We start from the raw sequence: 243,793 nt of genomic DNA on the forward strand, positions 1-243,793 counted from the left end.
GTAAAATCCGCGATGCCCAGATCACAAAGCTCATGAACTGCCTCTAGGAAATAAAAAAACTGAATGACCATCAACAAATTGCAACTGAATGCCTCCAAAATGGAACTTCTTTGGATCCGCAAAGAACACTGCACACTCCCACACCTCTCTCTGCTCTTGGGAATCAGCTACCATAACTGCAAAAGACCAAGCACGCAGCTTAGGGATACTCCTTGACTCCAACCTAACACTTTCCAACCATATATCTCAGGTGGTCTCTATCTCATTCTACTACCTGTGACAACTCTGGAAAATAAAGAACTATTTCTCGGAATCTGACTTCACCCAACTTCTCTACACCTTCGTCCTCTCCCGCATGGACTATTGCAATATGCTATTCAATGATCTCACAGCAAAGAATATACACTGTCTTCAATGTGCACAAAACACAGCAATCAGGCTTCTAAAGATCCTTCACGCCTACAACCCATTCTCCCAGGTTCTATCATCAGCCCACTGGCTACCCATAGCCAAATGCTGCATCTTTAAGGGATTGATGTTAGCATACAAATCACTGCACAACATGGCAACAGCTTACATGGCAACCAAACTTCCCTCTTACGTACTGAACAGACCACTCCGTCCCAAGAAGAAACACACCTCCAAACACTCCCTGGTCATGCCCTCCAATTGCAGACTGCAAGACAACGATCCTACTCACATTTCTTACAAAATTACTGGAACCAACTACCCCCCATAGATAAGATCTATCGAAGGGCTCCTGAACTTTAGAAAAGCAATAAAATCATAACTCTTCACCTAATCACTAGTCTACTAGGACAAACTTTTTGTAATGTAAGAATGACAAATTGTAACTCGCTGAATGTATGTTGTATGTTAACCATGACAAATAGTAAACTGTAAACCGTTTGTAAACCGTTTGTATATGTATGCTAACCTGTAACCCGTTCTGAGAGAATGGGATAGAAAGCTAATTAAATAAATAAATAAAGACACCATGCAGCCTTAGAATGCTCAGTATTTCAAATGACCAAGCACACTTCTTGGCAAATGTGTATTCATCCATTATCTTTATGAAGAAGGTACTGTTGTACTTTGTTGACACACAGTTCTCCAGTTGAGTAAGGAGCTGCAGTTGAGATAAGTTAGAGACACTGCAAAATAGAAGTACTTCAAACTTAGAAATGATTTAAAAAAAAAGGAACAATTCAGAATGGAAGCATGTTCGTTAATATTTAAGTAGGGAGGGTTTCTGAATGAGTGCGCTTTTGACTCCTAACTCCTCTCACCTTGGGTTCTGTATCCCCAACCCTATATGTCATGCCTGTCTATCCAAGTTAGACTGTAAGCTTTTCCAAGCAAGGACCGTCTATAAAAGTCAAAATGTACAGCGCTGCGTACGCTTTTCAGCCTTTTTGGGGGGTGCATCACTGAAGTGGTAGGAAGGGGAATCTTAATATGCATGTCCTTTATTGGGTTTGGATATACCACTTGGGTAAGGAGTATTAAGTGGTTTACAATCAGGTACTCAAACATTTTCCTTATCTGTCTCAGCAGACTCACAGTCTATCTAATGTAGTTGTTTCCCAGGTGAAGTATTTATTGAACCACTTGGCCATAGACCTACCAAGAAAAAGAGCAAAGATGGAATAACTGGTCAGTCATATAGATATTATCTGCTCTTCTTGATTCTGAACATGGGCCTAGGGTTACCAGACGTCCGGGAAAACCCAGACATGTCCTCTTTTTCAAGGACAGTTTGTTTATTTTTAATTTTTACAAATGGGGGATCTGTATGGGTTTAGCCGGCTCTTCTGACTCTCCCACCTACCTCTTCCTTGGGCTGGCCGCTGTAATTGAGTCTTTGGGCAGCTGGCAAACGCCTCTTACTAACCTACAAGTGTTTTCGATCTGCAGCGCCTCATTATCTCTCCTCTCTCTTCTCTCCTCACACTGCCCCCTGGACACTCCAGTCATCGGATGTCTCTCATCTGTATTCATCTCCTCTACGGCCAACCCCAGACTCCGTCTCTTTTACTTTGCTGCACCGTATGCCTGGAACAAACTGCCTGACTCGACTCATCAAGCTACGTCTCTGGCAGTACTCACATCCAGACACAAAGCCCACTTCTTTTGAAGATACTTTCAATTCCAAACTCCTCCTTCTAAGCACCAACATCTCTTATCATTTCCTATGTAATTCCCCCACCTGAGCTCTATGTATAAATGCACCTTCTTGTCCAGTGTGCCTGCCTTGACTAGATTGAAAGCTCTTTTGAGCAGGGACTGTCTCTTCTATGTTTTGATGTACAGCGCTCCATATGTCTAGTTGTGCTATAGAAATGATTAGTAGTAGTGGTATAAGTCATGGCACCTAACTCTAATAATGTATAACTCAGAAGGGATGGTTCCTGCGGATGGGCAGACTAGATGGGCCATTTGGCCTTTATCTGCCGTCATGTTTCTATGTGTCAGAGGCATTCTGAAAAGTTATGAGCATTAATACAGAATACTGCCTCAGGGCCTAACTTGGGCACTAGAATTTAGGTTTCAGCATGCATGAGTCTGACACCAAACGTTAGGCACAGGAATTGGCATTTCTACACAATTCTATAAAGGGCAAGCACCCTTTATAGAATCGCACTAAGTGCAATTTTTTTTTTCCGAAAGCCAATTTTTAAGCATCATTTATAGAATTCCTCACCAGTACTTCTACACCTAGAAGCATCCTCATTAAAGGGTGATGCATGATCATCGTTGCCTGATAGTATGCATAATCAGTAAATATGCTCCACTAGAAATAATAAATCAGTTACTTTTCTCTGTTCTCCTTGCATCTTCATTTATACCTCGGATTTGTGATGGAATGTGGAAACATTCCTATCTCTTGATCATCTAATTAGTATTTGGTAAATAATTAAATTTGATATCTTTTAACTATCTCAGTGCCAAGTGTAAACGCTGTCATATTTCAAAGGTGAGGTATTTATTGTCTTGAGGGTAATAAAAAGTGGGTGTGATGTGGAAAAAAAGGTTATGTTGAAAATCCGCCAAGATATTATACCCCCAAGCTAATACTCAGATGACTACGGTAGTTTCTTGGATGATGGAAGTCTGATTTCCATTCTTCCCTTCTTTCCTTAGTAATAAGATAGCAGAATGCTACTATAAGCAGGATGGAGTAATTGTAGGTGCTATATATTTCTCCAATAATGTGAGTACTAATCTACTTCTGCTGCACGGTGGAGTAATCTAAGAGGTCTTATCCCAAACTGGTTAATCAGGCAGCAGAGAAGGGGGGACTGTCATACTTGCATTTTTCAGTTGAGGAGCTCAAAAAAGATTAGAAAGCTACTACTACTATTTATTATTTCTAAAACGCTGAAAGGCGTAAGCAGCGCTGTACATTTTAACGGTGACGGGTCAAAAAACAGGGAAAAAGTTAAGTTTCCAGTATAATGAAGGGGGTTACAACCCCCCAAACCCCCCACAACGCCAGCACAATTTCTATTAAGTAAAGTGGGGGGGGGGGGGGTTCCCCACCAACTCCCCCCGTCGGAGCACTTTAAAATAAGTTTTTTCTTTGGCGTGATGAAGTCCTGCACTCAGTTGTCTGCGCTCGGTTGTCAGCGCGCCTTTGTCCTCGCACACTTTAGACTATGAACCCATTTTAACATACAATAGACGGTCCCTGCTTAGAAGAGCTTACAATCTAATTTAGACAGGATATTTTGGGGTTGGGGAGATTATGGTAGAGGAAATGATACAGTGGGTCTAGGTATCTGACAGCAGTGAGTGGGAGTTAGGAGTTGAAAACAGATTCAAAAAGTGGGCTTTTAGCTTGGATTTGAACGCTGCTAGGGAGGGAGCACGACGTATCGGGTTATTAAAATAAGTGCCTGACATTATAAAGCTGCATTTAACAATATTGGACAGCATCAGCATTTACAAGCTGGTTTTTTGATGCTCATTTGTTATTATATGAGAGATTTTGATAATTAATTATTATCTTTAACTTATTATTACACATATATGGAATTATAAAAAATCTATTTGCATAAAAATTACAAAATATTATCTAAAATTTACATACAGGGGTTTTTGACCAGTGATGAAAACCAACCCCAATTGGTTATGATCTGTTTGATTATAGTCCAGGGGTTTTTTGAGGTCTTTTCTCCTCTGTTTTAAACACACATTATACGTAACATTCAGTGTTCCATATCATTTGTTAATCTTAGTTATATCTAGAAATAAAAATTCTTTCTAAATAAAACTATTCCTGGTGGTCCAGTGGTTGGGTCGGGAGGGGTGCGCTGGCCAGTTTATTTTTGCTTTGCACTCAGTGCCTGGGCCATCAGTGCTTAGGCACTGGCAGGAAAGCAACACAGGGCGTGCTACGACAGCTCAGAGCTGTCAGTGTTTTGACAGTTTTGTGCAGCCCATTGTACTGGGCATTGCACATAATCTGCTAATGAACTCATTTTAATACTATCAAGCTTATTAGCATGAGACTTTCAGTCACTGCTTCTGTGCACGGTAAAGCAGTGGCGGAAAGAGATTGGGACTTGTATACCACTTTTTTGTAGCTTTACAACCACACTCAAAGCAGTTTACATACAGATACTTCAGGCATTTTTCCTTGTCTGTCTTGGTGGGCTCACAATCCATTTAATGTACCTGGGGCAGCGGAGAATTAAGTGACTTGCCCGAGGGTCACAAGGAGCAGTGTGGTGAATTGGTTAAAGCTCCAGCATCAGCACCCTGAGGTTGTGGGTTCAAACACACACTGCTCCCTGTGACCCCGGGCAAGTCACTTAGTTCCCCCAGGTACATTAGATAGATTGTGAGCCTGCTGGAACAGTTAGGGAGAAATGCTCGAGTACCTGAATATATTCATTGTAAACCATTCTGAGCTCCCCTGGGAGAACAGTATAGAAAATTAAATTAAAAAAAATAAACACAGAGTTTAAACTCAGAATCTCAGGGTGCTGAGGCTGTAGCTCTAACCATTGCACTACACTCTCCTCCTGCAGGAAGCCTCTGTGCATTGGCCATAAAATAAACAATTAATTTAGACTGGATAAAACCCCTCAAAGAGCACCTACCGTACTTATGAAAAGGCAGTACTGCAAATATTGAACCAGGCTTTTGGTTACAAGAGTGAAGTTTGTACCTCAGGAACTTAAAAAAAAAAAAAAAAAAAGGGCAAGGAAAAGGGTGGTTCCTTTTCAGATTCAATGCTCAAGTTATGAGTGCATGAATAGGACTGAAGTATAATTAATTAAAGATATTGTGGACCCCTTGTCAGTGGAGTGGTATAACTGCCTCTAGATATAAGTTGGTGCAAGTGTCATGGTACCTAGCAGGGTTCACAAATAACTCCACGCAACCAAGGGATTCAACAAGAAAAGAAGTCTAAAGTATATTGAGCAAAATTTTGTGAGGAGCACTAGGTAAACTCTTTAGGGTAGGTACCAGTTTGTAGGGCTGGATGGCATTCAGCGATTGGTAAGCTTACAAAGGTAAACAGGATGTCGTATTTACCATTTAAGGTTAAATGCTACAAGACACAAACTATACCATACATCTACCCCTAAACCCGTATGACTACTGAAACCCAGTGTTTCGACTGACCACATTCGGGGTTTCTATCCTCAGATAAGTTAAAGTCCCCCGTCTCATGTGGTGGTTACCCTTACACGCTAGGACAATGGTCCCCTGACCACAAATACCCTCAATCATCCCCACCCCCTTACAGGTGTCAGGAAATTCACATTCCACAGGTATTCCTTAGGACAGATACACTACAATGTACATTATCGTGAACTTAAATACACAGATCTGAAGTGTGTCTTGCTAAGATGAATGTAGCCTAATACACTACATGTGTGCGTACACAGTGTACCAGTCTAATAGAGTCTCTAAATGTTGCAGTTGTCTTGCGTTGGGTATCATGATCTTCAGCGTCTGCATCTCTATTGGCTGCTGAAGTCAGCTCATTGACTCAGGAAATCTGGAGCACCTACTATGCTGACTATAAACAAATCAATTAAGGAAAATCCTGACCAAAAAAAAAGAAAGAGGGGACTTGGCAGAGAGAGGGAAGGCTAACTAAATACAAAAAATATTAAGAGAAAGAGGGGGGTCCCAGCCTCTTGATTTCAGTTTGTTCAGTCGAATTGCTTGAAGTTCTAATAAATAAAATATACCACAAACAGCACTGTGACTTAGATGTAAACTTTAGTTGCATTTAGTAGGTTCTTTATCTCAGAAAATAAAGGCCCTGCAGACAGAAGAGGGTTTGAGAAGAAATGAGTAACTGACAATTGAGAACGGTGTTTGCCTCTTGCAATATGACTCATGTTTAATTACTTCACTGTAGGGAATGCAACTAGGTGTGTCCTTTTTTCAGGGTATTATAAAAATCCATTTACACTGCTTTAGCTTACCTCTTTGTTTCACCCTTCCAAGCATTTGGGCAGTTAGTTTCACGGTCCTGCTTGTTTCTGAAATTGTAATTTGCTGCAACACTAGCCAATTGTAAAAATTTAGACTTGTTAATATTTCTCCCGACCTCTTGCAAAATCAGAGCATGAATGATCCTCTTGTTTGGCCATTCTCAACTGATCAATTTAGTGAAAAGAACTGTATGTACTCTTATTCTTTCTCCCTATGAATATTTTATTATAGCCAAGAATTTTAGAAAAAAAACTTAAGAGGCGCAGGGAAGGTACCTCTGTTTAATAATGGCAGCATATTTGCCTATGTTCCTTTACAAAGTGGCCTACCCAAAAATTCCCACAAAAAGTTACACCTTAGTAAAACACAGAAACAGAAAAAGGAAGGCAGATAAAGTTTCAAGTGTCTTTATTTTTGATATACCGTCTATCAAAACAAGTGTCTAAACGGTGTACAATATAAAAAAGATTGTAGAAAACAATTAAAATAGGTAAATAAAAGCAATATTTTATCAAATATTAAAAATACTAGACAAATTCACATTAACGTACATGGAACAAAAGGGAAGTTGGGGAGGGAAAGGTTGTTTAAAATACATTGAAGTAAAATTAATTTAAAAAAAGAAGGTAAATGGGGAGTGGCAAAACATTAGGATGGGAATCGCTTTAGAAGAAGCGTTTGATGTTTCAAGGCTTCACAAGAATTAAAGGTTTGAGAAGCGGAAGCTGGTACTAAAGAGTAAAGGCACCTGTAAAGAGAAAAGTTTTAAGTTTGGCTTACGTTTTAAGTTTGCCTTCTTCCTTTCCCTTAGAGATCTAATGTTCTTATCCCAAGCTTGCTTGAATTCAGATACATTTTTTTGTCTCCTCCACCTCCACCTGGAGGCCATTTCACACATTCACCATCCTTTCTTTGAAAAAGTATTTTCTGAGGTTAATTCTTAGTCTATCCCCTTTCACCTTCATCCTATGCCCCCTCATTCTAGAACTTCCTTTCAATTGAGACTCTCCTTATCTAATCTAATCTAATCTAAACCTTAAGTTTATATACCTATGCGCATTTAAAAATCTCTATCATATTACCCCTATCCTGCCTTTCCTCCAAAGTACATCTTTCCTCCAAAGATCTTTAAGTCTCTCCTCATATGCTTTAAGACAAAGATCACCAGCCATTTTAGTAGCCTTTCTCTGGACGGACTCCATCCTGTTTATACTTTTTGAGGGTGCAGTCTCTAGAATTGTACACAATATTCTAAATGAGGTCTCACCAGAGTCTTATACAGGGGCATTATTGTCTCCTTTTTCCTAATGACCATTCCCCTCCCTGTGCACCCAAACATTCTTCTAGCTTTCATTGTTGCCTTTTCTACCTCTTTGGCTACCTTAAGATCATCACTTAACAAGGGCCCATAGTTTCTGAAACAGTTATTTTCCTCAACTCCATAGGAATTGATGAAAAGCTCAGTCCTCATACATATGAAAAGAAATATGTTTATTTGAGTCAGAAAACAAGTCGCCAAAGCCATAACAAAGTATTGCTAAATTTAATGAACTTGTGGTGTACAATATCAGCATATATCTAATTAACAAAAAACTTGTTACAATCTATACAGTCTTTAGGGCCAAATTCTGCAAAGTGCACTTACATTTGGGCATGATTTGGACGTCCTCGTTAGGCACACTTTGTAGAATCGTGCTTAAGAATGCTGAGCAGTGTAAAAGCGTCAGGAAGACGTCCACCTTTTAAGACATCCTTCATAGAATCAGGATTTTTTTTTAAGGCGGGAGTTAGACGTCCAACCAATGTCCTTAATGTTATAATTCTGGCATTATTAGAATGGTGAATTTATGCTATTTTTTATTATAATTGTAAAATGTTGGCACCATATCATTTTTTAAAATCTGTTTAGTTTAATGTTTTCATTTATTTATTTTCTGTCAAAGGTACTGAGTTGGATTTTAATTAGGAAAATCAGTGTAGAAGGCTGTAGCTTTAACCAGTGTGCTACAAAGGAAGCTAACAAGCTGCATAGCAATTGTAAAACTAGGCCTTATAGGCATTGTAAGGGAGTATATTTTTGAGCATGGTTTAGGTTTCAGATAGACATGAGTTCTGTTGACGGGACTGAAGCGGGCTTTGGACGTTCTTGATGTGATCTTGTAAATAGGAACATATGTTGGGGAAGTTGAACCCAGGATCTCAGGAATATGAGCACAGGGCTTTTTTTTACCCATTGAGCCATAGCTGCTTCTTTTTAGTCAAGGGTTTCCTACCATGAGAGCTTAGGATATCCTAGCCATGTGATGGTACCTTAGCATATCACTAAGCTATGATATCACAGAGCAATCAGAGACACCTGATTAGAAGCTGCTGTGGCTCAATGGGTAAAAGCCCTGTGCTCATCTTCCAGAGATCATAGGTTCAAATTCCAAACTTCTCCTAGAACATGTTCCTATTTTAATTGTAGATCCACAAACACAAGTGTGGAAGGCAAATATAATAATCAATACAACCCCCTTCTACCAAAATAACACACTCCAGAAGGGGAAAGCCCAAGGACTCCAGCCCAACAAGATTTGAAGCAAAAATTGCAGTTTTGAAAGTGCAGGGAGCTTTTGAAAAAAGATGACTAAAAATCCAAAATGGCCACCGCTAAGAAAATTGTTACAAAATCACAATTTTTTTCACATTTGGCAAAGTCCAAAAACATTGATTTTAGGATTTTTTAGGTGGGGGAACACAGGGAGACATGCAGAAACTCAGAAAACAGCAAAATTCAGCCCCCTCCCCATCTCCGATCCATCTCACAGGCTCTGACAGCCTTACTCACTGTGACCTGTGCTGGAAAATTGCTGTAGCCTGCATCAGCTCTCTTAAAGAAGCTGAATAGGAAGAAATCACTGCCTCATGCTGGGAATGCTTCCACGACACTGATCTTCGGGCTGCCAGTGAGACACAGTGCCTGACCATACCTCCACCCCCTTGGACCAAAGGATGCGCTTACTTGGATGGGTGGAGGCGAAAACACATCCAGTGCCCTGTAAGACAATACTGAGCCCCAAAGGATGCCAAACAGCCTGCGTTTGAACCCCTGTTTAACAGAGGGTGAGAAAAAAGCAGGGACAGCACGGAGCTGCAAATAAATTAATGCAGGCTATCCAACAGGGATTGGCCTGTCAGCTGCAGACCAGAGTCTGCTTCTTCTCTATGCAGGCAGAGCTGAACAAATGTTCTGAGCATATAGAAACAACCCCCCCCAAAGGGATGAAAACACTGAATAAAATAAGAAAAATGGGAGAGCAGAACAGAAACACTCCTTCAGGCATGTGTGCAGAAGGGAAAAACCGCAGGTGGAGCTAGATCTCCCAATGAAGTACAGAAGAGTCAAAGAAAAAAATCCAGAGTGGATTCCTTCTGCATTTGGCACGCGACCATTGGGATTCAACCCACTTGGCTAGAATGTCTCACATATTGCACTGGAATTAATTTTTTTTAAATTAGTTTTTAATGGCGCTATTCAATTAACAGCACCAACTGGACTAATTAAAAAAAATTAAATTGGCACCTACATCAGTAGGTGTTCCAATCTAGGTGCTTACCAGAAGGCACCATTTATAGAATCAAGCCCACTGTTAAATGATAACACTTTTATGGGTAAATGTACAATTATACAAGTAAACATTAGCATTCTATACAATGAAACATGGAAGGGGCGTGTAAATACTGGCACCTAGTTTACTCAATTGCCCTTAAAATGAAAACAGTTATATTGCTAGCACCTGGGTCAGGGCTATAACTAGGGGTGCGTGAGAGAGACAGTTGCCCAAGGCATAAAAACATTTGGGGCACATAAATGGCTGAACTACAAGTGGATTTCTTGTTAATGATCTGCCAGGAAGTGTGCCAATGTCCTCCTACCATTTTGACAAGGGGAGAGGGGGAAAGTAAAATGACTGAGGATTAAATGGAAAGGGTAGCATGAAAGAGAAACAGGGATCAGAATGTAGGCAAGGAAACACTAATACTCTTGGCCATCTTGGGCCTAGTTACATCTCTGACGACCTTGGGCACACTTCCCAAAAGACACTGGAGCTCTTCAAGGCTCATTTACCTGCTGCTGAGTTGTGTGTTAAGTAGAGGCAAAGCTAAGAAAAAGACGTAACTCTTAAACATAAACATTTCTCACTCATTTTTTTCTTAAGAAAATACTCATTTAAAGCCTTTTTGAAAAAATAGAATGCTAACATGTAGATGTGGTAGACACACGATCTAATTCTTACACTGGGAGGTTGAAAAGTATACCAGCAGGATTAGTTTTCAGGTTTCAGCTGTAAAAGTGCTTTTGAAAAACATAAGCTGCCTTTCTGTGAGCTCTGAGATAAGACGGCAATGGGGAGCCAGTTGTAGCACTCATTTCTTTACTGGGCATCTTTGTTTCCCTTCATACCAGCACGAAGGTCTAGGCTGAATGATTTGTGGGAGGTACTGAGGCACTGACTTTGGGCTATATAGAGAGGAGGAGCTGTAATGCCACCTGGACCTCTTCATAAGGCCAGTGCCTTGCTGATGAACCCTCTTTTGAGTTGGCAGTGCTTAGCATAGTTTAGTTATAATAATGTCTTTTCAGTGAGTAGCCTCCTTCCCCCTGGGATGTTTGCCCAGGCCCTGTCAGTGAATCATGTGCATCATATCGACCTGAGTACATTCATGCCCCAGTACATTCAGCCACATATCTGGAATACAATTATATTGCATTTTTCTGTGTTCCAAGTCTGGGTGTCATGCGAGTACACCAAAATAGTACTAGGAGAAAACAGCAGGTTGAGAGAGCAGTAGGAGTAAGCGTTTACTAAGTGATAAGAAATTGTTAGCCAGCATGTGAACAAGACCAAAAAAGCTAGGCAAAGAGAAGCACCGAAATAAAGAGATCCAGGCTGCATTGGGAACCTGGGATGAATCTAACTCATGGTCTGATAAGTCCTCCGATGTTGCCTACGATACCTTAAGGCAGTGTTTCTTAGCCCTCTCCTAGAAGCACACCTAGCTAGTGAGGTTTTCAGGATAGGGTTACCATATGCTCCAGAAAAAGGAGAACAAATTTAAACCAGCTCGATATTTATGAAAATCTAAAGACTCACTATTCAAACTCAATGCAAAACAGAGTCTTATAGATACAAACTTATAAATAGAAAAAGGAGGACAGATTGAGACATCCGAATTTTACTTCCATTGCTTTCAATGGAAGTAAAGCCCGGATGTCTCAATCTGTCCTTCTTTTTCTGCAGCCATATGGTAACAGTATTTCAGGTCAACCACAATGAACATGCGTGAGACAAATTTGCGCACAGTGGCTCTCTACTGCACAGGTTAGGAATCAAACCAATTTGTTTATGTGGAGGGGCATATCCAATATAGAAACGTAGAAACATGATGGCAGATAAAGGCCAAATGGCCCATCTAGTCTGCCCATCCACAGTAACCATTATCTCTTTCTCTCTCAGAGAGATCCCACGTGCCTATCCCAGGCCCTTTTGAATTCAGACACAGTCTCTGTCTCCACCACCTCTTCTGGGAGACTGTTCCACACATCTATCACCCTTTCTGTAAAAAAGTATTTCCTTAGATTACTCCGGAGCGTATCACCTCTTAACTTCATCCTAAGCCCTCTCATTGCAGAGTTTCCTTTCAAATTAAAGAGACTCGACTCATGCACATTTACATCATGAGAAGGCATAGGATGAAGTTAAGAGGTGATAGGCTCCGGAGTAACCTAAGGAAATACTTTTTTTACAGAAAGGGTAGTAGATGCATGGAACAGTCTCCCAGAAGAGGTGGTGGAGACAGAAACTGTGTCTGAATTCAAAAGGGCCTGGGATAGGCATGTGGGATCAAAGTTTGGATGTTTTGCGGAACATGTACAAAAATCCACTAGCAAACATAAGCTCGCTTTAGTCCCATCCAAACCACACCTTCAACATGCCCCTTCAGATTTAGACACACTGCAGACAATCACCATGGAAATCCTTCTACAAAATACGTTTTGAAAATAGCAAATTGGAAGGTTTGGTGAGATAAACATCCGTCTGCCCCTTTTTGGACATTTTTCTTTTTTGAAAATGAACCCCATATTATTCTTATATTCTTAATTTTTTATTTTTTATTTTATTTTATTTACCGCCTTTTGAAGGAATTAATTCAAGGCAGTGTACAGTGAGATTATTGTCATTATGTTTCTTGAGCCATTTAAACACTTTTGTGGTATCTTGAGGCCTAGTGCTGTTTTGGTCTCTTGCTTGTACTACATTTAGCTTATGATCTGAAGAATACTATAACACTTTGGCCCAATATTCAGCTGGCACCAGACAGCATGCTTTCTGCCCGATATCAGCACTTAACCCAGATAGTCAATGCTTTATTCTAACAGACCAGATTGCTGTTGTGAACATATCCTGTGCAAAACTCTAGGCCTACAATAGTTACTGTAGAAGTTATAGGCCTAGAGGGATGAAGGACATTTTACCTATCTTATTTCATCCAGATATATATATATTTAGATTGAAAGACTTCTAGTCAGTGGTGTACCTAGCATATGTGACACCCGGGGCCCATCATTTTTTGGCACCCCCCCTCCCAATCTGTACGGAAAACATGATTTTTAGTAACAATCTACACGTCACACATGAGTACCTAGGAAAAGGCAGCATCTTACATATGCAGTGAGCAGTACAACATCAATACACCCATTGTAAAACTAAACAAGCCAGACTAGTACAGAGCAATCCTACATCGTCAATCCTAACAGAAAACCATGTCTTTCGAACACACAGAACACAGAAACACCTTTGCCTAGTATGGAATTTGTAATCACAAACTAACCCCTTCCCCTTTTACAAAACTGTAGTGTGGATTTTAGCCACAGTGGTAACAGCTCTGACACTCATAGAATTCTGGGCATCAGAGCTGCTACCACCACGGCTGCCGCTAAAACACGCTCCAGTTTTGTAAAAGGGGGAGATAAAATAGAAATACATAGACAAAGGTTAAATTGAACCAGAAAGAAGCTGGACTCTGCATACAATGCAACACCACAGAAACAATGACACACGTCTCCTAAAGCAATAAATAAATAGAAAATTTTTTTCTACCTTTGTCTTCTCTGGTTTCTGCATTCCTCATCTTCTTTTTACTCTCTTCCTTCCATCCACTTTCTGCCATCTCTCTGCCCCTATATGGCATCTTCTCTCCTTCAATGCCCCTTCCAGAAACTGTTTGCCTCCCCCTTCCATCTCTCCTTTCACCCCCATTGGTCTGGCATCTCTCTCCTCTCCTTCCCTCTCCCACACCTCTCTTCTGCAATCCCTTTTTTCCCTCATTTTCCTTTTCAATTTATTTTCTGCATCCATCTAGATTACGTTCTTACTACCCTCTCATCAATTTCCTTTTTTACTGTCTACCTACAGCTCGCCACCTCTTTTCCTCACCCCCTCCAGTATTTCCCTAACTCAATCCTTTTCCCCCATCATGTGCCCTCCTTTTATTTATCCCCTCCTTCCATCATCTGCCCTCTTCTCTCTCCCCACTTCCATCATCTGCCCCTCCTCCCCACTTCCATCATCTGCCCCTTCTCTCTCTTTCCCCCCACTTTCATCAGCATCTGCCCCCTTTCGCTCCCTACAACCCAATTCCATGCAGTATCGTTTCCCCTTATGTCTCTTTCCCTGCAATTCCTTCAGCATCTGCCCCTTTCTCTCCCTCCACCACGCATCCATACCACCCTGACCCCCTTTGTCACCCTTCAGCGTGATTCCATATCACCCTGACCCCCCCTTTGTCACCTTTCAGCGTGATTCCATATCACCCTGACCCCCCTTTGTCACCTTTCAGCGTGATTCCATAGCACCCTGACCCCCCTTTGTCACCCTTCACCATGTTTCCATAGCACCCTGACCCCCCTTTGTCACCCTCCACACCCTTTCATGCCACCCTGATCTCCTTTCTTTCTCCATCCCAAAGGTCCAGCGATGGCTGCTTCTGCTCCAATGGAAGAGGTAAGTGACATCGGAGGGGGCTGGGCCAGCAGACGCAGTTAGTTGCGGAAAGATCCCACTCATGTCAAATCAGTTGCTAGTAAAAATATTGATCTGGGATACTAATAAAATGATTTGCCAGTCTATTGGCTTCTCAAGATTCTAAATGTAAACATATAAAAAAGGCAGCATGAAAAAGAAGAAACCCAATAATTTGTTGAAAAGGAACCAGCTAAGTATCCAAAGCTTGCAATTTGCATAAAAAAAGAGGAATAAGAACTTCACCTTTCATAAAAAAGAAGTCCATCATTATAAAATATATAGTAACAAAAAACTATTGTAGATTCAAATGTAAATATATTATTTATACTATAAAAAATTCAGAGTATTATTTAATCACCCTGAGCAAAATATTAAACAAAAATTGGTGAGATAAAAGGGGATACACATCAATATGTATTCAGATGATACCCAAACTCAAACAAACAAGGAACTATACAGAGTCACCCTGAGCAGAAACCCAGCATGATCTCCACCCAATGCCAAACCAGCCTTGAAATTAAATAAATAAATCTAGCTCAACATTTAGGCCATTGTGATAGACTGAGTGTCCTAAAATCAAGGGGTGCTATTAGCCTTTGGCACTATCACTATAGGGCTACTCCAGGGACTTAGTGAGGGTTCAATCATATCCAGGTCTATCATTTCTTTCACCAGTTCCTGTACTAGTTCTTTCTTCTCTACTGCAATGCTCTCAGTTACTTTTCTACTTATATGGAACTCATTACCTTTTCATATCAGAGAGGAAATAAATAAGGACAAGTTCAAGGAAGCTTTGAAATGTTTCTTATTTAAAGATGCCTTTGAGGACTGCATTCTGTCCTTCAAAGAAATGGCTCCAAACAAAAGAATCCCCTTCCCTCTTGTTTCCCTCCTTTTTTTGACTTTATTGTAATTCTCCCCTCATCCCTCTTGTCTTTTGTTTGTCATTGTGTGTTTTTTGAATTTTTGTATTTTTTAATTTGTTTTTCTTAATTTAAATTGTATATTGCTTAGAAAAAAAGATAAGTGATTAATCAAATACATATTAAACTTGAAACTTCCGATAACCAGTAAGGTTTCACCTGCACAATTCTTCCTGGGGAAGTTATAATATGACAGACTATTTGGGTGTGTCCTGGAACTATTGAAAATACATCAGGGTCTGAAGTTGTCGCACTTGCGGTGACAACTTGGTCCCCATGTTTACCTACTCCACTTGTACCAAGTCCAACACCTGAGACCCCAAATCATCATCTTGACAGTGCTTGGCTATTAGAGCCAAAACTTCTCTGTACTTCCAAGGTTTGAGCATGTTGACATGGTAGGTCTGTACCTGATTCCTCTAATCCATGACCCAGTAGTCCATCTGGCTTAGTTTTTCCACTATCGTGGTGGGTCCCTTCCACTGTGTCAAGAATTTATGAGGATTGGAAGGTACTAATATCAGCATCCAATCCCCTACCTGCAACTGCCGGTCCTTGGCCTTTTGATCATAATAGGCTTTTTGCCTCTTCTGGCTCCATTCCAGATTAGCACCGCTCAGCTTGGTGACTTGAGACAACCTATATTTCAGCTGGGCTAGGTAGGAAATTATGTTGGTTTCTGCCTCTTCAGGGACATCCCAGTTTTCTTTGACTATATTCAGTAGTCCTATCACGTTTCTTCAGGGATTTGCTGCCCTTCTGGAGTATAAGGCTCTGGTGCACTTCTGTTTCCTGGCAGAGAAGGTCTGGTTCCCTTCTCGATCCCTACTGGGTTTCTCCCCACACAGCCACACAGGATGTGTCTGCTGGTCTCAAATTCTATTTGAAACTAGCTTGTCTATGTGAGTAGCTTTTTATAGCCCCTATTGGACACGGAGGTCTTTTCTCCTTTATATAGAATATATGTAGTCCTGAGCCTTATAGGGTGTTTGTTTTGGATACAGAAAAAGGACAGATTGTGACATTCGGATTTTATTCAGTTGCTTTCAATGGAAGTAAAACCTGGATGTCTCAATCCTTCCTCCTTTTTCTGGAGCTATATGGTAACACTAGTTAAGTCTGAAGGCAAAGTGATTTGTGACTAAATGGGTTGTTATACTTTACCTTTACTGCATAAGAACAGCCAGATACAAAAGTGGACCCACATAAGGGGCAGGGCAAAAGGAAGGCATCTCTGGATCAATTTATTTTTTCCAAGTTGCATTCATATGTATATAAGTAACACTGTATTAGTCATGATAGGACTTAATGTGTGCATTAGAAAAGTCTATTATTTACTTTCTTTATCTTCGTGTTAGCATTGTCACCTTAGATTATCAGGCACACACTGCCTGTCCCCATATTACTTTCTTTAAAATAGGGTGACTTTGCCTCCTTTAGCCCTTTGAACAACAAATCCAAACTCCCTCATATAGGTTTGAAGGGCAAATACAAGAAAAACAGTTTCAGACTGCAAACAAACAGGCAGGATTATTTCCTGAGCTTCCAATGATCTCTTTGTTCTGACTTGAGAGCCCAAGAGAGAGCAGGCAAAAGGGAGGGGACAAGGGAGAGAGCGTACCATTGTGCTCACTGGGAAAAAAAAGTGAATGCAGAGAAAGCAATGGAATTCTCTCCAAGGGCAGACAGGCTACCACCCCAACTCCGTCAACAGAGTGATTCCATGAAAAAGGGTGTGTATGTGTGGAAGAAAATGAACGGCATTACCTCTTAGAGATGCAAACTAATTAAGCCATAGTTTGGGGATAAAATACTATCCCAAAAAAATAAAATTAATTACATTATTAAGGAACCAAGAGAAGGATTTTCAAAAACCCGTGTTAAAAAGCGACAGTCTGCTAACGCAGCCGTTTAGATATCAAATCCCAAAAGCCGAGACATTCTTAAAAAAATAATGCATGGAAATGAGGTCGGTGGACAGCAGCGAAGATTTCCTAATTTGCATGTGCCCATTGCTGATGGGCATATGCGCAGAAAAAATGCTGCTGTCAACGCTGCCGTAAAAAAACCAACAACCATAACAAAACACAGCAACAGCAGGAGATGCCCGCACTCTCCCGTTGCTCCTGTGTTGTGATGCAGTGAGAGCGATCTCCGCTGCAACACAACACCTCTAACCCTCCTGCACTCTCTCATGCTGCACTAACCACTGCATTCCGACCATGACCCGACCCCCCCCCCCCCCCCCCCACTTGAGCAGGAGAGATGCCCATTCTCTCCTGCTGCAGTAAACTACCTGCCGCATTCAGACCCATCCATTCCCCCACTAGTAGTGACCCCCCTCCCCTTTACCTCAACAGATGAGTCGGAGCTGGAGGGACCATGCTAACTTACCTGGGAGAAAAAGATAGAACAACCTCCCAGAAGCAATCAGGAAAGAAGCAAACCACACCACATTCAGAAAAAGCCTGCAATCTCACCTCTTTGACAACTAATTGTTCTAACCTCTACCTGGTTGTCCCCATACCACCCATGCTCCCCCCTCCGCTTTCCTCTCCTCTCCTCTCCTTTCCCCTCCTGACCTCTGTTTCAGTCACTTTGAGCTTGTTAAGATTGCTGATGATTCTTCCGCCTATTTTCACCCCAACACTCAAATCATCTAAGTCCAGCTTCCTCATGATTACTTCTGTATAGAGGTTGAAAAAAAAGGAGAGAGGATGCATCTTTGTCTTGTACCCTTTTTGATCTTAAACCATTCTGTATCTCCATACCTGGTTTGCACTGTAGCTTCTTGATCATAGTGGAGTGATCTGATTAACCTGATCAGGTGCACTGGCACTCCTACTTCACTCAGTGCTTCCCAAAGCTTGTTATGCTCAACAGTCAAAAGCCTTGGTATAATCAATGAAGCACAGGTAGAGCTTCTTCTGGTACTCCCTCGCCTTTTCTATGATGCACCTCAAGTTTGTGATGTGATCACTTGCCCTTATGGAATCCAGCTTAGGCATCAGGAAGTTCTCAATCATGGATGTTGCCCAAGCACCTATGGATGATATTTAGAAGTACTTTGTTGGCATGGAGGATCAGGGCAATTGTTCTATAGTTGGTAGTTCCTGGTATCACCTTTCTTCAGCAGTGGGATAAAAACTGATCTTTTCCAGTCCTTTGACCATGTGCAGGTCCTCCAGATCTTCTGGCATAGTGCTGTTAGTGTGGCCCTTGGGACTGGTTTGAGCAGCTCTGCAAGGATTCCATCAATGCCAGGTGCTTTGTTGTTTGGAAAATACATGGAATGACAATGGGTGCCACAGTCAGGGCCAGATTAACCAATAGGCCCAGTAGGCACGTGCCTAGGTCCCAAAATGGTCAGGGGGCCCGATGAAGGAGGCCCCCCCGATCAGCAACGCAGGCCCCCCCCCGATCAGCAATGCAGGTCCCCCATTGATGGAAAGTAATACAAACGAGCAACATGGGTAAGAAAGGCAAGGGGAACTGTAATTTTGCAAGCGGTGCTGCTTGCCCAAAGCTTCCCTCTGACGCAGCTTCCTGTTTCCGCCTGGGCATATCAGAGGGAAGTTTTGGGCAAGCAGCACTGCTTACAAAATTACAGTTCCCCTTGCCTTTCTTACCCGCGTTGCTCATTTGTATTACTTTCCGTCGATGTGGGGCCCGCATTGCCGATCGGGGGGGCCGCTTTGCCGATCTATGCTTGGAGGGGGGGCGTCGCTGTTCTAAAATAAAAAAATAGCAGTGAAAGGTGAGTGGTGAGATGGGCCTGGGTGGAGGGAGAGAAGGGGGCAAGGCAGAGCAGGGCAGATGATGGATGTGAGGAGAAGGGAGACCGAAGGGAGCAGGGTAGATGATGGATGTGGGGAGAAGGGAGACCGAAGGGAGCAGGGCAGATGATGGATGTGGGGAGAAGGGAGACCGAAGGGAGCAGGGCAGATGATGGATGTGGGAAGAAAGAGGCAGGGCAGAACAGATGATGGAAGTGGGGAGAAGAGAGACAGAAGGAAGCAGGGCAGATGATGGATGTGGGAAGAAAGAGGCAGGGCAGGACAGATGATGGAAGTGGGGATAAGGGAGACAGAAGGGAACAGGGCAGATGATGGAAGTGGGGAGAACTTGTGCCCAACCCTCACCTCCTCACCACTGCTACTGCTTTCCCTCATGCTGGATGGGGGGAAGAAGATAGAGTTAGTGAGATTGTAGAGAGGTGAAGTAAAGGGGTGGCAATAGAGAAGAAAGACCAGAGAAGAAAAGGAAAGGGGAGAGAGATGCCAAAGAACGGGGAAGAACATAGAGATATTCACATCCGAGTGAAGGAAATGAGAAGAGAGATGCTAAAAACCACAGGGGGGAGGGAAGGAGAGATGGAAGGAGAGAGATGCCAGACTATGAGGGGAAGGTGAAGGATGCAGACCAAGAGGGGAGGGGAGGGGGCAGGAGCAGAGATGGCAGAGGGAGACAAACATTTTCTGGAAGGGGCAGACCGTGGATGGAAGGAAGAGAATGATGAGAAGATGAGGAAAGCAGAAACCAGACAACAAAGTTAGAAAAAAATTTCTATTTGTTTTATTTATTTATTTTTGCTTTAGGATAAGGTATTATTGTAGCTGTGTTGATATCGTTTATTAATAGAAAATGGAAATAAGATGATACTGTTTATTGAACTAATTTTAATACATTTTTTACAAATTCTGAGACCATAACTCCTTTCCTCAGGTCAAGACAGGGATACTGTAACAGCAGTATAGTTTACTGATCTGAAGAAAGAGGTTTTAACCTCAGAAAGCAAAGAAAGAAATGTATTAACCCAATAAAATGATGGGCACTAAATTTTCTTCCCACTATGTCCCATGCCTCCTACCCAAATGCAAAATATAAATTGGTGGGCTTCCCAAAGCCCTGCCAGCTGAAGATTTCTTCCTCTAGGAAGGAAGGGGAGTTTTGTTCAGAGATGTTTGGAGGTTGCATTGAAAAAAAACTGTACACTGACACTGGTATGGTAATTTTTGTTTGTTTTGAATTTTAAAATAAAAGAAATAAAGTGGAAATAAAGAAGTAAATACATGGGGGCAGGCATGGTGGGGTGGGGCGGGGCATGGTGGGTGGGGCAGGACAGGGGGCCCAGTGTACTTGTGTGCCTAGGGGCCCTCGATGAATTAATCCTGCCCTGGCCACAGTTGCTCCTACCATGGCCAGTTTATACATGGCAAAGTTTGAGGAAAGGCATTTCTACTCAGCACCTCAATTTGATCAAGTGGCATTATGGAAATGTTATCTGGATGAATTTGATTAGAGGATGAAGCTCAGTTGTTAAGTTTTGCCCCCTGGATCAGTTTGGTTGATCCTAACTTGAAATTTGAGTTGACCTATCATATCACAAGCATCAACTTTTTAGATATCTGTATTACTTAGGAAATTGATTGTTTCAAAACATCGCTATATCTCAAGGAGGTAGATTGTAACAATTATCTAAGATTCCACAGCTCACACCCTTATGGGTTGAAGAAGAGCTTGCCTGTAAGGTAGTTCCTAAGAATCTGGAGGATATGTTCTACAGATGCTGAATTTGATACACAACAATAATATTCACCTCCAAGTGTACACATATACCTTTACCAGCTATAACAGATTTCTTCTGAGCCTCAGTGCCACTACTTCAAATAGCTTTCATGGCGGTGAGCTTTATGTGGCAGATCGTCACTGGCTCCATCTAATATTTATAAAAGTTTTTTTTTCCTTTTTGTAGTGCTCAATAATCCATCTCTTAAACTTTTTTCTTTTTCAATATAAATATATAAATACTTTTTGTTTGAAATTCATTTAAATGAATGACTTATCTTAATACGTTTTCTTCTTCATTAATACTTTAAACTCGGCTCGGAAGGGCTGGACCCAACATGTTTTGCGTTCTGCTTTATCAAGGGTCCTCCCGTTGCCAGCGGTAATGGGTTGGAGGATACCACTTGCAACTTGATTATAAAACACCGCAGCCAAATTATAGTCAGAGCACTTTCATGAGGTAAACTCCAAAATTTCCACAGAGGTATGTGCAAGATATATGAATGAAATATATGCATTTTTTAAGGTAACTTTCAATCACTAATTCACTTTTTTACTTATATAGGGGGATCTGCCTTGAAAACAGCCTGGCCAGGATAAAACATGGATTTGTGTCTGCACCTAATACCCCTTTTAAAGATAAGTGCTTAAGAACTTTAAAGTATAGATAAATTAATTGCTGAAAAAGTTTTCTCCCCAAAAAGTTATATTTAAAGAATGGACTGATGAAGAAGTAATGTTCACGCATTATGTTATGCTCAGCAGTATACAGTGTATACCTCTGATGGTCCAAAACCACCAAAAATTACATTTATAGTGTTGTGTATGACATTTCTTTTCTGTTTGGGATATTGACCTGGTGCATATATTTGAAGAGATATATTGAGTCGGGTGCTTCTTCTATTACCTTATCCTCCCCATGTCACATATAGCTCTCTGATGTTGGCTTTAAGGGTCTTTCTCCTCCCACCCTATCTGCTCCTGAGTCCCAAGTCACCCAATCACTGGCTATGTTTGTGTTTCCAGAGCCTCTCCACTTCTGTTCTAGTGTGCTGCCTGTTGAAGCAAGGAGATGGTAGGAGAAGAGAACAGACTTGAGGGGAAACAACGGAATTACAAGCAATTTCTGTTCCCTTATATAGCCTCTCCCCTCAAGCTTTTTAATAACATGTTGCCTGCACTGCAGTTTCTGCTCCAATCTGACCTTTTTCCTTCCCAAGGAGACTGATGGGGAGGGAGAGGCTAGAACATACAGAGCAAAGAGGAACACAATTACTTTGCTCCATTCTTCTAGATAACCTAAGGTACCAAACTCTGCTCTCTGGAGTGGGGCAGAGAATGGAGCTGTTGTATTTTGTTTATCATTGTCCTGGGTACCAGAATACCTATGGTAGTTCCAACACTTGGGCCTGCTTAAAGCAAAATGAAAATAAAGTCATGCGAGAGACAAAAGCCTCATCAGCTGCCTACAGAGGCCAAAGCGAAGGAGAACGTGGTATCAGTAGCCTGTGTGATTTGAAGGAAAGGTGTTTATTCAATTGCAAGAGAAACAAAGGAGTGTATGCAGAAGCCCTGAAACAGGCCTGCGCCATGGAAAGGTAGTGTGAAGGTAAATTTGGAATGTATCTTATCATGCCCTCCTCCTTCCCACCTGGCACCTTTTAAAAAAAAACATGAATGATACTGCCTTTGCTCATCAATATCTGATAATGCCATTATTTCTACCAGAAGATAGTTTAAAAACAAAACTCTTTTAAGTGAGGTTTCTTTTTGGTTTTTTTAATTAAATCACACAGAACAAGATTTAACAAGATCTTACTGGCTAGAAACCAGTCAGGCCAACTATTAGGCAAGACAAGTCACTGCCTAGGGCATAGCCTGGAGGGGTGGGAGCAGCAAACAGCAGCAGTAGGCAATGCAAAACAATAGATCCTGACAGTCATACAAAGAACCAACAAGGAGTACTTTTATCTACAGGAAGAATGGGCAATTTATCCATCCTTCCTGCAGGTAAAAGTGCACATTAGTACAAGCACCTGGGTAAATTGTTATTGGAAACTGCTCTCATTATTTGAGTGTGTGATACACACACAGCAAAGTTTAATATTTAAAAATGTGATGTCTTGGAAAGGGGCAGATTAGGGACTTGAACGTTAACTGAGTGAGGGGGGGGGAATATGGCTGGAGGTTCACCTAGGGCATCCAATACCCTTGACCTGACCTCGGTCAGCATAAGTGTATCATTTTCTAAAGTGGAATATTCTAGAAATCACTGGAGTTGAAAACTCTCATTAGTGCAGTGATGCATCTTTAGATGTTCAAAGATCAGAAATGTGCAACTTCAGTTTATGAAGTGGAGCTTGAACTAAGCTGTAATTCACACAGTCCATCCAGAAACAACTATTTGCCATGTAGGCAAAAACATGCTTTCACAAAAGGATGGGGGGAAAATTCAATAGCATCATCTAACTTAGTTACCGCTGATTAAACTGATACTTCAAGTCATTCTGGGTTCATTACAAATTAGCACTAATGCTCCTCAGTCAATTGTATTTTTTTCCATTAATGCTTCATAAACACTGCATTTTCACTCATATATAAAATGACCTCATTAGCATAAGTGAAAGTTAGCTACAGTTAATACTGGCTTGTCTTTGGCTGAGTATCACATGCTAACAAGCTCGCTGAGGTTCTACTAGAGTGAACATGGTAGCTGAACCTGAGGTAGGGAACTCCTGATTGTAGATAACCCCCAGCACCATATGCCCCTCATAGTTCTACCCCTATGACCAATCTCTGCTAGGAATCTACTTCCCCTTGAGAAATCTTGGAGCCCCTGACCCCTTCTCGCCCCATGGAGCTTCTGGGAGAAGAAGTGATTCCCAGTTGCTCCTTCCTCACAGGTTGTTGTTGTTGTTAGGTGCCATCGACTCGTGCTGAATTGCAGATCCAAAAAGAAATCAGTTTTGTGCTAGCCCAGGAAGGTCTTCCAGCATCATCCCCATAGTTGTTTTCAACATGTCCGGCCATCTGATTGCAGGTCGCCCCCTTCGCCTGGTTCCTTTGAGCTTCCCAAATATGATGTCCTTCTCTAGTGATCTCTCTCTTCTTTATTCAAAATTATGGGAGGTATATAGGAGATAAGGATGATGGGACATTATCTCAATATCTCAAAGAAAAACAAAAAAACCCCACACATTAACTCTATTAAAGACTCTATAATGAAGATATGTACCAAACAAGCAGATATTGAGATGAATTTTACCAACTTTTTGAACATCGGTTTCAATCTGAATTCCACTCAACTTCTAAGGAAAAATGATTAATTTTTTTTGAAAATCTTAACTAACTGATAAACAACAGTCCTTCCTGGGAGAAAAAAATTGTTGAAAAAGAAATAGTCAAGTCCATTAAATCTTTACTGGCTAACAAGACTCTGGGACTAGATGGTTGCATATCAGAATTTTTTAAAACCTTCCATAAATTCTTCCTCTCCCCTATTAACCATATATTAGCTTCATCAATATCATTCTAACCAACATAATTTTGCAATGCTACCATTACATTTATTCCTAAACTTAAATGAGATCCTACTTTAATGCAAAATTACAAGCATGATATCTTTGTTATGTTTAAATCATCTTTATTGAACTCAGCAGAAACAACAAGTAGCCACCAACACCAGTAAAACAACCAACACCGATATACAAAAGATCAGATTGAGCTCAAACATTTTGTTATACAGCATAAACAATCCCTCCACCACCACCAGCCAGAACAAAAACTGAACCCCCCCCAAAAAAAAAAAAACAACAACCAAACATCCAAGGGGGGACTCAGGGAAAAGTTCAAAAGTTCAGCAGCCGGCTCTGGGCTACAGGAGAAAAAGAGTTCCAAAATCTGCTCCAACTTTGTGTGAACTGCAGGACAGATGGGGATTTGAAACTCTTAATCTGGGAGTGTTCCATTTTCAGCAGATTAGTCATAAGCAGTCGCCACTGTTGTAAGAAAGGGCTCTGTGCATCCAGCCAGAGAAGAAGGATAGCCTTTTTCACCATCAGTATTGCTCTTTTAAGAAAGGCGGAATACCCCATAGGGGTAGGTGATTGCAGAGAGAAAACATCAAATAAAATGCCTGGATCCAGTTTTACACCACAAGTCAAAGGGAGGAGAGGGCTTCAAGCAAAGAGTCCCAAAAGCTACTTACCAGAGGACAGGTCCAGAACATGTGTCCTAAGGTTTCCTCATGGGCTCCACACTTCAGGCAGCTGGAGGACTGTGCTATGCCTGCCAAGTATGCCCGGCGGGGAGAAATGTAGAGTCGTGGAGCAAACTTATACTGAAGCTCCCAACAGGCCACATTCACCGTAATTCTGCGGCTAGACAGAAAAAATGCTTTTAAGATGCTCTCAGAAAAGGCAAGAGGAAGGTCCGGCTCCCAGGCAGCAACATATCTGAGATATAGAAGTTCAGGTGAGGAGTCTTTTAAAGCCCTATGATAAGACAAAGTAGCCTTATTCAAAGTCCTCAGAGTAAAAAGAAAACCCAATTCCTCCTGTATATCCTCCGTCAAGGCAGACTCTTCACATAATGGCGAAGCTGGAGATATGGGAAAATATCTTTAGGAGTAAGGGAAAACTCCCTCCGTAAATCCTAGAACAACTTCATGTGACCCTCTTCCGTCAGAACATGAAAAAGATAGCAGATACTCTTCTGCTCCCAATGCAAAAAGTCCGGAGATGAGATACCCACTGGAAACTGTGAATTATGTCTAATGGACAAATAGGGTGACACCTTAGTAGAAAAGTTTGCCCTCCTGGAAATCCACTGCCAGGCAGCCCATACAGAGGGAAGTATGTGAAAAAGAGACATTTTCGGTGGGAGTTGAAGACCAATGGAGTGAAGATAACAGCTGAAGTGGACATCACCTAGGAAGGACAGTTCCAGGCTGGTGGCTGTGAAATCTTCGGTCCGGCGGTACCAATCACTGATATGTCACATGGCACAGGCAACAGTCAGACCATAATGAGCTGCAGTACAAATAAGAGAGTAAGGAAGCCTAGCCCTCTTTCCCTGCCAAAGATAGGCCTGCAATAACCTCCTCAATTTATGTTCATCTCATAACTTCAAAAATTGAAACGCATACATCCACTTAGGAGCCAATATCATATTAAATAAATGTATGCAACCAAGCAGGGAAAGAGGGTAGGCCCGCCACAAATTAAATTTAACAGCAGAGTCATGCAACAAAGGATCAACATTCAAAGCATATAACTTGGAGAGCTTAGCTGGAACAACAACCCCCAGATAACATAATATAACATCGTACTTATAAACCACATAACCGTAAGTTCAATGCGGTGAACAAAAGATTAAAAATAACAAAACCTAAGGATGATTTAAATTAGTTCGCTAAATATTTTGAAAAAAGATGAGTTTTCAATTGAGTTCTAAAGTGCTTGTAAGAGCAAGCACTACGCAACTATTGCCTAAATTCCCTGTCATAGAAAGCAGCCTGAAATGCTAGTGTATGTTCCAAGGATTTCTTGTCTTACAACCTTGAGCAGATGGAAAATTAAACAATGCAAGTGATTCTCTCCTATGTTTATGGAATGCTATGAGAAATCTATTGGTCATATAGTTTGGAGCAATACCATACACAATTTTGTAACAAAGACAACCCAGCTTAAACAAAACACGGATATAGTCAGTGGTCCATTGGAGGGGAAAGGGTCCCAACCAGGAAGTTTGTAAATCAGGTAACAAAGGGAGGGCATATGATTTACACTAGTTCAAAGTGAACCCGGAAAGAGTACCATAAAAAGAGGCAGTTTGCAATAAAATGGAAAGAGACCTCTGGGGATCAGTCAGAAGAACCAAAAGATCATCTGCATTGGCTAATACTTTAACCAGGTCTTGGGACAAAGGAACCCAGTGATCTCAGCAGTCTGCTTGAGCTGCCTAAGTAAAGGTTCTAAAGTTAAAAGGAAAAGCAGTGGGGAAAGGGGAAAGCCCTAACTAGTGCCCCTCAAATGGGAAAGGAGGCAGACCCAACACCATTAACCAACACACTCACCAGTGGGGAGCACCTGAACAGCATTGAGAAACAATCCTTGAATACCCATATAAGGAAAGCACACCAAATAAAAAGGGCCACAAAACCTTGTCAAACGCCTTTTCGGCATCCAGGCTGACCGCCAAAGAGGGCAACTCATTGGAGGCCATGGGAAGCAGTAATTTCCTCACATTCAGGACAGACTGCCAGCCTTTAACAAAGCCCACCTATTCAGCCCTGATCAAATCAGGTAAAAGGTCAGCCAACCAGGATGCCAAAAGAGTCGACATTAACTTTATGTCCTAATTGATTAAGGAAATCGGCCGATACGAGGATACCAAAACAGGGTCAGCCTTGGGCTTAGGGAGCAAAGTTATCAGAGCCGTATTGGCATGACTAGGAAAGAAACCATTGTTAAGAACTGTACCATAATATTCCAAAAGGGGTTGCAATAGGGGAACCTGTAATATTCTATAAAATTCTCCAGAAAACCCATCAGTGCCAGGGGCAGAGCCTAATTTGAGGGAATGAATGTAAAAGGGGCATTTAAAGCCTCCAATTGAACCTCCGTAAGGCGTGGGAACTGAAGATGGTGTAAATAATCATGGATTGCATCCTCAGAAGGATGCGCCCCCTCAGCATATAAGGACATAAAAAAATTCCTCAAACAACTGGGACACCTGTTCAGGATGAGAATTCAAACTCCCACTGGGATCTCTAACCATCATGATATGACAGGAGTCCCCCCCCCCCCCAATTTGACAATCTGGGCCAACAACCTACTACTCTTATTGCCGTAACAAAAGAATTTCCCTCTGTGGTACATCAGCAAGCGGGAAGTGCGATCATGAATCATAGAATCTAGCACCAGCAAGGCATCCCAAGTAGCCAGAGATAGTGTCTGGATGTAAGCAGCTTTGTCCTTTAATACCTGCTTTTCCAAGCGCAAAATACCCGCCGCAAGCCTTTTATTAAGGGTGCTCACATACACGATTATGTCCCCTCTGATCACCGCTATACCAGCTGACCAAAATAATAAGGGATCTGTAGCATGTTGAGAGTTATTTGCCACAGTCAGTCCATTTAGTCTGCAAATAACGCCCAAAATGAGGGACATGAAAGAGATAAGCTGGAAATCAGGGGTCTGCTGTTGGCGGTGCCTGGCCTTGCCTGTCCGATGACTGGTGTCTTGGTAGTCTTCATTGGCGTGGTTCCTGGTCCTGCTTCTTTGGTGGCGGCCGGTTGACCTGGTTCTGCAGACTGAACTTACTATCAAACCACCTCAAAGACTTTTCTATCTCTTAAATATGTTTTATTTTATTTTTTATCTTCTTTCATTATTTCTATTTTCTATTTCCTTGATTTTTGATCTTGGAAATGTACTGTATTACATATTTTTATTTTAATCAGGTACTTATTCAGAGCCTCTGCAAAAGACTTCAAATCATTAGGCATCCGCTCTCCCTCAGAGGAGTGGCCTGTCGATCTATCCAAACTAGGATCCATAACCATAGTCATATCCCCCACCCAATCAATAAGATTAGCTATAGATTGAGCGGTACACACTCGCAGCAGCTCTCTATAGAAAGATTTATCTCTGTATGCTTGGCCATAGACCACCAACAAAGTCAATTCTCTTCCCCGCAAACTAAGGTGTAATAATAAATAGCGTCCCTCAAGGTCTTTTTGAAGCATCTGAACTGTGCATTGTAAGGATTTATGCATCAAAACCGCTATTCCCCCATGCCGACCCCCCCAAAGACAAGAAATAAACTTCGCAACTTTAGGTGTTCCGCATCAGACAAGCGCATTTCCTGTAGACAAGCTATATCTACTCCCTGTCTTTGTAGAGCCTAGAGAATTTTAGTACACTTGACCGGAGAAGTAATGCTCCCTACATTCCAGGAGATAAATTTAGTATTATTAGTACTCAGAAGAGGAAAAGGAAAAACAACTATCAGAGAACCAGATCTAAACCTGGGGTGGGGGTACCCAGCCCTCACCTACTCCCCCTTCCAGTCACCAGCACAGAAAAGAATCCCTGTCCCCGGAGCCAGAACAGGCTAAAACAGCCGAAAAGATTAAAAGTCAAAAACAAAGAAAAAAACCAAAGCAAACCCGAAAAAACAACAAAGAAAAAACCCCAGTAACAAGCAATCCCCAACTCTCACTCCCAAAGCACCCCCAACCCCTCACCCCCCAATGCACCCACACCCCAGAACATGCCTACCAGTGCCTATGATGCTGGGGGAAAAGACACTCCACTCCACACTAGTAATAGGGGAGTCTGAGCCACCAAAGGCTAGTGTAAACCAGAACTGTAACATAGTGCCCCAGACCAAGCAAATATCAGCTCCCAAACCACAGTATCATAAGAACAGCAAGGCAAAGCAGCATTCAATATACAGAACAAAGGCAGGTAAATCAAGTGTTCAAAGCATGTAAACAAGCTTGTGCCTTGTCAACCGTGTCAAAAATTTTCCAGGCGCCATCCAAATAGATCTTATGAATGGCAGGGTAGAGAAAAAGAAAGCACAATTTATTTTCTGCCAACGTGGCACAGAGAGGCTGGAACCGCTTCCTACGGGCCTGCAGTGCAGGGGAGTAATCTTAGAAAATCTGAACGCGGTGCTCCTCATATTTGAGGGTATCCCGGCGCTCGCTGTAGTGGTGGAGCGGTGTTTCTTTATGCAGGTAATTATGCACTTTTACAATGACCATCCGTGGCCGTCGGTTGTCCTCCGAGGCGTGGCCCAACCAATGAGCCTGTTCAAAGCAGAGGGACTGCAGCGCCTCAGGCAAAGCAAGATCTTTGTGTAACCATTCGGCCGGTATAGATCCCAACTGCTGCTCTGGGAATAGTCTCCGGCAGCCCCACAAACCGTAAGTTCACTCTCCTAGAGCGGTTTTCAAGATCCTCTAGTTTAGTCTCTTGATCTGCCAGACGCCGCTCTAGGGCCGCTATTGTGGGGGCCGCCGCCAGCTGGGTGTCTTCCAATGTGGAAACCCTGGATTCCAGTTCGCTGGTACGGTGCACTGTATCCACAAGCAAGATTCAGCCTGGCCCAGTGGACAAGATAGTTTTTCCAACTGAGATTCCAGCGCGCATTTGACCGCACAGGTTAGTTGAGAGAGCTGCGCTGCTGTAAACTCTTCCGCGGAGCCAATAACAGGCGCCACCATTTTATCTACCAAGTCCTTGCTCACCTCTTTCGGTTTCTTCATCGATTTACCAGCCATCCCGTTGTCAAAAGCGCTCAGATATTTGTCCATAAGAAGCCTGGAACGTGCAAACCAAATTGGAGCCGCTTAAGTTATAAAATCAGAGCCGAAAATAGCGGGAGGAAGAGCAGGGCCCGGGAGCAGCACTGAAACACGCCTGTGCAGCTCACATCGTCACGTGACTCCCCTGATATCTTTGTTAAATGTTGATTATAACATTTTAACTAAAACTTTAGCTACTAGGCTCTCTAAAAAGCTAAATTCTATTGACCATACCCAGCAAGTTGATTTAATGAAAAATAGATATATAGGAGATAATCTCAGACTATTTTATGATCTTAATTATACTGCCTCTATTATTAAAATCTTGTTTAGACCTATCACTAGATGCTGAAAAAGCCTTTGACAGAATAGAATTGCCTTACCTTTTTAAAGATTATGAATTAATTCAATCTAGGAGATGATGAATGATCAGAGATGTTAAGCTGATTTAAAAAATCAGCCTCAAGAATCTTGACTAATACCAACCCAATACAACTTAATAGAGGTATGAGACAGGGTTGGCCTCTCTCCCCACTACTCTTTAATCTGTCTTTAGAACCATTACTATTGGCAATTAGGTAGAATTCCAATACTATGGCGCTAAGAACTACTAAGATAAATGTTGCTGCTTATGCAGATGATCTGCTTCTATTCTTATCCCAGCCAGAATTATCCATCAAACACTTGATGATCACAGTAAATAATTTATCCGCTTTCTTAGGATATAAAATAAACTGGGGAAAAAAATCTAAAATCATGTCAATGAATCAATATACTATACAACAGTGGTTCTCAACCCTATCCTGAAGGACTACCAGGCCAATCGGGTTTTCAGGCTAGCCCTAATGAATATGCATGGAGCAGATTTGCATGCCTGTCACTTCCATTATATGCAAATCTCTCTCATGTTTATTCATTAGGGCTAGCCTGAAAACCCAATTGGCCTGGTGGTCCTCCAGGACAGGGTTGGGAACCACTGCTATACAACATAACATTAGAACATATAACTTTAAATATACCCCAATTCAATTAAAATATCTAGGACTATGGCATAATAAAGATTTAGAATAAATGATATATATTAATGTGAAAAAGAGTTTGACCATCATTAATGAAGTCACCACAAAATAGTCACCCTTTAAATCTGTCTTGGTGGTTTAGGCTAGCTATAATCAAAATGGCACTAATCCTATGGATTAGATATGTATTCATGACGCTACCTGAATACTGCTCTAATGAATTTTACAAATTGATTTCCTTTGGAAAAATAAACCTCCAAGGATAGCCATGAAACTACTTAAAACTACTAAAGATAAAGAAGGGGTTTTCTATTCTAATCTGCTTTGATATAGTATCTATTGGTTACCTAATGCCACTTTTGAAAAGAAAAAGTGGCATTAGCTATCACTACGCCTTTTATCGGCTCTTCAGACTGCAAATCCTTGAAGATTTAATATCAGTCCATAACTGGGATCAAAACAACTTGGAACATCCTTGAGTATTCATAAGCTTTGGACTCCAAATGCAGGCCTTTGGCAGAAACACGACTCGTGTCGCGTCATATTGTGATACTGAATAAAGTATTCCCATCCAATTCCATTGGTTTTCATCTTCTGTGCTGTGCTTTTATGTGCTTGTATTGTGTGGAAGATTTTTTGTCTTATGTTTTCGTTCATCTATTGGTTAACATCAGATGCGTTACAAAATCAAGAATTTCTCTGGTTGCAACTTGAAAGGTAAATTTTAACTCCAATTACTTTGCGTTTATTCCCAACTAGTATAATACTTACCAAGGTCATAGGTTGTAAGTTATTATTAGACACTCATAAACCCTTACTATTATTAGACAAATGTCTAAAAACTGGCTATTGGAACTCCCTTAATATTTGGAATTACAGTATCCCCAATTTAAAATTGATCAGTCAATTATATTTTGGTTCCTTTTCACATTCTCTTGGCATTTGTTTTTTGAAACAACTTAGTTCTAACTATTCCCCTCTTTTACTAAGTCGCAGTAGAGGCTTCTACCATGGCCTGGAGCGTTAAATGCTCTAACACTCATAGAATTCCTATGAGTGTCGGAGAATTTAGCGCCCTGGGCCAAGGTAGAAACCTCTACCGCAGCTTAGAAAGAGGGTCTATATCTTTTACTCTTTTCAAGAACTATAAAAAAATATTACCTAAAAATCAATAATTTAATTGGCTACATGTTAAACAAACAATAAAAATAGCTCCATACATTTTGAAAACTTACAAGAAAACTCTTCTACCTTTGATCTAAGTAAAAAGTAATTAGTGAAAGGTAGGATTATTTCATCCATTTACAACATTCTTAATAATTTCTGTTTTTATGCACATCTTGGGTTTTTTTTTATTTTTTATTTATTCAGCTTTATTTTACATCAAAGGAAATTCTTTGAAAAAGAAACATAACAATATCCAATAAGAAATAAAATATCAAATATTACTTATATATTACCATGATAACAGTCCACAACTAGGAAGAGAGAATCAAGCACAAATCAGGGATAGCTGATTATAACAAGAAACCAAAAATATTCATAGGATAAATACGGAGCACATCGATTGTATACTAACTATACGGTCTGGTTGGTGACTTCAGTGGACATCTGAGGGGATACGGAAGCTGCTTTACCCTCCAAGAAAAATTGTAATTGATCGGGTTCATAAAAGACATATCTATTTGCTTGATAAATAATACAACATTTACATGGAAAGTGCAGCTGAAAAGTAGCTCCTAACCCCAATACAGATTGACGTAACATTAGAAATTTTTTACGACGCATTTGCGTCCATTTAGAAACATCAGGAAACATAGCTATCCTTGAACCATAAAATTCAACATTCTCAGACCTAAAGAATAGACGAAGAACTGCTTCTTTGTCTTGTAGGAAAACAAAGGTCACAAGTAAAGTAGCCCTTTCAGAGATTTCGGAATATGAAGACTCCAGAATATTTGTAATATCTAATTCAGTCTCTTGATTTTCTAAGTCCTGAGTCGTTGGTTTAGAAGTATTTAGATAATATAATTTCTGTAGGGGAGGCACTGAAGTCTCAGGATATTTTAAGACTGAAGTTAAGAACTGATGAAAAAGTTCCTTGGGTGATTGTAGTCTGGTAACTGGAAAATTAATTAGTCTTAAGTTTAAATTCCTGTTGGCATTTTCCAGATTTTCAATCTTCCTAGACAACATTGCTTTATCTTTAACTTGAAGATTAGAGATTTTCTGTAAATCAGAGACCTGTTTCTCATATTTGTCTAGTCTCTGGTAGAGAGTTGCGCGGGGACAGAAATCTCACCGCCAAAATCCCACCCATCCCCACCCATCCCCGTGAGGAATCCCTCCGTCCCCACCCGTCCCCCGTGAGGAATCCCTCCGCCCCCATCCGTCCCCGCGAGGAATCCCCTCCGTCCCCACCCGTCCCCGCGAGGAATCCCCTCCGTCCCCACCCGTCCCCGCGAGGAATCCCCTCCGTCACCATCCTTCCCTATAAACTTCAGAAATAGTTATTTTATTTAATTATGCTACTGAATTAAAGGCTCTGGTAGAGACCCATTTACAAATAAGCAAAGAGACTTTATTAATTTGGAAATATTAATTAGGAAGAATACATACTTTGTAAATGGGTTTCTACCAGAACCTCTAATGTAAATATAAAATATAAATACTCAGCTGATGAGAACCCACAAACTGTCAGCTGAGGACTTCCTTTGCAGTTGGCCGGGGGTCCCTTTTGCCAAGCTTGGCAGGCAGCAGTAGCGTCCCTGAGTCACAGATGCTGGCACCTCAGTGGCTCATGGATGCTGCCAGCGACTACTGCACTTGGTGGAGGGGAGTTCTGGCCATCTCTAGAGGAGGTCCTCTGCTGGCGGTGCTTGGGGATCCCCACCAGTCACAGCATGGGTCAACAAGTACTTCAACACTGTAGAAATAAAACCAGAAATGCATTTCCTTTTCTTTTGAACACAAAACAAAGACATCTGCCATATACATTTCCCAAAGCTAACATATTTTAGTCAATAAATTCCGTTTTTTACCTTCGTTGTCTGGAGACTTATTTTTCCATAAAGTTGGTCCCAGTTTCTTTTTTCCGCTTTCCCATCTTCTGTAAATTCTTCTGTTGCTGTCCATTGGTTCCCCCTACCATGGTCCAGCATTTATCTCTTTCTCATCTTTCGTGCCTGCCCACCAGCCCCATGCCCAACATTTCTCCTTCTATCACCCCTCTCCAACACTATGCCACATCTTTCCCTCCATTCCCTTCACCACTGTCCAATATTCCTCCCTCTTGCATCCCTTTCAATCTGTCCCATTGTTCCCTTGCCACATTTCTCACTCTCATCTTTTTCTTCCCTATCACATTCTGTACCTTCCTCCCTACGACCAAAAATTCTCCTCTTTCTTCCATTTGCCGTGTGTGTGCCGTGAGGGAGGTCTGGTGCCCAAGAGTAAGAGCAGGGGTGCCCACACTTTATGGGCTTGCGAGCTACTTTATAATGACTAAGTCAAAATGATCTACCAACAATAAAATAAAAAAAAAACACAAAGCACAATGAAAGGCAGAGAAAATGTTAATTATTCATATTCTGGGTTTTTTCAAAGAGGTCACGGCAGATGACTCTATGCAATGTCACCTCGGTAACAAAATACAAAAATAGACAAATACACCCCCTCCCTTTTTACTAAACCACAATAGTAGGTTTTAGCACAGGGAGTTACGCTGAATGCCTCGCGCTGCTCTCAATGCTCATAGGCTCCCTGCGCTAAAAAACGATATTGCGGTTTAGTAAAAGGGAGCCATAGTGCAAAATATAGACAGCAGATATAAATTCTCAAAACCGACACATTTTGATCACTAAATTGAAAATAAAATCATTTTTCCTACCTTTGCTGTTTGGTGATTTCATGAGTCTCTGGTTGCACTTTCTTCTTCTTACTGTGCATCCAATCTTTCTTCCTTTCTTTCAGCCTCCTGTATGTTTCCTCTCCTCCAGACCTCATTCTCTCCCCCAACTTTTTCTTTCTGTCTCCCTGTTCCCCCTTCTTTCTGTCTCCCTGTCTGCCCCCTTTCTTTCTTTCTCCGTGCCCTCCCCCAAGCCACTCGGTTTGCTGCCACCGCTATTGGGGAATAGCCCCCAAGCCACCGCTGTCCCAAGCTTTCCCTGCAGAAGCGTCAGTTCTGACGTAGGAGAGGAAGTTCCGGGCCAACAAGGCATTTCTCCTCATTCCATCCAGCCTGATCCAGCATTTCCCTTCTGTGTTTGTCAGAATTACCATTCCACCTATTTTCCAGCATCACCCTTCGTGTCCATCTCACCTATATCCCTATCTCACCACTTTTTCAGAATCTTCATTTGTCTCTGTCCTTGTCTTTACCCCATGTTCACCATTTGCCCTTTCAATGTCTTTATTCCCCCCTCCCCCCCACTTTTTCAGCATTACTTCTATGTCTCTATTTTACCTCCTTTTCATGTCCCCTCTGTATCTATATCTTTATTCAGTAGGTCCTGCTTACTCTTTCTCTTCTTTGTGTCACTATCTCCATTTTCAGCTTTCCCCCCTTTTCCTTTGTTACTGCACCCGGTAGCCAGAATCTTTCCACCCTCCCTCCACTCCGGCCCAGCCCAGTATGAAATATTTCCTTTTGTTTCCCTCCCCTCTCTCTCTCTCTCTTCTCCTCCCTCACCCACGAGTCCTGCATCTGGCCCTCTCCCTTCTACCTGCACCTGGCAATACCACCCTGCTCCGCGGCTCTCTTCAGCAACTCGTCAGCAGCGGTGATCAAGACAAGTTGCCGACATCGAGGCCTTCCCTCTTCGAGTCCCGCCTTTGTGGAAAAAGGAAGTTGAAACAAGCGGGACTCGCAAAGGGTAGGTCCCGACATCAGAAGCTTGTGTCGATCGCTGCTGCTGAGTTGCTGAAGAGAGCCGTGGAGCAGGGGGTGTGGCCGGAAGCAGGTAGAAGGGAGAGGGAGATAGGAAGGCTGTAGAAGCTCCGGAGCATGACACCGACCCCGGCCAGGATGATTTCTTTTTCAGGCGTGCAGCTTACAAGTCCGGCGTCGCGGCGGGAAATAGCTATGCTGAGCAGTGAGTTCAGCACGTACACAGATGAAAGCCTTGCTTGCTGATTGGTCCGCGGCACGGCGGGGCGGGACCGCCGGACCAATCAGCAAGCAAGGCTTTCATCTGTGTACGTGCTGAACTCACTGCTCAGTGTGGCTATTTCCCGCCGCGACGCCGGACTTGTAAGCTGCACGCCTGCATCGCCAGAATTTAGGTAGGCTGTTTTCATCCCCGTGGGAGTCCCGTGGGCCAGGGGGCATCCCCGTGGGAGTCCCGTGGGTCAGGGGGGCATCCCCGTGGGAGTCCCGTGGGTCAGGGGGCGTCCCCGTGGGAGTCCCGTGGGCCAGGGGGGGAACCCGCGGGATCCCCGCGATCCCCGTTCCCGTGCAGACCTCTAGTCTCTGGTCTTGGTGTTGAGTTTTCTCCTCAATATCTTTCAATTGCAATGAAGAAGTTTGCATAGCTGTAACAGAATAGGAGCATACCTTGTGAAGGCTTTCAATAGCCTCCCAGAGTGCTTCCAAGTCAATCACCAATGGTTTCTTCAATGGGGTCAGGAGGGAAACTGGAAACATCGATGAAACTGAAGAGTCCAACTCAGGTTGAAATGTTCCATTTCCTGAACCACCATGAACTCCTAGTCCCCCCATCGCTGGCAATTGTTGTAATGGATCCAGCGAGACTGGAACTGCCTCCGGGGTCAGGGGTAAGCCAGACAGCGCAAGCGGGGTTGATAGTGTCCCCGCCATTTCCTGCAACGCCGGATAGTGTCCTGCATTTCCTGCTTCCTGCAACGTCGGCGTCCCCGACATTCTCCCTGGGCGTGGGGGGGCTCCTGGACCAACTGGGCTAAGCGAAACTTCGCTTCCCGAAGTCGAGATCAATCCCTCTCGACGAGCCGGAGCGCCCTGAACAACCGGGACAGCAAAAGAAGTTATTGCTGTCTGGCGCGTTAGCAAGGAGGCGGAGGAGGCAGGAAGATCACCTCTCTGTTTCCCTCTGCGCTTGGGCATGTTAAAGAGCAAAGCGGAAAGAGGTACAAAATGATTAAATTGCCGATGCAGGGAGAGCCTCCAGCTATGCGACTAGCTCCGTCGCCATCTTGAATCTCTCTCCCTTTATGCACATCTTGGACTTAGAAAACTCTGGGAACAAGTTCTGGAAATTACTGATAAAACTGTAAACTGGGAATACTTTTGGTATAAGGTCAATAGCCAATCTTAGGCCATCCCAATCTCTATGGCCCCCTTTTATCAAGCTGCACTAGGGTTTTTTATCGCTGGCTGATGTGGTAAAAGCTCCAAAGCTCATAGGAATTCTATGAGCATTGGAGTTTTTACCATAGCGGCTGGCGATAAAAAACCCTAAAGCGGCTTGATAAAAGGGGGCCTATATTTTCTAGCCCATAGGCAATATAGACTCCGGTTAGAAAATGAAGGGTGAACATTGCCAATACCAAACTTTGCTGGCATTGCAAACAAATTGATGGAGCCCTAGCTCATATGATCTTTAATTGCTCTTTAATACTTTCTAGCAAAAGATGTAGTCAACTGCAAAAAAAAATTCTGAAAATCAACAATTTGATTTCACTATCCATCATCATCCTACATTCAGCACATATTTCTTTACAATTAGATGATACAAAACAATCTTTATTTGACATATTAATTGTGCTTGCAATCTGAATGATTCTTGAATGCTGGAAGACTACCACAACTCTGAATGATATCTTTTGGTGGCATGCAATTTGTTTTACCTATTGTAAATTAGAGAATGACACGGTGACCCATTTCCATGGCTAACTGTGGGTGACCACAGTAAAGCTGCAGGAATGGGTAAAATCAATATCTGTTCACCACCGGCACGTGGACAAACGTTTTCATTGCTCCACTGAGTGGTGAAAAGGTTTGTCCCCATGGGGAACCCCACCCAACACAGCTCCCCGATATCCCACCATTACTTGTCCGCCGGCTCCAGCCCAGCCCCTCCTTGCTCATGGGTCCAGTGGCTCCAGTCGGCTTCCCTCCCTCCCTGCTGCTAGCACACACCTTGCAGAGTGAGCCGATCTCTACACAGGGCTGCTGGCCTGTGCTCGCGTCCTTCCCTCTGCTGGGCTCCTCCTTATGATGCAACTTTCTTTTTTCGCAAAGAAAGGAAGTTGCATCATAAGGAGGAGCCTGGCAGAGGGAAGGTCATGAGCATTGTCGAGCAAGCCTGCATTTTATAACTCCCTCTGCAAGATTTGTGCCAGCGGCAGGGAGGGAGGGAAGTCATCTGGACCCGTGAGCTAGTGCTGCCCGATTCGCCTCCCAGTATCACTTTAAAAACTAATTGCGGCCTGTGGAAGATTGCTGGTGCACTTTCTCTCTGCCACTTTTTCCTCTGACTTAACGTCTTGTTTTGGTCTGGGGAGGACCACAGCAGAGGGAAAGTGCACCAGCGATCCTCCACAAGCCAGAATTAGTTTTTAAAGTGAGACTGAGAGACCAGGGGGACGCCAGATGATGGTGGAGAGAAGGGGGAAGCATGCCGGACTTTGGATGACTCCCTGGGGTAGAAGCTATTATAAGTACATGGAGGGAGGGGGTCTAATGGGAGAGGCATATGCCGGACTGAGGGGGAAATAAATAATGGGTCTGAACATAGGAGAGGGAGATGGTAGACAATGGGAAGGAGGGATGGACAAGAAAGGGAGAGAAGGACCCAAGTGGTGGTGTGAGGGAGGGGGGATAGAGATACTGGATAGGAGGGCAGTTGGGAAGAGAAAGGGAGAGATGATACACCCTGGTTTAGTGGGGAAGGAGGGAGAGATGCTGGATGAAAGGGTAGTTGAGAAAAGGAGAGATGATGGCTCTAGGGATGGTGGCATCCATCGCTGTAGCTGCTCTTTCATTCTTCGGGCTGCCAGCAACATGAATGAAGTAAAAACGCTGCATTCCAGGGCTGGAAGCTTTTCCATCTGTTACTGCTTCCTGGCCCTCTTAGGCACGAAGCAGTAGCAGAGGGAAAGCTTCACTCATGCTGCCAATGGCCCAAAGAGCGCAAGAGCTTACTGGATCCCATGCAGGAGGAACGAGGGGGGGAGAATTTGCTGGTGGAATGCAGGGGGGGGGATGGTCATTAGAGAAATACTGGACTGCGGGGATGGAGACTAAAAAAAGGAAAGATGCCAGACCTCCAGGAGAGGGAAGAGGAGGACTGAGATGGAAGATGGATGGTGAGCATAGAGAAAGAAAAAAACGTCAAATGGGCAAGAGACCCTGGTAAGCAAGTTAACAGAAGACAAACAGAAACCAGAGCCTGATTTGAATAATGACCAGACAACAAAATGTAAAAACTAATTTTATTTTCTATTTTGTGATTAGAATATATAAGAACTGAAATGTTTATCCTGCTAGTGCTGGTGTTAAGACATGGGTAGAGCCCATGGCAGAAATTTTGGAGAAGCCTCAAAGCCCCCTACTAGCCTATGCCCATCTTCAGTTTCCGGCAGTTTTAGGGCTTTCTCTAGCAAGGGGGCAGTTGCCCTAATTGCATTCCTTGGCCTAACACCATCCCTGGCATGTGTGGTCTTTATAAAATAAAAGTTATTATTATTATTATATTTTGCACAGTATAGGAGGAAATTAATCTTTTTATTTCTTTGGCGTTGTACTATATGGAAGGTGTGGCTTCTTGGGATTTTGGTTTATGTTTATCAATTTTTATCAGTTATGTATTTGGCATTTGTGTTCTGTGTGTGTGACCGAGGTATTCTGTTAGGATGAATTTTCTATGTAGTATTCAGTTTTCCTGATATTGTGAGGGGAGATGGGTTTTGTTGATCCTGTGATTTATAAAATGACAGTTGTACAGCATACTTTATGATTTCAATATAAAATAGCTATTGAAGACTTGTGTGGATGGGATCAGACAGAGTCCACTGGGATGGGGGACACAGTCTGAGGGAACGGGCACAAATTATTTTTTCCCCCACGTCATTCTCTATTGTAAATAATTAAAACATAGAAACATGATGGCAGATAAAGGCCAAATGGCTCAGTCAGTCTGCCCATCCGCAATAACCATTATCTCTTCCTCTCTCTAAGAGATCGCGATTGTCTTGCGCAATTTTGACCTGTCACCATGATCCCATGTGCCTAACTTTTGTTTCATGAGTAAATCAAGGAAAGTTTTTGTTGTTTTCCTGCAATTACATAACTTTCTTTTCTAGAGATACATTTTTTTTTAAATAAGGATTTGACATTGATATGTGAACATTTCTTAAGAAAGAACTGAATATGACTGTACATGATTATGTTTTATTTTTACATAGTTCTCAGTTGTATTTTGTTTGTTATGTTTGAATCTGATAAAGCTCCATTATTGTAGTTTGTTTCTTTGTGCTGGCAGTGAATGTGTCCATGGTAGTTAAGCTTGCTTAAGTACCATGGGCAAGTTCACTGCCAGCACAACCTAGAAATTCCCTCAGGATGATTCTGGTCCACTGCTATAGACTTACAATTTATATCCTCTTCTGGATTGTTTGCAATTACAGGATCACATCGTGCCACAGTACAAAGAAAATAATAAAGGTAAAACACAATAATTAGAATGATTTAAGTTCCACAATTGTTTTCTTACTGTTTTCTAGCTCCCCTGTGTCTATCAGAGGGATTCTAAGTTACTGATTGTCTAAGATAAAAGTCATTCAAAGATGTAGAAATCGAGGGGAAGAAGGGCTTAGAATGGATTCTTTTTCTTTTTCTAATAAATACCTTCTATATTACCTTTCAGTTATTCTTCCCCCTTTTTCTTTTACAGTACAGCGTAAAAGAGCAGCCCGGTTGTTGAAGCAGCTGACTATAGAAAACTGGGTTTAGAAAAGGCCACTTTGTGTTTAGTGTTTTTTTTTTCCTGTACGTGTGACAGAAAGAATTAGAGAGGGAGGAGAGGAAAAGGAAAAAAAAGAGGGAGGGAGCATAAACCACGACCTGTTGGACTTGGCAAGTCAGCCATATTGCAGCTAGAGGGGGGGGGGGGGGGAGGAGAGGCGCGGACGCACTCACATTCACAGACAGGGAAACTCGGCGAAGGAAGAGAGGAGTAAGGACGGGGCTGCATTCTCTCCAGAAGGGGAAGAAGGTGAGATACAGCGAGCGGCTTCCGTTGGGTACAATGCTGACTGAGGAGATCCTCCCGTGCCGGGCGTGCCAGTCGCCTTTTCCACCATTGGACCTCTTACCCTTCCCTGTCCTGCTGCACTTGTTCCCTTTGTGTCTAGGAGTCGCGCGACAGGTGCTGGAGAGAGGGCGAGGCGCGCGCACGCCCGTGGAGTCTCAGGGCCTGCAGAGGGACACTGTGCCCTACCCCTGCTTCCCGCCACTTGGTCAGAAATAAAAGGCATTTTCTTAGGCGTTGGTATTTATGTAAGATTTGTGTGTGTGTGAGAATTGCGGGTGTCCATCTATATTTCTTTGTGCTTCCTCCCCAAACTCCCCGTGTCTCCTTTACCTGTGGCTCGCAAGGATTGGTGGGCGACTGAGATTTCTATTATTTTTGTAATCGGACTGAAACAACCTGCCCGTTTTGAAAATTTATAAGCAAGTTTTCCCAACTTCTACTGAACTTTCAGTTCTGTATGTTTTAATGCAATGCGGGAGGCTTTTGCGAAAGATTTTTTTTTTTTTCCTAATATAGCTTTCACCTCCATGTCTACTACCTGCTGCTTGGATTATTTTAGTTTGTTACAGATTGTGACCCCCCCCCCCCCAAACCAGGAAGCTTTGGCAATTACATTTAATTTGGCCTGTTTTTCATGGGAGAGTGATAGCCCCTGCCTCTTTTTAATTTCTGCCCTAATGTAGAGAGTTTCTTACACTGATTTCAGGCCGATGTCCTTTCTCGAGACTGACTTTAGTTCTAGCGGGTTTGGGGGTTGTGTGTGTGTGTGAAGAGACCCCTGTTGCTAGTGGCAGCGCCAGCGCCTACCTGAGCTCACGTCCTTGGGGAGGGAGAGACTGCGTGTGCAGCTTTATGGGTGTGGTGGTCAAATGACCTTCTCTGAGAGTTGCAGTTGGACTTTCCTCTGTAGGGCGAAGTCACCTTTGCGTTTCTTGCTCATTTCCTAGTCGTGGTTTTGGGTGGATGTGTCATTGTAGCTGGGGCCGGTACCACTTATATACTGTGCAGTAAAGAGTCGAAACTTGTTGGATTACACTAGTCTCACCTGCCTCTAGCCTTGGTTGCTATAAATTCACTCCTTTCCCCCTCCCCCTTCCCTTCTTCACCAACAGGACTTTGAGAAGCGAAACACCATTAAACTCTTGCTGAAGGAGAAAATAGAAGCATAGAAGTGAAAATGCCGAAGCCGGTAAGCGTTATAACACTTAATTTGTCCCCTCACTGTCGCATTTTCCGGCATTTATGTGGATTGATTGGGTTTTTATCGTTTATAATGTTTTACTTTAGTAGGTGGAGGTCCAGTGTTTGATCTTTGAAAAAGAAAAACAAATCAAAATTTTAACCAGATTTCGTTCTCTTTTCCCACTTTTGATGGGTTGGTATCCCTTTTCTTCTGGAACTGAGATTTGTGAGAGTCAGGATTATTTTTATCCTGCTTGCCTTTATCTTTTTTCTAGACGGTTACTAGTGGAGCTTTGTGTCCTTGTGCTACTTACTCTCCCTGCCCTTGTAGTTGTTGGAAACAATCAACTTTTTTTACCTGGATTTTCTTCATTTATCCATTCATAGAAACATATTGTCTGTGGCACATAGATTTTTACATATCTGAAGAACTCGTTGTGGATTTTGCATTGGCACCAAATAAGATTGTTGCTTCTTATAAATATATATATTTTTTGTGAATGATATCTATGGAAAAGATTTGACATTTAGTGGGGAGAAGTAACCAACATGGGCTTCTCCTAAGACATGTTACTGTATTTTACTGTTAAAACCAGTTGTTAATAATGTTGTCTCATGGCATAAAATGGAACCTAGAAAAGAGAAACATGACAGCAGATAAAGGCCAAATTGCCCATCCAGTCTGCCCACCTGTACTAAAATGGCACAAGTTAATGGTAAAATAACACATCTTAACAGTAGCCCATATTGATAAGTATGCCCCTTAAACTACAATCAACAAGTGGTATGCTTACCCTTAAGGGTATTTGAGCTGCTTGTTGGGGGTACTGGGCACTGCGTGGGTCTCCCGCCCCCCTTCCTCCTTAATGGTCGCCACCAGGATCCCATGCCCTCCTTCCTGCCTGCCTCCCTCCGCCGAAGACACCACCATGCCCTATTTCCAGCCCACCCCCTCCTGATGTCAGAGGGAAGCCTTCTGGGTTAGCGGGGGATCCCAATAACCTCCTTCAGGGCCATCCAACTAGCCTGTTACTTCTGACCTTCAGCCACATGCAGGCAGCAATTCTTACATGCTGCAGGTGGCTGACCCAGAAGGGAAGGCTTGTGGGTCAGCCACATGCAGCTTGTAAGAGCTGCTGCCTGCATGTGGCTGAAGGCCGAAAGGAGCAGTCCAGCTGGATGGCCATGAAGGGAGGAGTGTGGCCCTGGAGCGACCAAGTAAGGGAGAGAGGGGACATGTTAGTGGGAGAAAGAAGGGGGGGGAGCATGTTGGGACATGAGAGGGGCATGAATTTGGGACACAAGGAAGTTAGGAAGGGGGCACTAACTTGGGACATAGGAGGGAGGGAATAGAAAGGGAGAATTGTTGGGCATGAGTGTGTGAGTGAGAGGGAAAGAGATGGTGCACATGGGGGAAAGGAAGAAAGGAAAATTGGACATAGAGAGAGGAATGAGGTAGCGATGCATGGGGAATAGAAGAATGAGAGGGAGAAATGTTGGGGGGGGGGAGAAATGAGGGATGCAAGGGGGAGGAATGTTGGACATAGTGATGGAGGGAGAGATGTGGCATGGTGCTGGAGAGGGGTGATAGAAAGAGAAATGGGCATGGAGCCGGTGGGCAGTGGTGAAAAATGCTGCACATGATCCTGGGGATGAGAGGGAGAAATGTTGGACGTGGCAGTAGAGAGGGTGGGAGAAATGCACCCTGGATCTCTCTTTCCCCACTCTCTTTGCAGCAAGGGAAGGAATGAGATAAAGGCAGATGAACATTGAGAGAGAGAGAGGGAAACATGCTGCCAATAGGGGTGGAGGAGAGAGGAAGAAAAGTTGGACTCATAGAGGGACAGAAAGAGATGTTGGTCGGAAAGGGAATGAAGTCTGAAGGAGAGGAAGCGTGCAGAAGGCAAAAAGAAAGAAATATTAGATGCACAGTCAGAAGGAAGTGCAACCAGAGACTCATGAAATCACCAGACAACAAAGGTAGGAAAAATGATTATATTTTCAATTTAATTATCGAAATGTGTCAGTTTTGAGAATTTATATCTGCTGTCTATATTTTGCAATATATTTGTCTATTTTTCTATAGTTGTTACTGAGGTGACATTGCATATTTTAAAGCCAACTGCCTTGACCTCTGGAAAAAAAAAAAACGCCCCAAATATAAATGATAATTAACATTTTCTCTGCATACAGTGTGCTTTGTGTTTTTTTTAAATTTTGTGGTTACCATTTATTTTATTTATTTAAAATTATTTATAACCCGCCTATCCACAAATCTAGACGAGGAATAAAAAATACATACACAATAAAAACAAACACAAATCAGCATTACAAGCAGAATATAAAAATAAAAATTCAAACATTGTGCATATATGAAAAATGAATGGAAGAAATTGCATTACAATTAATACTATTATTATGGGGGTGAGGTCAGGGGTGGAGCTTGGATAGGGGTTGATATGGGTTTCGATGGCTGGGATGGTTAAGATGGGCTGGGGTGAGCTTTGATGGAGACTTCAGTAGATGGAACCAAAGCACACTACTGGGCAGGGCTCTGGGTTTTTGGCCCAGAAATATCTAAGAAAAAGGACCACTTAAGCTAACAGCCTGTTTTACAAAGCTGCGTTAGCGCGCGTCAACAGCCCCAAAGCCCTTTAAATCTCTATGGGCTTCGGGGCCGTTACCGCGCAGCAGCCAGTAGTGCGGCTTTGTAAAACAGGCCCTAAATTAATTTATGGAGCATGTATGGTTGGGCAGACTGGATGGACCACTTGGGTCTTTATCTGCCGTCATTTAATATGTCACTATATTTGTTAGACTTAGGTGGTACTTGGCTTGGAGAAGTTGAGAAACTCTGTATTAGAGTATGAACTACCATCTGACCTCAGACATTCTGAACCTGGGCTGTCTGTGGAGGTTGAAATGTAAATCTTTCTCTTTTCTGTGTATTTTTTTTAAACCTGTGTTGAGCATTTGGTTGGCTTGTAATTCTGTGGTAAGGAGACTTTGTGCTTGTCACAAGTTGGGAATGAGTTGTGCAATAGATTTCACAGGCTCAGAAGAATCTGAGCGGAGGAGTGATATGAGAACCGCTGATGTGTCCCTTGTAACTGGACTGAGCCTACCATCTCATTCAAGTATGCCATATGAATCAAGGAACTGAAGGCCCAGAGATAAAGGGGATGAGTAGCACAATGATTGAAACACATGGGAAGCCAGGTTCAGATCCTGTTGTGTCTCCTTTTGATCTTCGCCAGTCACTTAACCCTCCACTGCCTGATGTGCAAACATAGATTGTAAGACTTCTGGGGAAAGGAAATTGCCTACTGTATAGGGCTACAACTGGAAAAGAGTATGAAATAAATCCCTCCAAATCTTTCCCTTCATGGAATTCCGATCATGCGCCTGACCCATCCAATCCCCAAGGACTTTATGGTTGCAGAAAGTCAGTGGGTTGTGTATCTGTCACCTGGCACTTGTCAAGTTAATGGTTATAGGGCCAGGCATTTTAAGCCTTTTCTCATTTGTCACAAAATAGGGGAAAACTCTTTTAGTATATCAACTTAAGGCCTTTTTCTATTTATTACAGGAAACCTGAGAGATAATTCTAAAAAGAAAATGGTAAATTGTACATTGTACATTGATAAATTGCAGATATTGTACAGTCTCTGTTAAATAAATGACCTGGAAACTTTAAACCTGTGGAGGGCATAATCAAAAGAAACGTCTAAGTCCATTTTGGCCTAAGTCGCCCAAAGTCGGACACGGGAAAAGGTCCATTTTTAAAAAAATACGTCCAGCATATTTTTTTTTTAAATCATCCAATTGTACCTCCAGCCGTCTGATCGCCCAGACCGCTAAGTCGTCCATCTTTATACCCCATTTGGTTCATAGTCTTAAGCGCACGAGACAAAAGAGCGCCGACAATTCAGCGCAAGACTTCAGTGCGCCGCAGGAAAACCTTTTAAAGGGCTCCGACGGGGGTTATTGGTGGGGAACCCCACCACTTTACTTAAAAGTGATTGCGCTGGTGTTGGGTGGGGGGGTTGGGGGGATTGTAACCCCACATTATACTGTAAACTTAACCTTTTCCCTATTTTTTAGGGTAAAAGTTAGGTTTTCAGTATAATGTGGGGGGTTACACCCCCACACCCCCCCAACACGGCAGCGCAAGGCAGCGCAATCCCTATTAAGTAGAGTGGGGGGTTCCCCCCATACCCCCCCATCGGAACCCTTTAAAAGAAGGTTTTCCTGAGGCACGCTGAAGTCTTGTGCTAAATTGTCGGTGCTCGTTGGTCGGCGCGCGTTTGTCTCGTGCGTTTTTGTCCCGTCACCCTCCATTTTCATCCAAAAATTCATCCAAGTCACAAATGCCTAGAAAAGACCTTTTGGGTGCGGGAGGGGCCAGCAAAGTGATGGAATGGATACACAGACATGGCACCAGAGTAGTGGGGTAACTTACTGGGCACTGCTGTGAACTTCACAAAAGGGTCCCACATAGACATCTCACTACAGTTCCCTTATAGGTCATGGTGAGCCCCCCAAAATCTACTAGACTCACCTATCTACCACCCCAATAGCCCTTATGGCTACAGGAGCCACTTATATGGCAGTCCAAAGGGGTTTTGGGGTGTGCACATGAATGCAGTGATTAGAGTGGCTTATGGGCCTGGGTCCTCCTCTCCATGGTTCATTAACCTACCCCCAAGACCACTTAAGCCACTTCTGTGCAGCTCTACTAGACTTTCCTATTCCATTCTGCCAGGTGCTGATGTTTTGGAGGCAGATATGTAAAGTTGTTATTACGATGTTTATGGGGGTGGGGGGGCAGTGATGACTGGGGCAGTGTGTGGGAGTCTGTACTTTGTGTCTGCAGTGCTTATCTGATCACTTTGGATACCTTTTGTAGACATAGACCTGGTTTAAGATGGCCTAAGTCACAACGTCCAAGTTCCGTCTTGGTAGTGTTGTAAAACTTTCGGTTATACATGCAATACGACTAAGTCTAGGATGGCCCACATCCAGCCCAAATCCCACCCTCCACACTCCTCCTGACACGCCCCTTTTAGCTCTCATCGTTCTGTAGTACTGTGAAGGCCTAGGTCATTTTTAAATACATCTAAAACCTGTTTTGATTATTGGCACTTGGATGACTTTTGTTACTGATCATCCAAGTGCCGATTTAGGCCGGTTTTTAGATATTTTTCTGTTTCGATTAGTCTCAATGCCCCTTAGTCTCAATGATATGTTTTGAATAAGCTGCCAGTTTTATTTAGTTCTGAAAATACTTCCATCTGTTGTATGTCAAATTGCATATTTATTTGGAATTAGTTCTTATCTTTAACAGTAGTAACTCAAGGTGAGTTACATTCAGGGATGATTGGTACTTCCCTGTCCCTGGAGGACTTACTCCAATACCCTCTTTTACAAAGCTGTGCGACAACTGCACCGAAGCCCGTTAATTCCCAATGGTGCCTTGGTGCAATTATCACCCAACGTGGTAATCGGCTTTGTAAAAGAGGGCCTAGGTTTGTACTTGATGCAGTGAAGGTTAAATGACTTGCCTAAGGTCACAAGGAATGTCGGGGGGGGGGATTTGAACCCTAGCTTCCCTGGTTTTCAGCCCACTGCTCTGAACTACTAAGCTACTCCTCCACTCCTTTCAAATATGTTACCAGTATATAATCTTGTTTTGACATCCGGTTGATAGAAACTGGGTTTGGTGTGGCTGTGTTAACATATTTTTCTAATCGGCAAAGCCAATAGGAGGTTAACAATTTGTGGTGACAGCCCTGGGTTTTACACTTTGACATAACAGTATCAAGCAATCTTCGTACTTATCTGTGTGGATCTACCTTAAAACCACCTAATGGTGTTCCAAATGTCTTGCGGTTTGAATCCTGAGGGATCTCATGGTCTTGTTTGTCCACCTACCCTATACAGTCAAGTATTGAAAGATGTGGTGTGGCATGTAAACCGACTTGCTTGTGGTCCCCTAGGTTTAACTCTTTTTATTACATGTTTATCACAACACTTTCTTTGCTCCAACAGTAATTTTTGATAACAGAATTATTATTGCTCAGACATTTTAAAGGAATTTTATATTAATTTGTATGCTTTATCTGTGTTTATTTTAAATTATTTCTAGCTACTAATTGTTCAAATTCTAGACTGGTTTGACCATTTTTATGGATATTTTATTAATTTTTGTCAAGGCAAGTCCATTTAAATTTATTGTAAACCACTTACCTCCTTCTTTACTAACACATAGCACGGGTTTTAGCACCAGCAGCGGTGGTAAAACTCACGCTATGCGTTAGTAAAGCGGGGGGTAGTTATTACCATGATAGGCAGTATATCAAAGCTGAAACATATAAAATAATTTTAAAAAAGTATAACAATTCACACAGAAATAAAAGCAATAAACATAATGAACAAAATATACTATAAAACTAATTCAGCTACCAGGGTTATAATTAGGCCTTGCTCAATAAAAGCTGCAGAAAAGTAGGATGTCTTGACTTTCAAAAGTCAAACAAATGCATCTTGAATCTTAAGAATTCCAGTAGGACATTCCAAAGCTCAGATCACGCAGTAGGCTTCAGTATCAGTTTACCTGTTTGTGGTGTTCAGCTCCCTGTTGGTCTTTATTTCTGGGTTTTCTCTTTCTCTCTCTCTCAGTATTTTGTAGTTTCACATTATTTAAATATGTTGAATGCAGGTTGTATTATGACCATGACACACAATTAAAAAGCAGCCTCAGGGAGATTATTTTTGAAGTAGTTTGTATGCTCTTCATGATGGTAGTTTGTACGGTTTTAGATAAATAATTGGAAGATCAGCGCCTGGGTTTAATGAGCTCCATGATGGCATTGGGGGAGAGAGAGCTGGCTAAGTAAGAAGTGTCATTTCTTCCAGTATACCTTCCCAGGGATGAAATAAAACCTAGAGGTTAAAAGGTTCAGATTAATAACCAGTGACTGAATTGTTTTCAAATGAAGTTGGTTAATTTCTTATTTTGATGCTTTTAAGTCTTGAGCAAACTTTCCTGCTGGCATATTAAGGTACAATAAAGTGATTATCACTAATGAATTAGCAGCATTGGACAGAGTGCATTAGTGCTATTAACATGCGTCTACCGCAGAGCCCATTGCATGAAAATCAGCTTAATGGCAAATAATGCATATTAGTAAAAGACCTAAGCAAGGACAGTCGATGGGTATTAGGTGTTCTACCAAGATAAACCTTCAGCTTTGTCATCATACAAAGGATACCCCTCCCCCACCCCATTAAATGTCAAGTCCCTAAGAACTTCTTCCCCTTGAGATTTTGAAAGCTAAGCTTAATCATGGCTACGTCAACATCGCCTTTCCCAGAACAATAACATTGCTGTTTCAGGTCAATGAATAAATTTTGTCCTTTGTTTGATCCTGTGGATCTGTTTATCCATCTCCTTGACCATCTCATCTCCTCTTTGAACTTATGAGGTAGATGATAAACCATTGGAAATGGTGATCCCCAGTAAAGCAGCAGTGGTCACTGGCTGGGTAGCTAGGCAAAACAAATCTTATTGGACTGTTAGCAGTGCAGTGGATTCAGTGCATAGGTGATGCTACCGATAGTTGCCTTAGAAAAAAATACTATACTTGAATTTTTTAAAAATATAATTATTTGATATTTGTTTTGTATTTGCCAAAGTGAAATTTCATGGTTGGGGGTGTTCTACCAGAGTGGAGAATCTTAACATATTTTGACAGAAGACCTAAGTTTGTGCAATGCTAATGTATGGACACAGAATAAAAATATATACAGTATATATTGAAGTTACAACAGGCTAGATTGTTCAGGTTTATTCTGAGACACCAACATGGAACATGGGTGTTCATGCAGTAGCAGTGCCATTCCAGTAACACCACAGGTTGGGGTGATCATGTCTCTTTCTCCCTCTCCCTTTCCTCTCTCAGATTTAAAAAATGGCATCCTGTGTAACAAGAAATTTAAATTTTTTAGAATATCTTTTAATGGACATGTCAGAATCTCCTTCCTCAGATCTTGACAGTGTGAACCAAAGATGAGAATATCAGAAAATATAAGTGAAACATAAAAGCATTCCAGTGAAAGCTCAAGAGGAAGGGTAAGGCTGGGGAAGTGAAGGAGAGAGGAAGGGTGATCAGAAAGTGACAAAGCTGCAGAATTTTATTGAAACCCAAGTTTTTTAAAGTCTTTTCTTGTTGTTGACGAAGTATCCTATTTTAACTTCAAATGGCTTATGTTGTAGATTGTTTTAAGATTTCCTCTTAGTATTCTGACCATAAGGTCATTGATACAATGCTCAGTTCCTGAGAAGTGCTCTTCCACAGAACTGTCACCTTGCTTTAGTTTGTGCCTTCTGATCTTTAACTTACAAGGTCAATTCACATTATTATGACCATTTGCTAATATCCAGAATAACTGCCTATGGCAGCACGGAAGGCAGCCAGATGCCATGGGAGTAGCTCAATAAGATGCTGGATGGTTGCTAGAGGTATCTGGAGCCATGCAGACTGCAGTGCCTCCTACAGTTGCTGACAGGTGCATGGTGGTGGATCCAGTCATTGAACATGTCGATCGAGATGGTTCCAAGTGTACTCAATTGGGTTAAGGTCTGGGGAATTTGGAGGCCAGAGAAGTAGCTGGAAGTCTTGGTTGTGCTCTGCGAACCACTCACGAACAATTCTGGTGGTATGACATATCTCATTGTCCTGTTGAAAGATTCAGTTGGCCATAGGGAAGACCGTCAACAGGTGTACTTGATAGGCAAGAATGGAGAGATACCCATATCAGTTGAGAGTGCCTTCCAGAGGTATCAATGGACCCAGACCATACCAAGAAAACATTCCCCAGACCACAATGCTGCCACCATCATCTTGTGTACATCCAACAATGGTTGCTGGGTGTTTGTTCTCAGCGGTTTCACGCTTGACACGCCAGTGTCAATCTGTTCGATGGAGTTCAAAGCGTGACTCATCAGAGAAGGCAACCCCTCTGCCTGTCGAAGCAAGTCCAATATCAGTACTCCTGTGCAAACTGCAGCCTTTGTTTGCAATGAACCCTTTTGAGCATGGTTAAAGTCACCAGCCAACTGCTCTGGAGTCCATTTGCAACAGGATTCATTACACAGTCATTTTAACACACATCTGGAAGCCCCCTGGTTTGTTTGGACAATAGTTGCTCCACATTAGTGTGCTGATCAGCCCGCACCAATCTGCGCAGCCATTGTTTGCCTCTCGCATCGATGGCTTATTCTGCCCCACAGTTACCACATTGGGTCTTTGAAAAAGATCCATTCATCCACTCATGATACACTTTAACCACAGCAGCCCGTGACTCAACCATGTAGTTATACATGATACAGAGATGGGAATAACTATAAGGTGGAGAGACAAGATGGCGTTGTAGTGTCCGGATGCTGTGAGAGTTGCTCCTGCCGGATGAAATATTTCCTCTGATCTGCTGCTCATTAGAGCAACAAATCTGATGCCGAAAAGGAGAGATAGGGTGACTGTTTCAGCCCAGCAGCCTGAACCTACCTTAATGTGGCAAGGAGTTCTCATGGGCATCATCTCATCCTTGTCTCGGGGCGCTCCTGCTGAGCTGGACGTGAAGGAAGTGTCTTCTCTAGGAAGTGAGATCTCGCTTAGTCCTGCGGGACCAGTGCCTCCCTTGCAGCCGAGATAGAGGGGTGTGCCAGCAGCAACGTAGGTGGTGAGTGAAACGCTGTCTTCGGAGCTACTGGGCGTGCTAGCCCCCCCTAAGAGGCTGCAGCTGGAGAATCTTTTGCAAGGGGAGATGTTGGAGCCTCAGTAGAGGGAGGCGAAACTCCAACTATTCAGCCTCTCGTTGGACCCGTTGAGATCACGTTGGATGCTATCTAGATTGCGTTAGATTCCCTCTACAAGGTATGCCAAGGAATCTTTTTTTTTTTGTTCAAGCTCAAACATTAAAATTAAGAGGAATTAAAGTCCCATGCAGAAAAAATTAATTGTTTAGAACAATCAGTACAAATTGTACAGTCTACGTGTGGCTCTATTGTTCAGGACAAATTATTTTTACTGAGGAAAGTTGAGAATTTTGAGAATTTCACAAAACAATTGAACCTAAGGCTTTTGAACTTTCCTAAAACACTGACAATGTCACCTAAAGAAATATTCTACAAATTCCTGAAAGAAATACTTAAATATTTGGATGAAGGGCTTCCACCTCTCCATAAGATATATTTTTTTGCCAGTTTTTGCTAAAAAACCTTCCTCCTCTGGTCCTGAGGCTTTGCCTCAGGTGACATCTTTAAGTCCATTGGATTTTTCAAATATATTACAACATTCTCAAGAGGAAGTTATAATGTGTTCTACGCTTCTTGTAACATTTGTATTTCAACAAGATAAAGAAGCACTTCGCCTTTTTTTTTAGGCATATAGAAGTCTCCTTTTTGAATAAAAAAAATCTCAATCTTTCCAGATGTTTAAAAAATGACACAAACAAGAAGAAAAAGGTTCCTTGAAATGAAAGAAAATGTTAAAGCATTGGGGGCAAAATTTCAATTTTGGTATCCTTGCAAATGTTTGATCTATTTAGAGATCAAAACTGTTATGTGTTTTATGAACTCTCCCAATTACAATTATTTTTAGAAAGAAATGGGGTGGTAACGCAGGGTGCCAGGTGAATCCTATCCTATTAATCTAATAATTGGGGATGATATACCACTATAATGTTTAACTGTATTGTTTAAGTATCATTCCTTCTGATATGTGAAATTGTCTCTTCCGAGTGAGGACTGTCTAAGACAGTGGTCGGCAAACCGCGGCTCGCGAGCCGCATGCAGCTCTTTAGCCACTTGAACGCGACTTGCGGCTCGTCTAGAGCAGGGATGCCCAACCTGCTTCCCTTCCTCGTAAAGAGGACGCTGAAGCGCCGGGCCGACCAATCTTCGCCACCCGATGTCAATTCTGATGTCGGAGAAGAAGTTCTGGGACAGCCAGTTGCTGCCTGGCTGGCCTGGATCTTCCTCTCCGACTTTAGAATTGACATCGGGTGGGGAAGGGTGGTCGGCCCGGTGCTTCAGCATGCTCTTTACGGGGAAGGGAAGCAGGGAGAGCTCAGAACTCGTCAGTGGCCTGTTCCCTGATGGCGGTGGTGGCGGCCTATTCCCTTTTGGCGGTGGCGGCCTGTTCTCTGAAGGCGGTGGCGGCCTGTTCACCAATGGCAGTGGCTTGAAGGAGGGCATGGAGAAAGAAAGAAGGGAGGTAGGGAGACAAAAAGAAAGAAGGGAGATGGGAGACAGAAAGACAGGGAGGCAGACAGAAAGGGTGCATGGAGAGAGAAAGAAAGACAGACATACAGAAAGAAAGAAGGGGGCAGGGTGAAAGAAAAAGTTGGGGGAGGGAATGAGGTCTGGAGGAGAGGAAGCATACAGGAGGCTGAAAGAAGGGAAGAAATATTGGATGCACAATCAGAAGAATAAAGTGCAACCAGAGACTGATGAAATTACCAGACAACAAAGGTAGGAAAAATGATTTTATTTTCAATTTAGTGATCAAAATGTGTCCGTTTTGAGAATTTATATCTGCTGTCTATATTTTACACTATGGCCCCATTTTACTAAACCGCAATAGCGTTTTTTAGCGCAGGGAGTATATGAGCATCGAGAGCAGCACAGGGCATTCAGCGCGGCTCCCTACGCTAAAAACCGCTATCGCGGTTTAGTAAAAAAGGAGGGGGTATATTTGTCTATTTTTATATAGTTGTTACTGAGGTGATATTGCATAAAGTCATCTGCCTTGACCTCTTTGAAAACCCGTGGAATATAAATGATAATTATCATTTTCTCTGCATATAGTGTGCTTTGTGTTTTTTAAAATTTTATTGCTGTTAGATCATTTTGACTTGGCCACGAAGGTAAGGGGGAGGGAGGGAGGGGAGCTGCTGAAAGACATCTAGTAATCCTTGCAGTCTTGACTGTGCAGGGAATTATTTTTGTAAAATCATGTTTTGTTATGTTACTGGCATTATTTAGACTTTAATGTCTATGAATGAATAGAATGAAAATGATATAAAATTGCTTGCTTGTTTATATGTGCATTAACAGCATAACAGTAGAAAAAAGACCAAATATAAATAGAATGAATAAGATAAAGTCAAATCAGTGAATTGCAATTTATAAGACCATGAAACGGTTTCAAAAATACACTTATTAACAGCACTGAAATTCAAATGAGAGAGATATAATACATTCTAAAAGGTAAACATGAAACTTATGAAGCAACTAATAAGCACAAATCAGAACATTCAAATAATGTAGATATGGTGCTAATTCTTTTCAATGTGTTTAAGCCACAAGTAAAGGATTTCAGGTTTTTGTTTTGGGGTTTTTTTTTTTTCATTTTCATCCATTGAGTGTTATGGGCCATATGAGTAAATTTAAAGAATATTCAAATCGGGCAGTATAGTGATTTGAAGTATTGGCAAGTTGTTTATTCTCCTACCACCACCAAAATCTGAACCTCAGTAAAGGAAGGATACTGGGCTCAAGTGGTTACAACCAAGGTGTCTTATAGTTAATCTATGCAGGTACTTCCTCTGTCCCTAGTGGGCTCACAGTCTTTATCTTTTATTTTGTAACTGGAGCAATGGATGGTTAGGTGATTTGTTCAGGATCACAAGATGTCACCGTGGGAATTGAACCCACTTAACTCAAGTTCTCGTCTTGCTGTTCTAACCATTAGGCTACTCCTCACATCACCCTTCTCCTTAAGTCACTTAATTGGCTCCCTATCCATTTCCGCATACAGTTCAAACTCCTCTTATTGACTTACAAATGCATTCACTCTGCAGTTCCTCAGTATCTCTCCTCTCTTCTCCTCCCCACGAGTCTCTCATCTGCACCTTTCTCCTCTACTGCCAACTCCATACTATGGGTTAAATTTACTAAGGCCACTGATCTGATCCGATCCGGGGGGCTAATTCATGAAGCACCCTCATGCAAATGAGGGCAATCAGAATCATGCCTCCAACCAACCGCATGGATCGCTCTCTAGCAATCCCGACGCATGCGCAGACCATCTTTTTTGCCTAGAGATGGTCTGTGCATGTGCTGGCCCTCCATGTCTGGCAGAGCTGGAAACTTTTTTTTTTTTTTTAACTTTTTAATACTTTGTGAGCCCAACCATGGGTGAAGGGCAGGAGAGTCTGGGCGGCAAGAGGAGAGTCAGGGCGAAAGAAGGGCGGCGAGTCGGGGTGGCAAGAGGAGGAGATTTGGGGTGAGTGCAAGAGAGATGGCAATGCTGGAACATTTACAGTAAATATTACAAACAGCAAAAAATAAACATTCAAAGACAAAATTTACAGGAAAATGCTTGTTTTCTATGACTTAATATGGTCTACACATCCCCCTCCATATTTGGGGGAGTTGGAGGCAAAGCCAGCCCATGAATAACTTTAGGGCCGACTCTGGCCCACCTCCACTGCCCGGACCTCTCCACTGTACTTACTTTTTAAAGCCTAGTGGTCTAGTAAGGAAGCAAGGCAGGAATGATTTTCTTATGCTGCTGCCTCATGCAGAGCTGGGAACAAAAATGGCTGCCATGAGTTCATGAACTCATGGCAGCCATTTTTGTTCCCAGTTCTGCATGAGGCAGCAGCGTAGGAAGATCGCTCCTGCCCCACTTCACTGCTAGACCAACAGGTTTTAAAAAGTAAGTGGAGAGGTCTGCGATGCGGGATTGGGTCACCGAGATGAAAACTGCGAATAACTGAAATTGCGAGTTCCGAACCCACGAATATGGAGGGGAATGTGTAATTCAATGAGACATAATATTTTGTTTCTTTGTATGTTTTCCTGTAAATATTTCAATTTTGATAAATGGAGCATTCTGTATTTATTAGTGAATAAATCAACAAAATTGACTTGTTCATCTCTTCTTTAGTCCTTAAATTCGAATTTTAAACCACAGGCAGGCTGAAATTTTGGACTTGCACTGCATCACTATACAGCAGGGACAGTATATATATATATATTTTTTTTTATTATTTTTTTTTAACTTAGTAATGGCAGTGTTTTTAATGCAAGGTTGATGGGTGGGAGAGTTTGTTTTGGAATATTGGCGATTTAGTGAGGAAAAGCTAAGCCACTTTAGTTTTATTCTATTAATTCCCCTGCCACCCTCTCTGACCTTAACTCCTTGATGGCACCTTTTTTGGGCATCACTTTTGACAGCTGCTGATAGGCTTAGACGCTGTTTTCAAAGATTTCCATGGTGACAGGTCCCTAAGCCCATTAAATAGTTGTCCAGACTGTGTGGCTTAGCCAGATACTGAGTCCTTCATTGTAACATTCATTATGCCTTAATCAGCACTTGAACATTAGATCCCTTTAGTAAACCGGATTTAATTGGGAAAATAGGATTTGATGATAACTCTTGTTTTTGCTCTGATACATATATGTGGAGATATGTATATAGTTTATTTCTGCAGATGCCATACACTTTTAAAGTAACATGTACTAGCAGCTCTGTTAAGATAATCTACTTGGAAATTAACACAAACAAAATCATTTTAAGATCTGTTTTCCTCCTGCTTAACCAACTCCACTAGGAATATAAGAATAGCCATATTGGATCAGTCAATGGTCCATCTAGCTCAGGGGAGTCAAACTCAATCACATAAGGGACTGAAATCTAAAGCATAGGCTAAGTCGCGAGACAAATTTTTTATTAAGATACTTAGGGGTCCTTTTATTAAGGTATGCTAACCGTTTTAGCTCGTGCTAAATCGGTTCCTTAATAAAAGGACTCCTTAGTCTTAGTAGAAGTATAGGGTTACAACCTCTCCAACCGCACGCCGGCTCTGTGATATAAACAAAATAAATAAAAAAAGACTTTTCCTCTCTCTTTTAGGTCCTCGTTCACGCTTGCTGTCTAACACCAGCTCTGGCAGGATACACATTCCAAATCTGACCTATTGGTAATCACAAACAGAAAATAAAATTATTTTTTCTACCTTTTGTTATCTGGTCATTATTCAGATCATGTTGGGGTCCCAGGCTCTAATTGTCTTCTGATAACTCGCTTGCTAGGGTTCCTTTCTTCTTCCCTCCCTCCATCCCGGCAGCTGATGACAGGCACCTCCCTCCAGCGGTCTGAGACAGGAGGGAGCATCCACAACGCACAGATACTGAGGCAGGAGAGGGCCTGAGGCCAAAGAGGGGCCCAACAGTGCACAATCACCGTTCCTTGCCTCCCTCCATCAGGTGCAGCGCAGCTCCGTCAGTGTTAAAAGGAGCCGCGTCAAAATTGGAGCCCTGCCGCTGCCGTAGCATGTTCCTTCTGCCTCGGTCCCGCCCCTCCTATAACGACTACTTCGGAAAATTGCGAGCCATGGAATCAAGGGTGAAATACGTGGAACATAGGAAACAGAGAGTGGGGGTAGATGGACAATACTCGGACTGGAAGTGGGGTGCCGCAGGGCTCGGTGCTTGGACCCGTGCTCTTCAACATCTTTATAAACGATCTGGACATTGGTACGACGAGTGAGGTAATTACATTTGCGGATGATACGAAGTTATTCAGTGTAGTGAAGACACAGGGAGATTGTGAAGATCCACAATGTGACATAATCAAGCTCAAGAAATGGGCATCGACATGGCAAATGAGGTTCAACGTGGATAAGTGTAAAGTGAGGCATGTCGATAACAAAAATCTCATGCACAAATACAGGATGTCCGGGGCGGTACGTGGTGAAAAGGGCGAACAGAATGCTAGGAATGATTAAGAAGGGGATCACAAAGAGATCGGAGAAGGTTATCGTGCCGCTGTACCGGGCCATGGTGCGCCCTCACCTGGAGTACTGCGTCTAGCACTGGTCGCCATACATGAAGAAGGACACGGTACTACTCGAAAGGGTACAGAGAAGAGCGATTAAAATGATTAAGGGGCTGGAGGAGTTGCTGTACAGTGAGAGATTGGAGAAACTGGGCCTCTTCTCCCTTGAAAAGAGAAGGCTGAGAGGGAACATAATCGAAACATTCAAAATACTGAAGGGAATAGACTTAGCAGATAAAGACAGATTGTTCACCCTCTCCAAGGTAGGGAGAACGAGAGGGCACTCTAAAGTTGAAAGGGGATAGATTCCGTACAAACGTAAGGAAGTTCTTCTTCACCCAGAGAGTGGTAGAATACTGGAACGCTCTTCTGGAGTCTGTTATAGGGAAAATACCCTCCAGGGATTCAAGACAAAGTTGGACAGATTCCTGCTAAACTGGAAGTACGCAGGTGAGGCTGGACTCATTTAGAGCACTGGTCTTTGACCTGGGGGCCGCCGCCTGAGCGGACTGCTGGGCACGATGGACCACTGGTCTGACATAGCAGCTGCAATTCTTATGTTCTTATGTGTATTGGCACAATGTGTATACATGTACAGCCTGATTGACTTCACCCAGCGAGTGGTAGAAAACTGGAATATGTTATAGGGGAAAACACCCTCCAGGGATCAGGACAAAGTTAGACAAGTTCCTGCTGAACCAGAACGTACGTAGGTAAGGCTAGCTTCAGGGCACTGGTCTTTGACTTTAGGCCCGCCACATGAGTGGACTTCTGGGCACGATGGACCACTGTCTGACCCAGCAGTGGCAATTCTTATGTGTCATGAACTGCCAAAGAACAGTTAAGTCAGAGCAAACAATTGAGATATGGAAATGTGAAATATGGTCGTACCACTGTAAAGGCAAAATAATGTATTTGCAGTCCATTAAATTAAAATACTGTAATAATACAAAATAAATATATAATAAAATTTTCATAGAAAAATAACACAATAAATAGGAGAAATAGTGTGTTATCATTTTTGTTCTGTAGAGATACAGTAGCTTGACAGTGCTCTTTGGTTTCATTCTAATCGAGAAATGAGTTATAGGTCGTACAGTCACTTCAGAATGGAAATGACTAGTATGTTCCAATTCTTCTCACCCTATCAGATATGTACAGCAGCTCAGTGAATAGCCAGTAGATTGATTCTCTTTGTTATGTCTTTGGCTGTTGTGAATTTTCCTCTTCTTCCATTGATCAACCAGAATAAGTAGGTGGCATTATTGTGATGGATCCTGCTGGAAATAGCCTGCACTGTAACTAGGTACAATATAAAAAATTTGTGGGAGTGAAGAGCTTATGTGCACGACAGAAGAGTGGGACTTGGATATGATTGTATGTGATGATCTTAAGGTGGCCAAACAGGTTGAAAAGGTGATGGCGAAAGCTAGGATGCTAGGTTGCATAAGGAGAGGTATGGCTAGTAGGAAAAAGGAGGTATTGATGCCCCTGTATAAGACTTTGGTAAGACCTCATTTAGAATATTGTATACAATTCTGGAGGTCGCACCTTCAAAAAGATATAAAAAGGATGGAGTCGGTCCACAGGAAGGCTACTAAAATGGTTTGTGGTCTTCATCATAAGGTGTATGGAGACAGACTTAAAGATCTCAATCTGTATACTTTGGAGGAAAGGCGGGAGAGGGGAGATATGATAGAGAAGTTTAAATATCTACGTAATGTAAATGCGCATAAGTTGAGTCTCTTTTATTTGAAAGGAAACTCTGCAATGAGAGGGCAAAGGATGAAGTTAAGAGATGATAGACTCCGGAGTAATCTAAGGAAATACTTTTTTATAGAAAGGGTGGTAGATGCATGGAACAGTCTCCCAGAAGAGGTGGTGGAGATAGAAACTGTGTCTGAATTCAAAAGGGCCTGGGATAGGCATGTGGGATCTCTTGGAGAGAGAAAGAGATAATGGTTACTGTGGATGGGCAGACTAGATGGGCATTTGGCCTTTATCTGCCATCATGTTTCTATACTATTCTATGTTATCTCAAACACAACAGATTCTTAAATAATTTTAAAAATAATGGCAATAGATTGGTCCCCTATTCTAATATAAAATTTATTGGAGAATTTTTTTTAAGACCAAATAATTGGAAAGACAAGAGGTCATGATATGTAGTTGTAGGGAAAAAGGTTCAGAGGAATCATGAGAAAATACTGCTCTAGTGAGAGAGGATATAGATGCCAGGAATAGCAGAGCTAATGTAAATGAGACAATTTAGGCATGCTTGGGAATAGACAGAGTGCTCTGGTAAAGACAAGTGGTGGACACCAGGTAGAGGAAATAGGGAAGAAGCTTGAGTGTTCAGTCCTATGCAACTTTAGTTTAGAGGGCAAAATGAAGACACTACAAGGCTATATGCATGGAGAGAGTGGTGGTACAGCTACAGTATATCAGCCTGCCAACCCCCCCCCCAAAAAAAAAAAAAAGCTGGGGTTGAATGGAACAATATAGTTGTAGTTCTAACAAAAGTTGTATGGCTGTACTAAGCTTCCCAGAAGACTGGTAATCTGGCCATACAGTTAAAGAACCCTAATTACCAATGAGCATGGGATGACCAGATGTTCAGTCAACATAGCATAGAGATGGAAGGCAGTGCCTGGAATGGCCTAACAGAGGTCTGCCCGGAAAGAGAATTTAAACATGCCTTGGACAGATTCAGAGGGCAGATATAATAACATTGAGAAATTGGATAAACAATATGGGAGTGAGGAGTTGTTGGTGTTGGATTTAAGTATGAGAGTTTATAGGTTCATTTTATTTTTTTAATATATATTTCTTGTTATTATATGGCAGAAAAGTGCGAGAGTAACACATTGTGAAGCATATAAGCTATTGGTCAGATCAGCCTTACACTGTAGGTTTATTAGTCCCACCATGGAATTAGAAATTGAAAGCAGTATTACTTTACTTTCTTTTTTAAAGTTTAACATTTACCTGGTACTGTAAACTATAGCAATTGTGTAATACAAGAAAATTCACCCCTCCCCCACCCCATCCCTGAACTCTTCGCAAAACCATGAGCATGTGTTATTGTCTCTCTGCCTAACTAGGCATGGACTGTTTTCTCTAAATCTCTATATAAATGGTTAAAGGCTTACCTTTTAAAGAAATACTTAAACATTTCCTTTATAAATATAAGAACCTTTTCCTTTATGAGAATTCCAGATATGCACAGTTTCATAAGACAGTAGAACAAAAGAACCTTTTTTGAATAATACAGTTTTGTAGGAGAGTGTGGCATAGTGGTTAGAGCTACTGCCTCAGCACCCTGAGGTTGTGGGTTGAAACCCTGTGCTGCTGCTCCCTATGACCCTGGGCAAGTCACTTAATCCTCCACTGCCCTAGGTATATTAGATAAATTGTGAGCCCACCGGGACAGGCAGGGAAAATGCTTGAAGTGCCTGTATGTAAACCGCTTTGAGTGTGGTTATAAAAACTACAAAAAAGATGGTATACAAGTCCAAAATCCTTTCCCCCTATTAGGAAAAAAGTTAAAAACATGTAGATCTTCCAGAAATTGCTTTTCTCTAAAGAGCATATTATATGAGCTTAAATAAGACAGTGCTAAGCCAATGTTCTATATACCAAAATACAGATTTTGAACTCTTTGCGCCATTATTGGAAGCCAGTGTTAGTTTTGGAACTATTAAAATCCTGCATTATAGTGTGTGAAGCCCAAAACTTAACCCACTTTAGAAAAAAGAGCTCAAAGTGTGCACTGTATGGGTACTGCCTATAGATTTAAAGTCACAGTGGACTTGGCAGTGTCCATACTGGGTTAAGTGAATGATGTCATCCACATGTGAGAATATATGCCTGCTGTCCTCGGGGGAAAACACCTACAGATAAGCCTCTTCGCTTTGTTCTAAGGATGTGTTAAAAAAATGACCTACTCCAGGTTTCAAATACATTAGGTATGCCAATGCTTTATATCATAAAAAGATAAACCAAAACATGTTGTTGAAATAGACATACAAACATGGGGGATGGTATTGCTTGCCCTGGGATTGGTAGCATGGAATGTTGCTATTACTATTTGGGTTTCTGCCAGGTACTTGTGACCTGGATTGGCCCCTTTTTTTTACCATTGTAAATTGCCTAGAATTTTGGGTAGGCGTTCAATTACATTTTTAATAAAACTTGGAAACAGTATACTGGGCTAGACCCAGAATGGTTATTCTTTTGTTCTTCCTGAAACTGGTTTAAAGGCCACAGTTGTGCTCTGGTTTTACTTATAAATAGTGTGACTCTAAATGATAAAAGAAATTAGATTTTAAGCCATTCAAAGCTCACCCTCCTTTGAAAAGAAAAGGTGGGATTTTTGTTGACATGCATTCTCATTCTTTTGTTCAAGATTTATTTTATTGTGCACTTTATAAAACAGCTGGTTTGTCACTAACAGATGTAGAATGTAAGGTTTTGCTTTACAGCAGGCTCAATTACCTAAAGTGTTTTTTTTATTTTATTTTATTTTAATTTTTTTGTATTTTTGCATTGCTACATACAATACTATGCATTTTATTAGTTGCATGCTATAGATACTGTGGATGGTGTCCTAGGCTGCATGGAATGTATGTGCCAGAAGGTGATGTATGTATATCATTAAAGGATCATTTCTGGTTGGTTGCAAGCAAAGTTCAGTATCTTGAGATCAGTGGGAACCATTCTAAAGAGAATAACAACTCTGCATAATAACTCAAGATAATAATTACTGTGTAGGCTCTTCAGGAGAAATCCTAAACAGCTTTACAGACAATAGCTGAGAAATGCCTTGAGTGTAAGAGACTTTAGTTAAAAACCTACACAGTGAACAGAAAGAGAGTTGAATCTATAATAGTACTGGGTGACAGTTCATGAGAAACAGCATGCAAAAGTATCAGATGTATAAAGACTCCTCCCAACATACACACATCCCTTTCATCTTGTTCAACATTGTCTTTAGTCAGCAAAATATGAACCTGTTTTTCTCTAGTTATATTAATCTAAGTAGCATCTGTATTGACAAATCAAAAGTGCGGTACTTTACAACCTTTACCACAGAAAGTATTCTCTTCCAAGCACTTCACTAGTTCCCTGACTTATGCCTCAAGGTTGCTTTTACAGTGTCATAAAATGTACAACTGCACCAGATCCTGTGATTGAAGAGGTCCCTTGACTGTCTCCCTACCTCTTCCCTTCACTAGTTCTCCCCAGAGCAGGAGGAAGTTGCAAGTAAATCATAGCAGAGTAACATCCTGAGGGAGCACATTCTCCATTCCAGCTTGAAGACAGAATTGCTGTACTCTTCATGCTGAGCTAAAGGAAGGAATGGGTAATTTCTTATTGTTAAACTATAGTTATGCATGGCTACCAGACTTTTATTTGTAAGATAACTTATAAAGCAAAGGAGATATTTTATGCATGAGTCTTGTACTCTAGCACACTGTTCTTCAACCGCCGGTCCGCTAACCGGTGTTGGTCCGCAGAAAATTTCTGTCAGTCTGTGCAGGGCCGGCGAGATCGAGTTGGCGGTTAAATTTCCTGCCAACTGCGGTAGTGTTGGAAGGCTGCTGTTCCTCCAAGCCTCAGGCAATCAAGACAGGCTGCCGACGTCAGGGCCTTCCCTCTGTGAGTCTCGCCTGTTTGGAAACAGGAAGTTGAAACAAAATAGGCCGGACTCAGAGAGGGAAGATCCCAACGTCAGCATCTCGCCGCCCTGCCGAGTCGCCGAAGAAGGCCGCGGGGAAGGTGCAGGTGGAAGGGAGAGAGCTGTAGGCACAGATGCAGGTGGAGGGAGATGGTCAGCGTGCGCGGGAGCAAGATCCTGGGGAGCCTTTGATAGTGGCTGTCTCCCCTCCCAGCAGCTCTCGTACTTGCCAGGGCAGTGATTCACCGGCTACTTCCTCTTTCCTCAGAGGCGGCAACGGACCCAAGGCTGCCTAAGTAAATCACTGCTGCAGGCAAGTACTGAAAGCTGCTGGAAGAGGAGGAAGCCACTGTTGGAGGCTGGGAAGCTGCTGGATAAAGGAAGAGCTACTGGACCTGGAGGGAGGTAGAAGGAGAGATGCTGCTGGGAGGGGAGGAAGGAAAGAGATGGGAAGAGAGCTACTGTTGGATAGGGGGAGGAGGGAAGGAAGAAGGAAAAAAAGGAAAGAAACAGCTGGTAGGGAGATTAGAAGTGAGAAAGAGGTCAGAGTGGAATGGAGAGATCAGATGAGGAAAAGGGGAGAGAGAGGAATGAGAAAGTAGAGAGAGATTGATGCTGGAAAGGGGATCAGCAGAGAAATGAGAGAGGGATAAAGATGCTAGATCTGGTGTAGGAGAGATAAAAATGAAGAAAGCAGTGAAGCTGGAATGAATGATGTAAAAAGGAGAGAGGAGGCACAAGCTGGATGGAAAGGGGAGAGGGGCATAGAAAGAAGTCAGATATATATGGAAAGGGGAGAGGGCGGACAGTGGATGGAACGGGCAGATGCTGGGGGACTGCAAAGCCCAGACAATGCTTCTTTAGCTTCCAGCTAGCTTAGGGCTCTCTCTGACCAGGGGGCACTCCCCTAACACTATTCCTGTCATGTGTGACTGCAGTATTCTGTTAGCATGATATTTCTGTGTAGCATTCTGTAATAATTTGGCTTGTTCAGTTTTCTTGATAGTAGAGGGGATATATGTGAAGGGGAGGGGAGACAGGGGGTTTTGTTGGTCCTTGCTCTGTATATTTATATTTATAAAATGACAATTGTTTCTTTTTATACTTTAATAAAATATGATTTTATGTTGAACATAACTGAGGCTTGTGCGGATGGGATCAGATGGTTTGTGGGGACTGAGCTTGCGGAGACGGGGTGGAAATGTGTTTTTTTAATTTCAGTCTTAGTAGTTTGCCAGTCCACAAAATAATTATTTTATTTCTGCCAGTCCACGGGTGTAAAAAGGTTGAAAAACACTGCTCTAGCAGGTTGGTGTTCAGAACCTGGCACTAGGGTTCGCACATGTTCAAAGTGCTTGAGCGCAGGGAACAGCATGGGCGCTGAAGATCAACGTAAATTGCAATCAAACGAGCTACTTAACCATTCCCTCCCAATGCTCAGAAATAGCGCCCTTACAAACACTGTGCCCTATTGCAGAAAACCTAACGCCAGCTTGTCTGACTTTTTTGCCACACGGAAATCGGGTGCTCTCTGTCTCATTCTTTGTGCCTGCATCTAGTGCCGGGATCTGAACTGCTCCCTGCCCTCCTTCCCTTGCATGGATCCTCTGCCTTCTGTAATTCCCCATTATACCAGCTTGCTCTCCCCACATCACCCGGTCTTGCACACAAGAGCTTTGCTAACCGTGCTCAAGAGCCAGGCAGGTTCTGAAAAATAATTTCCCAATGTTCAACACTAATAGCATACATATGATTTGCATGTTATTAGTGCTAGACATTAAGAAGGTTTTTTTATTTTTATTAGCATTGTTCCTATGATATTCTCCTGCGCAGAAGTTCCGAGCATCGGCCTGCTGGTTTCTGAAAACCAAGATGATTCACTTCATTGTCTTGTGATCAGAAGTAGTTTGCATTTGCCTACCTTTCACCACCCTTAAGCCTTTTCTGTGAGGGGGAAAAAGCACCTGTCTAAAAAGGAAAATGTTGATCCATTCTCCATTACAATGAGGTGGGTGGGTCAACTAGATGACTAATAAAATAGTCACTGCTGTCATTCCTTACATCACATTTACATCAGCCTGCTATAGCTGTGAACAAGGAATTTCTTGTAGAACCAATCAAACCTGCTTTCCATAATGTATGTACCTATTTCGCTGTAAATTTGCAGTACAAATGTTAACCATCTTAGGTTTTACTATTTCATAATTAAGGTATTTGGTTGCAAGGGAGTGTGTTTTTTTTCTATTGCACAATATTTTTAATGATTTCAAGTAGTTTTGCTGTGTTCTATGAATGAATAGAAAAGAAACATTCAACATATCCTTCTCTCTGTACCTTTGGTCAATTTGAGTGCCCTCTCTCCTTCCACATTCAGGTTGGGGTGATTTTATCGCAGCTGTTTCATCGTGGGATGTTTAATCTTGATTGCGATAAATTGTCCTTTCCACGACTGCCTCAATGAGCCTCTCCTTCTCCCTCTCCCCCCCCCACCAGTACCTCTCCTCTTCTGCAACCCTGCTGTCCTCCCTCCTGCTAGTGTCTCTCCATCTCCCCTCCTGCCAGTGCCTCTCTTCCCTCACCCCCCTGCATACATAAGAACATAAGCAGTGCCTCTGCCGGGTCAGACCATAGGTCCATCCTGCCCAGCAGTCCACTCTCACGGCGGCCCAAACAGGTCACGACCTATCTGAATAACCAGAAGGGGCCCCCTTGCCACCTTGGTTTCCCATTTGAAGTCCTATCTTCCCATCGAAGTCCTAATCCTCCGGTCTTGCACATTCACGACTTGGTTGGATTTCCATACTTATTACCTGGTTAGTTTTCTATACTTGTATTACATCCCAGCACCTCTCTCAGTATCCCACGATCCCTTTATCCCTCAGGAATCCGTCCAATCCCTGTTTGAATCCCTGTCCTGTACTCTGCCTGATCACTTCCTCCGGTAGCACATTCCAAGTGTCCACGACCCTTTGGGTGAAAAAAAACTTCCTTGCATTTGTTTTGAACCTATCTCCCTTCAGTTTCTCCGAATGCCCCCTCGTACCTGTTGTCCCCTTCAGTCTGAAGAATCTGTCCCTATCCACCCTCTCTATGCCCCTCATGATCTTGAAGGTCTCTATCATATCTCCCCTGAGCCTCCTCTTTTCCAGAGAGAAGAGCCCCAGCCTATCCAACCTCTCGGCGTATGGGCAGTGTTCCAGCCCTTTTATCAGTTTCGTTGCTCTCCTTTGGACTCTCTCAAGTACCGCCATGTCCTTCTTGAGGTGTGGCGACCAGTACTGAATGCAGTATTCCAGATGTGGACGCACCATCGCTCGATACAATGGCATGATGACTTCTGCCCCTCTTTATGATGCCCAGCATCCTGTTGGCTTTTTTCGAGGCTGCTGCGCACTGTGCAGATGGCTTCAGTGATGCATCCACCAGCACACCCAAGTCTCTCTCAAGTCTGCTGTCTCCCAACAATGCCCCCCCCAATTTGTAGTTGAACAACGGGTTCTTTTTCCCTATATGCATGACCTTGCATTTTTCCACGTTAAAGCGCATTTGCCATTTGTTTGCCCAGTCTTCCAGCTTGTCCAGGTCCCTTTGCAGGTCCTCACACTCCTCCCTGGACCTAACTCTACCGCACAGTTTGGTATCGTCTGCAAATTTTATAACCTCGCACTTTGCCTCCTTTTCCAGGTCATTGATAAATATGTTGAAGAGTAACGGCCCCAGCACCGATCCCTGTGGCACACCGCTCGTGACTCCCCGCCAGTCAGAATATTGGCCCTTCACTCCGACCCTCTGCAGCCTACCCGACAACCAGTGCTTGATCCACCTGTGCACATCCCCTCCCACCCCGTGGTTCCACAGCTTCCTAAGCAGCCTTTCATGTGGCACCTTGTCGAAAGCCTTTTGAAAATCGAGGTAAATGATGTCTATGGGTTCCCCATTGTCCACCCGACTGCTTATTCCCTCAAAGAAGTACAGAAGGTTCGTTAAGCATGACTTTCCCTTACAGAATCCGTGCTGGCTTGTTCTCAGTAGGCCATTTCTCTCGATGTGCTCACAAATGCCGTCTTTGATCATAGCTTCCACCATCTTCCCTATAATTGAAGTCAGGCTCACCGGCCTGTAGTTCCCGGGGTCACCCCTCGATCCCTTCTTGAAGATAGGTGTGACATTCGCCAATTTCCAGTCCTCTGGTACCTCTCCAGTTTTCAAGGATAGGTTGCAAACATGCTGTATTGTGCCCGCTATTTCTTGTCTTAGTTCCTTTAGAACCCTTGGGTGGATCCCGTCTGGGCCCGGTGATTTGCCGCATTTTAACCTGTCTATCTGTTTGAGGACATCCTCCTTACTTACCTCTATGTGCTCCAATTTTTCGGCCTGTTCCCCACTCATGAGCTCCTCTGAGTCCGGTATATTAGATGTGTCTTCTCTCGTGAAAACCGACAAGAAGAACGTGTTCAACCTCTCAGCTACCTCTTTATCCTCTTTAATCACTCCCTTCCTATCCCCATCGTCCAACGGCCCCACCTCCTCTCTCGCTGGTCGCTTCCCCTTTACGTAACTGAAGAATGCCTTGAAGTTTTTCGCCTCCCTGGCCAGCCCCTCTTCGTATTTCCCTTTTGCTTTTCTAACCTCTCGGTGGCATTCCTTTTGGCATTTCCTGTGCGCCTGGTGATTTTCTTCCGTTGGGTCCTTTTTCCATCTCTGGAAGGATACTTTTTTGTCATTTATTGCCCTCTTTACTTCAGTTGACATCCAAGCCGGGTCCTTTGACCGCTTGTTCTTGCAGCCTTTCCTGAAACTGGGGACGTACATTCTTTGTGCTTTCAGCAGGGTGTCCCTGAATAGGGTCCAGGCGCTTCCTACAGTCTCCATCCTAAAGATGTTTCTGAGCTTCCTCCCCACCATTTCCCTCATAGCAACATAGTTTCCTTTCCTGAAGTTGAGCGCAGTTGTTGCGGTCCTCCTTACTATGGGAGTCCCCCTTTCTAATTTGAATCTGATCGAGTTGTGGTCACTGTTGCCTAGTGGTCCTCCCACTTCTACCCCTCTTGCAGGCCCCCCTAATCCGTTTAGGATGAGGTCAAGAGTAGCACCCCCTCGCGTCGGTTCCCTGACTAGTTGCTCCATGAAGCAGTCCCTCATGGCTTCTACAAATCCTGTTTCCCTAGTGCAGTTGGAGTGACCCGTACTCCAGTCTATCCCCGGGTAGTTGAAGTCCCCCATCACTGTTACACTTCCAGTCCTGCATTCCTGTCTCAGTTCAGCTTCCAAGTTGTGTCCGACTCCTTCTGGTGTACCAGGTGGGCGATAGTACAGCCCCAGTTTTATGCCTGCACCCTTGTTTCCCGGCAATTTGACCCATAGCGATTCCAGCCCCTCTGCCTTCGTTGCCATATCCATCCCGACCGAGTAGATAGAGTCCTTTATATATAGTGCTATGCCTCCTCCCTTCTTGTGGGTCCTGTCCCTCCTGTAGAGCTTGTACCCCGGCAGCGCCACATCCCATTGATTTTCCTCTGTCCACCAGGTTTCTGTAATTCCAATGATATCCAGGTCCTCCCCCTTGGCCACGACTTCTAGTTCACCCATCTTGGCCGTGAGGCTTCTTGCATTTGCGTATAAGCACCGCAGGTCCCGTCGTTTTTCCTCCACCTCTGCATTTACCTGGGCCGCCTCCCCTTGAATTTGAATTTCGGGCAGCTCTCCAGTTCCCTGTGCTTCTGCTTTGCCATCAGCCTTTACCCTCGTAGCTTTCGGCTTCCCCACTTTCCCGCCACCCCACTTCCCCGCTTTTCCTCTGGGTTTTCTAGCCCTACCTGCCCCCTCTTGGGCTATCATCCCTTGAGCCTCAGTTTGATCCCCTTCGCCTTGTGGCACCCCTATATTGCCCTCAGCTTTCGCCCTCGTGCCACCCAGTCCCCCTGTGTCTCCATGCCCCTTAGTCTCCTCCCAGCAAGCTCCCTTTACCTGATGTTTCCCTCGCTGTCTGATCATAAGATCCACCGGTCTCTCTTCTTCCTCCTTGCAGTCATCCCTTTCAGCATCTGTTCTGGATACCGTTGTCCGAAGCGTCAACATCAGATCAGCTGTCGGCTTTCCCCCTCTCCTCAGTTTAAAGCCCTCTCGATCTCCTTTCTCACATTGGCTGCCAGTAGTCTAGTTCCCGCTGTGCTCAGGTGCAGGCCGTCCCGCCGGTAGAGTTTACTCTTTCCCCAGAAGGACGTCCAATTCCTCACAAAGTGGAAGCCCTCCTCCTGGCACCATCTCCTCAACCATGCATTCACAGCCTGGAGGTCTGCTTGTCTCTTTGCATCTGCTCTCGGTACAGGCAGGTACATACCTCTTGAAATATTCACCAGCGTGAGCAGAATCTTCCACCCCCTGCTCAGCCAGCCTTGGTTCACTTCTGACATCACTTCCTAGTCGCAGTACTAGGACGTGATGTCGGAGGGAGCTGAGGCTGGCGTGAGCAGGAGGTGGAAGATGCTGCTTGCAGCTTTGAACTTTTTAAGAGGTATGTGGGACAGGGGGGGGCACTCCTATCTTGGGGAGGTGAGTAGGAGGGCATAGGCCCCCCCTCAAGAGGTCAGGTACTGCTGATTTATTGTGGCCTATTCAGTGATGAAACGGCTGTTCTGAATCAGCCGCGATGAATCGTCCTAGGCTCTTCCACTCTAGCCTTCTGCATATGTTTTGTTTGTGTTTCAATGCAGTTTGAGCAGTGCTGTGTGGTGAGATTGGGTTAATTCTGTACTGGGACGTACAGGGATTTTGAAGACTAAGAAAGGTAGAGAGGTGGAAGCTACATAAGTTCAAAACAATGAACAAAAAGAAATTCCAGAGTAGAAATAGTACAATATTCACTGACAGGCTTTGTGCTATAATTCCTTTCCACTATATATCGGCACCCAAGGGTTTTAACATTCAAATGATTATATTCTGGAAAGTATGTTGGACCGCAGGGTTTTAAATTATTTACTGCGTATTTTTCTCCTTAGACCTCACAGACATTAAAGTATAATGGCCCTGCTTTTTTAGCAATGGAGGAAAATAGACTTGCAATTAGTATAATTCTAATATGAGCTGCAACAAGTCTTCCTCCTTGTAGGGTGTAAAGATATGCCTCCACACTTGGCTACTCTGTTGTGGATGTGCAAGAGATCCTGGGTAAAATGCCCATGACCAGGAGCCCTAAGGTTTATCTGACTCGGCAGAGGAAAGGCCCTGCTGGGGCTGGCCGTGAGCAGCCTGTTTACAGCTCGTGCTAAAAACCTCTAGCTTGTTAAAAGGGGGGGGGGGGGTCCTAATTTCTTTGATCAGCATAATAATCACCCAGTCTCATTGGAAGTACTGATCGTTCAATTTGTGCATCAGTATTTCAATGTTTTGATTGGATGCCTAAAATTGTTTCAGCAGCATATACAATATATGTATGTATTTGTGTGTGCGCATAAGCATATGTGTGCAACTATACTGCTGTCCTGATAACATGGATTAACAGTGTACGGAAGAGCTTTGTGATGGCCTCCAGGTTCCATGTTCTATTTACTTGAAAACAAAGACCTTTTTGTGTTTCTACATTCTAAGCTTCTTAAGCCCCATGGCTGGTATTTATTGTGTGAGCAATTGTCATTAAGAGACTGCAAGCTATATGAGATCAGTTATGAAATAGGCATGGCACTCTGCTGTGATCAGCAACAGCAGATGTTTGTTTCCATGGAGGAAAGTGTTCTATGTTTGTAGTCACACCTGCTAGGAGATCAACTGCTGGTGCACAAACTCTAAAAAGATTCACATTTGAGTAAATAATAATAGTATAAATCTGCTATGCAGTTTGCAGAGGTACCCAGCACTGAAAGTTGTCTTTCCCCTTTTCAAGTGTGTTTTGCATTGGACAATACTGCTTGTTGGGGGGGGGGGGGGGAGTTGGGTCAGTCCATCTGTCCATGCATTCATACATATGCATTGGCTTGTTTGCACATGCACAGACAAAACCTTTGTGTAGGGAGATAAGATGAGGAAAGAGAAGCTAAGGGCTGTGAATTGGAAACTTGGGCCCACTTGTTGAACAAGAGGAGGGGCTGGAAGATGTGAGCTTCATAGTAGAGAGTTGCGCGGGGACAGAAATCCCACCCGTCCCCGCCAAAGTCCCACCCGTCCCCACCCGTCCCCGTGAGGACTCCCACCCGTCCCCACCCGTCCCCGCGAGGAATCCCTCCGTCCCCGCCCGTCCCCGCGAGGAATCCCTCCGTCCCCGCCCGTCCCTGCGAGGAATCCCCTACGTCCCCGCGAGGAATCCCCTACGTCCCCGCCCGTCCCTATAAACTACAGAAATAGTTATTTCATTTAATTATGCTACTGAATTAAAGGCTCTGGTAGAAACCCATTTAAAAATAAGCAAAAAGACTTTATTAATTTGGAAATATTAATTGGGAAGAATACATACTTTGTAAACGGGTTTCTACCAGAGCCTCTAATGTTTATAAATTTTTATCAACACAACTAATATACTACTTTATCCTTAAGCAAAAAAAAAAAAGAATTTTTTTCCTACCTTTGTTGCCTGGTTTCTGCTTTCTTCATATTCTCATTCAATTCCTTCCATCCACTGCCTCTCTTCTCTCTGTGTCTTCCATTTGCTCTGTTACTGTGCCTCTCCCTTTCTCCCCCATCCCAAATTGGTCTGGCACCCATCTTTTTCCTTCCACTCCCCCCATAGTCTGGCACCTCTGTCTTCTTCCCTGCCAGGGTCTTCTCCCCATTCCCTCTTCCCCATTTCCTTCCAGTGTCCTTCTCCCCCACCATCTTCCCCATGTCCTGTCAGGCAGCATCCTTCTCCCCCCTCTGCCTTTCCCATGTCCTTTCAGCGTCCTTCTCCCCCCTCTGTCTTCCCCATGTCCTTTCAGCGGCCTTCTCCCCCCTCTGTCTTCCCCATATCCTTTCAGCAGCCTTCTCCCCCCCTGTTTTCCCCATTTCCTTTCAGTGGCCTTCTCCACCCCTGTTTTCCCCATGTCCTTTCAGTGGCATTCTCCACCCCTTTGTCTTCCCCAGTGCTTTCAGGGTCCTTCACCCCCCTCTGTCTTCCACATGTGCTTTCAGCATCCTTCCCCCCCTCCTCCCGTTTACCCCATGTCCTTTCAGCGTCCTTCTCCACCCCTTTGTCTTCCCCAGTGCTTTCAGCGGCCTTCTCCCCCCTTAGCGTCTTTTCTTCTCCATTCCACCTTTCCTCCCTCCCTGCCTCCACCTTTGTGGCGCTTTTGCACCCGACTGACAACAGAACAGGCCCGGTCGGACAAATCTCCCTGTCCTGTAGCCGCGAATCTAAATTACCTTCTTACAGCAGCTGGAGTAGTGAAGCTGCTGTAAGAGGTAATTTAGATTCGCGGCTACAGGGCAGGGAGATTTGTCGGCCGGGCCTGTTGTCGGTCGATCGGGGGACCTGACCAGCTGTGCACATTCTTCGGGGCGGACCGCCCCCTCCCCCCTCTTTCGTACGCCATTGCCTTCTTCCTACCTGCCCTGCCGCACACAGCCGACTGGAAGTCTTCCTGATGTCAGCGCTGACGTCGGAGGAAGGGAGGGCTTTGCTTAAGCCCTCCCTCCGACGTCAGCGCTGACATCGGGAAGACTTCCGTTCGGCTGTGTGCTGCGACAGTGCAGGTAAGGAGGAGAAGACTACCCTCGCGGCTCGAATGCAGTGCACTGCGATCCAACCCCGCAGGAACCCCGCGACCCTCGGAGGCGTCCCCACGGGATCCCCGCGACCCTAGGGGGCGTCCCCACGGGATCCCCGTGACCCAAAGGGGGAACCCGCGGGATCCCCGCGGGTCCCGCGGGATTCCCGTCATCCCCGTTCCCGTGCAGCTCTCTACTTCATAGCAGAGGGAGCATGGGCCCTGCCTGCTGTTGAAAACATTTCCTCAGCTGGGAGTAAAGCTGCTGCTGGGGCTTGTGGCTATCTTTTTTTCTTCCTGATTTCCCTGTTTGTAAACTGCCTGAAGGCAATGTTGCTGAGATCCTTTTCCTGCTCTTCAGACCTTCTCTGTTTAAAACAAAACAAAAGGGAAAGGAAACCCTGTTTGGGGATTTTTCTGTCTATCCCTGCTTTCAATAAAAGAACAGTTACAGTTGGAAATATGTCTCCTTTTCCCTACTGCCCAAAAAGAGTCATCCTTTGCCTGTACTGTTCTTTTTCAGGCAGTAGGAGACACAAGGGATTCCCCCATTTTTGTTTCCTTCAGATGTTTCGTTTTATAGAGGAGAATCCAAATAAGAAGGATGACCTTGGGAATATTTCCTTCACATTGCTTATTGGGATGGGGGAGATCAGGAGGGAGATGGTGGGGAAGATAGTCAACATTGGTGAGATTGGAGGGAGGGGAGGATGGCCATAGATGCACAGTGCTTTCTTCCCCCTAGTCAAAAAGATGCCACAATAGCTGCACTTTTTTACAACCAGCCACAGAGTATCTGGAAAGGCAGCCTTGTAGATATTACACCAGAATGTGGAATAATACACTTCTTGTTGGGAAAAGAGAACACACTGGACTACTACAAATGCCTACACAGAAACTATATGCTTGTGTAGCCAGGTTTCTGATGCAATGGGACTGAGGATGACACCAGAGGCAGGTGCATAAATTATTTGTTGGTGTCTTTTGCTATAAAATTTGTTTCCCTCAAAATCTTCTCTCCAAACACACAGACCAAGTATTACGGTCCCCTGATGGTTAGCTGTATAACTGGAGTATAGTTTCTGTACAGTTACAAAAATCTGCCTCTAAAAAATAGCTGAAAAAGACTGGTATAGATTAGGCTATAACTCCCATTTATTGAACCCTCCCCTGCTGTACAGAAAAGGTCAGCAGAACTATGAAAACTGAGGGGTAATTTTCAGATTCTACAATTGCAATTGAGCACAATTACCATTATAGAATTAATTTATTTGGTTTTCTATCCTGTCCTCACAGAAGAGCTCAGAACAGGTTGCAAGAGAGCATCCACAGTTGGTTGATGGACAGTTTGACATTTGAGAACAGAATAAGGACAAACCACTGCAGATCACAGACTTTGGGCAACATGAATTAGACCAAACTTCTCAGTAGGGTTCGGATATCTGGGAGACAATATTACAATTCAGTTGACTAGTGTAAGTCTACATTTATGTGCCTAATTTTAGGCAGGAGCTCTTAGCTAGGCAAATGGCTGGTGTAAATGCTTGCGCCTAACTGCAGACAGAAGGGCAGGTAAATGAAGATATTCTATAATCCACATGTTCAGCTGTCAACATGCCCCTGATCTGCTCATACCCCTCTCAAGTCTACTTCCCCCTTGCAGTTGCATGCTCTGGAATTTGCCTGTGCAAATTATAGATTTCCAACTAGGGGCAGTTAACATTCGTAACTAATGTTATTCCTGCTAATAAGCACCAATTATAGGCAGTAATTGGCTATTAATGTCAATTAGCGGGCTCCCAGTGCAGGTGATCGTGGCCAGCAGTGTGCAAGATTTTAAGAAAAAGTGGGATGCCCACGTCTGATTTCTACAAGGGTAGGGTAGAGGTGATGCCATCAGAGCATGACCCCTAGGAGGGTAGTTAGGGGAGGGTTAATGGCGTGGGCAGACTCGATGGGCTATGGCCCTTTTCTGCCGTCATTTTCTATGTTTCTTATGGTTTGTTACTTGCCATGTTTTATAAATTGAGTGCACAGCTTTGCACAATAGTTATAAAGTTGGGCACTCAACTTTATAGAATTAAGGGTATAATCCATAAAAATTAAATTTAAATGTTTCAAAATATTTATAGTCCTTGATCTCTCTCCTCAATTCCACTAGGTGCCCTGAGGACATATGATTGGAACCTATTCTATAACAGAATCTGGGCACCTAGATTTGATTATAAAATGATAGCTTAACCCCTTATCAGATTTTACATGCCCTTAGTTAAACCAGACAGAGTCCTGGCATAAGTGCAGGTGCCTAGATGCAGAAGGGACTAGTGCTGCCCAATTCACTAATTCGGCACTTCTCGGGTGAAGACTGAGCAGAAGTATTCATTTAATAATTGGGCTTTTTCCGAATCCTTTTCCACATAGTCTCCGTCTGGATTCCTAAGACGTACAATCCCGCCTGAGTTTTTTCTTCTGTCACTGATATACCTGAAGAAGGATTTATCTCCCTTCTGGATGTTCTTTGCCAGAGACTCTTCCATGTGGAATTTAGCCTCCCTGACTGCTGTTTTGACGGCTTTTGATTTGGTCAGGTAGTCTGCTCTAGAGTCCTGCAATCGGGGAAGCAGGACTCTAGAGCAGACTACCTGACCAAATCAAAAGCCGTCAAAACAGCAGTCAGGGAGGCTAAATTCCACATGGAAGAGTCTCTGGCAAAGAACATCCAGAAGGGAGATAAATCCTTCTTCAGGTATATCAGTGACAGAGGAAAAAACTCAGGCGGGATTGTACGTCTTAGGAATCTAGACGGAGACTATGTGGAAAAGGATTCGGAAAAAGCCCAACTATTAAATGAATACTTCTGCTCAGTCTTCACCCGAGAAGCGCCGGGGCTCAGCCCTCAGCTACAGACAAGGGTTGGCTCAGTTGACCCTTGTAGTAACTTTGAGTTTATGCCCAGCAGTGTCTACGGTGAGCTGTCAAAGCTCAAGGTTAACAAAGCAATGGGGCTGGACAACCTGCACCCCAGGGTGCTTAGGGAGCTGAGTGATGTCTTGGCGGAGCCACTGTCCGCGCTTTTCAACCTCTCCCTTAGTACAGGCAGCGTCCCGTTGGACTGGAGGACGGCTAATGTCATTCCACTCCACAAGAAAGGCTCAAAGATGGAGACAGCAAACTACAGACCAGTGAGTCTAACATCGATAGTGAGCAAACTAATGGAAACTCTAATCAAACACCAATTGGATAAGATCCTAGATGAGGAGAATCTACGGGATCCCCGACAACATGGATTTACTAAGGGGAGATCATGCCAATCCAACCTGATCAGCATCTTTGATTGGGTGACGGAGAAGCTGGATATTGGGGAGTCCCTGGACATCGTGTACCTGGACTTTAGCAAAGCATTCGATAGCGTACCACACCGCAGGTTGCTGAGCAAGATGAGTTCTATAGGATTAGGTGACATATTGACGTAATGGGTTGGGAACTGGCTTGGAGGTAGGCTTCAAAGGGTGGTGGTGAACGGCACCCCCTCCGAAATGACGGAGGTGATCAGTGGAGTGCCACAGGGCTCAGTCTTGGGCCCGATCCTATTCAACATCTTTATAAGGGACTTGGCAGAAGGGCTTCGAGGTAAAATAACATTATTCGCCGATGACGCCAAACTAAGTAATGTAGTGGGCAAATGCACAACAGACGAAGATTCAATGCCCGACAACATGATGCACGACCTACTCCTACTGGAGCGCTGGTCTAGGACATGGCAACTCAACTTCAATGCCAAAAAATGCAAAGTTATGCACCTGGGCAGCCAAAATCCATGCAAGTCTTATACCCTTAATGGCGAGATCCTAGCAAAAACGGTAGCAGAACGAGACTTGGGGGTAATCATCAGTGAGGACATGAAGTCTGCCAATCAAGTGGAGCAGGCTTTGTCCAAGGCAAGACAAATCATGGGTTGCATACGAAGGGGTTTCGTCAGCCGTAAGGCGGAAGTCATTATGCCATTGTATAGATCCATGGTGAGGCCCCACCTGGAATACTGTGTGCAATTTTGGAGGCCACATTATCGCAAGGATGTGCTGAGACTGGAGTCGGTGCAGAGAATGGCCACCCGGATGGTCTCGGGACTCAAGGATCTTCCATATGAAGAACGGCTTGACAAATTACAGCTATACTCGCTCGAGGAGCGCAGAGAGAGGGGAGACATGATCGAGACATTCAAGTATCTTACGGGCCGCATCGAGGCGGAGGAAGATATCTTCTTTTTCAAGGGTCCCACGACAACAAGAGGGCATCCGTGGAAAATCAGGGGCGGGAAACTACGAGGTGACACCAGGAAATTCTTTTTCACTGAAAGAGTGGTTGATCGCTGGAATAGTCTTCCACTACAGGTGATTGAGGCCAGCAGCGTGCCTGATTTTAAGGCCAAATGGGATTGGCACATGGGATCTATTCACAGGGCAAAGGTAGGGGAGGGACATTAGGGTGGGCAGACTAGATGGGCCGTGGCCCTTATCTGCCGTCTATTTCTATGTTTCTATGTTTCTATGAATTGATTCACCGATTCACATTGGTGAATCGATTTGCTTTCTAAAAAAAATCGGACTCACCGATTTCAGTGAGTCCTGACACCTCCAGGTCTCCTAAAGCAGCAGCAGCGGTGGCTGGCAGGAAGAAGTAGTGCTTGGAACAGGCTGCTCCTGGCCTTCCCTGCTAGCCTTCCCTCTGCCGCGTCACTGATGACATGGCAGAGGGAAGCCCTGGGGGGGCAGGCCAGAAACAGCCAAGCACTGCTTTTTTCCGACTACCACCGCCACTGCTGCTTTTGGAGGCCCATATGTCAGATTGCATGTTGGAGGGAGTCAGTCGGGAAGTGCTGAATAGGGGGGATAAGAGGGAGGGGCTTCTGCATAGGGGGATGGGAGGGATAGAAAGATGCTGCGCATGGGGGGGGGGAAGAGGAGAAAAGAAGAATTGTTGGGCATGTGGTGGAGGAGAGGAAAGGAGAGATGCAGCAAAGAGGTTGAAAGGGGTGAGAGGGAGAGATCCTGCATATGGTGAAGGGGAGGGAGACATTCATGGAGAAGAGAGAGGGAGAAATTCTGGACATAGGGTGGAGAGCAGGGAGAGATGATGCATGGGGAGAGAGAAAGAAATGTTGCCCATGATATAATAGGGGGAGGAAGGGGGAGATGCTGCATGGAGAGGAATAGAGAGGTTTGACCCAGAGCATAAGGCAAGGAGAGAGAGAGAGACAGTGGGGAAAAAACATAAATTTTGGATATGGCAGTTGAATGGAAGGTACAGAGATGGAAGATGGATGGTGAACACAGAGAAATAAGAAAACATCAAATGGGCAGGAGACCCTGGTGAGTGAGTTAACAGAAGACAAATAGAAACCAGAACCTATGACCCATAGGCGTTGGAACAGGGGAAGCCACAGGGGCCATGGCCTCCCCCCAAATTTGATCCTTGCCCACCCTCCCATGTCCCTGCATTTTACCTTAAATCTTTGGGCAGCTGCCGTGCAGCGTCAATGAGCAGGCCTGCCCCAGAACCTTCAGTGCCAGGAGGAGGTGGATGGGTGAGTCGGGAGAGAAACCACAGGATTTCACTGGGCTACGGCAGAGCTCCTGGGCCCCCTCAAACAGGCCAGCATTCTGCTGCCCTTGCTGGGACCAACATGATTTGAATAATTAAATGACTAGACAACAAAAGGTAGAATTTTTTTTTTAAATTTTCTATTTTGGAATTACATTTAATGTGTATCCTGCCAGAGCTGGTGTTATATCCTAGTTCCAGTCATTTTTTATTTACACCACAGCGCTGGCGTGGGGTTGAAGAGGGTAAAGGGTGAGTGGGTGAGGAAGCTAAAAAATAAACTCACCAGGATGTTTGAAAAAAAATGTCCGATTGGGCAGAAAAAGTGAATTGAATCGAAAAATCAATTCAATGGGCCAAATTCTATCAAGATGGCGGCCAGTTAGGTCATCAACTGTGCTGTCTCCCTCATCCTATTTTTTGTTTTTGTTTCTATTTTCTTTTGAATTTCTTTTTCACTGGTATTGTTTTTTGTCTTTATTACTTTCATTTGGGACTTCCATTCTTGTTTATATTTGTTTTTAAGCTCACTTCACTGATTCACCAGTTTGACAGTTGCTCCGGTCCAACAGCTGAGGGGGCCTCTTACCTGCTGCTCTACTGGTTCCTTGGTGGCGGTTGAGAGATGTTGGATTGGGTCCCGATTCTTTTGTGGAGATGAGAGAGGTCTGGTTTCGGATCCTTGTATCTGCGTGCCGACAACAGCGTACTTCTGTTTCACTGCATTTGAGGACATGCTGTTGGGGAGGAAGATGGCGCATCGGAGTAGGCTCGAAGGCGGTGCTATTAAGGAGAGGGCGGCCTCAGTGGGATCCCCAGCGTGTGCAGTCGAGGAAGCAGTTGTCCTGCCTGGAAAGTTGCATTGTTCGTTGGAGGGACCCCGAGATCCTAGATGACAGCCGTCGGATCTGAAGATGATGGCAGTTGGTCGTTTAAGGCAGCGGATACATCGAGATGATAGTGGTGGTTGTCCGGCTGTTTCAGAGGTCACCTGATCCTTACAACTTGCCTGCATTTGGCATTGCCGTACCTCTGATCTAAATGTCAAGCCTGTATTTTGACATTGCCTTGAATCAGATCCAATTTGACTAGCCTGCAATTTGGTATTGCTCTGACTCTGATCCAATTGTCTAGACTGCATTTTGGCACTCATTGCTACATCCTGGGAAACCTTATGGCTGAAATATTGTGTGGGGGCTGGGCATCATACTTCAGGGCTCAAGGAACATACCAGCTTTATCTCCTTGGCATGTAATCTTTATGATCATTTTCATCAGATCATATTGTCTGATTGGAATTTATTTTATTTTATATATTCTTTATTTTATTTTTATTTGTATTTTTATTATTTTTATTTATTTTTTAATCCTAATTTAATTTATTTACTGAATACTTGTTGGGATGTTCATATCTCGTCTCTTTCTCTATCTCTGTCTTTATATATTTTATCTTTACTATTCATTAATTGTTTTCTCAGGTACTTTAACTAGATTGTGAGCCTTCGGGACAGTTAGGGAACTTCCAAGTACCTATCTTTATTCATTTTATTTTATTGTATCTTTAATGTATCTTTATTGTAAACCACTTTGAACCTCACGGTATAGCGGTATATAAGAAATAAATTAACTTAAAATTAAATTGAATCAAAATTTTTTCCCCTGAATGGGGCAGTACTAGTAGGGACTCTTGTAACTTGCAATACTCTGTATATTATGTACATAAATGAGAGCCCCACTTATGTTTTATCTATGTTCACATCCCCCCTCCTTATGAATATGTGCTGTCTAAGTTAAGTGGGTATTTGCAGAATGGCTTGTATGCACAAGTGCTAGTATTATTTACACATGAAAGAAGTGCATTAATACAATGTCTAGTTAAAAGAATTGCCCTTCACATGATCACAAATTAGAAGTGTACAAGTAAAATTAAACAAGTAGAAAAAACAAGTGTATTGTCTCCTTTACTGTGCAAAATCATAGATGATGCAAATTTAGATTCTAAAAGATGGCATATTCAAATTACTAAACCAAATCTAAAAGTTTCTGGACATCTCTAAGGCCTGTGTCTTCCCTATTTTACAGGGACTGAACTATTATTTGCCTGCTGCAAGCACTCGCCACATTCTTCTGTAGACCAATTGGGGGATTGGCTAAAGACATTGCTTCTGTCATGGGGTATGCATAGCTTGGCTCTTTCATTAATACTTACGGCCTCTTTTACAAAGCCGCACGGCAACAGCTCCGAAGCCTTTTAAATCTCTATGGGCTTCAGGACCGTTAGCGCAGCGCAGACGCTAGTGCGGCTTTGTAAAAGAGGCCGTTAGACTATGGATCATTTTTTTAGCAGTCAATGAAAAAGTTACTCGTACTTAACATTACTCTATATAAATATACAGTAACTAGTCTTTAAGCCCGTTACATTAACGGGTGCTAGAGCAGATGTCTGTCTGAGTTTTTTTCTTTGTCTCTCTTTCCTTGGACGCTGTCTGTCTGTCATTCATTCTGTCTGTGTCTCTCCCTGGCCACCTGCCTACCTGTATTTCTCTGTTGCGCCATGCCTGCCTGTCTCTCCGTGGCCCCCTTCTGTCTCCCAGAGCAAAGCATTATTGTTTTCTGCCCCCCAGCACACCCCTCCCCCCACAGCAGCCCCCTTTCCCTCTCCCCCTGTTGTGCCATGCCTGCATGCTCCGTGGCCCCCTTCTGTTTCCCCCTGATGATTGCTGTCTGCCCCCATCCCCCCAAAGCAGCCCCCTTTCCCTCTCCCCCTGGTCCCCTGTTGTGCAATGCCTGCCTGCCCCATGGCCCCCTCCCGTTTCCACCCCCCCTCCATCCCTCCAACTGGAGCTGGTGTCGATCTAGGACAGGGGCTGCATCGTTCACCTCTCGGCCCAGATCGTCGAGCAGGTTCTCCTGCTTAATGGCGGTGGGCGGGGCTGCAGGAAGACTGCGAGTGTGGCAGCAGCGGCAACCCCGGCTCCTTCTTCAGTACCATGTCGGGAAGGTGGAGAGCGGCCTGTGAAGTTCGCTACAGCAGCTGGCGAACCTCAGCAGGCCGCTTTGAAGAGGAGCGGCAGCGGGAGGGAGGAGTCACTGGCGTGTTCTGCACACTCGCGTGCCTCCAGCTAGCGCAGGCGCCATGAGGACTGGCACAGAAGCACACCTCACACCACCAGGAAAACGATCTTTTAACAGCGCAATTGCGCTTAGCCTTTTATTATAGTTGATACCTTGGAATCCGAACTTAATCCGTTCCAGAACCCTGTTTGAGTTCCAAGACAATTTTTCCCATTTAAAATAATAGAAACTGGATTAATTTGTTCCTGGGTCCCACAAACTCAAATTTTAACAGGTAAAATATTAACAAATAATAATAATACAGTACACTATTTTCCTCACTATACTACACAAAGGTGAAAATCACATGAGATGCTTTCACTACAGCTTCCTACAATGAACTGAATGATGTATGGGTGGCCCGAGTGCTGGGGAAACATACACACAAACAAAGTGCAGGGCATTCAGATTCCAGGGCACAAACACGAACAACGTGCAGGATGTTCGGATTCCAAATCGGTGTTTGGATTCCGGGGCAAAATTTGCTTGAATTTTTCATTAGGATTCCAAGTTGTTCGAGTACTGGGGTGTTCAGATTCCAAGATATCATGTCAAGTCCGGGTGTAATAGAGTTTTTACTCAAGTTTTTCAATGCCTATTTATGGAAGTCCCAGTTTACTTGCAGGGATTAATTCAGGCTCGTAGACCAGTACGTAGTCTTCAATCAGCCACGGATAGAACAGTGGTGGTACTTGACTTGCATCAGGTCCATTTTGTGGAGATTACAGCTTGTGCTTTCTCCATTGCCGCTCCGTGGCTTTGGAATAATTTTACCAGGATATCTCCGTTTCAGTACATCATTGCAACATTTCAGGAAAGTGTTAAAAACGCACCTGTTTCTACATGCTTTTCCTGGTGGCTGATTGCACTGCTTAGTTGCTGTGTAGGTTAGAGCAGATAAGTGTGTGTGTTATGTTATTGAATTGGTATGTGTGAATGGGATTATTTTTTTGAAGTACTTGTTTTAATTATGTATGTGCTTAATGAGCCGCTTTGATAAAGCAGCGTATAAATGTGGTAAATAAATAAATGTGACTCGCAGTGGAGGCATGTGTGTGCTGATGGGGACCCAACCCTTTCTGCCACAGGGAAAGCAAGTGACCCGAATCTGATTAATGGTATGAAGGTGGGTGGGAAAGGAAGGATGAGAAGTACAATAAAGAGAAGGGAAAGATTAGGAACAGGAGAAAGAGGAATATAAAGGATGATTCACACACACCAGCCACCCCCTGTATGAAAAGCTGCCCTCTTGCACACCTTTCTTGCTACTCCTAGCTCCCTAGTTGTTTACTCAGTGTTAGTAATCACTAACATACAATCCATCCAGTTAACAGAGCTGCCAAAATTCTGTTTCAGGGGGGTAGACTTTTTGACCCATTTTGGTTTTTGAACTTGGATCCCAAAACATTGTGGCATTGGTGGTCACTGACTCTGGCAGTGAAATCAGAGCTGCAGGTCTTATAATGTATTAGGATAGGGATGCTTAAAATCTTCTTATTGGAACTGGGTGATCAGAAGCTCTGATTTACTTGTAGCAGGCTGCCAAAATGTTCTTTCCTACATATTAGCAGGAAGAATTTTCTGTGCCCCTGTCCAGAAAAGTACTAATCAGATCTGAATAGGGAGACATCTGTTCTGAGATAGTATAAAACTCTGAGATCAGGGAGGAGCTTTGATTCTTCCTCCTTGGAGATGGTCCCTGGAGGAGGCCTTTCTCTAGATGGGTTAGTTTTGTGCATTCCATGTACCTCAGAAAACTGGACATAGTGATAAAAGAGAATACCAGAACTGCATTAATCATTGTGGGGCCTGTCCCAAATGTGAAATGACTGGAGAGAGATGAGACCTTCAAGTACTAAGAAACGCAGTTTAAGATTAAGGAAATGTGGCAGGAAGATACAGAAATATTTCTAAATTTGTTTTCAGTGCCATAGGCTTGATTAAAAAATAAAATTCCAAGCACCTCTGGATAGCTTGCCTATATATACAGCTTACGAATTCCAGAGGGAAACTCTCTTCAGCATAATACGAATTCTGTGGCAAGCATTCTCAGTAAATTCAAGAGATTGAGATCATACTCCATAAACTTTGGCTTAGTCCGTCCGCTAAGGAGCATTAGAACAGCACTAATAGCTGGATTCTATAAAGTGTGCATACAATATAGGTGCATAGTGTGCTTTATAGAATCGCATCTAGTTACCCCCTATAGTTGGATTAGACACTGGTAGGTGTCCTTACCTTAGATGCACCCTATTTTATGCCAGGGTTTTCTTGGCTTAAATGAGTTCGCCTAAGTGGGGCTCCTACTGGCGCCTAAGCCCACTGTAGGCATGAATAAACACTTCCATGATCTGCCCTTAACCTCGCCTACTTTCAGGTAGGTGCCTACAGTTTTGAGCCTTGAATTAGGTGCATACTTCAAAATTGTAGGCACCTACCAGCCAATTATGTGCCTTTTGAATAATTAAGGTAGGTGGCTCGACTGGCTAAGCGTGCTGATCTAGGTGCCTATCTTTTTAGGCGTCTTTTATAGAATATTCCAGTAAGTGGGTTCCTTACCCTAGGACCCATCTGAACTTTAGCTCCCTGCTAGAGAGAATAGAAGGAAGCACAGGGATTGCCAGCCTGATGCACAGCACAAATGAAGGGAGAGGTGCGTTCCCATTTGGAGTCTGATCCATAGCTGTCACCTGAGGCACAATGTGCCCTGGAGGAGAAATGGTTTGGTCATCAGAGAGACCGGATCCTGAGCCTCTTGACAAGAAAACTATTGAGAATAAAGCTGCGGCCACAACAGTCCCTGTTGAAAGGGATCTAGAGTGCTGGAAGCAGTAGATCTAGTGAGTGCTAATACCTTAAGTAGCAGGCAATAGAAACACCTACCAAGGATTTTGTCTATTAATCTGTTGAACAAGACAAATTACAGCACACAAGGAAATAGAGCTTAATCTTTACCCCAAAGAGATACATTAACTTAATAAGGAGTAGGGACGGTGTTAGGGGGAGAGCAAACAGGGCAACTGCCCTGGTCCCCACAGCTCTGGGCGCCCCCTGTGGGCAGGCATGCCTTCACCCTTCTTTTGATGCTGGTTTGACGTCACCCTTACCTTCCCCATCTCACAGACAAACTGTCCGCGGCAGCAGTTCTGAAGTACTGCCTGAAACCCCTTCTGTGCTTTCCTTCTGCTGAGGTTCACCCCCAGTGATGCAGCTTCCTTATTTCCTCTTGGGTGGACTGCGGCAGAAGGAAAGCATGGAGGGGGCCACAGGCAGCGCTTCAGAATCGCTGCCACAGCCAGTTTGTCAGCAAGATGGGGAAGTTGAGGGCGATGTCAGACTGGTACTGAAAGAAGAGGGAAGGCACGCCAGCCTGAGAAAGCCCTCTGGACCAGCTGACATGGGGAAGGGGTTTAAATACGTGCTAGACTGGGAATGGGAGGAGGTGAAGTGAAGGGGAAGAATGAAATGAAAGGGAAGAACTTATGGGGCCTAGAAACCAGGGCTGTGGAATCGGTACATAAAACTTTCAACTCAGACTCCTTTTATATATGGTATCTCCACTCTGACTCCTTTATTTTTATATATCTATATAGATGTACTACATGCATAGTGTGGCTCCTTGGGATTTTGGTTTAATTTATGTTTTATCACTTTTGGTCATCTATTATGGATTTGCCATTCGTGTTCTGTGTGCATGACTGAGGTATTCTGTTAGCATGGTTTTTCTATGCAGCATTTTGTAGTAATTTGACTTGTTCAGTTGTCTCGATAGTGGAGGGGATATTTTTGAGGGAGAGGGAGGAGAGATAGAAGTTTTGTTGATTTTTGTTCTATATTTGTGATTTATAAAATGATAGTTGTACAGAATATTATTTCTTTTTATACTTTAATAAAATGATTTCAATAAAAAAATCATTGTGAGGCATTGTGTGGATGGAATCAGACAGAATTCGTGGGGACAGGGGCAGAGTTCGCAGGGCAGCCAATCATCTAGCAGCTTTGCACAAAGCGGAGCAAAGGAAGGTCACTCCTGCTGCGGTTCACCGCTGGACCACCAGGGATTCTAAAGGAACGCAGGGGAGGCGGGAGGGAGGTAAAAATTCTTGAAATTGGCTGGGATAGGAAGCAGGAGGGATCCCAGCTGTCCTGCCCACCGCTGGATCACCAGGGATTTAAAAGGTACACTGGGGAGGAGGAGGAAGTAAAGTTATTTGAGTTGGCTGGGACAGGAGATGGAAGGGAACCCTCCTGTCCCTGTCCACCACTGGACCACTAGGTCTTATGGCAGGCCCGGCAGAAGCCTGCAACAGGTTTGGGAGGGGGCGGGTCAGCGTTGACCCAAATATAGACGGAGACCCCCATTTTGGGGCCATTTTTGGGGACAAAAATCTGTGTTTATATTCGAGTATATATGGTAAAACATATCCTGAAAAAAAATCTGGGTTTTACTTTGCTGTCCCTCATCTTTAGAATTCTCTAACTCTTAATATATGGTGTGAACTATCTTTAAAGAATTTCAAAGTTTTGCAGAAAACTTGGCATTTCAGCATAGCATTTAAGATAAAATTTGAGCCAACTTAAGCTTGACTGGTTTGTGATTAGTTTAGTCTTTCCTCCCTTTTTCTCCTAGTCTCTTCGGACTCTTCCCTTACCTACTTCTATTTTAAGTTTGACTGAATGCTATCATTGTAGTTCTTTTCAACTTTCCACTTTCTTTTGCAGCAACATTGCAGCGTTTGATAACGCGATACGTTTCTCCAAAGCAGCATTTAGTGAGATTGTGCACTTTTTTATACAAGTGAAGACTCATAAGACTCCTGAGGCAGGCCGTTTGGGCCGAAACATGCGCATGTCGTGTCGCAGAGTCTTTTTATGAATTTTGGATGAATAAAGGCATTTGAATTTATCAGATGAGTTGAAAGACACTTTTTTATGCACCATTATGATTGGGACAATTCCACCTTTGTTCTGTGCAAATTTTAAATAAACCATAAACTATTATCTGTGAAATAAGAAATTTAAGCATTATAATATTTGCATCATATACAATTTAATTTTAAGAGTCAGAGTTGTAGTTGACACATTTTTACCGACTTCAACTTCAGTAACCCCAAAATTGCTTCTGTCTCAGACTTTGACCCCACAACCCTGCAGGGGATATTTAGAGAGATGGTGGGCAATGGTCTGGAGGGAGAGAAGAGAAAAGGAGAGAAGTTGGATGTGGGGTGATGTGGAGGGAGGGAGAAAGAGACACTTGGAGGACAGTTGGGAAGAGAAAGGGAGAGAAGTTGGGCTTGGTGATGGATGGATGGAAGGGAGGGAGAAATGTTAGGTCTAGAGGTGGAAGGGAGAGAAAGATGTATGCAGCAACTCACAAATGGAATAAATAAATAAAAACTCTTCCCCCCCCCCCATCTCTATCCTATTATTCAGCATTAAGGGGAGAGAGAAGAAGAACAACAGAAAATAAATGATGGACCATGGGGTGGAAGGAGAGAAATGGCCCCTCAGGAGGGCAGGAGAGAAGATGCTTGGGGATGGAAAGAGAGGAACAGGGAGATATAGCCTGACAAAAGTGGAGAGAGGGAGGGGGATCTGGAAATGGTGGAGTCATGTGAAAGAGGTCAAAAGGGGGATGTCAAGAAGATGAGAGAGAAGTGAGTACAGTGGTAGAAATGTAGTAATGTGGAGTAGACGGAAGGAAACAGGAGGCAGGGAGAGCTAGAGCATAAGAAAGGGAGATGTAAAGTTCGTAGGTAGCTGAAAAATAAAAGAAGAGTGAAATTTGAGTAGATGGAGAGGCAGAAAATAAAAAAGGGTGAGAAGAGCTGAAAAGGAAAGATCAATATATCCAAGACAAGTGTAGTCAGGGAATGAAACAAGTCAGGAAAGAGGAGAAAAAACATATGGACAGCAGACACTAGAAAGAGAATTTTCAGAAAACACTGGAAAGCCAAAGTGACAAAATGGGACCAGCATGATGGAAAAATAAAATGTCCAGGCAGCAGAGGTAGAAAAAATGTTTGTTTTATTTTAAAATATCTAGACAGCAGACATAGAAAGTGTGTGTTTTATTTTGAATTTATTAACCGGAATATGTTAGCCTTGGGAAATATTTTTCACAGATCTTTGTATTGTGTTCAGTGGTTTAGTAGACAGCCGATGAAAGTGGGCAATGGCCCTGAGCCCAAAATGGATGAGCACCAAATTTTCTCCCTGCCCTCCTCCATGCTCCTTTCCCAAATGTAAAATATAAATATCTAAGCTGATAGGGAATACCAAAGCCCTGCCAGCTAAAAACGTCTTCCTCCAGTCCATTAGCAGGAACTTTCCAGGCTCTGCAGCTGGTGACGGCTCGGGGACATTACTGCTAGCTGCAGAGTTTAGAGATTTCTGGCTGCCAGACCAAGGAGGTGATCTTCAACTGGCAGGGTTTCAAGATTTCCAGCAGCAAGGACCCCTGTGTGTTCATTTAAAAAGTGCCTGTTTTAATTGCTGAGTTTAATTTCTTGGGGTTCCCAGTTCTGTATGTGGTATAGGTTATGTCTGTGTTTTGTGTGTGAAGAAGTCATTTAAAGTTGTTTTTAGATGTTGTAGTAATAGCAGGTGGGAAGAGGCAGGGAGGAGAGGGGATCAGGGGCCCCTTCCTTAATTTCTGCTCTGGGCACCAGCATGTCTAAAATCAGCCCTGCTAAGGAGTAACGTTGAGAATAGACACCATTAGAAAGGGGTAAGGAACATTTTCCCAACTATACCAGCATTCCTCAGTGCAAGACCATCATGTCTGTCTTTTTTACAGTTTATTTAAAATTTGATAAAAATGCTTATAAAACTTTCTAAGCGCTGTACATAATAAAAAATGGGATACAAAACATAGAGAAGTACATACAAGATAAAGAGTGGACAACAACTTACAGGAACAAAAGGAATACAATGGTATAAAGAAAAGTTAACAATTAAGGAGAAGACGAAGGGAAGGGGATATGACTGGAAAAATCTTTTAAGAAAAGAGAGGAAATTGAATGATTAACTGATCAGTTGTTTAGCTATGCTGAGGTCAACTCCACCTAAGTGCACGTCAGTTAAGCGCACGCTTCGGTTATCCGCAGCCTACCACCATGGTCCCATTTTTTTTTTTTTTTTTTAACATTAAAGTCAATGGATGTAAACTCCGGATAATTCCAATTCTGATAAGCACACAATCCGCTTATGCGCACTGATGTTATAGGTCCCACGTCTATGCATTCACGTTATGTTCACTCCGGTTAAAAGCAATTACATTCTCATGTTGATGATCCACGTATTTCGGATCAGCAGTATAGGCCTGGCCAGATGTTCGAATTTTTGAAGCTGCACCATGGTGTCTCATGGAGAAAAACCTTTGTCTTTGGCTGAACATGTCCAACACGCTGGCCAAAAGTCATTGTCTTTGGCTGAACTTGTCGATGTCTTAAAGAGACTTGACCAAAGGGAGAGTCATGTCACTATTGCAAAACATTACAGCGTTCATCCGAGCCAGATTTCTCAGATTCACAAAAAAAAGAAAGCCATAATGAAAGACTGGCAAAACAACAGCAATCCTACCGGGAAATGGAAAAGAATTGGGAAGGCTGGAGACGGTGAACAGGCGTTGCTGCGATGGTTTGCTTAAGCTAGAAGTCGTCAACTTCCAATCAGTGGGCCTCTGCTGATGGAGAAAGCAGCACAGTTATCCGAAGAACTGGGCATAGAAGACTTCAAAGCAACAAACGGATGGCTGGAGAGGTGAAAGATTCATAACGGCATTAAATTTAAGAAGCAGCATGGCGAAAAACAAGACGCTGATGAGTTTGGTGCAAAAAGATGGGTCATGGAAGTGTTGCCATCAGTCATTGGTGGATATGAACCATGCAACGTTTTCAACGCCGATGAGACGAGCCTGTACTGGCATGCCATCCCTAATGGAACATTGGCTTTCAAACGCAGTGAAACTGTTGGCTTCAAGATGCCAAAGGAACAATTAACATTGCTGCTCAGTTGCAATATGGACGGTAGTGAAAAGCTCGAGCCACTGGTGATTGGGAAGAATCGAAATCCTTGGTGCTTCAAAAACATTAAACGCCTGCCTGTTGAATACAAAAACAACAAAAACGCATGGATGATGGTGAAAATGTAGATTGAATGGTTACAGAAGCTTGACAATCTGATGAGAAGGCGTAGGAGACACATTGTAATACTGTGTGATAACTGTGCAGCACATAGCAATGACGTACGACTAACCAACATTAGACTCGTGTTTCTGCCACCAAACACGACATCTTTGATCCAACCGATGGACCAGGGGATAATCACCAACTTCAAACGTCACTACAGGTTGCTTGTCCTAAGATATGTGATGGCAGTGATTGATGCAAGCACGGAATCCAGCCCCCGAGCTGCTGAGCTTGCGAGAAAAATGACGGTGCTCGACTCTCTTCACTTGATACAGGAGGCGTGGAGTCAAGTCTCATCATCCACGATTTCAAATTGCTATCGACAGGTGAGCTTCATTCACGCATCTGATGAGACAACGGACGCTGACACTTCGTCCATCAAACTCCCTGTTGGACTCTCGCCACAATAATTTGAGTTATATGTCGCCGTTGACAATGATGTGCCCACATCATCTGACAGCACTAATTCCGATATCTGTACAGTCATAAAGGACACTGCAGATAACCAAGAGTCTGATGAGAATGGAGATACTGCTGCGGTCATCACGACTAATGAAACACCTGCAGAGATTGTTTCCTTCTTGGACACGCTGAAGTTCCTACACATGCTGCGTTGTTATCTGGAGATAAATGGATGTCATGACTGTGGACAGTTTTACAGCATCAGTAGTCAGATACACAGCCTGAATTGTGCAATCTGCATGAAGACAACAATGACTGATTATTTCAGTAGAATGTTGGTTTAAAAAAAGGTTTGCAGTATACTGTACAGTGCTGTTTCTAAAACTGAACCATGTCAAATTGTTTTACCTGTGTTTTATGCTAAATAAAAGTTTTATTGCATTTGACTTCAGCGTATTGTGATTTTTCATGACTAAAATGTGGTACTCCGATTAAGCGCACACTTCGTTTAAGCGTATGTGGCGATTCAGTCCTGAGGCCTTGCACTTAAGCAGAGTCGACTGTAAATTTAAGTTTCAAATGCGCCCTTAAAGAGAAAAGTTTTCAAGGAACTCTTAAATTTTCTTAGTATGGTGAGTTCCAAAGCTGGGGCGCGGTGATAGAAAAGATCTCATTACGCCTAGTGTTGATGATTTTTAATGAAGGTACTGAAAGATTATGAGCATTCGAATGTAGTGCTCTAGTGGTGGAATAGGGAATTAACAGTCTGTTTAAAAAGATGGGAGAATGAGTTTGATGTATCTTAAATGCTAAAAGGGCAATTTTATAGGATATGCAATGAGGGATTGGCAACCAGTGAGCATTTCTTAAAAGTGGTGTTACATGATCATATTTAATGGAATTTGTAGTGTTTTGTATTAATTGTAACCGCCTTATTTGTTTCTGAGTAATGCCTTTGAATAGGGAGTTACAGTAATCCAGCTTTACCCATGCATGTGACAGAAAGGGGCAAGTAGATGGGTGGAATGCCCTCATGTTTGAAAGATAAGGTATTCCACAGTAGAAGAAGAGAATGCATTTGGAAATTCCCACCTCCTTGAAGATGCCCCCAGTGCAAAGTTTGAAGGTGTGCTGCTGAGGATGGATGTCACTGACCCACACTGGTCAGCAGTGTTACAGCTTTGCATGAAAAGATATTTTGGTGGCTGTCCTTCAGTTCATTAGGATCCAGAGTGAACATAAGAACATAAGAATTGCCGCTGCTGGGTCAGACCAGTGGTCCATCGCGCCCAGCAGTCTGCTCCCGGGGCGGACCTTAGGTTGAAGACCAGTGCCCAAAATGAGTCTAGCCTTACCTCCTTATGTTCTGGTTCAGCAGGAACTTGTCTAACTTTGTCTTGAATCCCTAGAAGGTGTTTTACCCTATAACAGCCTCCAGAAGAGCATTCCAGATTTCTACCACTCTGGGTGAAGAAGAACTTCCTTACGTTTGTACGGAATCTATCCCCTTTTAACTTTAGAGAGTGCCCTCTCGTTCTCTCTACTTTGGAGAGAGTGAACAACCTGTCTTTATCTACTAAGTCTATTGCCTTCATTATTTTGAATGTTTCGATCATGTCCCCTCTCAGTCTCCTCTTTTCAAGGGAGAAGAGGTCCAGTTTCTCTAATCTCTCACTGTCCGGCAACTCCTCCAGCCCCTTACCCATTTTAGTCGCTCTTCTCTGGACCCTTTTGAGTAGTACAATGTCCTTCTTCATGTATGGCGACCAGTGCTGAACACAGTATTCCAGGTGGGGCATACCATGGCCCGGTATGTCTTTTATAAATATGTTGAAGAGCACGGTCCCAAGCACCGAACCCTGCGGTACTCCACTCGTGACGCTTTTCCAGTCCAAGTATTGTCCATTTACCCCTACTCTCTGTTTCCTATCCGCCAACCAGTTTTTAATCCACATGAGAATATCACCCTCGATTCCATTGCTCACAATTTTTCGAAGTAGTTGTTCATGCGAGACCTTGTCAAATGCCTTCTGAAAATCCAGAAAATCCATTGTCGACCGGGTCACCCTTGTCTATCTGCCTGTTTACTCCCTCAAAGAAGTGCAGTAAGTTCATCAAGCAAGATCTTCCTTTGCTGAAGCCATGCTGGCTGGTCATCATCAGATTGTGTCCATCAAGGTGGTCTGATGTGGTCCTTTATCAGCGCCTCTACCATCTTTCCCGGTACCGAGGTCAGACTCACCGGTATGTAGTTTCCCGGATCTCCCCTCGATCCTTTCTTGAAGATCTGTGTAACATTTGCCACTTTCCAGTTTTCCGGAATCCTTCCTGATTTAATCGACAGATTAGCTATTAGTTGAAGGAGTTCAGCTATAACCCCTTTCAGTTCCTTGATTACCCTTGGATGGATGCCGTCCGGTTCCGGAAATTTATCATCAATCTGCCTGCATACCTCTTCTACACTGACTGTCAACCCTGTCAGTTTCCCGTCGTCGTTTCCTGCGTATAGCCTGTCGGCTTCTGGTATATTGTATATATCCTCTTCGGTAAATACAGATGCAAAAAATGTGTTCAGTTTGTCAGTGATCGCTTTGTCCTCCTTTAGTACTCCCTTTATTACATGGTCCCCACCGTTTCCTTCGCGGGTCGTTTCCCCTTAATATATTGAAAGAACAGCTTGAAGTTTTTTGCCTCCTTGGCTATTTTTTCCTCGTAGTCTCTTTTGGCCCCTCTTACTGCTTTGATGTTGTTTGTGCTTTTTCCAGTTTTTGTCCGTTTTTGACCTTTCCATTCCTTAAATGAAGTCTTCTTGTCTCTGATCGCTTCCTTCACCTCTGTGAGCCACGCCGGTTCCTTGTTCTTTTGCTCTTGGATCCCTTTTTGATACACGGTATATATAGATTTTTCACCTCGGTGAAAAGGGACCATGCTTGCTCTAGCGTTTTTACAGTGCTAATCCTCTTCTTAATCTTCTTCCCCACCATGATTCTCATCCCTTCGTAATTCCCTTTTTGGAAGTTCAATGCCTTGGCCGTCGTTCTGGATCGATGTTTTGCCCCTGTGTCCAGGTTGAAGTGGATCATATTGTGATCACTGTTTCCCAGCGTCCCTTCTACTTCTACACCTTGCGCCAGTCCTCGTAGTCCAGAATTGCATTTCATCTAATATTTTCCTTGACAAGTTGTTCCAGGAAGCAATCGCCTACAGCATCCAGGAACTTGGTCTCCCTATTGCAGCCGGCGGGGCCTAGGTTCCAATCTATCCCAGGATAATTGAAGTCGCCCATGATAACTGCGTTGCCTCCCTTGCAGTTATGCTTAATTTCGTCCGTCATTTCTCCATCAGTTTCTTCAGACTGCCCTGGGGGTTGGTAGTAGATGCTGATCTTTGTTTCCATTCCATTTGTTCCCGGTATTTTGGCCCATAGAGACTTTACCTTATTTTTTGTTTCCGGCGTATTCTCTCTGGTAGACTCAATTCCCTCTTTGACGTATAGGGCAATACCCCCACTTTTTTGATCTACTCTATCTCTGCGGTATAGCTTGTATCCCGTTAACACAGTGTCCCAGCCGTTTTCCTCGTTCCCCCATGTTTTCATGATGCCGATGATGTCAAGGTTATCTTTTTGTGCCATAGCTTCCTATTCCCCCATCTTATTCCTTAGGCTCCTTGCGTTCGTATACATACACTTGAGTTTGCGGCCTATTACTTTCTTGCATTTTCTTTCCTCTTGTGTCCCTTTCGATTTGTCAGGATTTCTATCTTGCCTATGATCCGGTGAGTCTTCCCCGCAGTCTTCCTGCATGGTATCCTCTGGGTATACCGTTTCCCGAAACATCGACTCTTGGTCGACTGTCGGCTTTCCCCTTCTTCCTAGTTTAAAAACTTCTCAATTTCTCGCTTGATGTTCCTTGCAAGTAGCCTCGTTCCGTCTCCGTTGAGGTGGAGGCCATCCTTCCTGTATAGCTTGCTGTTCCCCCAGAACATCATCCAGTTGTACACAAAGTGGAATCTTTTTTCCTCACACCAGCACCTCATCCACGTGTTGACTGCTTGCAGCTCTGTCTGTCTCTTCCTGTTGGCCCTGGGTACCATCAAGATCTCTGAGAATGCTACCCTTGGCGTTCTGGTCTTCAGCTTCTTCCCAGCATCCGGAACTGGTCCTTCAGTGTTTCCCTGCTGTAGTTCCTGTTGCTTACATTTTTTGTCACCACATGGATCACCTTCCGCTCTGTCGATGGCCTCGACTTAAAAATTAGTGAAGACCACTGAAACTATACAGTCTGGGAAGAAGTGTGAATGATGTTGGAGTTTGAAATGAGTGATAACTGTTCAGAGGAGCAGAGGTATATCCCTCATGAAACTGATGATTTTTTTTTTTTTTTTTTACAACTACCTTACCTATCTTTATGGACTGTTTATCTTTTGGTTTTCATGACACTTCTTATCTATGTACTTGTTTATCCTTGGACAAGCAAAAAGCGTGGGTAATGTTCACAGAGCTCAGACAGACAGTACAAAAGTGCACTATCACTTTAAGCTTTTGAAGCTTCTAGGCTGCCCACACTGCACATGCACAACTGCCTTCCTAACTGACGTTTGCTCGCGGTTCCTCAGTCTTTCATTCTGCGTGGAGCAAAGAAGTTCAGTTGCCTTCCCCGCAAATGTTTTTTGGCCACTCTTTTTGACATTTTGGTCTAAATTTTACTTTCTTATGTCTCATTTTCTGCTTATACGTAAACACATTTTAAAAAAAAATCTTATTTTTCTTTTCTTTTCCCTTTTTCCTTTTTTTTCAATAAGTTTTTTATTATAATTTATCCATTAATAACATTAATACATTATCCATTAATAACAGGAAAAAAAGAGAAATCTACAATCAAAGTACATAATTTCATCATACATAAATCCTTTTTAAGCCCACAAAAAAGGGAGGGCAGGATACTAATATAACAAGAAAAAATAAAAGAAAAGATAAAGGAAAGATTCTCAGCTCACCTAGAACAAAAAAAAAAGTAAAAGAAAAAATAAGAAAAAAAATCTCAGCTCGACCTAAGCGAAACTTATATCAATCCTTACTATTATAGGGATACTTGTCTCCTCAAAATCTTAGGGATGAAAACAATACAGAAAAAAGAAATAATATTTCTGCTCACGTGCAACTAAAAATTGTTGTAGTTGAATGGGATCCCAAAAAACGTATTCCACATCATGTAACTTAACTAAACATTTACAAGGAAATTTTAAATAAAAAGATGCCTCTAGAGCCAAAACTCTAAGCTTTAACTTCAAAAACTCTTTCCTTCTAAATTGAGTAGCTCTAGATACATCAGGAAAAATCCTAACTAAGTCACCACAGAATTTAGTTAACCTATTTTTAAAGTAAAGTTTCATGATTAACATTTTATCTATCTCGCTCATGCATATTATCACCAGGGTGGATCGACTCTGGATCGCATCTTGAGTATCTTCCAAAAATTCAGTTAAATTAATTTCTGTGGCGACCAGATGATCCACCTCTTGGGCAGATTCTTTTTTTTTTTGAGGCACATAGTAATAATTATTTATTGGAAAATTCTCCGCGTTGGGCAACCCCAGTATTTCTTTAAAAAAATTTTTGTAACAAAATTTCAGGTGATAATAAATGGGTTACAGGGAAATTGACCAAGCGGAGGTTTCTCGCTCTATTCTTATTTCCATAGATTCTATTTTAGCATGTAAAATGGTGGAATCCTTAACAGCAGAGATTGAGACAGCTTGTAATGTATTACATTTTCTAATTTACAAGATACAGACTGAAAAATCCCCCACTTGTTTCATCGTAGACCTAAGAAACCCTTCAACTCTAGTAATACCTAACTACAAATCTTTAAGTGTAATATCTTGTGCTTCCGCCGTAGGCGTTTGTTCCTCTATGAGACCAGAAAAATCCAAAACTTTGGGTATTTCTGAAAAAAGCAACTTATTAGTCTGAGTGGAGGTTACCACCTGTGCGGAAGATATAGCAGGGCATAAATTCCTGCTATCACCGGATACTGGATGAAGGGGAGGAGATCGTTCGAGAGGGCTCATAGAAGCACCAGACAAAGAAGAATTCACATTAATTGGTGCTACAGCAGAGTTTCCAGTCGCTAATGTTAAATGCCTATCCATGGGGCCAGAAATAGCTGGAGTTGAACTCTTTGGTTTAATTTTCCTTTTCCCCATGCTGACTCAAACTTTGAATCATATAAAGTTACCTTAAACGTTCCAATCCGGCTCCTCGGCTCTTCACGGCTCCAACGGGCCCCCTGCCCCTTGGGAGCCCCTTCGTCCATACCCTGCGGCCGCGGCACTCTTTAAATCCTATTCGAGACAGACCCGGTGACGTCAAGGGTCTGTCTTGGTCGATGCCTGCTGGTCTCCAAACAAAGAAACGCCGCTGCTGCGGGAAGCATGGGGGTAGCCACCAGAGCACTCACACTTATTCCCCCAGGTACAATTCTCCTGCTCCCGGTCTGTCCACGGCGGCGGCACTCTTTAAATCCTATTTGAGTCAGACCCAGTGACGTCAAGGGTCCGTCTCGGTCGATGCCTGCTGGTCTCCAAACAAAGAAACGCCGCTGCTGCGGGAAGCACGGGGGTAGCCACCAGAGCACTCACACTTATTCCCCCAGATACAATTCTCCTGCTTCCCTACTTTCCATCAGGAAACAAGTACACCATGCAATATAGAGTTGTCAAATAATAGGTCTCAACTAAATTTTGAATATTGACCTACTTACCCTGCTTCAAGTAATACTACTACTACTACTGTTTATCATTTCTATAATGCTAAAAGGCATATACAATGCTGTACATTTAACATTCAATAGATGGTCTATGCTTGGAAGAGCTTACAATCTAGTTTGGACAGACAAGACAGGACATCTCAGGGTTGGGGAGATTCTGGTAGAAGGAGTAATATAAGGCATATAGGGAAAACAAAGTGTTCGTCCTGGAAGCCCACACAGAGAAGCTTCTGCATCAGATCCAGGAGTTTCAGAGCAAGCTTGCTCCGACAGCCTGACATTATCTGCAGATTCTGAGATCCATGGTTGCAACCATGAACATTGTCCCCTGGGCACTTACATCCACTCCAGTTTGCGCTCCTTTCCTGATGGTGCCCGCAGAGGGATGCTCTTCACCAGCAGCTACCTTGAAAGTGGAGGTTGGAACCCCAATCTCTCACCAGCAAAGTTCCCCTCTGCATCTTTTCACGGTTGAATCCGACGACGGAAGCCAGCCTATATGGCTGGGGGGGGCACATTGTGAGGGGCATCCAGTTCAGGGACACTGGTTCCCTTCCCAGAGAAGGTGGGAGATCAACCATTTGAAACTTCGGGCCACCTGCCTGGTGCTCCAGGAGTTCGGCAGTGCATTACAGAACAAAGCGGTATGAGTTTTTCAGATGATGCAATGGTGGTAGCCTATGTCAATCACTAGGGGGGGGAGGAGGCATCAAGAGTGCTGATCTACACTTGGAAGCCCAGATGCTGTTTCGATGGGCAGTCATTGGTAATATAGCTTCTGTCTCTCTCCCCCCTCCCCTTTTTTTTTCTTCCCTGTCCTATCCATCATTGTAGTTCTTTTCAATTTCTGATTTCATATATTTTATTCAATTGTAAGGCCACTGAAAAGTTTTTTTTGGGACAATATATCAAATCTGAATAAGCTTGGAACTAAAAGAAAATATGAATGTGACCTTTATTCATTGATAATAATTTCCTTTGCCAACTCTTTTATGTTAATAACTTATGCCAGACAGCTGGTGGATCCAAATACAAGGTTCAAGATCCAACCAGGCCAGTATGCCTCCTTCCCAGTAGGTAGGTTCTGTTGATATTCAGCAATCAATCTAAATCCATTTGTCTACCCATTCTATCTTGGTACCCTAAGACACAATATTGTCTACCCTTAAGCCTGTGACTCATCTTCTGACCCCAATCAGTCTAAGTTTGAAAATTGTGAAAGAATACCATCTTTACAGGTGTAGGGCATGCTAAAGCACTTGCCTCCATTAGTTCTGTATCTTATGCTGATGTGATGATTCCTACTTCATGACTTAAAAGACTTATTGGACTCTCTCCTTCTGTAATAGTGAACAGTAGTTTGGTTCAAGAATTGGTCCCTGTAGTGTGTACAGAAAGTGTAGTTTGCCCTTTGTTAGAGAAATCTAACCCAAAATCTTCTCTCCCAGTTAGTTTCTGATCTGGATCTAACCTACCGTTCATGGCTAAGCTAATTGAGAAATTAGTGACTCAACAATTTGTAAAAGCCTGGGACTCCACTAATATATTTAGTGGTGGTCACAGAACTGATTTTGCTCTTCTAGCTGTGTACAATAAGATCCTTATTTCCTTGGATGTGTGCAAAGATGTTAATGCTGTAATTAGACCTAAGTACTGCTTTTGTTCTGAATGATCCTTTGCTCTTTCTGTCTGAATTACAGTAGGATTGAGCTTACCTTGCTTAATTTCATTCCTTACCAGATGTTCTTCTGGAGTCTAGACAAAATGGTACCTTGTACAGCGGTATATAAGAAATAAAATTATTATTATTATTATTTACAGTTGTAAGCTGCTTTTCCAGTTTGTATTGCAGGGTTCCATCTTGGTTCCAGTCTTATTTTAATATCTTTCTGAACCATTAGCCATGCCTATCCAACACAAGTGCCTCGTTCTATTATCATTTAAAAAAATTTCAGTATCATTGGTCCTTTGCTATAGAATACTCTTCCCCTCTATCTCCATCTTGAACAGTCAGATACATTTTAAATCTGGATTAAAGACCTTTCTATTCTTAAACACATTGACCTACTTATCCCACTTTGCCGTTGTCTCTGGAAAGAACTGAGTAATGCTACAGTCAAATCAGCAACATAATGTACGTTGTGTTTTTATTTCTTATATACCACCTGCAAGCTCAAGAGCTATCGATGGCAGTGTACATTCACGTATGGCATTCAGGTCTTAGCAGAAATTGCTGGGAGCCTTTCAAACTAGAAGTGAATTCTTGCTTATCTGTAACAGGCTGACTAACCAGACAAAGTCTCAGATTTTAGGGGATTTACTGTAATTTGAATTTATCTGGCCCACAAAAAAGCAAGGACCTGCCCCTATTTGTCATGTTTATGTGGCCAAGCACTATCCTTACGTTAGGTATCTTGTTTGATTACGAGGTGTCTTTGGGGCCTCAAATTTTGGCATTCTGTGAAGAAACCTAATCCAGCTTTGAGAAAACTTTGGTCTCCTAAGGTTTTCCTGGACACTACTTCCTTAAAAACCCTAATAGCATGTCCTAGTCATCAGCTAATGAGAGGAGCACGTGGGATCTCTACGTGGGTCGAGCAGCACTCTGACTTAATGGGGTGGGACAGTAGAGTGGGTAGACTTGATGGGCTTTAGCCCTTTTCTGCCGTCATCTTTCTATGTTTCTATGTTACTACTTGTTGGCAAGGGTTTATCTCATTTATGATATATTCAGCTTTTACAAAGCACTGCTGTTAAAATTCTGTATAATGCCAAGTGCTCAGACTATGTTAATGCCCCTACTGGTTGAATAACCCTGATTGCCATTTATAAAACATAATATACTGATGTTAATGCACAGCACACTTTCTTTAGACATTCCTATTTTCAGGATTTTATACTTATTACCTATACCACCACATACTTTCCTCAGTCTTTTTAGATTTGATTATATGCACCTTGCATATTTTCTTATCTGGCCCTCATTTTGTTGAACTTCTTGCCTGCTCAACTTTGGGACAAAAACATTCATTCTCAAGATTTAAAACTGGGATTAAAACCTGGCTCTTTGAACAGTTCTGTCCAGATTTTTAACCTATTTGCATTGTTCTTCTGAGGATTCCAATTCTCTGCTTCTTTATTTGCAAGTCCATACAAGTCTATGGTTATAAATTCTGTTGGAATTTCTTCTTTCATTTCACATTTGTGATGTATGTTTTTTGGTTGGTTTTTGGATTTTGTTTGACATTTGTTCTATACTTAGTACTGATCTGGACTGAAACATATCTGTGTGCTTTATCGAGGGTCAGTATCTCAAGCAACAAATAAGCACAGAAATTTTGATTTCCCATATATGAATGGAACCAATCGAGCATTGTCCATTCCAGGTCAGTATCATGAAGGGAAAAGACTGGAGGACTGTCCCTGTGATAAGACTGTGCTGGATATTAACTATTTGGACATTTCTTCCCTGCTAGCTGGAGAGGAAAGAACTGTTCTTAAAAAAAACCTAGGAGGAACAGCTACTACCAAATTGGTCTTATCAGGTTTCGAGTAACAGTACTCTGGGAACATTCTATCAAAATGAGGTACTATTAGGAGATAATATTTGCCCTCCACACACTCAGTAGTACCCTTAGCCTTCCACTGAGTTCCATAATATAAGGAAAAAAGATATGGATCCAAGATAAAAATGAGTCTAATTTTTGAAGGTATTAAATGGGTCTCTATTTATAAGGAGAAGTGTTCTTCTCCTTTAGAGTCTGATGTGGCCGTCTAGTTTTTGCAATTTTTCAGGTGATGGTGGAAAAATGAGAGAAATTATTTTGACAAACAAATTATGTCTTCTACTAATTCTACAAAATGCCTCTTTCAAATCATTAAGGGGGAATTTATCAAGGGGCGCTAACCGATTTAGTGTTAACGATTAGCACGTGCTAAACGCTAAGATGCCCATAGGAATATTTATTTATTTATTTAATTCATTTATTTAGCCCGTCCTCCCAAAGGAGCCCATAATGGGTTACAGGAGTACATTCATAGTATGGGTAGGTCAGATTTTAGTAAGACATAGACTTTACAGCATGGACAAAGGGGTTTAGATTACAGCAATTACAGTATAGACATAACATGCAGACTTACAAATATAGACTAAGCGGACATAGGGTGGTTTAAATTGCAGCATTTTCAGTGTAGATATACTAGGAAGTGAAGTAGCTTTTTTTTGCAAGTGGGTGCATCTTTATTGTCAGAGAATGTGGTAGTAATTCAGGTTATATTTGCAGTGGAATGCGAGTTTTAGTGAGATTCTGCGTGGTTTATTAGGTGGTGTCTTTGGGATTCCAGGGTGTAGATGTGGGTCTTCAAGGAGCTGAGTTTGTAAAGAGGAAGGTTTTCACGGCTTTTCTGAAGTTCCAAAGACTGTCTAGTGATCAAATGGATGGGGGGGGGGGGGAATGATGTGCCACATTCTGGGTATGTAATGAGAATATAATGGGCATCTTAGCGATTAGCACTTGCTAAATCAGTTGGCGGCCCTTGATGAATACCCCCCTAAAAGACCTACTTAGACAATCTCCCAAATCAGCTCTTACTACTTTTGCCTTTTCCTGTTGCTATAGCTAATTTTTTTATGACAAAGGTAGAGAGACCTCAGACCTACTTAAGCCCAATCATGGCTCCATCCTTACTCACTTCCCATAGTCCAGGTACTACTTGTATTGCAAGTAACTACTTAACCTCATTAGGATCCTTTTTTCTATGAAATCCATGACCTCTTCACTTCAGATCTGGGTCATCATTTACTTCGCCTTCCTTAACAACTTTTACCAAATCTCTTGCCAACTATATGCTTCCTAGGTGCAGTCCCTACCAAATGGATAAATCATTTAAAAAGGGTCTTTTGGCATTAGCTTATGACTGGCCAAGTCCCCACCCTTTGGAAACAGGCAGTAGTGCATCCTGTGCAGGGGTTAGCTGAGAAGAGTGAATTGGAGAGCAGCAAAACAATTGAAGCAGGGCTCTTCTATATACAGCACTAATACCAAATTGTGACTGAAGCCTATGGCAGTATTAATGAACATGAAAACATAAGAGTTGACAAATTGGAACTGACCGAAGGTCCATCAAGTCCAGTATCCTGTTTACAAATAGTGGCCATTCCAGGTCACAAGTACCTGGCAAGATCCCAAAAGAGTAAAACAGATTTCACGCTGCTTATCCTAAAAATAGGAAGTGAATTTTCCCAAGTCTGGTTTACTAAAGGCTTTTTTTTTTTAAGAAAATTATCCAACTCTTTTTAAGCTAACTGCTTTTGCCACATTCTCTGGCAACAAATTCCAGAGTTTAATTACACATTGAGTGAATAAATAAATATTTTCTCCAGTTTGTTTTAAAACTGCTACATAGTATCTTCATTGCATTCCCTCTTGTCCTAGTGTTTTTGGAAATATGCTTAAGCTATGGATGGCCTTCAAATGTCACATGGACTTCTTCATTCAGTACCAAGGCAGCTATAAAAAGGGAGAAATTCATAATGACTGGAGGGACAAATCCAGCAGCACAGGAGCCCTATCCATTTCCACACAGCCTGCTCTGCAGAGACTGCAGTGGCACAAGCACTTTTATTAATGTAGGCGTTCTTGGGCTTGATAAAGCTGAAAAATACTGCCTAGAATACCTAGTTCATCTCCATATGATGATGCATTGGAAATTACTGAAAACTTTTGTATTGTGGAATAAACACTATAACATGGATAGTAAGGAAAGCCAGAATGCTATGGGCTCCTTTTATAAAGGCGCGCTAGCGGTTTAATGCGTGTAATACCTTGCGCTAAACCGCCGGCTGCGCTAGCCCTACCGCCTCTTCTTGAGCAGGCGGTAGTTTTTAGGCCAGCGCGGGGGATTAATGCGTGATGAAAAGTCACGCGCGTTAACCCTGCTTGCGCGGCTTAATAAAAGGAGCCCTTTGGGTAACAGCTATATATTGAGGTCTTTTATATTGTTAATGAGTGGTTTTGATAATGAGGGTTCGAGTTGGGAGTGCTTCGTGTGGATGTGGTGGCATAATTAATATAATAATAATTATTGTACAATGAGATGTTAAGTTTGTAACTTGTTATAATGAGCTGCTTTTAGAATTGTAAACTGCTATAGCACTTTGTTTTTTAGTGGTATATTAAGTATTCAAATCAAATCAAACCACTAAATACGGTATTTAATTATGATACACCTGGAGGGAAGAAAAATTAGAAAATGTGTATAAAAAGTTAAAAATTGTTTAAAATTATATTTAATGTCAAATGCATTGACAACTCTACTTGTCCTAGAGCAGTGGTCTCAAACTCGAACCCTTAGTGGGGCCACATTTTGGATTTGTAGGTATTTGGAGGGCCGCAGAAAAAATAGTTAATGTCTTAATGACAACTTTGCATGAGGTAAAAACTCTTTATAGTTTATAAATCTTTCCTTTAACAGTTAAAGGAAAGATTTATAAACTATGAAGAGTTTTACCTTAAGCAAAATTGTCATTAACTATTTTTTCTGCGGCCCTCCAAGTACCCTATTTTTTCTGTAGCCCTCACATTTAAAGTTTAATATCTTTCCTTTCTCAAAACTGACATATTTCAATCACTATATTGAAAATAAAATCATTGGCTGGTGACTTTATTTTTCTGGGCTTTTAACTATGTTTCCAGGGCCTTCTTGTCCTTTGACTGTTTTTCTCTCTGTCAATTCTAACGTCGGAGAGGAAGTTCCGGGCCAGCCAGAAAGCGATTTGTTGGCCCAGAACTTCCTCTCCGACGTTAGAATTGACGTCGAGTGGTGAGAATTGGTCGGCTCCGCGCTGGTGAAGATAAGCAGGGAGAGCTAAGAACTCGGCGCCAGCCTGTTCCCAGATTGCAGCGGTGTTAGCCTATTCCCCGATGGTGGCAGTGGTAGCCTATTCACTGGCTGTGGTGGCGGCCTGTTCCCCAATGGCGGTGACTTGGGGAGGGCAGTGAGAAGGGAAGCATGTTGGGGACCCCTGCTTTAGGCGAGCCGCAAGCCGCACTCAAGTGGCTAAAGAGCCTCAGTTTGCCGACCACTGACATAGGCCAATGTGAAGAAACACCACAACAGGAGAAATCATAGGGGGGGGGATCAAAAAAAATTTCTGTATGACAGACAATTGTAATAAATCAAAGCCTATGTGAAGAAACACCACCACAGGAGAAATCATAGGGGGTTAAAAAAAAAATTTCTGTAGGATAGATAATTGCAATTTCCAATGAAACACATTTTTCACATACTTGCCAAAGGCCTACAGCCCTACACTGCAACCGTCACCACAGTTTGGGATGCCTCGTTGCTTGGTTCCGGTGCTTGTGGGCGAGCTGCAGGGCAGAGTGAGCTGTGCTGCAGGGCAGAGTGAGCCGTGTGCTCCGGATCCGGGCTAAGAGGGGGCGGAGGGAGGCTGAGATCACGAGATGCACAGAGCAACCCGGCAGACATTCACTGACATTAATGCCGCCTAGAGACGCAAGCCAAAGCGGGCGGAGGAAGGCTGAGAGAAGCACAGCACCACCAGGAGGCTGTTTGCCAACATTCCCTCCAACACAAGCCAATTACAGCAGTCGCGGTCTGTATGTGATTGTCTTCTCCAAAATCGGAAAACTTGTGAAGTGGAGAGGACAGACCACGGGCCATAAAATAGTAGCTGGGGGGCCGCATGTTTGAGACCACTGTCCTAGAGCATCCACTAGGTTACAACAGTGAAATAAGGATCACTCTCAAACTTTCAGATAGAAAAATCCATACTGATAGTTGCTCAAGCTGGGGATGGTCCCTTGTTTTTAGGCCTTTTCACGCTCAGGGTGAATTTCCTTTTAAAGTTCAACAAGACTTTTTATGATTTTTCTATTTTTTAAAAGTCCACAATATATCTCTTCTTTTAAATCAAATTCTTATTATCTATATTCCTTAAATTGCAACAAGTCAATGGTAGTTTGGCAGCAGTCAATGAATATGCAAATTAATCCCACCTTCACCCACATTGGAGTAATGAAAGCTTTAGCTCGAGTAGTCCAGCATTTCAGAAAAACAAATCACATCTTTAAACAATTGCAAAGATATGTCTATCGTGGTTTTGTCTTCTGGCAAAGCCTTAGAAACAAAGTCCTGGCTTTTAGCAAGAAATTAGAAACTTCCACCCTCTTCTATTCAAAAATAAGTAAATAAATAAAACAGCAAACACATGAAAAAAAAAAATTTCTCTACAGCATTCTCCAACATAGTGTTTTCTATAAACCTTAAACTTTTTAAACACTTAGAACTGAATTAAGTGAAATCCAATTTCTTCTTCTCCTGGGTTCTCTTGGTCTACTTTCCATTAAGGTAGCCCAGGCTTAGAGCTTTGAATCTTAATCCATAGATTCCTCCTGAGTGGTTTCTTGTCCCAGTAACCTATCCTCCTCATTTCCTTTTGGCTTAAAGCATTACGATATTTTATGGTGTGTCAGGGGAACTCTGCTGCTTCCTGTTGTCTTTCAGAGGCCACTAAGCTGCCTGATTCTGGATCAGGTGTTTTAGCTGGGTGTTAACCTGTCCCCACCCTTCTCCTTGAGAGACAGAAACCTGGCTGTTGGCTAGTTTAAATAATTTCTGGGCATTAACTACCTTTCTCACTCTTTAATGTCTTTTCTGGGATGGGGAGCCTTAAAGGCTTCTGGCTCTTTTCCCTGTCACATACTACACACAGAAAAAAAACCATCCCCATGCCATTATATACTGCCATTTATATACAGGCAGTCCCCTGGTTAAGAACAACTTCAGTTTTAAAAGTTGTTCGTATGTTGGATTAGTCGCCATTAGGCACAATTCTCTAAAGTACTTAGGCGCCTATAATGTAGGCTTTTAAAACCCTGGCCTACATTGACGCATTCAATATTTGAGTCGCTCCTCCTTTTGAGACTCCTTCTTGCCCTTACAACAAAACGCTTCTTCAGAAGCAACCCCTCCCCTCATGTATTATCCTAACCCCCGCCCAGTTAAAAAAAAAAAATTTTCATCTCAATGTATTTTTCACTACCTAATGTTCTCTCCCTTCTGTCCAGTTAGTTTTACATGTCTTGTAACCCCATTACTAGAGCAAATTTTAATTATCTATATTTGGATATTTTATTTTATATTACACTAGTCTTTAAGCCCGTTACATTAACAGTTGCTAGAATAGATGTGTCTGTCTGTCTTTCTTTCTCTCTCTCTCCTTGGCTGCTCTGTCTGTCTGTCTTTTTTTCTTTGTCTCTCTCTTTGGCCGCTGGCTGTCTTTCTGTCTGTCAGAGAATGACATGGTGGTTATTACCCGTGGCTAGCCGCAGGTAACCTGCCAAAACGGTGACCAAAAAAAAGATCACCGCGAGTTTGGGGACAAGGCCATTCACCGCCCCGTGGAGTGGTGAATGGTTAGCACGCGTGGTGAACGAGCATGCAGTCCGGCAGCCCCCTCTCTCCCACCGGCTGATCGACCATGCATCTCCTTCCTTCCCTCCCCCTTCCTTTCTCTTATGGCAAAACTGGCGATTTGTATAAGGCTATGCGCTGTATTACAGCCGGAGCCTTGAAGTCGCGTCGCGTTGCCAGCTGGAAAAGTCTCCTCTGATGCAACTTCCTGTTTCCAGTTGCATCGGAGGAGATTTTACTAGCAGGCAACCCTACACGACTTCAAGGCTCCGGCTGTAAAACAGCACATAGCCTTATACAAATCGCCAGTTTCAACGTACGAGAAAGGGAGGGAGAGAGGGAAATGCATGGTTGGCCAGTGGGGGGTTGGAGCTGCTGGACCACGTGAAGCGTGCTGGGGGTGGGGGGATGGAGAGGAGAAGACAGGGACGGGGCGGTGAAAGGGACGGCGGAGAAGGGGACAGGGCGGTAAAGGGGACGGCGGGGACAGGGCGGTGAAAAGGATGGTGGTCCATGGACAGGGCAGTGACGGGGACAGAATTTTTCCCCTTGAAGTAATACACACCCTTGGGGACAGATTCTGTAATTGGGTGCCTAAAAAGATAGGTGCCTAACTTTAGGAGCCTATTTCACATCAGTCACACTTATGCGCCCATTACAGAATTGTGCCTAGCTAAAACTTAGGTGCCTATTAGGTGTTTCCAAGTTTGTTTTTCATTTGATATACCATCTATCAATGATTATCTAGGCGGTTTACAAACAATAACGCGCATTCGCACTTACAACACCGTGATCCCTGACAGCATGATGTGTGACTCTGTGGCCGTGTTCGATTTTTGGTGCGTGCGGTGGCTTGCGGCGCATGCAGCAGTTTCAGCGGCAGCGAGAACGGCAGGAGGGTGTCCTTCGGCCTGGACGAAGCCGACACGATGTGGGTGATGCAAGGCGTCCGGATGCTACTGCTGCACAGGGAAGTGGAAGGGAGAGGGAAAAAGGGCTGCTTTGGGGGGAGAGGTGTGCTGGAGGGCAGGCAGCAATCTTGGTTTGCTCAGGGGGCCAGAAAGAAACAGGCAGGGGGCCAGGGAGACAGACAGAGAGAAAGAAGTGGAGGGGGAGAGGTATGCTGGGGGGCAGGCAGCAATCTTGGTTTGCTCAGGGGGCCAGAAAGAAACAGGCAGGGGGCCAGGGAGACAGACAGAGAGAAAGAAGTGGAGGGGGAGAGGTATGCTGGGGGGCAGGCAGCAATCTTGGTTTGCTTGGGGGCCAGAGAGAGATAGGCAGGGGGCCAGGGAGAGAGACAGACAGAATGACAAACAGATAGGGGGCCAGAGAGACAGACAGAGGGCCAGGGAGAGACACAGACAGAAAGAATTACAGACAGACAGGGGGCCAGAGAGACAGACAGTAGAGAATGACACGGGGAAAAATTCTGTCCCCGTCACTGCCCCGTCCACGGACCACCATCCTTTTCACTGCCCCGTCCCCGCCATCCCCTTTACCGCCCTGTCCCCGTCTCCGCCGTCCCTTTCACCGCCCCGTCCCTGTCTTCTCCTCTCCATCCCCCCACCCCCAGCACCCTTCACGTGGTCCAGCAGCTCCTCCTCCCACTGGCCAGCTGTGCATTTCCCTCTCTCCCTCCCTTTCTCTTACCTTCTCTTATGTCGAAACTGGCATCTATGTCTAGTAAATATAATATTGCATAGTGTCCAGGAGTTTGTGGGGATGGACTATTATCAAAAGTAATGATGTGTGGAGGTTTTTTCTGACCTAGGATTAGTGTGTGCCCTCTTGACTATAGTGGCTTTTGCCTCTTTGGGGTCCTTTTACTAAGGCGCGCTAACTGATTTAGTGCATGCTAAAGATTAGTTCGCTAAATCGATTAGCACACGCTAAATTGGCTAGCGCGCTTTAATAAAAGGACCCCTTTAAGAGGGGAGATCTTTTTTCTCCACATTATTAAAGTTGTTGGAGCAGATTCGTTCTCACATCTCCTGTGTTGTATACTTATATTGAGTTAGCTCCTACTCTTGCCTTTTTAAAAAAATTATTTTTGTTCTGCAGTAAATCTAATAGAAATTTGATTAGTTACAGAAATACAGGATATTTCTTTATGTACAAAATTAAAACTAGTAGACCACCAATTATATTTATTTGATGTTTTGAACAAAGAACCTTAACAAAAAAAAACTATACAAGTGTATAAAATGGTAAAAAAAATATAAGGTAAATTTATTCTGAAGCTGGAGTCAGAATAATTTTACCGACTCCATGACTCTAACTCTGACTCCAGGCTGTCTCATTAGCCGTTTTCAGCCCAGTAAAATTGATTCTTCAGGCTCTTCCGGGAGCAGCCCACACCTTGCTTGGTATGCACAGGTTCAGAAAATCTCTTATAATCAGGGCAATATAATATAACTTTGATGGTCATAAAAATAAAAAAAAATGTATTGGTCCCAATAGGAACTCCTTACAGTAAAATGAGAAGTGTGTGAAATAACAGGTTCCTGGAAATTATTTGTTAATGCTTAGATACCGCCATGTACAACAAAAGCAGTTTTGGCAGGAAGGGAGCATTGCCCTTGTATAAATGCACTGGCATGCGTGCTGACATCTTAGTCATCTGAACAGATTAGGCCAAAGTATGTCACACAATCAGAGTTGCCAAGGGGAAATAGATTAAGTGGGACATTTTGCAGCATCTGCCCCCTCACACAACCTTTTGTCTCCATCAAACCACTCATTTCTTACCACTTTACTGCAGTAGCTTGTAGCTCAGTTTCCTGTCTGCCGGTACGGCAGCTGTGAGCAGCTTCAAATCTTGTGGCCGGTACATCCCTCCCATTAACCTTGCAAGATCGGCAGCAAGAAATGTTGGCTGTGGGATTTGAATTTTCTTGCAGTCACGGTGAGGAAGAAAATGAGTGAGGGATAGCCGTGAACAGGTTTCTGATGCCCTGCTTCTTCATCTGAAGTGTGGCATGCCTCTCCCAGCCAGCTCAGTCACAAGTCTGCATTTGCCTCTGCATTTAGGTAGGAGTTTTCCATGGTAGGAAAATAGATGAGAGGCTTCCTCCCCCAAATTGGAAAGATGCCCAATTGCGGCAAATATGCATACTGCTTTTATACTGCGATAAACCCTGCTATACGTGAAACTTTTAATTCTAATACAACTATAATTGTCTGAACTGGTAGGACAGGATTTTTAAGGAAAAGAAGTTCCAACAGGTGTGACATAATTTCATCTTGTTCTGTGTTTTTTTTTAGTTGTGTTCATCTAAATATGTCTTGAGAAATGAAATGTATCTTTATAACTACTACCACAGTGTCCCGCAAACTTTGTCGAGCCACAGCACACTAAATGTAGTGGCTACGGCTTGAGGCATGGGCAAGTGCATGGATGTTGACGCGATGACATCCGCGCATGCGCAAAGGCTCTCCAGACGGGCCCTGAGCTGCCAGTGAGGGGTGCCAGCAGGGAAGACGCATAGAGAGAAGGAAAGGCGCTTGGTGCGGGCTAATTGTATACAGGATGTGCCTCTTGCCATGAGAGGCACGTCCTGTAGTCTGTCAGCCGGCGCCTGTCCTCTTCCCTAGTGTCTCACGGCACACATGAAATCTCAGAAGACACACAGTTTGCGATACGCTGTTCTACCACAAAAAATATTCTCTTTGTCAAGCACTCTACAGACACCATTTTTACTGGTGATACCCTTTAGCAGCTTTTTGGTCTGCAAGTCCACTTGTTCTCTGTAACTATTTATTTATAACTTTGTAACAGTTTTATAACTAACTCTATGTTGTACATGATGTTGAAGGTCTAATTAATTCCTGAGTCAGCCTCATCAAGTCTCCTATTAACACCTTCACCATTTGATTGGGAATAAAGTTTGTATGTCCAATATTGGCGGATCCCGTCCTATGAGCACCAAGGTTTTTTTCCATATAAAATATGTATACTGATCTTGATTGCCTTTGCCATTTTCAGGACCCAAGACTGCGGAGTGCTTGGCAAGGGCATAGATGCAGGTGGGCCTGAGCCAAAAAATAGGTGGCTCTGTGCTCATCCAGACCCATCTGTAGCTATGCCCTTGTAGACCACTATCACAAAACAAATTAGCATATTTTTTGCACTATAAGACGCATCTGACCATAAGACGCTCCCTAGATTTAGAGGAGGAAAACAAAAAAAAAACTTTGTGAACCAAATTGTATACTAATATATACCCGGCACCTTTAAATTCCGTCCCAGCCCCCCACCCCCATCAATCATCACTTTTACATGCCCCCCCACCCCACCCCCGGCACCTTTAAATTCCGTCCCAGCCCCTCGGCACCTTTAAATTCTGTCCCAGCCCCCACCCCTTCCAATCAATCATCACTTTTGCATACCCTCCCAGCATCTTTAAATTTTGTCCCAGCCCCCCCCCCAGCTGTACCTTTAAATTGTGGTAGTCGCTGGATGGCTGCTTGCTGATTATGTTGGGGCCAGTGGCGCACAAGCGCGCTAATGCCTGGGCCCGCGACACTTCCTGATTGTGGTGGTCGCTGGACTGCTACCTGCTGATTACCGGTAAGTAGGGGCCAGCGGCGCACAAGTGCACTGCTGCCTGGGTGCGCGCCACTTCCTGAATGGCTGCCATCAGTTCTCACGGTACTGACGGCAGCCTTTCAGGAAGTGGCACATGCCCAGGCATTAGCATGCTTCTGCGCCACTGGCCCTGACATACCGGTAAGGCAGCCATCCAGCGACCACCACAATCGGGAAATGTCGCAGGCCCAGGCATTAGTGAGCTTGTGCACTGCTGTTCCCAACATAATCAGCAGCAGCTTTCCAGCGACCACCACAATTTAAAGGTACTGCCGGGGGGGGGGGGGGGTATATTCACTTCATAAGACGCACCCTTATTTCCACCCACTTTTTTGTGGAAATAAAGTGCATCTTATGGAGCGAAAAATCCTCTGTAATAAAAATCTAACCCGCGCATGCGCAGTTGAAACAGCGTGATCCCTGCCACCGTGATTTGTACTTCCATGCCGTGTTCCATTTGCGGCTTGCGGCGGCTTGTGCGGTGTGCATCAGCTTGCGGTTTCCATTGGCATGCGGCATGCATCGGCTTGCGGAACATGCGGCGGTGAGAGCAACGGCAGGAGGGTGTCCTTCGAGGTGCTGTGAGACGTCCGGCTGCTACTGCTGCACAGGGAAGTGAAGGGGGAGAGGGAAAAGGGGCTGCTTTGGTGGGGAGGGGTGTGCTGGGGAGCAGGCAGCAATCTTGGTTTGCTCGGGGGCCAGAGAGAGATTGGCAGGGGGCCAGGGAGAGAGACAGACAAAAAGAAGTGGAGGGGGAGAGGGAAAAGGGGCTGCTTTGGGGGAGGGGTATGCTGAGGGGGCAGGCAGCAATCTTGGTTTGCTTGGGGGCAGAGAGACAGACAGACAAGGGGCCAGGGAGAGACACAGACAGAAAGAATGACAAACAGACAAGGGGCCAGAGAGACAAACAGCCAGCCAGCCAGTCAGCAGCCAAGGAGTGAGAAAGAAAGAAAGACAGACAGCGGCTAAGGAGACAGAGAGACAGAAAGAAAGACAGACAGGCACATCTATTCTAGCACCCGTTAATGTAATGGGCTTAAAGACTAGTATAGTATATTTATCTAACGAGGTTATGTCCATTAACTCAATGTAAACTAATTGCAATTTTGAAAAGTGCAGCTCTTTGTAGAACCATATTCCCTTGCAACAGAAGCTGCAACCCTGTGGTCCCAATGCATGTCTTCTAGAAGGAAGACATGTAGTTAACTGCATGTTATAGTAACATAGCAAATGACAGCAGATAAAGACCCAAACGGTCCATCCAGTCTACCCATTAATTATTCTAATTAAAAATACATGATTAAATTAACTTGTCTCTTCTTTGATAGTTCTGGGCCATAGACTGGAGGCCACCTGGTATTGTCCTATGTTCCAACTGCTGAAGTTGCTTTCTAAGCTCACTCCAGCCTATCCAACCATCCTGTTTGCAGGATATCTACTGTAAAGTCTGGCCAGTAACATCCTCAGGTTCCAAGTTAGTGGAGTTCCCCACCGATGCCCTTCCCAGCCCATCCTACACTGAATCACCATATATGAGACATGAACTGTACAAGTCTGCCTTAGTTCTTTAATTGATACCATTTGTTTTCTAATTAGATATTCTCTGTGTTTATCCCACACTTTTTTGAATTCCATCACTATTTTCCTTGGGAGGGCATTCCAGGGCATCAACCACCCTCTCAGTGAAAAAGAACTTCCTAATATTACTCCCAAGTCTTCCTCCCTGTAACCTCAAGTTATGCTCTCTAGTTTTACTATTTTCACTTCTCTAGAAAAGATTTGGTTCTATATTAATACCTTTCAAGTATTTAAATATCTGTATCATATTTCCCCTGTCCCTCCTCTCCTCCAGAATATACATGTTTAGGTCTTCCCATCTCTTTTCTTACTACTTTTGGTTCAAACCCCTTACCTTTTCCTCACCTTCCTCTAGACCACTTCAAGTCTTTTTATATCCTTTGCCAGATACGACCTCCAAATCTGAACACAATACTCCCAAGTGTGGCCTCATCAATGACCTGTAAAGGGGCATTAACACCTCCTCAGGGCTTGTAGATATCCAATATGCATACACAGCTTGAACAGTTGTCTCAAACTGTGTATGCATATTGGAAGTCCATAAGCCCTGAGGTAGTGTTGCCTGATTCAAGGGAAAAAAATTTGATTTGATTCGATTCAGCCTATTGAATTGATTTTTCGATTCGATTCGATTTTCCTGCACAATTGGGTGTTTTTTTACAAACATCCTGGTGGGTTTATTTTATAGGCTCTTCAGCCCCTTTGCCCTCTTCTACCCACACTGGTGCTGTGGTGTAACCAAAATAAACAAAAAAGACTTTTCCTCTCTCTTTCTGTTAAATCCTAGCTCACGTTTGTGGTCTAACACCAGCTCTGGCAGGATACACATTTCAAATCTGACATATTGTAATCACAAAACAGAAAATAAAATGATTTTTTCTACCTTTTGTTGTCTCGTCATTATTCAAATCATGTTGGTCCCAGGCTCTGGTTGTCTAATGATCAGGGTCTCCTTCTTTCTCCGTGCTAACCATCCATCTAATTATGTTTTTTTGTATAGAACTGTCCTAGAGAGCTAAAAATTGTGGAGCTCAATTTTCCAAATCTTGGAGGAAGGAGCAGATGAGCTAGGCTAGGGATCTGACAACTAATTGAGAATCAGTATGGGAAACCAGTATATAGTTGAGGGTTCGCCTAACCCTAGAACACACAGTAATAGGACTTGGCTTTACACCGAGCTTCTTCCTGCCGCACACATAAATGAACTTTCTACTAAACTATGACAAAATTAACATCCCCATCTTCTGCAACCACTTATAGGAGAGCAGCTGTTAGAAAATGATAAACATACACCTCTTGGAGAAGTCAGATAATGGCCAAGCCCAAGTAATCCTGAAAGGGAAGTGGTGGGCTCGAGACAGATTTCTCTACTTTTTTGTTGTTGTTGTTTTAACATCTCCCCCTCTTCATCCCCTTGTAGAAACCGGGGTGGGGGTGGGGGGTGTACATGGGCCTCAGGCCTCTGAGAAGTCTGACAGGTTGGAACGCAGATGGGCGGGGGGGGGGGGGGACCGCTTGACTTTTGTTGACAGCAGGACAGGAGTTTCTCCATTCCACGGGGGGGAGATGGAGACGGTCCAGGAGATGCATTCTCTTAAAGGGTGAAGGGGTGGGATGGCGTGAGTAAAGTTTGTGTCTCTCACTCCTAGAAATCCTGGCTTTATCTTGCAGTGGCATACCTAGCATGTGTGACACCCGGGGCCCATCATTTTTTGGCACCTCCCCCCCCCATCTGTACGAAAAACATGATTTTTAGTAACAAGCCACACGTCACATATGAGTACCTAGGAAAAGGCAGCATCTTACATACTGCAGTGAGAATTACAACAGCAATACACCCATTGTAAAACTAAACAAGCCAGATTAATACAGATCAATCCTGCAGTCAATCCTAACAGAAAACCATGCCTTTCGAATACACAGAACATAGAAAACACCTTCGCCTAGTATGGAATAAGTAATCACAAACTTACCCCTCCCCCTTTTTCAAAACTGTAGTGTGGATTTTAGCCACGGTGGTAACAGCTCTGACGCTCATAGAATTCTGAGCATCAGACTATTACCACCATGGCTGGCGCTAAAAAATGCTCGTATACAACCTAAAACTAGTTACCCCAGCAGCATATAATATAATCAGGAAAATAGTATATAATAATGCTCATACTGGACAATACATATCTGTATTAGAGGCCCAACATACTTGAAGGGCTCTGGCCTCAGAATCGGAGCCTACGCACAGCAGTGAATCACAAACTGAGAAGATCCGCGTAGTTTATACAGCTCCTGCTCCAATCATTGGCCAGTAATTTAATCTTTTTTTTTGAAAAAATTTTTTATAAAGCAATTTAATGAAGCTAAAACCCTTTCAACTTTAAAGGGGTATTATACATATGTAGTAGCCAGGATTTGAAAAAATGTGAGACCAAAAAGACTTATCTCAGAACTTGACTTGTCTTTATACCATGTTCAGTCACCAGTGTCTAATTTACCGACGCGGCCACGTTTCGCGGGAATTTTTATCATCCGCTGCGTCAGGGCCACCAGGACACTCAAAATCACAGGCTCACTAAAAAATCAGAAAAAGAATTAGAGCATTCACACTTTCAAAACCCACCAAAACACATAACAGTAAACTAACACTCACATCAATTCACTCGATCACAGATTTTTAAAACCGTATCAAGATGGCAGCAACCACAATTTTATAGCGTACTCGTGACGTCATAACGTAACAACACGCACCCACGTCATCATTCATTCATCACAATATACTCTAATAGAAATGTTGCCATTCAAACGATCTATTAAGGCCCATTGGCCACAATGTATCCAGCCTGTTAATCCAGCGCTGTTCTCTTTGAGCCAGATATCTCCTAAAGTCCCCCCCTCTCCTACCCGGAACAACCAACTCCAAAATTAAAGCCCGTAAGGAACCAAAATCATGATCTTTATCGATACAATGTCTCGCTAATGGAGCCCCAATTACCTTATTCTTGATGTTACTTTTGTGCTCTGTAAGTCGTGTAGTGAATTTTCTGGATGTCTGCCCCACATAGATTAACTCACAGGGACATTTTATAATATATACTACACCACAGGATTTACAGTCAGACGTGTGTCTTAAGGTGTACTCATTATTATCTTTAGGATTACAGAACTTATTAGTGCACATCATAAGACCACACATCTGACACGTTCCACAGGCCCTGTGACCCATCCATACAGTATCACATTCAGCACTAGAAAGCATAGAGGGACACAGAATTTCTTTCAAGTTTCTAGTTCTCCGAAAAGCTATCCTTAGATCGTAAGCTTTAAAAGTGATTTTCAATTGAAGCTGTCACAGGGCCTGTGGAACGTGTCAAATGTGTGGCCTTATGATGTGCACTAATAAGTTCTGTAATCCTAAAGATAATAATGAGTACACCTTAAGACACACGTCTGACTGTAAATCCTGTGGTGTAGTATATATTATAAAATGTCCCTGTGAGTTAATCTATGTGGGGCAGACATCCAGAAAATTCACTAAACGACTTACAGAGCACAAAAGTAATATCAAGAATCGATAAAGATGCAGCGTCGCTGATGATGTCATCAGTGACGCGGCAGAGGGAGGAGAAAGCCGCGAAGAAGCCGACGCTACTGGAGGTTAGGTTTGCTGCTCTCGCTGGGAGGGTGGGAGCGCGATAGGGACCGGGCTGGCTGTGCACCCCCCCTAAGGCTGCACCCGGGGCGGATTTCCCCCCCTTGGTACGCCACTGTTACCTTGTTCCTTCTACTGTACTGTTTGTGCGCAAGACGTGGAATGGTAGCGCGAGAAAGAGAGAAACCGAAGTCGGCGGTAGCTACAAAAACATGGGCACACTATCGCTTTCAGCTTATTAACCAACAATCGCGGAGTTCGTTTTGAGTCTGTCCAGGTCTCTAGAGCTCTTCCTGTTTCTAAGTTCATCCCCACTTTCTCACCTTGATGTCCCCCCCTTCACTACCACCATGGAGTACCTGACAATGTTTACTGGCAAGAGCGTCCACTTGCTATGCGGTACGGCCAGACTATGGGGCGGTTCCGCAAGGTCCACTTTCGGGATCTGCTACAGGAGACAGCCCTGCATGGTGCAGATGCGGCCGAAAAAGCATTCGCATCCCCGGGGGTTAAAGGTGGTGGTCATATAGGCACTGCTGGCGGGGCATAAGCTTGCTCTAGGGCTGCTGTGATAGCTAGTTTCCATGCTGTCTGTGCTGTAGAGTGGGAGGCCAGGGGGGAAGATGCTGCAGCACTTCCAACTGACCCTCCCCCCTCACCCCCTAAAGCAGGAGCAGCAGCGGCCGGCCAGCAAGAGGCAGCGCTGCCACTTCTGCTTTAGGAAGAGAGGGGGGAGGTTAAGTCACCGAATCGGGAAGCCAATTTTTTTTTTTTTAATGAATCGATTCGAATCAGTTTACCTGAAGTGAATCGATGAATCGATTTGAATCGGAAATCGGGCAGCACTACCCTGAGGAAGCGGCTTGATTCCATGAAACATTGGCTATATGAAGGACTCCTTTAAAATAATAATCCTTTAAACAGTTTTTTGTAACATTGTTAATAATCTTAGTTCCAACAAGAGAACTATTGTGGCATAAAGTCACTTCTAATGGAAGTTTTTTGCCGATGATGTGGGTGAAGGTGGTATGAGCAATAGGGCTCAACCAAAAGACCTGAGGCTTTTTCTTTCGTTAGATAGAGACTCTTAGCCTTTGTAAGTGGTGTTTTTGTACTTAAATGATATGTAACTACTATGGCCCTTTTTTTAGATGTTTTGGACATCTCAGAACTAACATTTAGAGATATACCATATTTACTCAAATATAAACCAAGGTTTTTGGGCAAAAAAAGGTCCAAAAATGGGGGTCTCTGTTTATATTCAAGTCCCTCTAATGACTGGCACTCTGTTTTCATCTCTCCCCTCCCTTCTGACAATCAGTATGCCTCTGCCCCCCACCCCCTGCAAATGGCTTTGCACTTATCTCACATGCTTCTTGCCCTCCTTCCACAACCCTTCTCCTATGATGCTGCCCACCAGCCCCCGCAAATGGCATCACACTTAAACTGCACACTGGTGTTCCTCCTTCCACAACCCCTTCCCCAAGATGACTGATGCTGCTGTCATTAACTGGGCCCTTCCCCCCCCCCCCCCCGACTGAAATTGCACTTACCTGTGTGCTCAAGGCCTGCCGGCTCACACACTCTTCATGAATCTTGGAGGATCACTGGCAGCTTGTTTAGCGCAGTTAAGTGCAATGTCAGTTGGGGTAGGGGCCGGTGTATGATGGCAGTGTCAGTTACCTTGGGGGAGGGGTTGTGGAAGGAGGGAAAGTAGTGCCATTGTCATCATGGGGGGAGAGAGGGAATGAGTAGGACACTAGCGCTGGTTATCAGGTGAGGTGTGGAGAGCAGAGAGGCCAATGGTCATTCAGAGGGAGGACAGTAATGTCATTGGGGTGTGGTGGAGAACAGAAGCACTGGTCTTCGGGGGAGGGGGGAACAGTAGCACTACAATGGTCATGGAGGTGGGGAAAAGTAGCACAGATGGTCATTGGGAAGGATGGGAGAAGGGGACACTAGTGCTGGTCATCAGAAGGGGGGGGGGGTTGAAGGGTAGAAGCTCCAATCTTGGGGGATGGAAAAGACAGCAGCATCATTCACTGGGAGAGAAGAGAGAAGGACAGCAGTTAATAAATATGTTAAAACTTACAACAAGGACTATTGATAATGTGTGTACTGTCTCCACTTTGTATTACTTCATGTATGTTATTACATAATCATATGTATATACTATCATGATTTGTACAGTTAAATGGTAAGTCTGTTAATTTATATCATAAAATTAATGAAATCTATTTCTAAAAATAAAATAAATTCCAAGCTGGGTCGTCTCTTATGGCCTGCTACCATTACAGATTTTCTCCTCTTAAGGAGAGAATAATTTATAACCTCAGGCTATAAAAAAATAGGCATCTAATTCAGATTTCAGAAGGGCAAATGATATCTATATCCAAAAAGATATCCTTGTTGTTTAACCTTATTTGACACGTTCAGGTTACAGAAAGCTGTTGTAGTTGAGCAGGTTCTCACTGGAGGGATTAAGACAAGTCACCTCCTTAATTCTCCAGTGGTTGCTTTCCCTCTTCCTCGCTCCCCTCCACAAATGTGAAAGTAGTAAGGGATATGGAGTTGTATGACAGCTGTAGGAGCTTCGGATGTTCATGGTACTAAATTCTTTTTTAAATTAACTTCTGTGCAGCATTGAGGAGTAACCTAATGGCTAGGATAGTGGGCTGTGAACCAAGGGACTCGGGTTCAAATCCCACCAGCTATTTGTGTTTTTTTTTTTTTAATTTGTGAACCTTCAAGGGACAGGAAAATACCTACCGTACATGAATGTATAAGACTTTCTCAGCATTGCCCAGATACCATTTGGGTAGTCCAAGATGATATTTAGCAGCCACTGAACATCTCCTGCCTTATTAAATTGCTTTCAGTACCAGGCCCAGATTTTTTTTTTAACTTAAATAACTTTTTATTTAGCTGAAAAATACTTTTGATAAAAGTTTAAAAAACAGAAACCCTAATTGTGATGGTTATCTTTGCAGAGCATCTCCATATCTTGGCAGCTATATATAATTTATTTATTTATTCAATTTTCTGTACTGTTCTCCTATGGGAGCTTAGAACGGTTTACATGAATTTATTCAAGTACTGAAGAATTTTTGCCATTGAGCTTACAATCTATCTAATGTACCTGGGGCAATGGGGGGGATTAAAGGGCAAATTCTATAAGAAGTGCCCAAAAGTTAAGCGCCTAATTAGGCATTGTTCAGTGCGATTCAAGTACCGTATTTTCACGCATATAATGCGCGCGTTATACACGATTTTACAAACCGTGCATAAACATGCGCGTTATACGCGTGAACGCGTTTTACAACTTTTTTTTTTACATAGTTCCCCCCCCCGATGTCCGATTCACCCCGCAGGACCGCTCGCACCCCCACCCCGAAGGACCGCTCGCATGCACCCGCACCCCCACCCCGAAGGACCGCTCGCACCCCCACAGCCTCCCGACCCCCCCATCATGGAGAAGCTTCTACCGTTGTCCTGCTGCTTTCGTCTTGGCGGTCCTGGCCCTTCTGTGAGCCCTGCGTCTGCGCTGCTTCCTCTTCTGGCGGTCCCGCCCTTTCTCTGACGTCAGAGAAAGGGCGGGACCGCCGGAAGAGGAAGCAGCGCAGACGCAGGGCTCACAGAAGGGCCGGGACCGCCAAGAGGAAGCAGCAGGACAACGGTAGGAGCTTCTCCATGATGGGGGGGGGGGTCGGGAGGCTGTGGGGGTGCGAGCGGTCCTTCGGGGTGCGGGTGCGAGTGCGTGCGAGCGGTCCTTCGGGGTGGGGGTGCGAGCGGTCCTGCGGGGGGGTGAATCGGACTTCGGGGGGGCATCAGGGTGGGGACAGGACTTCAAAGGGGAGAGGAGAGTCGGGGTGGGCGAAAGGAGAATCGGGGCGGGCGAAAGGAGAGTCGGGGCGGCCAGAGGAGAGTCGGGGGCGGGCGAGAGGAGAGTTGGGCGGCGACGGGAGAGTCGGGGCGGTGTGCGCGGTATATAAAAATTTCTTTACATAAATTAGTTTCCCGCACACTATACCCGTATGCGCGTTTTACACGGGTGCGCGGTATATGAGTGAAAATACGGTAAAATTGGGTGCTGTTTAGTGAATCAGGCTGAGCGGCACCTATTTTGGAGGCAACCAATAAATAGGCCAGCTCTAGGTACAACTAAAAGTTAGGCGCCTAGCTGAGCGTGTAAGCACGCTTAAGAGCAGTGATTCTTCAACAAGGTGCCTAACATGTAGCCAAGCCCCACGCCTAACATGCATAGCGCCTATTTTTTTGAAGGCCGCCTAAATTTTTAGAGGCGCCTTGTTACAGAATCTTACTTTCTTGATAGGCGCCTATGGGATCCTTTTACAAAGCTGCGCTAGTGGTTTTATCGCACGCACCGGATTAGCGCGCACTATAGCACGCAGTAGCTGTAAATCTACCGCCTGCTCAAAAGGAGGCGGTAGCGGCTAGAGCGTGCGGCAATCTAGTGCGCGCTAATCCGCGCGTTAAGGCCCTAGCGTGGCTGATTAAAAAGCTTAATTGAGCTTGTTATTCAATTTAGTTAGGCGACTATCTAGTTGGGCGCCTCCGAAATAGGTGCCTAACTTTAGGCGTTGGTTACAAAATTTGGGCCTAAGTGACTTGCCCAGGGTCACAAGGAGCAATGTGGATTTGAACCCACAACCTCAGGGTGCTGAGCCTATAGTTTTAATCACTGTACCACACTCTCCCCTATAAAGTCTCATTTTTCTTGACACCCAAATACACCAAGTTTTATAGGAAGACACTGTATTATTCTGATCATAGTGTTCCATGAGGACATTCTGGCGTAAATTGTAGGCTCTCTTTTTGCTAGTTTATCATACATTATTTTATTGAACACAGGGCATTATATATAGCTATAGTATTAAGCTATTTAGTGCTATAATTGCTGAGGAATAGTGATGACGTGTTAGCGTCATGTTGATATCAGTATTTATTCATTTATTTTGCTATAACAATGTTGATCCATTTTGATTTATAATGTGGAATAGAATTTCATAGATCTAGGTAAAACTAAAATTTATCATATTTCAAATTATGTTCAAATCTGTTTATCCATGTTTCTGTCTGTAGTTCCTCAACAGTTAGATATTCTTTTGCCTTGCTCTGTAAAACATTCTTTTGTATTGAAAGGATCATACTTTTTATAGGTTTCACCTTTTGATGAACTACAGCATGTACGATCCATAAAAATGACACTATACAAGCATGAAATTTGGAAACCCATGTTTCAGGTTTTTTTATTTACAAGGTAACTTTATTGAGGTAATGAGATATTACAAAATACAGTGGAACCTTGGTTTACGAACATAATTCGTTCCAGAAGCATGCTCGTAAACCAAATTAATCGTATATCAAAGCGAGTTTCCCCATAGGAAGAAAGGGAAACTCGCTTGATATGTTCCCACCCACCCCCTGAGGCCAGCGGGGAGGGGGGGAGATCTCCGAGAATCTCAGAGAGAGCGAGAACCAGAAGGCCTTGAGCATGCGCAGATGCTCAAGGCCCAGGAAGAGGCAGGAACTTCTTTCACCGGCATGTCCTGTGGGCTGCATGCAAGTGCCAAATGGAGGGTAAGACTGTATGCTGTTCGGGCGGGGGGTGCCGGTTCACGTGGGGGGGAGTGATGCCGGTTCTCGGGGGGGGGGGGGGGTGCTCGCAAATCGAGTCAATGCTCGGTTTGCGAGACAAGATTTGCGAGAATGTTTTGCAAAACACTCGCAAACCGAGGTTTGACTGTACTATACATACTCGTATTGCAAGACCTTGCTTGTTTAGAACAGTCACAACACTCCTTCAGTGTCAGAGAGAGAGAGAAGAACCATCGGCTCAGTTGTGATGATGTGTGTATACTATATGTACTCGTATTGCAACACCTTCCTTGTATATCAAGTTAAAATTTAATAAAATGTTTTGCTTGTCTTGAAAAACACTTGCATACCAAGTTACAGTACTTGCAATCCAAGGTTTTACTGTATTTTGTATTAAAGTATTTGGGTTGTGGAGTTTCCATTATTTCTTATGGGGAAATTCACTTTGATATATGAGTGTTTTGGATTACAAGCATGTTTTCAGAATGAATTATGCTCGCAAACCAAGGTTTTACTGTACCTTTAATTAAAAAAATATTAGTGTGAATAACCTCAAGTCTCTATCCAAAGACCAACCAAGGATCCCCTTCCTACCTCCTCCCTCCCCTTGGGACCACCGGCAAATGAGAAAGAAAAATCCAAAAACGTATTAAGAACCCAGTGCAATCAGTGACTGCCTTATCTTCTCCCACTTGGACAAAGCCCGTCTCTCCATGTCTCAAATGTACCAAAGCATGTTGTACCATTTAATCAGTGCTGGGCAACAAGGCTGCTTCCAGTCTCATGCATTCTCTTAAGACAGGCAGCATTAAAGTAGTGCTTAGCACACTAGTGGCTTTCCCTTCAGACTTCTGGGACTGAACACAGGTTTAAAATTTTTATTTTATGCTGGTTGGGGTTTTTATTATTTTACTAGTCTTTAAGCCCGTTACATTAACGGGTGCTAGAACATATGTGTGTGTGTCTGTCTTTTTTTCTCTCTCTCTCCTTAGCCGCTTTCTTTCTTTCTGCCTTTCTTTTTCCTTGGCTGTCCATCACCACCCCTTGCCTGCTCCCCCTGTCCATTTTCCCTTCCTTTTACCTCCACTGTGTCCACCACCACCCCTTCACTGCTCTCCTTATGCAGCACAGCCCTTCTCCCTTTGTTTTACCTCCCCCCTGTCCAGCAGCACCTCTTTCCTTCTCCCCCTGTCCAACATTAGTCCTCCGTTCCTTTCTCTTCACCTCCCCTGTTCATCAGCATCTCTTTCCTTCTCCCCCTGTCCAGCAGTAAGCATCCCTTCCTTTTTTATCCTCCCTCCTCCTTCTTATCCCTATGATACTCTTACCTTGCTCTGCCCCTGATCAGAGGTTCCCGACAGCTGCCCAGTTGCACCCATTGGAAAAGTTCCCACTGCCGCATCCCGCACCCCTCCTGACGCGGCTCCCGCTGTCCTTTCTGTGTCTCTGTCCCTGGCCCCCTTTGCCTGTCTGTCTTTCTGTGTATCTCCCTGACCCTGTGTCTTTCTTCTTTCCTTTCTGTCTCCCTTCCTCCCTCTGTCTGTCTGTCCAAAGCAGCATTCCATCCCCCTCCATTTCCCTCCTCCCACACCAGTTCCCTGTGCACCTGCCCCTGTGTCTTTCTTATTTTCTTTGTGTTTCCCTTCCTCTCTCTGTCTGTCCAAAGCAGCATTCCATCCCCCTCCACCCACACCAGTTCCCTATGCACCTGCCCCTGTGTCTTTCTTATTTTCTTTGTTTCCCTTCCTCTCTCTTTCTGTCCAAAGCAGCATTCCTCCCCCTCCATTTCCCTCCCCCTCCATTTCCCTCCCCCCACACCAGTTCCCTGTGCACCTGCCCCTGTGTCTTTCTTATTTTGTTTGTATTTCCCTTCCTCTCTCTGTCTGTCTGTCCAAAGCAGCATTCCCTTCACCTCCATTTCCCTCCACCACCCACCAGTTCCCTGTGCAGCAGCATTAGCGTTTCCTCTACCCCCCCTTTCCCTTCCCGCGATCCGGACTACAAAGGTGGTGATTCCAGCAGCGCTTGCATCAGTCTCCACACGCTGCTTCGGGCCCTTCTACTGCCCTGATTTACTCTGGCACGTCCCTGATGACATCATCAGAGACGCGGCAGAGCAAATCAGGGCAGTAGAAGGGCCCGAAGCAGCGTGTGAAGACTGATGTACACGCTGCTGGAATTGCCATTCGGGCCCGCGGGAAGAGAAGGGGGTGGGCAGCAAAGGAGAAACGGAGATCGGCGGCGGCGGCAGGAGGAACGGAGAACATTGTCTGGCTGCGGTCCGGCTTGTGGAGGCGATAGGCTGGTGACGTATTAGCGCGCATGCGCACTCCTTCGGCCACAGACCTACAGCGCACAGAACACGCAAATAGGAGTGCGCATGCGCGGCTAGCTCTTTATTATATTAGATGTTTATACTTATTATATTAGATTTATTTTAAGGGCTTGGTTTGTGATATGGTATTTTTGGACTTAGTATTTATTTTTCTGGTGTTATTTTATTTCTGTGTTTTCCTTGGTTTTTATATTGCAACAGTGTTTTTATGTTTTTTTTACTCTGCACCTCTTTGAGCAGTTCTTTGGTCTGGAATGGCAGTAAAAAATAAATCATTAAAACACAAACAATTCTTTGCCTACATGGTCTTCCTCTGAGCCGTGTCCCCTTACAGTTGGTGGAAGTCTGATACTGAATGATCTGCTTCAACTGCAAACGGGAAGAAAGTCATAGCTTCACAAGCTTCCTCCGGACTCTTCTGGCAGAGTACTGAGGCCTTAAAGAGGGGATTCTCCCAGATGTCTACCACCATCTTCTCTCTGTTAGGAAGCCTAGCACTTTAGCACCTCTCTACCAGGGGGATCTTAGAACTGATTTCAGTACAAACTTAGGAATGTTTGTACAAGGCCCTGTACTTCCACCTGCTAATAGAATTTAGAATACAATGCCTTCTCTGTTCTAGCACTTTCTATATATAATGGAATTATTCTTTGATCCTATACTTAATTCTGTTGTAGGGACAAGGGTTTACTGTATAACCTGCAGTTTCCAATCTAATCTAACCTCAGTGTTGGGAACATTTATCAAAGAGTCTAGTAAAGGAAAGGATAGTGAAGTGTCTGGAATCCATGATTAAAGGCAGTACATTTTTGCTAACAGATCAAGCACTGGATATGGTTTATTTGGATTTCTGCAACATTTTTGAAACTGAACATCTTAAGGCCAAGCCTCAGTTGAGAGGCTGCTGTATTGCAAAAAGCCAAGTCTCAAGAATAAAGGAGAGAAGCAGTAAAGATAAAACGAAAGAATGGGAAGAGAATGTTTGGATTTAGCTCACATCTTTTTCAGATGTAGAAGGGGGTTTCTTTATCTCCAGAGAGTTTACAACCTAAGGAACTCTTTTACTAAAAGACATTGAGCCCTAACACACACTCAGCATATGAAAAATAGGGTACTATTAAATGCATTAATGTTTTATGATATTTTGCCTATTAGCTAACATACAAGTTAGTGCATGCTATTAAAAAAAAATATATTTTGGGAGTGAATGTGTCTGGGCAAAGAATGGGTGTAGAAACTACATATCCTGTAGGTATCCAGTGAGTGGAAAGGCTGTGGGAGTGGAGGACTAATGCAGTTCTAGTTACAGGGAGTGAGGCTGTAATCTGGTTGAAGTTTCCGTGCTGTAGAATAGGTTCTGCTTGTGATGGGGCAGAAGAGAAAAGGAACAGCCTTCAATGTTCTAGTACATTTCTAGGGAAATAGTAGTTCCAACAGTCAACATAAACAGATTTCACTATAACATGAAGGGCAATTCTATAAAGGGTGCCTAAATATAAATGCCAATTGCAAGCAGTAATTTGGGTGAAGTCAAAAAATTGGCATTTATGCACATATGTGCTAAATGCTATTCTATAAAATTGGTGCATAATAGCAAATGGGCTGTACTAATGGATGAAGCATGTGTGTGTCATGTACGTTCCACTTAGCATTGTGCGTACCTTTAGAGAATAGTATCAGATACATATGTTCTATGCCTACCATTGACCTAACGTAAATCGTTGTGTCTAAATTTCTGTATGCCCAAGCATCTTTGCACTACTATCCTGTAGTGAGATAGGTATGCCTTAACATAGTAAATGACAGCAGATAAAGACCTGAAAGGTTCATCCAGTCTGTACATAAGTTATACCCATTAAAAAATACATGATTAAATTAACTTGTCTCTTCTTTAATATTTCTGGGCCATAGACTGTAAAGTCTAGTATTGTCCTAGGTTCTAAATGCTGAAGTTGCCATCCAAGCTCACTCCAACCATCCCGTTGTTTGCATGATATTTACCTTAAAGACTAGCCAATAACAACCTCATGTTCCAAATTAGTAGAGTTTCCATCGATGCCCACCCCAGCCCATCCTACATCGAATCACCATAAATGGGACACAGACCATGAAGGTCTGTCCAATACCAGTTTTAGTTCTTTAATTTACATCCTTTGTTTTCTAATTAGAGATCCTCTATTTTTATCCCATGCTTTTTTGAATTCCACCATGTCCCTCGAAAGGGCATTCCAGGCATCTACCACCCTCGAGAAGAATAGTTTCCTAACATTGCTCCTAAGTCTTCCTCCCTGTAACCTCAAATTATGCCCTCTAGTTTTACCATTTTTTCTTCTCTGGAAAAGATTTGATTCTATATTAATACTTTTCAAGTATGTAAACATCTGTATCATGCGCATCGCGAGCTTTGCCCTCTTTCCCTTTTAGGTGGGCGGTGGGAGAGCTTAAATATCTTGGGATCTTTCTCAGCGCTGATTGGGCTGTGGTCTATCGAAGCAACATTGTGAATCGTCTTGCCCAACTTCGGGACGCTTGCCATCGATGGGGCGACCTCCCCCTGTCGCTTTTTGGTCGTATTGCCTTAGTAAAAATGGTTCTGTTGCCCAAGATCCTTTACCCTCTACAGATGATCCCCTTGTGGCTGCGAGCGTCTGAGGAGAGGGCCTACAGGTCCTTTGTTGGCTCTTTTATCTGGCGGAACCGGAGGGCCCGTGTGGGGTTTTGGAGACTTACGCAGAGCAGAGCTCGGGGTGGTTTAGCGCTCCCGGACATCCGGCTATACAATGTCGCAGCCCTGATGCGCTGGGTGCATGAACTATATACGCTGGGTTCCCGATTTGCCCCCCCGAGATTGTTTGATTCTTGGGTGGCCCCGTACTGTGCACTGGCTTGTCTTGATATCCCTAGATGGCGACGCCCCAGGACGGGTTGTAATTCTCTTTGGCTAGATCCGCTGAGGCGTGCGCTGCTCTGGTGGCGGCGCCGGATTGGGGGGGGATCGCGGGACAACTGGGCTTTTCAATTTGTGAGGGGCAACCCTGAGTTCCCACCGGGTGTCGGTGTGGCACGCGGCCTGGAGGCTAGTTTTGGCGCGTGCTTCTGCTTGGGGCATGTTGCGGCATCGACATCTGTGGCGGGGACATTCCCTCCCCTTGCTGACCTCCGCCGTCACTGGTCTCTCCCTGATATGCCTTTCTTTGCTTATTTGCAGTTACGGCATTTTTATGAGGCCTATCGAAAAGGCGCCCCTACCGGCCATGGCTTCCTGAAGGTTGATCACATTTTTCTATCTCTTCCTACCTCTCTGAACTCTCTTTCTACTTGGTATAGGATGGCCCGGGAGGAACGACCGGATCCTCGGCTCCTTGGCTTGGCTTCTCAATGGGCTGAGGAGCTCGGGGAGCCGGTCGGGGTTGAGATGTTGGTTGCATGTTTTTCCAGCATCCCTCGAGGGGCACGGAATGTTTCCCTGCAGGAGATACAATTCAAAATACTACACCGCACATACTTTACTAGGGTGCGGGGCAGGAGGGCGGGCCTTTGGGGATCTGATCTATGTGTTAAATGTCAGCGTATGCGTGGCACCCTTGTACACATGTTATTGGAATGTCCGCAGCTGGCAATTTACTGGAATGGGGTGTTGGAATTTCTGGCTCGGGTTGTGCAGCTGCCTTTTCAGTGGTCTTACCTACTTATTCTACTGGGGTGTGAGGGAGAGGTGCTGGACCAGGGCCTTAGCTCAGAGCACTGGCGTTTTCTATACACCGCTCTTTTGGTGGCTAAACGTGGAGTGCTCCGTCTCTGGATGGATGTCAATGCACCCGAGGTGCTGATTTGGAAGCGTTCCTTACTCGAGGTGGCTCGCTGGGAGCTCCGCGTTCATCCAGAGCCGCTTTCGGCGTCCCGGCGCCTGTACCGTTCTCTATGGGATGCCACTATATTGGAGGTTGGCTCTTTGTGAGTGACTGTGCATGTCTTGCCCACACTCACTTTCACTGAACTGGGGGGGGTGGGGGGTATATATCTGCTTACTTGCTGGATTGGATGGTTGTTGGTATGTGACTGTGTGGATTGATGCGACTGGGGTGTGATTGGAGTATGGTGTGTATGAGCTGGATGACTATTGGGGTTTCTTTCTATGTACTTAACTTGGGGATTCTGTTAATTGTAAAACGTTGACTTGTACTGCTCAGCTTGTGTGTATTATATGCCTCTTGCCTATGAGGACTGAGTTGGGGTGGTTTTTGTTTGGCTTGCCCTCTTCGGGGCCTGGCGGGGTTGACTTTCCCCCTCATTTACGGGGGGGCTCCCCTGTCTGATTTGATTCGCTGTTTTGTTCACTCCCAATCCTGTCTGTAATGCAATGTTTTTTCTTGGCTGTGCAGTGCTTTTCTGTTTAATAAAAATTATTTCAAACAAAAAAAAAACATCTGTATCATATCTCCCCTGTCCCTCCTCTCTTCCAGAGTATACATATTTAGGTCTTCCAGTCTCTTCTCATACTTTTTTTTGTTCAAACCCCTTACCATTTTCATCGCCTTCCTCTGGACCACTTCTAGTCTTTTTATATCCTTAGCCGGATACGGCCTCCAAAACTGAACACAATATTCAAGTGTGGCCTCACCAATGACCTATCCCTTCTTCTGCTGGTTACTCCTCTTTCTATACAGCCTAGCGTCCTTCTGGCTACAGCCACCGCCTTATCACACTGTTTTGATGTCTTTAGATCCTGAGACACAATCACCCCAAGGTCCCTCTCACCATCAGTGAGTTCCCTCGAATTTCTATCCCCCCATCATTCTGCTCTTCTTCGCATTGAATTTTAGTTGCCAGATGTTAGGCTTTTCTTCTAACTTTTGCAGATCCTTTTTCATGTTTTCCACTCCCTCTGGGGTGTCCATTCTGTTACAAATCTTGGTATCATCCGCAAAAAGGCTAACCTTACCTTCTAACTCTTCGGCAATGCCACAAACATATTGAAAAGAATCGGTCCTAGCACCGAACCTTGAGGCACTTCACTACTCACCTGACCCTCTTCTGAGTGAATTACATTTACCGCCATCCTCAGACGTCTGTCTGTCAACCAGTTTCTAAGTAAATTACATCCAAGTTTATTAAAAAAAATTTGATGCAACATTTATAAAATTGCTAAGTGATTTCCATAATAATAAAATTAGGGGTAAACAGACAACATGAAATAACTGACATCAACATTACTTACTTGAGGCTCAGGAAAAGAGGGATAGAACTACAAAATTATTATAGAAAAGAAGAACATAAAAGGGCTAACAACAGTAGGGCTTGGGGTTAAAAACAATTTCAGCCTAGTGACTTATGCGGCACGTCTTTGATCCAATTCTCTGATCATCCAGTCAAAGAATTCAATCAGATTCATTTGGCACGATTTACCTTTAGTTAAACCCATGTTGCCTCAGATCTTGTAATACCTTTATAGATATAACACTAAACCCACTTTTTGTTATTCTTACATTTAGGTGCCACTCTATAGGATTACCCCATAGTGACTAAAGGAATTGCAAAGTTCAGTTGTGGATTAGGAATTGGTTATCGGATTTAAAACAGAGGGTAGTGTTAAATGGTCATTTTTTCTCAATGGAGAGGAGTAAACAGTGGAGTGCCACAGTGATCTGTACTGGGACCGGTGCTATTTAACTTATTTATAAACGATCTGGAAATTGGAACGACGAGTGAGGTGATTAAATTTGCAGATGGCACCTATATTAGTAGGTGTCCTGATCTAGGCACCTACCGGTAGGTGCTGATTATAGAATCTTTTTGAAGGCGTCATCCTTGAGTGCTTTGTTTTGTTTACCTTGTTGAGGAAATGTTGTCTGGATATAAGGTAAATTGGAGAAAATCAGAGGTTTTGCCTTTAAATGTTCATGCTCATAGAGGTTTTTCATTAGTATGGGAGCCACAAAATTGAAGTGATTAGGAACTTGGTATGGCACACCAGTGGAGAGTACGTTAGAGCTTAATTGTGATGCTCTAGTTGCTGTTGTTGATTAGTTGCTAACTAATTAGTCACCTTTATATTTGTCTTGGTGGAGTTGGCTTGAGGTGATCAAAATGGTGTTGGCCCCTAAGTTAAATTATATTTTGAGTATGATTCCTATGCCTTTCTCAGACTCATTATATAAAAGTTGGGAAGATAGGATCTCAGCATTTTCTTTGGAGGGGTAAACATCCAAGAATTTCTAAGCATAATCTTAAATTGCTTATTCTAATTTCAAGTTGTATCATTTTGATTATACGTGACGGCTGCTGTGGTGGCTTGGTTTTTGCCAACAGGAGATGAATGTAGCCCTCGATGGTTGCAATTGGAGCGAGCTATGGTGTTCCTAATCCCTTTAAGAAATTTATGTACCATGCAGGTTTCATAGGTGGTATCTTTTTCTTCTGTACTGCAGGCTGCTCCTTGGGTGTTCCAATTTCCAGCAGATGGTTTGCATTTGACTTGGCCAGATACTAACCTTGTTTCTTTATGGCATAATTCTTATATTAAAATTCAAGGGGCTATGTTCAGTTGGGTTGATAGGCAAGATAAAGGCATTTGGAATGTGGTCCAGTTTTTAATGGGAGTGAGTTTAAGTCTTTCAAGGAACTGAGAAGGGAATATGGTTTGGATATGTGTCAGTATTGTTGGTTACATCTCTAAATTGTTTGATCAGGTGTGGAAGGGAGTCACTGGTTGATATGATTTTTGTGTGGGATTATTTAAGCAGAATAAAAGAGCTTCTTCAGACTACAGAAAGTTTAAATTCTAGAGTGATGCTAGATGTTCTGTTTTGGAACATATCTGGTAACATGAATTAGGAGAAGTTGTGGGGGTGGAGGACTGGGCAGGTTTTTGGATTGGAGTCAGTCGACCTGTTCTATCTGCTTACATTATGCGATCCTTGTTTTATGTGGCTCATTGTGCTCTCTGGACACCATATAAAGTGTTCTGATTGCCGATGGGTGGGTCTCAGGTTTGCTTGTCTTGTGAGTCTGAGGTGGGGGCTCTACAACATATGTTCTACTTGCTCAAATGTGAGACAGTTTTGGTGTTCTATATGGGATAAAATTGAAAGTATTTTTCATCTTCACATTCCTGGGTTTGGAGGCCTTTAGACGTTTGTCAGACTTCTATATAATTTTAATTGTAGTTTTGCCATTGTGGGGAGTAAGACAATTGTTCACAGATGTATGTGTTCAAGATAAAAAATTTTGAACTTAGAATCAGGGCCAAAAAGCACACTGCAAGTCGACTAATTTATTCATTAGACAGCTATAACTTAGTTAACCCTCTTAGGGTTCCTTTTACAAAACCTTGGTAACAATTCCCATGCGGCAAATGTGATGAAGCCCATTCACTTCCTACAGGCTTCATCACATTTGTTGCCCCAGGAATCCCTTCCACAGTTTTGTAAAAGGGGCCCTTAATTTGGAACTGCATTGGCTCTCAATAGCTGCCAAGATTCAATTTAAGGTAATAGGTAATGATTTTTAAAATCTTGTATGGTGAGGCTCCTTTTTATGTGATGGAATTGGTCTGTTAGTATTAGGTAATAGGTCTGATCAGTTAAGGGAGCAGTTATTGTTAGGCTGTCCTACCATGGAAAATGTTAAATTTACAAAACAGCCCCTCTCTCTTCATTCTCTTATCAAGCTGCTTTTGTTTGGAACCTTTTGCCATCAGAAATAAGAAAAAGGAAATATCAATATTTTAGAAAGATGCTTAAGACTCTTCTGAAAATTTATATTATCTTATGGAAATTTGATTTTTAAGTTTACTGTCATTGTTTAATTGTGTGAATTCTTGGACTAATGGTTCAATTAACCTTGATATTATAACTTTCAATGAACTAATTTAATGGTATTTGCAGGCTATAAGCTCTGTATAACATAACATGCACACATATACCAACATACATGCCCAGACACATTTGCATTTACATGCAAAGTAGTTAGAAAGAATTCCCTGAGCCATGCTTTGTACATTTTTCTCTACATGCTTTAGAACAGGGGTGTCAAAGTCCCTCCGTGAGGGCCACAATCCATTCGGGTTTTCAGGATTTCCCCCAATGAATATGCATGAGATCTATTAGCATGCAATGAAAGCAGTGCTGCTGAAGCTGCTGCTGGGGATCCCTCCCTCCCTGTCTGTTGGCCCACTGTACCACCCCCTACCCCCAAAGCCGTTCCTATTACTTAGATGGAGCTGGACTCGCTTCATCCTCTCCACAGCAGCAATTCCGTGCAGGGAAGGCGTGTGCAGCAATTCACACGTTGCACGTAGTTGACCCACAAGCCTTCCCTCTGACATTGGAGAGAAGGTTCTGGGTCAGCTACCTAGTGTGTGAGTCGCTGCTTGCGTCCCTGCATGGAGTGCTGTTGGGGGAGGAGGGAGCCAGTCCAGCTCCAACAAAGTAACAGGGTCAGCTTCGGGGGTAAGGGGTGGTGCAGCGGACCGGCAGACAGGGAGGGAGCGGCTTCAGCAGCGGGCGGGCAGGGAGGGATCACCGATGGCAGCAAGCCGCGTACCCCCAACAAGCAGTCCATGTGCCCCCAAGGGCACGCATACCACGAGTTGAGAAACACTGCTTTAGAGCACCAGAGAATCAATGTGTGTTTATTGGCAGCAGGTATAATGCTACTCAGAAATCAAAATTAAGACTGAGTGAACTTAAATAAGCATAATGTCAAATTGATGTTCTATTTATATGTATTTCTAATGCTTTTTTTTTAAATTGCAGATCAATGTTCGAGTCACCACTATGGATGCAGAGTTGGAGTTTGCCATCCAGCCCAACACTATAGGCAAACAGCTCTATGATCAGGTGAGTGAGGAATCATTCCCTCTCACTTCCTTCCTTCCAGTCAGGTAGCTCTGACATGAAAGTGGCCTAATAGTTTTCTATTGGGTCAAAAGTTCCTGATGCAGTAGGAGAGTATGGTGCACTGGTTAATGCTACAGCCTCAGCACTCTGAAGTTGTGGGTTCTTACCCACACCGCTCCTTGTGACCCTGGGCAAGTCCCTATTGCCCCATGTACATTAGATAAATTGTAAGCCCACTGGAACAGACAGGGAAAAATGCTTGAGTGCCTGAATAAATTCATGTAAAATATTCTGAGCTCCTATCGGAGAATAGTATACAAAACTGAAATAATTAATAAAACTGAGAAATTTTATGTACTGTTTTCATGCTGACTTATCCTTCAGGGAAAGCTGACAGTATGCCAAGGGGAGAGGTGGCAAAGCAAGGCGAGTATGTCATTGGGAGGGTAGAAAGGGGGAACAGAGCAGTGCTCTGGCAAGGGGGGAGTAGAGCAAAACAGAGCAAGATGAGATAGAGCCCTGGGGTTTGGAGGGGGCAATAAAAGCTGAGTGTGCAATGGGGATTTGAGGGGCCAGAAATAGAAGGATTGAGGGAAAACTGAGAGTGTACCTTGGAGATGGGAAAGGGGCAGAGACAGCTGGGTGTGCCACTGGTATGGGTAGAGATCAAGCTTGAGGGTAGGGGAGAGCTACAATAATAGCTGGATAGAGGAGGTGACATAATGAGAGGCTGAGGTATATGTTTTGGGGGAAGTAGGAATAAGAGTTGGGGGAATGCAAGCAGAAGACTTTGGCGGCAGAATTAGGGGTCTTGCTGAGAGTTAGAACTGCAGTTGGAATGAGAGATGGATTGGGGGAGATGGAGCCTGAGGAGGGAAAAGGCAGGAGGGAAATTCAAGCCTTAGGATGAGGAAATTATGTGCAAAAACACTACCAATAACCAATATAGAATTTTGCAGAAGTTTAAAATATTGTGCACAGAATTTTCAAAAGTTCTGCATGTTCTATAGTACACCTGAAGTGATATGAAGGGATTTCAATGCATTCTCATCTCTATAAGGGGGTTTATTTCCCCCTTTTCAATCTGTTGCATGTACACTTGAGTCTTGTTGAGATTTTCTTTTTTTTTATACCGCTTGCTTATTTACCATTGTTCCAATTTGTGCTCATGGCATGATCAGTAAATCTTATTCAGGTACAAATCTTTTAACTGGCACCTAGTTCAGACAGGCAGTATTTTGCCCAAGAAGGTTGTCCCGGGAGTGATAAATTGAGCCTATTGTATTGCTGGTAGGTAGCTTTTAGAAGAATATGCCAGAAACACAATAAGTGCATAAATCTAGGCTGCAGGAAAGGAAGGCTTGAAGAGGAGTGATCCCATAGTGTGCATATACTGTGTCCTTTTGCAGGTTATCATAATATTTTTCATGGACACTACTATTAAAAAAAGTGGGGGCATTGCCATATACGTCAAAGAGGGAATTTAATCTACTGGAGAGAATAAGCCACAACAGACGGATAAGTTAGAGTCTCTATGGGTCAAAATTCCAGGAACAAATGGACTGGAAACGAAGATCGGCATCTACTACCGACCCCCAGGGCAGTCCGAAGAAATTGATGGATAAATGACCGATGAGATTAAACGCAACTGCAAGGGAGGCAGTACAGTTATCATGGGTGACTTCAACTATCTAGGGATAAACTGGAACCTAGGCACCTCTGGCTGCGCTAGGGAGACCAAGTTCCTGGATGCCATAGGCAATTGCTTCCTGGAACAACTTGTCAAGGAAAATACAAGAGGAAATGCAATTCTGGACTTAATTCTAAATGGACTGCGAGGACCGGCACAAGGTGTAGAAGTAGAAGGGACGCTGGGAAACAGCGATCACAACATGATCCGCTTCGACCTGGACACAGGGGCGAAACATCGGTCCAGAACGACAGCCATGGCACTGAACTTCCGAAAAGGGAATTACAAAGGGATGAGACTAAGATTAAGAAGAGGATAAGCACTGTAAAAACGCTAGAGCAAGCTTGGTCCCTTTTTAAGGACACAGTCACTGAGGCGCAAAATCTACTGCATATCAACAAGGGATCCAAGAGGAAAAAGAACAAGGAACCGGCATGGCTCACTGTAGAGGTCAAGGAAGTGATCAGAGACAAGAAAACTTTGTTTAAGGAATGGAAAAGGTCAAGAACGGACGAAAACTGAAATAAGCAGAAACAACATCAACGCAGGTGCCATAAGGTGGTAAAAGGGGCCAAAAGGTTTCCTTACTCTCTGGAAACTCAGAACCATTAAATCATACTTCGATACGTCAACATTCAGAATCCTAGTGCAATCCCTCATACTGAGTCAGCTTGACTACTGCAACATTGCCTATCTAGCAATCTCACAAAAGAATATGAGACGTCTCCAAATAATGCAAAATGCTGCGGTCAGACTTATCTTCGGGCTGAAGAAATTCGACCACGTGACACCCTACTATCGGCAGCAGCACTGGCTACCAACAGAAGCCCGAGTAAGGTTTAAATTTGCCTGCCTCTGCTTCAAAGTACTATATGGCCTGACCCCCAAGTACATAACGGACCTTTTCACATTTTCTAATAACAAACTCAAGAGAAACACACACCCAAAACTCATTTCCCCTCCAGTTAGAGGCTGCAAAATGAAAAAACACCACGAACACCTTCTCTCTCACCAAGCAGTCCTATGGGGCAAAGACCTAGACCAACTGCTTTCGCCCACTACATACGGGGAATTCAGGAAACGCCTAAAAACATACCTGTTCCAGAAATACCTAAACAATTGACCCGCTCTCCCTCTCCCTCTCCCCTCCCTATTCCACCTGAACTTACAGCACTGTTATAAATATAATCTGTTATCTTCATCTTATCGTAACTTTACGTTGCTATTTATCCCCAGCACGTCCTGTCGGACATAACCTACTAAAATGTACATATTACATTTTCGCTCAGCAAATTGTATTTCTATACTATTGCCTCTTGAGGTCTCTGATCTCTGTATTTCCTCTGAATATCTACTTATTGTATTTCGCTGAATGTCCAGCACTCTTGATTGTAAACCGCCTAGAAGTCGCAAGATTGTGGCGGTATAGAAGAATAAAGTTGTTATTATTATTATTATTAATAAAAGAGACTACAAGGAAAAAATAGCCAAGGAGGTGGAAAACTTCAAGCTGTTCTTTCGATATATTAAGGGGAAATGACCCGCGAAGGAAGCGGTGGGACTGTTGGATGACCATGGAATAAAAGGAGTGCTAAAGGAGGACAAAGCAATCGCCGACAAACTGAACACATTTTTTGTGTCTTTATTTACCGAAGAGGATATACACAGCATACCGGAACCCATCAGGCTATATGCTGAAAACAAAGATGGGAAACTGACAGGGTTGGCAGTCAGTCTAGAAGGTATGCAGGCAGATAGATAGGCTTAAGAGCGATAAATTCCCGGGACCAGATGGCATCCATCCGAGGGTCATCAAGCAACTGAAAGGGACTATAGCTGAACTGCTTCAACTAATAGCCAATCTGTCGATCAAATTGTGAAAGATTCCAGAAGACTGGAAGGTGGTGAATGTTATGCCAATCTTCAAAAAAGGTTAGAGGGGAGATCTGGGAAACTACAGACTAGTGAGTCTGACCTCGGTACTGGGAAAGATGGTAGAGGCGTTGATAAAGGACTGCATCATTGATCACCTTGACGGACACGGTCTGATGAGGACCAGCCAGCACAGTTTCAACAAAGGCAGATCTTGTTTGACGAACTTGCTGCACTTCTTCAAGGGAGTAAAGAGACAGATAGACAAGGGCGATACGGTCGACATTGTATATCTGGATTTTCAGAAGGCGTTCGACAAGGTTCCACATGAATGATTACTTTGGAAAATTGCGAGCCATGGAGTCGAGGGTGAAATAATCCCATGGATTAAAAACTGGCTGGAGCATAGGAAACAGAGAGTGGGGGTAAATGGATAATACACGGACTGGAAGAGCGTCACCAGTGGGGTGCCGCAGGGCTCGGTGCTTGAACCCGTGCTCTTCAACATCTTTATAAATGATCTGGACATTGGTACGATGAGTGAGGTGATTAAATATGCAGACGATACGAAGTTATACAGAGTAGTGAAGATACAGGGGGATTGCAAAGATCTGCAATGTGACATAATCAAGCTCGAGAAATGGGCATCGACATGGCAAATGAAGTTCAACGTGGATAAGTGTAAAGTAATGCATGTCGATAACAAAAATATCATGCACGAATACAGGATGTTCGGGGCGGTACTTGGCGAGACCTCCCAGGAAAGAGACTTGAGATTTCTGATCAACAAGTCGATGAAGTCGTCCGTGCAATGTGCGGCGAAAAGGGCGGCGAAAAGGGCAAACAGAATGCTAGGAATGATAAAGAAGGAGATCACGAACACATTGGAGAAGGTTATCATGCCGCTGTACCGGGCCATGGTGTGCCCTCACCTGGAGTTCTGGTCGCCATACATGAAGAAGGATATAGTACTACTCGAAAGGGTCCAGAGAAGAGTGACTAAAATGGGTAAGGGGCTGGAGAAGTTGCTGTACAGTGAGAGATTGGAGAAACTGGACCTCTTCTCCTTTGAAAAGAGGAGACTGAGAGGGGACATGATCGAAACATTCAAAATACTGAAGGAAATAGACTTAGCAGATAAAGACAGATTGTTCACCTTCTCCAAGGTAGGGAGAACGAGAGGGCACTCTCTAAAGTTGAAAGGGGTTAGATTCTGTACAAACGTAAGGAAGTTCTTCTTCACCCAGAGAGTGGTAGAAAACTGGAACGCTCTTCCAGAGTCTGTTATAGGGGAAAACACCCTCCAGGAATTCAAGACAAAGTTGAACAAGTTCCTGCTAAACTGGAACATATGCAGATGAAGCTGGACTCATTTAGAGCACTGGCCTTTGACCTGAGGGCTGCCGCATGAGCGGACTGCTGGGCACGATGGACCACTGGTCTGTCCCAGCAGTTGAAATTCTTATGTTCTTAAAGTAAAAGCTAGGCATTGTTTTAAGAAATTGTTAGAAATACAAAAACGAAGTGGAAGCAAACACAAATAATTACAGTGGTATTTTTTTCTAATATAAATTCTTGTTTGCTAGTGAAAAAGAATTATAATGTACACTCGCACAGGGGGGGCTCAAGAACATACTACTTAACAAGGGTGTCAGGTCAAAAGCGCGCCACAACAAAGGCGCGCCCAGACAATTGAGCGCAGTGCGGAGGCGCGCACCGCTCTAAATTACTGTTTTTAGGGCTCCGACGGGGGTGTGTGTGGGGGAACTCCCCCCACTTTACTTAATAGACATCGCGCCGCGTTGTGGGGGCAGAACCCCTAACAAGAAAGCCTCAGAATATACTTCAGACATAGTGTAGACTCAAGTTACACAGCAAATGATTGCAATGCCCTTTCATACTGTCATTGGCTAGTGATATCGGAGGTGGGGTGGGGTAGAGAACAGTGACAAATAAAACTCCCAAAATAAGCGCAAAAAAAAAACAACCCCACACAGGAAAAAAATTTAACAGTTCCCCCCAAAACCCTATTTATTTCTAAACATAGAGTAAAACCTTCCACTCATCTTATTCTCCTATTCATTAGTGTTTCTTCCAGTGCCTATGACCAGAATAGCTATCTTCTTTTACACTACACTGGGAGATAGGTTTTTGGTTGTTTTTTTTTTAATGGCTCCCAAAAAAGGACACATAGTAGTATGAAGAAATAACTTTGCTGCTTATCCTCTCTTCCTCAAGACGTCTGAGTCTTACGTAAGGAGAGATTTCAGCTTATTTATCTCAAATTATGCAAGATAATTGAATCATCAGTTGTTTGTAATTCTCCCATACAGATCTGTAATATGTTTAATTCATTAGGACCTTGGTAGAAACTAGCAACCTTTTTTGGGGGTTTGGGAAGAAGGGAGGTGGCTTCATAAGTAAGGAGTGTCCTCGTGTTACCTGTCTAGAAATGTTTCTATGGGTGAAATCTTCAGCTGAAGCAATATGTGTGTCTTAGAAAGTTGGGAGGAGTATAGGATTTCACTATTAAAAAAAAAAAAAGGGAGTACCATACCTATTGTTTTATTGGTAGCATTTTCTGTAACACTTTTTATGACTGGGAGTTTCAGCTCTGCCATGTTGTCAGAGGAAATTCATATGTGTAGATATTTAGCTATGATGGAGTCAAAATGAAGAAGAAAAAAAAAAGCAGACGACATGCATTATTCCAATTTTTCTTTTCAGTTTACTTGAATTCAAAAATATCTTGAACAAGAAATGCGAATCATCAATATTTATTTATAGGATTTATTAACCTCCTTTTTGAAGAGATTCACCTATAAAAAAATTCTATAAACACAAAAATATCAAATAAATCTTTAATGTACATCCCACTAGCCCACAAAGAAAGAGGAAGAGAAACTGATACGTCTCATTGGCTTTCTCTTACTTTGTGCATGTATGATCATGTATACGGTATAAACACATATATAAAGCCAAAGCTTAATATTTAAAAGTATTATTTCAATTATGTTTGAGATTCTCCAGGGACAAGCAGAACATAGGATTCTCACATGTGTGTGATGTTTCTGACAGAGCTCTGGTGTGGATGCTGCCCAGCATGCATGCACGAGTGGCTTCCTGGTTGTCCATATCTTGCAAATTTTTGTGTGTTTTATAGAATCTGAGGAATAAGTTGTACTCTTTCTCGATAGTGTACACATGTATAAACCTATACATCTGTGCACTATGGGCTAGATTCACTAAGCAAACCGATTGTGTACCAATCGGTTTGCGAGCCCTTTATGACCAGATTTCCCTTCTACACTATTCACTAACGCCTGTAGCGATCCGATCCCGATCGTCCCATGAAAATTAGTAAAAGCCTATGCAAAATAGCCAAGCGATTGATTCACTAATAATTGATTGGCTATTTTGAGTCAGGTTTTACTATTGGCAAACCCGACTGCTGCAGACCTGTCGGTAACTGAGTTACCATCAGGTCTGCAGGTATTTTGACAGGCCTGCCTTATTCATTTTTTTCCATGGCACAGATATTTTGCGTGTGTTGCACAAGCAAAATATCTGCCCCCTAGAAAAAATGAAAAGACAGGCAGACTTGTCAAAAAAAGACTGAGGGCCCCCTCCCACCGACAAACGCGAGAACCCCCCCAGTAACCCACATACAGCAGGAGGGTTGCCCACTCCCTCCAGCCACCACCCGACGCTGCCCTTCCCGCCCACACGAATATGGCAGGAGGGTTGCCAACTCCCTCTTGCCACCAACTAACTCCCCTCCCCCCCGCACGGCCCAACACGGCATGGCCCACCCACACACAAACGGCCCGACCATGTTAAAGTTGGGAGTAGGAGGGGTGCTCAGTTCCTCCTGCTTCTAGGCCTCCCACCCCTGGTCGGCCCAGGGGCCCACCCACCCCTTCCCCCGGTACTTTGAAAATAGTTGGGAGCAGGAGGGGTGCCTGATCCCTCCTGCTCCTATGGCGATCTTCGGGAGCAGGAGTAAAGTCCTCCTGCTCCCCGGGCCGCCGCTATGCAATCGCGGCCTTAAGCCCCGCCCCGGCGCATTATCTGATGCACGGGGATGGGCCTAAGGCACTGATGCGCCCAAAGATCATCGTAGTAACAGGAGGGTCCGGGCACCCCTCCTGCTCCCGAAGATAGGAGGATTATCGAAGGAGCAGGAGGGACTGGGCACCCCTCCTGCTCCCAACTATTTTCAAGGTACCGGGGGGTGGGTCAGGCTCGACCACCTGGGCCGACCGGTGGTGGGAGGCCTAGGAGCAGGAGGGACTGAGCACCCTTCCTGCTCCCAACTTTAACGTGATCGAGCCATACATGTGTGGGTGGGCCGGGCCCTGTCAGGCCCTGCAGGGGGGGGGGAGTTAGTTGGTGGCAGGAGGGAGTTGGCATCCCTCATGCCATATTCATGGGGGCGGGGAGGGTAGCGTCGGGTGGTGGCAGGAGGGAGTGAGCATCCCTCCTGCTATATGTGGGTCGCTGGGGGGGCTCTCGTGTTTGTCGGTGGGGGGGCCCTCGGTCTTGTTGGGCTGATGCCTGATCTCTCTTGCCTGCTCCTGGACTCTCCTGCTTTCTGATGCCGTTCCCCGCAGTGCAGGCACGCGTAAAAACCATGGGCTTGCACTGCAGGGAATAGCGGCAGAGAGCAGGAGAGTCTGGGAGCAGGCAAGAGAAATCTGGGCTGGGCTGAGCCCTGACAGCAGTGACAAGAGGCTGCTTCTCCTGTCACTACTGTAAGGGTGTGCGTATGAGCAGGGATCGCTCTGGCCATGGGTAGGGGGCATGTTAATGATCGTCCCCATTTGCATGCAGGCCTTTACTGAATTAGTCGGCCGGCAAGCAAATGGAAACGGATCGTGTACGGTTTGAAGGTTTAGTGAATCTAGCCCTATCTCCCAAATTTTGTATATAGCTCCTTAGGTTGCATGCGCAAATTGGTGTCCATAGCCGATTTGCACATACAACTTAATTATTTAACAAGCCAATCAGTGCAGATGACTGACAATTAACACCTAATGATTGATGCTAATTAACACTAATTAGAAGTTATGCACACAACTTTCTGAGCACATTCTATAAAGTTGTGTGTGCCACTTTTAGTACGCAAATCTCAAAAGGGGGCATTGTCAGGAGAGGAGCATGGGCAGATTGTGGGCTATCCTAAAAATTAGGTGCGCTTATAGAATATGCCCAATTCTTGCACAACTTAGGTGCTTTTCAGCGGCCTCAAGGGGGGCACCTAAATGTTAGTGTTGTGTACAGCCGCTAGACACAATTGTATACACAGTGCTTAACCCTATATAGAATTGTGGTAAGTGCTGTCCATATCGGCTCAGATTATTTTGGGGGGCATCATGTATAAAATTTAATGCCAAGTGCATATAGCACGTTCTCTTTAAGAAAAGTGTGCACGGTACCCCTCAGTTTCTACAACCTAAGTTTCACATGCAAATCTGTGCATTAACTAGCAATTACTAGCACTAGGCACTCATTAGAATTTATGTGCAGAACTTCTTTAAGCGTATTCTATAAAGTGACATGTAAATTCTCCTGTGCAGATCTGAAAAGAGGACATTGCCAGGGGAGGGGCATGGGCTGGTCATGGGTGTTCCTAGAAGCTAAGCACATTGGGTTCATAGACAGTAACGCGGAAGACAAAGGCGCGCACCGACAACTGAGCGCAAGACGGAGGTGCGCGCCGAAGAAAAATACTGTTTTTAGGGGCTGCAACGGGGGGTTTTGTTGGGGAGCCCCCCCACTTTACTTAATACAGATCGCGGCGCCGTTGTGGGGGGTTTGTGGGGTTATAACCTCCACATTTTAGTGAAAACGTAACTTTTTCCCTAAAAACAGGGAAAAAGTTAAGTTTTCAGTAAAATGTGGGGGGTTACAACCCCCCAACCCCCCCCAACGCCCCCACAACGCGGCGCGATCTGTATAAAGTAAAGTGGGGGGTTCCCCCCCACACCCCCCGTCGTATCCCCTAAAAACAGTCTTTTACTTTGGTGCGTGCCTCCGCGCTGCGCTCAGTTGTCTGCTCGCGCCTTTGTCCCGGCGCGCTTTTGACCTGACACCGCACGTTGTTATAGAATACACTTGATCTGTGCACAATTTAGGTGCAGGTATTTATGTCTGGTTTTCATTGGCATAAATGGCCATGCCTAAGTGTTAGTCGCGATGTGCGTGTTCTATAAACCATGCCTAACTCTGGAAATGGTTTATAGAATAACGCTAAGCACAGGATTTTTTTTTTTTGGCATTGATGCACACTCATATCGGCAAGTGAGATTTGTTTCAAATAACAGCCCATCTGTAGAGATTATATACTCAAAATCAGGCTGACATAGTTTAGTAATTAGGCCATTCAGAGTGCAACAATACTAAATATATGTTTCAGACAAGTTTTACCTTTTGTAAATGTGCAGATTTGTGTTTCAGGTGGTAAAGACACTGGGTGTGCGTGAAATCTGGTACTTTGGACTTCAGTATACGGATACTAAAGGCTTTTCAACATGGCTGAAACTTGACAAAAAGGTAAATGTGAAGAGTAGAACTGATGACAGAAAGTTAAAGTTCAACCTTTAATGAGATTTTCTGTTTCAGTTTATTTCCTGACGTAAACATTAAGTATGCTGTAATATTTTAACATTTGATATTCATTAACAGTGTCTTCAGACTTTCTCTGTCTTGCTGGTGTGAGCTCAAGCAGTTTCCTGTTCAGGTGTGGCAGCTTAAGCACCCCTAATTTGGGCTCATTTGTGGCTGGTACAAAGGAAAACACATTAGGAAAGGTTTCAAGATTTTATTAAAATTTGATTTAATCGCTTATCTAATTTCTAAGCGAGTTTACAATAAATAAAAAAAGAGCATGAACATAATAAAAATGCCATTAATAATTTAAAAACCCAACAAATTACAAAGAAACATCAGGTTATAATTTGCATATTAAAAAGGGATAAATGAGACAGAAAGACGAGAGACAAAAGGAAATATGGTTAGAAATACAATTTGGATAGGAACGAAAGACAAATAAGGAAAAAAAACCAAAAGGAAAGGGCTCGTTGCTGCTTAATTCCTTAAGGGAGTTTAAAAAGGATACTGTAAAATTGAAATCAAATGTTAAAAGCTTCTTTAAATAAATGACTCTTGAGTAGGCTTTTGAAACGTTCAAGATTAGCTTCTTCTCTAACAAGAGCTGGTAAGGTATTCCAAAGAGTAGTTTGTTTACAGTTACCACAAGGAATGGTATAAGACGGTGTTTCCCAAACTGTGTTCCAAGGCATCCCAAAGAACTCACAGGGATGCCGCAGAGGAAGATGCAAACAAGCTGTCAGTCCAGCAGCCTACCTCCCTTCTCAGGGTGGAAAACCTCTTTTTTCCTCACACTGCAGCTTACAATCTTCAGACTGCCAGTGGCTTAAATGCGCTGCTTTCAACGACCCAGAAGCTTTCCCTCTGCTGCCTTGTCCTGCCTCTGCAGGGTCAGGAAGTTGAATCATAGGGGAAAACTTCTGGGGTGCTGAAAGCAGCATGTTTAAGCTGCTGGTGGCCTGAAGCTCACAAGCTGCAGTATGAGGGGGAGAGAGAGGCTGGGGGTGAAGAGTGAAATCCCACACTCTATTGGGAGGGAGGGGTAAGCAAGAAAACCACCTAATTCAGGGAGGTAGGAAGAAGGAAGGAGACAGATGCCAGGGAAGGGAAGGTAGAGAAGATAGGGGAGAGAGATGGCAGACCACAGGGGAAGGAGAGGAAAGAGATACCAGATTGTGGGGGAGGAGGAAGGAAGAGGGGAGAGATGCCAGACTTTCAGGGAAGGGGGAAGGGAGGGAACTGTTATACATTTCTTTTGACTGAGGTGCCGTGAAAATATTACTGTCCCACTAAGGGTGCCATGAACTGAAAAAATTTGGGAACCACTGGTATAAGACAAGTAATAGTTTATGATCTTTATTTTGCACAAATACATAGTTTGTAGACTTGGTTATCACAAGACTACTATAATCTAACCTCCTAATCAGTCAGGCATATATATTCTCACAGTCCCAAGATGATGTGCACCCACTACCACGATGAACTAAGGTTATTTTATGAAGAAAACACGGGCACAGCTTGGCAAACTACTTTGGTTCAAATTTATTGTTTTGGCAAGCTGTTTATAAGACAAATTTGTGCAAATTTTCTAATAAAGATTCTAATAAAGCCGAGCTAGGTGCCTAATTTAATTTTTTTTAAATGGCTTAATCGGTGCTGATAATTGAAAGCACTATTAGAAGCCAATTTAAAAAAAGATTTAAAAAATTAATTTGCCAGTAGGCGCCTTCCAGCAAGTATGTGTTGTTAGAGGCAAATTAGGAACAGAGTTTAGGCGTGGATCGACTTTGGCACCAGTATGTGCCTACTTTAGGCAGGGCAGCCACTAGTGCCTAAGAATGCTTTGGCACTGCCAGGTGCGATTCTATAAATGGTGCCTAGCAGTTCATTGACAACCCTGCCGAACGGTGCCTAGGAGTTAAATGCTGCTTATAGAATCAGGGCCTGAGCCTTCAGGCCAATTTTAAATTAAAAGAAGGTGGTTCTAAACATAAACTAAGTAGAATAATGTTCTGTTGGGGAAGATCCTATTGCACTGAAAGTAGTGAAACAGATTACAGTGGTGCCTCGCATAACGGACGCCTCGCACAGCGAACGCTGCGCACAACGAACTTCAGGTCTTGCTTCCCACAACGAACTTCGTTTCACACAACGAAGTCGCCCGAGCTGCATCGCTTAACTGCCCTCTCTCCGCCTGGCTCCCTGTGCAGTGGCGCTACATATTTTAAACCCCCCTGCCGCCGCTGCTGCATATTTTTAAGCCTCTGCCGCCACCGCATATTTTTAAACCTCCCCCCGCCGCCACATATTTTTTAAAAAAAGCCACCACTGCTGCAACTTTAATCTCACCCGCTCACTCGAACTAGTGGTCTAGCAAATTTCCCAGCCAGAAGCGCAGACAGAGATCAAGAGCAAGCCTTCTGTGCTACTGCCTGGGCCTGCGCTGATCTCTGAATGGCTGCAGTCAGCTCTCGCGGGACTCACAAGAACTAACTGCAGCCAGCTCTTGCGGGACTCACAAGAACTAACTGCAGCCATTCGGAGATCGGCATGGGCCCACACAGGCGTGCAGAGGAATTGCTCCTGATCTCTGTGCTTCTGGCCTGTACGCCACTGGCTGGGAAAGATGGGAGGAATTAAAAAAGGTACTGGGGAGTATGTGGGGGGTGATTATAATACACAGCAAGGATCAACAAAACCCCTGTCTCCCCTCCCCTTCACATATATCCCCTCTATATCATGCTAACAGCTCTAACAAGATAAATTTATCTTTTTTTATGTCATCTTAGCATATTTTATGCTACAGAACGAATTATTTTTTTTAACATGTATTGTTATGGGAAAACGCGTTTCACATAACGAACTTTTCGCATAACAAACTTGCTCCTGGAACGAATTAAGTTCGTTGTGTGAGGCACCACTGTATATCGATGTCTTTTCATTTTGTAGATTGTATCTGTAGCCTACACACAAATGTTAATGTGCAACATGTTATACTGTAATTATTATTTATTAGATACACCTGCTGCTCATTAGTCAAACTGTAAACCAATACTGACCTTAGACAATAATTCAGTAGGTGATTAACTTCTTTCAAACATGCTCTGACTTGTTAGAGTTTTAACAAAATTTCCAAGCTGCTTTTCATTGAACAAAGTATAAAACTGGATTTTGTATTTTGTTATCCTAGCTCAGGGTTGGATTCCCCCTCACCCCTGAAATTTATTGTCTTTATTTACTTATTTAACCACACAGGTCTCTGCACAGGAGATCAAGAAAGAGAACGCCCTGCAGTTCAAATTCCGTGCCAAATTTTTCCCAGAAGATGTGACTGAAGAGCTGATTCAGGACATTACCCAGAAGCACTTTTTCCTACAGGTTAAGGAAGGCATCCTCAGTGATGAAATTTACTGTCCTCCTGAGACTTCTGTCCTCCTCGCCTCTTATGCAGTGCAGGCTAAGTATGGGGACTACATCAAGGATGTTCACAACCTTGGATACCTTGGTTCGGACCGTCTTCTGCCCCAGCGGTGAGTTATGGTAACAGGGCTCAACTATTCAACACTTTATTTCTAGTCTCTGGAAAATACACCATGGTGCATAGGGTGATTGCAAGTCAGTTAAGAGTAATGCCTGATCGATATATTTCTGGACAGGAAAGTGGAATGACTGCAAATACAGAGTATTTGAATGTTGAGCACAAGGCGTCAACAGAAGAGACTAAGAAAAGACAGAAATGGCAGTGTGTCTGCAGAAATTTTATTATCTGATTGTCATAGTCTAATAAAGATCCATAAATTCCTAAAATGACCAACTCAGGGACAACAATTCATAAACCACCGAAAGGTTTCAAGGTTCTGAATCTTAGCATTTAAAGAACAATTCTGTGATGAGTCATTCGCATTTACATGCTAGCTATTCACTTAGGGCCCGATTCTATATATGTTGCCTAAAAAAAAATCAGCGCAGACTAGTGTAGCTCTAAGCACGATTCTATAAAAGATAAGCACACTGTATAGAATCACAGTTAGTGCCACCTAAGCAATGTTAGGTGTCGCTATGCATCCTAACATTTAGGCGTACCCTATTTATGCTTGTTTCCTTAGCCTAAATGCCTCTGCCTAAACATTGAAACACAGAAACATGATGGCAGATAAAGGCCAAACGGCCCATCTAGTCTGCCCATCCGCAGTAACCATTATCTCTTTCTCTCTCCGAGAGATCCCACGTGCCTATCCCAGACCCTTTTGAATTCAGACACAGTCTCTGTCTCCACCACCTCTTCTGGGAGACTGTTCCATGCATCTACCACCCTTTCTGTAGAAAAGTATTTCCTTAGATTACTCTGGAGCCTAGCACCTCTTAACTTCATCCTTTGCCCTCTCATTGCAGAGTTTATCCCAGGACAAGCAGGCAGCATATTCTCACATGTGGGTGACGTCATCTACGGAGCCCCAGCGCGGACAGCTTTTCAAGCAAACTTGATTGAAGTTTCAAGTTTGCTACACTGCACCACGCATGTGCATGCCTTCTTGCCCACTAGAGGGCGCATCCCACCTCGTGGTCCTCAGTTCAGTTTTTTCCGCGGAGCCAGAAGCCCTGTGGAAATTGAGCTCCTATTTTTCTGCCTTCTGACACCGTGTCTGGGTTGTTTAGCTCGGTCGCTGTGCTTTATTTATTGTTTTTGCTTCATTGTCCGTCGTTTTTCGTCGAAAAACAAAACAAAAACAAAACAAGGTTTGTTTCCTCCGTTCGGCTCCGGGGGCTCTATCATATCTCCCCTCTCCCACCTTTACTCCAAAGTATAGATTGAGATCTTTAAGTCTGTCCCCATACGCCTTATGACGAAGACCATGTACCGTTTTAGTAGCCTTCCTCTGGACCAACTCTGTCCCTTTTATATCTTTTTGAAGGTGCGGCCTCCAGAATTGCCTCTCCCTATCCACCCTAGCATCCCTCTAGCTTTCGCAGGTCACCTTTTCGACCTGTTTGGCCACCTTAAGATCATCACATACAATCACACCCAAGTCCCGTTCTTCTGTCTGTTCTTCACTCCCTAAACTGTACCATTGTGCATACATCGGCCCATATTCTTTAATCGTTCAGATAACTAGAAAAAAAAAAAACTGCCTCCCCAAAAGGCCCATGATCTGCCCCTAACCATGCCTTCTTTCCAATGGGCGCTTTGGCCAAGGTGCCTAACCGAATCATGCCTACAAAGTTATTCATCTAACATTCAATTAACGTTGGAAACAGGATACTGGGCTTGATGGACCTTTAGTCTGTCCCAGTATGGCAATTCTTATGAGTTAAGTGCCTATTATCAGAACCGATTTAGCCTATTAAGTTGGGTGCTTGCATTAGCTAGGTGCGCTGATGTAGGCATCAAACTTTAGGCATACTTCATAGAATTTGGGGGTTAAATGTACATTTAACCCATGAAAATGTCATTTGGGCACCTACAGATGCATGCTGTGGCATTTGAGCACCTATTTTAAAGGGGGCCATGGGCAGGAGAGACATTTTTAGGTGGGCAATTTACAGATCTATGGCAGGTGTAAATGGGGGTGCTTAAATGTACACTTATATTTTATATAGACGTTTGTGTGGCCAAGGGTCCATGCAGAATAGGCTCTCACCCAATGTTACCTGGTGCCTGAATAGAAGCACCTTAGGGTTTCACCAACCAAGGAGGTAGTGGTGATAGATAATCCAGGGGCCCTATCCCCACCACTGCTGGGAAGATGGCAGTCCACTGGCAGGCACGTTTGAAATAAATACCATAATAAAAATGTTTTTTTTAAAAAAATCACTGTAAATGATTTTGTATTTTGGGAATGTCCCTTGATATGTGTGTATATCTATCTAAACAAAAACTACAAACTAAGAGGAATGGGAGTAAAGTTATACAACTACAGAGTCACAAAAATAGCAATTAATGGGGTGTTTTTGTGGCTCTGTAGTTGCATATCTATCTAAACACGCACCAAACAAAAGCTTACTATTTAAAAGTATGATGACCAGTTATGCACTTTGGACCAGATGCTCAAAGTTGTGCATGCAAATTGGTGTACACTGCTGATCTGCGCGAGTTAATCAGCACTGATAAGTGGTAATTAACAAGTAATAATTGACACTAATTAGAAGTTATGCACACAGCTTTCTAAGCACATCCTATAAAGTGGTGCACATAAATTCTAGTGCTTGAATCTCAAAAGGGGGCGTTGCCAGGGGAGGAGCATGGGCATCGGGTTTTGTGTTAAAGAACTCTCTTATATACATCGATATTTAAGGGATATTTGTCAGACTGTACATAAGGAGAATTAGTTTGTTCATTTCTAAAATTAGATATACTGTTATAGAATATACCTGATCTGCACACAACTAAGGAACAGGTATTTAGGCCTGGTTTTCACTGGCCAAAATAGGTGTGCCTAAATGTTAGTTATGTATATGGCCACTAAGCTTAATTCTATTAAGAGTAATGCCATTTATAGAATTGTTCCAAGTGCCATTCTGGATGATAGTGGGTAACGTTCCCTAACCTTTTGTCTCTTTACCCATCCTTTTTCATTTATTTTGGAATTGTATTTACTCCAATTTTTTTTAACACCCCCCCTCAACTGCATCTTTATGTCATAATTGTTTTTAGTGTCCTGTTTGTTGGAGTTTTTATTTTTTTTATTTTTAATCTTTGTAAATTGCATTGGATTTGGATATTGCGATCATATCATCAAATATTTTTTAGGCTCATACAGAATTTGAAAGTTATACAGGATTGTTTTGGGTAGGCTAGTGTTTAGGCAATTCTGATTGTTGAGTATTATAATCAAAATGTGAAGAAGGCTTTGACCCTGAAAATGTAATTGATGGGGTAGGGGAGGCACAAGACTGGCAGTTAACAAATGTGCATTAAGGCAGTAACACTATGGACTACCTAATAATGAGATACAAAGCAAGTGAATGTGTTCAAAACACCTCATGATTATGTGAATTGAATAATGAAGTTTGTGGTGAACTGGTGGTTTTTCCTGCCCAGGAGCAGTGGGCCATTAACATATAGTCGAATGCTCTCGGGTGACATCTTAAATTGACCTATATAGCCCATGCCCTACACTCTCAAGGGCTTGGGCTTACGTTCAGTCATCCCTGCTGATCTAGGCTAAGCTGGCAGTTACCTGATGCTAGTGTCCACCCTGGGAGTCAGCACCCAAGAAAAAGATCTTGGTGTTATTATAGACAATATGCTGAAATCATCTGCTCAGTGCGCAGCAGCAGCCAAAAAAGCAAACAGGATGCTAGGAATTATTAGGAAAGGGATGGTAAATAAGACTAAGAATGCTATAATGCCTTTGTATCATTCCATGGTACAACCTCACCTTGAGTATTGCGTTCAGTCCAGGTCGCCATAAGAACATAAGATTTGCCGCTGCTGGGTCAGACCAGTGGCCCATCGTGCCCAGCAGTCCGCTCACACGGTGGCCCTTAGGTCAAAGACTAGCGCCCTATTTGAGTCTAGCCTTACTTGCATATGTTCTGTTCCAGCAGGAACCGATCCAGCCTTTTCTTGAATCCCTGAAGGGTGCTTTCCCCTATAACAGCCATGTGTCAAAAAAGATGAAGCAACACTAGAAAAGGTTCAAAGAAGAGCTCCTCTCATAAGAGGAAAAGCTAAAGAGGTTAGGGCTCTTTAGCTTGGAGCAGAGACTGCTGAGGGGAGATATGATTGTGGTGTCCAAAATCCTGAGTAGTATAGAACAGGTAAAAGTGAATCAATTTTGTTTACTCTTTCAAAAAGTACAAAATACCAGGGGACATGGAAATACTTTTAAAGCTAATAAGAGGAAATGTTTTTTCACTCAACAAATAGTTAAACTCTGGACCTCGTTGCCAGAAGGTGTGATAACAGTGACTAGCATATCTGGGTTTAAAAGAGGTTTGGACACTTACCTAGAAGAAAGATCATTTGTCTGCTATTGAGATAGACATGGGGAAAGCCACTGCTTGCCCTAGGATTGGTAGTATGGAATGATGCTAGTATTTGGGTTTCTGCTGGGTACTTGTGGACCATTGGTCTGGACCAGTATGGCATGTTCTTACTGGGAGCAAAATAATGCATTTTGCAAGGTTTATCACAAGTTGCATTATTTCTGTACCAGGAGACTCGCTAACCTGTGGGCGGTACTATTACTGCAGGTTAGTAACTCCCAAGGTAAACTAAGTTGCTGTCAAAGGCCAACATTGCCGCAGCTTAGGGCTAGATTCACTAACCGTCCTATCCGTGTGCGATCCGTGTGAAATTGGGAGGCAGGCCGACCGGTTCGCCAACCCTTTGCATGCAAATGGGGACGATCAAAGGCACGCCCCCAACCAACTGCACGGATTGCTAAAGCCCTGACAGTAGTGACAGGAGAAATAGCCTCCTGTCACTACTGTCAGGGCTTCTGCTGGCTTTTAAAATTTTTTTAAATCAGGCAGATATTTTATGTGTTTTACACATGCAAAATATCAGCCCGATTAAAAAAAAAATTAAACCCCCCCTTCCACCTCACTCTCCCAACAAGTGCCCCTTCCCCTCTCCCTCCCCGAACCAAAAAATCAACCCGATGCAAGGGTCCCACCCACAACAGGCCCACCGCACCCCGACCGGCCCATCCCTGGCCGGGCCAGCCGGCTGGCCTGTCTGGACCTCCCCATACCTTGAAAATAGTTGGGAGCAGGAGGGGTGCCTGGTCCTTCCTGCTCCTTAGGCCTCCTTCATCGCATCTTCGGAAACAGGAGGAAGCGCAAAGTCCTCCTGCTGCTGTCTGATGCCGCTCCGCAATATGGGCCTTAGGCCACACCCCAGTGCATCATGTGATGCATGGGGAGGGGCCTAAAGCCCTGATTGGCTGAGGCGCTTCAGGCTCCTCCCTTGTGGGGAAGGGCAGCAGAGAGCAGGAGAGTCGGGTGAGCTAGAGATAGTTGTGGTAGGCAGAGAGAGCAGGGGAACCAGAGAGAAGAGTTGGGGCAAAGCTGTTTTTTACACAAGCGTCTGGTCCTCACCAGTCGCTTGTTCTTAATCGACCAGTCAGTTGGTGTGTAGGGAAAAAAGTTTTGTGAATCGTGTCCTTCCTGCTTTGCATGCCAGGATCAGGGTAGGATCGCTACACAGGTTAGTGAATCAGGTCAGAGGGAAAACGGGTCCCAAAGGGGTCGCAAACTGATCGGTACATGATCGGTTTGCTTAGTGAATCTAGCCCTTAGTCACTTCTCTCCGTTATGTCTTCATATCAGTCCTTTGCCTTCTGAATTTAGGATGTTAAGTTTAGTGGGTCACTGTGGAAAAGTTTTAAAAATCGATATTTAGCCAGCAAGCTCCTGAAATGATCTGGTTAACCCTTGTGATAATATGCCCTTTGGGAATACCTGAAGCAGAAGCTTTATGTGGGTGTAGAATTATATTTGTTTTGATGGGGGCTAGAAGTGGAATGGACAATCTCTTTGTCATTGGATTGCATTACAAAGAATTGTTCCTGTTGTTGTTGTGACTGACATGATCCATAAAATTATTTAGGTGGGTTTATATGATAAAATCATCATGCTTCCTCCTACCCAGGTTGGAAATGAGCAGTATAAAACCATATAATGAGAAGCCTCTTGCAAAGGATCCAGTTTCCAGCTTTCTGTAATAGAAACTACCTCATAAACCAAATATTTAACTGTGGGTGAGGTTTAAGGATTATAGTCTTTAGATCAGGAACATAAGAACTCAGGAAACAGGGAACCAGAATTAATCCTGATAACTGCTTTTGTGTGTGTGAACGCTAATATATTTTTTTCCTTTCTTTTAGTGTATCGGACCAGCACAAACTTTCTAGAGAGCAGTGGGAGGAACGAATCCAGGTCTGGCATGCAGAACATAAAGGAATGTCAAAGTGAGTGAATGAGCGAGTGCACTGTTGAGGCTGTATACAGGTCACATTCATCTGATCACTTTGATCTCTTTGTCATAGAATCAAATTGGCTGCTGGTTTTTAGAGCTGGGGGAAGAGGGGGTTGTTGCAGCAATCCAGTTAGATCTGGGCTTTATGGGGCTATGATACATTAATTCTTTATTTGCTCATATTTCCCGGAGGTTTTTCCCTACTTTTCATGAATTAGAGGAGGGAAGGGAAGGGTGTTAAAACATACACCACCCATCCATGCACATGCTACTGAATTTGTCCAGCAGATTTCACTCCTGACTGATGAAAGTTTCTTTGTCATAGCCCAAGTGACTAACCTGAGACACAGAAGGTTTGACCTGAGAATTGAATCCAGATCCTCCATAAGGCAGCATCGAGTACCATCTACTACTACTACTAACCATTTCTATAACGCTACTAGACATAAGCATGGCTCTACATCAAAACACAGAAGAGACGGTCCCTGCTCAACAGAGCTTATAATCTAGGCAGGACAGATAAACTGGACAAGAAGGTGTATCGATACACTGTGCTCAGTTGGGAATCACAAGGGGAAGAAAGCATTTGGAGTAGGGAGAAACAGCCTGCCTCTCTCTGGTTAATAGTTTGGTAGAAGCTGGCAGAGAATTTCTCTAAGCAACTGGCTACCTCTATCCATATAGCTCTGGGGATCAATGTCCCAGAACCCTGAATGTACCGGTAAAAGGGGAATTTCTATTTATCCTCTTTTTACCTGATAGTGTTCCTCTGGCCTGCCTCCTGTGCACATAACCAGCCATAGGGTACCTTGGTCCAGCTGCATGTGGCTCGATATAATAATGTGGCAGTATGGCATTGCCCAGGGTTATGTGTTATACTGTGTATCACAGACACTGCTGTATTAGCTGGGACCTGCAATACATAACACTGCATTGTGCGCAATACAATAGCACACATTATCCCAGGACAAGCAGGCAGCCTATTCTCACATATGGGTGACGTCATCGACGGAGCTCGGATGCGGAAGCCTCGTAAGCAGACTTGCTTGTAGAAACTTAGAAGTTTCGAGTCGTCCACACCACGCATGCGCGAGTGCCTTCCCGCTCAGCACAGGGCGAGTCTCCTCAGTTCTCAGTTTTCCGTGGAGCCGAGAACTCTGTCTTTGACTCTCTGCGTTTAACTTTGTTACTTCGTGCCTTCTCTCACAGCAGTTTGTGTTAATTTTCTTCACGAATCGCTGTTTATTTTTTTATTTCTAGTTTTTTAAAAAAAAATTATTTTCTTCCGGTCAACTGGAGGGGCAGGCCGCTCGACCGCAGCCCAGGGGCTTCGACTTTACAGCAGCTGTTTTTCCTCCTATGTCCTGGCCAGCAACGGGCTTCAAGAAGTGTAGCCACTGCCAGCGTGCGATTTCCTTCACGGGCCCACAACGTTGTTGTCTCAACTGCCTTGGGCCGAGCCATCAACCAAAGTCGTGCGAGCACTGTGCTACTCTTCAACCTCGTGCCCGTAAACGTCGTCAAATTTTAGTGGAGAAGCTTTTTGGGATGGATTCTTCAGTCACACCCTCGTCTTCGAAGGAGGCCTCGAATCCACCTTCTGCCGAGGGTCCTCCTGCCTCCATGACTCCGACCTCGAGCATCATCAATCCTTCCTCGTTTGCGGCGGCTCTTGCTTCCAGTACATCTGCTGTATCCAGTGGCATACCTAGCATATGTGACACCCGGAGCCAATCATTTTTTGACACCCCCCATCTGTACGAAAAACATGATTTTTAGTAACAAGCCACATGTCACACATGAGTACTAAGGAAAAGGCAGCATCTTACATACTGCAGTGAGAAGTACAACATCAATACACCCATTGTAAAACTAAACAAGCCAGACTAGTACAGATCAATCCTGCAGTCAATCCAAACAAAAAACCATGTCTTTCGAACATACAGAACAGAGAAAACACCTTCGCCTAGTTTGGAATATGTAATCACAAACTAACCCCTCCCTCTTTTACAAAACTGTAGTGTGGATTTTAGCCACAGTGGTAACAGCTCTGACGCTCATAGAATTCTGAGCATCAGAGCTGCTACCACCACGGCTGGCGCTAAAAAAACGCTCCACAGTTTTGTAAAAGGGAGGATAAAATAGAAATACATAGACAAAGATTAATTTGAGCCATTAAGAAGCTGGACTCTGCATACAGTGCACCACAGAAACAGTGACACATGTCTCTTAAAGCAATAAATAAATATAAATTTTTTTTCTACCTTTGTCTTCTATGGTTTCTGCTTTCCTCATCTTCTTATAACTCTCTTCCTTCCATCCACTGTCTGCTGTCTCTCTTCCCCTATATGGCATCTTCTCTCCTTCTATGCCCCTTCCAGAAACTGTATGCCTCCCCCTTCCATCTCTCCTTTCACCTCCATTGGTCTGGCATCTCTCTCCTCTCCTCTCCTCTCCTTCCCTCTCCTACACCTTTCCTCTGCAATCCCTTTCCCTTTTTTCCCTCATTTTCCTTTTCTGCATCTGTCTAGATTACATTCTTACTACCCTCTCATCAATGTCCTTTTTTACTGTCTACCTAAAGTTTGCCACCTCTTTCCCTCACCCCTCCAGTGCTTCCCTAACTCAATCCTTTTCTCCCCATTATGTGCCCTCCTTTTATTTATCCCCTCCTTCCATCATGTACCTTCTTGCTCCAACTCGTCCATCTAGTACCTTCTCCTCTCTCTGTCCACTTCCATCCAGCGTCTGCTCTCCTCTTTCTCTCCTCCCATTTCCTTCCTGCATTTGCTCCCTTATCTCTCCCATCTGCACTTCCATCCAGCATAGGCTCCCCACTACCATCCAATGTCTGCCTTTTCTCTCGCCATCCACCCCTCTTCAATCAGCATCTGCCCCCTTTCTTTCCCTCCAATATCCTTCCCCCTTATGTCTCTCCCTTTTCTCTGTACATCAATTCTATCAGCACCACCCTTCCATACTACCCTGCCCCCTTTCTTTCCCTCCACCACTCTTCCATTCCAGAAATCTTGCTCCTTTCTCTCCCTTCATGCAGCAAGGTCCCACGATGACTGTAGTTGCCAGCTGCCAGTCTACCCCACTCCGACATACTTGCTCTGGAGCGGACTCGGCAGCCGCATGCTGGAAGGTCCTGCGATGACTCATCTGCTGGCTCTGCTCTGGAAGAAGTAAGTTACGTTGGAGGGGGTGGACCCAGCAGATGCAGGAAGTTGTGGCAAAGTCTTGCAATGACTGCGTCTGCCGGGTCCACCCCCTCCGACGTAACTTACTTCTTCTGGAGCAGAGCCGGCAGACGAGTCATCACGGGACCTTCCTGCACCTCAGCGCGGCTGCCGACTCTGCTGCAGAGAAAGTAAGTCAGAGGTAACGTGACCATTTATTTTTTTCATCAAAAGGGGACATCTATTAATTGACTGTGTATCCTTTCTTTCATTTCTTTCTTTCTGCACTCAGGCCCAACAATTGTCCCTTTCTATTCCCTCCCTCCTTCCTTCCCGTGTCCTTAGTGCCCCCAGTGCCTCCTTCCTGTGTCCTTAGTGCCCCCAGTGCCTCCATCCTGTGTCCTTAGTGCCCCCAGTGCCTCCTTCTCATGTCCTTAGTGCCTCCATCCTGTGTCCATAGTGCCCCCAGTGCCTCCGTCCTGTGTCCATGGTGCCCCCAGTGCCTCCGTCCCGTGTCCGTGGTGCCCCCAGTGCCTCCTTCCCGTGTCCGTGGTGCCCCCAGTGCCTCCGTCCCGTGTCTATGGTGCCCCCAGTGCCTCCGTCCTGTGTCCTTGGTGCCCCCAATGCCTCCTTCCTGTGTCCATAGTCCCCCAGTGCCTCCTTCCTGTGTCCATAATGCCCCCAGTGCCCCCTTCCCGTGTCCTTAGTGCCCCAAGTGCCTCCTTATGTCCCCCACTACCTTCCAGATTTTGTCCACCCCCAAAGACAACCTGCCTGCCTACCTACCTATCTCCCTCCCTCCCTGCTGCTATAAAGCCAGCCAGCTTGCCTGCCTACATCCTTCCCTCCCTGCCGTGGAAAAAAAAAAAAGCGCCTCTCCCCTTCCTTTCCCCCAGCCCGCGCCTGCAATCTTACCTCCCCCCGATGACAAGAAGTCTTTCCGACGTCAATTCTAATGTCGGAGAGGACATTCCAGGCCAGCCAATCACTGCCTGGCTGCCCCGGAACGTCCTCTCCGATGTCAGATGCAGAGTCACTTAAGCTTCCCCTTTATAAGCTTCTTTCTCAGACTTTTACACGATGCCTAGAGATGCCTTATGCAATTCCTGCTGTTCCAGGCAAGTTGGACTCAAGGTATAAAACTCTACATTGCAAGGGATTTGAGAATTCATAGTTGTCTCATCAGTCTCTGCTTGTGGAGTCCTCTTTGAAGAGATCCCATCCTTCCAATGTTTATGCTATCGTTCCTCCTGGAAGGGAAGGGAAAACCATGGACAAGTTTGGACGTCGCCTTTACCAAAATGCCATGATGTCCTCCAAAGTCCTCAATTATAATTTTCATTTTTCACTTATTTCAAGTTCCTCATTGATCTTCTTCTAAAATTTCTCAACTATTTAGATACTCAGAAGCACTTCGAGTTTCAAGAAGTCATGGCTACTCTGTTTCAACTCAGATTACATCTTCTCCAGTCTTCTTATGATGCCTTTGAGTTGTCCGCCAGGGCGACTGCTTGTTCTGTAGCATTGCCTAGCCTGGCTTTGCACCATTGACATGGACCCTAATCTTCAGGACCACCTGGCTAATATTCCTTGTGCAGGCAATGACCTCTTCGATGAATCTATCGAGGCAGCCACCAAGAAATTGTCTGAAGATGAAAAATCCTTTGCTTCTATTGTCAGACCAAAACCTAAGTCAGCTCCTGCCAAGCCTGCACGACCTCCTCCAATTTTCCAGAGGCGTTTTGCTCCGAGAGCGGCTCCTTACACTCATCTGCCTCCTAAAAAACAGCAGAATCAGAAGCAACAGAAATCTCAATCTTCTGCTTCATCCAAGGCTGCGCAGCCTTTTTGACTGTTTAAAACAAAGCATAACCTCCTGTCTCTGTCCTCTCTTCCTCCCATTGGAGGTAGTCTCTATCATTTTTATCACCGATGGGAGACAATTACAGCTGACCTCTGGGTGCTGTCAATCATCAGGGAAGGATACTCTCTTCATTTCATTAAGGTTCCACAGAGCTTCGTCCAAGAGAGTATCCTTGCAGTCAATCCCAGACTGCCCTTCTTCTTCAGGAAGCTCAAGCTCTGCTTCGTCTCCATGCCATCGAACCAGTTCCTTTGGAACAGCAGAACAAGGGTTTTTACTCCCGTTACTTCCTTGTTCCGAAGAAGACAGGCGATCTGCGACCCATCCTGGATCTCAGGGCTCTCAACAAATTTTTAGTCAAAGAAAAACTTTGAATGTTGTCCCTGGCGTCCCTTTATCCCCTTCTGGATCAGAACGACTGGTTATGCTCTCTGGATCTCAAGGAGGCCTATACTCATATTCCCATTCATCCAGCCTCCCGTCAGTACCTCAGATTTTGGGTGGGGAATCTGCATTACCAATACAGAGTGCTGCCCTTTGGCCTGGCTTCATCTCTCAGAGTGTTCACCAAGTGCCTAGTAGTGGTAGCAGCAGCTCTACGGAACCATGGTATTCAGGTGTTTCCCTACCTAGACGACTGGCTCATCAAAGATTCAACATCTCAGGGGGTTATTGTAGCGACCCAACAGACTACGTGGTTCCTTCAAAGTTTGGGATTCGAAATCAACTTTCCCAAATCACAACTTCAGCCCTCTCAGAATCTACAATTCATCGGAGCTGTTCTCGACACTATTCACCTCAGAGCATTCCTTCTGCAAGAACATCTGGAAGCTCTCCTTCAACTCTGTCATGCAGGGTCTTCCCACTCTTGAATCTCAGCGAGACACATGATAGTACTATTAGGTCACATGGCCTCCACAGTACACATGACTCTTTTGCCAGACTTCACCTCCGCATTCCTCAGTGGACCCTGGCATCTCAGTGGACGCAGGCTTGCAACCCACTTTCTCAACATATTACTGTCACTCCTTCCTTGAGACAGTCTCTCTGCTGGTGGATTCTCTCTTCCAATCTCTGCAGAGGCTTACTGTTTCAAATGCCCCCTCATCAGAAGGTCCTCACAACAGATTCCTCGACCTACGCTTGGGGCACTCATCTCGAAGGTCTCCATACTCAAGGCCATTGGACCAGTACGGATCATCAGTGTCACATCAATCTGTTGGAACTCAGAGCGATCTTCAATACTCTCAAAGCTTTTCAACATCTTCACAACCAGGTAAAGGAAAATGGTAAAACCAGAGGACATAATTTGAGGTTGAGGGGTGGTAGATTCAGGGGCAATGTTAGGAAATTCTACTTTACGGAGAGGGTGGTGGATGCCTGGAATGCGCTCCCGGGAGAGGTGGTGGAGAGTAAAACTGTGACTGAGTTCAAAGAAGCGTGGGATGAACACAGAAGATTTAGAATCAGAAAATAATATTAAAGATTGAACTAGGCCAGTTACTGGGCAGACTTGTACGGTCTGTGTCTGTGTATGGCCGTTTGGAGGAGGATGGGCAGGGGAGGACTTCAATGGCTGGGAGGGTGTAGATGGGCTGGAGTAAGTCTTAACAGAGATTTCGGCAGTTGGAACCCAAGCACAGTACCGGGTAAAGCTTTGGATTCTCGCCCAGAAATAGCTAAGAAGAAAAAAAAAAAAAAAAAAAAAAAAATTTTTAAATTGAATCAGGTTGGGCAGACTGGATGGACCATTCGGGTCTTTATCTGCCGTCATCTACTATGTTACTATGTTACTATGTTAGGTAGTCCTCATTCGGACAGACAACCAAGTCGCCGTGTACTATGTTAACAAACAGGGAGGGATGGGATCTTCCTCCCTTTGTCAAGAAGCTCTGAAGGTTTGGGACTGGTCGATCCGTCACAACAATTTCCTCAAAGCTGTCTACATTCAAGGGGTGAACAATTGCTTGGCGGACAACTTGAGTCATCTTCTGCAACCTCACGAATGAACACTCCATTCCTCGCCCATTCATCACATCTTTTCAAAGTGGGGAACGCCTCAGATAGATCTCTTTGCAGCTCCCCACAACTACAAACTGCCTCAGTTCTGCTCCAGGATATATTCTCCTCATCACCTCGAGGCAGATGCTTTCATACTGGAATGGATGACTCTCTTCCTGTATACATTCCCTCCGTTCCCTCTCATTCTCAAGACTCTTGTCAAGTTGAAGAACACTCAAGTCACCATGATTCTGATTGCTCCTCGGTGGCCAAGACAACGTGGGACTCCCTTCTACCAGTTTTTCCATCTCTGCTTACACAGAGTCAGGGATCTTTGCTTCATCCCAACCTGCAGTCTCTACACCTGACAGCTTGGTACCTCTCAATATAACTCCTCTTCAGTTTTCTCAACCTGTAAGAGACATTTTAGAGGCTTCTAGGAAGCCTGCCACTAGGCAATGCTACCACCAAAAATGGACTATATTTGCTACGTGGTGTTTTTGTTACGTTAAGGAACCTCAGGGTTCCTCCTTATCTTCTGTTCTGGATTATCGTTTACACTTATCTGGCCTTAAGTCTACATCGATACGAGTCCATCTCAGTGCAATTGCTGCTTTCCATCAGCCTATTGAAGGGAAACCCCTCTCTGCTCATCCCATGGTTTCCAGATTCATGAAAGGACTTTTCAATGTCAAACCTCCTCTCAAACCACCTCCAGTGGTTTGGGACCTCAATGTTGTTCTTGCTCAATTGATGAAGCCTCCATTTGAACCAATGTCTATGGCTCATCTGAAATATCTCACTTGGAAAGTGGTGTTTCTCATTGCCCTCACTTCTGCTCGACAAGTTAGTAAGCTGCAAGCTTTAGTAGCTGATCCACCTTTTACCGTCTTCCATCATGACAAGGTGATCCTCCGTACTCATCCTAAATTCTTACCTAAAGTTTCAGAATTTCATCTCAACCAATCAATTGTTCTTCCAGTGTTATTTCCAAAGCCTCATTCTCACCCTGGAGAATCAGCCCTTCATACTCTGGACTGTAAATGTGCTTTAGCCTTCTATTTGGAACACACCAAACCACACAGAACTGCTCCTCAATTTTTTGTCTCCTTTGATCCAAACAAGTTGGGACATCCAATCTCTAAGCGTACCATCTCCAACTGGATGGCTGCTTGTATCTCTTTCTGCTATGCCCAGACTGGATTACCCCTATAGAGTCGAGTCACAGCCCATAAAGTCAGAGCAATGGCAGCTTCAGTAGCTTTCCTCAGATCTACACCTATTGAGGAAATTTGCAAAGCTGCTACTTGGTCTTCGGTTCATACTTTCACCTCTCACTATTGTCTGGATACTTTCTCTAGACAGGATGGCCATTTTGGCCAGAGAGTATTACAAAATTTATTCTCCTAAGTTGCCAACACTCCCACCATCCCATTCTAGTTAGCTTGGAGGTCACCCATATGTGAGAATAGGCTGCCTGCTTGTCCTGGGATAAAGCACAGTTACTTACCGTAACAGTTGTTATCCAGGGACACTTATAACAGTTGTTATCCAGGCAGCTATTCTCACAACCCACCCACCTCGCCTGGTTGGCTTCTCTGCCAGCTATCGGAACTGAGGAGACTTGCCCTGCGCTGGGCGGGAAGGCACTCGCGCATGCACGGTGCGGTCGACTCGAAACTTCTAAGTCTGCTTGCTAGGCTTCCGCATCCGGGCTCTGTTGATGACGTCACCCATATGTGAGAATAGCTGCCTACTGCCCCTGGATAACAACTGTTACGGTAAGTAACTGTGCTTTATTACACTGGACTAATCATTAGTTCAGAAGCAGTGAGCCAGAAATCCAATGGCAACCATAAAAAGTGATTTGGCCACTAATATTTAATAATAATAATAACTTTATTTATATCCCGTCATACTTTTCAGTTTAAGATGGTGTACAATAAGAGGTGCTGACAACAGCGAGTTAACATCAGTTAGAATTGGGAAGGGGTAGATGGGCGGTTATGTGGTTGGGCAGCATTAGGGTGGGAGAAGGAACATGTAAGAAGAGGTAGGTGTAGAACCATTTTGGAGATTCAGACAAATTTGTCGAATAAGGGTGTTTTTAGTGATTTTCTGAGTGTGTGGTATGTTAGTGAGTTCAGGATTAGGTCGTTTAGGGTGTTGTTCCATATCCCTGCTTGGAAGGAGATTTCCTTTTGAGGAATCTTTTGAATCCGCATCCTTGGGGGGAGGGGAATGTAAACAATGTTCTGCGTGAGAAGCGGAGTTTGTCCTGTAGGATGAGGTGTTTCAGGAGGTAGGTGAGAGCGGTGCCGAAGAGTGTCTTGAAGCAGAGGCCGCCAGATTTGAAAATTATTCTGGCCTCGATGTGTTCGGATTTTTTGAAGCCAAAGATTACTTGAATGTCCGTATTCTGGATTAGCCTCAGTTTCTTGATGGTTTTTTTTGTGTGATGCTAGGTAGATTATGTTGCAGTAATCCAGTGAGCTCAGGACCAGAGATTGGACCGGCAGTCTAAATGATGCGAAATCAAAATATGGTTTTAGCGTGTGTAGTTTCCTTAGTAAGTAGAAGCATTTTTAAATTAGAATGTTGGTATGGACTTCAAATGTCAGTTGCTGGTCTAAGGTGACTCCTAGGATTTTAATGGTAGGATCGATTGGGAAGTTCCTTACATTTAGGTTGATAGAAGGTTCGGCTAGTTTGTTCATTGGGGAAGCCATAAATATTTTGGCTTTTTTCCGGTTTTAGTTTGGAATTTGTAGACCATTGTTCTACTTGGTCGATGATTGATTAGACGAAGTGTCTGGTTTCGGTTGATGGTGGGGGACAATGATTGTGATGTCATTCACATAGATGTATGATTGGAGGTTCAGCTTGGATAGTTCCTGGCCTAGGGAGGACATGTATAGTTTGAATAGGGTAGGGGATAAGGGGGAGCCTTGAGGGACACCAAAGGGGTTGATCCATGTCTGGGAATAAGTTTGTTCACTGATGGCTTGATAGGAACGGTTTTTTAGGAAGCTTTTGAACCATTTGAGTACGTGGCCCGAGATGCCTATGGCATCAAGACGGCTGAGTAGGATGTCGTGGTCCACCAGGTCAAAGGCACTGCTAAGGTCAAATTGGAGTATTAGTGCGTGTTTCCCTGAACTGAACTGAGTAAGTGTGAGATGTGATCAGTGATAGAGGCTAAGGCTGTTTTGGTGCTGTGGTGTGAGCAAAATCCTGATTGGTATTCATGAAGTGTTGGGAATTTTTCCAGATAGTTCGTAAGGGCAGCGTTGATCAGGCTTTCCATTAGTTTGGTGAAGAAAGGGATGTTGGCTACAGGTCTGTAGTTGGATGTTGTTGATGTGGGGTCTTTGCGGTTCTTTACAATGGGAGTGATGAGGATGTGGCCGAGGTTGGTTGGGAATTCGCCATTTGCCATTAGTTGAGAGATTCAGTCGAAGAGCATGGCCTTGCAGGGGGTGGGGGCTGCTCTCGTGATGGTGGGTGGGAAGTTGTCTAGACAGCAGAAGGTTTTGGCGTATTTATTATAGAGCTGGAGAAGTAGGAACCAATTAGGAATCTCAAAGTGAAAGGGCAATTTTGTAAAGCGGGCCCATTACACATCCATGTTCAACTCATATGTATGCCCCCTGACAGTTGCACACTGTTTATAAAATAGTGCCTAGTTTTTACATGTGTAACTGCCGGTTATTGGCAATAATCATACAAATAAACGGTACTGTTCTAAATACTAGATGCACTGTTAGACCCCTGAGTCTATAAAAGATGCCTAAAGTTAGGTGCCTAGATTGGCGTCTAAATAAGATAGCTGGTGGCAAAAGGGAAGGGAAAGAGTTGCTGGACCCATGGGGAGGGGGACAGTTGCTGGTCTGGCAGGTGAGGGGAGGTGGTGCTGGGCCCATGGAGGGAGGGCTGCTGGACCTGAAGGGAAGGGAGAGAGGTGCTGGATCTTTTGAGGGATGGCTGGATTTGAAAGGAAGAGAGTGAGGTGCTGGATTCTTTCAGGTGGCTGGATTTGAAGGGAAGAGAGTGAGGTGCTGAACCGGAAGGGAAGGGAGAGAGAGGTTGGTTCCATAGAAAGGGGGGGCCTGGGGTTAGAGGAAAGGGAGAAGGTTGCTGGAGCTACAGGAAGGGAGAGGTGCTGACTCGAGGGGAGAAAGAAGAGGAGAAAAGAAAAGAAAGAGAGATGACAGACTAAGGGAATGAAAGGAGAGGGAGTAAAATACTGAACATACAGCAGAGAGAGGGAGAGACAAACAGGGAGGTATATGGAAACAAATGGGAAATAATGGGTATGGGAGGAGGTATATGGAAACAAATGGGAAATAATGGGTATGGGAGGGAGCTTAGGGATGAGGGCATAAAGGAAAGTGCTGCATGGGGATGGTATATGGACACAGACATGGGAAGAGTATATGGAAACAGAGGAAATATGCTAGACATGGGGGGGGAGTACAGGAACACATAAGGAAGATGCTGGACAGAGGGAGTTAATGCGTGGTACAGGGGGAGGGGATAGGGACATAGATTGATGATGATGATGATGAACGCAGAGTGATGGACACAGGAAAGTATAGGGGACTCAGTAAAGGGAAAGATAGGTGATGGATGGTGAGCACAGAGAAAGAAGAAATGTCGAATGAGCAGAAGATCCCACAAATGAGTTAAGAAAAAAAGAGGGAAACAGAAATCAGAGCCTTGGACTAACGTGACCAGAAACAAAAGGAAGAAAAAATAATTTTATTTTCTATTTTGTGATCGGACGATGTCAGATTTGAAATGTGTATCCTGCAAGTGCTGGAGTTACACATGCGGGGATCCAGGACAAAGATTTGGGAGGGGACCCCCAAACCGACTACCATGCCGTCCCACCTTCAGCAGGAAGTGGTAGCTTCTTGGAATTTTGGTTTAATTTATGTTTTATCATTTTTGGTCAGCTATTATATATTTAGCGTTTGTGTTCTGTGTGTGTGACCGATGTATTCTGTCAGCATAAAGTTTGTATGTAGCATTCTGTAATAATCTGGCGTGTTCAGTTTTCTCGATAGTGCAGAGGATGTTTGTGAAGAGGGGAAGGGAGACTGGGGTTTTGTTGACTCTTCTTATGTATTGTGTAAAATGACAGTTATACAGAATATAGTTTGGTTTTATCCTCTATAATAAAACCCTAAGCGCGCATGCACACTTACACTGGCGTGATCCCTGCCTACATGATTTGTGCCTCCGTGGCTGTATTCGATTTGCGGCGAGTGCGGCAATTTGCAGCACATGTGGCACTTAACATGGCGGTTTGTCTCCTGCGGTGTGGCGGCGGTGATAGGTGGCAGCGAGAGCAGCGGCAGGAGGGTGTCCTTTGGCATGGACGAGGTGGACAGGGTGCTGCGAGGCATCCGGCTGTCAGAAGAGGTGTTTAGTCGAATAAATGAGTCCTCCCATGCTGGTAAGAATTACAGGATGTAAATACAGGGAAGTGAAGGAGCAGGAAAATGCTGCTACTGCTGCTGCACAGGGAAGTGGAGGGGGAGGAGAGACAGACAGAAAGAAAGACAGACAGACAAAGGGAGCCAAGGAGAGAGACAGACATAAATAAAGACAGACAGAAAGAAAGATTGACAGACAAAGGGGGCCATGGAGAGAGACACACAGAAAGAAAGACAGACAGACACCGGGAGGGAGAGAGATTGAAAGAAAGAAAGATAGACAGCGGGAGAGAGAGAGACAGAAAGAAAGAAAGAATGACAGACAGATAGCGGCCAAGAAGAGAGACAAAAATAAAGAAAGACAGACAGCGGCCAAGGAGAGAGAGAGAGAGACAGAAAGAAATAAAGACAGACAGACAGCGGCCAAGGAGAGAGACAGAAAGAAAGAAAGACAGACAGGCACAGGAGTCAAGGAGAGAGAGAGACAAAAAGAAAGAAAGAAACGAAGACAGACAGCAGCCAAGGAGAGAGAGAGAGACAGAAAGAAAGCGCTACTGCTGGACAGGGGGAGCAGGCAAAGGGTGGTGGTAGACAGCCGAGGAGAGAGAGAGAGACAGACAGACAGATAGAAAGCGGCCAAGGAGAGAGAAAGAAAGAAAGAAAGAAAGACAGACAGACACATCTATTCTAGCACCCGTTAATGTAATGGGCTTAAAGACTAGTACTTTAGTAAAATGATATAACCAGCTTCTAAATTGTAACTTTCTTCCTGGAAATATCCAGTTATCCTAATTGTATATTTTTTCCTGGTAATGTCCAGTCATCTTCCGATGTAATCCGCTTAGAACTGCAAGGTACAGGCGGAATAGAAGTCAGTAATGTAATGACGGGGACGGGATGAGGATAAACTTTTTATCTCTGAAAAAATGACAAACTTTTCCTACTGACCTCCTTGTAATATCACTTATGGAAATACTGTAGCACTGAACCCAAGATTTACTCCAGTGACATTTTGCTACTAATACCATTTTACTTGGAATGATCTCCAATTTACCACTCATCTAGTTTCTAAAAATTTGCCATTTTAAGAAGTTCAAGTTACTTATGAGTCCCTGTATGGAGCTGTGCCAAGACATTATTGAAATCCACATGTACCATAATCCAGCATTTGTCCAATGGAAACCATTGGATGCCCAGCCCAAAAAAATGATCAGATTTACTTGACTTGATCTCACTTTGGTAAGAACAAATCATATTTAATCCTTTGTTTTGTTGTATTGAAGGCAATTCAAAGGGATGAGCATCCCAGAAATATATACACTTCTCCCTCCCTATTCGCGGGGGTTAGCGGCAGAGCTGGCCCGCGAATAGGAAAAATTCGAGAATAACTTTTGGCCGGCTCTGACCCACCCCCAGACCTTACCTGGTGGTCTAGCGGTGACGCGGGGCAGGAGCGATCTTCCTACACTCCTGCCCCGTCCAGAGCTGTACTGCTGAGTTCCCGTGGTCTCACGAGACTCAATTTTGTAGTCTCGTGAGACAACGGGAACTCACAGCACGGCTCTGCACGGGACAGGAGTATAGGAAGATCGCTCCTGCCCCGCATCACCGCTAGACCACCAGATAAGGTCCATGCTCCGATCGCCCCCCCCCCCCCCACCGCCTGCGATCGCCTCCCTCCACCTCTGATCAGCCCCGCCACTGCCTCTGAGCACCTCCCTCCGCTTCCGATCGCCCCCCGCCGCTATCGATCGCCTCTGATCGTCTCCTTCCAAGTCCCGGGGCCGTTTTTTTTCAATGCCAATGAGCAATTCTGAGTGGGGGGGTCCTGGGGAAAAATCGCGGATAATCAAAACCGCGAACATTGAAACCGCGAATAGGGGGGGAAGTGTGTATATATATATTTTTTCATTTGGGAACAAATGACATTTGTGAGTGTGTACTCTTCTTAAGAGAGTGCACTGTAGACTAAATTAGGGCCGAAAAATCAGCACTGTGGACTAATATGTGGTACCAAAAGATCTGTGCCAATAAAATGAACGCTAAGCATTAAAATGAATGCCTTAGGCAATCGGACGGAAACTATGCAGAATCTGATTCTACCAAGGCAGAAAGAACTACTTAACAAATACTTCTGCTCAGTATTCACCTGTGAGGCGCCGGGAGCTGGTCCACAACTACGGACAAGAGACAGCCAAAATGACCCATTTCAAGATTTTGAGTTTACGCCCAGTAGCATCTACTATGAACTTTCAAGACTCAAAGTAAACAAAGCCATGAGACCAGACAACCTACACCCCAGGGTGCTCAGAGAGTTGTGTGAAGTTCTGGCGGAACCACTATCCGTGCTCTTCAATCTTTCCCTACGCACAGGAAGAGTCCCCCTGGACTGGAAAACGGCTAACGTAATTCCACTCCACAAAAAGGGCTGCAGGACAGAGACAGCAAATTACAGACCGGTGAATCTCACATCCATAGTGAGCAAACTCATGGAAACACTGATCAAACAGAAACTCGACAAAATCCTAGACGAGGAAAATCTACGTGAACCCCACCAACACGGATTTACCAGGGGCAGGTCCTGCCAATTTAATCTAATTGGCTTCTTTGACTGGGTGACTAGACAACTGGATGTCGGGGAGTCCCTGGACGTAATATATTTGGACTTCAGCAAAGCTTTTAATAGCGTCCCACACCGCAGGCTGTTGAACAAGCTAAAATCGCTGGGATTGGGGGATACATTTACTGCATGGATTAGGGATTGGCTAAGCAGTAGACTTCAAAGGGTAATGGTAAATGGTACCCCCTCCAAAACGTCAGCCGTGATGAGTGGAGTACCACAGGGCTCCGTCTTGGGCCCGATTCTATTCAATTTATTCATAGGAGATATGACCCAAGGGCTTAGAGGAAAAGTATCACTGTTTGCCGACGACGCCAAACTATGCAACATAGTAGGTAAAAGCAGTGTGCCTGACAGTATGACGCAGGACCTACTACTACTGGAACAGTGGTCATCAACTTGGCAGCTAAGCTTCAATGCTAAAAAGTATAAGGTGATGCACCTAGGTAAAAAAAATCCGTGCAGAACTTATACACTAAATGGTGAGACCTTGACCAGGACCACAGCGGAACGTGATTTAGGAGTGATCATTAGTGATGATATGAAGGCTGCCAATCAAGTGGAGAAGGCTTCCTCTAAGGCAAGACAAATGATGGGCTGTATCCATAGGGGTTTTGTCAGCAGAAGACCTGAAGTCATAATGCCGCTGTACAAATCCATGGTAAGACCTCATCTGGAGTATTGTGTTCAATTCTGGAGACCACACTACCGGAAGGATGTGCTGCGAATTGAGTCGGTTCAGCGAATGGCCACCAGGATGGTCTTAGGGCTCAGGGATCTCACGTATGAAGAAAGGCTAAATAAATTGCAGCTGTACTCACTGGAGGAACGAAGAGAGAGGGGAGACATGATTGAGACATTTAAGTATATCACGGGCCATATTGAGGTGGAAGATGATATCTTCTGTCTTATAGGGCCCTCAACCACCAGAGGTCACTCGCTGAAAGTCAGGGGAAGGAAATTTCATGGTGATTCCAGGAAGTACTTCTTCACTGAAAGGGTGGTCGATCATTGGAACGAACTACCTCAGCAGGTGATTGAGGCCAACAGCGTGTCAGATTTTAAGAGAAAATGGGATAATCACGTGGGATCTCTAAGGGAGTAAAGTCAGCTGGGTGGATCATTGGTATGGGCAGACTTGATGGGCTATGGCTCTTTTCTGCCGTCATTTTCTATGTTTCTATGTAAGCACTATACAATAAATGGCGCTGTGAGTTGGGCACTGTTTATAGAACAGTGTTTGGTGCTGGAATTGGCACCCAGTTTTGAGTGTCAGGACTTAACACCAGCTGAAACCTGGTATAAATCCTCATGCCTAAATTAGGTGTGGCTCTGCTCTTCATCTCAAACGCACTCTCTAACCAAACATTCAGAAAGTCAATAAAACCCTATCTCTTTGACAAATTTCTCTGACCCCACTTCAACCTGATGTACTTCCAAAACACTTCCTGATAAACCTGACTAAACTTAGCATGCCAATGTAATTTCAAAAGTTCTCTGTAATGTCGCTTTCTGTATACAGTCTCTTCCCTTGTAAACTGCTTAGAACTGTTTGTGGTATGGCGGTATATAAAAATAAAGTTATTATTATAATTCTATAACACTGTGCACAAATTCCACGAATGCCCCTCCGCCCACCCATGCCCCTCCCAAGGCCAAGCTCCATTTTGGGATCAATGTTTAAAATTTTTATGCACCTATCTTTATAGAATGGCGACCAAAAGATGCACATCTAAATTCTAATTATTGCCAATTAGTGCCATGAATTGATAGTTCCCGATTATCAGTGTTAAGTGGCTCATTATGAAATATTAAATTGTGTGTGCAAAATAAAATGTATGCATAAAATATAGAATGAGGAGGTATGGGTGAGAGTGTACCCTTGTTAAGAAAAGTGCACACTATGATCAGTCCATCATCCCTAGTGTTTCATTCAAAGTATCACTCTTCTCTTTTCCTGTTGTGGTGATGCCACCAATGCACTCACCATTGAGGTCAGCGTGAAGAGGCTTGTAAAAGTTACCCATTGCCAGTGGCATAGCGAGGGTGAGTGTCGCCCGGGGCGATGGCGCCCCTCTCCCACCCTCTTCCCTGTTTCTATGTTTCCCCTTCCATTTACGCGCACACCTTCCCCATACTTTTTTATCTTAGGCGTGAGCAGCCATGAACTTTTTGCCCACGTCAGCTTCGGCGCTCTCTCTAACATCACTTCCTAGGTGCGGGTTTCCGGAAGTGACATCGGAGAGCACCGATGCCGGCTGCAAATTCATGGCTGCTCGTGCTGAAGTTGAAAAGGGAAGGGGGCATGCTTGCGGCATGGGGAGGAGTGAGAAGGGGGGTGGACAGCAGGAGGGGTGCTAGCACCCCAAGGAAGACTGCGCCCAGGGCAAACCAACCCCTGCATTCCCTTCACTACGCCACTGCCCATTGTCTCTTTACTCCTTGCTTTTATGAGGTTAAATGACATTTGCCCATCTCCTGTGCGCTGGAATCATTCATGTTTTCAAAAAGTGATCAATAGTATTTAACCAAAAACATTTGGTTACCCAGTTACATCCACATTTACAAAAACATTAATATCCACAGTTACAAAAACATTAATACCCAGTTACATCCACAACTTTACACATGATACTTCTTGCTTGTAATGCATTAGATGTAAATAACTTGATTAGTATAGTTTTCTGCTAATTTGTTAGTTTGTTTTTATATTTTCTTTCTTATCTAGAGAAGAAGCAATGCTTGAATACTTGAAGATTTCCCAGGACTTGGAGATGTATGGGATCAACTATTTTGAAATTAAAAACAAGAAAGGAACTGACCTCTGGCTGGGAGTGGACTCTCTAGGGCTGAATATTTATGAGCATAACGATAAGTAAGTTGAGCATTTGCTTGCACCTGTACTACACATGTGTTTTGTTTTGTTTTGTTTTAATGGAACCAAAAAGGATTTCTTACAGAATTGCATTTTATAGAGCTCTTGCTTTGTGCCTTTATAACATAAGTATAATTTTAGTTTTTGCTTCATTCCAACTGGATAAGAGATTTTTAAAAGTGTCAATTTCTGAACAGCTGAATAAGTGAACTAGTTAATATTTAAGAATATTTGTTTGTAGCAATGATTTTTTATTTTTTTTTTTTTAAGTTCAAATGTTTTTATTGATTATAATAGAGAAAACAATATCAGATGGAAAGATGTACATATAATCACAGTTATCTCTTGAACAACCCAGACATGTGTGTGCACAGAATTATATACATAAAATATATCTTACAGTGATCCAGTAAAATGTGTATCGTATGTGATATGCATATGACAAAGACACAAAAGGTCAATCAGAGCAATAATCTAGTAAAGGTTTCCATATATCATAGTATCTATACAGTAGATGAGATCTTTCAGCATTAATTTTCTCATATTTACCAGTGAGACAAAGGGCATTCCACCACATGTGAAAATCAACTTTAGTTAGATCTTTCCAGCAATATAGTATCGTTTGCAGAGCTAGTGCTATCATTATGGTAAATAAACGTTCTGAATGTGTAGGTAAGGGAGTCGATAATGTTTGACTCATACCAACGAGTGTGGCAATTGACATTGTTTCATGAATCTGAAGAACCTCACAGATAGTATTCCAAACTCGTTCCCAGAAGGACTGAACTTGTGGACAAAAGAAAAGTAAATGTTCCAAGGAGCCCTCACATGACTCACATGACCAGCAATTAGGAGTCTTTTTTGAATCAATTTTATGAGACAATAGTGGGGTCCATACAGCTCTGTGTAACACAAAGAAGATAGATTGTAAAAGTGAAGCAGAGTGAATGGATTTAAAGAAGATTTTCCAGAGTTCCTCCCAATCAATGGCATCGGAGGGGAGACTAAGTTTATAATTCCATTTCTGTTCTAATTCTGCAGAACTATGAAAAGCCATCATCTGTAGGTGCTTATACCATATTGATGCAGTGAGCACCTGCCCAGCATTCCTATGCATAAAATCGCGCAAACCAGAGTCAGCGTTGCAATTAAGGATTGTAGGTAGTGAATTACGAATACAATGTACAAGTTGTAGCCATCGGTAATGTTGATTGGCAGGAAGTCCTTTGTTCTCTACAAGTGTAGTAAATGGGGTCCAATTAGTTAAGGTCATGAGGTCTTGCACAGTCCAGATGTAGCAATGATTTGTAGCTGAGAAGTTAATCTGTCCTGCTGTCTGGTCTCCAGTGTTGACTATTGAGTTGTTAAGCTACTTCATGATCCAATGAGCCATCTACCTCATGCAGAATATGAATAGTTATCCTCTGTTAGAATACTTAGCTCGTAAAACATTCCTTTCTCCATGGGCTGCCAGATACTGGTACATCAAGTTTAACAGCTGACATACTCCAAATTTCACTGAAATTGCAAATCAAGTGGGTCATCCCACCTAGAGAACCAAAAAGTGCGTTAGCCCATATGAAGGGTATCTTCACAATGTGCCGATTAGGTTGGAAGTCCAAGAAGGTGCTTATTTTGAGGCTGTTTTATCTAGATACATACACCCCTGTGCATCTTTATAAAAAGGCCTCTCCTGCTTGGGAATAGGTATTTTAAATATACACGGCCCATACACCTCTGAATATGTCAACATACAGGTTGCGTAAAAACATGCACCTTGTGCCACCGATGATTCTAGGCACATTACCCATTTTAGAGACCTTTAAACATGTAAAACAGGGTTTATGCGGACGTCACTTGGAAGCATGGCTGCTTAATTTTTGAGCTCTGTTGGGGGTTGTGCTGTTTAGTATTATATTTACTTCCTACTGCAGTTATAGCAGTTTCTCGTAATTATAACCTCAGACTGATAAATTTCCCTAGGGTTTCTATGATAGCCCCAAGGGAAATGCTGAAACGTTATATGACGGAAGTATTGGAACTTCCTGAAGAGTCGTTACCACCATTTACACAGGTCTATTACCTTCCAAATAAGACTCAAGACCAACAACAACAGAAAATGGGACCTGATTTAACGAACATATCTAATATTTTGGAAATGTCTGATAGAGAATTAGTGACCCCAGCCACTTTACTTTTGACAGTAGCTCTCGCACCAGATAAAAACTGGTTGCTGAGACTTTTCTTTAAAAATAAACAAAAAGAATTTTTAGGTTGTAAAATTCAGATGTTCCCAGATTTGGCTAGGGACACACAGAGAAGGAGACGAGAATTCTTGTTAAGGAAACCTGGTGTTATATCTCTGGGGGCGACTTTTTACTTGCGACATCCATGCAAATGTGTTATTAATTATCATTCTCATAAATATGTTTTCTTTGAGCTATCTCAACTGACAACCTTTCTTTCAACTGCATCTCTGGAGAAAGAAAGTGCTTAGTTTAAGAAGGGTGCTTTAATCTCATTCAACTAGTTATTACTTGGTTTATATATAATTACTTTGATTCGCCTATTTCCCCTCTTGGATCTTATTGAGGACTTGAGTAGAAATTTATGCTTATATTTGATATTTCTTTATATATGTTTTCAATTGTATTAATTTCATGCTGAATTTCCTTTCTGTACAAGTTTTATGCTTGATTATATTGAAAAATTCAATAAATATTAAATAATAATAAAAAAAAAAAGATTTGACAACTCACAGTTATCTCACCAATCCCTGTTTGTGGAGTCATCCTTAAAGAGGTCCCATCCTTCCAAGGTTTATGCTACCGTTCCTCCTGGAAGGGAAAACTATGGACAAATTCGGATGTCGCATCTATCAAAATGCCATGATGTCCTCTAAAGTCCTTAATTATAATTATAATTTTCATTTTATTATTTATTTTGAGTTCCTCATTACTCTTTTGCCTAAATTTTTGAGATATTTGGATACTCAAAAACACTTTGAATTTCAGGAAGTCATAGTTTCTCTATCACAACTCAGATTACATCTACTCCAGTCTTCTTACAATGCCTTCGAGTTATCTGCCCAGGCGGCCACTTGTTCTGTAGCATAGTGCCGCCTTGCTTGGCTTCGTACATGGATCCAAATCTTCAGGATCACTTGGCTAATATTCCTTGTGCAAGCAATGACCTCTTCGATGAATCTATTGAAGCAGCCACCAAGAAATTGTCTGAACATGAAAAATCTTTTGCTTCTATTGTCAGACCTAAGCCAAAGCCAGCTCCTGCTAAGCCTGCACGCCCTCCTCCAATTTACCAGAGGCGTTTTACTCCGAAAGCGGCTCCTTACAATCGCCCTCCTCCTAAGAAACAGCAGACTCAGAAGCAACAAAAATCTGAACCTTCTGCTTCACCTAAGGCTACATAGCCTTTTTGACTGTTTAAAACAGAGCATAACCTCCACCGTTCTGTCTCTGTCCTCTCTTCCCCCTATTGGAGGTCATCTCCATCATTTTTACCACCGATGGGAAACAATCACATCCGACCTCTGGGTGCTCTCCATCATACGGGAAAGATACTCTTCATTTCACTAAGGTTCCACCAGAGCTTCCTCCAAGAGAGTATCCTTCCAGTCCATCCAAGACTGCCCTTCTTCAGGAAGCTCAAGCTCTGCTTTGTCTCCATGCCATCGAACTAGTTCCCTTGGAATAGCAGAACAGGGGTTTTTATTTCCTTGTTCCGAAGAAGACAGGTGATCTGCGACCCATTCTGGATCTCAGGGCTCAACAAATTTTTAGTCAAAGAAAAATTTTGAATTTTATCCCTGGCGACCCTCTATCCCCTTCTAGATCAGAACGACTGGTTATGCTCTCTGGATTTCAAGGAGGCCTATACTCATATTCTCATTCATCCGGCCTCCCATCAATATCTCAGATTCAGGTGGGGAATCTAAATTATCAATATAGAGTGCTACCCTTTGGCCTGGCTTCCTCTCCCAGAGTGTTCACCAAGTGCATGGTAGTGGTAGCAGCAGCTCTAAGAGACCATGGTCTTCAGGTATTTCCCTACCTAAACGACTGGCTCATCAAAGATTCAACATCTCAGGGGGTTATTGTAGTGACCCAATAGACTACGTGGTTCCTACAAAGTTTGGGATTCGAAATCAATTTTCCCAAATCCCAGCTTCAACCCTCTCAGAATCTACAATTCATCAGAGCTGTTCTCGACACTATCCAGCTCAGAGCATTCCTTCCGCAACAATGTCTGGAAGCTCTCCTTCAACTCTGTCATGCTGTGTCTTCCCACTCTTCCATCTCAGCGAGACACATGATGGTACTCTTAGGTCACCTGGCCTCCACAATACACGTGACTCCTTTTGCCAGACTTCACCTCAAAATTCCTCAGTGGACCCTGGCATCTCAGTGGACGCAGATTTGCAACCCACTTTCTCAACATATAGCAGTCACTCCTTCATTGAGACAGTCTCTCCGCTGGTGGATACTCTCTTCCAATCTCTCTAGAGGCTTGCTGTTTCATATGCCCCCCCTCCCTATCAGAAGGTCCTCAAGACAGATTCCTCGACCTATGCTTGGGGCGCTCATCTTAATGGTCTCTGTACTCAAGGCCACTGGACCAGTATGGATCATCAGTGTCACATCAATCTGTTGGAACTCAGAGCGATTTTCAAGGCTCTCATGGCTTTTCAACATCTTCACGACCAGGTAGTTCTCATTCAGACGGACAACCAAGTCGCCATGTACTATGTCAACAAACAGGGAGGAACGGGATCTCTCTCCCTTTGTCAGGAAGCTCTGAAGGTTTGGAACTGGGCAATCCACCACAACACCTTTCTCAAAGCTGTCTACATCCAAGGAGTGAAAAATTACTTGGCGGACAACTTGAGTCTTCTGCAAGCTCACGAATGGACACTCCATTCCTTGCCTCTTCATCACATTTTTTCACAGTGGGGAACGCCTCAGATAGATCTCTTTGCAGCTCCCCACAACCACAAACTGCCTCAGTTTTGCTCCAGGATATATTCTCCTCATCGCCTCGAGGCAGATGCTTTTCTTTTGGAATGGACGAATCTCTTCCTGTATGCATTCTCTCCATTCCCTCTCATTCTCAAGACTCTTGTCAAGTTGAAGAATGATCATGCCCCCATGATTCTGATTGCTCCTCGGTGGCCAAGACAACCTTGGTACTCCCTTCTACTTCAACTGAGCAGCAGGGAGCCATACCTTCTACCAGTTTTTCCGTCTCTGCTTACACAAAGTCAAGGATCTTTGCTTCATCCCAACCTGCAGTCTCTACACCTGACAGCTTGGTACCTCTCAACATAACTCCTCTTCAGTTTTCTCAACCTGTAAGAGACATTTTAGAGGCTTCTAGGAAGCCTACCACTAGACAATATTACCGTAAAAAATGGACTAGATTTTCTACGTGGTGTATCTCTTATATTAAGGAGCCTCAAGTTTCCTCCTTATCTTCTGTGCTTGACTATCTTTTGCACTTATCCACTTCTGGCCTCAAGTCTCCTATCTCAGCCTCCTCCTCAACCAATCGGAGGTCATCTGCAAATATACCATCAACGTTGTACTCTAATATCAACCGATCTGTGGGTCATCAAAGAGGGTTACTCTCTTCATTTTCTCTCCAAACCTCCAAATCATCCTCCAAGAAAGTCTTCTTTGAATCCTCAGCAGATGACATTTCTTCAGGAAATAGAGACTCTGTTTCAACTAAATACCATAGAAGTAGTGCCCCCTTGGAGAAATCAGGGGTTCTGCTCTAGGTATTTTCTCATTCCAAAGAAGATGGGAGGTCTCTGTTCAATTCTCGACCTCTGTCACCTCTGTTCCTAGTCAAAAGTTTCAAATGTTATCCCTAGGAACTTTTTATCCTCTATTAGATCAACATGACTGGCTATGCTCTGTAGATCTAAAAGAAGCGTATACACATATACCAATTCACCCGTATCACAGAAAATTTCTGTGAATTTCAGTTGCCCATTGACACTTTCAATACAAAGTTCTGCCTTTCAGCTTGGCCTCCTTTCCAAGAGAATTCATCAAATGCCTTGTAGTGTGTAGTAGAGTGTAGTAGTGGAAGCAGCTTTAAGGAATCAAAGATTTCAAGTTAAAATCCCTATCTCAATGATTGGCTCATAAATCACACTTCCCCTCAAGGAGTTCACTCAGCAATGCAGTCAACCATCCTGTTCCTTCAACATTTGGGGTTCAAAGTCAACTTTCCGAAATCTCAACTTCAGCCCTCTTCAGTTCATAGGAGCTCTCTTAGACACCATAGAGCTCAGAGAATTCCTGCCTCAACAACAACAGAACAATCTACCTCAGCTTTGCTATCAAGTCTACCCTCTGCTGTCCATCTCAGCCAGATAAACAATGAAACTTAGGTCACATGGCATCCACTGTTCATGTTGCCTCCTTTGCCAGACTTCATCTTGGAACAGCTTAGTGGACTCTGGTATCCCAATGGTCTCAAGCTCTCGACCCTTTCTCTCATATCATCGCTTCGTCAATCTCTGCAGTGGTGGGTGAATTCCTCAAATCTTTCCAAAGGGTTGATGTGGTGGGTGAATTCCTCAAATCTTTCCAAAGGGTTGCTGTTCCAAGTGCCTCCTCATCAAAATGTTCTGACCACAGACTCGTCCATGTATGCTTGGGGAACTCATCTAAACGGTCTCAGGACACAGGGTCACTGGTCTGCTCAAGAACAAAAGCTCCACATAAACCTCTTGGAACTCAGAGCAATTGGGAACGCTCTGAAGACTTTCAACACAATATATCCAATCATGTCTTCCTGGTTTGCACCGACAATCAGGTCGCGATGAATTACATCAACGAGCAAGGAGGGACGGGCTCTCTGACTCTGTCAGGAGGCCGAAAAGATTCAGAACTGGGCAGTCGCTCAAAACATATTCCCAAAAGCTGTCTATGTTCAGGGAGCATAAAATGCTCTTGCCACACAAGAGGACACTTCATTCCAGAGTCATGCATCAGATATTTTCTCAGTGGGGGGACTCCTCAGATAGACCTAGAGCTATTTGCATCCCCCAACAATCACAAATTGCCTCAATTCTGTTCCAAGCAATACTCTCCTCATCGTCTGGATGCAGATGCTTTTCTCCTGGATTGGTTGGACAAGTTCCTCTATGCATTTCCACCAATTCTCCTCATTCTCAAAACATTGGTCAGGTTCAAGCAGCAATCAGCCACCATGATCCTCATAGCTCCTCGATGATCCAGGCAACCATGGTTCTCCCTTCTACTTCAGCTCACAGTTGAGGATCCAATACCTCTGCAGATCTTTCTGTCTCTTCTCAAGCAGATTCAAGGGTCTCTTTTACATCCTAACCTACAGTCGTTACACCTGACAGCTTGGTACCTCTCGGCTTGACCTCAACAGTCACTGATCTTTCTGATCCTGTTAGTCATTTTAAATGCATCCAGGAAATCTTCTACACAACAGTGCTTCCAACAGAAGTGGAAACTATTTTCTGCATGGTGTGATCCTCAACATCTTGATGCTACATCCTCTCCTAGATCTTCTGTGTTGGACTATCTACTTCACTTATCCAACGCGGGTCTTAAAACCAGTTCATTCAGAGTCCATCTGAGTGCTTTCAGTGATTTCCATATACCAGTCGACAATAAATCTCTGGCTGAACACCCTCTTGTCTCTAGGTTTATGAAAGGACTTTTCAATATCAAACCACCTCTCAAGTCACCACCTGTGGTTTGGGATCTTAATGTTGTTCTCACTAGATTGATGAAGCCTCCATTTGAACCAATGTCTTCTGCTCATCCAAAATATCTCACTTGGAAAGTGATATTTTTAATCTCCGTCACTTCTGCACATCGAATGAGTGAACTTCAAGCCTTGATGTTGGACCCACCCTTTATAGTTTTCCACCATAAGATAGTCCTCAACACCCATCCAAAATTCTTGCCTAAAGTAGTCACAGAATTTCATATAAATAAATCGATTGTCCTTCCAGTGTTCTTTCCAAAGCTTCATTTTCATCTGGGAGAAACAGCGCTTCATACCTTGGACTGCAAATGAGCCTTGGCTTATTACTTACAACAGACTCACACAGATCATCTCCTCAACTGTTCATCTCCTTTGATCCTAACAAGTTGGGCGGGCCTATAACCAACAGAACTATTTCCACCTGGTTAGTGGCCTGTATTTCCTTCTGCTATGCTCAGGCTGGGCTACAGCTCAGGGGTTGTGTAACAGCACATAAGGTCCGAAATATGGCAGCTTCAGTTACATTCCACTCTCATAGATGAAATCTGCAAAGCAACTACTTGGTCCTCAATTCACACATTCACCTCTCACTACTGCCTGGAATCATATTCCAGACGAGATGGTCACTTCGGCCAAGCAGTGTTAAAAAATTATTAAATGGGCAACTCTCCCCCCCCATCCCATTGTAGTAAGCTAGAGAGTCTCATATGTAAGAATATGCTGCCTGCTTCTCCTAAGATAAAGCACAGTCACTTACCGTAACTGGTGTTATCCGAGGACAGCAGGCAGATATTCTCACATCCCTCCCACCTAAACTAAACTAAACCAAACCTTAAGTTTATATACCGCATCCTCCCCTGGTTGGCTTCTTATCTTGCTTACGAAACTGAAGTACCGTGAGCCTCTTCGGGCGGGAAGGCAGTCGCGCATGCATGGTGGAGATAGTCGCGAGCACTTTTAAGTTTTTTAAAGTGACAGTTCACTTTTCAGACTATCCATACTGGGCTCCATTGATGACGTCACCCATATGTGAGAATATCTGCCTGCTGTCCCCGGATAACACCTTACGGTAAGTAACTGTGCTTTTTGGGTATCGGAGTCTGAGGACAGTTTTCAAAGCTGTCTACATTGTGTATTTTACCTGTGGATTTTGCACCATTTCTTAAAGCGAAAGAATGTGTCCTTTCACTTTCAAACTTGCTGCAAGTTTAAAAAAAAACCCACCACAGCTTGCACCTCTTTTATCTACAGATAGAATTTTGTTGGAAGAATAGGTACATAGAATTGACAGGGCAATTTACTCTTTACTGTGAAATAAAAACACCATGGGAACTTCTCATTATAATTTTGCTAAATATGCATACCATTTGTTTAGCTGTATTTACACACACACACTTTTACAAAACCTTAGCACATTTTTTAGCACCAGCCGCGGCGGTAACAGCTCTGATGCTCATAGGAACTCTGTGATCTTCAGAGCTGTTACCATCATGGCCAACGCTCAAAACTGCACTATGGTTTTGTAAAAAGTGCGTGTGTGTGTGGGGGGGGGGGGGGGTTAAGCAGGATTTTATAAAGGTGCGTTGCCAAGCCTTCCATAGGAATAAAATATGTGGCTCTGCATTAGGCGTGCACCTTTTTAAAAAGGACTCATTACAGGCTATTTTTAAACAGCTGATTAACAAGAGTAATAAAAAAACTAAACTAAACCTTAAGTTTATTTACTGCATCCTCTCCATAGAGATGGAGCTCGGCACGGTTTACAGGAACTTTAATATAAGGAAGGAAAAACATAATAAGAGTTAGTGATTATAAAGAGGGTAGCAAGATTCACATTTTTGAGAATAGCCAAAAAACCTGTGTAAATTGCTTTGAAAACTGTCCCCTCCCCCATAGTATGTGTGTGTTTTTATTTTCTTTTAAATATAAATTTCAGAATCAGGAAAGGAAAAAGAAAATTGAGGCAAAAAAACGCAATATAAAAGAGACTGTATAAAAACAATATTTCTACTAGCCCATATCATATAGGAAGAAAAGAAATACAGTGGTACCTTGGTTTGCAAGCATAATTCGTTCCAGAAGCATGCTCGTAAACCAAAGTGCTTGTATATCAAAGTGAGTTTCCCCATAGGAAGTAAGGGAAATTCGCTTGATTGGTACCCTCCCTCCTCCCCCCAAGGCCACCGGCGCGCTTCTACCACCTCCACCCATGAACCAGCATCGCCCCCCCCCCCCCCCACCCGCAAACCCCTGCCTGTGAACTAGCATCGTCGCACGGGAACGCCCCCCCCCCTGCGAGAACCGGCATCGCCCGCCTAAACTTTATCCCGATCTGGCACCGGCATGCAGCACCAACACAGGACATGCCGGCACCTGAAGATCCTACCTCTTGCCCTGGGCTGGGCCTTGAGCATCTGCGCATGCTCAAGGCCTTCTGGATCTCACTTTCTCCGAGATTCTCAGGGAGAGCGGGAGCCAGAAGACTTTGAACATATGCAGATGCTCAAGGCCCAGCAGCAAGAGGCAGGATCTTCAGGCACCGGCACGTCCTGTGGGTTGGTGCTGCGTGCCGGTGCAAGATCGGGGTAAAGGTTTGGGCGGGCGGGCGATGCCGGTTCTTGCGGGGGGAGGGGGGTAACATTCGCAGGCGGGGGGGGGGACGATGCCGGTTCGCAGGCAGAAGGCTCACAAATCGAGTCAACGCTTGGTTTGCGAGGCACGATTTGCTTGAGTGTTATGCTCGTCTTGCAAAACACTCGCAAACCACGTTACTCGCAAACCAAGGTTTGACTGTACTGTAAATCAGTCAAGGCAGTTAATAAATCCCAATAAACAAACTAACTACAGGAAAGCTATTTCCTGAAATACTTCTTTATACATTACCAACCATCAAATTTCCTACTTACCATGATTCACTTGTTCACCGTGAAATATGCCAACCAAAAAATTGTTCCAAATCAATGGAATCAAATGCTTATTCTCAAAAGAAACAAGACACTTGTACAGAAACTTTTTTTAAAAAAACACCAAACATAAGGCACCACATGTAGCAAGGACTCGTGACTTCAGGTCTACAAAGGCCTTCCATCGCTTGAGCAAAATTCGGAATATTTGTAGCATCTTACCACAAAAGGAAGGGCTTGATTATCAAAATTACATTGCTTGAGCAAAATTGGGAATATTTGTAGCATCTTACCACAAAAGGAAGGGCTTGATTAACAAAAATATGGTTTCCACTGTAGCCCAGTTGAAGGCATTGTGGAACTGGCATAGGTACCTGGATAAACATTTGGTGCAGACAGAACAGGAGACAGAAAAATGTATGGAGCTTAGGGAATAGCAGATAGAGATCCCACCTACCATATATACTCAAATACAAGTCGAGACCCCCATTTCCCCCCCAAAAAAGGTAGTAAAAATGGTTGACTCGAATATAAGTTGGGTGGCTTAACATTCAAGTGCCCTGCCTTGCCAGGCTCTGCACCCAGCCCCTTTCCCTCCCTCCCCTGTCAGGCTCTACACCCAGCCCCCATCCCTCCCTTTCCTTTCAAGCTCTGCATTCAGCTCCCTTCCCTCCTTGCCCTGCCAGGCTTTCCACCTTGTCCCTCCCAGGCTCTGCACCCTGTCCCCCCCTCCTTGCCTTGCCAATTGTACCTCCTCTCTGCCACGTACCTGGAATCCCTGGTAGTCCAGAGGTGTAGTGGGCAGGAGTGAGCTTTCTGTGCTCCTGCCCTCCTAAACCGGTCACTGCCATGAGTTCTGGCTTCAACTGTACCAAGCAGGAGCGCACTTTGCTGCTGCTGCTGCACAGCGCTGAGCAGCTTCTTGAATGGCTCCTGCGAATTCTCATGAGACTCACCGCAGCCATTCAGGAAGCCACTCAGCGCTGATTAGCAGCTCCAAAGTGCACTCCTGCTCAGCATTAAGTGGCTTCCTAAATGGCTCCTTCAAATTCTCGTGAGATTCACCACAGCCATTCAGGAAGCCACGCAGCAGCGGCAAAGTGCACTCCTAATTAGACCGCTAGCTAATTGGATAGAATCCTGGAATCCCAACAAGGACAGTGTATCAAGGAGTAGGCGGTGATCAACAGTATCAAAGGCGGCAGACAGATCAAGAAGGATGAGGATAGTGTAGAGGCCTTTGGATCTGGCCAAGAACAAGTCATTGGAAACTTCAGTAAGGACAGTTTCCGTGGCATGCAGCAGGTGAAAGCCTGGCTGAAGCGGATCCAGAATAGCATGGGATGAGAGGAAGTCCAGGAAACAGCAGTGAACAGTACATTCAAGTAATTTGAATAAGGGGAGGAGGGAGATAGGGCAATAGTTGGAGGGACACATGGAATCCAGTGAAGGTTTCTTGAGGAACAGTGTAACAATAGCATGTTGGAAGGCATCAAGGACAGTTGCAATGGAGAGCGATAGGATGGATGGCAGAGGGCGAAATAGCGCCAAGTAGGTGAGTGGGAATCGGATTGGAGGATGAGAGAAGATGTGCAGTTTCCTCTTCGGTGATCTCAGAGAAAGAGAAGAGTGGCAGGTGTTGAGGGGAGGTTAGTAGAAGGGGCAGATGGAGGAAGGATAGGGGGAAGCAGCCTGGTTGAGAGCTCAAGGTGAATCTTCTGAATCTTATTGTAGAACTCTGCCATTGTCTGGGGAGAAATTAAAAGGGGGGATAGGTGGTGAGGGTGCTTTGAGTAGGGAGTTTAATGTGGTAAAGAGACAGCAAGGGTTGGAGCTAAGAGAAGTGATTAAGTGGATATAGTATTCTTGTTTGGCCAGCGAGAGGGCAGACTGGAATGATGTCAGCATGCATCTAAAGTGTATGAAGTCAGCGTGCACACGGGATTTAAGCCAGAGATGTTCAGTGTAACGGGCACATGAGCATAGGTAGTGGATGTGGGGGGGGGGGGGGGAAGGGGAGCTAGGGTTGGGGTTTGGCACATCTAACACTCTCCTCCAACCTGGGGAACCGGGTTCAATTCCGCCTGCAGCTCCTTGTGATTAGGCAAGTCACTTAACCTTCCATTGCCCCAGGTACAAAATAAGTAGATGTACATAATATGTAAACTACTTTGATCGTAACCACAGAAAGGCAGTATATCAAATCCCATCCCTTTTCCCTTAACTTCCATTTAAGTGGCAAAAGCATAATTGGTGCCTATCTTTTGGCATATTATATAGAAATAAGGGGTTATTGTGTGGTAAGTGTATTGTCTGTGTTAACTGTATGAGAAAATAGTGGACATGCCCCCAACAGTTGAGGCTTAACTGCAAAATAGGACCCTTAAATGAGGAATGACAGAAAGACTTGAGGAAGAACCCTGACTTGTATAACTTTGCTAGGCAGTAAAAGAACCATTAGAAGGAAAACAAGTTTCAGGCAAAGCTCAAGCCTGAGTAAAGCTTTTTAAATTAATTTCTATTTATTGTATTACCTGCTCCTTACTTTGTAACTATGGAGATGTAATACAGGTTTTTCAAGCCTTTCCAACCTCCAGGATGTAGGAAGGAACTGGTAAAGACTTGGGAACCAGCCAAAATAAATCCTGCATGTCTTCCACAGCCACATCATTCTGAAGCAGAGCCAAGTGAGGAGTTAGCACTGTTCACACCATATACCACACCTCTCCCCATTCATCACCAAGCAGGTCTTACTGTTCCATGAAGTTCACATGCTATTTCATTATATTAGATTTACTGTGCTTCTTGTACCAAAGCAGTTTAAAATCCAAAATAAGCATAAAACAGAATAACAATATCAATCAGTAGAATTAAAAACTATAGAAAACAAACTAAAATACAGTCCATAATAAACATAAAAACAAGATAAAAACATAAGTTAACTCCTCAAAGATTCCCATAATTAAGTCTGCAGAAAATTAACCAGGATCTAGTTACATAATAACTTGAACATTCTCTATTCCAAATAAAGATAAAATTATCCAAATAACTTTTTTATGTTTAAACAATTTGTATTGAACAAATTAATAGAAATACAGGCCAACAATCATTACACGGTAATTCAATTTTCAACAATTTCAGCCTTGCATCCCCATTCCATTCTTTACTATCATTTATTGTAGTTCTCTTATCCCTTTCTTCATATCTACCCCCTATTTTTCTTTTATAATTAATATTTTATGTCTCGTATGTTTTAATTATGTAATAAATGGATCTCTTTTTCTCCCCTCATGTATTATTATTTTAAACTGCCTAGATGTACCCTCAATGGGCGGTATATCAAATCCATTTTTCTTGCTAATATTAAAGCTAAGTTATCTTTGACATGACTTGGTTAAATAAAAGATTTAAAATGTTTAAACTTAAAAAGCTGCATCATAGAAAGTGAATCAAATCGTTTCAAATCAAAAAATCGATTCAGTTGGCCAAATCAAATTGAATCAAACTGAAATTTTTTTCCTAAATCGGACAGCACTAGTGTCTACTCTATTGCAGATTTTGGTATCATCTGCAAAGAGGCAAATCTTACCTGACAGCCTTTCAGCAATATCGCTTATAAAAATGCTAAAAAGAATAGACCCAAGAACAGAATCTTGAGGCATACCACTGGTAAATCCCTTTCCTCAGAGTGATCTCCATTAACCACTGCCCTTTGTCGTCTTCCACTCCAATCAGTTCTCGACCCAGCCCATCACTTTAGGGCCCATTCTGATGGCACTCAGTTTATTTATTAGACGTCTTTGTAGAAAACTGACGAAGGCTTTGCTAAAATGAGGCAGACTTACCATAAACTGCAGTCATGCGTTCATGGACCTTCTTTGGCTTTTTTCCTTGTTTTGTGAGAAATTTTATCACGAATGGTGCTCCAAATCTAACAGTGTCTTACCTGATTCACACGAGGACTCTCCTGATGTCTTGTCCCTTGGAATGTTAGACTCACAGTGAGCTGCAACTGTGCATGAGTAACCTTGAGACATGTCACAACAAGCATAGATTTGTTTCAACACACTTGCTACTTTCATTGATACTCAGGTAGATAAATTATTGAACGCCCTCATAATTAGTTTCAGTGGGGTTTTATTACGTTTAAACTTTAAATATACTTGGGGTTAATTTTCAACTGGTGGAGTTACCATGATAATGTAAGCTCTAGTATTAATACATATAGTCAGCACTGCTAGCCATATAGGTGAAATGAATATACATATGGGGGCAATTTTATAAAGTGCACCTAAATTTTTTAATTTATAATTAATATTACTTTAGTTTTTATTTTTAATGTAATCTTTGTTTTTATCCTCACTGAATACTTGTTAGGATATACGTATCTTATCTCTATATCTATCTTTCCTATCTTCAGTGGAGTTCCTTTCTTTAATTAATTGTTGCATTGTAAACTGCTGGAGCGGTATAACAAATCTTAATAAACATAAGCATGAATTCTGTACCAGCATTCAGATTCTATTATAGCACACCAGTGTGTTAACATTTTAAACACCAATATTTAGGCACACCCATTTCTGGCACTTAGTCTATGGCAGGCATAAATGTGCGTGCCTAAAAGTGACACTTAAATGATTCTGTACAATTCTAGAACCTGTCTGCAATTGTGGGAGATGCTCATGCCCTGCCCATGTAAATGCCCCCTTGCATTTACAAGTCACACATAAAAATGATGAAATACCACTTATCCCCTAATTCTATAAATTGGATGCCCAACCTGAGCAATTCTACAATGGAAATCAAGTAGAAAAATTAACATCCATGGAAGTGAGCCTTAAAGATGTGCGCAGGCAGATAGAAAAATTATAAACTGACAAATCCCCGGGTCCAGACGGAATCCATCCAAAGGTTCTGAAGGAATTAAAGGAGGAGATAGCGGGCCTACTGCAGCAAATTTGCAACCTATCCCTGAAAACAGGCGTGATCCCAGAGGATTGCAAGATAGCCAACGTTACGCCCATCTTTAAAAAGGGATCAAGAGGTGACCCAGGAAACTACAGACCGGTGAGTCTGACCTCAGTTCTGGGGAAAATGGCGGAAGCAGTGATAAAAGAAAACATCGATGAACATTTTGAAAGAAACAAACTTCTGATAACCAGCCAACATGGTTTCTGCAAGGGGAGATTGTGCTTAACTAACTTATTACACTTCTTCGAAGGAATTAACAAACGGATGGACAGAGGAGACCCCATAGACATTATATACCTAGATTTCCAAAAAGCCTTTGACAAGGTGCCTCATGAACATCTACTCCGGAAGCTGAAGAACCATGGGGTAGAAGGAGACGTAAATAGATGGATCAGAAACTGGTTGGTGGATAGAAAACAGAGGGTAGGAGTGAAGGGCCACTACTCGGACTGGAGGAGGGTCACGAGTGGTGTCCCGCAGGGCTCGGTGCTCGGGCTGCTGCTATTTAATATATTCATAAATGATCTAGAAGCAGGGACAAAGTGTGAGATAATAAAATTTGCGGATGACACCAAACTATTTAGTGGAGCTCGGAATAAAGAGGACTGCGAAGAATTGCTAAGGGACTTGAACAAACTAGGGGAATGGGCGACGAAATGGCAGATAAAGTTCAACGTTGAGAAATGTAAAGTATTACATGTGGGAAGCAGAAACCCGAGGCACAACTACACAATGGGAGGGATCTTATTCAATGAGGGTACCCAAGAAAGGGACTTTCGGGTAATGGTGGACATGACAATGAAGCCGACGGCACAGTGCGCAGCAGCCGCTAAGAGAGCGAATAGAATGCTAGGTATAATCAAGAAGGGTATTACAACCAGAACGAAAGAAGTTATCCTGCCGTTGTATCGGGCGATGGTGCACCCGCATCTGGAGTACTGCATCCAGTACTGGTCGCTGTACCTTAAGAAGGATATGGTGCTACTCGAGAGGGTTCAGAGGAGAGCGACACATCTGATAAAAGGGATGGAAAACCTTTCATACGCTGAGAGATTGGAGAAACTGGGTCTCTTTTCCCTGGAGAAGAGGAGACTTAGAGGGGATATGATAGAGACTTACAAGATCATGAAGGGCATAGAGAGAGTAGAGAGGGACAGATTCTTCAAACTTTCAAAAAATAAAATAAGAAGAGGGCATTCGGAAAAGTTGAAAGGGGACAGATTCAAAACGAATGCTAGGAAGTTCTTCTTTACCCAACGTGTGGTGGACACATGGAATGCGCTTCCAGAGGATGTAATAGGGCAGTACGATACTGGGGTTTAAGAAAGGATTGGATAATTTCCTGCTGGAAAAGGGGATAGAGAGGTATAGATAGAGGATTACTGCAAAGGTCCTGGACCTGTTGGGTCGCCGCGTGAGCGGACTGCTGGGCACGATGGACCTCAGGTCTGACCCAGCGGAGGCATTGCTTATGTTCTTAACTTTATGCTTAGCACGCAAATTCCGGTGTCCAGTTTATAGTATAAGGTCAACTGCTTGCACAACTTAATAACTAGCTGTGGAGGAGTGTCCTAGTGGCTAAGGCTGCAGCCTCAGTACCCTGAGGTTGCAGGTTCAAGCCCAGCACTGCTTCTTGTGACCCTGGGCAAGTCACTTAACACTCCATTGCCCCAGATACATTAGTTAGATTGTGAGCCCATCAGGACAGATAGGGAGAAATACTTGAGTACCTGAATCTAAACCACTTAGGATATAAGTGGTGTATAAATACTAAAAATTAAATAAATAAATAGACATTAGCTGATTGGCTTAAATCGGTATTATGGGCAGTTCGTGCAACTGACCTTAGTAGTCACTTTTTGAGAAGCTGAGCATGTAATTTCTAGGAAGCATGGCTGTGGTAGGGGCATGCATGTGAGTTAGACGCACAGGTTATAGAATATTAGAGCTTATAAACATGTCAGCAGGTGAGAGCACTTTGGCCTTTAGGATAGTAAGTGCCCACAGCTAAGGTTGGGTGCGAAACTGAGAACTTACACTGGTTTTCTATAACAACAGTTCCACTATAAAGTCAGTTCCATCTAATCACTCTGTACACATAATTTGAAAATTCTGTTTGGAGGGAGATTAGATGAGAGAAAGATGGAGCTGTAGCACTTGAAAGTGATGGAAGAGAAATGATGGAAAATGGGATACTTTTATCCAAAGAGAGGGAAACTTCCCCATGTAATGAGAGATGTGGCATCTCTTGTCCCCTTTAGAATTGATACATGGTAAAATGAACCATCCAACGTTCTTCATAAATTTCCTTGTACCTTTAATTACTCCTGTTCTTTTAGAGCAGAAGTCCTGTGAAACACATAGAAGGTATTTTTAGTTTTGAGTCCATTTAGAAATTGATTATTTTGTAGCCAATTCCTTTTACCACTCTTCACTTTCTTGATCTGTATAATTTTGCATTTGCAGGTTGACTCCAAAAATTGGATTCCCTTGGAGTGAGATCAGAAACATCTCCTTCAATGACAAAAAATTCATCATTAAACCAATTGACAAGAAATCTCCTGTAAGTAGTACATTATTTACTATGTATGTACATTTCTATGTACTAGCTGATACCTACAAATATTTGCAGGAGAGCGATCTTGAGACTTCTACCTTGCTTGGTCCTACAAATGTATGGCCCCATATTCAAGTGCGAGGAAACAACAAGGCAAAAAAATCTATTATATCCAACATAGAACAGAAGACAAGATCATATGAAGAAAAAAACTTGTGTTTAATCAAAATACTCCCATAAATAGTGCCGATTGTTACATACCCATGTGTTAGCTGTTTTTGACACCAGCTGGTTGTATGCCCCTGCCATAGTAGCCCTGTAGGCGAAACGTGACCATGTCCAGCACTATATGATCTGCTCGTTGTCTTCTGGCCTGATATTCAGCCAGTAGGGATCAGCGTTTTGCTGCCAGCGTTAAACCTGAAAATCCAATGCCTGGCCATGTCTTGGCACCAGAACTGAACTTCTGGATTTCCAGAGCCAACTAACGTGTAGCAGGTTAAGTGCAGTATTTAACACTTAACTGGCTAAGGGCTACCATAGAAAAATAGAGCTGATTTTAATACGATCTAATTTATGTAAACTTGGCCAGTTAGTGCTGCACTTTAATCAGCCAAGTGACAACTCCGCCCCAAGAATGCTCCCAAAATAACCAGTTTTTAGTATGGTGCAAACCGATTTATTTACAGCAGCACTAACCTGTTAGCCTCGAACAGGTGTTTTGACTAGTCAGGAGCCATTCTGCTGGTCAAATCGCTTTAAATATCAACCTTGTCTGTTCTTCCCCCCCATCTCAACCTGAGGACACTGCTCCTGCTATCCATTGTTCATGTCATTCTTGAGAGCTGCTATGCGTTGTTGTCTCATCCCGCAGCCCTGGGGGATGTGTTTACATAGTGCACCCCCTCGTGGTTACAGCCGCCAGGACCTCACCAGTATGGTCCCTAACATATACCTCTGTCACAAAGTTAGAAGTACTGTATTTCTTATATAATATTTTTTTTTAATGTATTTTCTGAGAAAGTTAGTGAATCCTCGGCTCGATTATTCGAAAGGGTTTATCCTACTTAAGTCTTTATTCAAACCCTGGTAAGAGCAAAAGATAACCCTAATGAATAAATGCCAAAAAAGAAATATATTTTGTGAAAAAGTGTGAACCCTTACCCCCCTTCTCCCTCCTTTTTACGAAGCTGCATTAGGCTTTTTTTATCGCTGGCCGCTGCGGTATTAACTCAGACACTCAGAGCGTCAGAGCTAATACTGGTGTGACTGGCAATAAAAATGCCTAATGCGGCTTCATAAAAAGGAGGGGGGTTAGTTTTTTTTTAGTACAATTAATTGATGAGTTAGAATGAGATGCTTAAACAATTTGAAAAAATACTCTTCAGAGTAAGTCCTGAGTTTCAGAAGGAAGTGCCCGTGTCTGATAGCCCTATAAAAGTTGTTAGTATTAGTAAAAAGTTTTGATATTGGTGTTTACCGTAAAAGTTAGTAGGAACTCATTACGCTGTGATCAGAAGAAATTTCATAGGTCTGGAGCTCTTTAAGTGCCTTTACAAGGGGCTGCTGAAAAATTCTCAGCCCAACCAAGAAGAGAATGATGTGGAGCCTTAAAACTTACAAGTTATTCCACACTGCTCTTGACACTTCATTTCAATGATATGAAATGAAACAAAAAGTGTGGAATAACTTGTAAGTTTCATGGCTCCATATCGTTCTCTTCTTGGTTGGGCTAAGAATTTTTCAGCGGCCACTCGTAATACGAAATCACTCTCACTCATCGGGCCTAGGAACCTCATGCAAAGTGGCAACAACACAGGATTGCATATATTTTACTGGGAGACACACATTCCCTGTTCTGAGCAGTGGAATGACCCCATTTGTGAGTACTAGCTGTGTACAGTCACAGCAAGGACTGTTTGTTCATCTAGTCCCTTTTCAGCTTTTTTTTCTGTAAACAATAGCACTGAGTGCAATGCAAAATTTTAGTGAATTGTTTTGCTTTTTAATGGGCAAAATGGATGTCAACTGATTTTTTTTTTTGGGCAGGGCTTTGATAGGTTGTCAAATGTTATAGAGAATAAAATGGACATTGTGTCTGTGATAGTTTTGGCCTAGCTATCTAACTTCACTCATAGACTTTCAGTCTAATTGCAATTATCATACTCATATGGGAGGCTGAGATACCATGGGCTTTCATGGGCAGCCTTTGAAGGTATTCCCCTCCCCACCCCCCGGACTGACCCTGCACCATTCTTACCCAGCTGTTGTAGCAATAAACCACAGCTTAATTCAGAGCCCATTGCAGATGTGCCCTAGAGCTGATTACCTTGGAGTGATTTGTAGAACTTCCTCTCTTTCAGGGGCTCAGATTGTTCAGCACTTGCACTCATTTCTTTCCTAGGCAGGCTCATGTTGGAATGAGAATTCAAAGGCATGTTGTAAATAAGGTTCATGGCTCCAGATGCCAAGCCTTGGTTTCCATTGAGCCAGAAATTCAAAGGAATAGAAGGAAATGTGTAAAAAACAAACAAACCCTAAAACCCATCTGTGCAATAACTGAGATTGTATGAATTATTAAATGTAGAGGAGAGGCTCCTGCCCAATTGAACCCCACTGAGAAAGCCAGCAACCGATACTCCGTGGCCTTTAACAAGTTAGTGCCACTAAATATATTTGATAGTAGGCTAATCATTAACTAGATGGGGCAGGCTGGGGACAGAATGCCAACTCAGCTGATTAGCAGTGAAATTCAGTCTGCTAACTGGCTAAGTAACCACACAAAGTTAGGATAGCAAAACAGCTGGCCTAACTTTATTACATTACATTGCATTAGTGACTTCTATTCCGCCAATACCTTGCAGTTCTAGGCGGATTACAAAAGATAACTGGACATTTCCAGGAAAATTACAAATTAGAGTGCTGTTTACATGGTTGAGACTTTGAAGGGAAATTTACAAGAGTGGGGATAGACATGGAGATGATTTCTTCATAAATTTTTTTAATAACAGGGTTTTGATTTCTTTTCGAAATGATTTGAAGTCGGTTGTTGTTAGCATGTTGGAGAAGGGGTGGTCAAGTTTCGCTGCTTGCGTTGCTAGTAGGTTGTCATACATCTTCTTGCGCTGAGTACCTTTGAATGGGGGGTAGGTAAATGGGGTCTGAGTTCTCCTTTGTCCGGTTGTTTTGTTCCAGTTTAGGCGATTGTTTAGATATGTGGGGGCAGTACTACTGTTCATTACTTTGAATAATAGACAGTAGAATTTGAATAGTATTCGCGAGTTAACTGGGCATCACTTTGAATATCAGCCAGTGCCCCGATCAGTGGCATAGCAAGGGTGAGAGGCACCCCTCCCCTTCCCTCTTCTCTGCCCCCTGCCCCATCCGCTCCTTCCTGACATGCGCACCCCTTCCCTCCCCTCATACCTCTTTAACGTTCCTGACGTGAACAGCAACCAAACCTGCTGCTCGCTTCCTCTAAAGTCACTTCCTAGGCACAGGTCCAGGAAGCGACATTGGAGGTCGAGCCAACGCTGGCGCATGCAGCAAGTTGGGGGTTGCGGCTCACGCTGGAAACATTAGAGGTATGGGGAAGGGAAGGTGCATGTGCGCAGTAGTGGGGGGGGGGCGGAGAGAAGGACATGTGCCGGCACCCCCACCAAGATGGTGCCCGGGGCAGACCTCCCCCCCCTTTGCTATGCCACTGGCCCTGGTTAACTTCCGAGTCAGTGGACATACCCAGATATCCAATGCCAGGAGCTGCACATGACCAAGCATTGCATATCCAGTAGTTGAAACTGCAGCTCAAATTAGCGTACTAGCCACTAACCATTGTGGGCTGAATATTTGGCCCATAATTAGGCTACTACATATAGTTTCTAACATACTAAGGTTTATTGTACAATATAATGTTTTCATTTAGACTATTATTTATTTAAAAAATTTATGAAGCGCTTAAATCTAAGCAATGTACAAAACATTTACATCCACAATTTCAAGCGCAAACAAACATTGTAAAATGCAGTAAACAAATAAGTCTTCCCCACAAATTTCCTTAATACAGAATTCTTTAAATCTAAAACAAATAATAACCACGGAGTTAAAGAAAGGCGTCCACAAATAGTTGTGTTTTTAATATTTTCTTAAAAGGCTCACGATCTTTGCATAATTTCATTATACCTGGAATTGAATTCCAAAGATTCTTACCGGCAAGTGAGAAAATCGATATTCTAGATAAAGCGAAGTTACTTACCTGTAACGGGAGTTCTCCGTGGACAGCAGGATAAGTCAGCCACACTTTTGGTGACGTCATCTACGTTCCCAATTCGGATTTGCTCTCCCAGAGCTCAGGTGAGGCTTTAGGAGCCTCATCTGAGCATGTGCAGGTAGCCCTATATATACCTGTGCTGTCCCTCACTAATCCAGTGATTCCCCTAGCTTGAGTCTTATTGCAGTGTCACCCATAGGGGAGGAGGGAGGGTCAGTGTGGCTGACTTATCCTGCTGTCCACGGAGAACTCCCGTTACAGGTAAGTAACTTCGCTTTCTCCATGGACAAGCAGTATAAGTCAGCCCCACTTTTGGTGACTCTCCAGCTGCGGGTGCGGAGGGTGTAAGAGGACGGGGTCCCCGTCAGGGATGGTCCCCTCTGCGTCCCCGCTACCTCGCTGCGGTAGGGTGATGCTGCATAAATGTCAGGTGAGGGACAGAGACAAAGCCCCAGTTACTGAGACCAGTCAGAGGTTATGCGTTGTAAACAATAGGAACTTTATGTTGGTCCTTAGAACTGGACCAACACCCCCTTTCTTTTTTTTTTTTTTTTTTAATCTACCAATATGGTAGAGTATGTATCTCAATAACAGATAGCGATTATAACAAATATATATCAATAACGTAATGTTTGAGTAACACTTTTTTTTTTTTTTGATTGTACAAATTGTGCCAACATAGCAGAATATAAGCTGTCTAACAATCTTTTCTGTCTGATTCAGACAGATCAGATAGTCCTGTTCATCTAGTCCAGGTATTGGTGTCTTTTGCTGTGTCTGTTTTGGTCACCATTCATAGTGTGTTGAGACCAAAGTCATTGGAAGTCTGTTTCTGGGCTATCCAGGCAATAGTGTCTGGTGAAGGTGTGTGGGGTAGACCATGTGGTTGCTCTGCAAATGTCCTGAAGTGGCGTGTTGCTGAGGTTTGCCAATGTTGCGGCCATGGCTCTTAGTTGGTGTGCTGTGGTCTTTCTCTCAAGGGACACTCCCTCTTGCTCGTAGCAGGAGGCAATGCAGTTTGAGATCCAGTTGGATATAGTGCCACTGGTGTTCCTGGCTTGTTGGGGGTCAAAGAAGACAAATAGTTGTACTGCCTTTCGCCAGTGTTGCGTTCGTTAAATGTATAGGCGAAGTGCACGGGTGCAGTCCAAGATGTGTAGGAGTTGTTCCGTGCTGTTGGTATGTGGTCCCGGGCAGAAGGAGGGGAGCACTATCAATTTGGTTTACATGGAAAGATGAGACTACCTTAGGTAGGAACTTTGGATGAGTTCTCAGCACTGCGTGATCATGAAGGATCTGTGTGTCTGGTGGGTATGTCACCAGGGCCTGTAGCTCGCTGATACGCCTTGCTGATGTGATGGCAATGAGCAAGACTACTTTCCAGGTGATGAATTCGATTGGCGCATCCTCCAATGGCTCGAAGGGATGCGTTGTTACCCTGCGGAGGATGATGCCCAGGTCCCACGCTGGCGGTGGATGGGGGGGTGCAGGTTTATAAGCCCTTTCATTAATTTGGACACTAGTGGGTGTGTGGCTAGGGTCCTGTCCTCAATGCGGTTGCGGAACGCTGATATAGCGCTCAAGTGGACTCTTATGGAGGATGTTTTCAGGCCTGCTGTGGATAAGTCAAGTAAGTATTGGAATACTACTGGGACCTGGCAGGTGAGTGGATCTTCTCCTTTCGAGACACACCATATGTGGAATCTTTTCCACTTGCGCCTGTATGATTTCCTGGTTGCCGAGCGTCTGGCTGCTCGCAGTACCTCGGTCACCCCGGTTGACATGTGGAAAAGGGTCCAGGATTAGCTTTTCAACATCCATGTTGTCAGTGTTAGTGCTTTCAATCTGGGATGCAGAGTTTGTCCCTGGTCCTGGGTGATGAGGTCCGGTCGCAGCGGTAGACTGATTGGCGGCTGTGTGCCGACATCTGGTATAGGCAGGGGAACCACACCTGTCTCGGCCAGTGGGGCGCAATGAAGATCACTGTGGCTGCCTCCTGCCTGATCTTCTGTAGCACTCTGTGGATGAGTGGTATGGGGGGAAAAGCATAGAGCAGGCGTTCCCCCCAATGTATGGAGGAAAGCGTCCCTGGTATTGTGCCGGTCTTTTGGAGCAGAATTGAGGGCACTTCTTGTTGTCCTCTGTGGCGAGGAGGTCCCTTGTTGGGAGGCCCCATTTGTGGAAGAGATCCTGGGCTACCTCCAGATGGAGGGACCATTCGTGGGGATCCAGCTTTCTGCTGAGGCTGTCCGCCAGGGCGTTGTTCAGGCTCGGGAGGTAGGTGGCATGGATGAGAATATTGGTTGGTAAAGCAAATGTCCAGATTTTTTTGGGGGGCTTCCCTGCAGAGGGTGAGTGAGCCCGTGCCTCCCTGCTTGTTGATATAGAACATTGCCACCTGATTGTCTGTCTGGATCAGTAAGGTCTTGTTGGAGATCCAGGGAGCAAAGGCTTGTAGGGCATTCCCAATTGCCCTGAGTTCTAGCGGGTTGATGTGTTGTTTGGCCTCGGAGGGTGACCAGGGATTCTCAGATGGAGGAGGTGGGCTCCCCACCCCTGTTTTGAGGCATCTGTGGTGAGTGTCGTTGGTGTTGTGGCTGCTGGAAAAGCTTGCCCGTGTACAAATTCTGTTGTTGTGTCCAACACTTGAGGTTGTTGCGAATTTTCTGATCCATTGGGACTCTGAGACAGAGGCTGTGTGTGTTGGTTCCAATTCTTTCTGAGGAACCACTGAAGGGGTCGCATGTGGAGTTTGGTGCGTGGGACAACATGCATGGAGGCTGCTTGATGGCCCAGGAGGCGTAATATTGTTCTTGCTTTGAATGTGTGTGTCTCTGATATTTGCTGAACCAGTTTTTTGTATTGCTTGTCCCCTTGAGTGGGACAGAAAAGCTGCATTCAGGGGCGTGCAGATCCTTGCCCCAATGAATTCTATTGATTATGCTGGTTGTAGCACGGATTTTTTTGGTGTTTACCCCTGGGATTGCAGGAGTGACATCGTTGTATTGACTGCTGTTGTCGTTTTCCAGGCTGATGGACCCCCCAGCAGCCAGTCGTCCAGGTAAGGGAACACGCATATGGCGCTCTTGCGGAGGTGTGCCGCTGCTACCATGACATATTTTGTGAAGACTCTCGGTGCAGAGGAGAGTCCAAAGGGGCAGGACCCTGTATTGGAAGTACTGGGTTTGGATCCTGAACCGCAGAACCATTCCTTGGGAGGAGTGCATAGGGATGTGTGAATACGCATCTTGGAGGTCCAGTGAAGCCAGCCAGTCGTCCTTTTGAATTAGTGGTAGGATTGTTCTTAAGGAGTGCATACAAAATTTCTCCTTGGTTACATACTTGTTTAGGCCTCGTAGGTCTAGGATGGGTCTGAACCCTCCTGTCTTTTTGGGGATGAGAAAATAGTGGGAGTAGAACTCTTGGTTGTGCTGTGACTTGGATACTGGTTCTATTGCTCTTGCTTGAAGGAGAGCTTTGATTTCTCCGAGAATGAGTTCTTTGGTGGGTTGGCTGGCGGGTGTGTAGCACCCATTTTTCTGTTGTTATCTTCTCCCAGGCTTTGTTGAATGCGGAGAGGCGGCCCCCAACAGAGGTGGAGGGCCTTGTTGATGAGTCAAAAGCAGTGGTGGAAGTAGCTGGCTTCTGCTGATTTCCCTCCCTCTGGCGCTGCCTTTGCTGGTAAGGGGCGCTGCAGGGTTGTGCTTTCTGTGGGACGACCCTCTTGTCTGGTTGTCGAAGCGCCTTACGGTGTTATTTTGTCGGCGACAATGGTTGGTGCTAAGCCGCCTTGATGCCGGGGGTTTTTACGAAGCCATCTGAGGAGAGGGTTTGGAGAGTTGTGCAATTGGCTTTCATTATGTCCACTGTTTCCGTGACTTTGTCTCCGAATAAGTTCTCCCCTGAGCAGGGTGCATCTGCGATACGCTCATGGGTGTCCTCGCATAGGCCCAATGCCTGCAGCCATGCCAGGCGTCTGGATGCTATGGCCACTCCGGCCGTGCGGGCAGATGTTTCAAATGCATCAAAAGTCGCTTTTATCATGTGTTTTTTGCATTCCTCCATATCCTGTAATATGGGGACTATGCAGGCTTTTCCCTCGGGGTGTAGCGTGTCTAGGGTTTCCTCTATTTTCCTCCGGAGGGCATCATTGTACAGGGTAAGGTGGAACAGGTGAGAGTCAATTTTGGCATTCAGTATGGAGCCATGGTGGACCTTTTTGGCGGTAGCGTCCAGGGTCCTGTGTTCTTTGCCCGGAGGGTCGTTGGCCTGCAGGCGATTGCTCTTAGCTTTCTTAAGGGCACTTTCTACTATGATGGACTGGTGAGGGAGCTGTGGTTTGTCAAACCCCAGTGCCTCGCTGATCTGGTATTTTTTGGTCTAGCCTCCTGGACACAGCCGGGCCTGACCGTGGGGTTTTCCGGACCTGGTCCTGGCAATCTAGTAGCATTCTGTGAGCTGGTAGTGCGGCTATGGCCTTTTGCAACTTTAGGTATTTCAGCAGTCCCGGTTCTTCTTCTGTCGCCTCTAGCACCTGTACTGGGGTGAGTGCCAGCTTGGAAACTACCTTCTGGAGGAACTTTGGATAAGTGAGGTCCTCCGCCGGCATGTTGGACTGTGTTGTCCCAGACACGTGCTCTGTGTCTGGGGTGTCTTGGGTTGTTGATGTGTGTGGGCTGCCCCGTGTTGAAGCATAGCTTTGCTGGTAGCGCCCACTGCGTTCGGAGGCATAGCCGTCTGTGGCTGGAGAGTGTGATGCGGCTGTTTCTGCTCCCTGCCTCCATGTTGCCGGTGTGCGCCCTTTGCCCTGAGAGTTGCTGTGCGATGAATCTGTTGAAAAAGTCTAACAATTGTCTGTGAGCGGTAGGAGTGGTCAGTTGGCGTGGCTGGATGTTGGGATCTGCGGCCGATGCACGTGGGTGGTCAGCCGGCTGATGGGGTCTGCCCCTGCTCCTGGTCTCGCGATCTTTCGACCTTCTGCGCCTCCGCCTCTTGGTGAGGCTGCTGATGATGATGATGAAGAGGAGGGGGGAGGAAGATGTTCTGTCTCCTTCATGTTCCCTCCTTGCAGGTTCTGGTGTGTTGGCTCCTGTGAGGCACATTGTCCTGTGCCTTCAGGTGTGCAGAGTTCTTTTCCATGCTTGCAAAGGCACTGTCTGTATTCAGGCTTGCCTTTTTGCTGTGTCTGTGCCTTTAAGGGGGCGGGGCCCAGTGCACTGATATCATCCTGGGATGAGATCGAGGCAGTTTGAATCTCGGGGCTGCAGGCATAGCATGGCTTTAATGGCCGCATGGCTTCGATTTTGAAATCGGAGCAGTCCCGAGTTGGTGCAGCTGGAATGGCCGGCGGAGGGGATAGGAGACCCTCGGCTGTTTTTGCCACTGTCTGCACTTCTATGCTCTACCCTAGGCCATGGAGCAGCCGTCGGGGAGCTATCCTGTAGTCGGAAAGTTTCAGGAGCAGTCTACTCTGATTTTGCTGGGCTTCCTGAGGCATCAGGTAAGCAGGGGCTGCTTTTTGGCTGCATTTTATTTTATTTTATTTTATTTTCTCTCTTCCTTCGCTGGTCTTCCCCCATGGTGTGCAGCTTTTGGAGCCGATTTCTTCTAGCCCTCTGAGACATTTTTAGGCACTGAGGGCAGGCTGCCATGAAGTGTGCTTCTCCTAGGCAATGGACACACACCTCATGGGGGTCCAAGGAGCTCCTTTTTCGTTTGCAGTCCGGGCACTTCTTGAAACCTGGTTTTCCTGCAGGCTTTTCGTTTTTTTGTTTTTGTTTTGCCATTCTTCTTCTTTTCTTTCTTTCTGGGTTTTTTGTTGTTGTTTTTTGTTTTTTGTTTTTTTTTTAATGGAGAGCTGTGATCCGTCCATTTGGGAAGGGCGGATTAACTAAACTGGATTAGTGAGGGACAGCACAGGTATATATAGGGCTACCTGCACATGCTCAGATGAGGCTCCTAAAGCCTCACCTGAGCTCTGGGAGAGCAAATCCGAATTGGGAACGTAGATGACGTCACCAAAAGTGGGGCTGACTTATACTGCTTGTCCATGGAGAATCTCTAGAAAGCTTTATAAAAGAGTGTTCAAGGGTACTTAATTACACTTAGTAGTATCGGACTCTTTTCCTGAAAAAGGTAACAGTGGAAGGAAGAAGTTTGTCTTTGGGGGGATTTTCAAAAACCAGACCTATTTAGGAAAGTATAACTGTAGGAAGACTTTGGGTGAGGAAAATTTATTGCATATTTTTAGTTTAAGAGGAGAACAATACTCATGCATTTGCAGTGAGAATAAAAAGAAAACATTATTTAAATCAAAAGTGTCATAAATCATGTCAAAAACTAGAAGAAAGAGAAAGGCAATAAAATTAGAAACTGAAAAAAGCAGTTGATACAAATGTTAAGATCTGTGGAACTCTCAAAGCAAAGAGGTATGTAAGTGTAAACACTTTTAAACAATTGAGGGCTGATGTGTAAAGAAAGAGAGAATAATGAGATTCAGAAAGGAGTGCCACAAGAAAGGCACCAGAATATCTAAGGAGCTCCACAAAGAGTGTTGGAACAGTCGGAACAAACATGAGGAACTAACAGGTGATATATCAGAGTATGATAAACTTGTCAAATAAGAGTACATGCGTAGTGTAAATGGGCCAGGAAGAAGAGTGAAGAAAGAAGGCAGGAAAAAGAGACCTGGAGGTGGAGGTCATGGCACTTGAGCTTCTTTGTGGAAATAAATATCTATGTTGGAGGTCCTACGTTAGTTTAAATCTGACACTAAAAGTAAAAAGCATGGATGTTTGCCTGACCATCATCTCACAGAAATAACTTGGATGAAAATATGCAGCAAAAATCATTACTATGAGATTCCTTCCCACAAGGACACACAGCTAGCAGAAATGTGTACAGGAAAAATAAAGAATCTCAACTATGTCCCCCAACACTTATAATGTTTTACACTAGTATCAGTGTAATTTTACACTAGTTTTACATTAGTATCAGTGTAATTAACATCTTCCAACACACACTCATAATGTACTTAATCTATATATATATATAAAATCGGAGGTATGTGTGTATGTATGTGTGTATGTGCCGCGATCAAAAACAGCTTGACCGATTTGAACGAAACTTGGTATGCAGATCCCTCACTACCTGGGGTGATATGTTCTGGGGGTCTCGCGGCCCACCTGCACACGTGGGCGGAGCTACAAACAGAAAATCAGATTTCACCCATTCATGTCAATGGAAAAAATGTAAAAAGCTGCCATTCTCACAGTAATTCAAAAACGGCTTGACCGATTTGAACGAAACTTGGTATGCAGATCCCTCACTACCTGGGGTGATATGTTCTGGGGGTCTCGTGGCCCACCTGCACACATGGGCGGAGCTACAAACAGAAAATCACATTTCACCCATTCATGTCAATGGAAAAAATGTAAAAAGATGCCATTCTCACATTAACCCCCAGAGACCCAAATATAGAAAAAAACGTAAAAAAAATGTTTTCGAACGTTCACATGTTGTTATAGGAGGCTTGTGATCCCTAAATCAGTGTTTTTTTTTTTATTTTGACATTTTAGTAACTTTTGGGGAGGATGTTGTAAAATTGCAACGCTGGGCCTGTAAGGTAGCAGAATTTCAATAGTGTCACTCTCTCTCTGAACACATGTAAGGAATAATTAAAAGTTTATTTGTACTTTACAGCTTATAAAGACCCACCTAAGTTTATGTATATACACAACAACAATAGTATAATAAAGAAAAAAGTAATTTTTATTATCAATTTAATACAAAAAATGAGTATCATATAAAAACGCAAATTTTTCCCTGTGAAGCGCCCATTGACTTCTATCAGCGGTAATCAAGAAATTTCGTGTTTTTGCACAAAAAATTTCATGTTAGCGCAAATACGGGTAAAAACGGCCACGCTATGAAATAGCACTTGTGCTATCTTCATAGCACGGTTTTGTGAATCGAGCCCTATATGTGCATGTTTTATTTGTTCATTTATTCAGTTATGGTAGTTCCAAAAACAGTTATTTTGCTCTGAAAAGCACAGGCGAACATTGCACTTCCTGCAAAGTGTGTTGGTATAGCCTTTTGCACAGTGTCGGCACCGTCCTCTATCGGCTTTGATGGGAAAATGTCCAATCATGTCCTTGCAAACTTCCTTTGGAGGGTGTGCATTTGACTTTTTGGCTGTCATGGCAGCTGAAGAACCTCCATCATCTGTAAACTGCCTCTTTTGGGAAGTCAAGGTGCCCCCTCTTGATGAAACTGGGCTTGCAGATGGTCGCCCTCGCTTTGACACTGACCCAGCCGTTCCGATCAGGATAAGAGAAGATGCCAACTGGGCCTGAAACATTCTCCTGTTTAGCATCTGTTTCTTTGGGATATCCAAAGCTTTGCAGTCCCTTTTGTACAGGAGCCAAGCATTGATCACAGCTAGGTTAATGGTGTGCCAGAAGATGTAAAGGTACCAGCGGTAGGACTTCAGTGGAAACTTGTATTTTGCTGCAAATGAGTCTAACAAATCCACTCCGCCCATGAATTTGTTATAGGCAGCCACGATATAAGGCCTCTCAACTTCAACAAATCTTTTGGCAGTTTTGTCCCAGCGTTGAATCTTCTCCACTGGTTGTGGGCCAGCAAAGGAAGACACAAGTGTAACCTGTCTGTTGTCAAACCATTTCACAGCACAAATGTTGTGATTTGACTCCACTCTGACATCAAAGCTTCCTCTTCCCTTTTTCTTCAAGCTTTTCTCATCCTCAAGATTACAGTTTGGAAGGTGCACTTGTCTGGCTGTTCCTGTGTAATGAATTCCACAATCCAGCAGCCTAACTATCAATGGGATGCTGGTGAAAAAGTTGTCTGCATAGATCTTGTAGTTGTGACTATGTGGAAGTGTGGAAGCAAGTTTCATCACAACATTCCCTGATAGTCCAAGTTCAGATCTTGCCCGTATTCCATTCACACTGCCTTGGTACACATCAAAATCACAAAGTATACCAGAGATTCCAGTCCTTGCCCACAGCTTGAACCCCCATGGGTTTGGCTTGCCACGCATGTACTGTTTGATGCTGCTGAATTTCCCCCTGAAAGGGATCATCATTTCATCAACAGAGTTATGTTCTTCAGGGACCACTTTTAGGCATTTCTCTCTGAAAGCATCAAGCCATGGTCTGAGTTTCCAGAGTTTGTCACTTTTTTGTTCCATCTCAGACACGGTTAGATTGTTCACAAAATGTAATGATGTCAACAGAGACTGGAATCTGTTTCGTGACATTACATCAGCGACAGGACTGTATCTTGTGTCTGCTTCCCAGTACATACGGACTCCAGGCATTTGGACAAGACCCATCTTCAGATACATGCCAATCATCTGCTCTATTTCCTTTGTGTTTGTGTTTATAGATGATCCTTTCTTCTGAAAACTGTACTGATTTGTGTTATCTGCCAGAGCGTTGATCATATCTTCTGTCACAAACTTCTGAAAGTACTCCAGTGGTGTGCAGAGGGAATGGACATCATTACTCCAAAGCAGGCAACAGGGTTGTATGACTTCATGGCCAGATAAACAGACCTATTTACACATTCAACCATCCAATGGTGTTGCAGAACTGAACAATAGGTTCTATTAGTAATGTACATGAAGTTTTAAAAAGAAAAAAAATGGGGGAGGGTTTATTTTGTAGCCTTAAATGTGATGTTGTAATATTACAACACTGGGTCTCAGGGGAGTGCAGACAAAACCTTGCTATCACTTTGACCCACTGTTGTAAAATTACAACATAGAAATAACCAGCTCTAAATCTCTTAAAATCAGTATATTCAATGATGTCATAAAATCTGCATGATCTACACATATTAATGATCACATAAAAAAATATTTCAAGCTTTTTACTTACTTTAGTCCTGATGTATCCCGTCCAAAACAACAAGATGATATACTCCAAAGCAGGCAACAGGGTTGTATGACTTCATGGCCAGATAAACAGACCTATTTACACATTCAACCATCCAATGGTGTTGCAGAACTGAACAATAGGTTCTATTAGTAATGTACATGAAGTTTTAAAAAGAAAAAAAATGGGGGAGGGTTTATTTTGTAGCCTTAAATGTGATGTTGTAATATTACAACACTGGGTCTCTGTGAGTTAATTCAAAAACGGCTTGACCGATTTGAACTAAACTTGGTATGCAGATCCCTCACTACCTGGGGTGATATGTTCTGGGGGTCTCGCGGCCCACCTGTACACGTGGGCGGAGCTACAAACAGAAAATCCGATTTGAACGAAAATTGGTATGCAGATCCCTCACTACCGGGGGTGATATGTTCTGGGGGTCTCGCGGCCCACCTGCACACGTGGGCGGAGCTACAAACAGAAAATCAGATTTCACCCATTCAAGTCAATGGAAAAAATGTAAAAAGCTGTGGGACCGATTTGAACGAAACTTGGTATGCAGATCCCTCACTACCTGAGGTGATATGTTCTGGGGGTCTCGCGGCCCACCTGCACACGTGGGCGGAGCTACAAACAGAAAATCAGATTTCACCCATTCAAGTCAATGGAAAAAATGTAAAAGCTGTGGGACCGATTTGAACGAAACTTGGTATGCAGATCCCTCACTACCTGGGGTGATATGTTCTGGGGGTCTCGCGGCCCACCTGCACACGTGGGCGGAGCTACAAACAGAAAATCAGATTTCACCCATTCAAGTCAATGGAAAAAATGTAAAAAGCTGTGGGACCGCTTTGAATGTAAATTGGTATGCAGATCCCTCACTACCTGGGGTGATATGTTCTGGGGGGTCTCGCGGCCCACCTGCACACGTGGGCAGAGCTACAAACAGAAAATCAGATTTCACCCATTCAAGTCAATGGAAAAAATGTAAAAAGCTGTGGGACCGATTTGAACGAAAATTGGTATGCAGATCCCTCACTACCGGGGGTAATATGTTCTGGGGGTCTCGCGACCCACCTGCACATGTGGGCGGAGCTACAAACAGAAAATCAGATTTCACCCATTCAAGTCAATGGAAAAAATGTAAAAAGCTATGGGACCGATTTGAACGAAACTTGGTATGCAGATCCCTCACTACCTGGGGTGATATGTTCTGGGGGTCTCGCGGCCCACCTGCACACGTGGGCGGAGCTACAAACAGAAAATCAGATTTCACCCATTCAAGTCAATGGAAAAAATGTAAAAAGCTGTGGGACCGATTTGAACGAAAATTGGTATGCAGATCCCTCACTACCGGGGGTGATATGTTCTGGGGGTCTCGCGGCCCACCTGCACACGTGGGAAGGGTGGGTTCACCCAAAAATGTATATGTTCTTGCTCCTGGAGGTGAAACTAAAAATGTTGTTTATAATCAAGTTTTGTGTTAGTTATATTGTATTCATTTTGTCAAATATTTCACATTATAATTTGATTATTGTACTTTTTATAAAGTTGTAAAAAAATATTTTCATTCACCACTATAAAGTATCTTTATTTGAATCCATTTACAGTGTTATTGCTATAATTAAATACCCGTGCAACGCCGGGGCATCAGCTAGTATGTTATATAAACGAATGTGGCCTCAGGCACAGCTCCTCCACCCTCGATAGTAGTTTATATCCGGTGGGAATATTGGTGTATCGTTATCCTCATTGGCCTACATTCTTTTATCATATTTTATATTTATTTTTAATTTTTTAGTTTTTTAACATTATTATTTTTTTAGAGGTTTTTTTAATATATAAAATTATTAGTTAAATCTTATGATAAATTTCATACTCAACTTAAATTCATCATGATCTTACGCTACTGGGACTAGATGATCTGACAATTGGAAATAAGTTTGAGTAAGGTGGAGGACACAATGGCTCTGGGGGATCCTTGATAAAGCAAATCTTTTGCGAAACATTATGAGTGTGTGTTGGCAGATGTTAATTACACTGATACTAGTGTAAAACATTCTAAGTGTTGGGGGACATAGTTGAGATTCCAGTTTTGAACCCTAACTACAAATCTATGTGAATAAAGAGTGCTATCCTTAGTGGAAGTGCAAAGCAGGAAAAATAAAGGCCATCTTCTTTAGCAACTTTCCAGACCAGCATAGGTTAATCTTACAAGACGGTTATATCACATTATGACCAGCATGTGGAAACTGAGACAAAACTTTGGAATAGTACATATGATGCGACTCTTCCCTAATTACCTCAGTGTTCACTCAGTCTCCAGCAGGTGTGGTGAGCTGTACCCATCTCCCTTGGTAGGTCTGTTGGAATTTGTTTAGGAATTTTTGTTCCCTTTTTGGTGCTGGATTAAGCTGTTTGGGGGTCCATCCAACCTTGGGGGTATCAAACCCGGTGGGTATCGAGCAGGGTCCCTCTCCCCCTTTCCTCCACCTCCCCAACATTTTTTAGAGGTGCCTCAACAGTAAGCCTTACCCCCCTGGTGGTAAGGCGTACTGTTTAGGCTGTAGTAGATGCCTCTACCGCGGCTTAGTAAAAAAAAAAAAACAAAAAAAAAGGGGGGGAGGGGGAATCACTGAGTACAGAGGTTTTACTGGTTGACAAATATCTCCAAAGGATCAAGGATGCCAAAAATAAACTCATTGCTTCATCTTAATGGTCATGACTACCCAATTATTAAATCTATCAAAATTCTGGGAGTCACACTAGACCGACATTTAACACTAGCAGGGCTCCTTTTACTAAGGTGCGCTAGCATTTTTAGCGTGCGCAAACCAAGCGCTAAACAAAAAATACTAACGCAAGCTCTATGGAGGCGTTAGCGTTTAGCACGCGCGACATTGTAGCACGTGCTAAAACAGCCAGCGTACCTTAGTAAAAGGAGCCCTTAGTGGTACAAAAATACTTTTTTACATTGTTGAAATTAAGAACCATAAAAAAATATTTTGATCCTTTATCTTTCAGACTGTTGGTGCAGGCATTAGTTTTATCTATTTTAGACTATTGTAACATCATCTATTTAGGAGCACCCAAAAAAATTTTAAGGAAATTAAGGATAATTCAGAATACAGCTGTTCAATTGATTTTTGGTTTAAAAAAGAATGACCATATTAGTCCATATTATCGTTTACTTCATTGGCTGCCTTTGGAGGCAAGAGTATTATTCAAATTTTCCTGCATCTGCTTTAAGCTGATATCGGGATTGTCTCCAGCTTACCTCTTTCCTCATTTTGTGTTGCATAGACCATCAAGAGAAACTAGAAACTTCTACGTATTTGCTTATCCAAAAATTAAGACCTTCTTAGATAGGACCCTAGCATTTCAAGTTGGTAGGCAACAATCTTGGTTAGGTAAATGTATTCAGCAAGCTATGTTATCCTATTGCAGTTTTCGGGAATTAATTAAGACCACTTTGTTCGATAAGTTTATTATTTAGTGAGTTTTATTATTGAAATTCTATTTTACAAATGTTTGTATTATTGTATTTCACTGATTGTCCAGCTCTTTTTAGTGTAAACCACCCAGAACTTTTGGTTATGGCGGTATAAAAGAATAAAGTTATTATTATTAATAAACTAAAACATATTTTGCTAAAAGAAGTCTTAATGTTCTTAGCCTCTAGTAATACATTTTAAAATAACAGCAGAACTGCAAAGGCTATGACAATATGAAGAAAACAGAAATGAGAGGCAGACATCAAAATAGAAATTATAGGCAAAACCAAAAGTGATTCTACAGAGAGTTGAGAGAACTTTAGTGCTGTTAAAACACCAACTAAAGCTGGAGAATTTATATGATGATTCCATAGAACCACTACCAATGTTCCCTCTAAAGAGTGGCTAGGTACATGCAAATTTTCTCTTCATGTAAGCAACAAGTTCTAAAAACCAACAATATTGGATCCCAGTATTAGCAAAGCATTTCTATATATATAGCACAAAAAAAAAATCACACAGTGGTAATTGATTTAGTTTAGTTTAATTAATTTTTAATTTTGTTTAAAAGTCTGGTCAGTATTTTTGTGACTGACTATGTAACGACCATGTAAAATGTATGAGCAATTGTTCACGTACTCCACGTACAGGGATCATAGGCCACCACATAGAGGGCCAGATTCTGTGTCAGCTGCATGTCAATCATGCTTAGGCGCCTTTTACAGAATTGCGCCTTAAGGCACTTATCAAAAATCTTAGGCGAACCTAAGTATCCTTCAGTATCCACTCTTTGTGAGCAAAATTGAGGATCTTGGTGATCACAGCCCTTTCGCCTTTCTGTCCTCATTATCATGAGACCAGTGCGATATGCTCGCCCCAATCTAATTGGGCCGTATGGCACCTCAGCCAATAATTCCAGACGAAATCTCTTAGCTCTGGTTCTTTCATGTATTTGGGAAGGCTGATCAATCTGTTGTTGCGCTATGACTTGTTCTCTAGGTTATCAATCTTCTCTTTATAGCTAGAAACCAGAATGCACAATTGTTTGTTTTTCCTGGGCTGTGTGCATTGAAGGTTTGGATAGGTTCCTAGAGGATAAAGGAATTGAAGGGTACAGATAAGAGTAGCGGTAGGTTATAGGGATAGACTGGGACCATTGCTCAGGCAATGGGCCTGATGGGCCGCCGCGGGAGCGGACCGCTGGGCGAGATGGACCTCTGGTCTGCCTCAGCGGAGGCAACTTCTTATGTTCTTAATCTTCCATTTCTCTCATCTGGCAACTCCAGTGTTGTAGATTAGAGAATGACATGGGGACAAATTTTTCCCCGTCCCCTCGGGAACTCATTTTCCCATCTCAGTGAGTTCTTTTCCTGTCCCTGCCCCATTCCTAAAAGCTCTGTCCTTATCTGCACAAGCCTCTGAAATCATAAGTGTTCCATATTTGTGCGCGTAAGGCTGAGCTTACATGAAAGGGACAGGGACAGCGACAGAACTTGTGGGGACAGGACGGGGAAATTGAGTTCCTGCAGGAATGCAGAATAAACTAAAATTATCCTTTCCTTCATTAAAAGGCATTTCCCGTGCAGGAAAACTAGGGACCTACCTCCCCTTCAGATTCACTGAGCTCTGGAACAACCTTACCTCCCCCCCCCCCCTCCGGATCCTGAGCTCTCTCCAACTCTTCCGCAAACATCTGAAAACCTGGCTTTTTTCAAAAATGTAATACCTACCCCATCTTTGGCATCCTAAGCCCCCCAAATATCCTTCTCACTATACCCTTTAATCTCATTGGAGTTCCTTTCTCTCTCAACTCTTGTAAACCGTGCCGAGCTCTACGATTGTTGAGATGATGCGGTATATAAACCTAAGGTTTAGTTTAGTTTAATTTGTCCCTATGTCATTCTCTATTATAGATCATTTCATTGTCACGTACTGTGAGTGAGGGTGCTGTGGGGGGAGGGAAGGGAAGCCATCTTGATTGGTAAGTTGAATTCTGTCAGCAGTACTTGAGAATGATATATGGCTATAAGGAAGACTTGGTCATGTTTAGCTGCCTATGTGATTGGCACAGTGGAGACTTGATAAACAGTGTTTAAGTATTGGCAGCTGTGGCTCACATAGAGTGGCAAGCACGGCTCTGACCTTCTTGTTGGGCAAACTAGATGGACCATGCAGGTCTTTACCTGTCATCATTTATGGTGTTACCATGATCCTCTTGCAACATTCTTCAATTAATTCCATCCTGGTTCATCTCAGTTATTCTCTTCTTGAATTTGTTCTGTTATTGGTATGCATTTATTTATAAATTCTTGGTATACTGCCTTTCTTTGTATAACCAAAGTGGGTTACATATTACATACAGGTACTTTTTCTGTCTGTAGCGGGCTCACAATCTAAATTTTGTACCTGGGGCAGTGGAGAGTTAAGTGATTTAGGATAACAAGGAGCCATAGAGGCAATAGACAATTACAAGGAGGGAAGGTGGGTGGCCTAGAGGTTAGAGCTACTGCCTCAACATCCTGAGGTTGTGAGTTCAATCCCAGTCTGCTCCTTGTAATTGGGCATGCCACTTAACTCACCAATGCCCCAGGTACAGATAGATTGTGAGCCTGCCAGGACAGAGAGGGAAAAATATGTGATTACTATTCTGTAATCCACCTAGAAATGACTGATAGTGCAGAATATAAATCCAATAAATAAAATTCAAATAACAATACGCATAGTATGCTATTTAGTTTCAATATCACATACATTATAATATCTTGATATACAGTGTAGTGTGTTTGCAGAGATGGAACAGATAGAGTGACAGGATTTTACCCCCTCTCCCCAATCCCACCGCTTCAATCATGACCTCTAGAATTATATTCATATTAAAAGATGATGAAGTAGAAAGGGAAAGAAGTAAGGCCACTGGCCTGAGGTCACCCTCATACAAGCAAATCAAAAAGCCTGTTGGAAAAATCAAAATCCTAAGTTTGCTCTTAATTAATTTTAGTATTTATAGACCACTTATAGCCTAAGTTGTTTACATTCAGGTACGCAAGTATTTCTCCCTATCTGTCCTGGTGGGCTTACAATCTGACTGATGTACCTGGGACAATGGAGTGTTAAGTGACTTGCCCAAGGTCACAAGGAGCAGTGCTGGGCTTGAACCTGCAATCTCAGGGTGCTGAGGCTGCAGCCCTAACTACTAGGCCACTTCTCCACTCCACTTGAACATGAATTGCGAAGAGCATGTTTTGACCATAGATCAAGTAGCAAGAGCATTCCAGAGGGATGGTGCAAGATATGCAAATGGTCTGGTATCAAAGCAAATGCAAGATGAATAAAGGATTGGTCTTGTGTGTGTGTCTTGACTGCACCGTGAGTCCCACAGAGCAGGGGCTGCCTCTTATGTTATGTGCTAGTTCTATGGAAATGACCAGTTACAATAGAAGCATTCTGCTGTGTGTACTGGACAGATGTACAGTAAACCCGTGTGTGCCCTTTGATTACTAGAGGGGGCAGTAAGATGTTTAAAATGTTAGCTTGCAATGTGCATTTTAAAAAAATGAGATGCCTCCAAAGGTTAAATAGCTTTTTTTTCCTGCATCTTTCCTAGGACTTCGTGTTTTATGCTCCCCGGCTCAGAATTAACAAACGGATACTGCAGTTGTGTATGGGGAACCATGAGCTGTACATGCGTCGCAGGAAGCCTGACACCATTGAGGTGCAACAAATGAAAGCCCAAGCCAAAGAGGAGAGAAATCAGAAAAAGCTGGAAAGGTGAGAGCAGGGCCCTGGGCAGAGAAAAACCAAAATAGAAAGTTTTGTACTGTATACAATTCAGATTTTCTGGGCAGGTGTGCCACTGCTGAAACAATAAATTAATTTTTCACTCTTGATACAACTTTTAATTAAATGTACTTTAGAGCTTGATTAAAGAGAGGCCAAAAAAGAAAAAAGCTATGGAAAATGGCCCTAAAGTTAGGCGTGCTTTAGGCGTACAATCTAGTGGTTAATGAACCAATTAAGGGTCTTAACAAGCGATAATTGGTACTTAGGTGTCCAAAGGATGTAGATACCACTTTGTAGACATAGCCACAATTTCATGGACACCCAAGTTTAAAACTCGCGCCTAACTCAATAGGCGTAGGCGTGGTTTGGGCAATGACTTAATTTGGGCATCCTTTGATTCATTTACATAACACTGAATGACCTAGGGTATCCATATCATGCCTATATTGTAGGCGAATGAAAGCCAGGTCTACTTTTGAGCTTGTGGGCTTCAAATAGATTTGAGTTCTATGATCACAGGGCAGTCAGAGATACCTTCCTAGAACCTGTTATAGCTCAATAAGTAAAAGCTCTGTGCTCCTCTTCCAGAGGTCATGGGTTCAAATCCCAGCTCATATTTTAATTGTGGCATTGTACCTTGTAGGTGCACCTTGATGATCTCACAATAAGGTCACCATTGTACAGCTGCAAACCTCCATTTGCAATGAAACAGAAGCCATGCGTCTGTATCTGGTTTTTTCTGTTTTAAAGCTTTTGCAAATGAAGTTATGAATGCAATCTATATATTTTTGTCATGTGCTTTATTTGCTGAATCCACCTGTTTTAAGAATGATCTCATTGGAGCAATCTTTAGTGAGACAAAAAGAGTAGCTTTTTAGCAAGAAACATAAAGCTGTTTTTTTCATGTGCTGTGCTTCAATTAATAGATCTTTCCCTCTAATTAGAAAATAGCATTGCTGTTTGCCCAGAAAAACAGAAGGTTTTGCATCTTTGTATTGATGTGCCCTGTTTATGTGGTGGCTTATTAAATGTATTTTGAGCTTAATAAAGCAAAAATAAAAACCCAGAGAGCTATATAGCAGATCGCATTAAGGACATCCAAACTGTGCCTAAGTTCCGTCTATAGAACTCAGGTCTATCTGAAGCCTAAACTGTGCTCAAAAGTAGACTTCCTTACAATGCCTATAAGACCCAGTTTTACAATTGCTATGTAGCTTGCTAGCTCAAACTGTAGCACACTGATTAAACCTATACCTTTCTATCCTAGTGTTGCTGGTTTGAATCCCAGTCACTCTCTCTGATAGAAGAGAAATAAATAAAAGCATTAAACAGATCCAACTCCTAATATTATAATTAGAAACAGCATAAAATCAACATAATAATAAAATATTATAACATTAAGGACAGTGGGGTGCCGCAGGGCTTGGTGCTTGGACCCGTGCTCTTCAACATATTCATAAATGATCTGAAAATAGGTACGATGAGTGAGGTGATTAAATTTGCGGACGATACGAAGTTATTCAGAGTAGTGAAGAAGCAGGGAGACTGTGAAGATCTGCAACACGACATAACCATGCTCGAGAAATGGGCAGCAACATGGCAAATGAGGTTCAACGTGGATAAGTGTAAAGTAATGCATATTGGTATCAAAAATCCCATGCATGAATACAGGTACTTGGGGAGACCCCCCAGGAAAGGGACTTGGGAGTACTGGTCGACAAGTCGATGAAGCTGTCTGCACAATGTGCGGCGGCGGTGGCGAAAAGGGCGAACAGAATGCTAGGAATGATTAAGAAGGGAATCACGAACAGATCAGAGAAGGTTATGCCGCTGTACCAGGCCATGGTATGCCCTCACCTGGAATACTGCATCCAGCACTGGTACATGAAGAAGGACATGGCACTACTCGAAAGGGTCCAGAGAAGAGTAACTAAAATGGTTAAGGGGTTGGAGGAGCTGCCGTACAGTGAGAGATTAGAGAAGCTGGGCCTATTCTCCCTTGAAAAGAGGAGACTGAGAGGGGATATGATCGAAACATTCAAGATAATGAAGGGATTAGATTCAGTAGATAAAGACAGGTTGTTCACCCTCTCCAAGGTAGAGAGGGCACTCTCTAAAGTTAAAAGGGGATAGATTCTGTACAAACGTAAGGAAGTTCTTCTTCACCCAGAGAGTAGTGGAGAGCTGGAATGCTCTTCCGGAGTCTGTTATAGGGGAAAACACCCTCCAGGGATTCAAGACAAGGTTGGACAAGTTCTTGCTGAACCAGAACAAACGCAGGTAGGGCTGGTCTCGGTTAGGACACAGGACTTTGACCTGGGGGCCGCCGCGTGAGCGGACTGCTGGGCGCGATGGATCGCTGGTCTGATCCAGCAGCAGCAATTCTTATGTTCTTATTTTTTGGACGTGTAAATCTCACCTAAAAACTGATTCTCTAAAGGACACCTAAAGTTAAGATGCCTAAACAATGCTGAACGCAATTCTACAAAGGGCGTCTAACTTTAGAAGCATTTTGCAGAATCAGGGCCTAAATGTTCACAGAGTTCACATAGTCTCTTTAATTTTCCATCGATCAAAGGTGGTTGTTATAAAAAAACATCTTCAATGTTCGCTTTCTTACCAGGCAGCTTGCTGGGATAAGGAATTAAAGCCTGTTATTGAGCTCTGAGTGTTATTTTCGAAGGCAACTGAAGACATATCTGTTTGCTAATTAATCAAATCTTCCTAATCTATATTGTATTTTTAAATATTTGTTAACCGCATTGAACTTACTGGTTATGCAGTATAGAAATGACTTGTTATGTTAGGAGCCTAATTGTTATGCTTATAGAGATGGTACAGGTAGTATGGAGGTTGAAGAACACTGTAGGGCTGCAATCATTTGTGAAACACTAGATGGATTATATTTTTCATTTAAAGGCATAAATATGCGTGCTGTGACTAAGAAGCATTGAATAACATTTGGTAGATCCAGAGCGGAAATTAAATGGTGCTATCTTTCAGCACTGTGGTTGTAGATGAGTTGTGGAATGAAGGGTCAGTCTTGGGGACAATTTAATATCTTTGAGCAACATTGCTCAAGGGTTAGAAAGAAAAGATCTCCTTTTTGCAGACATGAAGTAGTGTGAACATTTACAAAAAGTAGAAGAATAGTCTAATGTCTGGAAGTTAAGATTTAAGATTCCTTTGTGTAACCTGCTCTTCCTCAAAGTGTAATTCTCAACAATGTAGTCGTTTTGGTCAAGGGTACAATTATGTTTTCTTTAAGGAAGAAGCAGATTTACATTTTAAAATAAACTTCACCCAAATAGACAAAAACACAGGTGAAATAAAATAAATATTAAAAGAATAGTTTATTTGTAATCAATACTTGTCCCAAAATTTTTCTCACTGATTTCCGCAGACAGGATTTCTTCAGCAGCAAAACAAGTGAGTATCCAGTCCTTTAATTTCTCAGTTGGGTACCTTTCTCCCTCTCCTGGCCCGAAATAGCTTCCTCCATAATACCTACTCCCTAGCTTAAAAATCCAAAGGAAGCAAAATCCTATTTAGTGAAAAAAAAAAACCAATAAACACTGTGGCCACTAGTTTCCCAAATAAATCAAAGAATAATTGAAATTTCTCTATTTCTAATCCCACCCACTTTCTATTGAACCAAGGTTTAAGTAAAAATCAATACAATTCCTTTGCAGGATCTATAAATATCCAATATCCAATAAATATCCAATTTATCTTTAAAACCCAATTTTACAGAGACAACATATAACAAACACCTGTCTCTGCCAACAAACCAACTCAACTCTCCTCAACTGCTCTCCTAGGCAGTTTTAGAACTCTCTCCAGCATTGCTCACTTCCTGGAGAGAGCTGTGCTGTCCAAAATTCTAAAAGTACAGCTGAAAATTCTTTAAACCTACAGGAATATCCTTTTTTTTAAGTTTATAACCTTGGTTACATTTGCATGCTCTGCTTTCTTTGTTCTGCACTGTATTCAGCCCCTGCACTGTAGTCAGTCCACCACATTCACATCCTTCTCCTTTCCTTGTTGTTTCTCACATTGGTTATTGCAATTACTTATACAGTATACTCCATTCTCTCTCTTGGCTCACTCAAACGTCTTCAACTTATCCAGTCCGCTGCCAATAAACTTCTTCACTCTGCTCACCACGTAACCTCCTCTTCTGTTAAATTTTAAAACCCTCTGCTCAGATCGCATCTCCCTTCTGCTCCAGCATATCTCAAGTGTCTCCTTATTACGTACGCCCCAGCACGTTCCCTCTGTTCTTCTACCACTAAACTACTTATGGTCCCGCCCCTCCCTGCCTTCCATTTAACTGTTTCTCATGAAACCAGCTTTTGTTTCTCATGAGACCAGCTTCAGCTACCGTGATCCAATTCTGTGGAACTTTCTGCTCTCACATCTGTTTGGAACCTTCCTATCCAAAGTTCAAAATACTACTCAAAACTCATTTGTTGAGTCCTTTGCTTCTTCTACTGCTTGATCTCGTCTCTTCCCCGATTACCCTTTTTAAAATTTTTTTTTTTTTTTAAATTCTTTATTCATTTTCAAATTTACAATAAGTGTAACAATATATCCAAACAAATTAACAATAAATATAACACTTAATAATCATCAATGGTACAAATAATATGCTCTTATCTCCCACCCTTCCCACCCTTTCTTATCATATAATCAATACCTTATACAATATGTAACAATAAATTTACCCTCCCCTCCCCCCTCACAATCAAACTTGTAATTTAAGGGAAAAAAAATAAAATAAAATGTCATCTACTCTGTACAATACTTTGTAAATGGCTCCCACACATCCTGAAATTTCCTGAAAAAAACGCGCTGTATTGCAATAAATCTTTTCATTTGATAAACATGACATAAGGAATTCCACCAGAAATTATAATTTAATCTACTCCAATTTTTCCAATTATACATAATTTGTTGAATGGCAACCCCAGTCATTATAAGTAATAATTTATTATTTGTAGAAATCTGACTTTTTGCTCTCATTGCCATACCAAATAGCACAGTATCATATGATAATGCCACTGGTTATCTAATAAACAATTAATTTGGTCCCAAATTGATTCCAGAAATTCATAATAAATAGACAATAGAATAATAAATGATCTAAAGTTGCTTCGCGATGACAGTGCCAACATTTATTAGACTTAGAGCTATCCAATTTTTGTAATCGAACAGGGGTCCATAATGCTCTATGTAACAGAAAAAAACAAGTTTGTCTCATAGATGCTGACACTGTACATCTCATCCTCCAAGTCCAAATTCGTGGCCATTGAGACGCAGTAATTTGGTGCTTAATCTCAATACTCCAAATGTCTTTCACATAGTCGCCTTTATGGACTCCTTGCAATATATCTAGCACAAAAAATAAATAAAATGAATAAATTGAGACTGATACGCTTGGAGTGTAGAAGTCCCAAGGAACAATATGTGATAGAGGGTGAGAGGCTAATGTATTTGAACTAGGAGAAAGATCTCGGGGTGACAGTGTCTGAGAAACTTCAAAGTGGTGAAACAGAATTAATCAGGAGCCAAAGCCAGAAGGATGCCAAGCTTCAAAGAGAAAGATTTAACCAGCAGAAGGGAGGAAGTGGTTATTCTCCTTTGTAGGTCATTCACAATGCTTCACAAAGTACAATTTTAGAGTAGAGAGTTGCGTGGGGACAGAAATCCTACCCGTCCCTGGCAAAATCTTACCAATCCCCACCCGTCCCCGCGAAGAATCACCTCTGTCTCCACCCGTCCCCGCGAAGAATCCCCTCCGTCCCCGCGAGGAATCCCCTCCGTCCCCGTCCCCCATAAAAGTTACCTGTCCCCAAAAATAAAACAGTCTCAACTTGAAAATTTTAACAATTGACATTAGGTAGGCCTAGGAATGGGAACTCCAGATCCATCCCCGTGGGAGTCCCGTGGTCCTGGGAGGGGGTCCCGTGGGCCTGGGAGGGGTCCCCGTGGGAGTCCCATTGACTTTGGGAGATCCCCGCAGGACCCGCAAGATTCCCACGATCCCCATTCCCGTGCAGACCTCTATTTTAGAGGTTGTACTGTATCTCACTAATGTTCAGAGAAAAGTGACATAAAAGAGGAAACTTGAAAACCTGAGCATAGTATCCTGGAGAGGAGGAACAAGGAGATATGATACAGATGTTTAAATACCTGAAATGTATTCATGCACAAACAAAGCTTTTCTGAAGATGGGAAAACTGTAGAACCAAAGGACATGAAATAAAGCCAAAAAGAGGCACATTTAAAAGTGACATCAGGTGATTATTTTTTTTACGGAAAAGATTGTGAACACTTAGAATGCCTTCCTAGTGGAGGAGGTAGTGACAAAAACTGTGATGGGATTCAAAAGGCATGGGTTAAACACACAAGATTCCTATTTAGAAAGTGGATGGAATCAGAGTATTTCTGCTCAAAGCAAACCATAAATGCAGGAAGTAGCATCATGTTCCAAGGTAGTCGCTTGAGCCCTGAGTTGTGCCTGGCTTGAGACAATTAGCAATTTAAGAGCCCCCCCCCCCCCCCAAGCTCCCAGTTGACATTCTCGGTAGATGGAGGTGTTCTGAGCAGAAATGGAAACGTTCAGCTTGTAATTGGTGCAAAAGCTTGTGCAGTTCGGTAGATCCCAGCTGTGACATGAGCATGCCACAATAGTATTGGAGGTGATGTATTGAGGAGGGTGTCATTAATCACGAACCAATTGAAGCAGCAGATAGAGAAAATCTGTTTTCACTTCAGGAGTTACTGAGTAATTTAAAGATCTTAGAAGTGATCTAGCAGCATTCTAGGGGGAGTTGTACACAGAAATTTCTGACTTAAAAAGTGGAGGAGGTCAAATCGTGCAGCTACAATGGCAGGTGTCTGATCTGACTAAGCAAAACAGTAAGCTCTGGGACAAAGTGGAAGATACAGAAAATAGGGTTTTCAAGTGTAATTGTGATTCATAGGAGTTCATGTATCCTCCTCAAGGGCTGTTATTAACCATAGTGAAACTATATCTATGGATCTCCTGATGGAAAAATGCAGTTCCCCTGAAGAGCTTCAGATTAAACTGGATTGTGTTCATAGGGTCCTGGAAGCTCTGAGTCCAAACATGCCTAAGAATATAAAGTGTTTTTACAAGGCAGTTAATTGATGTCTTACGGTATGTATAATAAAGAAGCACTCTAGCACAGAATTGTAGATACTGTAAAGTACAGTAGACTGCTACATTACATTTAAAGGTGTAGAAAAAATGAATGTAAAATGTGTTTATATATAATTTTTCGTAAGCTATCTTTGAAAATTTTACCTCTCTATTCTGACCTTTTCTCTTATTGAAACAAATGAATTTCTTGGAATATTATTTTCTTTTTAACACAAAGTCTAAATATCCTAATTGTGCCTATCAATCTTAGGAAGAACTTTTATTGTTTTCACACATAGTAAATTGAATTTTTGTTTCTGAAAGTGTGCTTCCCTGCTGGTATTTTACCACAGTTTTTCTTTCATGTTAGAGAACTATTGGAGAGTGAGAAGAGAAAAAGAGAGGTTGTTGAGAAAGAGAAGGAGTTGATGATCAGGGAAAAAGAGGAACTGATGATGAGATTACAGGAGTATGAGCAACAGACAAAGAGAGCAGAGAGAGGTAAACCAAAGTATTTGTTTACATGTTCTTTTCTTCAAAATGTTTTTCCAGTTACCCAGTCCTGCAGTTTCAAACCATATTTCAGTATTGAAAATACTAATAAAGTTGCACCATCGGAACATGGTGATTCTCAAGATGAACAAGTTGACTCTGCACCAAATTTCAAAGGGAAAATGTGTGCATTCATTCCCTTTGAAGCTTGCAGCCACAGACCTTTGCATCTGCTTTATGAGTGTGTCAATTTTTCATACAAAATACTATGGGTAGATATGCAAATGGTAAGTCATGTGCATTAATGTTCAATGCTGCCAAAAACACCCTCCCCAGAGAATCCCTTTATACTTAGCCTGCAGCAGTCAGCAGTTATGGAAATTCTGACAACCATAGGCTGATTTAGGACTCGATATTCAGTGCCAGGCCAGATAACTTCCGAGTTTTACTTAATGCAAATCCTTGCATCTAAGTTAGATGCGGATTTTGGCACTAATTGCAGGATTCGGCAACTGCTGCTGGTATTTACTGGTGTCGGTCTTCTGTCAATCCTGTACCAGCGCCAGTTAGAGAATCATAGCCTTGTGTAAAGTAAACACCATAAATGTAGGTCAAGGTTTCACTGGTACATTTCCGGCACCTACTTTACACAAGAATTGTGTCCACAGGGGCTCCTACCAGCACCTATGGTCACTTTTGGAGCAAGCCATACCCACTTTACAAAACTGTAGCGTGATTTTTAGCACCAGCCATGGTGGTAACATCTCCAACACTCATAGAATTCCTGTGAGAATCGGAGCTGTTACACCATGGCCAGTGCTAAAACCTGCGCTATGGTTTTGTAAAAGGGGAGGGGATTAGTATGTTATTTTTCTGTGCCATTTATAGAATTTGGTTTATAATGTATAAGTGTTCTTAGAGGCAGAGAATAGATGAATTGGGATGGGATTAGCACTTTTATATGTATGTTTCAAATTTTACAGCCAAGCAAAGCAGATATTATAAATAGGGCTTCTGATTCTAGATGTTTATAGTGCAGAAGTTTAAGGGATTTCTTTTTTGATCAATTAGATGGTTTCCCGGGGTTGAAAAATAGGGATTTATCATTGTATTCATACCACACAAATATTTTAACAGCTTTTTAGGTGAATTCCATTCAATGAGCCAAAACACAGCTAATGTAACATTTTATAAAGTTGCAAGCATTTCTGTATTGTCAGTCTGTACTATAAGTATGTACAGTAAAGCAACTATATCATTTTTCCACGTTAGAACTCTCTGAACAGATCCAAAAAGCTTTGCAGTTGGAGGATGAGAGGAAACGAGCACATCAAGAAGCTGAACGGTTGGAGACTGAACGCCTAGCTGCTCTCCAAGCCAAAGAAAAACTGGAGAAGCAGACTGCTGACCAGATCAAGAGCCAAGAGCAGCTGGTAGGAGCCTTGTTGTTCATAGAAGGTGCAGCCCATCGGGTGACATTTGGCTGCAACATGTGGTTGACGGACATGCTGTCTCACTTTTTCACTGACATCTTCATCACTTCTTTATCATATCATACAAGGGGTTGCTGAAAAGTTCTCAGTCCAACCAACCAACTTCCTAAACTCTGAGCGTTATTTTGCCACTGTAGCTGAAAAGAGCATTATCCTAGGACAAGCAGGCAGCATATTCTCAGATGTGAGTGACATCATCAATGGAGCCGCAAAACGGACAGGTTTAAAAGTGCATCGCCACTTTAAGAACTTAAGAAAATTTGTGAACCGCCCACCCAACACATATGCGAGTACCTTCCTTCCCAATGTAGGTGCACGTCTCCTCGGTTCTTAGTTTTCCGCGGAGCTAAGAAGACGTGTTTCTGAACGTTGTTCAATATTTTTTGCCTTTTGCCTTCCCGTTCCCGCGTTTGTTTTGAATTTAGTCTTTTCTTTCCTTCTTCCATTTTTTTCTTTTAAAAAAAACAGAAAGAGGGAAAATTTTTGTTTGCTTTGTGGGAATTCGTCCTCTTTCTTCTACCCCAGCCATTGAGTTTAATTTAACTGAGGCAGTTTTCCCATCGAAGTCCCATCCATTAACCAGTTTTAAGAAGTGTAGCAGGTGTCAATGGTCAATTTCACTTACAAACCCCCACTCTTAGTGTTTGCAGTGTCTTGGCCCAGAACACTGTATCAACTCCTATACGCGTTCTTCTCTTCAAAAATGATCTATTAAGAGCCGCAAACTTCAGCAAGAGAAGTTATTCAGTACTACCATGGACATCGACAAACAGTCAACATTGAAGGCGTTGTCATTGACACTAGAGAGTTGCGCAGGGACAGAAATCAAACCCGTCCCGGTATAATTAAACCCATCCCCGTCCATCCCTGCTAGAAGTCAAACCTGTCCCCACTGGAATCAAATCAGTTCCCACCCATCCCTATAAACTTCAGAAGTAGTTATTTCATTTAATTATGCTATTGAATTAAAGGCTCTGGTAGAGACCCATTTATAAATAAGCAAAGACACTTTAATTAATTTGGAAATATTAATTGAGAAGAATACATACTTTGTAAATGGGTTTCTACCAGAGCCTCCAATGTAAATATAAAATATAAATACTCAGCCAATGAGGACCCTCAAGCTGTCAGCTGAGGACTTCCTTTTCAGTTGGGCGGGGGTCCCTTTTGCCAAGCTTGGCAAGCAGCGGTAGCGTCCAAGTCACAGATGCTTGCACCTCAATGGCTCATGGATGCTGCCAGCGACTGCTGCACTTGGTGGAGGGGAGTTCTGGCCGTCTCTAGAAGAGGTCCTCTGCTGGCGGTGCTTGGAGATCCCACCAGTCACAGCAAGGGTCAGCAAGTACTACAACACTGTAGAAATAAAACCAGAAATTCTTTTCCTTTTCTTTTGCTATATACATTTCCCAAAGCTAACATTTAGTCAACAAATTCCGGTTTTTACCTTTGTTGTCTGGAGACTTATTTTTCCATCAAGTTGGTCCCAGATTTTTTTTGCACTTTTCCGTCTTCTGCAAATTCTTTTGTTGCTGTCCATTGGTTCCTCTTACCATGGTCCAGCATTTATCCCTCTCTCATCCCCTGGACCATGTGCAGCATCTTTCGCCCCTGCCCACCAGCCCCATGCTCAAAATTTCTCCTATCACCCCTCTCCAGCACCATGCCACATCTCTCCCTCCATTCTCTTCACCACTATGTCCAACATTACTCTCTCTTGCATCCCTTTCAATCTGTCCCACTGTTCCCTTTCCACCACATTTCTCCCTCTCATCTTTCTCTTCCCTATCATCTGTACCTCACTCCCTCCCTATGACCAAAATTCTCCTCTTTCTTCTATTCCCTGTGTGCACCATCTCTCTTTCCCTCTTACTAACACACCCATGACCAATTCTCCCTTTTTATTCCCTTCCCTTCCCCACCTCAGCATCTTTTTCCCTCCCTTCCTCTGTTCTCTCTCCCAAGTTCATGCCTTCTGTATTCAAAAACGCACTCCCTCCCCCCTTCTGTATACCGCATTTGGGCCCCTCCCATGTCCCAATGCGCTTCCTCTTTGTTGCAACGCTATGTGCTCTTGCTCCCTCCCTCTTTTTCTGCCCCCACACCAGGGTCCACCAGCTCTCCCTTTCTCTTCCCAACTATTCTCCTATCCAGTATCTGTAACCCCCCATCACTTGTGTCCAACTTCTCTCCCTTTCTGTTCCTTTCCTCCCTAAATCCCATTGTCCACCATCTCTCACCCTCTCCAGTTTTCAGGGACATTATTTCTTCCCCCCCCCCAGGTTTCCCCCTGGCCTCCCGGTCTCATCTTCAGCTAATTAGGGCAGCCTGGATCCTTTTCCTGGGCGGTGTCTCCTCTGAAGGGAACTTTTTCTCTTATGTCCAATTTATGTGGATTTTTGGATCAGATGAGATCTCTGCCCTCTCTTTTCTGTAGTGCCTCTTTCAGCACCATATCCAGCTTGTCCGACCCAAATTCTCCCTTTACAGCAGTGATTTTTTTGCAGGATGCCTTAATTACCGTAGCTGAAGGGCAGCACTATTTCCAGCTGTATTTCTTTGCAGGGCAGTGGGCCCAGCACGCTGCATGTAGATGAGGCGAAGACTTCCCTCTTACATCAGCTCTGACGTTGGGGAAGACTTCCGGGTCAGCTACTGGAGGCGTGCTGAGAGTGCTGCACGCTGCAAAGAAGACTACAACATGGAGGGCAGTTGAAGGTGCGTATCAGCTGAGCTCCCTCCAACCCCGTGGAATCCCCATGACCACAAGGGCATCCCCACGGGATCTCTGTGACCTGAGGGGGGTGACCCCACAGAATCCCCGTGACCCGGAGGGGGAACCCGCGGATTCCCGTCATCCCCGTTCCCATACAGCTCTCTAATCGACACTGGTATCGGGGAACATTGCTTCTTCTGGTAAGCCAGCCAAAAAGCCACCAGCTTCCCAAAATGCATTGCAGATCACTGATCAAGCGAAAGCTTCCATTGCAACTTACAGGGATGCATCCTCATCACAGTCACCCTCTCTGAGGCAAGCCGCAGCACCGATGGTACCAGCGGCTAAGCCACAGGTACCGGTTCTTTCCTTTTGGGAGAAGCTTGATGCGCTTTTCTGTCTACAATTTGGGGATATGTTTCGCCTCATGACCCCAATATTGATTTCCTCGGTATCAGTCCAGCCTGAGCATACAGCCGTGAGGTGTTGCGGTACCGACACTGATTCTCAGGTGCATCATCATCACAGTTCCATACCACGCCATTAATCATCTCAACCAATTGGAGGTCGACCAACTCTTTTATCATCGTTGGGAGTTGATAACCTCCGACCTCTGGGTTCTAAAAGTTATTCGGGAGGGGTACTCTTCATTTTAGCACCATCCCTCCAGATCATCCTCCAAGAGAGTCTGCTTTCAATCCTCAGCAGACCTCCCTTCTTCAAGAACTAGACTCTCTTGTTCTCCTCAATGCATTAGAGAGTTCCATCTACTCAAAATAACCAGGGGTTTTATTCCCGGTATTTTCTTGTTCCAAAGAAGATGGGAAGTCTCTGACTTATTTTTGATCTCAGAGATCTCAACAAGTTTCTAGTAAAGGAAAAGTTTTGAATGCTCTCCTTGGCAACTTTATATTCCCTGTTAGATCGCAACGATTGGCTATGTTCTCTGGATCTCAAAGAGGCCTACATTCACATTTCAGTGCATCCAGCCTCCAGGAGATACCTCAGATTTCAGGTGGCTCACCACCATTATCAATACAAAGTCCTCCCTTTTGGTCTGGCATCCTCACCCAGCCTTCACCAAGTGCCTGGTTGTAGTGGCAGCAGCCTTACGTTCTCAGGGTCTCCAAGTATTTCCCTACCTGGATGACTGGCTCATCAATGATCCTTCCTTGCAGGGGGTGACCTTAGCGACTCAGCAAACCATCCTCTTTCTTCAACAGTTGGGGTTCAAAATCAATTTCCACAAATCTCCAGACCTCTCAGAAGCTACAATTTATAGGAGCTCTTCTCAACATCATTCATCTCTGGGCATTTACATAAGAACATAAGAACTGCCATCTCCGGATCAGACCCATGGTCCATCGAATCCGGCGATCCGCACACGCGGAGGCCCAGTCAGGTATACACCTGATATAGTTTTAGTCACCCATATCCCTCTATGCCTCTCGTAAGGAGATGTGCATCTAATTTGCCTTTGAATCCTAGCACAGTGGATTCCTTAATAACCTCCTTTGGGAGAGCATTCCAGGCGTCTACCACTCGCTGTGTAAAGCAGAACTTCCTGGCATTTGTCCTGGACTTGTCCCCCCTTAGCTTCAAACCATGTCCTCTTGTCCGTGTCGCGTTGGACAATGTAAATAATTTATTTTCCTGCTCTATTTTATCGATGCCTTTCAGCATTTTGAACGTCTCGATCATGTCCCCTCGCAGCCTCCTCTTCTCAAGGGAGAACAGTCCCAGTTTCTTGAGTCGTTCCTCATATTCCAAGTTCTCCATACCTCTTATTAGCTTCGTTGCTCGTCTCTGCACCCTCTCAAGCAGTTTTATATCCTTCTTTAGGTTGGGAGACCAATGTTGGACACAGTATTCCAAGTGTGGTCTGACCATTGCTCTATAAAGCGGCATTATGACTTTCTCCGATCTACTCGTGATTCCTTTCTTTATCATGCCCAACATTCTGTTTGCTTTCTTTGCCGCTGCCGCACATTGTGCCGACGGCTTCAGGGTCCTATCTATCAGTACACCCAGGTCCTTTTCTTGTTTGCTCTTACCCAGAGTTGCGCCTGACATTCTATACTCGTGTTCCTTATTCTTACTACCTAAATGCATTACTTTGCATTTCTCCACGTTGAACTTCATCTGCCATTGCTCTGCCCATTTCTCTAACTGATACAAGTCGCTCTGGAGTTCCTCGCTATCCTCCTGCGATCTGATTGCCCGGCATAGCTTTGTGTCATCTGCAAATTTAATGATCTCACTGGATACTCCTTCTTCCAGGTCATTGATGTAAATATTAAATAGGATCGGCCCAAGAACCGAGCCCTGGGGCACACCACTAGTCACTTTCTCCCAGTCTGAGAACTTCCCATTTATGCCCACTCTCTGCTTTCTGTTTTCCAGCCATTTGCCTATCCACCTGTGTATATCTCCCTCTATACCATGGCTTTGTAGTTTCCTGAGAAGTCTTTCATGTGGAACTTTGTTGAACGCCTTCTGGAAGTCCAAATATATTATGTCCACCAGCATTCCACTATCAATTTGCTTGTTCACGGTCTCAAAAAATTGAAGTAAATTCGTTAAACATGATTTCCCTTTCCTGAACCCATGTTGACTGGGTTTCATCAAGTCGTGTGTATCTAGGTGCTGGACTATGCTATCCTTGATCAGTGCTTCAACCATCTTTCCAGGGACAGACGTAAGGCTCACAGGTCTGTAGTTGCCCGGTTCCCCTCTCGATCCTTTTTTGAAAATTGGCGTGACGTTTGCTATCTTCCAGTCTTCTGGTATCTGTCCAGTTCTGATTGTCAGATTGGCAAGTTTTTGCAATAGCTCTCCGATTTCAACCTTCAATTCCTTTAAAACTCTCGGATGAATTCCATCCGGTCCAGGGGATTTGTCACTTTTAAGTTTGTCGATCTGGTAGTATATCTGGTCCAACTCCACTTCAACTGTGGTGAGGCTGTCTTCTATTACTCCACTAAACACTTTCACTGCTTCTGGTATTTTTGCGGTATCCTCCTCCGTAAAGACGGACGCAAAGAAGGAATTTAGTTTGTCTGCAATTTGTTTATCCTCTTTGATGTACCCTTTTCTTCCCTGGTCGTCCAGGGGTCCCACCGCCTCTTTTGTGGGTTTTTTCCCTTTCACGTATCTAAAGAAGGGTTTGAAGTTTTTGGCCTCTTGCGCTATTTTTTCCTCATAGTCCTTTTTGGCATCCCTCACCGCCTTGTGACATTTCTTCTGATCATCTTTATGTTTTTTCCATGCTTCGGTTGTTTTCATGTGTTTCCATTTTTTGAAAGAGTCCTTCTTTTCTTTTATGGCTTCCCTCACCTGTCTGGTAAGCCATGCCGGTTCTCCCTTACCTTTTGTTCTCCCCTCTTTGGAGATCCTCGGAATGTGGAGATTTTGTGCTTCTGTGATAGTATTTTTCAGTAGGGACCATGCCTGGTCTACCGTTTCAAGTTTGTCCACCTTTTTCTTGAGTCGTTTTTTCACCATGGCTCTCATGTGATCGTATTTGCCCTTTTTAATGTTTAAGGTTTTGGTTAGGGTTTTGGCATGTTTTCTATTCCCGATGTCAAGCTTAAATCTGATCACATTGTGATCGCTCGTCCCCAGCGGTACCGTAACTTCTACTTCTTTTGTCGGACCCGTGAGGCCATTTAATACCAAGTCCAGGGTGGCGTTGCCTCTTGTCGGCTCTTTTACCATTTGTTCCAGGAAGCAATCCCCTAGCGCCTCCAGGAACTTGGCCTCCTTGCCGCAGTTGGAGGTTCCTAGTTTCCAGTCTATCCTCGGGAAATTGAAGTCTCCCAATATTATTACATTGCCCATCTTGCATTCTTGTTTGATTTCCTCTATCATTTCTGAGTCAGTTTCCTCCGCCTGTCCTGGCGGACGATAGTAAAGCCAATTTTTGTGTCTGCGCTGTTTTGGCCAAGAATCTTGATCCAGAGGGACTCTAGCTTCTCTTTCATTTCCGTCGTAGCCACTTCAACAGATTCTACTCCTTCCTGAACATATAGGGCAATACCTCCACCTTTCTGCCCTACTCGATCTCTTCTATATAGTTTGTATCCCTGTAGCACTGTGTCCCATTTGTTTTCTTCGTTCCACCATGTTTCTGTTATGCAAATGATTTCCAACTTATCATGTCTTGCTATTGTCTCTAGTTCCCCCATTTTGTTTCCTAGACTTCTAGCATTCGTATACATACATTTGAGTTCTCTTCGTGTTTCCTTTTTGGACTTCCTACTCTTTACTGTCTCTACTTTTTCTTTCACGGTTTCCTTAACCGCTCCAGTGTTGTCTCTCTTGTTTGCTGTACGGTCATCCCCTCCTGTGTCTGAGTTGTCCCTTCCTGCCTTGTCTTCTTTATTTGCTGTGAGGTCGTCCCCTCCTGTGTATGAGTAGTAGCCCATGGTTTCTTCATCGGGGCATCCTGTCGTCCGTGCCATCAACTGGTGGTCGACTGTCGGCTTTCCCCTATTTGTTAGTTTAAAGCCTTCTCGATGGCCTTCTTCATGTTGCCTGCCAATACTCTTGCTCCTTCCTTGTTGAGGTGTAGTCCATCCTTTCTGTAGTACTTGCTTTTTCCCCAGAATGCCGTCCAGTTGCGCACAAAGTCAAAGCCTTCTTCTTCACACCATCGTCTCATCCAGGCGTTAATAGCTTGCAATTCCCCTTGTCTCTTTCCATCCGCTCTTGGTACTGGGAGGATCTCGGAGAAGGCCACCTTCACCTCCCTGATCTTCAGCTGTCTTCCAAGTGAGCGGAGCTGGCCCTTCATCTCTTCCCTGTCGTACTTCCGTCCGCTCACATCATTTGTTCCCACGTGGATGAGCACAGCAGTATCCTCTCCCCCTGCGCTGTCTATGATCTTGGAGATCCTGTTGGCCACATCCTTCACTCTTGCTCCAGGCAGACAGGTGACGATTCTGTCCTCTCTTCCTCCTGCGGTGTGGCTGTCCACGTGACGTATAATGGAGTCACCTACGATGATCCCCATCTTCTTTATTCGGGGGTCTCTCGGGGGTCTTAAGTCCACATCTATGGTATAAGGCCAGCCTTCTTCCTCCAGTGCTACTCTTGAAATAGTTTTCGGCTCTTCAGATGGGAGGACGTCTTCATGTGTTCTCTCCCTTTCTCCTGGTGTGTGGATGTCTACTACCTCATCTTCGGTTTTTTCTGTGTTTGCATGGATGTCTTCTCTCCTCTCTTCCAGGCCTTCTGTCTGGGTATCCTGGGTACAGCTTTCCAGCCCTGGGATCTCTACGTGTTGCTGGTGGGCTTCCTCGATAAATCTTTCTAGTTCCACGATCCCTTCGCTGGTATCGGGCTCCCTTAGCAACTTCTCCTGCATGCAGTTTTCCTCCTTCCTGGCAAGGAGTTCTTCGAGTTCCATCACAGTTCCCTCCAGCAGCCGAACTTGCAGTTTCAGGCTGTCCAGCTCCTCGCATCGGCTGCAAATGTATGCCCTAGTCCCCGAGGGGAGGTAGTCATACATGTTGCAGCCGGTGCAGAAGACTGGAAAGCTCATCTTCTGGCTTCCGTGGGCGCTCATGTCTTGTTCTCCTTCTCAATTGTGTGTGTCCTGCCCTCCTGATAGCAGTCCTCCTGTTGATTGTTGGTCTTGGTTGTGTTGGTACTGTTGAGCTGTTTGAGAGTGTTTGTCTCGGTGTGTGCTGTGTGGCTAGGTAATAATAAACAAAAGAACAATAACCGGAATGTAACTTACGTATTCGGGCTCCCTGTTAGTCGGCCCAGCTTCCTGGCTCCTTCTGCAGGCTCCTTTGCGAAGGCGCTCTTGCTAAGGCGAGCGCCTTTACCGCTCGCCTTCGCCGCGCGCTGAACGGCTGTGCGCCGTTGACTCTCCTCCTGTTAAGGGGGAGTCCGGCGCTCTGGTGATGACGCTGGCGGTGACGCGTTGGGGGTGGGCGGAGCTCCCCTACGCTACCGCTCGCTGCCTGCCTCCTGCTTCTTCTCTCTCCTCTCTCCCGCCGCTGACCTCGCCGGGCCTGCCCTCTCCTGCACCGGCCGAAGCTGCTCTGTGTAGCGCCGCACTCTCCTCCTGTTAAGGGGGAGTCCGGCGCTCTGGTGGTGACGCTGGCGGTGACGCGTTGGGGGTGGGCGGAGCTCCCTCACGCTCCCCCACGCTACCGCTCGCTGCCTGCCTCCTGCTTCTTCTCTCTCCTCTCTCCCGCCGCTGACCTCGCCGGGCCTGCCCTCTCCTGCACCGGCCGAAGCTGCTCTGTGTAGCGCCGCGCTCTCCTCCTGTTAAGGGGGAGTCCGGCGCTCTGGTGGTGACGCTGGCGATGACGCGTTGGGGGTGGGCGGAGTTCCCTCACGCTCCCCCACGCTACCGCTCGCTGCCTGCCTCCTGCTTCTTCTCTCTCCTCTCTCCCGCCGCTGACCTCGCCGGGCCTGCCCTCTCCTGCACCGGCCGAAGCTGCTCTGTGTAGCGCCGCGCTCTCCTCCTGTTAAGGGGGAGTCCGGCGCTCTGGTGGTGACGCTGGCGGTGACGCGTTGGGGGTGGGCGGAGCTCCCTCACGCTCCCCCACGCTACCGCTCGCTGCCTGCCTCCTGCTTCTTCTCTCTCCTCTCTCCCGCCGCTGACCTCGCCGGGCCTGCCCTCTCCTGCACCGGCCGAAGCTGCTCTGTGTAGCGCCGCGCTCTCCTCCTCAACAACATCAAGACACATTGCTTCATCTTTGTCATCAGATTTCTTGTCTTCAATCCATCTCAGCCAGACATATGATGGTCCTTATGAGTCACATGGCTTCCACGGTCCACGTAACTCCCTTTGTAAGACTTCATTTCAGGACGCCCCAATGATCTTTGGCGTCTCAGTGGTCTCAGGGTCCTGACCAGTGTTCCCTCTAAGCGGGCGGGTGTTGTGAGCAAACTTTTTTCACCGTGAGCCAAAAATATCGGGCGCCAGCAAGTTATGAGCCAACTCGCCCGATTCTCCTCTCGCCGCCCTGCCATCTGCTGTACGCCTCTTCCGATTGTGCGCTGTGACGAGAAACGTGTGCGCTGCGATGTAATATTTTGTGCGCCAGCGCAGCTTAGCGGGAACACTGGTTCAAATGGTTTTATTTATTTCCCCAAATTTATTTTTGTTATACGCATTGAAAATATTTGATATTGCGTTTAAATCAAAATCTCAATAAACTTGAAACGAGTGCCCGTGAGATTGTGGGAGGGTTAAATACTCAAAACTTAGAAGTTTTTGCTACGCCAGCTTTCTGGTATCTTTACATACAGTGGCGTACCTAGCATATGTAACATCCGGGGCCCATCATTTTTTGGCACCCCCCCCCCATCTGTAAGAAAAACATGATTTTTAGTAACAAACCACACGTCACACATGAGTACCTAGGAAAAGGCAGCATCTTACATATTGCAGTGAGCAGTACATCAATACACCCATTGTAAAACTAAACAAGCCAGACCAGCACAGATCAATCCTACACCGTCAATCATAACAGAAAACACACAGAACACAGAAAACACCTTCGCCTAGTAAGGAATATGTAATCACAAACTAACCCCTCCCTCTTTTACAAAACTGTAGTGTGGATTTTAGCTACGGAGGTAACAGCTCTGATGCTCATAAAATTCTGAGCATCAGAGCTGCTACCACCAAGGCTGGTGCTAAAAACGCTTCACAGTTTTGTAAAAGGGGGGATAAAATAAAAATACATAGACAAAGGTTAAATTGAACCAGCAAGAAGCTGGACTCTGCATACAATGCTTCACAGAAACAGTGACACATGTCTCCTAAAGCAATAAATAAATAGAAATTTTTTTCTACCTTTGTCTTCTGTGGTTTCTCCTTTCCTCATCTTCTTGTAACTCTCTTCCTTCCATCCACTGTCTGCCGTCTCTCTTCCCCTATATGGCATCTTCTCTCCTTCTATGCCCCTTCCAGAAACTGTATGCCTCCCCCTTCCATCTCTCCTTTCACCCCATTGGTCTGGCATCTCTCTCCTCGCCTTCCCTCTCCCACACCTCTCCTCATAGTCTGGTATCTCCCCTTCCCTGATTCTCTGGCATCTCTCTCCTTTCCTTTTCTTCCATCTTTCGCTCCCCCTCCATGCTCTCACATCTCCCCCTTCCTTTTCCCTTAGACTGGCATACCTTCCTCCTACGCTCCAAGCCCTGGCATCTCCTTTAATTCCCTCCCTCATCTTCCTTCTCCCTCCAGCTGGGTACCGCAACACTCTTCCCTGCAGCTCTGCACTTCCCCACAATTGCCATGCTTCGGTTCCTCTTCTTCCTTCCTTCCTCCCCCCCCCCCCCCCCCCCGCGGGACCCTGCGGCACCATCAACTCTTACTCCCTCTAATGTCGGCCCTGCAGCTCCAGACTTCCTCGCACCTTCTCCCCTCCCCCTTTGGATCGCTATTATTTTAAATGTTATAGCCGCGGAGCTGTATCCATCAGTGGAGATGTCTAACCTCGGCCTGCCCCGGAACTCTTACTGCAACAGTGACTTCCTGTTCCTGCCTAGACGGGCGGCTGCTGCAGTAAGAGTTCCGGGGCAGGCCGAGGTTAGACATCTCCACTGATGGATACAGCTCCGCGACTATAACATTTAAAATAATAGCGATCCAAAGGGGGAGGGGAGAAGGTGCGAGGAAGTCTGGAGCTGCAGGGCCGACATTAGAGGGAGTAAGAGTTGATGGTGCCGCAGGGTCCCGCGGGGGGGGGGGGGAGGGGAGGGAGGAAGGAAGGAAGAGGAACCGAAGCATGGCAATTGTGGGGAAGTGCAATCCCCCCAATGCGTCCCCTTACCTTACCTCCCCTTACCTTTGCGACGCATGTGTGCGCTGTGAAGAGAAACTTGTGCGCTGCGATGTAATATTTTGTGCGCGAACGCAGGCCAGCGCAGCTTAGCGGGAACACTGGTCCTGACCCACTCTTGCAGCACATTACAGTCACATTGTCACTTCAACAGTCTCTGTAGTGGTGGATGAGCTCTTCCAATCTTTTCAGAGGGTTGTTGTTCCACATTCCGCCTCCATCAGAAAGTTCTGACCATGGACTCATCAACGTATGCTTGGGGAGCTCATCTGGACGGGCTTCGTACTCAGAGCCACTGGTTTCCCTGAGAACACCTGTATCACATCAATCTTTTTGAACTTGGCCATTTATTATTCTCTCAAAGCTTTTTAGCATCTTCTCATCCTTATCTGGACAACTGGTTGATTCGTGTGAAGTCCTTTCAGGAGAGCTCCCAAGTCAGGGCCTGTGTCGTGGAGTTGTGACAGTCATTGGGCTGGGTGGTCAACCTTTCCAAAAGTTAATTGACTCCGTCTCAGCGACTGGAGTATCTCGGAGTTCTGTTTGACACTGCTTTGGAGAGGGTTTCCTTCCCGAGGCCCAAGTACAGAAGTTACAGTCGCAGATTTGCTCTCTGATGGGTTCTCATTGTCCCCAGGCGCAGGTGTTTCTTCAGGTTTTGGGGTCAATGGTAGCCTCCTTGGAGGTGGTCCAGTGTGCTTGGGCTCACATGCGCCCCCTTCAGTATACTCTTCAGTGGTGGTTCACAAGCTCCACACTCCTGTTCCTCTTCACGGGATTATTCATTGCAGTCTGCACTGGTGACTTCAGTCCTCCAGTCTGGTTTGGGAGTGAGTCTAGATCAGCCCCAGTGGACAGTGCTTCTTACGGACGCCAGTCTCCATGGCTGGGGTGCCCAATGTCTTGGTCATTCAGCTCAGGGTAGCTGATCACTGGTGGAGGCCACCTGGTCAATCAATATTCTGGAGACCAGGGCCATTTAGTTGGCGTTGGCAGCTTTCCAGTCGTTGCTGGAGGGCAAAGCGGTGCAGGTTCTCTCTGACAATGCCACAGCTGTGGCTTATGTCAATCATCAGGGAGGAAACAAGAGTCGTCTGGTAGCTCAGGAAGCGACTCTGCTCATTGAGTGGGTGGTAGTTCACCTTTTGGACATCTTGGCTTCCCATATAGGGGGAGTTGACACTGTCCAGGCAGATCTCCTCAGTTGTCATGTTCTGGATCCCAGCAAGTGGTGCCTCAGGATGGAGGCTTTCGATCTGATAATTCGCGCATTAACCACGCCAACTGCCATTTGGTCTTCCTTAATCACCCCCAGTGGTTTTTGTCCCCCCCCCCCCATCCACCTGCCAAACTGGCCTCTGACAACGTTAGGATAATACACAACTGTTTTTAAAGTTTCAAAGATAAATGAGTATGTGCCAGCTTTAATCCTGTTGCTATTTTCTGTATTTATTTTACTAAAAAGGAAGTCTCTGCTGCACACACCCAATGCATAAAAGTCCATCTTTCTGTATTTTAAAACAGGCTCTAGATGATAGATTCTGGTTTACATATTTGTGAAACACACTGACTTGCATGTCCCAATTCTGACTTTTAAGATTTTTATAGTTTCTTCCCACCTCCCCCTAGTGTTTGTAGCAGTGGCATATGTTTGATAACCTTCTGGCGACGCAAGCAGCAAAACTTAACCACTCCATCTCCAACCTGTTGATGGCAAAGGGCGACTTCAAAACTTTTCGAAACGAAATCAAAACCCTATTTTTCAAAAAATATCCAGATATCTTAACCCAACCCTTCCCCCTCCTCCTAGATAAATTCTCCCCAAAACCTCCACTTAAATAATCTCTTCCTCCCCAAAACACCAACCAAGTATTCAGATCCCTGAAATGTAAAGTAATCTTATTTGTACTCTAACTGTAATCTATTTGTTATATCACACAGTAACGTACAGTCAATTTAATATCCAAATTGCAAGTTCTTCCGGAATTAATCCAGGTACCTCTCCTCCCTTGTAACCAAAAAAAAAACAAACCCCAAAACTGTTGTAACTTCACTGGAAATGTCCAGTTAGCTCTTTTGTAACCCGCCTTGAACTGCAAGGTATAGGCAGAATAGAAGTCCCTAATGTAATGTAATTAAGAGGAGGGGCAGTCTGCCCCGGGTTCTGTCTTGGTGGGGGCGCCGGCACCTCATTTCTGAACCCCACCGCACGAATGCACCCCTTGCCTCATATCTCTTTAATTTTCCCATTGCGAACAGTATTACGAACTTGCTGCCCGTGTCGGTGTTGGCTCTCTCTCTCTTGTCAGAGGGAGAGCCAATACGACATGGGCAGCAAGTTCGTGATGCTGCTTGTGCCAGGAAAATTTAAGAGGTACGGGGAAGGGAAAGGAGGGGCAGGAAGAGGCAGGGGTAGAGAAGAGGGCGGGGAGGGGCACCACTAACCCTCACTTACGCCACTGATTCTAATTCACATTGGGCTACTGCGAGATTAGAGTGTTGACTTCCCTTCATTGGGTTTCAATGGTGTCCAACAGTGTATCCAATAGATGACAATAAATTATCAAACAGCAAAAAAAAAAGGGGAAAAAAAGTCTGAAGCTAAACAAATTTAGGTTTTATTAGATTGTAATTAACACTCGCATGCAATTTATTTATGAACATGCTGCGATTTCCATGTGTAGATGCTCGTGAAGTCACATGTTAGGCCGAGTGATGCATGTAGAGCACGTACAAAAACTGCGGTACATGAATCTGCTAAAGAACAGAACAGATTACTGCAAAGCCAATTAAGACCTGCACAAGAAAATATACGCAGGATGTCTGATAAGATCAGTACAAAACATGCTGCTGTGAAATAATTTTTTAAATTAAGAAATACAGAAAAGAATGTCCTCCTCTCTTTGCCAGTGAAACGTTTCTTTTTACAGCTGATGTTATACTAGAATTGTTTATAATGTTCCAAATCCTCCTTCCATGTTCTTTCAGACTGGAATTCTGAACTAGAGAATGACACGGGGAAAAAATCTGTCCCCGGCCCACCATCCTCTGCACCGCCCCGTCACCGCCGTTCCCTTCACCGCCCCATCACCGCCATCCCTTTCACTGCCCCGTCACCGCCACTGCCATCCCATTCACCCCCCCCCCCGCAGCATCCATATAAGCCTTAGTACTGTAATATTTAGCTTATTCCTTTCTTATAAATCAAAGTCCCTGCTGCTGAATTAGAGAAAGAGATGTTCAGCTGGCAGGGCTTTTGTTTATAAATTTTTATCAACACAACTAATATACTACTTTATCCTAAAGCAAAAAATAAATAAATAGAATTTTTTTTTTCTACCTTTGTTGTCTGGTTTCTGCTTTCCACATCTTCTCATTCAATTCCTTCCATCCACTGTGTGTCTTCTCTCTGTGTCTTCCATTTGCTGTTACTGTGCCTCTCCCTTCACCCCCCCCCCAATTGGTCTCGCACCCATCTTCTTCCCTCCGCTCCCCCATAGTCTGGCATCTGTCTTCTTCCCTTCCAGCATCTTCTCCCCACTCTGTCTTCCACATTTCCCTTCAGGGTCTGTTCCTCTCTACCCTCCTTCAATGTCTGTTCTATTTCTTTCCACCACCATCCTTCCCTCCCTTACCATCTGTTCCTTTCTACCACCCTTCAGCTCCTCTCGCGTGGCCTATCTATCGACCTTCCTCCCTCTTATTTTCGTGGCACGTTACAATGTAATTTGTGCAAGCCACTGGAGCCTGCGAGCTCGGTCCCTGTCCCATCCCCACAAACCATCTCGCTTCTGTGCTCCTATTTTCTCCATTTCTAATATCTCCCCTATATATCTGCCATTGCCCCCCCCCTGTGTCCATAAACCATCCCCGTGGCATGTCCCCTTTATGTCTCTGTCCCTATGCCCCATGCACATAATTTCCCCTCTTTCTGTTACCTTCCTGTGTCCAGATTTCCCCTATCTTCCTCTTCCATACCAGTGTGTCTCTTCTTTTCAACCCCATCTAGCTTTTTTCCCTCTTTCTTCCCCCACCACTGCTTCCAGCATCTGGTTCACCTGCCTATCCTCCCCTTTCTTTCCTGCTGTGGGTTTTTCTTTCCGTCTTCATCCCCTTGGCCCAGAATCCTTTTCCCTTTCACTTCCATTTTGAATAACTCTAAGCTGTCTTAATGCCCCAAATCTTTTAGCAACTACGGATTAGTAGTTCTGCAGTAATTGCAGCTGAACTGTGTTCATGTCCAAAAAATCAGAATAATAAAAGTGCCAGCACACACCTACACATGAACTAGAATGCTGTTCTGTGTGTAAATATTAGCCTCACAAAATTTTTTTCACACATAAAATTATATGAGCAAAAAAATCATTATTTCATGTTCAAGTAGAAAATGAGGTTGGTGGGAAGTTAATTTTCTCTATGCTCTGTGAAGCGTAGACAAGAATTTAATGTTAGCCCTTTTTTGCGAGAGGCTTAAATTGAGCTAAGCATTTTTCATAGCCCGACATCAAGAGTTGGGGTAAATCAAAGATTTTGACAGCATACAAAATGACAAGCAGCCCGCAGGCCCTGGAATTTTGAAGAGAGAATCTCCTTGGCATTTTTAACAGCTTCAGAAAATGGTTATATCCGTCCTCACCTTAGTTTGCAGGCTTTCTTTTTCGGCAACCTGCACGCGTGGCTACTCAGTGTTCAATTTTCTGCTCTGCTGCAACTTCCTGTTTCCGGTTGCATCAGAGCAGAAGATTGAACACTGAGCAGCCGCGTATGCGGATCGCTGAAAAAGAAAGCCTGCAAACTAAGGTGAGGTGAAAGGAGGGTACTGGCTAAGATCGATCGGTCGGGCAGGGGCTGCGGGGACCGCGCGAACCTTGATGCCTCACTGCAGAGACAAGACCATTCACCGCTCCACGGGGCAGTGAATGGCCTTGTCCCCGTCTCCGCAGCGACTGCTACTTTTCTTTCCCCGTTTCGGCGGGTTACCCGCGGCTAGTCGCGGGTAACCGCCACCGTGTCATTCTCTATTCTGAACCTCTTCCATACAGGCATGGAACCTGGGGGTTGGGTGATCACTCTGTCCTCTCCAGAGAGAGGTTACCATCTGATAGATGTCACTGTTCTTTTGAAAGTTTGCCTAAAACTTTGAAATTTAGTTTCAGCATTTCTTTTTGATAGGCTGCTGAACTTGCAGAATATACTGCCAGAATTGCACTTTTGGAAGAGGCAAAGAAGCGCAAAGAGGATGAGGCTGGCGAATGGCAACATCGAGTGAGTTTAGTTTATTGTTTCCACTTTTTCACAAGGGAGAGATGTTGAAAAAGCATGGATTTTGTAATCTGTCACTGAATTTGGGGGTCCTTAATTACTAACCTGATGCTTCATCTCTTGTTAAATGTTGTAGTTCTGATTATTTGTAACTAATGGCTATGTTTGCCTTTTTTAAAGGCCAGGGAAGCCCAGGATGACCTAGTAAAAGCTAGAGAAGAGCTGCAGGTAATCATGACGGCGCCTCCCCCACCTCCACCACCTATTTGTGAGCCAGTAAGGGAATATGTTAGTGAGAACTTGCAAGAGGATGGCATGGAATACACCATGTATAGTGCAGACCTCACATATGAAGGCATCTTGGATGATCGTAAGGAAGAGACACGCGTTACAGAGGCAGAGAAGAATGAACGTGTACAAAAACAACTAATGGTAAGAGAAATGCATGGGCTACCAGGTCTCAAAAATGTTGCTGAACATTGAGATGCATGTAAGTGGGCATCTAGGAGGCAATTCTGTATTTAGAAACTCTCACCCAGAACCTAGGCTTAACCCATTATCGGTATGCATAGCATTTAGGCACCCACACTTAATGCCAGCCAGAGAATGGGTGTAAGGGTGGGTGCATGTAACCTCCAGTATTCTATAAGTTACCTGCAGAAGTGGGAGCCTGCCTGCCTGTCTCTGCCTGTCTATGTCTCCCTTGCAAATGCATGCAAAATTAACGGGTATTTGCAGAATAGCACCGAGGCACTCTGCTAGCATGTACATGAGTATGTGTACACTTGTACATGAGTATATCTAAATGCTAGTATTCTGCACATCTATGTGAACAACTTGCTTATAAATGCAGGCACCCACTGTAGGTCATAGACTTGCCATATAGGGAATAATTTTATAACAGGACGCCTACAATATGTGAAAGGCAAGGAAGTAATACTCCGCAGTACAGTCTGTTTTTTGAACCGGTAAATTCATATTTCAGGGTTAAAAAAGAATATAAACAAAATTTGCATCTGTGCTTTTGTCGTCATCTCTTTATGAAAAGCATATGCATCCAGCACCACTATTGACCCAGATGGGCATATGTATAGCTTTTATGTTTGGTTCATGGATATACATTTCCCTATTGATGCCTCTCCTTAAACAGTAATGGGGAGCCATGGACCAGTCAATTAGAAATCTACAAGACCTCCACCCTCTGTTTAATTTATTTCTCTGTGTTTTATGAATAGAATTGTGTTGATAACAAAAGAGACATGGTGTATCCATTAATTCTAGCATTCTGTAATGACAACTTGCAAACAAAATTTTTTTGTAGCCAGAAATGTATAGATTTGTCCCTGTTTATAACATGTAGGCTGAAAACTGATGCATTTCAGGAGTTATTGTTAATGTGTAAAAATGATTTTGCAGAGTAAGACTTTTTGTAAAAGGGATGCTGTTAGTTAGGGCTTCCTAAACCTATATTCTAGTGGCCTTGTGGCAGTAGCATAGCTCCACCCTTGAGTGTGATTGTGCAAGCACGCCATCGAGCTCTTTCTACCCTCCACCTCCACAGCTGGAGCTGCAGTGGTGGCAACTCGCCTTTCATCAGAGGCAGAGTGCTGGGCTGCTCGGAGGCACGGCACAGCTGCAGACGGGACCGGCGCTGCAGCCTGGCCCTGGTGCCACCACATCCTCACACCGTGAAAGAGACTAGGTGGGACTGAGCTGATATTGGGCGAGCAGGACCCACCCATAGCTACACCCCTGCCTTGTGGATAGTTGAATCTATTCACAATAAATATGCATAAGTTAAATTTGCATGCACTGAATCTTCACTGTTTGCAAACTTATCTTCTGCATAATCACTGAAGATAATCCTGAAAATCTCATTTAGTGTGAAGTGATTAGGATAAGTCTGGGAGCAATTGCATTTTTTTGTGTGTGTGGTGTGTTTGTGGGTTTTTTTTTATATATATATATATATGTCATATGTGCAAAAATAATCTCAGATGCATTTCATTTACCTAAACAGTAATCTATATTTGTTAATATTGCAGGCTTTGAGTTCTGAGCTATCTCATGCTCGAGATGAAATGAAAAAGACCCCTAACGATGTGCTGCACTTGGAGAACATGCGACAGGGTCGTGACAAGTACAAGACCCTAAGGCAGATCCGACAGGGCAACACCAAACAGAGAATAGATGAATTTGAAGCTATGTAAATACTTTGTGTAAGCAAGAAAGGACAAGGGCAGATCTTTAACGTGTTGACTTTCTTCAGGGTCATTATATAACAAGTTTGGAGAGGTTTTTTTATTTTTTTATTTTTATTCACGTTTTACTCCCTGCTTTCCACCCCACTTCTGTTACAAAATAAAACAAGTATCTTGTCACTATTCTTTTTCTTCCCAACCCCCCATAAAGTTTGTCAGTTTAATATTATGTATTGCTGTATTAGTGCCAACAAGGATCTTATTTAATTCTAAGGGTGACAAGTATTACAGTTATTCCCATTGTGTGTCATGGGGTGGGGGGAATGCTTTGTACTTCTGGCCTAAATATTTCTCATAGTTTTGCTTCTTGGCTAGCTTTTGTTTTAATACTTCACATTTCTGCTTAACAAAGTTCAAGCTTATTTGGTTATACTGGTAGGTGATTCAATAAATCACGTTCATGAATCAAACTAATGCAAGACTTTGTGGGGGAATCAGTGGCGTAGCGGCGGTAGAAGGCTCCCTGGGCAGTGGCACTCCCTCCTTTTCCTCTTCTGCCACGCATGCGCCCTCCCTTCTCCCCGTACCTCTTTAACTCTTCAGCGACACAGGCAGCATCTTCAACCTGCTGCTCAAGCTGGCCTCAACTTTCCCTCTGATGTCACTACCTGCTCCCACAATCAGGAAGTAACTTCAGAGGGAGAGACAACCAGGACATGATGGTAGAGGGAGAGCAGAGGTCAGCTTGGGCAGCAGATTGGAGATGCTGCTCACACCAGTAAAGACCCAAAGAAGTATGGAGAGGAGGAGAGGTGCTGGCTCCCCCACCAAGACGGCACCTGTAAAAGTCTGCACCCCCCCCCCCCTTACTGTGCCACTAGGGAAAATACTGTAGTTAAAGCTTCCGATTAGTATTCTCTGTCTAATGATATTATTAAGATCAAATTTTATTTTGTATATATATTTTTAAGGGTATGTGTTAAAGAATTGAGAAATCACTTTTTCAGTAACAGTGAAGCTGGGAGTTTTGTTGTTGCAAGAGACTTTGTCAACTCGAGAGTCAAACATTAGAAAAGAGTCTAAAAATGTTCACATAAATTTGAAAGTACTCTTGTTGCACTACCAGAACCAGAGATGATATAATCTTGTGTAATCACTGATCAGATGGAGATTTGTAGAACTGCCCTAATGGCAGGAATGTATTACTTCTCTAGCAAAAAAGTTATTTTGTATATTTTGTTATCTTTTACAGATTAATATTGAATATGTAAAGTAAATTTTGCTTAGACAATATACTAGTCTAACATGCTGCCAGAGTAATGTACAAAATCAATTACTTATAAAACATCTATTTGTAAAGATAATTTTTTTGATTTTCTTTTACTTTTGCTTGCATGTGATAGGCTTTTATTTACACCATTAGCTGTTTTATTTCTAACAAAATGTTCTAGTTTTATTACATACATTTTTCTTAACAATATCAGACTCCAAGCATGAAGGGACTGTTAAAAAATTGTTTTTCAACTTTTTTTTATTTTACCTGTTATGGACTACTTTATTTTCCCTCAAAAGTATTTGAAAATTGTTTGGTGAGCATGTCAGATGTTGTTGGGCTATGCTCCAGAGTGGTACATTTTTATGCTGCTTTAGAGATGAACACCATATCAGTGTTCATTGCAACATACTTAACGGTATATAAATAAAAGATCTGCAAGGATACAAAATACGATGTACATTTAAATTGCATGTTATGTTGGTTGCCTTTGAAGACATCTGCAGGCCACTGCTATTGCAGTGCTCTATGCTTATTTTGGAGAAGGAAGATTTGTACCATATATTTGAGCTCAATAAATTATTTGCACAATCAAAAACTAGAGCTTTAGGAAGCAGTAAATAAATGTCTGTGTTTTTGAAGCATGTAATAGCTAATCAGATGAAATTTGATGTCACAAAAGAGCTAGATCCTACCATAGTGGTGGTCATTAACATCATAAAGACACTGTATACTAGGTCAAACTGCTTTATTGGGAGCTCATTTAATACCTTCTAAAAATATGCATGTCTTTATGGCATGAACTCACAAATCATTCACTGTTACATGTAGTTTGTCCTTGTTCACCTATGATCAAAGCATCTATGAGGGGGTGCTGGAAAGTTCTCAGGCCAGCCAACCAGCTTCCTAAATTCTGAGCATTATTTTGCCACTGTAGCTGAAAAGAATGTTTTCTTATTTTGTTAAGTGCCAATTTGCAGAAACAAAATTATGTGTTTTGACATTGTTTCAGATCTTTGATTGAACCATATTCATGTTATTCTCTTCTTGGTTGGGCTAAGAACTTTTGAGCACCCTCTCGTATAAGCAATTCGTAGCACTGCCATTTTCAAGTTATACATAAAATCGAGGATAATGCATTCACATGTATAGTTTTGAAAAATGGTGTTCTCATTACAAGTGAAATTTTTATTTTATTTTTACAATGGATGGAATCTAAACAATAAGGGGGTAATAATCAAAAAAAAAAAAGTCTAAAAAGTGTCCTAAGTGGCTACTTGGACAATCAAAAAGCCTGATCATCCAAGTACCCATAACCAAAGCTGGTTTTTAGACGTATCTAAAAACAGCTTAGGCCTTTCCCCTGCCACTAAACGCACAGAGAAAAAAAAAGAGGTGTGTTTAGAGGAGGGAAAAGGGCGGGCAGTGGGCGGGAAGTGGGCCGACCTACACCTAGGCGTACAACAGGTATAACCAAAACATTTACAGATTGCCTAGTCGGCACTTAGACCTTTTTGACTTAGACGTAGTCAAACCAGGTCTAAGTGCCGAAAAAGGGGCCACTGAGCTGATGACCGCTACCCTGATGACCGCGCAGGAGAGAGGCCCTATCTCTCCTGCCGCGGGTCATGGCAGTTCCGGTAGAGGAGTGATGGCATCGCGGTAGGGGAGATAAAGCATCTCTCCTGCCGCGATCCATCACCACCACCCCTCGCAATTAACATCGGGCCAGGAGAGAGTACAAGCTCTCCTGGCCTGCGGCAACCCCCAAATCGAGTGGGCCAGGAGAGAGCCCAGGCTCTCCTGGCCCGCAGCGACTCCCGAGTACGATCGGGTCAGGAGGGAGCCAAGCTCTCCTGGCCCCGGCGACCCCCCCCCCCCCCCCCCGCCGCTACTTGAATGGGTCAGGAGGGAGCCCAAGCCCTCCTGGCCCAGGCGACCACCCCCCCGTGACTCATTCGGGCCAGGAGGGAGCCGAAGCCCTCCTGGCCCCGGCGACCCCCCACCCCGCACTACATTACGGGCAGGAGGGATCCCAGGCCCTCCTGCCCTCGACGCAACCCACCCTCCTCACAAGACCGCCCCCCAGAACCCCCGATCGTCCCCCCCAGCCGACCTGCGACCCCCCCGGCCGACCCCACGACCCCCCTTCCCCGTACCTTGTTTCAAGTTGGCCGGACAGACAGATGTCAAACCCGCCTATCCGGCAGGCAGCCAACAGCAGAATGGGGCCGGTTGGCCCAGCCGTCTCAAACCCCCACCCACAGGTGGGGTCTAAGGCTCCTGGGCCAATCAGAATCCAGCTTTTAGGTGAAGGACTGGCTCCTCCTTCACCTAAAAGCCCTTCTGTTGGACGTTTGTGGCTTAGGCGTTTTTTTGTTTCATTATGGCTGAAAAGTGTAGACGTGGTGTGGGTGTACTTTTAGCCGTAGTGGTGATTGGGTGTTTAGGCAGAGGAAGGCCATAATCAAAACAAGGACATTTGTTTTGGTTATGGAACTTTCCCTGCTTCTTCGTTGAATGTTTAAGGACTTAGGCCAAAAGG

At 43.8% G+C, this 243,793-nt stretch overlaps 1 protein-coding gene across 4 annotated transcripts; it reads left to right on the forward strand.

The window, feature by feature from the left end:
- The first annotated feature begins 41,442 nt into the window (after nt 1-41,442).
- EZR (ezrin) lies at nt 41,443-242,518 on the forward strand. Of its 4 annotated transcripts, none has more exons than XM_033937964.1 (14): nt 41,443-41,553; nt 42,705-42,781; nt 134,015-134,098; nt 144,120-144,215; nt 147,528-147,802; nt 154,106-154,189; nt 172,034-172,180; nt 190,297-190,393; nt 211,658-211,821; nt 219,372-219,502; nt 220,766-220,926; nt 237,685-237,777; nt 237,955-238,206; nt 239,820-242,518. In XM_033937964.1, exons 2-14 carry the CDS (start codon nt 42,770-42,772, stop codon nt 239,982-239,984), a joined length of 1,761 nt encoding a protein of 586 aa, XP_033793855.1. In that variant the 5' UTR covers nt 41,443-41,553; nt 42,705-42,769; the 3' UTR covers nt 239,985-242,518. The 4 variants fall into 4 exon arrangements, with proteins under 4 accessions (XP_033793855.1, XP_033793856.1, XP_033793857.1 ...); XM_033937965.1 differs by lacking the exon at nt 41,443-41,553 and adding an exon at nt 41,740-41,797; XM_033937966.1 differs by lacking the exon at nt 41,443-41,553 and adding an exon at nt 41,816-41,837.
- Nucleotides 242,519-243,793: the final 1,275 nt, after the last annotated feature.

This window comes from Geotrypetes seraphini, chromosome 3 (genome assembly GCF_902459505.1).
Source record: "Geotrypetes seraphini chromosome 3, aGeoSer1.1, whole genome shotgun sequence".
Lineage (NCBI taxonomy): Eukaryota > Metazoa > Chordata > Amphibia > Gymnophiona > Dermophiidae > Geotrypetes > Geotrypetes seraphini.

Coding starts and splice junctions, on each gene's coding strand:
- EZR (XM_033937964.1), top strand. Junction 172,181..190,296: donor ATTTATGAGCATAACGATAA/GTAAGTTGAGCA, acceptor TTGCATTTGCAG/GTTGACTCCAAAAATTGGAT. Junction 238,207..239,819: donor GTGTACAAAAACAACTAATG/GTAAGAGAAATG, acceptor TTAATATTGCAG/GCTTTGAGTTCTGAGCTATC.